At 45.1% G+C, this 288,358-nt stretch overlaps 2 protein-coding genes across 11 annotated transcripts in view; one reads left to right on the top strand and one right to left on the bottom strand.

The window, feature by feature from the left end:
• Positions 1 to 43,059, top strand: part of STX17 (syntaxin 17) — a 176,563-nt gene extending 133,504 nt beyond the window's left edge. For 7 of the 10 annotated variants that reach the window (XM_077491803.1, XM_077491806.1, XM_077491805.1 and 4 more), the window contains 2 exons: positions 33,412 to 33,498; positions 42,540 to 43,059. In XM_077491803.1, the coding sequence (XP_077347929.1) occupies positions 33,412 to 33,498; positions 42,540 to 42,776 (324 nt within the window). In that variant the 3' untranslated portion in view covers positions 42,777 to 43,059. Of the gene's footprint in view, positions 1 to 29,750; positions 30,635 to 33,411; positions 33,499 to 42,539 lie in introns of those variants that run through there. The other 3 variants (XM_077491812.1, XM_077491811.1, XM_077491814.1) reach the window with 3 other exon arrangements.
• A 33,888-nt stretch (positions 43,060 to 76,947) lies between these two features.
• ERP44 (endoplasmic reticulum protein 44) lies at positions 76,948 to 209,326 on the bottom strand. Its single transcript, XM_077491802.1, has 12 exons — positions 209,149 to 209,326; positions 169,774 to 169,846; positions 141,852 to 141,891; positions 137,319 to 137,434; positions 123,075 to 123,259; positions 116,777 to 116,892; positions 116,598 to 116,655; positions 103,723 to 103,839; positions 99,927 to 100,038; positions 85,556 to 85,697; positions 80,698 to 80,800; positions 76,948 to 77,371 (listed from the first exon to the last, which is right to left on the bottom strand). The coding sequence occupies exons 1-12, from the start codon at positions 209,212 to 209,214 to the stop codon at positions 77,267 to 77,269; spliced, it is 1,233 nt and encodes a 410-aa protein (XP_077347928.1). The 5' UTR covers positions 209,215 to 209,326; the 3' UTR covers positions 76,948 to 77,266.
• Between the last annotated feature and the right edge of the window lie 79,032 nt (positions 209,327 to 288,358).

Here is a 288,358-nt window from a genome sequence, read left to right as displayed (position 1 = left end):
AGTGTCGAATTCATTCATTCGTATTCGTTGAAATTCGCTATTTATGTATGGACATTCGTGATAACGTTTCATAGTTTGGAAAGTCGTTTGTTTATTGAATCTTTTAACACACACAATGACAACGTCTCTTCTCCTCGGCTCAAATACATTACAACACCCTTCTAACTCAGTTCTCAGGAATGCACTTTGCAACTAATCCATCCTCCGGCAACGAAATTAATTAGCTAAAATGTAGTTAAAACCCTGTATCAGCTAAATACATCGTATTTATTAGCAAACGAACAATGTTTCCTAAGAACGATATTTCCTACGAATGATTACTGTGCCCACGAACATGAAAGTAGCCATTTAAAACTGTACAACAGTAAAGAAAAGCACATGGAGCAGCATGCAAGTTAATAATCATAATAGGAACACATGACAAGTACTTACTTTTTTGAAGCACCTTCTTTATTCTTCGATACTGATCTGGCTCCCTCAGTTTAAGGTCGGACCAGCGTTTCCTTAATTTGTCTTTGGAGCGTCATACCCCAAATTTCTGCTCCAGAGTATTCACAACTGTTTTCATGATTTGGTCCTTGCGCAAATTGGGATGGGTGTACGGCCCATGTTTCCCATCATAATCCTTCCTCCGCAAGATGTCCACCATCTCCCCCATTTCTTCAAAGGCCATGTTGGTGGCCTTAAATCTCCTTGATCCAGACGTTTGGGGCTCCGGACTTTCCTCTTCGCTAGTTGAAGAATTTGCAACCACCTGTATCTCCGCCATGTTGCTCCTACTGTGCACCGAAGAGAGAAGGGGCAGGGAATATTTGTAAAAAAGAACATCAGGGGCGGGCGACACAGGCAGAGTTTCAAGCATTCGCAGTGTATATAAAGCTAACACACATATGTTGTATGTACGATCTGTGTGTACGAACAAACGGAAGTGGCGAGCGTGCTAAACAAAGGTAAAATTTGAACTTGGCCCATCACAGTGCCTATACTACTTCAAGATTGATGCTAATATTGGGATAAGATGATGAGAGTTTAGGCTGACATTAATGTTTTTGTCTTGTGTATTGTCTTACAGCAAAGATGAATCAGTTTAAGACCCAGAATTCACGGGCAGTTTCATAGACATATACAGGGGTGGCATTTGTGGGAGGTGAAACACAGTTTATATTATAATAAACAAGCTAGGAAGTCTTTGCTGGAGAAACTTCTGGAATTTGTGAAGACTTGGGTCCCTGAAGCAAAAATTACGTTTTTGGAAAATAAAATTGGGATCTTGAGGAACATGTATAAGAAGGAGCATAATAAGATCCAGAAATCACTCCGATCAGGAGCATCAGCAGAGAATGTTTATGTCCCCAGGCTGTGATACTTCAACAAACTGCAGTTTCTGGATGATCAGAATGAAGCAAGGGAATCTTTCGACCCATACCTGCAGCCTTCCCTCCACCCTTCCCTCAAACCCAGCAGAGGCTGACGAGGAACAACCCGGGCCTTCCATCCTGGAAGAAGTGGATGCGCCCAGAAAAATAATATACCTGGGTCCAGGTATATTATTTTTTGCCATATTCATTTTCCTAATATTAATGATGTTAACTAGATGTTATAATTGATTACAAATCAATGATTTTATCCCAAAAAAATGATGTATACATATCACTAGTGGCCAAAAATGTTTGGGACCAGCTTGAAAAATGCTGGGATCAGAATGATAGTCTTTTCTATTTATTAACATTCCATTTGCAAGTCATGAGCTGAAAATTGTGTGTGATTGATGAAGCAAAAACTACAACTATGTCCTTTTTTTATACACAGAATGAGCTCAGCCAGGAGAAGGGTCTGGAAAGTGTAGGCCAGGAGGAGGCCATGCCAAGCGTCAGCCAGGAGGAGGCTGTGCCCAGTGTTAGCCAGGAGGTGGCTGGGCTCAGTAGGAGCCTCACCCAATCCCAGGTGCCTCTCCTCTGCCTTACCACCAAAAGGCCCAGGAAGGGGACAATGACAGAGGAAGCAGCACTGGGCCTCATTAGGGAAGCCAGCCATTTCCTTAGGAGCCCCCTCCCAACGCTGAAGAGGCCTATGGCTGCTATATAGCCACCAGGTTGCTGGTATTGGAGAAGGGCCAACGCCTCCTCTGTGATGGATTTTTTTCTGATGCTCTTCAGAAGGAGTTGAGGGGCCAGCTGACTGAGAACAGCCACATATGTGAGCTCGCCCATCCTCCTTCTCCTCCTCCTGCCTCAAGTCCACCACCAGAACCACAGTCTCCAAGGAAGGCTGCAGGGAATAGAAGAAAGTGATGGCCTGGGTTCAGTCTGGTCTGACAGAAGACGCAGACTGTTGTAGTACCATAAACTGGGGTAAGATATGTCATCTGTTGCTGGTCCTGATCTCTGGGATTCCTGGACATGATTGTGCTCCCTATTATATGGACTCCTCAAGCTACCAATTTTCTTTTCCACAGACTTGATGTGTGCCCTGGGGACAAAAGCCCAAAAGGCTTTGCAAATTCAAAAAGTTTGTCCAGCCTTGACTTCCTCTTTATTTTGTTACCCAGAATAAATGGATATTTTAGTTTCACAAAATACTTTCCTATGTGTTTTTCATCAAAAAGTACAGTTTGTGAGTTGGCAGGTACATTTCAAAAAGGCAATGTCAAATTACCAAGGGACGCCAACCTTGAGGTTAATAAAAAATATCAGATAATAATGTTATTGTAGTAACTTGACACTCCAAAAAAACTAATTATATGAGATCACTAGAAAATCATTTTTAAGTAATCGTAAAATATATCTTGATGAAATAAAAAATTATAAAAGATGAGTATAAAAAATAATTGTAAACATTATTGTGGAGATCAGGCTTTTAAAAAATAGAATATTAGTCATGAGATGAGGATAAATAATGAAGAAATCAGTTTGTGAGAACTCTGTGTGAAGATGAGCAGCAAAACAACTTCATTCTTCCAGCATTCTAAAGAAGAAAAGAATGTGCTACATTAAAAGATCACACAATTAGCAGCGCGAGGAATGTGCTAGCTCCAATACGAACGCTAGTTTTACTACACTAAGCGCTTCCGTCTCATACTTGCTTCAGAGCGGAGTGGTTTTCCCAATAGGAATTGGTTCCGTCTGCAATATTTAAAACATGTTCTATTTCAAGGTCCGTCAGAATTTTCGTAAAAAAGTCCTATGAGGCATACAGAGGATCAGAATATACGATGAAGAGCTTCCGTCTGACTTTTTCTGTCAGACATTCCGCTCGTGTGTACGCAGCATAACAAGAAGAGGAGGGGGTGGAGGAGAGAGGTATGTCACAACCAGTAGTAGAATTTTGGAGGCATGGTGGCGGAACAACCTCCAACGCTACTGCACCTTGTCCTGCATCCTTCCCAGCTGCCAGAAGAGTCACCCAATGCGCCGTGAAAGATAGGTAACGTCCCTGTCCATGCCTGCTGGACCATAAGTCAGCAGTAATATGCACCTTACCGCTGACCGCCCTGTCCAGCGAGGCATGGACATTGCCTTCCACATGCTGGTAGAGAGCCGGAATCGCCTTCCGTGGGAAAAAGTGGCGTTTGGGAACCTGCCACTGAGGAATTGCACAAACTCACGGAAGGGGGTCGAGTCTACCAACTGAAAAGGCAGCAGTTGAAGTGCTAGCAATTTGGCCAAGCTAGCATTCAACCACTGGGCAGGTGGATGGCTGGGAGTGAATGGTCCAGCAGCTGGAGCAGGGAAATTTGCCTGGTACAATCGGACGTCGGTGTACTGCTAGCAGAGTGCCCGCAAGTACTTGGTTGTGACATACCTAATTCTATACCTTCATTCCTCTCAGTGCAGGTTTCAGAGAGGACTGAAGGTATAGCGGGGTTGGAGATCCCAGCTGATGAGGAGCAAGTAGAGGTCTGCTTTGTTCTTTGGTGTCGGTCTTTAAGGTTGCCAAAGAACTGCATGGCAGGTCAACATATGTCTGGTCAAGCATGTGGTGCCCAAGCGGCTGATGTTTTGGCCGCGCTTGAGACATATGTTGCAAATAGCAGCAGTGCGATCTGATGCACCCATCTCAAAAAAGGCCCACACCAAAGAGCTTTTATAATAACGCACAGAGGCAGTGCCCTGCACAGACGGAGCTCCGTGGTGTGATTCAGTCGGTTTGCTGCCCTTAAGCTGGCCCCCGGAGGGCATCTAATCATTGGAGATGTGCCTCATCATCCTCCTCCTCTTTCCTATCAGGCACCCACGTGGAATCAGTGACTTCATCATCCCCTCCCTCCTCATCACTTGAGCAAACCTGGCAGTATGCTGCAGCTGGTGGAACACGACTGCCCGATTGCTGTCCTCCTTGGGCATCCCCTCTCTCTGGGCTCATGCTACTGCCTTCCTCTAGCTGGGTATCATCATCAGAGCCTTCAGAACGCTGGGCATCCTCCAGGAGCATGTACCCAACACTGTGCTCAAACAGTTCTGGGGACTCCTCAGGAGGACATGGTGGGTCTAGGGAAGGAGTAACTGATGCCATTGAGATGAGGGAAGAGGCCGCGTTGGCAGCTGCTTTGCCAGTACCCTGAGCCTGGGTGAGAGAGGATGAGGGGGGCTTGGTCATCCATACTACCAAGTCTTCGGCACGTTGTGGCTCAACACGTCCAGCTGCCGAAAATAAGGACAAGTGTGTCCCATGGCCATGTGCTGATGATGATGCACTGCGTCCACGACCAGTACTGTTGCCTCTAGACACAGAGCCTGGTTGCCCTCTTTTATTGGCTCGTTACTGTCTACCTCTCATTGTTGGCCTTCCAGACATAATAATGGCATGCAGGGAGATGAGAACACCAGCAATTGGGGTAGCTTTAGGTGCACACTGAGCAGATGACACAGTACACCGACTGTAATTACTTCAGCTGCCTGCCTGTGGTATAGGATCTGAAGAACACAAGCAATTGGGGTAGCTTAAGGTGTACACTGTGCAGGTGGCACAATACACCGACTGTAACTGCTGCAGCTGCCTGTGGTATAGGACTAGAACAACACCAGCAATTGGGGGTAGCTTCAGGTGTACACTGTTCAGGGGGCACAATACACCGACTGTAATTACTGCAGCTGTCTCTGCCTATCTGTCTCTGAGCTGCCCGCAACACACTACGCAAGTCCGCCGTGCAGGCCTTATATAGTGTGGGGCGTGTACTAAACCTCCTGAGCTATAATTGCCGAACAGCGAACACCCGGTGTTCGAGTTGAACATGCGTTCGACTCGAACACCCAGCTCATTCCTAATAGTAATATAGGATCTACATAATGCAAAATATGTGTATGTGATTATGTAATGTGTACATGTCAGTATGTGAATAAGTGTACTGATAAGTGCATTTGCATGCTAATTTTGGAGCTCCTAGCTAAGACTCGCCTTTCATTGGACCACCCACAAATGTGGGTGGGGCACCAGAGCTGTTTAGGGATGTGCCTTGTAGATGAACACATTTATATAAGTAGCTGTAAGCGATAACACTGTCTGGCTCTGAGGAAGACAGTAATCCTTCATAACGCGTCAACCAGCAGCAGTTGGCACATCCTCTCTTTAGGATCTGGAGACTGCTATCAGTAGACGGATTGTCACAAGCCAAAGATTGTTAGTGTGATTTTCTTTACACTCTTGTGAGTAGTTTTTAATAATTTTTCTTCTAAATAAATGTATCAAAGGATAATACACAAGGCTGGTACTCCGTTTTTTGTTTTATTTTTTCTATACTAGTTATAGTCAGGATTAGCCAAGTACACAGGCATCCAATGCAGCCTCTATGCTGCTTCAACAGCCTAAGGCGTCTTCCACACCTGTGCGATCCGTCCTGCGACTTGGGACTGCAAGGTTGCCTGACAGGTCACACCCCATGATTACCAATGAGTACTCTTCACATCTGTGCGTCTTCAAGTTGAAGCGAACTCGCAGAAGCCCCTGCACCGCTCGGGTCTGACCTAGGCGTGACTTGATGTTCGAGGAGCTCAAGATTACACAGGCACTGATTCACGTCGGTGAAAAAAAGTCAAAATGCCAGTTCCAATTCTGGTGTACCGATGCCCATTTTCTTCCAAACGTGCTTATGTCACATGTATGTATGCAACATCTATGCAAAACATGTGTTTATTCCATGCTTCCCAACTGTCCTGGATTGGCCGTGAAAGTCCCACCTTGGGAGGTCTGTCCCGTGTCCCAGGCACCTTCATTCCTGGACAATACAATGTTACGGAATTGCCCCCTGCCTGGGCCAATCTGATGCCCCCTAAAAATGCCACCGCTGTCCCTCACTGCCTGGTGCACTGTGAGACCGCAGCGCTTTATTATTGGTCCCATTAGTGCCTGGCTCACCTCTCAAACAACTGGTTGCTAGACGCAGCCCGCCTGGCTTGTAGCAACCAGTGACGTCATAACAAGGAGGAGAGCAGGTCCCAGCATTCAGAGCAAGCCGGAGGAGAATTTAACTTCCTCCTTCTCCTGCCTAAGCTATGCCCCCGACTCTGCCTCCAACTCTGCCTCCTGTTTGACTGTTCCTGCGGCTGGAAGAAAGGTAGGAAAAATTTTCCCTGCCTCGAGGACACTCATGGTCACACTGCTCCATCCCATACACTGGCCCCTCTAGTCATGCTGCTGTACAGTCCCCCCATACTGCCCTTCATTACCCCCTCCCATGATACTGCCCTCCACTACCCCCTTCCCATCATACTGCCCTCCACTACCACCCCTCCCATCATATTGCCCTCCACTACCTCCCTTCCCATCATACTGCTCTCCACTACCACCCCGACTCTCATCATACTGCCCTCCACTACCACCCCCTCCCATCATACTGCCCTCCACTTCTCCCCTCCCATCATACTGCCCTCCACTACCCGACTCTCATCATACTGCCCTCCACTACCACCCCCTCCCATCATACTGCCCTCCACTACCCCCCTTCCCATCATATTGCCCTCCACTACCCCGCTTACCATCATACTGCCCTCCACTACCCCCCTCCCATCATACTGCCATCCACTACCACACCCCTCCCGTCCTACTGCCCTCCAATACTACCCCCCATCCTACTGCCCTCCACTACTCCCCTCCCATCATACTGTCCTCCACTACCCCCCTCCCATCACACTGCCCTCCACTACCAACCCCTCCTATCATACTGCCCTCCACTGCCACCCCCTCCCATCAAAAATTTTTAAAAAAACTATAAAAAATGTAATTGTAAAATATAATGGTAAAAATAACAAACTACCGGGGGGGGGGGAGGGGAGATGAGAATGAGGACCAGGGGGAGGAAGAGGAGGAGATATGGGTGGACTGTTGTTAATTTTGGGGAAAGAGCAAGAAGGGAAATGAACTGTTAGGGAAAGGGAATGAAAAATTAGAAGGTGATAGTTGTGTCTTGGCCTGGCTGGGGGATAGCGTCAACCCTGGGTCAGGGACAGGGTACATGGGGCTGAATTCAGAGGGAGCTGTTACCTCGTAATCGACCCCATATTCCACTTCCCTCACTGACAACTTAGCTGTTTCCTTATATTTATATACAGAATTATAAGGAAGGCCAGAGACGAAGGAAATAGAATGAATGGATTTATTTTATGTATATATATATAGAAATGTAATGTAAAGCATTTGGAAAGATTGTTCATCTAAGTTTCCGTCCTTGTTTAAAAGAAAAAAAGAAAAATAAAGAAATTGGGGAAAAAAAAATCTACTGATTATGTCCACTGCCCTACTGACTATATCCACTGCTCTACTGAGCACGTCCACTGCTCTACTGAGCAAGTCCACTGCTCTACTGAGCACATCCACTGCCGTACCGACCACGTCCACTGCTGTACTGACTGACACCATTCACAGTCCACGCTGACACAACTGGTGTCAAAGGTTGCACTTGCGACTGGACTCTGGGCTTCTGCCACCATGGCATGCCCCAAGACTGCAGGACTGCACAACATGTGAAAGGGAACCCTGCACTGTGTACTTATCTCATCCCAGAATACTGCACTCTGTACACAGCTCATTCCAGAACCCTGCACTCTGTACATAGGTCATTCCAGAGCCCTGCACTCTGTATATAGCTCATTCCAGAACCCTGCACTCTGTACATAGCTCATTCAAGAACCCTGCACTCTGTACATAGCTCATTCAAGAACCCTGCACTCTGTACATAGCTCATTCAAGAACCCTGCACTCTGTACATAGCTCATTCAAGATTCCTGCGCTCTGTACATAGCTCATCCCAGAACCCTGCACTGTTAACGCAGCTCATCCCAGAACCCTGCACTGTGTACGCAGCTCATCCAAGAACTCTGCACCCTGTACATAGCTCATCCCAGAACCCTGCACTCTGTAAATAGCTCATCCCAGAATCCTGCACCCTATACCCTACACTCTGTACATAGCTCATGACAGAACCCTGCACTCTGTACATAGCTCATCACAGAACCCTGTGCTGTTTACTTATCTCATCACAGAACCCTGCACTCTGTACATAGCTAATCCCAGAATCCCATGCTTCACTAACCTCCGGAACTGCCAGGGGAACCCCATCCCCAACTTTTCCACTGTTACCCCTGACCCACGGGAGAGAAGAGCTGCATCAACTCCTGTAACCCCTGCATTAACTCCTGCAACTGCCCCGCCGAACCAGAGGAGACAGGCGGACTACCCGTCCCCTGCCTGCACCCCCCGCATGGCTGCCCCAGAAACTGATGTCTCTCCTCCCCCTACACCCAACAACTGACACAAAGCATCAGAGACATTTGCAGCATCCTCAGCAGGAGACTTACCGAGCTGACCGGCCGGTCCCCCCGCAGCCATCCCACCAGTGACTCCTGTCGGTCTGCGCTCCTCTGACTCCTCCACCTCCGAGCCAGAGACCTCTCCCTCTGATCTGACGTCCCGGTCTGACATCGCAGCCACACTCAGCTCCCCATGTGTAGCAGGCCTGCAAGCCACAGTTCCCCTCCTGCTGTCTCCACGCAGCTTGGCCCAGCCGTCTCCGCACTGCTGCCCCTTCTGCCACCTCTGACACCTCCTAAAGGCCTGTCCGCCATCCGCCCTCATGCTCTGGCTGCTCCGACTTGCCACAAGACTGCCGGCCGCAGCTGGTGATGGCCCACACGGTGCACTGCTGCTTCTCCCTCGCCGCATCTCACCCCTCTGAGGCATCACTGGAGAGAGGGGGATCATGCTTCTAGCGAAGGGACCAGGGGGGGGGGAAACGGCCCGTGCATGTGTAGATGCCTCACCACCGGTAGCCGACCCCTCCGCTTGGTCCTGGATGAGCTCACTGACCTTTCGCTGAAGCCATTCCGGCCTGTACATCGCTGCTGCAGCCCTCAGGCACGTTAGGATGCTGTCCACATCTGCCATAGCCATGGAGCAGCATGTACATAGTTACACAGTTAGTCAGGTTGAAAAAAGACACAAGTCCATCCAGTTCAACCACAAAAAAAATAATAATAATTTCATACAATCCTATATACCCAATGTAAAAACTGCCTCCTTCAGCTTCTCCTGCCAGACTGACCCCCACCTGACTCCACCTCCTCCTTTATACTGCTCCTTCCCTCCAAACACTTTCTTGATCAGACTCCTCCCATTCCTTTACGCTTCTCTCTTTTAACCCCTAAGTTGCTTTACTTCCCACCTTGTCATGCCTGGCCCTGCACTACATGTTCCTCTTGTCTTTTCGTTCTGGGCCTCACTCTACTAGGGGTGTATCGACTTTCAGTTGTACAGGCCCCCCGGATTAAGCAGTAAGTAAGCAGTATATAATCATGATTTGTCTGGCCACACATTTCCCCCATAGTAAGTACTCACACTTTGTTAGTACCCATGGGCTGCTGCTATGTCTCCAGAGGCCTGCTGAACCTGTTGCCACATGGTATGGCCACCCTTCCACTTCCTGCCTACATAAAAATAGGCCATACTGAGTGAGCCTACACCCTCTAGTGGCTGGAGGAGAAACAGCAGCCCACATGACTAAGAAATACATGGCATGATTAAACAGCACACTGCTCCCAGTGGCCACCGGGAGAACAGTCAGGTCTCTTCTCTTTTTTGGAAAAAAAAACCTGCAAAAATGCAGACTTACCATTCCTGCTGTAGGACTCTGAACATAACAGGAGTCCAATCTTCACCCATCACAGCGAGCTTTGTCATAAAAGACCTTCAGAGACTGGGTTCCCCATAATATGGGGTCCACTCCCCTGGACCTGTATAGCACCCTGCAGGAAAGCAGCTTGGTCAGAACAAACACGGCACGGGATTCCAATACGCAGGGTCCAGCACCTTAAGGCTGCATTACAGGCAAAACCTCAAGGAATCTTCTCTTTCCAATGAGGCTCGGGTACCATCCGTTTTGGCTGATAGTTTTTTTCAAATGGATCAGATTGAAGTCCATGATTCTTAATAGAACCATCCAGACCTCCAAGTATGCTCCAAGAGCACATGTCACTTCAGTGACCATCCACCGAACAGACACTGGCGAAAAAATTGAGGTACTTCCTGTGTAGGATTGATTAACCAGTGTCCATTCACCAGTAGGTGGCATATAACCCAGTTGGTTATGGCTGCTCTGTGTCCCGTGATGTATGATAAAGAAAGAACAATTACAAAAGCAAAACCTTGAGAGGGGAGGGGGGATTAGAGTCAGACAGAGCTTCTAGCAGAAGATGTCTGTGTGTTAGGTGAAGGTTACATAACACATTTCAACAGCATGAACAAAATGGAGTCTCTTGTGCTTAAATTAACAATACAGTCCATGTCACAGATTATAAGGATGTGCTGCTGTTTTGTTCTTTCTTGCAATAAGGGTAGTAAATCTTGTCTGTATCAGTACTGCCACCCATAAATCTTGTAATTAGGCTGTGAAATTCATTTTTTCTACTGTTCTGACTCAACTACAAGGTCATAAGCTTATCCCCAGCATCATATTGGGCTTATACAACCTGGTGATCTATTTATCCCTTGCATCAATTCAGATAGTTTAACTCGATGAATAAACTGACATTGAGGAGACAAACGATGATGCCTTTCAAATGTTCCATTTAATGAAGGATACTCAGCTAGACAGAAGCATAAAGACACAGATCAAGGATAAACCAAGTTATATACACATTAAAAATTATAATAAATCACAGTGTAACACAACAGAAATGTTTAACTACTTCAGCCATGGAAGATTTGGCTGCTCAATGACCAGATCACTTTTTACAGTTTGGCACTGTGCTGCTTTAACTGGTAATTGCACGGTCATGCAATGTACCCAAACTAAATTTCATTTTTTCCCCCACAAATAGAGCTTTCTTTTGATGGTATTTAATTGCCTCTGTGATTTTTTATTTTTTGCAACATTAAACTGAAAAAGACCAAAAATTTGGAAAATAATTGATATTTTCTACTTTGTTATAAAAAAAATGCCAGTAAACTCAATTTGAGTCATACATTTAGGCCAAAATGTATTTAGCCATGTGTCTTTGGTAAAAAAAAAATGTCAATAAGCTGAGTACTAGGATACATTTTCTGGAATTCACGCAGCTTTTAGTTTATAACTGCCTCTCATTTCTTAAGGTGCTAAAATGGCAGGGCAGTACAACCCCCCCCCCCCCCCCATGACCTCATTTTGGAAAGTAAACACCCCAAGGAAATTGCTGAGAGGCATGTTGAGCCCATGGAATATTTTATTTTTTTGGCACAAGTAATTGAAAAATGACAAAACAAATTACACAAAGTTGTCCCTAAATGATATATTGTTCACACATGCCATGGTTATATATGGAATTACACCCCAAAATACATTCTGCTGCTTCTCCACTGATAAAATCTCCTCTATCCCTCAGTGATTGGTAGACAGCTGCAAGCACTAATCACGTCCCATACTATCGTGTAATAGCCAAATAATAATAATTCATGTGCTGTGCTACCTCCCAATTGATCTGCTAAATCAGCAGTAGGTATAAAATAACAGAGAAATAAAATAATACTGTAGTGATATACAGTGCCTTGCGAAAGTATTCGGCCCCTTTGAACTTTTCAACCTTTTGCCACATTTCAGGCTTCAAACATAAAGATATAACATTTTTATTTTTTTTTTTGTGAAGAATCACCAACAAGTGGGACACAATTGTGAAGTGGAACGAAATCTATTGGATTTTTGAAACCTTTTTAACTAATAAAAAAATGAAAAATGGGGCGTGCAAAATTATTCGGCCCCCTTGCGTTAATACTTTGTAGAGCCAGCTTTTGCTGCGATTACAGCTGCAAGTCGCTTGGAGTATGTCTCTATCAGTTTTGCACATCGAGAGACTGAAATTCTTGCCCATTCTTCCTTGCAAAACAGCTCGAGCTCAGTGAGGTTGGATGGAGAGCGTTTGTGAACAGCAGTTTTCAGCTCTTTCCATAGATTCTCGATTGGATTCAGGTCTGGACTTTGACTTGGCCATTCTAACACCTGGATACATTTATTTGTGAACCATTCCTTTGTAGATTTTGTAGATTCTTGGTAAATTTGCAGTGGTCTGATACTCCTTCCGTTTCAAAATGATCGCTTGCACAGTGCTCCTTGGGATGTTTAAAGCTTGGGAAATCTTTTTGTATCCAAATCCGGCTTTAAACTTCTCCACAACAGTATTACGGACCTGCCTGGTGTGTTCCTTGGTCTTCATGATGCTCTCTGCGCTTTCAACAGAACCCTATGCCCTTGTACACACGGTCAGAGAATCTGTCGGAATGAGTCTTATCGGACCATGTCGTCAGATAATCCGACTGTGTGTGGTATGTATCGGACTGATTCCGTCTGAATCTCCGTCCGACCCAATTTTCCAACATGTTGGAAATATTTCCCGACCAACTGGGCCGGACGGACCTAATCCGATCATGTGTAGAGCATTTTCATTGGACCAAGTGCCACGCATGCTCAGATCAAATTCCTACATCAAAGCTATTGGCTACTAGCCTGAATGTAGTCCCATCGTAATGAAATTATGTCATCACGTTCTGAAAGATCGGATTTTTCGCCAACTTGGCCCGACCGTGTGTATGCAACAGTTTCGGACACAATCCGTCGGACTAAATCCGACGGGCAAAATCTCCGACTGTGTGTATGTGGGCTGAGACTATCACAGAGCAGGTGCATTTATACAGGGACTTGATTACACACAGGTGGATTCTATTTATCACCATCAGTCATTTAGGACAACATTGGATCATTCAGAGATCTTCGCTGAACTTCTGGAGTGAGTTTGCTGCACTGAAAGTAAAGGGGCTGAATAATTTTGCACGCACCACTTTTCAGCTTTTTATTTGCTAAAAAAGTTTAAATTATCCAATAGATTTCGTTCCACTTCACAATTGTTTGTGTATACTTTCGCAAGGCACTGTATCTGGGACCGGTGTCACAAAATCCCACTTTAGTGGATAAACACACTTATCCTTAAAAGGTATACATACATAACTTATATAGTGCCACACAAATGATCATAAAGTGCTCTAGTGCATATAAGTCTGTGACCATCTGATCACACAAAATCAATAAATAATATATATTATTATAAAGTCCTTATATGAAAAATTTATGAATGTGACTTGATTGGTGACCGTGATCATGCAGATCAAATGCAGTGATCTCACTCAGGTGCTCCCCACCCTTAGGTAATGGACACTCACCTCTGAGCGTGTGACCTTACATTTAAGTTTGGTCTGAACATGCTTTTGAATCACTTTACCAGGATTCCAGATTAGATGCATAGGTCCCAATGGTGAACAGAAAAAGAACCTGACACGGTATAACCCCTTGGGATTTTAATTGACAGTACAGTAGTAAAATGTAGTAAAATGTAGTAAATGTAGTAAAATTGTAGATCTTTATTAATCATAATGTAGTAAAGAATATAAATAACATGCAAGTAGCCCAATTCTGGCTAGTGCAGATTATTTCCAAAAATGACGCCTAGGTCCCAATGGTGGTGCTTCCTCATACATATATAGCAAAGAGAAACTCCTTAGTGTCTTATCGTTTAAAAATCGTATTTATTTTATCAAACAAAAACCTAATACAGGGTTTGGTGTGTCAGTGCACCGCTCTGTATCATGCCTTAAAACTGCTGGGAAATGCTGAGGTTGTATGCTCCTACTCTGTGAGACAGACCAGCTGTCTCCTGCACCATCCAGTCCCCTCCTCTAGGCGTGTTGGAAATGACGTATCTTCCTCGGGGTAATGCTAATTGGACAATGGTGCTGTCTGTTAAATACTTGGCCATCGGCCATTTTCTTGTAGTTTAAAACCTTTATAATGTCTGTCGGCCATTTTGTTGTAGAGAAAGGACATTCTAATGTCCATAAGCTTAGTCTCTATACTAAATATGCGTAACTGTTGACTACTTCACTCAAATCCTCGCCACTTCCTGCTGTATAACAGCAACAAGAAGCGCTTAATGCAGCCAGCTCGCTGTATTTGGATTGGTAAGTTGGGCCACAGCACCATCTGGAAACAGAAGGGCTGTGATGATCTCTTCCTGGAATTTAAGGAAGGATCCAGTTCATCCTGAAGCTTTGTATAGCACAGAAGCATTCAGCAAAGCCAATTGAAATAAACAGACACTTTTTTATACCAGCGCCTGGCCTTACGGGCAATTAGGTATGGCGCCAACAACTGGTCATTGAGGTCCACACCTCCCATGTTAAAGTTGTATTCGTGGACACAGAGGGGTTTCTCCACAACACCAATCGCCATTTGAATTTGGACTGTAGCGTCTACGTGAAGGTAGAACAGAATGAAAACATTCTTCTTATCCCTCCACTTCACAGCGTGCAAATAATTACATCTCAAGCAGGCTCTCACCCCCAGCCTAAGATGGGAATCTACAAGCCGCTGGGGTAAGCCCTAGCGATTAGATCGTACGGTGCCACATGCACCAATTCCATGATCAAACAAGTGACTAAAAAGTGGCACGCTCGTGTAATAATTGTCCACATACAAGTGGTACCCCTTTCTGAATAAATGTGACACGCAATCTATGTAACTATCTCTTCCCTTGTAAACCATAAAACTATATGCATAGCCTATTGCCCTGTCACAGAGCTTATACATCTTGACCCCATATCTGGCATGCTTGCTGGGTAGATACTGTTTGAATGACAAGTGGCCAGAAAACCTAATCAGGGACTCATCAATGCAGACAACTTGATCGGGAGTAAACAAGGCTGCAAAAACTGCTGGTTGAAGTGGTTTATGAGGGGCTGAATTTTGTAGAGCCGATCATATTCAGGGTCACCCCGAGGACTACAGAGTTCATTGTCATTGAAATGCATGAACCGCAAGATCTGCTCATATCGTGTCCTGGTCATGGAGGCAGAGAACATGGGCATATGGTGAATTGGGTCAGTGGACCAATATGACTGTAATTCACTTTTTTTAGTTAGGCCCAGGAAGGTCTTAAATTCGGAGAACGTAATAGGTCTCCAATCTATGGCAAGGGTCAACTGGGGATTAGCAGGGATGAATTTACCAGCATGCAAATTGTTTTGGTCCACAATAGATCAATAGAGATCTTCCGTGAAAAACAGTGAATAAAAATCAAGTGATGTAAAATCAACTGTTTTCACCTGACTTCTGGGTTGGCCAGTGAATGGGGAAAGTACGGGTTCTGCAGAAGTGGTGGGCTCCCAATTTGGATTGGCAAATGCAGCAGGAAGGGCACTATGGGCTCCATGGGCCTGTCTTTGTCTTCTTGGTAGCTGCACCAAGAAGAGTGCAGCTTAAACTGCACTTATGAGACTCGCCATGTCACCAAGTGTTACTACAGTGCTGGCTGTATGACCAGGATGTACTAGGCCGCTGGTGCTTGCTAGTTCACCAGAAGAATGAGAGGCACTTGTACTGGCTCTCTGCTCCATAAGAGAGCCCTGCAGTTCTTGCACCTCAACAACAGCAGAAGAACAGTGTTGGGTACGCCTGACCTTGGCAGGGACCACTACTGTCATCAGACCTATCTGTCAGGGTGCCGCTGCTGTCTACAGGTTCGTATTCTGAGCCTGAATCTCACAAAAGTGTGTTCCTCTTCTTCACTTTCATCTGTCATGCTCAGAAACGTGTAGGCCTCTTCACTAATGTACCTTCGATTGGACATTTTGGCCTCTAAATTTACTTGTACAACTAGTGAGACTCACAGGAAAAAAGAGCACCTGACTGTCAGCGACTGCATCAAACGCTACCAAAAAAACTGTAAGCAGGGATCAGGCCGGACTCTGCGAATGCTGCAGTTATGTGTTTAATGATTTGTAAGTGACAGTGTTCGATTTATACTGAACTTGGATGGGCTGGGCGAGGCTGGGCTGGGAGGAAGGGGTAAACGCAGGTGCTAGCAGGTATCTGGGATGATCCCACTAACGCTGCATTTTTGGGAACCCTAAACTATTGGAGACGCTAATATAGTTCTGATCAGATCAAAGCGATCGATCCGTTCAGACACTATACTACTAAGGGAGGTGTATGGTGCGTGGGTGTTAGCATTACTGGCACTAATCTGACGCTGCCTGGGGCGACGCAGACCCTAACTGATGCTAAAACCTAACTGATATCACATGTTGGGTGATCAGGGGGTTAAACCTTTTATTAGGTAATGCACGGTGGGTGCCCTGACGCTATGAAAAAATAACTAACCAGCGTCACCCGTGACATTAATACGGTGATCACTGGGGACAGGGGGTTATCAAGGGGCCAAACTTTTATGGGGGTTTGGGGGGGTCCCTAGACCTTTCTGGGCCTACTACTAAGTACCCCAACGCACAAATGACACCAGTACAGTGATCAAAGAAAAATATGAACACTGCACTGGGTGACAGGGAGTGAAGGGGTTAACTTGGGGGGGAGGGGGGGAGTCAGCGATCAGGGGGGTGAAATGTGTGCCTACCTGTACTGTGTCAATGTAGTGTTGGTGCAACTCATGTTCTGATGTCCTCTCTCCTCTCTCTGGAATGGAAAAGAATTACAGAGAGGGAGATGACATCACTTCTCCTGCCTGTGTTTACAATTACAGGCAGGGAACGTATTTCATTAGTCAGAACCGATCAGCAGGTCCAGGCCAGAAATCATTGATCTGGGCCTGGAGACTGATTGGTTCTGAAACAAATCCAATCGTCGCGGGCCGCCGTAAGGTAACGTAGTTTCGCCCACCCATGCCATTCTGCCGCAGTAAAACTGCGGTGGCTGGTCGGGAACCAGTTAAAATCCTGCAGTACATTCAAGAAATTACAAGCCTAAAGCCCCATACACACTATCAGATTATCTGCTGAGTTTTTCCTTCAGATTTACCAAAACCATGTAGTAGAAGGGCCTGCCTGATTGCATACACATTGAAACTCCTAAGGTTTGTCCTCATATTATATGGTTTTGGTAAATCTGAAGGAAAAACTCAGCAGATAATCTGATAGTGTGTATGGGGCTTTAGTTGATTGTGCATTTCCATATGATTAATCAGTATCAGGATAGTTTAAGTATCCCGGTTTGCATGCGTTTTATGTGCATTCCTAATGAACTCCTATATAACATTGTTTTTCATGAAAGCGCATGAACCTGAGCACCTAGGGGTCTAACATACTTAACATTATGTGCTCACATAGGTTGCAACAATGCATATCATTTCGAATATCACCATAACATGCATGTGCACCATTAAAAAAACATATCTGACCCTCAGCGCAGCTTAGTGAATGCAGTATAAAATACGTGTTGTTTTGCGGTGCATCTGGAAAAAAGTCAGGCCCCGGTGTCTCTAATCTACTGTACTGATCATATGTTTGTCAATGCTAAAACACGTTATTGATTGTGTCAGTACTGTACTGATTGTGTCTCTGTGGACATGTTTCTGGCTGTGTAAATACAGTTCTGATTGTGTGTCTCTGCCAGCATGTTTTTGGCTGTCAGTATGGTACTGATTGTGCCTCTGTGGACATGTTTTGGGGTGTATCAGTATGGCAGTATGGAACTAAATGCGTCTTTGAAGACATGTTTCTGGAGATATCAGTGTGATACTTATTCTATCTCTGAGGACATATTTCTGGTGTGTCAGCACAGTACTTATTCTGTCTCTAGGCTTGTGTTGGTATGGAACCGATTGTGTTTCTGTGAAAGTATTTAGTTTTGCCAATATAGTATAATATAGTAATTGTTATCTCTGAAATCATGTTACTGGTTTACGCTTTGTGTATTGGGAACGTGAAGGAAAAAAGTATAAATATAGTAGATCTGCTTACAGTTAAAATGAGAATCAATCAATTGGGAACCAATGACCTATTCTTTAGTGATTTCCTCCTCCGAAGCAGCAGGTGTCCAAAGTTCTGCTGTATCTGCATCCATCTCCTCCTCATCTGGCTCCAAGGTATGTGTGATTTGCAGATTGTGCACCAAGGCACAGAATATGAATATCTCTGTTACAATGGGTGGTAAATACAGCAGTTATTTCCCCATCAAATATAGGTAATGAAGCTGGAATTTCAAGACACAAATGGAACTGGGACTTCATGACCCTGATACATTGCTCTGTGATTGATCTTGTCTTCTGGCGCATCTAGTTATAACATTTTTATGCTGTCATTCTGAGGATTCTTGGGAAACTGGAAAGATGGCACAAAACACACAAAGTTGTCCTATTGGTGTTAATATCCAATAGTATTTTACTAGTGTAAGTGATCTAGTTACTAGGCAGGCTCTCCACAGTTTCCTTAAGTTGTAGTGCAAAACAGCAAGAAGCAGAATTAAAGCTCCACACCACTGTTCAGTAGTTGAGATACAATTTTATTCCATTAAGGGTCAATGACAATAAAAGGAGTAGTCAAAATAGGGGGACAAAAAAATATGCCCTTCATTAGGGCTTGCAACAGACAAGAATATATCAAGATTGAATAATGACTTGACATTGAATAGTATTTTATCCAGTGTGATAATATTAACAGATCTTGGCATCCTGTTGTGGCGCTTCAGTTCTTTGTGCTGTTGTGGAGTTTATAACAAGTGTCCTTAGCTAAGTTTGTAGGGCATATTCTGGAACACATTTCTGTTAACATTGACAATGTCCACATCACATTGTATAGTGCTTATATAGATAATATTTGAGAGGCTCATAGACAAACACGAGGAGGCTGTAGACTTGAAGTTATGAAAATATGTTAGAATTTTGCAACAAAGCTAATTCAGAAAGCAAGTTTGACCTCTTGCTAAAGCCACGTTTTATGTCATCCCAACAAAAGGAATGAATTGACTAACAATATAAGATCAAAAAATCTAAAAATATGGCTCAATCAAACACCCTCACCCACATTATAATTTGTGGATCAACTTGAAAATGGCCTTCTATCATCCAGCTTTTTTTTTTGCAGACCAGTAATATGCAGTGCGGTTGACACTTCCATGGGGTTGAAAAAAGACTTCAGCGCTGTAAAATGCCATTAATTCCCGCTGCTGTAAGAACCACTTACAGCATCCCATACATCTGTCTGTGTCATCAACATGCAGTTACTGAACCAGCTACACTTTGTAGGGATGGAAATGATGATTACTAATAATTTGATGCCTATAGAGCCAGACCTTCTTTAATGAAAAAAAAAAAAAAAGAAGCTGTCTGAGCATGTAGAGCCCTTTCAAGATAACATAGAGTTGAACATTAGTGGCAAAGTGAAAGCCACTCTATTAAATGCCTTTTTTTTAGCTCTGTGTGTACAAAGGAAAACTGTATTGGTCAGTTAAAAGAAAGAAAATGGTGGGGGCATGATCTGGCTATGGCTGTGTGAAGAAGCATGCTGTGCAAGAAGTTAATTGAGTAATTAACTTCCCAACAGAGGTAGAGATTCTTCTTTCAATGCACCCATCTTGTTTATTTGCTGGAGAGTATAGATGTCACATATGTTTTTGTATTTGGCATGGAATCACACAAGAAAGCCCTATTTCGAGTCTTTGAAGTTCCCTATTTTAACTGAAGGTGATTCGTTTCTGGATGGCCGATGGATGTGCTGAGTATTAGAGCACTTTTTAACCACTTCAGCCCTGGAAGGATTTGCCCCCTTAATGACCGGGCAATTTTTTGAAATACGGTCATGCGACGCTGTACCCAAACAAAATTGATGCCCTTTTTTTTATCACAAATAGAACTTTCTTTTGGTGGTATTTGATCACCTCTGTGGTTCTTATTTTTTGCGCTATAAACAAAACAATTTTGAAGAAAAAACTATTTTTTTACTTTTTGCAATAGTAAATATCCCCAAAAATGTTTTTTAAAAAACAAATTTCTTCATCAATTGAGGCCAATATGTATTCTTCTACATATTTTTGGTTAAAAAAAATCGAAATAAGCTAATATTGATTGGTTTGCGCAAAATTTATAGTGCCTACAAAATAGGGAATAGATTTATACCACTTTTATGGCGTTTTTTATTTTTGTTTTTTACTAGTAATGGTGGCAAACTGCGATTTTTGGTGGGACTGCAGTGGACACTTTTGACACTTTTTTGGGACCACTGACATTCATTCAGTGATCAGTGCTATACAAATGCAATGATTACTGTGTAAATGTCACTGGCAGGGAGGGGGTTAACACTAGGGGGTGATCAAGGGGTTAAATGTGTTCCCTAGGTGTGTTTCTAACTGCGAGGGAATGTAACTGACTAGAGGAGGAGCTAGATCATTGTTCTTGGTAGCAGCAGACGATCTGTTTCTCCTCCCCTGTCAGAACAGGGATTTATGTGACTCCCATGCCCAAGATCACAGGTGGCTGGCGGCGATCATGTCTGCTGGCCACGCACACGGGTCCCCCGCTGTGCAGCGCGCATGCCTGTTATGGCTCTTAAAGGAGCCGCTGTACATATATATGGCAATTCACGCAAGAGAGCCATCCTGCCGCCGTATATGTATTATTTTTTACTCTTTGTTATAATAAATATCCCCCAAAAATATAAAAAAACAATTTTCCCTCAGTTTAGGCTGATACGTATTCTACATATTTTTGGTTAAAAAAAATCGCAATAATCGATTATTGATTGGTTTGCGCAAAAGTTATAGCGTTTAAAAAATATGGTATAGTTTTATGGCATTTTTATTAATAATTTTTTTTTTTACTAGTAATGGCGGCGATCAGCGATTTTGTATTGTGACTGCGACATTATGGTGGACACATCAGACATTTTTTACACATTTTTGGGACCATTGTCATTTATACAGCAATCACTGCTATATAAATGCAGTGATTCCTGTGTAAATGACACTGGCAGTGAAGGGGTTAACCAGTGGGTGGCAGTGTAGGTATTAAGTGTTCCTAGGGGTGTGTTACTAACTGTTGAGGGCTGGGCTTTCATTTAGTGAACACTGATCTCTGCTCCAATCACATGGAGCACAGATCAGCGTCACTAGTTGCTAGGAAGAATGGGGAGATGCTGTTTACAATGGCATCTCTCCGTTCAGCCGACCCGTGAGACGATCGCGGGTATGCCCGCGGCAATCGAGTCCGCGGGACCCACGACTGGACTCACGGGGTTCCCGCTGCGCGCTCGCAATGGCAGAGCGCCATTATAGATTGAACGTACCTGTACGCCAATATGCCTGCCCATGCCATTCTTCCGACGTACATTGGCGTGCGCTGGTCGGGAACCGGTTAATATTGAGCACTGCAACTTCTGGTGTAATTTTGTTGAGTGCTTTTGTATGTCTGCACTTGTTATATGCGGCCGACTTCACCATTAAACACTGACAGAACATTTTTATATTACCTGAATACTATCATGGACCTTACACACAAGAAAATTCATACATATCATGCTCAAATACAGGAAACCCTCCAAACAAGAAACAGGCACCCAGGGATTCTTGGTCATTTTCTCAGGCCTTAATCCAGATTAACACAAACCGCAGCCTTGATTCCAGTCCCTAACATGGGTTCTGAGACAGTTTTTAACATAACTTCCTCTACCTAGAAGGACCTGCCTCCTATGCTGGTCACAGGCTGACACCTGAAGCCTGGACAACCTTTTGACCTGGGTAGTAGACAATACAGTACCCACTATGGATCCCTTCCCCAGTCTTTGACTGCAGACTGGTGAGATAACACACCAGATGCTATCATGTCTCCTACTCTGTTGGCTCCAAACATCACCTGTATACTTCAGTCTCTCTCCACACAGGGATGATCATGAGTGTCGAATACAATCTACCCTCAAGGAAGAACTGGCTGATATCTGCCAAGACCTCTAGTCCCACTCAAAGAAAGTTTCTACGCACACACCTCTGATCACTCCACCTTAGATCAACCAGTCGTGGCCTTGAAACAGTGCCAGGTGGTGGGACAACATGCTTCAGCTCCATATTGACAACCTTGAGAACCAGACTCTGTTTATACCCCTGCTGGAGAGACTGGCCCTCTATTTTACATGTGGGGAGTGCCCTCTGTAGCTGGATGGTGGCAGGATAATTCTTCCTCCACCAAGGGGTTATGTCCTCAGTTATACTGTTATCCAAGAGGGGGCCCATCTAAAGAATCCTGTAATGTAACTGTTTCACCCATTTGCAGTGGTCTCGGTTTCCTAACAGGAAAATGGCACCCGTCTGCACACAGGATCAGCAGACCGTAATGCTAAGATAGTAATGATGATAATTGACTTCAGCTTGGTTCTCCACCCATATAAGAACCCCCTCACCCCCAGTTAATTTTGCTTATGTGGGGCTTAATCATAGAGGCCATTAGAGCAATACTGTTGTTATTTTATCCCACACTCACTTTACTAATATACAATCCTGGTCCATCTCTGTGGATTTAATTGCAGAAGCATATTCATGCAGTCTATGTGCACCTTGAGACACCTGTTAGTGTTATTTATACGTCCCACCTAGGTTGTAGACCTGCTGCAACTCTTTGCTGTGTAGCCTTACAGACCCACTAGTGGATAACTAACCCTTTTTAGTTAGTGCCAACTCAGAATAGGATGTGGATAGATGGAATATAGGTCTATCACATAGTCAGACCATGCACCGATATCTTTTATAAACATTAGGCTTTTTCCGGATGTGGCAGCCTACTCTTAAAATTGATAGATTTTAGTGGAACTGGCCAGGGAGCTAGACACATATTTATCCACCAACTCAATTTATTATGGGAAGCACACAAGCCTTACATTAAGGGCATCCTCAAGAGTGGGGCTAGAGTCAAACGGGAACAGGGGGCCAAAACACAACAGACCCTAGTGTTGGTAGCTGACATCTGCTACCTAGAGCTCCAACACATACATACCCTAGATACACTTTCAAAGCTATAGCCACTCTTACCCAATGTTGCAAGATTTTTTATTTTATTTAAATGATTATGCATATTAAGGTTGTGTCATCTATGTTAAGCATGATACCTGAAGGAATTAGGTATTTAGCACTGAAGGTGAACTTACGCTTTAAGTTCTGTAGGCTTTGAAATTTTAGTCTGTATGTGTATAGAAAGCTGGCTTAACCACTTGCTTACTGGGCACTTAAACCCCCCTCAGTCCCAGACCAATTTTCAGCTTTCAGCGCTGATGCACTTTGAGTGACAATTACGCGGTCATACAACACTGTACCCAAATGAAATTTTTATCATTTTTTTCCCACAAATAGAGCTTTCTTTTGGTGGTATTTAGTTACAGCTCGGAGTTTTATTTTTTACTAAACAAACAAAAAAAGATGCAAAAAAAAATAAAAAATCATGTTTTAATAGTTTGTTATAAAATTTTGCAAACGGGTCATTTTTCTCCTTCATTGAAGTGCGCTGATTAGGCGGCACTGATAGGCTGCATTGGTGGGCACTGATGGGCTGCATTGGTGGGCACTGATGGGCTGCATTGGTGGGCACTGATGGGCTGCACCGGTGGGCACTGATAGGCATAGTTAAGGCGGCACTAATAGGCACAGATAAGGCGGCACCGATGGGCACAGATAAGGCGGCACTGATGGGCAAAGATGGGCACAGATAAGATGGCACGGATGGGTGGCACGGATAAGTGGCACGGATGGGTGGCACGGATGGGCACTGATAGGTACCACAGATAGATGGGACTGATGGGCACTGATAGGTGGCACTGATAGGTGGCTCTGATAGGTGGCACTGCTGGGCACTGATGGGCGGCACTGCTGGGCACTGATGGGCGGCACTGCTGGGCACTGATGGGCGGCACTGGGGTGCAGCACCTTTGAGGCAGATTGGGTGGCACTGTGGGTGGCACTGTGGGGTGGCACTGTGGGTGGCACTGTGGGCACTATGGGCACTGACGGGGGGCACTTTTGCTTTTATTTAACTTCAGGATGGCACTGCGGGAGGCAGGTGGGCACAGGCAGGTGGCAGGTGGTCCCTTGTATTGATGGCCGTGATCGGGACTGATGTCCCGATCACGGCCGCCGGTGATCGGCTTTTTTTTTCTCTCCTCGCGCTGTCAGCGCGAGGAGGAATAATAGCCGATTACCGGCTCCGTTCTATCACATGATCAGCTGTCATTGGCTGACAGCTGATCACGTGATAAGGGGTCGGGATCGACCCCTTACACGGATCGGTGATCAGGCGAGTCTCACGGACTCGCCGATCACAGAGCGCGCCGCGCGAGCCCCTCAGGGGGCGCGCAGGCCGCTCGTAACCGGGACGACGTCAATAGACGTAGTCCCGGAAATGTAGGTCCGCGCTAATGCCGTCATTTGGCAATAGCGCGGATCTGAAGTGGTTAAAGAATGCATTTTGGGGGAGTAGTGAGTTACGATTCATAAACTGAAGGTTGTATATACAAATAGTGCAGTGATAATTACATATATGATGGTAGTGTTAAGCCATAGTATACAATATCCACTTGCAAATATCCTCAAAGCATTTACATAAGGTAAATATAAAAAAATATATAACATACAAAGATTAATTGACAGTGTCCAAAGAAAAAATATAAATTTAAAAAGCAAAAATAGAAATCCCATGAATCCAAAAAAATCTCCAAATTGCAAGTGCTATGTTCAATGTTGCCTGTTTAGGTCACCAGCATAGGCAAAAAAAAAAAAAAAATAAACATTAGAAACATAAATCTTCTAACAATCCCACAATGAAGTAGCCCCAGTGGGTAAAAACGAGATCAGCTGCTTACCAAATATCCATGACCATCACTAACTCAGCAAATGGTCAGAAAAGTCCTTGTAGGGTTAATATGGCCAACCCCCCCCCCCCCCCCAGCTGCTGGATCACCACTGCTCCAAGCTGACAAAAAAACATATACAGTTACAATAATAAAAGGCCAAACTGACTTCACAGTGCATATAGTGCAGCTATGTAGCATCCATCTTCTCGGTGGGTCTCTGTGTGTCTTGCAGCTCTGCCGCTGTCATTCGACGAAATCGCAATGATGCCACTCGCGGCATATCGCCGCTGACAGCGGCGCGCTCAGTGCGCCTGCGCACCGCTGTCTATGGCGCATGCGCCGTAGACAGCGGTGCCTGTATTTTGGCAAATATCTCCTAAACCTACACGGTTTAGGAGATATTTCTTGGACCTACAGGTAAGCCTTAATGTAGGCTTACCTGTAGGTCAAAGTGGTTTGTAAGGGTTTACAACCACTTTAATATAGGCATTGGGTCATTTTTTACTTTTATTGCTCACCAACTTTGGGGTATATTTTACTTCCACTTTTACTGCCGTGCCTAGTACATTGCTTTTTCTACACCCACTTAACACAGTTTGGTCTGAAGGACAGTAAACTGACTACATAGCATACAGCACATGCTTTAAACATGTTTTCCAAGGCTGTCTGGTGTAACTGTGAGAATGGTGGAATGAACCTGAAAGTGCCTTTCTTATTTTACAGAAGGGGAATGTACCTGAACAGTAAATCCTGTTTGGAAAGATATGTGGCTTTAATAACCTGCAACTTGTTGAATATTTCTGCTCTTAAACAAATCTTAGACATTATAGTGGTCCATGAGTTGGTATATGGATGCTGTCTTCCTATTTCAGATACCAAACAAAGCTAGAAAACAACCACTGATTTTTAAGGCACCACCTACAGAAACTTGTACATATATTTTCCATATAAATATAATACATGTTTGCACTCCACAACATTTGCTTTGTCTTAAGGCTTCACACTGTCTACCACAATAATTTTCATAGCAACACTACCATATAATGTCTATTGCATAATGATCATCTGTGGATTGCTAAACAAGAGGATCTATATGGTGGTCTCTGCTATCAATTTCAATTGTTAGTGATAGTGTGGAGAACTAAAACAAAGCAAGCGTTGTAGAGTATTGCATTGTTGTATTTGCATTTTTTTTTATTATTTTGTTTTTAACAATACAGTAATAAAACTTTGTTACAGTTACATAGTAGGTGATGTTGAAAAACAGACAAGTCCATCAAGTCCAACCTGTGTGTGTGATTTTATGTCAGTATTACATTGTATCACCTTGTATGTTGTGGTTGTTCAGGTGCTTATCTAATAGTTTTTTGAAACTATTGATGCTACCCACTGAATCCGCTGCCTGTGGAAGGGAATTCCACATCATTGTCGCTCTTACAGTAAAGAAGCAATTTAAGGTTAAACCTCTTTTCTTAAAATTTTAATGAGTGGCCACGTGTCTTATTAAACTCCCTTCCGCCGAAAAGTTTTATCCTTATTGTGGGGTCACCAGTACGGTATTTGTAAATTTAAATCATATCCCCTCTCAAGCGTCTCTTCTCCAGAGAGAATAAGTTCAGTGCTCACAACCTTTCCTCATAACTAATGTCCTCCAGTCCCTTTATTTGTTTTGTCTTTCAAGCGTAAAAAAATCACTTTTTTGAATAAAAAAATAAGACATCAGTAAAATTAGCCCATTTGTTTTTATATTGTAAAAGATAATGTTACGCCGAGTAAATTGATACCCAACATGTCACACTTCAAAATTGCACCCACTCGTGGAATTGCGTCAAACTTTTACCCTCAAAAATCTCCATAAGCGACATTAAAAATTTTTTACAGGTTGCATGTTTTGCGTTATAGAGAAAGTCTAGGGCTAGAATTAATGCTCTTGCTCTACCGATCGCGGCGATACCTCACATGTGTGGTTTGATTACCAGGTTCATATGCGGGCGCTACTCACATATGCATTTGCTTCTTGATTTTACTTGATTTTATTTATTTTTATACTGTTTAACCACTTCAATACCAGGCACTTAAACACCTTCCTGCCCAGACCAATTTTGAGCTTTCAGCGTTGTCGCACTTTGAATGACAATTGCGCGGTCATGCTACACTGTACCCAAATGAAATTTTTATCATTTTTTCCCCACAAATAGAGCTTTCTTTTGGTGGTATTTGATCACCTCTACGGTTTTTATTTTTTGCTAAACAAATAAAAAAATACAGAAAATTTTGAAAAAAAAATGTTTTTTTTTGTTTGTTTCAAAACTTTGTAAATAAGTAAGTTTTCTCCTTCACTGATGGGCACTGATGGGGCTACACTGATGGGCACTGATAAGGCGGCACTGAGGTGGCACCAATGAAGTGGCACTAATGAGGTGGCATTGATGGACACTGATATGTGGCACTGATGGGCACTAATAGGCGGCACTGATGGGCGACAAGGATGGGCACTGATAGGTGGCACAAATTGGCACTGATAGCTGGCACGGATTGGCATGGATGGGCGGTACAGATGGGCATGGATAGGCACTGATGGGCGGCACAGGTGGGCACTGATAGGCAGCACAGGTGGGCACTGATGGGCGGCACAGGTGGGCACTGATAGGCGGCATTGTATTACATAATACTGTACTAATGGATGCCAATCAGTGCCAAACAATAATGCATGCCAATCAGTGATGCCCATTGTGGGCACTGATTGGCATCCACTATGGGCACTGATTGGCATCCGTTGTGGGCACTGACTGGCATCCCTGGTGGTCTAGGGAGGATTACCTTTGCTGGGCATCCCTGGTGGTCTGGTGGCGTCCCTGGCGGTCCAGTGTGGGTATGCTCGGGAGGGCTGCGATCAGCACAGACCCACCCTGTCAGAGGAGCAGCTGATCGGCTCTCCTCTACTTGCGTCTGACAGACGTGAGTGAGGAAAAGCCGATCACCGGCTTTTCCTATTTACACTGTGATCAGCCATGATTGGACACGGCTGATCACATGGTAAAGAGTCTCCGTCTGAGACTGACCCTGCAATAACGATCGCCGCCATGCGCGCCCCCGGGGGCGCGCAGCGGCTCAAAATCCTGATCACGTCATATGACATCCAGTCAGGATTTTGAAACCACAATGCCGCCGTGTATCTGCTATAGGGTGGGTGGCAAGTGGTTAAAAAAAATTGGATCACTTTTATTCCTATTACAAGGAATGTAAACATCCTTTAATAGAAAAAAGCATGGCAGGTCCTCTTAAATATGAGATCTGGGGTCAAAAAGTCCTCAGATCTCATATTTGGACTTAAATAAAACTGCAATAAAAAATAAATAAAATAAATGTCATTTGAAAAAATGACATTGAAAAAATGTGCCTTTAAGAGGTATGGGCGGAAGTGATGTTTTGACATAGTTTCCACCCTGCTATGATATAGAGACGGGTGGGGGCCATCTTAGCCTCACTCGTCTACATACCCAGGACATGAAAGGATCCGATCGCCTCCGCCGCTACCGACGGCTCCGGTAAGCGGCGAAGGGCATGGGAGAGCGACGGGAGGGGGGTGGCACCTCTCGCGGCGAACCTGCCACAGAGACCACACTTATCGTACACACGACTGGCGCCTGAAGAGATGGACATCTCGGTTGTTGCAGCAGCTGCTGGCGTTACCGAGATATCCCTCTTCAAAAAATGGACGTATATCGTCGTGAGCCGGTCGTAATGTGGTTAAGCAATCACATTCAAACTGATGTTAAATAGGAGTCAGTACACACCTGCCATCATTTAAAGTGCCTCTGATAAACCCAAAACAAAGTTCAGGTGTTCTTTCCTGACATTTTCTTAGTTGTACCCTACAGCAAAAGCCATTGTCCGCAGATAACTTCCAGAACATCAGAGGGATCTTGTTAAAAGGTATCAGTCAGGAAAAGGGTACAAAAGAATTATGTAGGCATTAGACATACCATGGAACACAGTGAAGATAGTCCTCATCAGTGGAGAAAATATGGCACAACAGTGACATTACCAAGAACTGAACTTCCCTCCAAAATTGATAAAAAGACGAGAATAAAACTGGTCAGGGAGGCTGCCAAGTGGCCTACAGCAACATTAAATGAGCTGCAGGAATATCTGGCAAGTACTGGTTGTGTGGTACATATGACCACAACGTTTTCAGTATTTTTCATATGTCTGGGCTATGGGGTAGAGTGGCAAGACGGAAGCCTTTTCTTACCAAGAAAAACATCCACGCCTGCCTAGATTTTTCAAAAACACATCTGAAGTCTCCCAAAAGCATGTGGAAAAATGTGTTATAGTTTGATGAAACCAATGTTGAATTTTTTGGCCATAATTCCAAAAGATATGTTTGTCGCAAAAAGAGAACACTGCACATCACCAAAATAACACCATACCCATAGTGAAGCATGGTGGTGGCAGCATCATGCTTTTGGGTTGTTTTTCTTCAGCTTAAGCTGGAACAGGGGCCTTAGACAAGGTAGATGGAATTATGAACAGTTCGAAATACCAATGTCAGGGCTGGCTTAGCCCTTCCTTCTCTGGGCTGGCTGCTCAGCTGTTGGCTAATTACCAGCTCTGATCTCTCTCCACAGTCATCCAGCAGTTCCTGATCCTACTCGTCGGACCTGCCTACTTAAAGCTGTCCAGCTCACTTTATCTCTGCCTTCGCCTTGGTCACATCACAAGAAACCATCTCCTGCGGTTCTGTTTAAAGACTGTCTTTTTGACATCCCTTCTGGCTCCTTACCCTGCTTGCTGTTGCTCCACTTGGATCCCTGACTTCTGGCCTGGCTGATTACCCGATCTGGTTACTGGACTCTGTCTATGCTTTGACTACTTACTCTATTTACCTTTTTATTTTTTATTAATAAACAAGTATGATTTAATGTACTTCTGTCTCGGTCTGGTTCATGGTTTCTGACAACCAGTCAATATTGGCACAATACCTTCAGGCTTTTTCTAGAAAGCTGAACTTGAAGGGGAACTTCTTCTTTCACCATGACAATGACCTAAACCATACATCCAAATAAACAAAGGAATGGCTTCACCAGAAGAAGATTAAAGTTTTGGAATGGCCCAGCCAGAGCCCAGACCTGAACCTGATTGAAATTCTGTGGGGTGAGCTGAAGAGGGTCGTGCACAGGAGATGCCCTCACAATCTGACAGATTTTGAATGTTTTTGCAAAGAAGAGAGTGGGCAAATATTGCCAAATTAAGATGTGCCATGCTGATAGACTCATACCCAAAAGGACTGACTGCTGTAAAAAAATCAAAAGGTGCTTCAACAAAGTATTAGTTTAACCACTTGACCACTGGACACTTAAACCCCCTTCCTAACCAGTCCAATTTTCAGCTTTCGGTGCTCTCACATTTTGAATGACAACACTGTACCCATATGAAATTTTGGACCTTTTTTCCCCCCCACAATAGAGCTTTCTTTTGGTGGTATTTAATCACTGCTGGGTTTTTTATTTTTTGCACTATAAAAGAAAAAAGACTAAAAATTCTGTAAAAAATAAAAATAAAAAAAATAAAAAAGAAAGTATTTTTCTTCGTTTCTGTTATAAAATTTTGCAAATTAGTAATTCTTCTTCATAAATTTTGTCCAAAATGTATACTGCTACATACAGTGCCTTGCGAAAGTATTCAGCCCCCTTGAACTTTTCAACCTTTTGCCACATTTCAGGCTTAAAACATAAAGATATAACATTTTAATTTTTTGTGAAGAATCACCAACAAGTGGGACACAATTGTGAAGTGGAACGAAATCTATTGGATAATTTAAACTTTTTTAGCAAATAAAAAACTGAAAAGTGGTGCGTGCAAAATTATTCGGCCCCTTTACTTTCAGTGCAGCAAACTCACTCCAGAAGTTCAGCGAGGATCTCTGAATGATCCAATGTTGTCCTAAATGACTGATGGTGAGAAATAGAATCCACCTGTGTGTAATCAAGTCTCTGTACAAATGCACCTGCTCTGTGATAGTCTCAGGGTTCTGTTGAAAGCGCAGAGAGCATTATGAAGACCAAGGAACACACCAGGCAGGTCCGTAATACTGTTGTGGAGAAGTTTAAAGCCGGATTTGGATACAAAAAGATTTCCCAAGCTTTAAACATCCCAAGCAGCACTGTGCAAGCGATCATTTTGAAATGGAAGGAGTATCAGACCACTGCAAATCTACCAAGACCTGGCCCTCCCTCTAAACTTTCAGCTCAGACAAGGAGAAGACTGATCAGAGATGCAGCCAAGAGGCCCATGATCACTCTGGATGAACTGTAGAGAACTACAGCTGAGATGGGAGAGTCTGTCCATAGGACAACAATCAGTCGCACACTGCACAAATCTGGCCTTTATGGAAGAGTGGCAAGAAGAAAGCCATTTCTCAAAGATATCCATAAAAAGTCTCATCTAAAGTTTGCCACAAGCCACCTGGGAGACGCACCAAATATGTGGAAGAAGGTGCTCTGGTCAGATGAAACCAAAATCGAACTTTTTGCCCACAATGCAAAACTATATGTTTGGCGTAAAAGCAACACAGCTCATCACCCTCAACACACCATCCCCACTGTCAAACATGGTGGTGGCAGCATCATGGTTTGGGCCTGCTTTTCTTCAGCAGGGACAGGGAAGATGGTTAAAATTGAGGGGAAGATGGATGCAGCCAAATACAGGACCATTCTGGATGAAAACCTGTTGGAGTCTGCAAAAGACCTGAAACTGGGACGGAGATTTATCTTCCAACAAGACAATGATCCCAAACATACAGCAAAATCTACAAAGGAATGGTTCACAAATAAACATATCCAGGTGTTAGAATGGCCAAGTCAAAGTCCAGACCTGAATCCAATCGAGAATCTGTGGAAAGAGCTGAAAACTGCTGTTCACAAACGCTCTCCATCCAACCTCACTGAGCTCGAGCTGTTTTGCAAGGAAGAATGGGCAAGAATTTCAGTCTCTCGATGTGCAAAACTGATAGAGACATACCCCAAGCGACTTGCAGCTGTAATCGCAGCAAAAGGTGGCTCTACAAAGTATTAACGCAAGGGTGCCGAATAATTTTGCACGCCCCACTTTTCATTTTTTTATTCGTTTAAAAAAGTTTCAAAAATCCAATAGATTTCGTTCCACTTCACAATTGTGTCCCACTTGTTGGTGATTCTTCACAAAAAATAAAAATTTTGTATCTTTATGTTTGAAGCCTGAAATGTGGCAAAAGGTTGAAAAGTTCAAGGGGGCCGAATACTTTCGCAAGGCACTGTGTATATATATATGTGTATGTGTATATATATATATATATATATATATATATATTATATTATATAATGTTTGGGGGTTCTAAGTAATTTTCTAGCAAAAAAAAATAATTTTAATTTGTATACAACAAATCTTAAAAAGAGGCTCGGTCCTTAAGTGGTTAAAGAAAAAGTCCTGAAATTATTTATCTTTGTCTCATTTTTTTACATCACAGAAACCTGACATTTTAACAGGGATGTGTAGACTTTTACACTGTATCTATTTATTGCAAATATCTGTGCAAGTTTCTGTGGGTGGTGCCTTAAAAATCTGTGGTCGCTTTCTAGTTTTGTTTTGTGTTTTAAACAAATCTATCAGGATAAATTATGGGAACTTCCACTGCTAATTGCTGTACTTGTAAGTACAGCATGTACTTCTTTGTTGTCATCCCTATCCTTCCTTTACCATTTGGTAAATCACTGGCTTGAAACAAGCATGTGTATGCCAGATTTGAAAATAATATGCACATGATTAAGAGCTTGGTGACCCCTGCTAACGAATACAGTTTGACAATGCCAGCCATGCAGCTTCAAGAACAAGCCAGCAATGCTTTCATACTTCTACACTGACTATGCGCTTTCAGTTTAGATTTTTCTATAAAAAAAAAGATTGTAATTGCAAATTTTACCAATCAATACTATTAAATGTTCTACTGTATATTAAAAGAGCAGCAAAATATGTCTTTTGTTTTAAAACATGTCGGTTGATTCAAATAAATGTTAAAGCAACTGCAGAAAAGAAGATGGGTGTCTAATGGTTAAAGCTTTAATTTTAATTTCTTCCTCCTTCCAGCACTGTTTATCAGGTGCTATTAGTGAGCTGCCATTAACAGCTGTGCGGCTACACAGTGTTGCAGATGAAAGCTGCTGCAGGGTCCCTGATTACAAAAATTAAATAGTGTGTATTGGCTTTCTGCTGCTTCTCTGCAGGAAATCTCACTCATAATTCCTTTGCATCTAGACTCAGCAGGAGAAGATTGACAGCATTGAAGACCATGTCAACACTGCTGCTGTGAATGTTGAAGAGGGAACCAAGAACCTGGGGAAGGTAGGAATATTCCCCTGCTGTTGAATCAATGGTACTCTGCCTACTAGCAATCTTCTGTATTAACCCAATTGATCTGCCGTCTTTAATGCTGAGGGAAACAGCAATTAAGGAAATAAGAAAGGAATGACACATGGGTAGGAAGGAGGGCTTAGTACAGAAGAAATCAATCTCTGCTGTGATATGCTATCACATTCATTCTTTAAGTACTAAGAAGCAGACGTCCTGCACTTGGCACAAAGTTAAATTCTTTTTTTTTTTTTAAACTAAATTCAGAGTTAAGATATTTTGCTGAATGGCTAGGATGCTCTATATTATAAGCCAGTGACATAAATGCACAGTACATGTTTCATCATTACTGCTTTGTAATACAGGATTACAGACCACTTCATAAAATCTGTGACATACTGAAACATTTAACATATTTATTACAACTACTGGTATATGCTTACTTTAAAAAACATAAATTTGAAAGTCTTGGTGGTACAGATAATTTATGTCTATTAGGTCTGCGAGTGCACTTAGTTCTGCGAGAGGTCTGCGAGTGCACGTAGGTCTGCGAGTGCACGTTGGTCTGCTAGAGGTCTGCGGGTGCCATAGGTCTGCGAGTGCACGTAGGTCTGCGAGTACCCGTGTATTGTCTTGAGTATTAGTGTCAGGAAGCTAGTTGTTGGGTAATTTGGACAGGGTATACTCCCAAATCCTCATTAAATTTAATGGGTACGATGCCCAGCGGGTGTGGAGAGGCAACTTGTTGTACATCTTACAGCATGTATGCGTTCCTTGATCATCCAATCGAGGGTGAATACTGCTGTGCAAAATGTAGGCGCATTGTTTCCCTGGAAGCCCAGGTTCTGAATCTGGGGACGCAACTGTCAGCACTGACAAGTCCCTCCATACTAAAGGTGAGCCAGGGTCGTACACGGCAGGTGTTGGCAGGGGCCTGCACAGAGGTGGGTGGAGACAAAGAGGTGCAGGCACTAGCAAAGAGTAGATGGGTGACAGTCAGGAAGGGTAGAGGGGCAAGAGCCAGGGAGGCCGATCCAGGGTTGGAGCATCCCAATAAGTACGCTCCATTGAGTGACATTGGTGATCCCAGTCAGGGACCAGCACTGCTGGAGCTAAGGGACTCTCCTAGCAGCCGGGGGAAGAACTCCTCCAGTGAGGGGGGGGGGGGGAGTGAAGGGAAAGAAAAGACAGATTCTGGTGGTAGGGGACTCAATTCTTAGGACAGAGAGGCCAATCTGTAACAAAGACCTGAAGCGTTGAACAGTATGTTGTCTGCCAGGCGCTTGGGTTCGGCACATCACAGTTCTGGTGGACAGATTACTGGGAGGGGCTGGGGAAGACCCAGCTGTCATGGTGCACGTTGGCATCAACGACAAAGTCAGAGGTAGATGGAGTGTCCTAAAGAACAATTTTTAGGGACTTAGAGGGAAAGGACCTCCAAGGTAGTATTCTCAAGAATACTACCAGTACATCGAGCCACACCAGAAAGGCAGAGGAAGATTAGGGAAGTAAACAAGTGGCTGAAGAGCTGGTGTAGTAAGGAGGGGTTTGGGTTCCTGAAGGACTGGGCAGACTTCTCAGTCGATAACCAGTACTATAGAAGGGACAGACTGCACCTAAATGAGGAGGTTGCAGATCAGCTAGGAATGAAGATAACCGAAAAGTTAGAGGGGTTTTTAAACTAGGCGATGGGGGGGAGGGTGCAGAGGTAGAGATATTAAGCATGGAACATATTCCAGAGGGTAGTATTGGGGGCATTAGTGGTAGGTTGACCAAAGCACATAAACCCAAGATAAGTGTAGTAGCAAGTCCTAGTTGCAATCTCGGAACACCCAATAAGAGGATAATATGCAACCAGTCTACACTACATGGCATGTTCACCGATGCCAGGAGCCTGGCGGACAAGATGGGTGAACCATAGATACTATTGTACGAGGAGGATTTGGATTTTGTGGGAATTTCAGAGACCTGGTTCAACAGCTCTCATGATTGGCTGCCAAACATTCAAGGGTATACCCTTTATCACAAGGATAGAGAGGGTAAAAAGGGGGAGGGGTATGCCTATATATCAAGAATAATGTACAAGTGAATGTGAGAGATGACATCACTAAGGGTGCTAGGGAGGAGGTGGAATGCTTATGGGTAGAGCTCCAAAGGGATGAAGCTAAGGGTAAAATAATACTGGGAGTATGCTATAGGCCTCTTAATCTGAGGGAGGAAGATTAGCAGCAAGGATGGGAAGTGTTATCATAATGGGGGATTTTAACCACTTCCCACCCGGCCAATGCATATATACGGCCGGGTGGGAGCCGTCTACTCCTGATAGGCCGTTCAGGAACGTCCTTCAGGAGTAGCGGGATCGCGCGCTCGCGCAGCGGCGTGATCCCGATGTGCTCGTGTCACCCGGACACGGCACATCTCAGATCGGCAGGAGGGCTCTGTGATTGGCCCTCCTGATCACATGACGGCCGTGTCCAATCACGGCCGTCATGTGATGTAAACAAACAGCCGGTTGCTAGGCAATCGGCTCTCCTCTCCTCACACGGAAGTCACCGCTGAGGAGAGGAGAGCAGAACGCTGCAGCCGGCTAATGATCAGTGAGTATGGGCTGCTTTTTACAGCTTTTTACTCACTGATCATCAGTGTAGTGTAAACACACAACACACCACACAGTACAAACACAGTCCCCACATATGTGCCCAAAACACACATGTCCCCAAAACATACATGTCCCCAAATAATAAAAACACATGTCCCTAATAATAAAAACATGTCCCCCACATATGTCCCACTAAAATCACATGTCCCAATGATTATCTGCACACATATGTACGTGATCACCTGCACACATATGTACATGATCATTTGCGTACATATGTCCGTGATCACACAAACCAATTATTATACACTTAACGGAATTTTTTTTACCAAAAACATGTAGCAGAATACATTTTGGCTTAAATTTATGACAAAATTTGATTTTATTGGATTTCTTTTCAAATAGAAAAAAGAAAATATTGTTTTTTTTCCAAATTTCCGCTATTTTTGCGCTTATATCGCAAAAAAAAAAAACACGGAGTCGTGAATAAATAACACCAAAATAAAGCTCTATTTGTGCGAACAAAATGATAACAATTTCATTTGGGTACAGTGTAGCATGACCGCGCAATTGTCACTGAAAGCGCTAGAGCGCTGAAAGCTGAAAATTGGGCTGGGAAGGAAGGGGGTGAAAGTGCCCTGTATTGTAGTGGTTAATTATCCAGACATAGACTGAGCAGAGGGAACCACGCATTCATCTAAGGCTTGCCAGTTCCTAAATGTCTTGCAGGACAATTTTATGGGTCAGATGGTAGATGCACCAACTAGAAATAAAGCGTTATTGGATCTACTGATTACCAACAATACAGACCTGATCACGGATGTGAAAATACGGGGCAATTTAGGAAACAGCGACCACGGGTCAATTGGCTTCTGTATAAATCACACAAATAGGAAACATAAGGGGAATACAAAGACAATGAATTTCAAAAGAGCCAACTTTCCTAAACTACGAACCTTACTTGAAGGCATAAATTAGGAAAAAAACGTGGAGGAGAGATGGGTTTGCTTTAAGAACATATTAAATAAGGGCATTAGCAAATGCATCCCCTTGGGTAATAAATGAAGAAGGCTTTAAAAAAATACAAAGTTGAGGGATCATCATCAGCATTCACACTTTTTAAAGAATGCAACAAGAAATTATAGAACATGAGAGACACATAGCGGAGGAGAGCAAAAAAAATTCCAGGAAATTCTTTAAGTATGTAAATAGTAAAAAAGACCATATTGGCCCCATAAAGAATGAGGAAGGACATCTGGTTACAAAGGATGGGGAGATGGCGAAGGTATTGAATTTATTCTTCTCAGTCTTCACAAGGGAATCAGGGGGGCTTCAGTAACCAAAACTGCAGTGTTTATCCTCAAGACACATCACAGGAAGCACCTCCATGGTTAACAGAGGACAGTATTAAAATTAGACTTGGGAAATTTAACATTAATAAATCACCGTGACCAGATGGCTTGCACCCGAGGGTATTTGGGGAACTCAGTCGAGTAATTGCCAGACCATTGTTCCTAATTTTTACTGACAGTCTACTGACTGGAATGGTACCAGCTGATTGGAGAAAAGCCAATGTAGCACCAATATTTAAAAGGGCCCCAAATACATCCCTGGGAATTACAGACCAGTTAGCCTAACATCAATAATATGTAAACTCTTGGAGGGGATGATAAGGGACTAAATACAATATTTTAGTAATGAGAATGGTATCATTAGCAGTAATCGGCATGGATTCATGAAGAATCGTTCTTGCCCAACCAATCTACTAACCTTCTATGAGGAGGTGAGTTGCCAGCTAGATAAAGGAAGGCCCGTAGTTGTGGTGTATCTGGATTTTGCAAAAGCATTTCATACAGTTCCCTGTAAACGTTTACTGTACAAAATAAGGTTCCTTGGCATTGGCCATAAGGTGAGTACATGGATTGAAAACTGGCTACAAGGTAGAGTTCAGAGGGTGGTGATAAATGGGGGAGTACGTTTAATGGTCAGGGGTGGATAGTGGGTTCCCCCAGGGTTCTGTGCTGGGACCAATCCTATTTAATTTGTTCATAAATGACCTGGAGGATGGGGTAAACAGTTCAATCTCTGTATTTGCGGATGATACTAAGCTAAGCAGGGCAATAACTTCTCTGCAGGATGTGGAAACCTTGCAAAAAGATGTGAACAAATTAATGGGGTGGGCAACTACATGGCAAATGAGGTTCAATGTAGAAAAATTTAAAATAATGCATTTGGGTGGCAAAAATGTGAATGCAATCTATACACTGGGGGAAGAACCTCTGGGGGAATCTAGGATGGAAAAGGACCTGTGGGTCCTAGTAGATGATAGGCTCAGCAATGGCAAGCAATGCCAATCTACTGCTAACAAAGCAAACAGAATATTGGCATGCATTAAAAAGGGGATCAACTCTAGAGATAAAGTGCTAATTCTCCCGCTCTACAAGACTCTGGTCCGGCTGCACCTGGAATATGCTGTCCAGTTCTGGGCACCAGTCCTCAGGAAGGATGTACTGGAAATGGAGCGAGTACAAAGAAGGGCAACAAAGCTGATAAAGGGTATGGAGGATATTAGTTATGAGGAAAGGTTGCGAGCACTGAACTTATTCTCTCTGGAGAAAAGACGCTTGAGAGGGGATATGATTTCAATATACAAATACCATACTGGTTTCAATATACAAATACCATACTGGTGAACCCACAATAGGGATAAAACTTTTTCTCAAAAGGGAGTTTAACAAGACTCGTGGCCACTCATTAAAATTAGAAGAAAAGAGGTTTAACCTTAAACTACGTAGAGGGTTCTTTACTGTAAGAGCGGCAAGGATGTGGAATTCCCTTCCACAGGTGATAGTTTCAAGGAACTATTAGATAAGCACCTGAACGACCACAACAAATTAGTATGTCGAGGTATGTTGAGGTCTTACTAATGATTTGAACAGGGGCAAAATATCTGTCTCTGGAGTTCATACCTCTCTTAATGCAAGAAAGTATTTTGCTTGGTTTGGAAACTGCAGCTTGGCATTGCATGCTATTATTGAGCTTATGATCTACCAAAACCCTAAGATCCTTCTCCACCATTGATTCTCCCAGTTGTACTCCCCCAAGTGTGCACTGTTGAAGGCTTGGAAGCCGCTGTCCACAGGTAGATGAGTCACTATGACTGCAGAGGACTGCAGAATAGTGCATTTGTGGCCTCTTTGGTCAGGGTAAGAGATAAGCTGGGCAATTTCTGGCATAAAGTCAAATGTGACTGTAGAAAAGAAAACCTCCTCCTAGAGCAGGGGTCTCAAAGTGCTGTTACAAAACTATAAGTCCCATCATGCCTCTGCCTGTGGGAGTCATGCTTGTAATTGTTAGCCCTACAATGCCTCATGGGACTTGTAGTTTTGCAACAGCTGGAGGGCCACCAGTTTGAGACCCCTGTCCTAGAGGGTAGCAGGTCCAGCAACACCCAATAGAGTACAGCGTCAGAGGACTGTGAGGAGGGGATAGACTCCAGTACTAACAAGTAACCTGACTCCATTCTATGTACATCATCACTAAAGACCCATACACACTATCAGTTTTTCTGCTGAGTTTTTCCTTAAGATTTACCAAATGGAAACTCCTAAGGTTTGACCTCATATTATATGGTTTTGGTAAATCTGAAGGAAAAAGTCAGCAGAAAAACTGATAGTGTGTATGGGGCTTAACAAAACCTGCCCCATGTTTAGAATCAGAACATGTTGCAGCCCCAAATGTGGTAATCTAAGAACAGGCTGAAGAGGCTAGGCTTTAAGTACCCACTGAATCTGGGCAGTTGGTAGTTGTCAAATAGAGCTGAAAAGTCCAGCAGGCAGAGAAGACCAAGAATCATTGCAGATGGGCAATATTAACAGAGCTGGGATTGAAGTCCGATGTGGTTCGTAGCAGGAGCAGAAGAAAGGAAGGAAGGAAAGAGGCAATGTGCATATGCAATACTCCACTCAGCAGAATGACATCAGCATATAGTCCCACAGCATTAACTCCTTTAACCACTTGACCACTGGGCACTTAAACTTTCGGTGCTCTCACATTTTGAATGACAATTACTCAGTCATGCAACACTGTACCCATATGGATTTTTTGTCCTTTTTTTCACACAAATAGAGCTTTCTTTTGGTGGTATTTAATCACTGCTGGGTTTTTATTTTGTGCTATAAAAGAAAAAAGACCGAAAGTTCAGTAAAAAAAAAATAATAATTTGTCTTCGTTTGTTATAAAATTTAGCAGATTAGTAATTTTTCTTCATAAATTTTGGCCAAAATTTATACTACTACATATCTTTAGTAAAAATAAGTACAAATTGGTGGATATTATTTGGTCTTTGTGAAAGTTATAAAGTCCACAAGCTATGGTGCCAATATCTGAAAATTGATCACACCTGAAGTACTGACAGCCTATCTCATTTCTTGAGACCCTAACATGCCAGAAAAGTACAAATACCCCCAAATGACCCCTTTTTGGAAAGAAGACATTCCAAGGTATTTAGTAAGAGGCATGATTAGTTTTTTGAAGTTGTCATTTTTTGCCACAATTCTTTGCAAAATCAAATTTTTCAAGATTCATATGTATCTGGCCTTACTCAGATCATTTGAGTGTGTATCTTGTGATTCATATATGAGTTGAGACAACCAGTCCTGCTGGTTGTCTTGGTGAAGTCTGTTGGTTGTGTGTTGAGGGATAAGGTGGGGGGTGGGGGGGTTCTCGGAGACAGGTAGGTGTAAGGGTTGGAGTTGGATTTGTTTAGGGTTTGGGGGGAAAGGAGTGGAAAGGATTGTAGAGATGGCTATAGTGTGGGGTTGGCTGGAGTGTAAGAGGATGGGTTAGGTCGAGTCAGGGGGGGCAGGTGCCTCCTAACTGGCCCTGGATCTCGGCCCCGCCCTCCTCAGTCCCTCTATGCCAGTGATGGCGAACCTTGGCACCCCAGATGTTTTGGAACTACATTTCCCATGATGCCCATGCACTCTGCAGTGTAGTTTAGCATCATGGGAAATGTAGTTCCAAAACATCTGGGGTGCCAAGGTTCGCCATCATTGCTCTATGCATTCATTATTGCTTAGAGTGCTATGAGCTTGTTGAGAGAGTGTGTATTGGAATCGCTTTAGGTAACGTATGCTTATGATCATTCTTATGCTGTAGGGAATCGCCGGCTGAAAAAGCTGATATCTGAATGATGCCTGTAGCTACAGGCATCATTCAGATATCCCCGCACAAAGTCAAGGACATCATATGATGGCCGGCGGGCGGGAAGTGGTTAAAATGCATTTTTATTAACACAAAGTTGTCCATTTATACAATATTTCTAACACGTAGCATGTACATACCAAAAATGACACCCCAAAATTGATTCTCCTACTCCTCCTGAGTACGGCGATACAACATGTGTGAGACTGGCTGGGTATTGCAGGGTATCACAGAGTATGGCTGAGCATGGCTGAGTATGGCTGGGTATTGCAGAGTATCACCGGGTATGGCTGGGTATTGCAGGGTATCACCAACTATGGCTGGGTATTGCAGGGTATCACCAACTATGGCTGGGTATTGCTGAGTATTCCTGGGTATTGCTGAGTATTCCTGGGTATTGCTGAGTATTCCTGGGTATGGCTGAGTATTCCTGGGTATTGCAGGGTATTGGCAGGGCATTGCTGGGTATTCCAGAGTATTGGCAGGGTATTGCAGAGTATTGGCAAGGCATTGCAGAGTATTGGCAGGGCATTGCTGGGTATTGCAGGATATTGGCAGGGAATTGCTGGGTTAATTGTCAGTGAGCAGCGCTGTGGGCACTGCAGATCAAGCCCACATCGCTGCTGACACCGATCTCTCCCCTCCACTGTACCGATCGGTACAGAGAGGGGAGGGAGGAACAAGTTACATTACAAGTGATCGCTCCATCATTTGACAGAGCGATCACGTGGTAAACGGCCGCGATGAGTGGCTGTTTATCGTGATCCGTGACCCGGCCTTAGGACCCGGCGGTCACGGATGCTCTCGAGTGCGTGCGAGCAGAATTCTGGGAGGACGTACTGTAGCCCTGTAGCCATCATTCGGACTGAGGACAGCTGTGCCAGCTAGCTGTGCCAATGCAAAGGGACTTACTGCAGCTACACAGAAATTAATCTTGATTTAAAGAACAAATTAGATTAAGACTTAAATCGGTAAAGCTGAGAAAAGGTGTCCATTCTCATAGGACACTAGCCAAAAACAAAGGCATTCTGGTAGAAATGTAGGCCAGCCCTGGGATAACCTGTCTTTTTTTGCTTACCAGTGTCCGTTTATCCCTGTATGCAGCAGCATAAGTCAGAGGTTTATGCCTTCCCACAGCTCTAATGGGCAAGAAAGAAAATGAGTAAATTGTCACTTATGATGTGTGTTGTATGCTTAGGAGTTTATGTAAATATATTTTATTCACTTTTAGGCACTAAAATACAAGCTGGCCGTGCTTCCTGCAGCAGGCGCTCTCATTGGTGGTATAGTTGGAGGTCCGATTGGCTTGCTGGCAGGATTTAAAGTAGCAGGTGTTGCAGCTGCAATTGGCGGAGGCTTTCTGGGCTTCACAGGTGGAAAAATGTTACAAAGAAAAAAGGAAAACGTTGAAAAGGAAGACGTTTGCGATACAAAAGTTTCTGTCAAAGAAGAAGAAAAAGCCACCTGAAGGACTTATTTCAGTGATTTTTAAGGATGCCTTTTATTGGTAGAATAAAGTTGAAAAATGTTGAGACCATTTGAGGCCACTATTCAAGTACAGTGTAAGTACACCCAAAGCAAATTGTGTAATGCCCAGGGTGTAATTAATGCAACAAAGAAAAATCTGAGTTGTTACTGTAACCAATTTCTAGTTTCTTCTCACTGTAGCTTGTTAAATTACAGTGATTCTTGTCAAAGTGAAGAAATGTCATCAGCACACCAAGGATTCCTCAAAAGGGTCCAAAGCTTTACGTTCGTGGTCACATGGTAAACACACAACAGCATTTTGGAGCCACACAGGGCCCCATTGTCAGTCTTTGTCACTTGCCTGACAAAGGGGCCCTAAGTGGCTCCAAAACGTTGCTGTAGGTTTACCATGTGACCACGAACGTAAAGCTTTGGACCCTTTTGAGAAATCCTTGGTGTGCTGATGACATTTCTTCACTTTGTCTACGGTTTCCAGCCTGTGGTCATAACAGCACCCAGCATTACTGAACAGACATTTTATTGAATGTGTGCGTGGAGAATATAGTGTAGTCTGCAGACATCCCTGTTTTTCCTTTATTGCAGATGTCTTAAAGCAGTACTAAAGCTGAAAACAAAAATGTAATATATTGCAGCTTAGCAACTCGCAAATGAGGTGGCTGCATTGTTTTTTTTTTTTTTTCAGACTATCTTTAACTTGATTTTTACCTGGTGATCCTGCCAGTAACACTCTTCTTGTCCCAGGGTGTCTCCACTCTGGATGGAAGACCAACAGAGACACCAATGGACATCAGCATTGTCAATGTAGGAAGTGTTACACTAGCAGATTTAGATTGATTGACCGACAAATTAAAGCCAACCTCCAGCTAAGACTGTTTAAATAGAGCAACAGTGTATCTACTTTTGAGGGATTTATATTCATTAATAAAAGCTGACCATTGTAAGCACCCTTGTCAAAATTAAATAATTTATCTCCACCCTCTAACTGCCACTTTTGCTGGTCAACTTGGCCAGTTAAAGGAAGTTGAAAAATGACTTGCTGGCAGGATAACAAGGTGAAAACAGGGTGAAAATAAGGGGAAAAGGGCTAAATAAAGAAATGCAGACACCACATTTAAGAACAATAATATAATATATATAATATCATTTGAATGTTTTTCAGCTTTCTATACACACAATATTACTATTGTGATTATTATAAACAGCTAACACACACACAATTTAAAAACTATTGACCTTGGGAAATGGTTTAGGAATATGGTATTTATATTAAGGAAAATTGGCTTCATGCATTTTTGATTACCTTTTAGTAATGACCTTTTCTTTGCACAAAATGTAAAATAAATTTTGTAAATATATATGTAATGTGGTGTCATGTAAATGTAAAATAAATTCTTATTCTAAATCAGCATCCATGTTTAAAACTTTCTAAGAACCTTTGCTGCCCTTGTGGATACTTGGTTGCATACTTGTGTGATTTAAAGCGGAGTTCCGGACACAGAATTTTTTTTTTCTGGCATCCAATCATAATGCATTAATAACCCCAATAAACTTTATATATGTTTGCTAGTGGATCTTAATTTTATATATTTTTTATACTTACTATTTAGAAAATACTCTTCTGGCTGTTGCCATGATGATTGTGGGCATGTGAAGACCAATCGCAATCTCTTCCTGGATTTGCGATGGAGAAGTGCATGCTGGGTAATAAGAATGAACCTCTCGATTTCACGCATGCACAATGCACCGACGGCCGTAGCGCCGATTGTTTAAAAAGTTGCCATAACAACAGGTGGCAACGGAGGAAGGTCCCATCCCATTGTTATGGCAACATAGATGTGACCTGCCTTAAAGCGGGAGTCCGCCGGGACTCCGCGTTTTTTTTTTTTTTTTTTTTTTAAAGTCAGCAGCTACAAATACTGCAGCTGCTGACTTTTAAAATGGTGACACTTACTTGTCCAGCGCGCTCGCGATGTCGGCACCCGAAGCCGATCTCTAGATCGACACTCGGGTGCTGCCGCCGCCATCTGCCGCCGCGGACCCGGAAGTGGCAGATTAGGACCCACTGGGTACTCTGGTGAGTAAAAAATGTTTTCCCCAAATGTTTATAAATATTATAAAAGGACTGTGAATATGTAAAAATGTTTTCTGGGTGGAACTCTGCTTTAAAGTACTGAAGCCAGAAAATAAACATAAAAGCCAACTATTATTTTTCAAGGTAGTTTTAAAAGGTGGCCTAAATTTTTCTATCATGACAAATTTCCTTTAACCAAGAGATACAAGGTTAACATTTGGTCTTAAAGTATGTGTGACCCCAAAATGGGATCGAGAGAGACAGAAATATATTGCTGCCTACAGGAGGATTTGGACAGTACTAACAAAAACAGGGGCCAGTCTAATATTACCCCTCCTATTATCAGCATACCTGCGTTTGGTGGAAAAGCAGTACCAGAAATAGATTTTATGCTATATACAAAATTGCCATTTTCTGTGCTATTCATTAACCGGTTCCCGACCAGCGCACGCCGATGTACGTCGGCAGAATGGCACGGGCAGGCATATTGGCGTACAGGTACATCCAATCTTCAATGCCGCCCTGCCATCGCGAGCGTGCCGCAGGCGGCGCGCTCGCATGCCGGTCGGGACCCCCGTGAGTCCGGTCGCGGGTCCCGCGGACTCGATCGCCGTGGGCATACTCGCGATCGTCTCACGGGACGGCTGAATGGAGGAAATGCCGTGTAAACAGCATTTCTCCATTCTGCCTAGCAACTAGTGACACTGATCTCTGCTCCATATGATTGGAGCAGAGATCAGTGTTCACTAAATGAAGGCCCAACCCCCCCACAGTTAGTAACACACCCCTAGGAACACTTAACCCCTTCACTGCCAGTGTCATTTACACAAGAATCACTACATTTATATAGCAGTGATTATTGTATAAATGACAATGGTCCCAAAAATGTGTCAAAAATGTCCGATGTGTCCGCCACAATGTCGCAGTCACAATAAAAATCGCTGATCGCCACCATTACTAGTAAAAAAAATAATAATAAAAAATGATTAATAAAAATGCCATAAAGCTATCCCTATTTTGTAAACGCTATAACTTTTGCACAAACCAATCAATAATCGCTTATTGCGATTTTTTTTTTTACCAAAAATATGTAGAAGAATACGTATCGGCCTAAACTGAGGGGAAAAAATGTTTTTTTATATATTTTTGGGGGATATTATAACAAAAAGTAAAAAATAATGCGTTTTTTTCAAAATTGTCGCTCTATTTTTGTTTATAGCGCAAAAAATAAAAACCGCAAAGGTGATCAAATACCACCAAAAGCAAGCTCTATTTGTGGGAAAAAAAGGACGTCAATTTTGTTTGGGAGCCACGTCGCATGACCGCGCAATTGTCAGTTAAATCGACGCAGTGCCGAATCACAAAAAGTGGTCCGGTCTTTGACCAGCAAAATGGTCCGGTCTGTAAGTGGTTAAGGGAACAAAAGCAGTTCAACTGAGGGATGGGCAACAAAACACTAACAGGCCAACAAGAAAAAAAAAACAGAACTGGGGTCTACCCGAAGGACCTTGCGCCTGCAGCTGGCATCAGATGAGCCTGGTGTGGAAAAGTCCAGGAAGCCCTCACAGATTTAGTGAGTTTTGACAGGAAGGGGTGGAACACAAAACTTAAAAGTGTAAGCCTAAATGATGGTCTGTCCGAGCCATTGAGAATTGTTGAAACAGGAAGCTTGTTTCCCTTTATGGAGACCGTCAGCAATGATAAAGAGAGAATTAGTATCTCTAATGGAAGCAGTGGCTGTGAGATAGACATACATAAAGCATAGATTAGATCCAGACAATTGAAGATCTCCTGATGAGCTGGAGAACAGAGGGACAGAAGAACAATACCCTGGTTAAGGTGAAAGGCCTAAACTACCTTAAGAGGAAAGGAGGCTCTATGCCCCAAGACTACATTTTCCCTGTGTAAGCCTGGAAATGATTTTGATTCCATGGATTCACATATAAAGATACAAGGCCACCTTGTAAAGATTAAAGACACCAAAAAGGAGTGGGAAGCTAGTTTACAAGTGCCAAAAATTACTCTTTGATGGTACTCAGGATCAAATGCTGACTCATTTGCAGAAAGGCGAAGATTCCTCTCATGGAGTATTTTCTGAGATGCAAGTTTTTTTTTATTATTATATTTTATTTCCATTTTCTGAATGGTACAACATTAAGAAATATTCACAACTAACCATTCTTTTTAAAAGAAATAGAAAAAAAAAACAACAATTAGCAGATCTTAAATATATCATGTGTCAAAAATGATAATTCCAACAAAACATTTACTAATAAGTGTAACTAATAATTGTTATCCACATGAGACAGCAACCCCTATCCCTTCTTCCTCCCTTCTACATATCTTAAATAACTACATTAACAAACAATAAATAACCCCCAGTATATTTTATTATACTGTGAGTAAGGTTAAGATTACCCAAACTATTAATAGTATCAGCTGATATTCCATTCTGTATATTTAAATGTGAACATACAGTAAATTATGTATCTCCACCAAATGATGGAGTATAGTCTATTGACTAATTTCGACACCAAGTTTTTCCACCCTTAGTTCAATATATAGGCACTAGTAATCCAGTGCCTCATAATGGCTCTTCGAGCTGTCAATATACAGTATCTCACAAAAGTGAGTACACCCCTCACGTTTTTGTAAATATTTTATTCTATCTTTTCATGTGACAACACTGAAGAAATTACACTTAGCTACAATGTAAAGTAATGAGTGTACAGCTTGTATAACAGTGTAAATTTGCTGTCCCATCAACTCAATACACAGCCATTAGTGTCTAAACAGCTGGCAACAAAAGGTGTCATGTGACTCGCTGTGTTACAAGGTCTCAGGTGTGAATGGGAAGCAGGTGTGTTAAATTTAGTGTTATCGCTCTCACTCTCTCATACTGGTCACTGGAAGTTCAACATGGCACCTCATGGCAAAGAACTCTTTGAGGATCCGAACAAAAGATTTGTGGCTCTACATAAAGATGGCCTAGGCTATAAGAAGTTTTCCAAGACTCTGAAACTGACCTGCAGCACGGTGGCCAAGACCATACAGCTGTTTAACAGGACAGGTTCCACTCAGAACAGGCCTTGCCATGGCCAACCAAAGAAGTTGCGTGCACGTGCTCAGCATCATATCCAGAGGTTGTCTTTGGGAACAAGACGTATGAGTGCTGCCAGCATTGCTGCAGAGGTTGAAGGGGTGGGGAGTCAGCCTGTCAGTGCTCGGACCATACTCCGCACACTGCATCAAATTGGTTTCCATGGCTGTCATCCCAGAAGGAAGCCTCTTCTAAAGATGATGCACAAGAAAGCCTGCAAACAGTTTGCTGAAGACAAGCAGACTAAGGACATGGAGTATTGGAACCATGTTCTGTGGTCTGATGAGACCAAGATAAACTTATTTGGTTCAGATGGTGTCAAGCGTGTGTTGCGGCAGCCAGGTGAAGAGTACAAAGACAAGTGTGTTTTGCCTACAGTCAAGCATGGTGGTGGGAGTGTCATGGTCTGGGGCTGCATGAGTGCTGCTGGCACTGGGGAGCTACAGTTCATTGAGGGAACCATGAATACCAACATGTACTGTGCCATACTGAAGCCAAGCATGATCCCCTCCCTTCGGAGACTGGACCGCAGGGCAGTATTCCAACATAACGACCCCAAACACACCTCCAAGATGACTACTGCCTTGCTAAAGAAGCTGAGGGTAAAGGTGATGGACTGGCCAAGCATGTCTCCAGACCTAAACCCTATTGAGAATCTGCGGGGTATGCTCAAATGGAAGGTGGAGGAGCACATGGTCTCTAACATCCACCAGCTCAGTGATGTCATCATGGAGGGATGGAAGAGGACTCCAGTGACAACCTGTGAAGCTCTGGTGAACTCCATACCCAAGAGGCTTAAGGCAGTGCTGGAAAATAATGGTGGCCACACAAAATATTGACACCAATTTGGACATTTTCACTTAGGGGTCTACTCACTTTTGTTGCCAGCGGTTTAGACATTAATAACTGTGTTAAGTTATTTTTAGGGGACAGCAAATTTACACTGTTATACTACGAGCTGTACACTCACTACTTTATATTGTAGCAAAGTGTCATTTCGTGTTCTCACAGGAAATTATAGAATAAAATATTTACAAAAATGTGAGTGGTGTACTCACTTTTGTGAGATACTGTACATATATGAATCCACAGTAAATTAGATATCTGGCTATTTATAGTTCCCATTACTTCAACCTGGCTAAAGCTGAACAGTAACATCAAAGGGTCTTTGTGAATGGTAATTCATGTAATCAAATTAATATACCCCAACACTTGCTCCAAAAAGAATTACATCTTCAGACAATGCCAGTATGGGTCTATAGAAATTACTTTTTGGACATATTCCTGCATACGGCAATCAGGGATTTATTATAAGCAGAATGTATACTCTAGTAAGTAAGATACATGCATATTTTTAGCCCCCGAGTGCATAACTTAAAATTTTTTTCAACATTAACCGCTTGCCGACCAGCTGCCATCATTATACTGTGGCAGGTCAGCACGATTCCGCGAACCATCGTAGCTATACATCGGCTCGCGGGATCGGGATAGCAGGTGTCTGCTGCATAGCGGTGGTGCCGATGCTCGCGGCCGACGGTCACGATAACCGCCAGCCACGAGCGATCATGAGCAGGAGAGACAGAACAGGGACGAGTGTGTGTAAAGACACACTTCCCTGTTCTGACAGGAGTGACAGATCTTGTGTTCCTATTAGCTAGAAACCACGATCCGTCACTTCCTCTAGTCAGACCCCTCCCCCTTCAGTTAGAATCGCCTCCCAGGGAACATAGTTAACCCCTTAAACATCCCTAGTGTTAACCCCTTCACTGCCAGTGACATTTATACAGTAATCAATGCATTTTCATAGCACTGTCGCAGTCACGATAAAAATTGCAGATCGCCGGCATTACTAGTAAAAAAAAAAATAATAATAAAAATGCTATAAATCTATCCCCGCTATAACTTGCACAAACCAATCAATATTTGCTATTGCGTTTTTTTTTTTTACCAAAAATATGTGAACTGAGAAAAAATTTGATTTTTCTTAAAAAAAATGGGGATATTTATTATAACAAAACTTACAAAATATTGTGTTTTTGTTTTAACTTATCGCTCTTTTTTTGTTTATAGCGCAAAGAATAAAAACCCAAGAGGCAATCAAATACCACCAAAAGAAAGCTCTATTTGTGGGAAAAAAAAGGATGTCAATTTTGTTTGGATGCGGCATCGCATAACCATGCAACTGTCAGTTAAAGGGACGCAGTACCGAATGGCAAAAAATGGCCCAGTCATTCTGCAGCCAAATCTTCCAGGGCTGAAGTGGTTAAACCTAATTTTCCACATAGTTGCCCAATTAAACATTGACTTGTAAGTTAGAGACACCTCGTAAGGATGTTTTCCCACTGCATAGCTTGGTGTCATCTGCAAAGACTGAAATTGTACTTTTAATCCCAGATCCTATATCATTTATAAATACATTAATAAGTAAGGGATCCAACACTGAACTTTGGGGTACAAACCACTGATAACCCTAGACCAGTGATCCCCAACCTTTCTGGCAACGGGGACGGGCTGCATGGAAGAAAATTGTACCAAGGACCGGGGGGAGGGTGATGGGTCACGATTTTTCGTGGGCAATTGCTGGTGTTAGCACTTCAATCATCCCAGTGCCATGCTTGATATGATGTCAGGGTGATCGAAGCGCATTATTTTTATTATTACATTGTAGTAATAAATGTAATAGTTCAACTCGCCATAATGTAGAATCAGTGGGAGCACTGAGTGTGTCACCTGCCACCGTTGCCTGCTACCAGATGTGGATAGGCACTTACCGTGCTGTCTGTCACCAGATGCGAAATGTCAGTTGCCACATCGCCTGCCACGCTTACTGCCACAAGATGTGGATTGTCACTTGCCACATTGCCTGTCACCAGATGTGGAATGTCACTTGCCATGCCACCTGCCACATTGCCTGTCACCAGATGGGAACTGCGTCAAAAGTTTTTGCGAAATCCAAGTATACCACATCCACAGCCTCTGTCTAAGGTTTTACTTACCTCCTCATAAAAGGAAATCAGCTTTGTTTGACAACTTCTATCTTTCATTAATCCATGCTGTCTATTGCTTAAAATATTTTTTTCTAGCAAGAACTCATCATGCAGTCTTTTATTAACAGCTACATGCCAATTGTACATAAATATGCAGCCCCACTGGACTGGGCTTTTTTCCGTGGGGCTGCATATTTGTGTATCTCCCAGCACAGAAACCAGGGTCTCGTTCTAACGATCGAGACCTTGAACGGCCAATTCAGGGACACCTGATCGCTGTGATAGTCTCTGGCTATTACAGTGATTAGTCAATGTGAAGTCTGCCCCCGTGTTTTTTGTCTCTGTGAATGGACGAGAGAGATACACTGTATCATTCTTTGTCCTTCTAGAGATAGAATAAAAATGTGTGTGAAGAGAAAAAAATATATGATAATAATTAAAAAAATGAAATGATTTTTTTCTTAATACCTAGATCAAGATTGTATCTAGGTTAGTGCTTAGGTCAGGGTCAAAGGTCAGCATCAGTATTTTTTGGACAGTATTTTTTTTTTCTAATTCTAATAATTGGTGTCAGGTAAGATTAAAGAAAAAGCAAAACGTGCACTATTGTTTCTGAGCTGTACTACTGGTACATACAACAACTTGCATGCAAATATGTGGTATCTATGCGATCAGGAGCAGGAGAATTTATTTTGGGTTGTTCTTTGGTGGTAGGTTATGGTAGTAAATGACTTTACTTGCCGACCAGCTGCCGTTATATGGCTGGCTCTCCTGCGCGAATTGCTGTAGCTATACGGCGGCTCATACAGGCGTAGTTGCAGGCACGCTTGCTGCGGGAGTGTGCCCGCGGGTTGGGCAGACTTGATGTCTGGCGACAACCCACGATTGTCTAGTACATAGGCAGATCAGGGATCTGCCAGTGTAAACAAGCAGATCCGCGTTCTGACAGGGGACATGTTAGGGATCCATTGTTCCGAGTGATCGGGAACAGTGATGTCTATCCCTGGCATGCCATCCCCCTACAGTTATAACACACTGAGGGAACACAGTTAATCCCTTGATCGTCCCCCAGTGTTAACCACTTCCCTGCTAGTGTCATTTTAAATTGATGAGTGCATTTTTATAGCACTGATTACTGTAATAATGTCACTGGTCCCCAAAAACTGTAATTTGGGGTCAGATTTGTCCGCCGCAATGTCGCTGTCCCACTAAAAATTGCAGATCACCAGGGCATGGTCAAGCTGGCGACCTGAGTGGATGTGTCAGAGCGGAGCCTCTTTTATCAGTTTTTCACAGGATCTACCTTTATTTTACCTTCGCAAATACATGGGTATGAAAAGAGGCCCGGGAAAGAAAGGTGGATCTACTCCTAAGGCATCCCCGCAGCATAAGAAGTGGGCCCCTGTAGACCGCATGCACATGGTGTCCCAAACTGCGCCAGCAGATCCAGTGACAATGAAAGGGGATTGCTTCCAGGCCCTCATGCAGGCCATCTCCAGCTGCCAAACAACCTCAATGGCAAAAAATGACCTGCAGATGGATTTCGGGCTGATGTGGAGGGACATGAATAAACTGAGCAATCGGCTGGGTGAGGCTGAGCGGCGTGTGGGTGACTCGGAGGACTTCATCCGGGATCACCATGCTTCCATCCACACACTACAGGTGAAAATGAAGGCCCTCAATTCACGTGCGTAAGAGAGCGAAAACAGGAGCCGCAGGATTAACCTGAGGGTGGCGGATTTGCTGGAGGGAGCCGAGGGCAAAGATCCTACAGCCTTTACAGAGACCCTACTCCGCACCCTCCTCCCCCAGGCCTCGTTTTCCCAGCACTTTGTCATGGAGAGGGCCCACAGAATGCCATCTGTATGAGCCCAACCGGGGGGGGGGGGGGGGGGCCTTCATTTTCAGGATTGGGACCTGACATTTTGTGAAGCACGGAAAGTGGAAGAGCTCTGGTTCGAGAATGCAAAGATCATGCTGTTCCCGGACTACTCTGTTAACACCCAGAGGCTCCTCAGAACCTTTGACCTCGTCAAAGCTCAGCTTCATACCAGAGGCCTGAAGTACAGCATGTTGTTCCCGGCTTGCCTGCGGGTTGTGGATGGGGAATCCACCCGCTATTTCGCCTCGCTCAATGATGCCTCTGTGATTGGATACCCTGCCCCATTAACTGTATATGTTTTTCCTATTTTTCCTGTTTATGACCAGGCACTACCCCTTATGCTTCCTTCTCCCCGAAGGCTGTGCCTGACTGAGACTGTCACATTGATGTGTGGTCCCTGCGCCTTTGGCACAGAACACTGGCGGAACTCCACTATCCTTTTACTGCACTGCAGCACTGGCTGCAGCACATATCTACCTCACCTTTTGCAGCTGCTCTTGCGGCACTCGAGAACGTTATAGCCGGTCCTTGGCCACTCATTATTTCTTCCCTACTGCTGCTGATGCATTACTGGAGTGCTCCTCCTCATGGAAGACTGGAGGGGGTAACGGGAGACCCTTGACCTGGGAGTTTACAGTTACCACTGTTTTATGCTGTTGAGCTGTTTAAGTGTGTGCCCCTACCTAGCACTAGGTGTTTTTTTTAATTTTCCACATATACGTAGATCCCGATGACCTTTTTCTTTTATACAGGTGTATAGGCGGTTGCCGGACTGAACTGAACTTGCAGGCCACGTTCGGTGGTCATTCGCTTCTCCGGAGACTTTCCTAGTGTGTGGTGAGTCTAGTTTTGTGTTTAAGCATTCAGAGTTCCCCAACGGACATGCGGGGTTGGCTTTTTTTTTTTTTTTTTTAGTTTAATGTTATTGTATGCAGTGGTTTGTCTTGGACACCTTTACCAGCCCTTGTCATAACTGAAGGCTGGGTGTCTGATGCCTCAGAAGTAGATGGTTCTGTATTGCATGATGCTTGCCTCGCTCCGGGTCAACCCTATCACTGCTCCCCTGGTGGTTCTGATATTACCGATATGGCTCCCATCTCCTGGAATATTTGGGGACGCAACAATAAGATCAAGAGATCCCTGGTCATGGCCTAACTTAAAAAATATACTCCTCATATATGTATATTACGAGGGACTACCCTAGTGGGAAGTAAGGTTCTTAGCTTGAAAAAAAAATGTGGGTGGGACACTATCACCATGCAACGCACTCTGGGTACACCTGGGGGGGGGTTTGCAATCTAATTCACAAGACCTTGTCTTACACCTTGCTAGATGTTAGAGTTGACCCGGAGGGTAGTTACATATTGCTACAAGCTGTGATAGACACTATTGAGATGTTGATTCTAGGCTTATATATACCACCAGCAGCTACAGAATCCCTCCTAAAGTATTTGACTCCTATCCTGTCTAGATACCCTACTGATAGCCTTATAGCTGGGGATTTTGATATGGCTCCAATCTCATCCCTAGATAGGCTGTCTCTATGCTTTGGCACTGACTCTCCCCTGCATAGGTGGGCATCTCTGTATTGTCTGACAGACGTCTGTCGGTGCAGACACCCAACAGATAGGGCCTTTACCTGCCAATCCACCTCCTACCGTTTCCCCAAAAATAAGACCTAGCGTGGTTGTCGGTGATGACTGCAATATAAGCCCTACCCCCCAAATAAGCCCTAGAAAAAGTCCTTGCAGGTCTTATTTTCAGGGTAGGGCTTATTTTTGGGGAAACGGGGTATTATATAATGTCTAGAATTGACCTGGTGTATGTCAGTCGTGGGATGCTTCCACTAGTGCGTGAAGTCACTATACTTCCGAGGGGCATATCGGACCACGCACCTATGCTCCTACAAACTCACACACCCCCCTCGGAGAGACTGTGGCGACTTATCTTGCTGCTGGATCTCTGATAAAACGAAAGAAATTGAGATCTCCAAGTGTATCTCTGAGTTCTGGTTCTAGTCCCTACACAATATGTGTGATGCCTTCAAGGCATATATCAGGGGGTGCTACCAATTCTCTATGTCATGAGCTTGTTATAATGCCAAAATTTCTATTGAAGAGGCCGAGGCCAAGGTACAGGGTGTGAAATTCCAGTATGTCCTCACCCAGGACCTGATCACCTATCTGGTGATACAAGCAGCCTACCGAGAAGTAATGCTTCTACGGGTGGCAAGGGCTAAAAAGCAGCAACTGGCACAAACGCAGGGCATCCTTGAGCAGGGAGAAAAAACTGGACATGTCCTGGCTTGGCTAGCTAAGGCGCCCATAGCCACCATTGCTCATATACAGAATGCCAACGGGGTGCCGGTGGTAGATCCGGTAGCCATCAGCGCCCGTCTTGCCTCGTATTATAGCACCCTTTACACTTCCAAGGCAGATTACTCAGGGGAGGAACTGGATTCCTTCCTTGGGCAGATCACCTTCCCTACTCTGTGACGAGGCCCATACCCATCTGGATAGTACAATTACCCATGAAGAGGTACAGCAGGCCCCCTGTGAATTACAGGTGGGAAAAACTCTGGGTGTGGGCAACCCCCCCCCCCCCCCCGGAATTCTATTGGCAATATGGGAAACAGTTGTCATCCAGATTGCATGAGATGATAGTCAAAACCCTGAAAGACACAACTCTCCCAGCTTCTATGGCAGAAGCAATCGTTGTCATCCCAAAACCAGGTAAAGACCCTGAACTCTGCACCTCCTATCACCCCATATCTTTGCTCAGTGCCGATGCCAAGATTCTTACTAAAGTTCTAGCTAGGAGACTTAATGAGGTTATTCTTACCCTGATACATGCAGACCAAACCGGACTCATGCCGGATAAGGGGATGGATATAAACCTCCGCAGACTATATACAGTTCTGGGCACCAAGAAGTCTCTCACCCAATTCGATGCAGTGGCTTTCCTGGACGCAGAGAAAGCATTTGATTCGGTAGAAAGAAATTACCTGTGGGAGGTCCTGCATCGTTTTAGCTTTGGCCCTGACATTATATCCTGGGTGCAGACTCTATAAGTCACAAAGGGCTAGAGTTCGCAGTGGGTTGACTCAGACAGGGCTGCCTGCTGTCCCCTGTGCTTTTTCGCATTGGCCATAGAGGCGATGGCGATTCTCATGCGTTCCTTCCCCTTAGTCAGCGGTATACCTATAGGTTCTGTCCAGGAGAAAATGTCCCTCTACGCGGACGATACGTTGCTGTACCTTAGGAACACCTCAAACTCACTGGGGGCTGCCTTATCACTTATCTTTGGTAGATACTCCGGCATATGCATTAACTGGGGAAAATCTTTGCATTGAACGCCTCAGAGACCTCAATACCAGCGGATACCCCTCTACAACGGGTTTCACAATTTAGGTATTTAGGAGTAGTGATTCATAAGGACCTATCACAGTTCACTCTCTCAATCTCACCCCCAGTGATGTCTCTCCTCACTCAAAAGATGCGCTGCTTAGAAAACATTGCCCTTTACCCCAGTCGGAAGGGTCAACCTCGTTAAAATGTCCGTGCTGCCTACATTTTTGTACATCTTTAGACAGACCCTGGTCCATATTCCGAACGCGTTCTCTAAAAAACTGGACAGCTTGATCATCTCATTTATTTGGAATGGTCGCATCCCTAGAATAGCCAAATCCACTCTGTAACTGCCTATCACCTTGGCAGGCCTCGCCCTACCCTGCTTTCTCAAATACTATTAGGCTGCTGTCATTGTCACACTCAGATTGTCGGAGGAGCTGGCCAACCCCACGTCCACACTGGAGGCTGCGTTGCTTGGGTCCTATTCTGAGCTGCAGAATCAAATGCATTGTGGGCTTAGGTCCAACCCAAATATTACTCCCTCGATGCGGACCACCCTAAGGGTTTGAAAAGTTGTTCGACCAAGGTCCAAAAGCCCAGGGGGTGGTCTCTCCACACCCCACTGTGGGGGAATGTGTGGTTGCTGCATTTCCAATCTATCCCGGATCCTGTGCTAGGGGCCCACTTTGAAATTAAGATGTTGGCAGACGTATCCCCTGATGGATTACTCATGTTTGATGACTTAAAATGGCAATGAGGGCTACCTAATCACGTTTTTTTTTTTGTTTAGGTATTTACAGCTCCACTATGCTTTTCAGTCCCAGTTCCCTCTATCCATTGTACTGGAGTTCACTGGTCTCGAACTGGTCTACTCTATACTCTGTTCTGGCGGTACTTCCAAAGTTTCTCAGCTGTACCCACACTGGCCGATAAAGACTGGGAAGAGGGTATTCAGCAATACCTGTCTCTAGTGATCTCCGCCAGAGACAGATTCACTCGAATTAAGTTTTTGCATAGGGCGCATTTTTCCCCACAACAACTAGCTAGATAATACCCCAATAGAAGCTAAATCTGTCCCAAATGTGCCTCGGAGGAGGGTTCTTTCTTTCGTGTTGTTTGGTCCTGTCAGCATATACAAATTTTCTGGAGGGGAGTTAATGTCATTAATTCTGTAAGTAAACTAATGCTGCGTACACACCATTGTAATTCTCGTTGGAAAAAGCTCTGATGGTTTTCCCGACGGAATTCGGCTCAAGCTGTCTTGCCTCCACACGGTCACACCAAATTCCGATCGTTTATAATGCGGTGACGTACAACATGTATGACACGACTAGAAAAAGGAAGTTCAATATCCAGTAGCCAATAGCTTCTGTCTCGTAATCTGAGCATGCGTGATTTTTGGCGTGTCGGAATTGCATACACACGATCGGAATTACCGTTTTTCCATTGAAAAAATTGAGAACATGCTATCAATATTTGGCTGGCGGGAATTCGGACAGCTAAATTCTGATAGAGCATACACACGGTCGCATTTTCCGATTAAAAGCTCTCATTGGTCTTTTTCTGGCCGGAATTCCGATCGTGTGTACGCGGCATAAGAGTACCCTGTGACCCAATACCATTGTTGCTTGGTATAGTTGACACGTTGGAAGCCCCCCCCCCCCCCTCCTCCAAGAAATGATTTGTTTTCTTATGCAGCCTTCTATGCCAGGAAGTAAATTTGGCTACAATGGAAGGGACCCTCCTCTCTGACGATACATCAGTGGAGAACCCTGATAAATGTGGCCCTGCCATTGTACAAGCTGACCTATCTGGGATACAATTGCCCCAAAAAATTTGATAAGGTCTGGTCGACCTGGGTTCGTGAGTAGCAGCTGCCCCCAGAGCAGGGATTGGAGCCAAAAGACCACTGCCTCGGCACTATGTTGAATACTATTAACTTAGATGACTGCACAGCATAGGTTACTTACAACCAGTGCTCTTGCCGTTTTCCTCATGCCCTGCTATTGATAGGTATCGAGCAAGAAGCCTGGGGGGGTATCCAGTCTTGCTCAATACCTATCTGTACAATTCTAGGTAAATGATGCCGCCTCAGAAGATGGGAATCCCTACACTCTCCTTATTTCCCATCCCATACATGGTGATTTAAATATCTGTATACTTCCCTGAATAGAACGAATGCCATTGTCAGTTGTAATAGGAAAATGCAATAATGTACCACTGTCTTACTCCTCCTTTTTAAATAGTTTTGAATGTAACCACTGCTTAATGGTTTTTTGTTTTTATTAAAAATAAATAAACTTTATGTTAAAAAAAAAAATTGCAGATCGCCACCATTACTAGTAAAAACAATGAAAAAAATAAAATTCCCTAAATCTATCCGCAGTTTGTAGAGGTGATAACTTTTGCGCAAACCAATCAATATACGCCTATTGCAATTTTATTTTTATTTTTTTTTAACGAAAATATGTAGAAGAATATATATCAGCCTAAACTGATGAATACATTTTGTTTTTTTATATATATATTTTTGGATATGTATTATCGCAAAAAGTAAAAAAAAAAAAAAAAAAAAAGCTTTTTTCTAAATTGTCATAGTTACATGTCGCTCTTTGTTTATTGCGCAACAATAAAAACTGCAGAGGTGATCAAATACCACCAAAAGAAATCTCTATTTGTGTGAAAAAAGGACGTAAATTTTGTTTGGGTACATCGTTGTCAATTAAATCGATGCAGTGCCGTATCGCAAACAATGGCCTGGTCATTAATGGGGCAAATTCTTCCGGTCCTTAAATGGTTAAATGTAGATGGTGCTCCGCAGTTCCTATGTGAATACATGTGAACGTGCACTCCAAATTAATAGATCAATATATATATCAAACATGAATTCAATCAATATAGCACAAAATCACAAGTGCACAAACTAAAACAATAGTTACATAGTTGGTGAGGTTGAAAAAAGACACAAGTCCATCAAATCAAATGTGTGTGATTTTATGTCAGTATTACATTGTTTATCCCTGTATGTTGTAGTCGTTCAGGTGCATATCTTATTTTTTTTTTTTTTTTTTAATTATCGATGCTCCCCGCTGAAACCACTGCCTGTGAAAGAGAATTCCACATCCTAAGTGCTCTTAGCCCTTGTACACACGGTCGGGCATTTTGTCCAAAACTGGTATTGCATACCCACGTTCGGACAAAGTTGTCGGAAAATCCGATCGTTCAGAACGTGGTGACGTTCCTTCGTTACGACGGGACTATGTTCAGACTAGTAGCCAATAGCTTTGGTCTCGTAATTTGATCTGAGCATGCGTGGCACTTTGTCCGATCAAAATTCTCCACAAACGAACGGACAAAGTCCGATCGGATCATGTTGTCGGAAAATTTTATATCCAGCTCTCAAACTTTGTTGGTCGGACATTCCAACGGAAAAAGTCCAATGGAGCCCACACACGGTCGGATTATCCGACAACACGGTCCGATCGGACATTTTCCATCGGAATTTCCGACCATGTGTACAAGGGCTTACAGTAAAGAACCCTCTACACAGTTTAACGTTAAACCGCTTTTCTTCTAGTTTTAGTGAATGGTATCTTATTAAATTCCCTTTTCCCTTTGACTGAAAAGTCACCAGTACGGTATTTGTACATTGAAATCATATCCCCTCTCAAGCGTCTCCTCTCCAGAGAGAACAAGTTTAGTGCTCGTAACCTGTCCTCATAACTATGGTCCTCCAGTCCCTTTATTAGTTTTGTTGCCCTTCTCTGGACTCTCTCCTAAGGACTGGTGCCCAGAACTGGACAGCATACTCCAGGTACAGCGGGACCAGAGTCTTGTAGCGTGGGAGAATTATTGTTTTATCTCTGGAGTTAATCCCCTTTTTAATGCATGCTAATATTCTGTTTGCTTTGCTTGCAGCAGCTTGGCATTGCATGCATTCTTGAGCCTGTCCTCTATTAGGACCCCAGGTCCTTTTCCATCCTAGCTTCCCCCAGAGGTTCTCCCCCTAGTGAGTAGATTACATTCATATTTTTGCCACCCAAATGCATTTTACATTTTTCTACATTAAACCTCATTTGCCATGTAGTTGCCCACCCCATTAATTTGTTCAGATCTTTTTGCAAGGTTTCCACATCCTGCAGAGAAGTTATTGCCCTGCTTAGCTTAGTATTGTCTGCAAATACAGAGCTTGAGCTGTTTTTCCCATCCTCCAGGTCGCTTATGAATAAATTAAATAGGATTGGTCCCAGGACAGAACCCTGGGAGATCCCACTTTCCACCCCAAGCCATTCTGAGTACTCCCCATGTATCACTACTCTCTGCACTCGCCCCTGTAGCCAGTTTTCAATGAATGTGTGTCATGGTTATGCAATAGAGTTGGTCTGCTTACCTGTTTCCATGTGTTTATCTCTAGAGACCAGCCGACCCTCACCTGACTGCTTTTGTAATCCATCCTCTGGCATGACTCCACCCTAGCTCCTATCAGAGAACTCTATATTAACCTGTGCACTGCAGGCCAACGCTGCTGATCAACCATTGTGTATTCCTTTGTGTGTTAGCTTCCTGTTACCTGCCGTGTGCTCTTCTGTTGTTCCGTTACCGACTTTGGCGTGTCTTTGACTATCCCTGTTTACCTGTGATCCTGACCTTTTGGCGTGTCCCTGACTATTCCTGTCTGCTTGTGGCCCCGACCTTGGCTTTGTCCCTCACCATCCCTATCCTCCTGTTGCCTACTGTGGGTGTGAGCTGGGGGACCCTGGGGGTCGCGACCTAAAGCCAGTTGCAGCCAAGTCCATCCTCACCACTCGAGGCTCTGGTTCTTAGACTCTTAGACTCCGCGCCCAGGGAATCTTACGCTCTAACCCCGGTGGGACCTGTCTCCCATCCACAGCAGTCAGCCATAGGGTCCACAACCTTGCGGTGCACTCCTGATCCCTACGGTGTGCATCTGTCACCTCCCCTCAAGGTGACCTGACAATGTGCTCACCCTATGGTCCATGCCAACAGACCCTACTTTGTACAGTAAAAGTTTATGGGGAACTGTATCAAATGCTTTTGCAAAATCCAGATACACCACATCTATGGGCCTTCCTTTATCTAGATGGCAGCTCACCTTCTCATAGGAGGTTAATAGGTTGGTTTGGAAAGAACGATTCTTCATACTGATTATTGCTAATGATACCGTTGTCATTACTAAAATCTTGTATATAGTTTCTTATCATCCCCTCCCAGAGCTTGCATACAATTGATGTTAGGCTAACTGGTCTGTAATTCCCAGGGATGTAACCTGGTCCTTTTTAAAATATTGGTGCTATATTGGCTTTTCTCCAATCAGCTGGTACCATTCCAGTTAGTAGCCTGTTCGTAAAAATTAGGAACAATGGTCTGGCATTTCCTTGACTGAGTTCCTTAAGGACGCTTGGGTGCAAGCCATCTGGTCCTGGTGACTTATTAATGTTAAGTTTTTCAAGTCTAATTCTAATTATGTCCTCTGTTAGCCATGAGGGTGCTTCCTGTGACATGTCATGAGGATAAACATTACAGTTTTGGTCACTAAAGCCCCCCAGATTCCCTCGCAAAGACAGGAGAATAAATGCAATACCTTTGCCATCGCTCTATCCTTAGTAACTAGATTCCCTTGATAATTCTTTATGGGACCAATATGATCTGACCTCCCTTTCTCACTATTTATGTAGTTAAAGAATTTCTTTGGATTTTTTTTACTCTCCTCCACTATATGCCTTTTGTGTTCTATCGTAGCTGCCCTGATTGTACCCTTACATTTCTTGTTGCATTCTTTGTAAAGTTTGAATGCTGATGATGATCCCTCTGCCATGTATTTTTTTGAAGGCCTTCTCTTTTCTTTTTATATGCATTTTTACACTGGAGTTAAGCCATCCAAGACTTTTATTGCTCTTTACATTTATTTCCCATTGGGATGCACTGGCTAGTGCCCTTATTTAATATGCTCTTTAAGCATACCTGTTTCCTCCGTGTTCTTTGTTCCTAAGATTTTTATCCCAATTATCTTCTAGCAAGGATCGCAGTTTAGGGAAGTTGGCTCTTTTGAAATGCAGGGTCTTTGTATTCCCCTTATGTTTCCTATTTGTGTGATTTATACTAAAATGAATTGACCTGTGATTGCGGTTTCCTAAATTACCCCATATTTCCACATCCGTGATCAAGTCTGTATTGTTGGTAATCAGTAGGTCTAATATTTCTTTGTTTCTTTTGGCCAACAAAATGTTATTTCGTTTGCATAGGTACATTACAAGCACATTCCTTCTTGCATTAAATGTTATTTTACAGAGTGCATCTATTCTTTATTGCATTTCGGAGTTCAGAGCAGTTTGTTCCACCAAAAAAAAAACATTTCCTTATACATCAACCGTAGTGACATCACATTATCCCCTTTATTGTTTCACCTCTCTCAATCCTCACCCAGCATTTACTCCCAGAAGTCTATCTACTATCAGCTCCTCCGGAGCCAGGCCCGGTACATCTAGCCACATTGACCATAGTTTCTCAAACTTGCGCATGCTACCTCTATGTTGATATATTCATTTTTACATACGTAGTATCTTTCCAATATTTTCAATCCATTCTTTTGTGGTCAGGGGAGCCTCGGCTCTCCAATGTATCATGATTAATTTCCTTGCCTGGAATAGGACTCTATGTACGGCCTCTCTGCAGTGTTCTTCCCATTCATATTCCTCCAGAGCACCCAAGAGGCACGCTCTCGGGTCCTGTGGGAGGGATATTTTAAATACAGAGTTGACCGTGGTCACTACATTTGCCCAGTACGTATGTAATTTGGGACAGCGCCAAAGCATGTGGATAAGACCGCCGTGTTCTCTTTTGCACCTAGTACATTCTCAGCAGGATATACAGTTGTGCCAACTTTTGAGATACATTTAATGAGCACTTACCCACTGTCTTGGAATATTTGCTCCCACTGTTCCCCATCTAGTTGTCCAGCATCAGCCTCCCACCTTTCCCTTACCTTCAGAGGATGCCACCCCATCACGGACTGCAACCAGATAGCATTGAGAGATAATCCTTTGGATGAGGCAGCATCCTCCAAAAGGCTAAATACAGGGTCGGGAACAATCGCCACTCAGAAGAGTGACTCTGTGCTGCCACAACTTGGCTACATTGTATATATTGGAAATGCATTGAGGATAGAAGTTCATAGGTTTCCTTTAAATCTGCAAATGAGCGCAGCACCCCATTGCGGAATATGTGCATGAGGTGTGTAACCCCATACCTCCTCCATCTAGTTCCCACTTGTAGCTTGGCCAGTTCCGTGTATGTGTCATTCCACCAAATGGGACTATACTCCATGTAACCATCTGCATTTTGAATGTATTTAGACTTATTCCATACTTTTTGGATTAAATTTAAGGTGTTTTTTCTTGTAAGGTTTGGCAAAGGCCAAGGCCTCCAACGCCATGGGGATAGGGCCTCTACGTACATTGTTCACTAGTAGCTTTTGTGAGGAGCTGTGCGGCCTAGTCTCTGTCCCCCCCTGCTGATGGAAACATGCCAATGAAGTGCTGCCGCTAAGCTGCCAGGTAGTACAGCCAGGGGCTTGGCAGCGCCAAGCCCCCGCTGTCCTTGGGCCTTTGCAAATGTTCCAGTTTGATCCTGGGGTTTTTAGCTTTCCATATAAAACTGCGGAAAATAGTGTTTACAGTGTGAAACATCTTCAGTGGGATGATCATGGGGGTGTTATGAAGAAAGTACAATAGTTGCGGCATAAGGATCATCTTAATTAGATTCACCCTACCCACAAATGATAGGAAGAGTGATTTCCAGGTTTTAAACTTATCCCTAAATCTCAGTAACAGGGGGGCAACATTTAAGTGCAGAAAATCCCTCGGTTTGGCTGTGATTTGGATCCCCAGGTATTTAAAAGACGTGGCCATGGGTATAGGGCAGGAAGAATGAATTATCTGTGTATCGTCCCCATCCAGCAGGAGTAAAGCAGACTTTGACTAATTAATAAGTAGGCCCGAGAATTTTCCAAATCTGGATATCGTTGACATAGCTTCCTTAAGGGATGTCTCTGTGTCCCCCAGCAGAAGTAGCGTGTCGTCCGCATAGAGCATGAACTTTTCCTGCATGCCTCTGTAATGGAAACCTGCAATACTTTGGTTTGCCCTGAGGTCAATAGCCAGTGGCTCAATTGCTAATGAGAAGAGGAGGGGGGACAGGAGACAGCCCTGTCTCGTTCCCCTCTTCAACGCTAAGCTCAGAGAGAGGGAGCTGAAGCCCCTGATGGCTGCCTGTGGTTGGCTATATAAGTTTTACCCATGAGATATAGTTCAGGCCGAAGCCAAATCTACGCAAAATCGACCATAAATAATTTCAGTCTATGCTGTCGAATGCCTTAGTGGCATCCAAGGACAGCAGCGCTCTACTACCCATGTTTGTCCAGGACTGGATATTAAGGAACAGCCTCCTCAAATTGATTGCTGTGGATTTTTTGGGCATGAAGCCAGCCTGATCATCATGCGCAATAGATGTTATTACCCCATTCAATCTAATTGCTAGTGCTTTTGCTAATATTTTAACGTCGCTTTGGAGCAACGAAATTGGGCGGTACGTCTCTGGGTCTACTGGGTCCTTACCCGGTTTGAGCAGTAGGACTATATTCGCTTTGGACATGGAAGCAGGTAGGGCCTTTCTCTCTCTCGCTTCATTGAAAACATTTACGGTATTAGTTGCGGTATCAGCACTTCAGAATAATGTTTATAGACTTCTATGGGTATGCCATCCTCCCCTAGATCCTTACAGTTGGGGAAGGTCCCCGCACCCCATCTGTAATTCCTCCACTGTGAATGGGGCTTCCAGTAGGGCTCGTTGACTCTCAGACAGTTCAGGGAAAGCAATTTGGCTCAGGTATAAATCCAAGTCCTCTTGGGTGTAGGCCGTGCCAGGGTTGTATAGGTTCTTGTAAAACCCTGTTAACTTCTGCATCAATTTGGGCTGGCTCACTATGGTACCCGCTTGAGACCTGATAGCCTCTATCGCAGGCGAACGTTGGTGAGAGTTTGCAATCCGCGCCAAAAAACTTTTTCACCCTTCTCAAAGAACGCCTGTTTCTTGAAAAACCTCTTCCTTTCGGCCGAGGAGGAGAGCAGATGCTGATAGCATCTTGCGCCTTCTGCCATGTTTCCATGGCCGAATCGGAGGGGCTGTCAATATATACTTGCTCCAATGTTTGGGCCCGTGTTTATACCTCCTGCAGTAGGGCTACAGATTCTTGTTTCACCTTATTCATTTCAATAATCCAGTAGTCCCCTTAAGTGCACCTTAAAGGCAGCCCATTGTACTATCTTAGAACGATCTTGGTCCTGGGTGTCAAAGAACTCGCGCATGCTCCCCACTATCCCCTCATGTGAGCGGAACAGCTTTAGCCAAAAGGTATTAAACTTCCAGGGGGCCTTAAGTAGCGTGGAAGTAGGTGCCACCAGGAGCTGGACCACCAGAGGAGAGTGATCTGAAACGCTACGGGGTCTGTGTCATGTCAGCTTTAAACGGGAGCATGCTCAGGTTCCCAACGCCCAGGTCAATTCTGGACAGACAACCATATGATTTAGAAAAGCCGCTAAATTGTTTTGCATCTGGATTGCGGTGTCGCCAGATATCCACCCAGCCCACCTCTTGCAACAATCTTGCCAGGGCAGAGGGCCTGAGGCCGGGGTGTCTATCCACCACCTGGTCCAGACAACAGTCGAAGTCCCCGATCACGAGCAATGACACGTCCAGTCTACTGTCCAGGAATGTCAGGATGAGCCGTAGTACCGCTGCTGTGAATGGCGGGGGAATGCATATGCAAGCCAACACACGTCAATGTATTAAATCTGCTATGAATAAAGACAAACCTCCCCTCCGTGTCTATGACACTTTCAAATTCCTGGTAATCCAGGGCTCCATGGGCCAATACACTTAACCCCCTGGAGAAGGAGGTATGTGTAGAGTGGTATGCTTTCCCCACCCAAGAATAACGCAAAAAAAACATTCTGTCTCGACCGTTTAGTGGGTCACCTGGAGACATATTACCCCAGGGAGGAATTTCTTCAGGCACATAAAGATCATAGTGCGTTTTAGGGGGGAATGCAGGCCTCTGAGATTCCAGGACACTATGGGGACCTTAGCCATTTGTGACATTGATGAGTCATTTGACAGGATAGTTGTGGGTGAAGACATGTCCTGTAGGTGGGTAAATTTTCAACTCCGTCTGGTCATTTGTGTACTTGTCAGTGCTCGAGCATTCTCAGTGTCCTTGTCTTCAGTATTGTACCTTTGTTGGCCAACAACTGCTAAAGAAAAAAGCATGAGTTGGAACAGCAGACCAAACTGGTCCGTGAACTTTGCTGGCTGCCAACAGGGCAGCTTTAACTTTTTGTTAGCGTCCATCCGTCATCTAAAGTCAATCTTCCCCACTGCCAAATAATATAACCATGGGTTCGGTCCAGGAGCCTTACAGTTAGGGAACTCCGCCAGCGCTGTTTGTAACCCCTCCACTGTAAGTGGGGCGTCCTGTGCTCATTTGTAATTTGTTGGAAACAAATGCCTTGTAGGTATCGCATGAGTTCCTCCGTGGAGGACAGCAACCGCTCATAAGCAGATTGGACCGACTGCCATGACTCCCTGGCAGAGTCATTGGGGTCCTGAACGTGCTGTTCCTCCAAATCCTGCACCAGTTTCTCAATGTCTTCCCTCTGGCCAGAGGACTGCCTTTTAACCTTCGTGATTTCTGTAATTAGTAATTCCCTCAAGTGGGCCCTAAAAGCTTCCCATTGGGTTAGGGGGAAATCGGTAAATTCCTGCCTAGCTAGGAATTCCTGCATGATCCGCTCCAGCTATGCAGGCGATAAGAATAGCTTCAGCCAGAAGGTATTACATTTCCAGGGTTGCCCTGGGCAGCCCAGACAGTGGAGCCACGATCAAGCTAATCACCATGTGAGAACGGTCAGACACACTGCGCGGTTTGTATATCACCTCCGAAACGGATGGGAGCATGGCAGGGTTACCAACTGCTAAATTAATCCTGGATGATGTGTCATGTGTTTTGGTGTCTCCAAATATCCAGCCATCCTACCTTATTGAGCAACCTCAGCAATGGCGATTCTCTTCCCCCCCCCCCAAAACTTGGGTGCCTGTCCATCGAGGGACTCTGCTACCAATTGAAATCTCCAACTATCAGTACTGGAAGATCAGGCCTACCTGCCAAATAGGTCAGCAAAGTCCAGAGCACCACCACTGCAAACAGAGGAGAAATATATATGCATGCTAAAATACAGTGTAGCGACCCAATGCGACAATGTAAGAAGATATACCACCCTTAAGAATCTATACATGTGTCAAACTCCAGAAAATCAATGGCATTGTGCACCAGACCAGCACACTCACCCACCTAGAAAAGATGGTGTGTGTGTAGAGTGATACACTTTTCCCACCCAAGAGTACTGCAAACATCTGAGTTTCTGGAGTCAAGTGTGTTTCCTGGAAAAACAATATGGCTGGGTGAAACATCTTTAAACAAGTGGAGATCATCATACGTTTAAGTGGGGAACCTAGCCCCCTAACATTCCAAGACACCACATGTTTCAGCCATTAAGAATCATATCATCTAGGAACTCCAGGGTGCACATAGACAAATAAAAGATATGCGAGTTGGTCACAGAGTAAAATAAGATCAAGTATGAGGGGAAGTTGGGCCAGTCCATTAACAGCCAGGTTTCACCCCAGCATATAATATTGGGAATGAACCATAATCTAGGGGAATCAAGTTTACCACTGTTTGCATAGTGACAGTTCCAGAGCCTAATGTCCTCCAAACGAAGCCTGTGGGTGAAAAGAGTTAAACACAAAAAACAAACATAAGTCTAGGCCGTCAACAGGACAGGCCAGATTGATCCAACTGGAAACAAACTTTTTTTTCTACATCTCATGCAGGAAGAATGCATTTTTCTTGCAACTTCGCAAGATAGCTCAAGATTCCCATGGTAGTATTATGACTCCCAGCAGAGCGAGTCATACGTTTCCCATAAGTTTATCAAGTCACTCCATCAGGGCCAAAATGATCGGTAGCTCTTTGAGCCGTAAAAAAAACAAAGGGACAAAAAGTGAACATAATATGAGCGCGCTCTCTCTCTCTCTCTCTATATATCTATCTCTGAGAGAGAAAGAGATAGATAGAGAGAGATATATATATATATATATATATAGATAGATATATATAGATAGAGAGAGATAGATATATATATCTCTTGCCGGTATATCAAGCTTATTGATTCTTCAGCGTGGTATCTGGCCGCAGCTGCTAACAAATCAATCACCTTCCTCCTCTCTACCACGGTGGTGTAAAGCCTGCTCATTCCGATCCAGCCATAGTGCAGATTAGAAAAAGTGAGTTTGATGGTTAGCGGTAACACTCAACTTGGCATAGTGTAGCTGCAGTACTTGGTCTCCTTTTTACATCTGAGAGCTTAGCCCGGCGCCTCTGCACCTCCACAGAGAAGTCTGGATAGAAGGACACCCAGACCCCATTCACCTGAACATTAGCCTTCTCTCTAGCTTGTCTAAGTACTGCTTCCCTGTCTCTGTAATGCAGAAGTCAGGCGAGGATAGGCTGGGGGGGCACCCGGTTGCGGTGGGCCTTCTCCGCGGTGAAGAATGGAGAGAACGCTTCTTTTCCAAATATCTCCTGCAGCCACCCCTCTACAAGTGTGCTAAGGTCCTTCCCCTCAGTTTTCTCCGTTAAACCCCACAATGCTTATGAAAACCGTCTAAGACGGAAAAACAATGGCATCTGCTCTGTTATTATTTAGCCAGCTGATGTGCTACATGGGCCTCCCGAGCAACTGGGGGGGGGGGGAGTCTGTTGTAACTTCGCTCACCCTGCTTTCCACTGCGGTTGTGCATTCCCAAATTTTTTTGCAAATCCTGTCTCAGCAGGGAAACATCCTCACTTAATCTCCCAAACTGCTCCTTAAGGGTATTCACTGAGGCAGTGCAAACATGCACTGCTCCAAGTATCTCTGCCAGGGTTGGTTGCTCAGTAGTATCTGCTGCCGTGTCTGTGTGCAGGGGAAGGTGCTGTTCAGCAATATAATCCTGCTCGCCCTGTCCCCCACACACACACACACACACACACACACGTAAACAGTGATCGCACCACACATGATGTATTGCTGTGAATGTCAGAGCAAGAGCAATACTAATAGCACCAGACCTCTGTAACCCTAAACTGATAACCTGTAAATGCTTTTCAAATAGCGATCATTGGAAAATTTTATTACACATTGTAGTGGTGCAGCGGTCTATAAAACAATTAAATTTTTGAAGAAAAAAAAAAAAACAGCAAAGTTAGCCCATTTTTTTGTTTAATGTGACAGATGATATTACTCTAAGTAAATCGATACCAAACATGTTATGCTCTAAAAATTGTGCACACCAGTGGGATGACGACAAACTACAGTACTTAAAACTCTCCATAGGAGAGACTTTAAATTTTTTTTTTACAGATTACTTGTTTAGCGGTAGAGGAGGCCTTGAGCTATAATTATTGCATATTATTTACATAGGTTTGCAAATCTTGCGTATGCATTTACTTCTGCGCAAGTTCGGAGGGATGGGGCGATGGCAATTTTTTTAATTTTACTTTTTATTTTTACACTGTACCTTTTTTTAATCACTTTTATACCTATTGCACGGCCTGTAAACATCCTTTGTAATAAAAAAAATAAGCATGACAGGTCTTGTTTATTGAGATATCTGGGGTCAAAAGGACCCTAGATCTCTCAATTTGCCTTTTAAAAAAAAATAAAAAATGAAAGCCTGTTGGCTCGAACAGGAAGTGACGTCAGGCTTGCCCTCACTCAACTTCCTGCCTAGCCATTGGCCTCACCATTTCAGCTCCGATGTTCTGCCAAAGTAGCCAACTTGTCAAACTCCAATTACAGTGGAAACTTGAATTACGAGCATAATCAATTCCAGGAGAATGCTTGTAATCCAAAGCACTCGCATATCAAAGAGAGTTTCCCCATGGAAGTCAATGGATATGAAGATAATTCTGTCACCATTGATGTCTATGCTATACAGTACAGCATGTAGCCAGAGGTGGGGGGTGGCACTGGAGAGACTCAGAGGCCGCTAGGATGCATTTGGAGAGGCTCAGGAACAGCTCCAAGTGTCACGAGCGCCCCCACACCTCTGCCCAAATGCGGTACTGCACACCGCAGAGGCGTGAAAAAATAGCTCTTATTGCAAAATGCTCGTTAACCGCGTTACTCGCATTTCGAGGTATTACTGTACTCATCTTAGTTTCTTTAAGACGGCTTTCACATCAAGCTGCCCATAGTGTCGGCGGTAAAATGCCGCTAAAAATAGCAGCGTTTTACTGTCAGATTTGCAGCACATTTTGGCCACTAGCGGGGCGCTTTTACCCCCGCTAGCGGCTGAGAAACGGTTAAAACCACCCGCAATAGCAGCGTTTTGCCGGCGGTATTGCAGCGCTGCCCCATCGATTTCAATGGGGAGAAGCGGTGAACATACCACTCCTTCACCTCTCGAAAGAAGCTGCTGGCAGGACTTTTCCTGACGTCCTGCCAGCGCACTGCTCCAGTGTGAAAGCCCTCAAATTCAACTGAATACAGTCCAGTGCACGATATTATAAGCAGAGATAGTTACTCAGCACTGATACTAGCCAACAAAATGGCCGCCTCGGAGCATGACTCCCACAGGCAGAGGCATGATGGGACTTTTAGTTCCGCAAAAGCTGGGAGGGCCGCCAGTTTGAGAACCCTGCCCTAGAGAATAAAATGGTGTGTGTTGCATATTTTTAGGTCACAATACTTGCGCAGATTTTTTTAACACATTTTTGGGGGATAAAGTACATTTTAACCACTTGCCGACCACCTAACTGTAAATGTACATTACTTTACAGTTAAATGCCGGGGTTATGGCAGCTAGCTGCATCGTCAGTTTGAGACCCCTGCTCTATGGCCTCCATTTAAAAAAAATTATTATATATTATATATATATATATATATATATATATATATATATATATATATATATATATATATATATATATATATATATATATATATATATATATATATATAAAAAACTTTTTTTCTAGAAAACTTAGAACCCCAAACATTTGTTTTTTTTTTACATGTAGGAGAGGAATATCAGAATTGGCCCCAGACTGGAAGTGGTTAAGCAGCTGCCATTTTTGCTTTGCCGAGTTTGACACCTTGATGCATTTGTAACAAAATGAATAAGGATGTGTCTTCTCGATAACAGAACACTTTAAAAAAAAAAAAAAAAAATTATAACTAGTCCCAGTTAGAAAACATACAAACCAAAGTTTGCAATGAAAAACACAGCAGAGGAAGCAAAAATTGAGCGCATCAAAAGAATATCAAGCTCCTTTTTTGTCTGCTGTATTTAGGGAACGCCAGAAGCCTTAATCTGGCAAAATATCTTATATTAAATATTAGCCGTGGTATCTCGACATGCAAAGAGAACTAGTTTCCGTAAAGAGCAAACAGTGGCATATTTACTCTTTCCACCCAGCTAGTTGCTCTGTGTCAGAGATAGCATTCATGATCTTTTACTCCTACCTAGAAGGCTGCTCTGCTTCACATTATAATATCCCTGTAGAACATTGCCTATAACATTAATGTATATCCACCTGGAAAGCTATGGTCCAAAAAAACAAAAAAAATTTGCCTACCACCCAAAAAATATAACTGCACCAAGTGTATCAATCATCTGAAAGGTATAGATATCTCTCTCTCTCTCTCTAAAATGCGTAAAAAACCTCATTGCGCCAACTTTATAGAATACAAAGTACGGTACCTAATAACCTCATGTTAATAAACAATCCAATAAGAAACAATGCAATATTATTACCAGTTCCAACAAATGTCCAATTATGTATTGCCCAAAAACGTTTGAGCCCTCTGCTGACAAGACCTTTGAATAGTGTTCTTGTTACTGCTGGAGCTGAGCGAGCGGCGGAGAGGTGGAGATGCCAGAAGATTGTTCCATCTCCGTGCCGATCTCACAGATCATTGGCAGTGTTGCCATTTTTGTTACATGCCTGCTGATTATTTACTGCATGTAAAGTAATTTCAACTTTGTTAAATAAAACGTTGTGGATGGTAGTACACTATGCAAGTTTGCTTCTTGGTATATATAAATGCATCTGGTGAACCAAAGAGCAGGAGGTTGGAGAGAAAAGCAGATGTGAACGACATTCTGATTTCACCTAGGTTCACAATAATGTGGTGCGTGATTTACAGAGATTCATGTGCATTTCCCATACCACATCACAATCGCTCTCTGTTCACCTGAACTGCTGTGGGTGTCAACGTTAAGTTAATGAAGCCCCAAAACCAGTTCACAAAACACAGTGCGATTGGCAGAATCGGTTTGCACACCCATGTGAGCCGTTCCAGTGCGGGTAAAAAAAAAAAAAAAAAGTGCATGCACCTTTTTCATGCATCGCACCGATTTGAGCCATACAAAATGACTGGGATCAGATCACACTGCAAAGAATTGCATGCGATTTGAACAGAATTCCTGTCTGAATCAAATGCCGTTCCCTGCACCACTTTAAACCTAGGCTAAGATCATATGAGCTGCGCTTGCTTAACCGGTCACAAAATAGGCATGCACTTCTGGTAAGTGCATCACCTGAGTGTGTTACTGGGTAACACCTTGAAGAGTTTTAAGTATTTGTAGATTCATGTTGCAGCAGAATTTAGTGGACAATAAAATATTGAACTTTTGTTGAAACTGAGACTGTTGCACTGATCTTTATTGGATTTATTATTAACATGAAGTTAGGTACTTTATCATATAAAGTTGACACATTGAGGTTTGACATATTTTGAAGGAAAATTTCAGCACCGTACTTATTGATTTTTGTTGCCCATGATGTGTATTTTTTGCAGTTGGGTTAGCGGACAGCCTTGTGCAGAACTTTCTGCTTTATTCATGCTAAAGTGGGATGAGAAGCTTGGAGTTATCGAATTCAAAAACGGAAAATATAATGGTTTTGAGTCCATTAAAGTGTAGAAATTGCAGGCAAGTTCATTTTCCATGTTATGTTACCAATTCAGAATGTAGTTGGCATTTAAAAAAGTGAGCATTTTCTCATGTTCAGTAAAAGCCTTTAGGTCGCATATCTTTAATGGTTTAAAAGGAAACTGTGCTGAGAAAAATAGTTATGTGAAAAAAAATAAAAAAAAATAAGACTCCACTGAAATAGTTGCCCCTTTCAATATATTTGAACAGGCAAACAGATATGCATTCAAACAGTGCCTACAGGTAAAACTATTCGTTGAATTTGCCTTTTAAATCATATATGCAACAAAAATATCAATAGATGCAATGATGTACCATTAAAATTAACCCTTTTGCTGACAGGCCCTGTGCTCCATTGTGTACACGCAGGTAGCCAGACCGTTTTTGCAATTTTTCCTTTTCTTTTTCGCTTATAGCTTTCAAAGTTTGTAAAATGCAAACCATGTATTTTCTGAAAGCACATGACCAGTAGAATAAAAAAAAAAATAAAAAATAAAAAAAAAAAGTGCTAGTGATTTCTAAGGTCCCACGATATTTGCGAAAATGTTTATCCAAATTTTTTTTGCTAAAAATCCACTAATGCCGTGTACACACGGTCTGACTTTGACGGCAAATGTGCAATCGGAGCTTGTTGTTGGAAATTCCGACCGTGTGTAGGCTCCAGACAGTTTCTATTAGAATTTCCATAGCACAAAATTTGAGATCTGGTCCTCACATTTTCCAACAACAAAATCTGTTCCCGTAAATTCTGACGCACTAAGTTCTGTGCATGCTCTGAATCAAGCAGAAGAGCCGCACTGGCTATTAAACTTAATTTTTCTCGGCTTGTATGTGTTGTACGTCACCACATTCCTGAAGTTTGGAAATTCCGACAACTTCGTGCAACCGTGTGTGTGCGCGCAAGACAAGTTTGAGCAAACAACCGTGGGAAAAAAAACATGCATTTTGTTGTCGGGAATGTGCAATCGCGCGTACGCGGCATTAGAATCATCATTAGCAGATAAATACACAGAAAATTTTACAAAATTCCTACTAAATATAAAAGCTTAACCTGTATTGAGTTAATAAATACTTCTAGCTTTTAAGTTGCTCCTTTTTGCAAAATGGTGAAAACTGAAGAGACGCAAAAGTGTAAATATTCAAATTTCTCTAAAAATGTGAAGATTTTAATTTATCCCTTACAGCTTTCAGAATTAGGGAAAGACCCCCAAAACCATATATTTTCTGAAAGCATAGGACCTCTAGAATAAAAATAAGGTGCTACTGATTCAGACCCCACGGTATTTACGCAAATATTTATCAAACCAATATATTCGTAAACAAAAAAAAAATACACAAACCATTATTAGAAGAAAAAAAAACAGCTAATTTTACAAAATTCCTGTTAAATCCCTACTAAATATAAAAGCTTAACCTGTATGGAACTAAAAATTAACATTTTTTTAATTTTTCCATTGAGCCCTTTTGCAAAATGGTGAAAAATCTAAATATACCCAAAAATCTGGAGGTTTTCATTTCTGACTTGCAGCTTTCAGAGTTTGTAAAAGACCCCCTCCCCCCCCCCGAACCATATATTTTCGAAAAGCATATGACCTCTGGAACAAAAAGAAGGTGCTACTGATTTTTTAGGCCCTGCTGCATTTGCCACAAATGTTCAATATTTTTGCCAAAACTACACTAAAACCATTATTAGCAGATAAAAACTGTTAATTTTACAAAATTCTGCTCAATTCCAACCAAATATAAAAGCTTAACCTGTATGGCGTTAATATATAACAAATATTTGTAATTTTTACATTGCATCTTTTTGCAAAATGGTTCAAATTGAACGTACGGAAAAATGTAAATATGCAAATTTCTCTAAAAATCTGAATGTTTTAATTTTTCCCTTACAGTATTCAGAATTTGTGAAAGACCCACCAAACCACACATTTACGTTTTTTGGTCCGAACATGACAAAATGTGGAAAATGTCAAGGAATATGAATACTTTTTCAAGGCACTTTATATTATGACAGTAACCTGCCAACTGCCAGAGTGTTTTTTATTTCACTTAATTGTTTTCAGATAGTGATCTGAGTGTTGGGTTCATAGCCGCTCTGATATAAAAAAAAAAAAAAAACTAAGACTTTACCAGTTATTCGAAAAAAAATATTGTTTTTGTTCGGATGCCTGCAGTGCATTAACCACTTACAGACTGGAAAATTTGGCTGCTTAATGACGAGGCCATTTTTTGCAATACGGCGCTGCATTCCGTTGCTTTAACTGACAATTGCACGGTTGTGCGGCATTGTACCCAAACAAAATTGATGTCCTTTCCCCCCACAAATAGAGTTTTCTTTTGGTGGGATTTCATCACATCTGCGTTTTTTATTTTTTGCTCTATAAACAAAAAAGTGAAACAATTTTGAAAAAAAATAAATAAATAGGTTTTACTTTTTGCCAATTTCTTTTCAGTTTAGGCCAATATATATTCTACATATTTTTGGTAAAAAAAGAAAATTGCAATAAGCTTATATTGGTTTGCGGAAAACGTATAGCATCTACAAACTATGGGAAAGATTTATGGCATTTTTATTTATTTTCTTTTACTAGTAATGGCGCTTATCTGCAATTTTTGGCAGTACTGCGACATTGCAGCGGACAGAGCAGACACTTGACACATTTTTGGGACCTTTGATATTTAAAGAGCGATCACCGCTATAAAAATGCACCGATTACTGTGTAAAGGTCACTGGCAAGGAAGGGGTTAAACATGTGTTCCCTGGGTGTGTTCTAACTTTGAGGGAATAGGATGGACCGGAAGAGGAGACCTATTGTTTGTTCCTACTTAGTAGGAACAAATAGGTCTCTTCTCTCCTGACAGAACAGGGATCACTGTTCCTACTCTCGTTCACTGTTCCTACTCTCGTGCACAGGATTGCATGTGGCCAGCGGCGATCGTGCCCGCCGGTGATCGTGCCTGCCAGCCATGCGCATCAGGTTCCCACACTGTGCAGCGGGCACACACCCCTCCAGTGAAACGTGCCTGCCATCGCCCTTAAAAAGGTACAGACGTACCCATCACCGATTCGTGGGAACAAACCACTTTACCGCCATATAGCGGTGTGAGCTTGTCGGCCAGTGGTTAATTTCCTGTCATCGTTACCCACTTTTGGGATTTGTTTTTTGCCCAGAACTGACTAGGTAGAATAGGGTCGCATGAATGCTGCTTAATCTGCTCAACATGTCCACCAATCGAGTTAAGTAAGGCAGACCATGGAAAAAAAATAAAATAAAAAATAAATCAGTTAATGTAGGGGGTGAGGTAAAGCACTTCTGTATTTAATAAATGTTCTAGGCTCATTACAATATTTATTTCTTTAAAACAAAGGCTTAGTTGTCCTTTAAGGCTTCATGCAACAGACATTGAGAATCATTAGGTGTCCAACCTTGATTGTTAACGTCCCTGAGCTGCATGCAGGCAGCCTATAGAGGTGAATGAGGATGCAGCAGCCCTTGGAAACGCAGAAATAAAATGCAAGACAGTGTAGGTATGCATTTTAGTTTAGCTCCCCAAATCTTAGTCTATTTACACAATTGTATACGGTACCTTTTGTGTATGCTCATATGTAACACACAGAAAGACCACAAGATCACAGAACATATCCAAAAAATCCAATTTAATGTGGTGGGGAGTGCAATTTCAGCTCATGGATATTGTCATGACACATTTTTATGAGTTATAAAACGGGACCGCTCGTTTACAGGGTTTGAATTTGAATTCTAGCCATTTAAAAGTCTGTACAGAGAGAAACCACTAACACAAACATATTTACAAACAGTGGGAACAAATAAAAATAAACCATTCATTACTGTTTGTTTATCCCAAATAAAAAATACAATTATCAAAATATAGGCTAACTTTATTTGACCGTACTGAAACTTGATCATGGTATGTTAAGGCTTCAAGGTAGTTCCAAGTGTTTAAAGCTCATCACGATCCCTTTTCAGTATGGTATACCTATATCCACTTGGTGCCAGCTTCTGGAAGGAACTTTCGGGAGGATTACTTGCTACATCTTCAATTTGCTGTGAAAAAAAAAAAAAAAAAGAAGAAGATAGAAAATGAGAATCATTATTATTTTTTTCATGAGAACCTCTTATTCACATCCAGAAAAACATCAGCCATAAAAATAAGCACAAGTCCCTGTAGGAAAAAAATAAATAAAAACTATTGTTCAAGGCTTGTGACACTTTGCACTTTAGTATAGTGTGAAGCAAGCTGCGCTGGGACAGTAAACCATCTATTAAGCCAACAGAATGGGCATCTGAAGTGTAAAGAGACACCAAATTGTAATGGAATTTTCTCTTCTTTGGGTTTAACCACTTTCAGACTGGACCATTTTGCTGGCTTAAGACCAGACCACTTTTTGCGATTCGGCACTGCATCGCTTTAACTGACAATTGCACGGTCTGGCGACGTGGCTCCGAAACAAAATTTATGTCCTTTTTTCCCCACAAATAGACCTTTCTTTTGGTGGTATTTGATCACCCCTGCGGTTTTTATTTTTTGCACTATAAACAAAAATAGAGCAACAATTTTGGGGGAAAAAAAAAAACGCGCATTATTTTTTACTTTGTTATAATGAATATCCCCCAAACATATCGAAAAAAAAAAAAAAAAAAAAAACATTTTCCCCCTCTGTTTAGGCCGATACATATTCTTCTACATTTTTTTAACCAAAAATATCGCAATAATCGATTGATTGTTTGCGCAAAAGTTATAGCGTTTACAAAATAGGGGATAGTTTTACGGCATTTTTATCATTTATTGTAATTGTTTATTATTAATAAATATAAACAAAAATATATCAATATTTATTGTTTATTATTAATAATTAGTTATTTATTTTTTAGTAGTAATGGCGGCGATCAGCGATTCTTATTGTGACTGTGACATTATGGCGGACACATTTTTGGGACCATTGTCATTTATACAGCAATCAGTGCTATACAAATGCATTGATTCCTGTGTAAATGACACTGGCAGTGAAGGGGTTAACCAGGGGGTGGCAGTTTAGGGGTTACGTGTTCCTAAGGGCCTGTTACTAACTGTGGGGGGGCTGGGCTTTGTGTTGGTGAATACTGATCTCTGCTCCAATCACATGGAGCAGAAATCAGTGTCACTTGTTGCTAGGCAGAACAGGGAGATGCTGTGACCGGACTCACGGTGGTCCCGACCGGCACACGAGCGTGCCGCAGGTGGCGCGCATGCGATGGCAGGGCGGCATATAGAAATGGATGTACCTGTACGCCAATATGCCTGCCCGTGCCATTCTGCCGACTTGCATCGGCGTGCGCCGGTCAGGAAGTGGTTAATTAGCTCAATTTTTGTCCCTAGGTCAATTTTAAATTCAAAAGGACATATGGTGCTCCTTGGCATTGGGATAATTGTTCAAAGGTCTATTTCACAAGTAGTGCTTTCCCTGAAATTACTTGTGTGAAAACCATCTCACGTCTACACCAACCCATGCAGCTCATGGGAAAAAGACAGACAGTCTTATGGCATACAGTAAAGAGAATGCTAAAATACTTGTTTGTACTGTCCTGGCATTTTATGGCACCAAAAAAATATTTATATATTTATATTAAGGCCTAGTTAAATACCACCAAATATTGTAAGGAAACCTCCCACACTTCGATTTTGTCATATACCGCTTCCTCCCGGTCTGAATATAGATATCAGATATTCCAACTGCTAACAACCACAAAACAATACTTGTTTGGTTGCTGAACATGGACTGAATTATTTGAGATGACACACAGATATATACAGCAGGATGACAACACAAACTGTAACCAGAAATCTAACGAGCTAGTTATCTAATCATTTACTCTGACTCAGAAATATGACATTTCAGGGTAGACCTACCTCACTTCTCTCCTCACTCACAACTTACAATACACATAAGTATAAACACATCTCCCAACAGTTTGCTAGGAGACAAAAGGTGTGTTAATGAGCACAATAAACTATTGGGTAAAAGACCCAGGCTTTCCAGATCTCATTAACTAGCATTCCTGTCACATACATCTGTCCACTGAGTCTCAAGCATGCAGAGACCATTATGGCCTCCTTAAAGTGGTTGTAAACCCTTACAAACCACTTTGACCTACAGGTAAGCCTAGATTAAGGCTTACCTGTAGGTCCAAGAAATATATCTCCTAAACCTATACGGTTTAGGAGATATTTGCCCGAAGACGGGCACCGCTGTCTACGGCGCATGCGCCGTAGACAGCGGCGCGCAGGCGCACTGAGCGCGGCATTTCCAACAATGGAGCTGCCGTGCGTGTCGGCTCCCGTGCGCATGCGCGGGAGTGACGTCATCGCGGCTCCGCCGAATGACAGCGGCGGAGCTGCGAGACCCCACCGAAAAGATGGATGCGCCGGACTACAGGGGACAGCGGTGACATCGCTGGCTCCTGTGTCAGGTAAGTGACACATAATGGGCTACTATGCGATGCATGGTAGTCCATTATGCTTTGCCTTTGCAGGGAATGAAAGAGGAAGTAAACCCATCAGGGTTTACTTCCTCTTTAATGTCTTTTTGCATTACATAAAAAAAATAGCTTCCTAAATGCTTGTAGCTCCCTCAAATGCCAGGGCACTTAGGGCAAAAAGATAGCATTCAGTCCAATCCAAAAGCCACTGTCACAAATACCACCAAAAGAAATGCGTCTCAAAAAAGTAATTGTCAGAGTGAGAGAAAAATGGCCTGGACAGGAAGGGGTGGAAGTGTCTAGTCTTGAAGTGATTAAACCTCACAAGAGAAAAACTATTTACATATTTTCTATGGACAAAAGGGAACTAGTCTAAACGCACAGTGGCATTATGTTAAATTACAATAATATAGTACCAGGTGAAAAGTGAAGCTGTTTTTTTTGTAAATTAATACATATTGGGTTGAAAGTACACAATGTATTCAACAGATGAGATCAATTTGTGTTCATGCTCTGCTGTTTTTAAGGTTTCAAAAGTAAAATTGTTATAGGTGAAATCTGGTGGGTTTGCCCCTTCTTATGACACGGATAACTACACTGACTATCTGAAGTTTTTAGTGTTCCTGCCCACCTTCCCATGTTTCAGCAACACCATTACATTCTCCACAATGCAAAATAAATCAATTCAAACTGGAAAGGGGGTGGGTATCCCTTATAAAGATCATGCAGTGGCCCAAAAACGAAAGCAGGTATCTCACCTATAGACATTGAGCGATATAAGAAACGGTCAGGTGTTTTACCTCTCCAGCATCTACCAAAAGTGTTTTTTGGTGGATTAACCCTTTACAAGAACAAGTATATTTTGTCCTATTTACACACACACACACACACACACACAGTTTCTTGAACTATACCTGTCCAGGTGCAACATCTGTTGGATCAGGTCCATGGTGAAATTCTCTGTGTAGCTTTCCAGAGTGTAGATCTAATACAAACTGCTTTAGTTTACCAGAAATCCTGAAAATGTTTTATTCCAAAAAGACAAGGTTATTTTTTTTTATATATTAAAGCATACTACATTCAAAGTATTTCTGGGCAAAACCCTTTGCCCCATTTTGAATAAAGTGCCATCAAGTTTTTTTGGTGTCCCATTAGGGAGATTTACCACTCTGTACCGATTACCACTGTCACCGAAAAGAACAGTAGAGGGAAATCTAATGGGACATCTAATGGGGGCACTTATTCTGGGGACCACTGTACCAAAATAAGATTTCCCCCTCACTTTGGGAGACATCTATTACTTCAAGTTCAATTTCTGTGTAGCTTTAGGGAATATTCCTTAAGAAGAAAGGGTTTACCCAGCGCACGACAATGAGAATGTCTGGGATATAGTTCAGTTTGATATTGTCTTTTGTTTTGATTGGAATTTCCCCTTATACGTTTTTGGGAAATTTCAGGTGCAGGCCATCCCCAGAGCATATCCAAGGTACTCTGTGAGCAATGCAAAAGAGAGGGAGGGAGGCGCACCTAAGAGGAATATTATAAAGTTATTTTAATAGCGCAAACATATACACATACAGAAATGAAGATATCATAGGCATATCTGTCAGGTAAGTGATCCTCCTTGAGGGATGCCAGCAATCAGCTGTATTTTCTCACTGCACAGCACACTGTCTGCAGGGCAGGAAGTGAAGGAGATCTCAGCTGCCTGTCTTGGATCTTACGGGGAAACGATGTCATCCGGCAGGCAGACTTCAATGTGTGGAGGAAAGGAAGAGAGACACAAAAGACTATGCGCTCGGAGCATACAGCTCCTTCTACTGGCCTGTCAGTGTCTATAGTGGGGGCAGTTTAAATATAGTCCGATCATGGCTATGAGTCTACAAGAGGCAGCGGACCAAACATGAGAAAAAAGGCATACTAGAAAAACACACATATTTAAAAAAGGCACAAGTACGGATTATAGGGAAACACAAGTATAAAAAAAAAAACAACAGTATTAAAACAATTGATAGGATCATAAGACATTGAGAACGTGGGAAAAAAAAATATATCCCCGACAGATGGACACATGATAAATTAAAAAAAATTAAGAAATATCGCTCTACAGCTAAAATTGCATACATAAAAAAAAACAGATATAAAAATATATTATATAGAAAATATAAGAGCGAGAGAGCGAGAGGTGAAGGGGGTATACGTGGTTGAGGAGGAAAGAAAAAAAACAAAACAAAAAAAACAAGGGGGTGGGTTGTTATTTGGGGAAAAATAGAAAAGGGATAGTTTACTAGCCAATCTTAGATTCCTTGGGGTAACAGGCAGCATCACACAAAAGTGAGATTGCAATAAAGTGAATTACTGCAGTGTGAACAAAGCCTCAATGTATGGATACATACAGTATCTCACAAAAGTGAGTACACCCCTCACATTTTTGTAAATATTTTATTATAACTTTTCATGTGACAACACTGAAGAAATGACACTTTGCTACAATGTAAAGTAGTGAGTGTACAGCTTGTATAACAGTGTAAATTAGCTGTCCCCTCAAAAAAAACTTAACACAGCCATTAATGTCTAAACCTCTGGCAAAAAAGTGAGTACACCCCAAGTGAAAATGTCCAAATTTGGCCCAAAGTGTCAATATTTTTGTGGCAAACATTTTCCAGCACGGCCTTAACCCTTTTGGGCTTGGAGTTCACCAGAGCTTCACAGGTTGCCACGGGAGACCTCTTCCACTCCTCCATGACGACATCATGGAGCTTGTGGATGTTAGAGACCTTATGCTCTCCACCTTCTGTTTGAGGATGCCCCCACAGGCAGGGTCGCCGATAGGGCAGTACAGCCAGCCCTGTTGTACCAAGCCCGGCCAGCAGCTTTTTAACTTCTTGCTTACAAAAAAAATAAAAAATTAGCTAAATAATTATATTAACCTGCACCCACTTGATTACTAAGGTATATAAGAAATATATATTAATTTCCTGGCCATCAGGTTAAAGGGGCCCAGGAGGTGAAAGCAGAAGAGGGACTTTTTTTTATATTTTCAGGTGCATGGATACAATGCCAAGCCGCATACTGCTCTTAGTATACCTGCACACTAAAGTTCTGCCTGCTCACTGTATGCCTTTCTGGCAGATGGATATTACTGTAATATGGCTTATCATTGAGGCAGCTGATACAGAGCAGGAGTAATCTGGACAGCGGCAGTGGTGCGCAGGCAAGCAATCCCCTGCACACACTCTGACGGGTCACACAGGCTATTGTAGAATGTGCAGTCCCCACTCTCATTGTGTGCTCATGGTCATTATCAGTATGATGATCAGAGCACAACAGGTGCTGTATGTCAGTGTAACCTGCTGTGTGGTGCTGACTTTCCTGATATATGGCTGTACTGTCCGTTACAGACTATAAAACAGCACAGCCATAAAGTCAGCACCACACAGTCGTGTTACATTGACAGAGCCATACAGCACCTGCTGTGCTCTGATCATAATGATCATGAGCACAGTGAGATGCTACTTTACACATATGATGGGTAGGGACAGCTAAAAACACAGTCAAGCTGCATTTTTCCCACCCCCAAACCACTTCCCTTTGATAACCTTTCACCCAAGCTTTGCAATTAGGTCCTTTTTTTCATGCAGACCTGATTGAAAGCTCCATGTAGGTTTACAGGTATGAATTGACTTGTGTGAATTTAGATCTGCCTTCGTCTGTGTCCATTCAGGTGGAAAAAAAAAATAAAAAATGGGAAAGAACATCCTATTTTTCCAGACCTAAATGTGAGAGATCAGAGGTAGCCTGATGTAAATGGACACAAGTCTGTGGTTTATGAAGACACAAACTGAACGGGCATGGATGTTAAAACACTAAAATCTCTCCCATTCAGATGCAGTTATGATTGGTGGGGTGCTGTAAATGTTGCATGTTTCAGCTCCTGCCACCAGTCCCCCAGTAAACCCGCCCCCCCTCACAGCATGGAGGCAGAGTGAGGGGTGGGGTTGTAGGCAGGATCAAGGGGGGCCCCCGTCAGGTAGGCTGTATGGGGCCCCATGATTTCTAACAGCGGCCCTGCCCACAGAGGCTCAATAGGGTTTAGGTCTGGAGACATGCTTAGCCAGTGCATCACCTTTACCCTCTGCTTCTTAAACAAGGCAGTGGTCGCCTTGGAGGTGTGTTTGGGGTCATTATGTTGTAATACTGCCCCGTGGTCCAGTTTCAGTATGTCACAGTGCATGTTGGCATTCATGGTTCCCTCAATGAACTGTATTTCCCCAGTGTCAGCTGCACTCATGCAGCCCCAGACCATGACACTCCCACCACCATGCTTGACTGCAGGCAAGACACTCGTGTTTGTACTCATCATCTGGTTGCCACCATACACGCTTGACACCATCTGAACCAAATAAGTTCATCTTGATCTCATCAGACCACAGGACATGGTTCCAGTAACTCATGTCCTTAGTCTGCTTGTCTTCAGCAAACTGTTTGCAGCATTTCTTGTGCATTATCTTTGGAAGTGGCTTTCTTCTGGGACGACAGTTATGCATACCAATTTGATGTGGCGTATGATCTTAGCACTAACAGGCTGATGCCCCACCCTTCAATCTCTACAGCAATGCTGGCAGCACTCACGTATATTTCCCAAAGAAAAGCTCTGGATATGATGCAGAGCACGTGCACTCAACTTCTTTGGTCGACCATGGCAAGGCCTGCTCTGAGTGGAACCTGTCCTGTTAAACCTCTGTATGGTCTTGGCCACTGTGCTGCAGCTCAGTTTTAGCGTCTTGGCAATCTTATAGCCTAGACCATCTCTTTGGAGAGCAACAATTATTTTTTTCAGATCCTCAGAGATCGAGAGAACACCAAATTTAAAAAATACCTGCTCCCCATTCGCACCCGAGACCTTGTAACACTAACAAGTCACATGACACCGGGGAAGGAAAATGGCTAATTGGCCCCGATTTGGACATTTTCACTTTAGGGGTGTACTCACTTTTGTTGCCATAGGTTTAGACATTAATGGCAATGTGTTAAGTTATTTTGAGGGCACAGCAAATTCACAATGTTATACAAGCTGTACACTCACTACTTTACATTGTAGCAAAGTGTCATTTATCCAGTGTTGCCACGTGAAAAGATTTAATAAAATATTTACAAAAATGTGAGGGTGTACACTATAATAATAATAATTATATATATATATATATATATATATATATATATATATATATATATATATATATATATATATATATATATATATATATACACACACACATATACATACACATACACACACACACAGCCCTCCGGCTTTCACATTGAGACTGCAGGGAAGCCGTTTTCAGGCAATTTATAGACGCTATTTTTAGCCCAAAAGCGCCTGAAAAATGTCTCAGTGTGAAAGGGGTCTAACTTAATGGCAGTTAATGGGAAGGCAGATTAAACTGCTTCACCCTCCAGAGTCTGCCTAGGTCTGAAAAAAGTAATAAGATTATAAAATGGATGCAGGTCTTTACTTTGGCCTGCCCATAGATCTAACATGGGTCACTCACAAGTTGGGGGGGGGGGGGGGGGGACATGGATGTCACAAAAGTTGAACAATCTATTCTGTTTGCTTCAAATTCAGCTGGGGATCTGGCATCTGAGGTGCACCCGCTTTACTACTGAAGAGCAGAATACAGAGCTCTTGGATAAACCACAACTTGACCATCTCAAGGTATTCAATGTAAAATTATTTTATGGGATGGGTAAAAGTAAATATATACTTACGATAAATCTTTAAAATCTGAAAAAACATACATATGCCTAAAACTATCAATTGCTATTACAGGGCAATCTGCAGGACTCTTCTGAATATGTAAAAGAGGATGTCTGAACTTGTCACAGTCCGCATGTAGGAAGTTTATTGATCCTGTAAAGGAAAGAAGAAAACAGTTCAAGTAAATCAGTTTGTGAAGACACTAGACGGTGCGTTTAACTCATCATAAACATGTATACACACAACACTATAAAAAGTCTACACACCACTGTTAAAATGACAGGTTTCTGTGATGTAAAAAAATTAAAATAAATGAAATGAGACAAAGATAAATCCTTTCACAACTTTTCCACCTTTAATGTGTCCTATAAAAACTGTACAACTCTGTTGAAGAACTGAAATCTTTTAGGTGGAAGTAAAAATATGCAACCTTATTACAGTATTTTAGCTTAACCGCTTCAGCCCCGGAAGATTTTACCCCCTTCCTGGCCAGAGCACTTTTTTGCGATTTGGCTCTCCGTCTGACAATTGCGCGGTTGTGTGACATGGCTCCCAAACAAAATTGACGTCTTTTTTTCCCCACAAATATAGATTTCTTTTGGTGGTATTTGATCACCCCTGTGGTTTATTTTTTTGTACTATAAACATAAAAAGAGCGACAGTTTAAAAAAAAATAATAATAATAATAATATTAAATATATATATATAGATAGATAGATAGATAGATAGATAGATAGATAGATAGATAGATAGATAGATAGATAGATAGATAGATAGATAGTTTTTTCCTCAGTTTAGGCCTATACAAAGTCTTTAAAAAAAATAAAAAATAAAATAAATCACAATAAGCGGTTCATTGGTTTGCGCAAAAGTTATAGCATTTACAAAATAGGGGATATATAGGGGCATTTTTTTTTTTTTTTAAACTAGTAATGGCAGTGGTCAGCATTTTGCATCGTGACTGCGACATTATGGCGGATCTCATCGGTGAGAGCAATAGTGCCCCATTGTTGAGGTCATGGGGGGGGGGGGGGGGAACTGTGCCCCATCGTCGGTGTCATTGGGAAGAATAGTTCACAATCTTTGGTGTCATTGGGAGAAATTGTGCCCCATCACTGGTGTCATTTGGAGGAATGGTCCCACATCATTGGTGTCACTGGAAGGAATGGCCCTCATCATTATTATTGGGGCCCCATTGTTGGTGTCATTGTGAGGAACTGTGCCCCTACGTTGGTGTCAGTGAATAAAATACTGCCAAGGGCTGGCTAAAAGCAAAGGCCCGCAATTCAGAGACCACTGGTATAGACATACATACACAAACCAATCACAATTTCTGTTTATAATATCAATATATTGGATGCCACAAGAAGTACCATGTATATTAAAATTGTGTTGTGCATGCATGAATTAAAATGCAATGAAAAAACCTAGTATGACCAGTACTTTGAGTACTAAGCTGTGTTCATAAGGCGGGTACAGTAGACATCATTTTCTACACACCTATGAGTCATATGTATCTACTGCCTTGCCCAAATGCAGATGATGTTTCCTGCACAGTGAACTATGACTTATGAATTTTACTACAGCAAGATTTTTTTTTTAGAGACAAAAATTTAATATACCGTATATCAGCACACAAATCACCAGATGTGGTGGCTATATTCAATTTATTTTTTTTTTCTTACTTTTTTTTTCCTGTTTTCTCATCTGGTGATCTGGCCAGTAACACATCTCCTTGTATCAAGAGTTCCTCTACTCTGGATACAAAAGGCACACAGGGGCACCTTTAGATTTTATTTTTTATGCTTTTGTCTTTTAATTTCAAGTGGTAGTCCTGTGAATGTACCTCCTGTACCTAGGTAACTATGCTAGCTGTTCTAACAGTATATATGAAAATAGCCATGGTTGCCACTAAAGCTGGACTCCAAAGTTGCATCGTGCATCTCAATTATGATGGGGGATAGGGAGATTAGTGGCTTGCAGAAAGATACAATTGTTTTATGCTTCCAAGCACCTCACAGGAAGCGATATGGACACGAAATTTGTGGCAAGATCCAACAAATACTTAAAGCCCAACTCGGGGGGGAACACAATCACCACAACACTCATTTTTCCTATGCAGTGGTGCTGTGCCCACACTGCATGGGTCAACTGCTCACTTTGTCCAGGGGAGAGGAGAAAGCTTTATACTCACCAGATCCTCCGCTTCACCGGCAAATGGAAAATGGGGTGGATTGGGTAAGTAAATCTCTGTTCTCTAATCCCATAGACAAAAACAAGCAGTTAACCCATGCAGTGCACATAACTTTTTGCCTGGAGTTGGGTTTGAACAACAACAACAAAAAAACAAAAAACACAACAACACACAAACTAATGCAGACACCACATTTAAAAACTGGTAAGCTATAATAGATTACAGTTTGTTCTTGGATGCAGTTATCTTTCAAGCTGGTCATGCTGGATCATTGTATGCCTTATTCTTATTAGGTTACAATATAAAATATGGCCCTGAATTTACAAACGGAGCCAAAAGATTATTAACCACTTCCCGAGCCATACAGCCGAACGATGGCCAGAAAGAGGTTCCATTATCCTTGACTGGGTGTCATATGACGTTCATCAGGATAAGCTGTGGGGGGTGCGCTATGCGACAATCGGTGGTGTGGTATTGTCAGTCTGACACCGCCTTTCTGACCTTGGTAAAGCGACTACAACGTAGACTTCACCACGTAAAAACCCCAGTGGTGATCAAATGCCACCAAAAGAAAGGTCTATTTATGGGGGAAAAAAATGTTTGGGTAAAGTGTTGCATGACCACGCAATTATTCAAAGTGTGACATCGCTGAAAGCTGAAAATTTGTCTGGGCAGGAAGGTGGGGGGGGGGGGGGGGGGGGAGGGGGCTTGAGTGCCCTGTATTGAGGTGGTTAATAGTTGATAATTCTTCAATAAATAGAATGCTGAAAAGAACTTATGCCGGGAATTGGGATTGAACAAGGTAGAAGAGATATGCTAAAAACCTGGCACTGTATTTGGACATCAGTGACAGTAGGCAAACATGCACTTTGCTGCTTAAGCAGTCTAAGCTGGTCATAGAAACAGTAAGGTCTCTAATGACCACAGGACACTAAATACCGATACCAAGTAAACACCAAGTTATGACAGGTTTATTAAACCGGAATTAAAAACCCTTTCTTGCACTTGAAATGTTGTTTTTCCTTATAAATCAATTTGATTTCAAGAAGCTTGAAGGCTCCTTGCACACAGGCATCAAACCTACTCAGCACGACACCTGGTACACGTGTTCTGCTTTGACAGCCTTCAGTGGTGCAGGCAAACATCTCAAACACAAAGATCAAGCTAGCATTGGATTCACTTCGGTGGACACAGGGATGCAACTGTGTGCAGTTTGTGTATGCTTAGGCTTAACCCAGTAAAGGCCCTATGGAGGTGGACAGAAGTCCTGATAAAAGGAATCTGTGGTCTTTAAAATGTAATATATGATATAGAGGTCAGCATTATGGTGTGCATTAACCACTTGTGGTCTGAGGCAATTTTGTCAGTTCTCAAAAACATGTTAAAAGTCAGCATTATATTAGCATTTTTTGTTGCTAAAAAATTACTTTGCGCCCCCAAGAAGAATATATTTTCTGTAATAAAAAGGCCCTGGAGAACTTCAATAGGAGGGGAGGGTGCTGTGTCCATCAATGAACTTCAGAAAAAGGGATTTTATGGCGAGTACAAAAATCCTATTGTCTTTCGTTCAAGGACGGACACAGCTCCAGTAATCTTGACCGTTGGGACATCACCAAGCAGTGTCATAACGAGGGGTGGGAACAGCAACATAACTTCACCCACAACCTGCTCCTTAACAGGGGAGTCACCATCTAAACTAACTGCATCAGAACTTGCGGTCAACAAATGCAGCAAGTGCATTAATATTCAAAAAGTAACTTAACAGGAGAAAGAGTGTAAAATTACGTTATAAGGCCACCTGCAAAACTTTGCGGCCAAAGCAGGCATCAGACAATGCGCTTACATCCACTTTGTAAAGGTGTGAACGGATGACCAAATCACTGACTTACACACTTGAGCGACTGACGCTTGATGTCAGAAAGCCCAAGAGGTCCCAACTGCCCTGGTGGAAAGGGCTGTGACGGGAAAGGGAGGCACCTGCCTCTTCAAGTCCTAAGCCTGGACCACAATCTGTCTGATCCACCTGGAAATGGTGGCCGACGAGACCCCATGCTTTTTTCGGACCAGCTACCAAAACGAACAGATTCTGACTTCCGGAAGGGAGCCGTGGCAGACAGATATACCCTTAGAGCCCGGACCACATCCAGGGAATGGAGGGCCACCTCCTTACGATGTGGCAGTTTAGGACACAGATGGTAACACAATGTCTTCATTGATATGAAAAGCCGAAAACCACCTTCGGTAGAAAAGGTTGCGGACGCAACCCTATATTGTCCTTGCAGATAACAAGATAGGAAGACTTGCAAGACAAGGCTGCCAGTTCCGAAACCCTCTTGGCCAATGTAACGGCCACTAGGAAGACCACTTTCTGAGGAAGTCAACAAGGGAATTTGCCTGATGTTCTCAAATGGCGTTTTCTGAAATGCCAATAGCAGCAGGTTCAGATCCCACGGAGGCAAGGGTAGACGCACTGGAGGGACTTCTTGCCGGACCCCTTGTACAAAAGGTGCTCACTAGAGAAGTGAGATATTTGCCAAAAGACAGGCATCGCTGTCTACGGCGCATGTGCCATAGACAGCGGCATGCAGGTGCACTGAGCGTGGCACCATCAACGGCGAATATGCCGCGCGTGGCGGCTCCCGTGCGCATGTGCAGGAGTGACGTCATCGTGGCTTCGCCGAATGACAGCGGCGGAGCGGCGAGACCCACCGAGAAGATGGATGCGCCGGACTACAGGGGACATCGCTGGCTCCTGTGTCAGGTAAGTGATACATAATGGGCTACTATGCGATGCATAGTAGTCCATTATGCTTTACCTTTGCAGGGAATGGAAGAGGAAGTAAACCCATGAGGGTTTACTTCCTCTTTAATGGTGCTTAAAGCCAGTTTCTGTTCTACTCCTCCCTGTAGGAACAGCAGGATCCTGGAAATGGAATAGGTGCGGACACCACCCCATCTCCTCAAACATGGAGATATAAGCCTTCCATGTACGATGGTATATCTTCCAAGAAGATTTCCATGCCCTCAACATGAAAAAAAGTTGAAATCACAGACAGGCCTCGGTTCCTTAGCACCTGGCTCTAAACAGCCATGACGTTAAAACCATCGATGGTAAAGCAGGATGGAGAATTGAACCTTGAGACAGAAGGTCTTCTGGCATCGGATGCCACCAGGGAGCGACTGCAACCAAGCGTACTAGGTCAGCGTACCAGGGACGCCGAGGCCAATCTGGGGCAGTCAGTATCACTGGAATCCCCTCGGCCTCCACTCTGCGGAGCAGACATGGTAACCGTTTTAGCAGAGGAAAGGCGCAGATCAGTTGATACTGAGCCCATGGAGCCACCATCGCGTCTAATGCGTCCGCCACGGATCTTTTGTCCTGAATACAAACCTCGGCATCTTCCGCTTGAGCTGGGAGGCCAGGAGATCCACGTCTGGTGTGGCATACCGCAGGCACAGAAGCCTGAACACCTCCGGATGCAATGACCATTCTCCTGGGTCCAGCATCTGGCTACTTAGATAGTCCGCCTGTCAGTTTTCTGCTCCCGGGATGTAAATGGCCGACAGGGCCAGTACATGTCGCTCTGCCCACCAAAGGATGCTAGCGACCTCACATGCTGCAGCCGAGCTTCTTGTTCCTCCTTGGTTGACATATCCCACCGCCGTGGCGTTGTCTGACTGGATCTTGAACAGACGCCCTCTTAGTCTCATCTACCATGTGGAGAGGCATAACCTGATCGCTCGGAGCTCGAGCACATTGATCGGCAACTTGGATTCCTCCCCCAACCAGAGGCCCTGGGTCGACCGAACTCCCAGTACTCCACCCCAGCCGGTCAGGCTGGCGTCCGTTGTGATCACTGTCCAATGCAGAGGTAGGAACGACTTCCTGGGCCGAAGTGCCAGGGATCTCAGCCACCAGAGCAGGGAGTACCTGACTAACTTGCTTACCCGAATATGCCGATCCAGGGACAACGGAGATTTGTCCCATTTTGTCAATATCTCCTTCTGCAAGACTTGGATGCAGAAGCGCAGCGACAACCACCTGCGGTTCATCATCAACAGCTTCACCACTGCTCTGAGAGTTTGCAAGAAACTCCCTTGCTTCCACGGAGTTCAGCAGTAAGCCTAGGTACTCCAGGAGTCAGCACAAGCACTGACTTCTTTAGGTTCAACAGCCACCCAAATTCCTGCAGGGTTTGCATGGTGATGGTCACACCCTCCTTTAATACTGAGGTGGAAGCTGCTCTCAGGAGGAGATTGTCTAGGCAACCCCCGATTACTATCCCGTGTTGTCGCAACAACGCCAAAAATGGACCCAATACTTTGGTAAAGACTCGGGGTGCTGAAGCCAAGCCAAAAGGGAGAGCCACAAACTGGTAGTGGGCTTCCCCTACTGCAAATCGCAGAAACCTCTGATGCCCGAGGTATATGGGTATGTGCAGGTACACGTCCTGGATGTCCAAGGACGCCAAGGAGTCCCCCTGATGGAGTGCAACAACTGAGCGAACTGATTCCATTCTGAACTTCTGTACTTTTACAAAGCAATTGAGGTCTTTCAGGTCCAAGATTGGACGTTCCCCTTCCTTTTTGGGGACTACAGATTGGAGCAGAACCCCTGAACCTTTCAGTTTCCGGAACAGGCACTATCACCCCGCGGCTTAGCAGGTCCCTTACTGCCCCCAACAGGGCCTCCCGGGGGTAACGGTATGCTGGAGGGGAAGAATCTGTTTGGAGGCCAAAAGAGGAACTATCTTGTAGCTCAACGAGATCAGATTGCAGACCCACTGGTTGGACAACCGAGAGGCCCACGAGGCTGCAAACTCCCGAAGGCGACCCACCTGTGACATTCTTAATGTCATCCAACGAGGCTCCAAATAACTGCTCATCAAGGAAGGGTAGATAAGTCGAGGCTTTTTTAGATGCCTGGTTCGCAGACCAGCATTTTAGCCAAATCAGGCGCCGCAGCACCACTGCTGACACGGAAGCCCTGGAGAGCAAGAGCCTCCAGGGCCTCGTCACAAATGTACTTAAGGCTGTGCACTAACTGGCAGACAGGAGTGGCCTGCTGCTTCTCCAATTCACGGTGCAAAAGTTTTGCCCATTCAGTAAGTGTCTGCGACACTAGTGCTGTGTACAGTACTGGTCCTATTGCTGACCCCACAACCGTAAACAAAGAACGAGCCTCCGCCTTCCTGTTGGTAGGGTCCTAAAATGCAGTAGTCCCCTCTGCCAGGATCGCGGTTACTTTATTTAACCTGGATACTGGGGGGGGTCCATGACCAGAGGAGCTGATTTTTTAAGAAGGCTCTCCTCAAAGGGGTAACGCACCTCCATTCTTTTGGGGACCGTGAAGGTCAGCTGCGGGCTTGCCCATTCCCTGTATATGACCTTATCGAAATAAGTCAGATACAGAAAAACAGGTGTAAGGGCTGGCTTACAGGACCCAAGAGGGGCCACTACTTCAGCAGAGGATCCTACTGCATCGTGAATTTTCAGTGTATCATGCACAGCTGTGATAAGTGCTACAACTAGTGCTTTGTCTTGCGGACCCAGGCGGGGGAATCATCCTCACTGTCCGATCGGTCCTGGTCAATGTCATCTCACACATCAGAGCAGGGGCCGCCAGTCTCAGCGGGGCACGAGACAGAGCCCCCCCCCCCCCGGTCCTGCCCATTTACCACCTTTGCGCCCGCACACTGCCTCCATCCTGGCAACAAATGTTTCAAGGATGCCGAAAAAGCGTCCAAAGGCACTGCACTGTTTGCAGACAAGTCGGTTGCAATTGCAAGGAGTTCTGGGAAAGAAAACACCAGTTTCTGAAGCCATGCTGACCCACCCTGTCTGCCACCCTTGGGGACTTGGGACAAGGTACACAATCCCACCCTCCTAGCTGCTGCAGACTGAGGGGCCCCCACCGCAGGACTCACCACCCAAGTGGTGATCAAGTGCTGAGCCATTCCGTTACAGGTGCCTGTGTCCAGTGTCAGTTCCCTGGTGTCCAGAGCAACAAAAAAAAAAAAAAAAAACGCGCTGTTGTGAGCAACAGGGACTAGCGCCGAGGTTAAAAACCATGCTAAGATACAACAAAATGGCCGCCCTGTATAAGGAACAATCACAGGGAAAATGGCCCTCGTCCATGCTTTCCACAGACACACAGAAAATGGGCAACAACCAACTGTACACAGTGAATGAACAAAGATAATGGCGGCAGAACAGCGCTATGGTGACAGCACATGTAGCGCCTCCAGACACCCAGCAGAGAGACCACAGACACAGACAACCAGCGCAGCCCGCAATCCAGGGTCAGAGCCCCCGGAGGACCCCTGGCTCAGGTACACTACACAGCGCTTAGCAGCCCAGCCATGCAACATCCCCCACGGGGGGGGGGGAGAGGAAAATAGGGAGTGAAGAGAGGGAGAGGGACCCCCTAAATTGACCTCCCGGGGAATGCCCAGCTGCTCAAACCCGCCGAAGCAGGAAGAATTGCCATCCGGATGAGCTGGGGATATCCCAACACAGACCCACTCCTGAGCAGTACGAGGTGGCTGCTGGCCACGGCACACCGTGGCAAAGACATCGGTAGTCCGGTCATATGTGTGCCCCAGAGCATTGCACTCACCGGCCACCCCTGGAGCCTGAGGGGCATGTTGTGGCTGACCCAGTGCATACCTAGGGTCTGCACACGCTTGATGGCAAGGCTGGGGAGACTACAAGGATCTAGATTATCCAGCCTGTCACCCAGCCAGCTGTTGATAGCAGATCACAGGATCTTAAAACCTTGTGCAAAAGGCAAAAATCCAGAGATTCCCAGCACCGATGGTCCCGCAGGGAGCCTAGGCCCTTCTTCACTAAGCAGAAGAGAAAAAAAAATTAAAGTTCTGGTGTTTTTCACATGTATTACATGTTCTGCCTAGTCCTCTCTTGAAGGTGGCGTAATAACCCTAAGATCAAGATTACTGGAGCTGTGTCCGTCAATGAATGAAAGAGAAAAAATTATTTTCACTTAGGAGTGTACTAACTTTTGTTGCTAGCAGTTTAGACATTAATGGCTGTGCATTGAGTTATTTTGAGGGAACAGTAAATTTACACTGTTATACAAACTGTACACACTACTTTACATTGTAGCAAAGTGTCATTTCTTCAGTGTTGACACAGGAAAAGATGTGATAAGATATTTACAAAAATGTGAGTGTGTGTAATATCTATATGCAGGGGTGGGTGGCGCTGCCTGTCACCTGGAGAGTGACCTACAGTGATGACAAATCACTAACCACGTGAAGTTGCTGGTTATACCCAGGTGTGTTGTGCAATTAATAGATTAAGGTGACCCTACTAAACACTCATATCAGGTTTATGATGCAGTTAGCGCTGTGTAGAAAGGTCTACTGGGTCCCTACATGTGCATCCAGGGGAGTGGTTGTATAAAAAAAATAAAAAAAAAAAAACAACAGAGAACCTCATATGCAAAAAAATAAAATAAAAACAACATGTATACCAAACCAAAAAAACATTGGTGTACTCCTGTGTGTGTGTGATATCCTTGATCTCTACACATGTATCCAAAAGTGCATAATGGTTAAAACTGAATATATATATATATATATATATATATATATATATATATATATATATATATATATATATATATATATATATATATATATATATATATATATATATATATATAAATAAAGCAACAGGAATATCATGAAAGTTCATCAAAAGGAGATAAAGTCTTGTGAAAAATAATCAATATACAAGTCCAATCTTTAGTGCTAATTCTAAGTGAAGCAATCCAAAAGTGACTTGTATTTATATTTTCTATAATCAGTAGGTAACCGTGCTTAGGTTAGGCTAGGCTGATATAGCTATATACACACATACATAAACACACGTACAGTATACGCATATACACAGTATCTCAGAAAAGTGACTACACCCTCACATTTTTTTTATTTTGGCTGCTCCGAGGCCGATCCGTGCATCGGATTGGCTGCCGGCACCACCATCCTAAGGGAAACAGGCAGAGGAGCCTTATGGCTTCACTGCCCGTTTCCTACTGCCCAAGTGCGAGTTGCGTGGCGCTTTGCGAATGGCCCCATTGCAGCGGAAGAGGCAGATTAGGAAGACTGCCTAAGCAACAGGAGTTTCTGGCGAGTAAAAAAAAAATAATAAAAAAAATATATAAAGAAAAATGTATTTTAAGAATATTTTTTTTATTTTTAGGGTGGCCCTCCACTTTAACCCTCTTGGGCATAGAGATCACCAGAGATTCACAGGTTGCCACTGGAGTCCTATATGACGACATCACGGAGCTGGTGTATGTTAGAGCCTTTGCATTCCTCCACCTTCTGTTTGAGGATGCCCCACAGATGGGGTTTATATCTGAAGACATGATTGGCCAGGCCATCACCTTTACCCTCAGCTTCTTTAGCAATGCAGCGGTAGTCTTGGAGGTGTGTTTGGGGTCATTATGTTGGGATACTGCCCTGTGGCCCAGTCTCTGAAGGGAGGTAATCATGCTCTGCTTCAGTTTGTCACAGTACATGTTGGCATTCATAGTTCCCTCAATGAGCTGTAGCTCCCCAGTGCCGGCAGCTCTCATGCAGCCCCAGACCACGACACTCCCACCACCATGCTCAAGTGTAAGCAAGACGCACTTGTCTTTGTACTCCTCACCTGATTGCCGCCACACACGCTTGACACCATCTGAACCAAATCTTTTTATCTTGGTCTCAGACCACAGGACATGGTACCAGTAATCCATGTCCTTAGTCTGCTTGTCTTCAGCAAACTGTTTGCAGGTTTTCTTGTGCATCATCTTTAGAAGAGGCTTCCTTCTGGGACAACAGCCATGCATACCAATTTGATGCAGCATGTGGAGTATGGGTTGAACACTGACAGGTTGACCTCCCCACCCCTTCAACCTCTGCAGCAATGCTGAAAGCACTAATACTTCCCAAAGACAACCTCTGGATTTGACGCGGAGCACGTGCACTCAACCTCTTTGATCGACAATGTTGAGGCCTGTTCTGAGTGTATCCCGTCCTGTTAAACCGCTGTATGATCTTGGCCACCATGCTGCAGCTCAGTTTCAGGGTCTTGGCAACCACCTTATAGCCTAGGCCATCTTTATGTAGAGCAACAATTCTTTTTTTCAGACCCTCAGAGTTCTTTGCCATGGAGGTGCCATGTTGAACTTCCAGTGACCAGTAAGAGAGTGAGGCCACATTTAAACACACCTGCTTTCCATTCACCTGAGACCTTGTAACACGAACAGTCAAACGGTTTAAAGTGGTTGTAAACTTAACGGAAAAAAAAAAAAAAACACAAAAACGAAAAAAAAAAAAACAAACAAACAAACATGCTCCTGTCCCTTTAAAAGGCATGAGATATAACAGTGCTTTTGCCATGTCAATTATCCCTTTCTATGTTGTACAATACCTTGCTGATTCTGTTTGTTCCTGTCTTTCCCTCAGTAAACTGACCACATTTATCATGACTGTTGATCTTTTTGTTGTGGTCAGTTTATGTGCCTCTGTCATCCAGCTATCTTCTCAGGATCTCTCCCTGGCTCTTCCGTAGTCTGCCTGAGAGCCGATCTTCTCCCTGCCCCTCCCCACTCCTCCTGCCTAGATAGTAATGTTATTCCCCTGAAATTACTCCTCCCCTCTTCGTTAACCAGTTTTTGCTCAAGCGAATGCTGACATTTCTGTCCTACATGTAAAAATCTATTTTTCTGCTAGAAAATTACTTCATAGTTAGGTTGAACTGGAAGGACTGGTGTCGTTATTCAACTGAGTGTCTACAAGTGTCCCTATCCCTGCACATTTTACACTCACATGGGTCCCTACCCTCAAGGAGCCCAAAATTCTAGGTCCTCATTCATATACTAGGGCCAATTTTGGACAGAAGCCAATTAACCTACCTGCATGTCCTTGGATTGTGGGAGGAAACCTGAGTACCCTGAGGAAACCCATGCAGGCACATGGAGAACATGCAAACTCCAGGCAAGTAGTGTCGTGGATGGGATTTGAACCAGCCATCCTTCTTACTGCTAAGTGAGAGTGCTAACCACTACACCAGTGCCAACCACTACACCACTGTATTTCACTATATAAATTTATATATATATATATATATATATATATATATATATATATATATATATATATATATATACATACATATACATATACATATACATATATACACACACACACACACACACACACACACACATATACACACACACACGATTTTTATCATGACTGACAACATTATGGTGGACACTTTTGATGCTATTTTGGGACCATTGTCATTTATACAGCGATCAGTGCTATAACAATGCACCAATTACTGTGTAAATGACACTGGCAGAGAAGGTGTCAAACCCTAGGGGATGGATCAAGGAGTTAAGTGTGTGCTAAAGAGGTGTTTTAACTGATCTGCTCCATGACACGATCACGGCCCCCAAAGGAGAGTCCGCGAGACCCGCAGGCACAGTCATGGAGTATGCGGCAGGTGCGCGTGTGCCCACAATGTCGAGATTTATTGGGGAAGTACATGTACGCCCATTTGCCCAGCCGTGCCATTGTGCCAGCGTACATCATCGTGCACTGGTCGGATAGTGGTTAATTCACAATTTTTTGTTAAAATATGTTACGCTGGGTAGGTACCAAACATGGCACACTTTAAAATTGCGTACACCTGTGTAATGGTGCCAAACTACGGTACCTCGATATGATACACTTTAAAAGCCTTTATACATGAGGCCTGGAGCTAGAATCCTTGCTCACTGCAACATTTGCAGAAATACCTTACGTGTGGGGCGATCACCATTTACATATGCGTGCACAACTTGCATATATAGTAGGGGAGGTTGGAAAAAAAAAAAAAAAAAAAAACGACAAGTCCATCAAGTATAACCTATGAATTTGCATATTGCATTTACAAGCAAAGACTGGGGGAGGGAGCGCTTTAACATTTTTTTTACATGGTCTCAAACTTTTTTCTTATATCAACTTTGCTTTTCACAAGGGATGAATAATCAATCTTTCCTTACTTTGACCCTTCCTGTGACCGACCGTCCTATCCCTTCTGCTAGTAAATTTTTTGCAATGTTATTTATTCTTTTCCATATAGTTCAATACCTGGTTAATCCTGCCTGTTCCTGTCAGTAAATTGACTATCATCCTGCTCTCTCTGCAGCATCTGTATATCCCTCTCCCCCTCCCCTTCAAGTCATTTCCGTGGTCGCCCGCCTCCCTCCGCCTCTTCCCTCCTGAAACTAAACCAGCCGACCACTTTTTGAGAAGGCTTTCCTCAAAGGGGTAATGCACCGCCATGTTTTTGGGAACCGAAAAGGTCCTTTGCGGCCGACCCCATTCCCTGTCGATGAACTTGTCAAAATAAGTCAAATACGGGAACACCTTAGGTCAGTGATGGCGAACCTTGGCACCCCAGATGTTTTGGAACTACATTTCCCATGATGCTCATGCACACCACAGTGTAGTGGAGCATCATGGGAAATGTAGTTCCAAAACATCTGGAGTGCCAAGGTTCGCCATCACTGCCTTAGGTGAATGTGCTGGCTTGCGGGACCCAAAAGGGACCGATCTGCAGAGCTTGCACCAGTGTTCCGGGAATGGCTATCCAGCGTCCTGTATACACAGTGGACACAGGAATCTGCATGTGATAGCACATGGCATGCTGTCACAAGAGAACTGCGGTGAAAAGAGCGCTCGGGCTTCAAAAAAATGGGCTCACAAGGGGAACCTGCTCTGCCCTCAGCCAAAATGGCCACCGGACAGTGCCATGCAGTGACAAGAAAATTCCTAAAACAGCGCTGCCTTCAACCAGCAAAAGTACCTCCAGACAACTCTTGGGACCCCCCACACCGGGACCAGGACCACCACTAGCCGCACAGACCCACTACAGGTGAGAGACCCAGCGATCCCCATACACACACCGCCACATGCAGACTGTTTATAACAATGTTCATCTACAAGGAACGGAAAGAACTGCCAGATTGGGCATATTCAGTGATGTGTAAGATCCCTATTTAAAGCTATATCCCACTTTTTAAATGTATTACTTTTATCAATGAACATTTTTGTCATTTAAAAGAACAGAGTTTAACAGCAGCAAGATACCAGTAAAGAGAAAAATGTATAAGGAAAACACACCTTTTTCACTAATCAGCTGTCGTGCAACTTCTTGTTGGAATTTTTCTAGACTTTCAGTGTCATCTTTCATATGGAAAAGAATGAGAAAGGGAATTCCTTCCTCTGTCAGCTCCTGTACAGAAAAAAAGCTTAACATGAGTAACAAATTACTAAATTAAATGTGATTTTTTTTTTTTTTTTTTTTTTAGCAGTAGTCATGTATTTGCCACCTTTCCGATCAATCCTAGGAATCTCCCTGAAAAAGTATGCTGCTTTTACAAAAAGCATATTCTTTTTTTGTTTGAAAATTTTAACATGAATTAAATGCATGTCAAGACACAGTCGTTTCCCAATAGGGGTTGTATATGGGCATATGTGGAAAGAAGACTGTAACCCTCTGTTTACACTGCATGCTGCTACTTTCAAACTACACAGTGCCACAAAAGATTGAACTGACCTGGACCATTAGGAGAATAATCTTTATTCACTTTATTCTTAATACCCGCTAAACATTGCATTTACGCAGAACCTAACGTGCAGTGTCTGAGGTTCAATCAGTAAAGTGTTACTAAACTCAACCATAAAATCAGCCTATATATGCAGTAAAGCATGCTCGTTATACTCACTGTGGAACCTAAATGGTTAATCCTGCACACTGTGTAAAAAGGCTCTTTGATTCTGGCTGATTCTCTGATCCTCCCCTTTTACTGTCCCCAATCCATCTCCTGATAAAACAGAGCAATGAGGACACACTGCTCATGCTCAGCTTGGTGTGTATTGCTAGAAAGTTTATTTTTTCTTGGGTGCGTGTGATCAGCACAGGGTCAATCAGCACTGTCCAGATAGAGAGTCAGGGGAGAATGAAAACTCCTACAAGCTTTAACCAGACACTGATTGAAAGCACAAGACTGCTCTAACTGCTGATGAGAAATATATCATTTAGCAGTTTATTTTTACTAAAATAATTGCATTTCCATATTCTGTGTACTTTGGGAGACCAGATACAGGTCCTTCTCAAAAAATTTGCATATTGTGATAAAGTTCATTATTTTCTGTAATGTACTGATAAACATTAGACTTTCATATATTTTATATTCATTACACACAACTGAAGTAGTTCAAGCCTTTTCTTGTTTTAATATTGATGATTTTGGCATACAGCTCATGAAAACCCAAAATTCCTATCTCAAAAAATTAGCATATCATGAAAAGTTTCTCTAAACAAGCTATTAACCTAATCATCTGAATCAACTAATTAACTCTAAACACCTGCAAAAGATTCCTGAGGCTTTTAACAACTCCCAGCCTGGTTCATTACTCAAAACCGCAATCATGGGTTAAGACTGCCGACCTGACTGCTGTCCAGAAGGCCATCATTGACACCCTCAAGCAAGAGGGTAAGACACAGAAAGAAATTTCTGAACGAATAGGCTGTTCCCAGAGTGCTGTATCAAGGCACCTCAGTGGGAAGTCTGTGGGAAGGAAAAAGTGTGGCAGAAAACGCTGCACAACGAGAAGAGGTGACCGGACCCTGAAGAAGATTGTGGAGAAGGACCGATTCCAGACCTTGGAGGACCTGCGGAAGCAGTGGACTGAGTATGGAGTAGAAACATCCAGAGCCACCGTGAACAGGCGTGTGCAGGAAATGGGCTACAGGTGCCGCATTCCCCAGGTCAAGCCACTTTTGAACCAGAAACAGCGGCAGAAGCGCCTGACCTGGGCTACAGAGAAGCAGCACTGGACTGTTGCTCAGTGGTCCAAAGTACTTTTTTCGGATGAAAGCAAATTTTGCATGTCATTCGGAAATCAAGGTGCCAGAGTCTGGAGGAAGACTGGGGAGAGGGAAATGCCAAAATACCTGAGGTCCAGTGTCAAGTACCCACAGTCAGTGATGGTCTGGGGTGCCATGTCAGCTGCTGGTGTTGGTCCTCTGTGTTTTATCAAGGGCAGGGTCAATGCAGCTAGCTATCAGGAGATTTTGGAGCACTTCATGCTTCCATCTGCTGAAAAGCTTTATGGAGATGAAGATTTCATTTTTCAGCACGACCTGGCACCTGCTCACAGTGCCAAAACCACTGGTAAATGGTTTACTGACCATGGTATTACTGTGCTCAATTGGCCTGCCAACTCTCCTGACCTGAACCCCATAGAGAATCTGTGGGATATTGGGAAGAGAAAGTTGAGAGACGCAAGACCCAACACTCTGGATGAGCTTAAGGCCGCTATCGAAGCATCCTGGGCCTCCATAACACCTCAGCAGTGCCACAGGCTGGTTGCCTCCATGCCACGCCGCATTGAAGCAGTCATTTCTGCAAAAGGATTCCTGACCAAGTATTGAGTGCATAACTGAACATAATTATTTGAAGGTTGACTTTTTTTGTATTAAAAACACTTCTTTTATTGGTCGGATGAAATATGCTAATTTTTTGAGATAGGATTTTTGGGTTTTCAGGAGCTGTATGCCAAAATCATCAATATTAAAACAAGAAAAGGCTTGAACTACTTCAGTTGTGTGTAATGAATCTAAAATATATGAAAGTCTAATGTTTATCAGTACATTACAGAAAATAATGAACTTTATCACAATATGCCAATTTTTTGAGAAGGACCTCTATAATGAATACAGGGTCCTGGGTTTAGTAAAAAAAAAAAAAAAAGGTTGACTTCATATTTAAATACAGAAAACACCTTTTTAGCTTAAAGCTGAACTCGATGAAAACCGCAAAAAAACAAAACAAAAAGCACATGGAATACATTAAACCCAGATTACCCGAAGAAGAATTTTCTATCCAATCAACCCCGAGACGTACACAGTTTTGCCACACTGCAATGTCAGGCTGATGCCTTAATCTCTGGTGTGAAAGTAGCCTAATAGGGTCAACTTTCTGCTGTCAGCTTATGGTTATGAATAACTGTAAGCAGTTTACCCAATTGGCTCCTAGTGCTGCTGCTCCCTTCCCCTGCTTAATTTGGAATTGCAAGCAGCAGATAGCAAGTCATATTCAGATACTTGCATTAGTTACATAGTTAGTAAGGTTGAATAGACACCAGTCCATCCAGTTCAACCTGAGTGTCTACAATTGTCCCTATCCCTGTACATTGCATACTCACATCAGTCCCTACCCTCAAGGAGCCCACAACCCAAGGTCCCCATTCATATACTAGGGCCAATTTACCTACCTGCATGTCTTTGGATTGTGGGAGGAAACCGAAGTACCCGGAAGAAACCCATGCAGGCACAGGGAGAACATGCAAACTCCAGGCAGGTACTGTCATAGTGGGATATGAACCAGTGACCCTTCTTACTGCTAGGTGAGTGTTAACTACACCATTGTGCTGCCCATTAGTTACTTTTTAAAATGATACATTATGCATTTGAGGGGTTACTCCTCTGAGTCCTATATTGATCCAGCGCTGTGCTCATCTGCAGGACTTTTCTCCTTTCTCACACAAGCTTGGCTGAGAGTAGCAGGGGACATTGGTCAGTCAAATCACGAGAGGAGGGAACAGAGAAGAGCCAAACCATGCTATGTGTGTATAAATGGGCACACAGCCTGGCTTGTGAGCAAGCCTGCATATGTGCCACCATAAGAAACTGCTTCCTATGATGGCACACGTGGAAGGAGGATAGCAGCGGAACCAAGGAGGAGGTTCAGGACTGCTCTGTGCTATACCATTGCACAGAGCAGGTAAGTAAACCATGTTTTTTATTTTAGGACAATAAATAAAAGAAACATTACAAAATTTGCTTGGCGTTCAGTTCTAACAGTTTTCAAAATCGATGTAAAAGTAATGAGAAAAAAAAAAAAGCACTTACTTCTCCATTTTCAAATGTTATTTCTCGCACAAGAGGTACACATTTATCTTGAGTCCAAGCAAAGGCAAGGTCAAAGTTGGTAAGTGAACCCAAATAAACCATATCAGGAGCATTTTCCTGCAACAAGAAATTATTTCCATAAAATAAGTCCCATAAAAAAAAATTTGGAGGTTCGAGATGGAAACAATGTTGCTCAAACTTTTTTTCAGGATGAAAAGTATTCTTGTCTCTGAAGTACAGTGTATTGTAATAGACAATATATAAATTTGCAGCATTTGAAAGAGCAGTTTGGAATAAGGAGTTCAAATTATTTAGAAACATGCATTAACCACCTCAATACAGTGCACTTTCAACCCCTTCCCGACCAGACCAATTTTCAGCTTTCAGCGCTCTCACAGTTTGAATGACAATTACTCAGTCATCCAACACTGTATCCATATGAAACTTGCGTCGTTTTTTTCCACACAAATAGAGCTTTCTTTTAGTGGTATTTAATCACTAGTGGGTTTTTTATTTTTTGTGCTATAAATAAAATAAAAACGTAAATTTTGTCAAAAAAATGCCTTTGTTTCTGTCATAAATTTTTGCTAATTAGTAATTTTTCTTCATAAATTTTGGCCAAATTTTATACTGCTACCTATCTTTGGTAAAAATAACCCACATTAGTATTTATTATTTGGGCTTTGTGAAAGTTATAGAGTCTACAAATTATGGTGCCAATCGCTGAAAATTGATCACTTCTGATCAGGCCTTCAGTACATCAGGTGTATCATTTCTTGAGACACTAACAAGTCAGGAAAGTACAAATACCCCCCAAATGACCCCTTTTTACAAAGTAGACATTCCAAGGTATTAAGTAAGTAGCATGGTGAGTTTTTTTTAAGTTGTCATTTTTTCCCACAATTCTTTGAAAAATTGATTTTTTTTTATTATTTTTTTTTTTTTTTACAAAATTGTCATATTATCAGGTTATTTCTCACACACAGCATATACATACAACAAATTACACCCCAAAATACATTCTGCTACTCTTCCAGAGTACGGCGATACCACATGTGTGAGACTTTTATACAGCCTGGCCACATACAGAGCACCAACATTAATGTAGTACCTTCAGACGTTCTACGACCACCTATTACACTTTTGAAGGCCCTGGAGTACCAGGACAATGGAATTTCCCATAAAATGACCCCATTTTAGAAAGCAACCACCCCAACGTATAATCTGTGAGGCATAATGAGTCTTTTGAACGGTTAATTTTTTTCCAGAAGTTTTTGGAATATGTGGAAAAAAATTAAAACTTTTTTTTTATTTTTTTTTACACAAAATTGTCAATTTATAACATATTTCCAACACATAGCATGTATATAGCAAAAATTACACCCCAAAATACATTCTGCTACTCTTCCAGAGTATGGCGATGCCACATGTGTAGGACTTTTACACAGCCTGGTCACAGAGAGGCCGAACATTGAAGTAGTACGTTGAAGTAGTACGTTCAGGCATTCTAGGAGCATAAATGACACATCTCATTTCATTCCTACCTATCACACTTTTGAAGGTCCTGGACCACCAGGAAAGTGAAATTACCCACAAAATGACCCCATTTTGGAAAGCAAACACCCCAACGTATATTCTATGAGACATGGGCTGCAAATAGGGACTCGGGTACCCTGATGGGCCGGTGACAGGGACTCGGGTACCCTGATGGGCCGTGATAGGTACTCTGATGGACTGTGATTGACAGGTACTATGAGGGGTGGTGACAGGTCCTCTTTATTGCGGGGGGGAATCAGTGTGCTTGATGTGTACTGTAGGCGGTAACGAGTCCCAATGGCTGTTTACCAGCGTCGGTGACAAACAGTGTTCCCGGGGGACACGCCGCCACCGACGTGCACGCGAAGCGCGCTCACGATCGCACGCATGCGCCATGCACACTCGGGGTGTGACCATCTGTGATCGGCCGTGACTTCATCACAGCCGATCACGTGGTAAACAGCCATAACCAATGGCTGTCCACCCCCTTCGGTGGCGAGCGGTGTCTCCGTGACACTCCGCCACCGAAGAAACAGGGATGCGCACGCACGATCGCGCGCATTTCCTGTTTAAACGGGAGGCCGTCATGACAGCCTCCCGCCACAATAGCTGCGCCGCCTGGCCGTCATTTGACAGCCGGCAGTCAGCAACTAGGTAAAGGCTTACCTGTAGGTAAAAAAATATATATATCTCCCAAGCCTGTACGGTTTAGGAGATATTCCCCTCGCAATGCGCCTCTGACTGCAGTGGTGCCTTGCACACAGGGGATTCTCAGCTGAAAGTCTGGCAGACGCCGGGCCCTGCCGGAAAGAAATCTCCTGCGTGCATGCGCGGGAGTGACGATATCGTGGCTCCGGCCACTCACAGCGCCGGAGCCGCGATACCCGGAAGAAACGCAGAGGGAACATGTCAGCTCCATCGGCGTGGATCGGGCCAGATGTCGGGGCCTCGTTCTAAGGTAAGTATTTCATAATGAGCTAGTATGCGGTGCCTTTTCCTTTGCAGGTGAGGAAAAAAAAACAAAAAAAAACAAAAAAACACATCAGCAGGTATACAACCGCTTTAAACAAAGTCCTTGTTTGCTATGTTTAAGAGCATTTTTTTTTTTTTTTTTACATGTTTGTTTAACCAGTTGAGACCCGCGCTATAGCCGAATGACGGCTACAGCGCGGATCTCCTTTGCCGGGACTACGTCTATTGACGTAGTCCCGTGCACGAGTGGCCTGCGCGCCCCCTGAGGGGCGCGCTCTGTGATCAGCGAGTCTATGAGACTCGCCTGATCACCGATCCGAGCAAGGGGTCGATCCCAACCCCTTATCACGTGATCAGCTGTCAGCCAATGACAGCTGATCGTGTGATATAACGGAGCCGGTAATCGGCTATTATTCCTCCTCGCGCTGACAAAAAAAAGAGCCGATCACCGGCGGCCGTGCCAGTACCCACCTGCCCCCTGCTTTGCCACAAATAAAATAAAAAATGTGTCCCCCCTGTCAGTGCCACCCAGAAGTGCCCACAATCTGCCTCAAAGGTGCTGCACCCCAGTGCCACATATCCGTGCCCACCAATGCAGCCCATCAGTGCCCACCAATGCAGCCCATCAGTGCCCACCAATGCAGCCTATCAGTGCCGGTTCGTCAAAAAGTAGTACAAACATAAATAGGAGGGGTGGATGCTGTGTCCATCAATGAACTTCAGAGAACAGGATTTTACGGTGAGTACAAAAAAACCTATTTCTCTTACGTTCACCGACTGACACAGCTCCTCTTAGACCATTGGGTTGTTACGCCACCTTAAGGAGAGGACTAGGCATAACATGTTAAAATGTAATAATAAAACTAGAACCTTCTAGTTCCACCCAAGGGGCGGTGCCTTAGGTAACAACCCCACAGCCTGCATTGCAGCTTCAGTTTTTTTCTGCCTAGTGAAGGAGAAGGCTGGGTAACAGGTTGGATATACTTATCCTTGTAGTCTCCCCAGCCTGGCCAGCGACCGTGTGCAGACCAGAGCTCCGCACTGGGTAGGCCACGACATGCCTCAGCTCCAGAGGCGGTCGGTGAGCGTAATTTCTCCGGGTCACACATGACTGGGCTACTGATGTCTGCGTCACAGTGCGCCGGGCCAGCAGCGACCCCGTACTGATCGGAGAGTGGATCGGTGATGGAATGTCTCCCAGCTCTGAAGGACTGTTAAGTACAGGTCTCCCTGCCTCGGTGGGTCTGAGCAGCTGGGCATTCTCTGAGGTTGATTCTGGGGTCCTTCACCTCCCTCTCTTCTCTCCCTGTCCCCATCTTCCCTCACCCCCTTCCATGTGGGGGATGCTACATGGGCTTCTGAGCAGTGTGTGCGCCATAGTCAGGGGCTCTCACCTGGGGGGGGGGGGTGGTCTGTGCCCTGGATGTGTGTAACCAATTTTCCTGTAGTTTGGTGGCCATTTTCCTTGTGATCACGTCTTTTATAGTGGATGCTCGGCGGCCATTTTCTTGAAGCCTGAACACGTTTTTGGTCAGTTTCAGTGCCATTCAGAGTAGCTCTGCACAGCGTGATGTGATGTGATCCTATGCACCTGGGGGCTGACACAGGCACTATTAGCTGGATGGCGCAGAACCAGTCAGGGTGGCGAGTCCTGTGGGAAAGAGCCCCTCAGCCATCAGCAATTAGGAGGGTGGGACCATCACTGTCTTAAGTCCCCAACAAGTGGCAGACAGTGTAGGGTTAGCATGGCTTCAGAAACTGGCGTTTATTCCACCGAAATCCAGGAAATTGCAACCTGTTCGCCTGCAGACAGTGTAGTGCCCCTGGACGCTTTGTCGGCGGTCCTTAATTTGTTCATAGCCAAGATGGAGGCGGTGCGTTGGCGTAAAGGTGGTAAAAAGCGCCCCTGCCTCCCCCCCTTCCTCCGGGGAGTGCTCTGACGCAGACTCTGGGCCTGCCGAGGCTGGTGACCCCTGTTGTGACGTTTTAGATGACGTTGACCAGGACTGATCGGACAGTGAGGATGAGTCCCCATGCCAGTGCACTGGCTGATGCCTGTTTTGGCCGCAAAGTTTTGCAGGCGGCTGTATAATTGCATTTACATTTTTCCTGTTTTTTTTTTTGTAAAAACACAGTACCTTTAAGTAATGCACTGTTGCATTTGTTACCGCAGTTCTGGTGCGGTTTGGAGGTAGTGCCTCTCAGTTGAGGAGCACCCTGTTTTTTTGTGGGTAAAAAAGTTTTGGTTATTCCCACACACTGTAGTTTGTGGGTAAAGTTTATACTAGTTCCCACATGCCATTGTGGGTGAAGTTTTATGCCGTTTTCCCACCCCTCATTTTGGCACTGCTTAGGGACGTCCCAATGGTCTAAGAGCGGAGCTTTGTCAGTCGGTGAATGTAAGAGAAAATAGGATTTTTTTGTACTCACCGTAAAATCCTTTTCTCTGTAGTTCACCGACTGACAGCACCCACCCCTCCTATTTTTCTTTACGTTATACTGCTTGTTGACGTACTGAAGCTGCAATGCAGGCTGTGGTGTTGTTACCTAAGTGACCGCCCCTTGGGCGGAACTAGAATGTTCTAGTTTTAGTATTACATGTTATGCCTAGTCCTCTCCTGAAGGTCAAGTAACAACCCAATGGTCTAAGAGAGGAGCTGTGTCAGTCGGTGAACTAAAGAGAAAAGGATTTTACGGTGTACAAAAAAATCCTATTTATCTCTTTCATTCATTGATGGACACAGCATCTTGCCCTTAGGGACGTCCCCTAGCAGTGTCAAAAACGAGGAGTGGGAAACAGCAAGAAAAAAAACTCCACCCATAACAACCAGAGCTCCTCAACAGAGGAGTTGCAACCTTAAGCTGCCGCCTGAAAAACCTTGTGGCCAAAGGAAGCATCCGAAGATGCGCTCGCATCAACTTTGTAAAATTTAGTGAAAGTGTGAACGGATGACCAGGTTGCCACCTTACACACCTGAGAAACAGACGCTTGATGTCGGAAAGCCCAAGAGGCACCAATTGCCCTGGTAGAATGTGCCATGACAGGAAAGGGAGGCACCCACCTCCTTTACCACAATCTACCTGATCCACCGAGAAATGGTGGCCAACGAGACCGCCAGTCCCTTCTTTGGACCAGCCACTGATACAAACAGCGAGTACGACCTCCGAAAAGGAGCCATAGCAGACAGATATAACCGCAGAGCATGGACCACATCCAAGGAACGCAAAGCAACCTCTTTAGGGTGCAACAGCTGAGGACATAAGGACGGAAGCACAATGTCCTCATTTAGATGAAAAGCCAAAACAACCTTTGGAAGAAACGAAGGCAGTGAGGGCAGCACCACCTTATCTGTGGAGGACCAAGTAGGGAGACTTGCATGACAAGGCCGCCAACTCAGAAACACTCCTGGCAGATGTAATAGCCACTAGAAAGACTACCTTCTGAGGCTAGGGTCAATAAGGGGATCACCCTAATGTTTTCAAATGGCGGTTTCTGTAGCACAGAGAGCACCAGATTCAAATCCCATGGAGGGAGCAGTGGTTGAATCGGAGGGGCCACATGTCAAACTCCCTGAACAAGCATACTCACGAGTCACCAAGGGTCGCAAAAAAAAAAAAATAAAAAAAAAAAAAAATAAAAGCTGATATCTGCCGCTTAATGGTGCTTAAGGCAAGTTTTTGATCCACTCCTCGCTGCAAAAATAGCAGGATTCTGGAAACAAAGTATGAGCGCGGACACCACCCCATCTCCTCACACATGGAGATGTAGGCCTTCCACGTACGATGATAAATCTGAGAAAATGACTTCCGTGCTCTCAGCATAGAGGAGATTACCGAACCCGACAGACCTCGGCCCCTTAGCACCTGGCTTTCAAACAGCCATACCATTAAAGCCAGTGACAGTAAAGCAGGATGAAGTATTGGCCCTTGCAACAGAAGGTCCTCTCGCATCGGCAGCCACCATTCGTACTATGTCAGCGTACAACGGACGCCGAGGCCAATCTGGGGCAATCAGAATCACTGGAATCCCCTCGGCCTCCCCTATGCAAAGCAGACGTGGTAGAAGTTTGAAGGGGGGGGGGGGGGGGTGATCAGCCGATAATGTCCTCATGCAGCCACCAATGTGTCTGCCCAGGGATCTTGTGACCTGGCCACAAACCTCTGTACCCTACGATTGAGTTGAGAAGCCAGGAGATCCACATCTAGTGTGCCACACCTTAGGCAAAGGAGCCGAAATACATCCGCATGTAACGACCATTCCCTTTGGTCCAGCATCTGTCGACTTGGGTAGTCCTTTTGCCAGTTATCTACATCCTGTACATGCCCAACAGAGGCAGCACACACTGCTCTGCCAACCACAGGATGCGAGCGACCTCCAGTGCTGCAGCCAAGCTCCTTGTGCCTCCTTGATGGTTGACATATACGCCACTGCTGTGGAGTTGTCCGACTGGATCCTGACCGGACGCCCTTGCAGCCTCTGTGACCATGTGGAGAGGCACCGCCTGATCGGCCAAAATTCCAGCACAATGATCGGAAGGCGGGATTCCTCCAGCGACCCTGGGCCGACTGTACACCCCAAACTCCCCCCCCCCCAACCGGTCAGGCTGGCATCCGTTGTGATCACTGTTCAATGAAGAGGAAGGAACGACTTTCCCGGACCGATGGGCAAGCGACCTGAGTCACCAGAGCAGGGAATCCCTGACTAGCTAGTTCACCCGAATTTGACAATCCAGGGAATGGAGATTTGTCCCATGTGGACAGGATCTCCTTTTACAAGACTCGAGTGTGGAATTGAGCATACGGTACCGCCTGGAAGGTGGCTACCATTAGACCCTGGACTCGCATGCAAAAAACGCAGTGACGACCACCTGCGGGACACCAACAACTTCACCGCAGCTTGAAGAGTCTGCAGCATGTCCGAAAGGAGAAATACTCTCGCCTCTGTAGAGTCCAGAAGCATGCCCAGGTATTTCAGACGTTGAGTCAGCAACAACACTGACTTCTGTAGGTTCAGTACCCAACCAAACTCCCTCGCTGCCTTAGCAAAGCCAAAACTGGGGATGGCACCTTGGTGAAGACCCTCGGTGCCGGGACAAAGGGGAGAGCTAAAAACTGATAGTGCTTGCCCCCAACCGCAAATCGCAGAAAACTCTGATGCTTGATGCATATGGGGACATGCACGTATGCTTCCTTGATGTCCAGGGACGCCAGAAAATCCCCCTGATGGAGTGCAGCGACCACTGAGCGAACCGTCCATCCTGAAACTTTGTACTTTCACAAAGCTGTTGAGGGCCTTGAGATCCAGAACCGGACTGGACCTCTTCCTTCTTTGGGACCACAGATTTGAGTAGAATACCGGAAACCTTTCCAGCGTCGGTACAGACACCATCACCCCACGTAGCAGCAGGTCCTGTACTGCCCCAAACATGGCTTCCCGACGAGCTGGAAGAAGATGAAGGTTGGGAGGGAAAAAAAAAAATAATCTGTTTGGCGGACAAGAAAGAAATTCTATCTTGTATCCTGATGAAACCAGTTCCCAGACCCACTGGTCGGAAAGTAGGGAGGTCCACCGAGCTGCAAACTCCCAAAGGCGACCCCCCCACCCGAGAGTCGGGCTGGGGCAAACCTTCATGCAGTAACAGATTTGCTTGCAAGCTTGTTCAGCTTGCGAAACCAGGGACGTTTTTGTCCCTCAGCGGGCAATTTGTCGGACTGGGAACGCTTACCTGCCGACCCGGGCGGATGAAAAATCCACTTCTGAGTGGAAAAGGAGGGCCCCCGCCTACGGCGTGGCTACTTACCTTTTCTGGACGGTGGGAGCAACGTACTCTTACCCCCAGTAACAGTCTTAATAATGTCATCCAGCGAGGCTCCAAATAGCTTCTCACCCTGGAAGGGCAAGTCCGCCAGTGCTTTCTTAGATGCCTGGTTTCGCAGACCAGCGACGTAGCGCTACTGCTGATACTCAGGCTCTATAGAGCAAGGGGGCTGTATCTAAGGCCGCATCACAGACATACTTAAGGACCTGCACCAACTAGTCTGCCAGCTCCATGCAGACCGGGGGAAGCCTGTTGCTTCTCCAACTCACGGTGCAACAATTTAGCCCATTCAGTAAGCATCTGTGACACCAGGGTCATGGCTAACACCAAAAAGAGGGGGAAAACACTGCGCTCCCTATACAAGTGACAAAAATTGTGATACAACACAAAACAGCAGCTAACATACAAACAAAGTCAAAATAACAAATGATAACAAACAATGTAGCACTATAATGTCAAAAATTGTAAAGAACCTAGATATAAATCCCCAAATAATTTGGTAGTGAAATCAAACTTAAAAGGCCAGCACACATCACATGTTGTGCGGTCCAGTAAAAAAAAAAAAAAAAAAAAAAGTGCTAAAGTGAACTAACAGCATGAACATAACGGTGGATACCCTTACCGTAAGTGATGGACACAAACTACTATATAGTAAATGTGTCATGCAGGCTTATGTGCATCACACACGATTCTTATACATCAGGTCATGGATCACCATCCGAATAATCGCTGCCCACTTCAGGATCAATACACCTCAGATCTCCAGGGGTTCTCAACTCTCTCTCGAAGGTTTCGGTCAGCTAGAAGCTCGGAGCGGGTTCACCATAAACAAAAAGTAAGGACAATGCCTCTCATAGTGAAAATCCACCATTGAAGGTTTTGTTTGAATTTTTTTTTCCAAATGACATAAAAAATAACATAAAAAATATCCCCAAAAAAGAAAATCATGTGATCCAATAAAAATGAACGATAAAAAGAGCAATATGGGGAGCAGAAAACGCTTCGACGCGTTTCGACTAATAAGCCTTCTACTGGGGCATTACCCAGGTTCTATAATCATTTCTGGCTGTGAATGGAAGGCTATACATAGTTCATACCAACGAAACATCTGGACTCACATTTCACACTATTTTGTCATAGCTGGACTTTATGTTCATGCTGTTAGTTCACTTTAGCACATATTTTTTTGTATTTTTTACTGGACCGCACAACATGTGATATGTGTGCTGGCCTTTTAAGTTTGATTTCACTACCAGATTATTTGGTGATTTATATCTAGGCTCTTTACAATTTTTGACATTATAGCGCTACATCGTTTGTTATCATAGCCAACAACGGCCGCAATGCTGACCCCACCACCGTAAACATGGACCAGGCAACTGCCTCGGCTCTTCTGGTCAGCAGGGTCCTTAAAAGCAGGGGCCCCTTCCACCAGAATCATGGTTACCTTATTTAACCTGGATACCGGGGGGGGGGGGTCAACAATCGGAGATGTCCATTTCTTCAGGAAACTCTCCTCAAAGGGGTAATGCGCCGCCATGCGTTTCGGGACTGAAAAGGCCCACTGCGGTTTTTCCCACTCCTTGTAAATAAACTTATGAAAATAAGTTGGGTAAGGAAACACCTTAGCCGTGCGAGCTGGCTTGTGGGACCCGAAAGGGACAGACACCTCTGTAGATGTCCCCGCCGTATCCTCCATCTTTAGGGTATCCCGCACTGTTGTGATAAGTGTTCCTACAAGCGATTTTTCCTGCGCTGACCCGGACACAGATTCATTTTCACTGTCCAAACAGTCCTGGTCCGCAACCTCTGACATGTCAGAACAGCGGCCGCCTGCCACGACAGGGCCAGAGTCTGAATCAGTGCATTCCCAGAAGACTGTGGGGGGAGGGAACTTTCTTTTAGCCCCCTTGCGCCCACACGCCGCTTCCACCCTGGCAACAAAGGCCTCCAGGACCGACAGGTGCAGGGGAACCGGTTGCCATAACAGGGATGTCTGGGGAAGAAGCATCCAGTTTCTGACGCCATGCTGACCCACACTAGCCTGTCACCACTTAGGGACCTAAGGCAAGTCACACAAAAATGTCCACCTCCTCCTAGCTGCTGCAGATTGAGCGAGACCCTGGCAGGACTCACCACCCTGACCCAGGTACTGCACTGTGCTGCTGCTGTCCGCTCTCCCCTGTGTCAGCCACAAGGTGTTCTGTGTAAAAAGCCTAGAGGGAAACCTAGAAGGAAACAAAAACTAATAGAAAATGGCCTCCTCAGCAAAAAAAAATAATTAAAAAAATTTGAGGGCGCTGGGAAAATGGTCGTCGGACTTCCAGAAAGGAAAAAAATGGCTGTGGCTACAGAAAAATGGCCGCGGAGCTTGCGGCGGTCTCCCCATGGCATACACACCAAACCATCCCACTGAGGCCCAGAAACAGGGAAGAGGAAGACAGACCCCCAGCGCAGCCCCCTGCCAGGACCCGGAGCCCCACCCCCCGGCCAGGTACGTGCACCGCACCCCCATGTGCCCAGTCACACAGCGGCCCATAGCATGGGGAGGAGTGAAGGGACAGAAAAGCAAAGGGAGAGCAAGAGACCCCCCTAGTCAACCTCCCAGGGAATGCCCAGCTGCTCCATCCTGCCAAGACAGGTGGGAACCATACTTACCCCTCTTGTAGGGACTGCTGGATGCATTCCACAGACAGAACCATCACCCGAGCAGTATGGGGTGGCTGCCGGCCACGGCGCACTGTGACACGGACAGCAGTAGCCCGGTCATACGTGTGCCCCGGAGCATATAGCCCACCGGACGCTCCTGGATCCGACGGGGCATGTAGTGGACGACCCAGCGTGTAGCTAAGGTCTGCTCATGCTCGATGGCCAGGCTGGAGAAATTAGCAGGATCTACATTATCCAGCCTGTCACCCAGCCCGGCTGTTGATTGTAGATCACAGGAATCAAAAATGCAGAAAAAATAAAAAATTCCCAGGACCAATGGTCCCATCGGGAGCCAGGTCCTTCTACACAAGACAGAAAAAAAAAACTGAGCTGCTGGATGCAGTGTGAGGGGTTATAGCCAGTTAGGACCGCCCCCTGTGCAGTTTTGCTGTTTTTAACAAGTTCTGCCTAGTCCTCTCCTAAAGGGGTGATATAACCCTAAGGTCAAGATGAAGATACGGTGTTAGTCAATGAACGAAAGAGAAATTATAAATACAATGGCTGCCATTGCAGATCTTCTGAAAATGTAGGCTTCCCAAATGTTATGCCGACACTAGTTTTAACCCTTTCACGATCAAAAGTCATTGATGCATGCACGCCAAAGTCAAATTTAGCATCATCAGTGTGCATTGTAACTCAACAATAAACGGACTAATCAGTCTAAACTAAATACCATTTATATTGCAAAGAGACATTAAAGGACATATAAAGGCTATATTTTCCATAATGTTGTAATAAATATCTCTGCTCATATTGATTATTGAAGGTTTAGGGAAAAAAATTTTTTTAAATAAAAACTCACAAATTCACACCTGCAAATCCACCCCACCTCTAATTGGATGTGAGAAGCTCAGCAGGGGTTTTTGGTACTATGAAAGGCAGCCTCACTGAAAGCAAATGGGAGGCTGCCAGCTCTCACAACTAATGACAGCCACTTGCATGTAAACTCTCATGGAGCGATCACATTTTTGTTACATGTGAGATCATGTGTGAGTGGCCATCTTGCGTTTCTTTCAGTGGTGCTGCTCTCATAGCCAATTGAAGGGAAAACCCGCTGGGGTTCCAGCATCTAGTTGAAGCCATGGTTTATTCACAGGTGTAAACACATTAAAAAAAACTATAACGAAGGGCAAACTTTTTTTTTCGTTTTAGAGTGGAGAGGGATTAGAACACCTGTTGGGTTTTCATTGCTGTCTGTGCCCCCATTAGGGAGAATCACCATCTCTAGGTTGTCCTGTTTACCAATATCAGCAAAAGTAAAAAATTCCAAAATTTGGGGTAGTTTTCAGAACAGGAAAAGTGAGGATATCTTCCAATGGGGACACTAGTTCTGGCGACAACCAGGGATGCCCTCACTTTACAGGGGTTTTCTCTCACCTGTTTTGGCTGTGGAACAGAAAGGGAAACCTCCTAAATGGGATGCAGATGACAAATCAGAGCAGACTCATCTCTCTCTCTCATTACTTCCCAACCAAATTTCCAGAGATGGAGGGTCTCTCATGGCCAAAGAACACAATTTAAACCATAATTTCTTTATAGAAATCCCATAGTGCTTCAAGAATATCAGGTAAAGACATATCAAAACATCAGTTTGGTTGCCAAGTAAGGTGACTGAAGACAACAGCTTTCACATCTTAGGTTTGATGAATGACTGCCTATGGCCAACATCAATAATGGCTTAATGTATAAACAAGTCACCTTTTAACATCTAAATCTACATGATTTACATACATCTTAGAAAATATATTAAGTAATCTAGGATGGGTTCTGGATAAAATTAGAGACCGGTGAAGATTATTGTCCAGAATAAAAAACAAAACAAAAAAAACACACACTTACCCCATTTGGCCTATAAATTACATTATCTCCACTAAATCGCTCAGGTTTGGAAATTTCCCTAAAAAAAATAAAAATAAAAAAAAGTTTTATAGGACTAGCTACAGAATTAAAGTGACATTGCAAACATGTTAGAAATAGATTACTCATTCTTTGCAGTCAGCTAACCAAACAATGCTTACCCAAATGCAGAAAGGAAGACACAGTCATCATGTAAAATGTTTGCAACTTTTGCAAATGTTCGATAGTTGTCAGACTCTCTTGATTCAAAAAATCCAATGATTGTTCTTTTACTGCGCTACAAAGGGAAAATAAGAAAAAAATGTGTTAGTGAATAGCCATTTCTTGAATGCGTTTGGTCTGTTTTTTATTTATTTATTTTTAACATCAAAAACAAAAACTAGGAGGATCAACCTAACCCAGTCAGAACATAACCCTTCAACACAGACAGTGCTGACAGGGGAATCCCTCCTGCGCCAGTCTGCCATGATGATCGCTAGCGGCTATAGCTTGGGTACATTCAGTCTGCCAATTAACGGTTTGAATCTCACCCGGTCCCTGCTGAACCAGCAGAGATTCAAACCATGTATGGCTGGCCTTTGTGTACAATAATAAGGCATAATGTGTTTTAACAGCACAAAAAAGTAACTAGTAATGTTTTTATAAATTTTTACATGCTTGATCACAGCGTGAAAATTGTAAAAAAAAATAAAAATAAAAAAAAACTGACTGGGAGAGCACTGTCCTTCCTAACAGCAAAACCTACATAACTACAAGTTATACGGAAACTGGGCGGCACTTTTGGGATCTGGCACTGTAAGACACACCTGCGCCAATGACTGCTTGAGCCAATGGGTCATAAACAGAATGGCCATTACAAACAAAAGTGAAAAATTCAGTCTTGCCCCATTCACACCTCAGCGTTTTGTAGCTTGAAGCCTGAAGCTACAAAACGCTAGAGGGGAAAAAAATCTATTCTCAATGGAGATGGTTCAAATCTCCACTTCATGTTGCCTGAAGCTCAAACAAGTTCCAGGACCCTTTTTTGTCGCTCGAATTGAGCAGATTTGGGTGTTTTTCTTTTAACATTGGTGATCTTTTGCCCTGCACAAAATCGTGGTAAAAAACGCTGCAAAAACGCAGTAAATTCGCACGATTTTCTGCTTGAAAATGCTACGCTCAGGTGTGAATGCAGCCTAATTGAGCACGTCGTGTATGTTTGGGTTTGTGAAAAAAAATGTATTCTATTTGGAAAACAAAAACACACACACACACACACAGGTGATGCTTTTCATTGAACTGTGATTAAAAAACTGCCATGCAGCTTTTTTGAGCTTCTTGTGTACATAAAACTATCACATGATGTACCCTACTTGAGGAAGCTATATACAGTTGTGCTCATAAATTTATATACCTTGGCAGAATTTATGGATTTCCTGGCCATTTTTCAGAGAATATGAATAACAAAAACTTTTCACTCATGGTTAGTGTTTGGCTGAAGCCATTTATTATCAATCAACTATGTTTACTCTTTTTAAATAATGGAAACATAAATTACCCAAAATGACCCTTATCAAAAGTTTACATACCCCAGTTCTTAATACCGTGTATTTCCCCCTTTAACATCAATGACAGCTTGAAGTCTTTTGTGGCATTTGTGGATGAGGCTCTATCTTCTCAGAAGGTAAAGCTGCCCATTCCTCTTGGCAAAAAGCCTCCCAAAATTCTTGGGCTGTCTTGCATGAACTGCACGTTTGAAATCTGTCGCTCAATGATATTGAGGTCAGGAGACCGAGATGGCCATTTCAGAACCTTCACTTTATTCTGCTGTAGCCAATGACATTGTCATGTTGGCATGTCAAAGTATGTCCCATGCGCAACTTCCTGGCTGATGAATGCAAAATGTTCCTCCAGTATTTTTTGATAACATTACTTCATCTTGCCATCAATTTGGTCCCGAACTGAGGCAAATTTTCCCATAGGGTTTAATGTAAATCTGGTTAACCCATTCTGAACTTTGTTTTTGAACCACAAAAATATGAAAGTACAGTACGAAGACAGAAAACAGTAAGCTTGCTTGAGATGACTTCTGCAACGCAGGAAGGCCGTTGCTGTTTGGAGGGAGAGTCCCCCTCCATAAGGACATTGGGGAGATTTCAGGGGTTTCCTCGCTTCTTTGTCTCTTAGCCGCAGGCTCAGTTTTGCTGAAAAATCTGTCCAATGCCACTTGTCTTTTCCTGCGCTGCATAACCCTCTGGAAATTAGAGACCATGCTATCCATCAGATTTAACACTCGTTAGTTACAGTCATGTTGGGGTGGTGCTTCTTAAAATAAATAAATCATGGCACTCATTCCATTTTTCCAGAATGGATTTTATGGCATCACTGCTAACCTCCCTGTCTTCCTCAGTGGATTGCTCCTCAAAAAGTGCCTGCTGCTGCCCGCTGTGGAGTTCAGAAAGTTCTTCTGTGGTCAGCTCCTCCTTATGTTCCTCAACAAGCTCCTCTATGTCTGCATCACCAAGGTCCAGACCCATACTCTTGCCCATGGACACAATCTCCTCCACTACCTCTGCATCAGACCCTTCAAAGTCACGGTCAGTGACGCATTCTGGCCACAGTTTCCTCCGGGCTGAGTTTAAGGTTCAGTAAGTGACCTCATCCCAGGCTGTCAATGAGGTTAATGCAATGGAGAACATTGAAATGTTTCTTCCAGAATTCCATGTTTGGGGGGGGGGGGGGGGACGTGACCTTTATGAAGTTGTACTCAGCATCCATATCATCCACCAAGGTGGGAGGGAGTGTCGGGGCAGTGTCCATCAGAAGAAGGTACCTTTCAGGCAGTTGGTTGTCTGAAAGATCTTTTTTTTTTCCAGTGGGTGCAAACACCTCGTGCAGCCATTCCATGAACAATTGCCTTGTGACCCAAGCTTTTGTATTGTTTCACATTCTGTTCCCTGCACGAGGGGTCTAGGAATGGTACACCAGTAGTGGCTTAATCTTCAGATCTGTGCTTGCGTTCGCACACAGCAAAAAGGGTCAATCTGTCCTTCATGGGCTTGTGTCCCGCCAGTACCTTTTACTCCTGCGTGATATAGGCTCTGTTCAGCATCTTTTCCATAAGAGCCCCGTTTCATCACAGTTGAACACTTGCTGAGTGATGTATCCTCCCGATTTCATGAATTCCGCAAATTCTTTATTGTAGGCTTCTGCACCAGCCTTGTTAGAACTGGAAGCCTCACCATGTCTTATCACATTGTGGATGCCACTTCTCTTGTGGAATTTTTCAAAACCACCCTCTACTGGCTTTAAATTCTTCACTTGCACTTGTAGAGGAGTTTGTTTTGCAGTAAATCACTTGCAATTTTCTGCCTTTTTGTCAATCAAATCATAGCTTCACCAACACTCTCATCTGCTACCAGTTTCTCATTCAAATACACTAAAGTTTTTCCACCTCTTCCACCCCTGTCCTCTGCTTGGTTAACCTAGTTTGCCTTTTGCCACATCAGCTTCTTTGATGGCAGCTTTGTTCTTCAAAATAGTCGAGATTCTCGACATCACCATCTTGTATTCCGAGGCCAGATCAGTCACATGAATACCACAGTCATGCTTTTCTATAATTTTCTTCTTCAGCTTAATGGTTATTTTCTTCACAACTTTATTCTTAGAATTCCCACTCTGCTCATTCTTGTCATCTTTATGAGGCTGGGCTCACACCTATGCGAGTTGGATGCGGGGGTTTCTCCGCATCCAATTCGCATAGCAGGAGAATATGCCCGGCTCTCTATGGAGCCGGTTAACATGTCTCCGGGGTGGCTGCGGAGCACACTGCACAGAAACGCTTTGCACATTTGTCTCTGTTTCAGGGCCGAATTCAGGCAAAGATTCTGCCCCGATTCCTCCCCGAAACAGAAAACAGGGAGGGACAACCTAGCTGTGCGATTCCGCGGCCGGTTTAGGTGTGAACCGAGCCTTACCACTCTGCACTTTACTACCATGCTTGCTCTATACATTCTTGTCACCTGCATTTCCACGCAGCACATTCTTGTCACCTTAGTTACTGCTCTGCACTTTACCATGCTTGCTCTTAAATTTTCTTTGGAGGCATACTGGATTGTCCGGTACAGTATAGTAAGTGCTAAAAAAAAAAAAAGCACACAAACTATAAAAGCAAGTGTGCACAGGGATGTGTACAGTATATGCTAAAAAGTAGGGCTCGACCGATATCGTTTATGGTGCCGATACAATGGTGATATTTTGGCAACCTCAGAGCGATATTCTGTACATTTAACATTTTTTACACTTTTGTTTCAGTGTTATTGCCATCACAAGGAATGTAAACATCCTTTGCGATATAAATTAGGCAGGGACAGGTACTCTTTATGGAGGGATCGGGGGTTTATAAGACCCAAAACCCCTCCTCTGTACTTGAAAGTATTCAAAATGTCAAGATCGGCAATATTGGTCTAATTTGCAACCGATAACGATTTTAGAAAATGCTGATATCGGCCTGCAATAATCGGCTGATCTCTACTAAAAAGCACACCAAAAAGCTTCAAAATACTGCAGGTGTCCGTAGACTTACAGTACTCTTCTGTGACTGCGATCCACCTACAAGTGCAACCACGTGCCAGAACAGGAAAAATGGCCACGACTCGTGTTCGTGAACCAAAGCGGAGTTCGAAGCATTTTTATGAACTTTTATGTTCGTAAACCAAGTTGTTTGTGAAGAGAAGCGCTCATGAACCGAGGGATCACTGGATCTAGAGCACTACTTGGGTTTATAGTACCAATACAATACCATTACCATTAAAAGGAGATCTTTCCATGATCTGTATGCCTTACTTTTTTTTTTTCTCCTCTAATGGAGCGTGTCTTTTAGGTTTAGGTTTGTGAAAAATAGAATAAAAATTTTGGGAAAAAAAAACAAAAAAAAAAAAAAACAAAGCTTTTCATTGAACTGTGATTAAGAACCTGCCATACAGCTTTTTTGGGTTTCTTGTGTACATAAAACTATCAAATGATATGCCTTACTATATGTTGATTGCACATGCAAACAACTTCTTTGATTAGCCATGGTGAGGTCTGTTCTGTGTGGAACCCATCCCATTAAATGTGCCGCAGCTCAGTTTCAGGGTCTTGGCAATCTTCTTCTAGCCTATGCCATCTTTATGTATGGCAATTATTTTTTTTCAGATCCTCAGAGTTCTTTGCCAATGGGTGCCATGTTTAACTCCAGGGACCAGAGAGCACGATAACACCAAAATTAACACACCTGCACCCCATTCACACCTGAGACCTTGTAACACTAATGAGTCACATGACATCGGGGAGGGAAAATGGCTAATTGGGCCAGATTTGGACATTTTCACTTAAGTGTGTACTCACTTTTGTTGCCAGCGGTTTAGACATTACCTGTTGAGTTATTTTGAGGGGACAGCAAATTTACACCATTATACAAGTTGTACACTCACTACTTTACATTGTAGCAAAGTGTAATTTCTTCAATGCTGTCACATAAAAAGATAAAATATTTTCAAAAATGCGAGGGGTGTACTCACTTTTGTGAGATACTGTATGTATCCATACATTGAGGCTTTAGTCGCACTGTAGTAATTCACCTTATTGCAATATAAATTGGTGCGATTCAGAATGAATGGCACCCAGCGAACCTTGTCAATGCACTGGCAGACTCCCACAAGGCATGACAACCCACAGTACGCTGCCACAGACTGCAATGCTGAAAATTCTGCATGCTCCTTTTTGGTGCATTAGTCAGCTAAGGCAGGACAGTTTGAAACCAGCCTTGGTCTTTTCACAAATGTGGCGTAAATTGGAAATTGAGTGTGAAAATGGCCAAAACTTTATTCCATAAGTTGTGATCTTAGACTTGAATTACAGTACGTGGTGATTTTCTGTAGCCAATTTATTCACTCAACAGTTGGGACAAATGGCTATCTTTTTTGTAAACTACAAAAGGAGCATGTAGTACCAACTACAGTACTTGCGGCACTGGGAGCCATTTGTTAAAGGATAAATCACAACTCTTAGTGACTGACCAGTTGTGATTTTAGTAGGCAAATTGAGCTACTTAAAAAAAAAAAAAAAAAAAAAAAACAAACAGGCTGTCAACAATTTTAAGAGGAGGTCATTATGGACCATTACTTATTAAGCTATACAAGAATACTCAGTAAAGAGGGAGAGGGCTTATTTTTTTGATAGATACAAATCTGCAAAAGCATTAATGCAGTCAATTGGCCGTGAAAGCTTTCCCAATAAGTACGACGTGAAGAATCTATCAAAATTAGCAATGTCTAAGGTTTTGTACATAATAGCCATCTGTTTTTGTCAAGCAAATGAAACCTGAGTTACCAGCAGATAATGGCCATATTTGCCACTTCTATAATGAGAAATTTTCTGCAGTTGACAAAATATTGTAAATTAGGTTTCCTCTCAAAAATTCCATGACAGCATACTCACATCAATTGTTTTTAACTCCTCTAAACTTTCAACTGTTCGTATTGGATCACTGTTTTGTTGCCGGATATAGTCTGCAATTGCTGTCACAGAACGCTGACCTCTATACTCTCTCTTCATCATCATTCCATTTCTGAATAGCTTTAATGTGGGGTACTTGCTTATTCTATATCTTTGTGCAATATCAGCTAAACAAAGAGGAGGAAAATTCAATTAGGAAAAACAGGAGACATTTTGTAATAAGGCGGCATATATCTAGGCACATGAATTTTGCAATTTAGAAATTTACACAAACATTTAGCTTGAGCAACAATGAGCATCAAGAGCATTAAGATGATCAGTGAGTGTGATACACTATTACTGTGCCTGTAGAAGGGGATAGCCAGGAGATATTTATTGGTCACTGTCTGGGGACCAAAGAAGAAGAAGAGGCATGGAGTGCAAGTCTAGAAGCCTCCCTCAGAAAAAGAGCTGGCACGTGCACAGCAGTGCCCAACGCAAAAACTCAAGCTTTTCTTACAATTTTCAGATATAAAGTCAAACCTCCCAATGTTGCTTCTGGGGGACTTTAACAGCTGACTAAACCCTATATTAGACAAACACCCCACTCCGGGGGTACATGTTCCCCACAGGGTGACACCCTTGGCAAGACTATTACAAGAAGTGGGCTGGCTAGATCTATGGAGACACCTAAACCCTGCAGTGAAACAGTTCTGCTATTCGAAGGCACATGGATCCCTTTCTAACATAGATTTAGCAGTGGGAAACTCGGCTATGCTCCCCTTGGTTTCAGACATTTCTTACAAACCCTGATGCGTGGCCGACCATTATTATATGGTGATGTGCCTTATTGTGGCTCACTGTCCACGCTCCCCAAGGGCCCCTTGGAAATGTAATGCCTTTTGGCTTATTTAGGATTTTTTATTGCCCAGAATCCAGAATCCACCCTTAATGAGTGGGAGGCATTTAAGGCTTTCCATAGGGGCATGATTAGTGCCGAGATTAGTAAGGTAAAAAAACATTCTGAGGCGCGAGAGGCAAATTAGAATTACAAGCGGACTCCTAGCTAGAATTTCTAATTCAGAGCAGAGGTCCCCGGTCATTGGAACAATAAAGAATGTTGGTGGGTGGCTTGTTCACTCTCCTGATCTGATACTAAAGACGCTGGCAGAGTTTTACGAGACACTATATTGATCAGCCTCGGAGTATGAATCTGAGGAATTGATTAGCTACCTTGCAGAGATCACATTTCCGATTCTCAATACATCTGTCAGGAAAGGGTCCATCATTTGGCATGCAGTGCTGAGGTCCACCAGCAGGTGTCTCCTGGCAGTTTGTAACGGTCAGGAGAGACTTTCCCTGCTGGCGTTATGTCATCATTGGGCCGCAGTACTGGCATCCACCAGCGAATGGATCAGACAACACTTCCTACACTCAGGTGTTACTTGTGGACAATTACTGCAGTCTTATAAATACCCGGCAAGCCCACACATGCTTGCCTTGGTATTTCTCTCCCTGAGCCCTGACCTTGAGCCTGCCATCCTGACCTTGAGCCTGCATCTGACACGACCTGATCTATTCCGATCCCATCCTGGACCTGTCCCTCCTGTTTGCCTTGGATCCCTGCTCTGTAGCCCATCCATCCATCCACTCCCTGTCCTGTGGGTTTCCCCATCCTTACCCATCTGCTGACACCCCTGTGTATGACCTCGGCCTGGCTTTTGTTATGATTCCAGTATTTCCCATTATTTGTATATATCATTGTCGTTTGTGGGTTTGGGTTGGTTGTGCACTGTTCTATTCACTTTTTTTTATTTTTTTTTAACAAAAGTGAACTTTATTCAAGGTCAATGTATATGGTCAGCTTATGGTATACAGTCATTCAATGCTAAATATGTACATACATCAACAGAGTACAAATCATCACTTAATGGTCAAGAAACGTGCTTGGGAACCGGACAGCATACAGACATATTTGCACAACTTATAAGGAGAGGAGAGGGGGGAAAAAAAAGGGGGCGGGGAAGGAGTACCAATAGGGGAGAGGGAAACTGTGTAGGGTCCGAGAGGGAAAGGAGCACTAGGGGGGAAAGGAGCAGGAGCACAGCGGGGGGGGGGGGGGGGGGGGGGGGGGGGGAAGGAGCACTAGGGGGGAAAGGAGCAGGAGCACAGCGGGGGGGGGGGAGAAGGAGCACAGGGGGGGGGGGGGAGAGAGAGAAGGAGCAACGGGGGGGGGAGAGAAGGAGCAACGGGGGGGGGAGAGAATGAGCACAGGGGGGAGAGAATGAGCACAGGGGGGAGAGAATGAGCACAGGGGGGAGCACTGGGGGAGGGAAAGGAGCACGGGGGGGGGGGCAGGAGAGGGGGAAAGATGGGACAGGGGCAGCATTAAACACCAGATTCACATTTCTGTTATATTCACTTACTTGTCACCTATGTAAACACCATCTGGTTTCCCATGTGCAGTCCACACAGTCTGGTCTACCAATTCCCTGACAGCATCTCAAAATAATTAACTCGACCCCCCTTTTATATTGGAGGAACTGCAGGCAGTGGTTGCAGCCTTTCCTAATTGTAAGGCTCCAGGGGAAGATGGTATCCCCATGGAGATTTACAAGCATTACTCAGATACTTCTATCCAGATTTCTAGGGGGTTTTTAACACAGCAAGGGAGCAAAATGGCCTACCGTCCTCTATGTCTAAGGCCCATTTCGTGTTAAAACCAGGTAAAGACCCTGTAGATCTGGCCTCAAAAGGCCAATAACACTATTGCAATCAGACATAAAAATACTGTCTAAAGTGTTGGCTCTTGGGCTAAACAATGTCATTACGTCAGTTATACATCCGGACCAGGCGGGATTTATGCCCAACAAATCCACAGCGATAAACCTTAGAAGACTTTCTTAATATGCAGTCCCAAGCTGATAATGTGGGTCATAGAGCCCTGTCATTGGATGCTATGAAAGCCATCGAAACAAACAGTGAGTCTGACTTCCGAAAGGGAGTGGCAGACAAATACACCTTAAGAGCCCAAACCACGTCCAGAGCGTGAAGGGGCACCTCCTTAGGGTGTTTTGGCTTAGGACACAGAGATGGTAACACAATGTCCTCATTGATCTGAAAAGCCGAGACCACTTTCGTCAGAAAAGACGGTTGTGGGGTTGTGGACTTTTACAGGGGCAAAATGATCTCTCTCGAGTCCACACCTCTCTTAATAAAAAAAAAAGAGGACTCGCTTTGGAAACTGCAGCTTGGCATTGCATTATTGATCTTATGATCTAGCAAAGTCCCAAATCCTTCTCCACTATGGATACAACCCCCCCCCCCCCCCCCCCCCTCCGAGTTCTACTGATGCTGGGTAGCTAGATATTTTTTTTTATAGTGTCAGGGCAATCGCCGCATATTACTTAAAGGTGTAACCCCCTGATCACCTGGCAGGGTCTGAGTCACCCCAGGCAGCGTCAGATTAGTGCCAGTAGCGCCAACACCCACACGCGATACTTCTTCCTTACTGGTATAATGTCTGAACGGATCCATATCTGATCAGAACTATATTAGCGTCCCCAGCAGTATAGGGTTCCTAAAATCGGACAGTTAGCGGGATCAGCCCAGATACCTGCTAGCACCTGCGCCCAGCCCACCCAAGTGCAGTGTCGATCGATCACTGTCACTTAAACACAATACACATAACTGCAGCATTTACAGAGTCAGACCTGATCTCTGCGAACAGAACAGTTTTTTGGTAGCCTTTAAATCAGTTGCTGACAGTCAGGTACTTTTTTCCAGTGAGTCTCACTATTGTACCAGTAAATTTAGAGACTAAAATGTTAAATCGAAGGTACAGTAGTGAAGAGGCCTACACGTTTGAGGGTGACAAATAGTAAAGAGGAAGTCACTCACCTGTCAGATTCATGCTCAGAATACTAATCAGTAGACAGCAGCGGCACCCTGACAGATAGGTGGTCCCTGCCAAGGTCAGGCATACCTGACCCGGTTGTTCTGCCGTCGTTGAGGTGCAAGAACCACAGGGCTCTTGTATGGAGCAGAGAGCCAGTACATCCTGGTTGTACTGCATTATCAAGTGGTGACCTGGCGAGTCCCATAAGTGCAGTTCAAGCTGGTGAGTGCCCTTACTGCTGCATTTGCCAATACTAATTGGGAGCCTACCACTTCTGCAGCACCCGTACTTCCCCCATCCACTGGCCAACCCGGAATTCAGGTGGAAACAGTCGCTTTCACAAAAACAAAAATAAAAAAGCCAAAAATAGGTGTGGATGCGTCTTCCCTCTATTCTCTCTCCTATGTTCACTCTCTATTGTCTGCTATATTGTTCTCTCTTTTGTTACTCTATTTTAGAACTGTAATGCTTTATTTTTACTGTTTTATTGTATTTGCTTTACAGGTATGCCAAGTCTTACTGCTATACTGTTAGCCATCATTTGCTTAGCCGGTACGCCATTCAGCTGCAGCACGGGTTTATTTATTCTGAAAGCAACAGAGTTTGCTCCCACGATACATAAAGCTGTGACTCCAGCGCTGTAGGAGGTGATTTCACCACCAAAAAAAAAAGAGCATATATACACACACACACACACACACACACACACAATAGCACGGTGGCAGGGGTGAAGGAGCGATTTGCTCCCAACATTAAGGGCGGATTGCCCCCATGTTTCCCCATATATTTTTTAGGCACATATTGCGTTAAATGTTTTATTTTGACTATGTTTTATTGTATTTGCTTTGCAGGTATAGCAAGTCTTACTGTTATACTGTAATGTTACTTTGTTTTATTGTTATCCATCAGTTGCTTAGCAGGTACACCATTCAGCTGCAGCACAGATTTATTTATGTTGACAGCAACAGTGTTTTGCTCCCATGATACGTAAATCAGCGACTCCAGCGCTTGTAGGAGATGATTTCACCACCGCAGTTTAAAAAAAAAAACAAAAAAAAAATAAAAAAATTTAAAAAATGGTGCATGTATGCCCATCATTAGAAGTGGTGGATGAAGGCCGGTATTCTAATGGTGGGCATATCCACTGATCAATCTTTTTTTCGTTCAGCTCACAGGCTGCATGACAAAAAAACATTACAATATATGCCCAATAAGGACCAGCAACGTATGGTATGTTGCTGGACTTCGAGTGGTTAAACCAGAATGATCAGCTTGCTATTCTTTCTAGCCAGTGGTTGGCTTTCATGTAAAAGCAATCCTAGCGGCTAATTAGCCTCTAGACTGCTTTTACAAGCAGCGGGAGAAAACGTCCCCCTCCCACTCACCGTCTTCCATGTTTTTTTTTTTTTTCAGGCTCTCCTGTCCCAACAGGGAACCTGAGAATGCAGCCGGTAGTTCAGTCAGCTGACCATAGAGCTGATCAGAGACCAGAACGGCTCGAATCATCTCTATGGCCTAAGACATCGGAAGCTACGAGCATTTCATGACTTAAAAATGTATATAGTTTGTATGCACGTTTGTGCGCATTTTGAAAACATGTCGTGTTTGGCATCCATGTACTCCCCATAAGATCATCTTTATTTCATCAAATATTTGGGCAATATAGTGAGTTTTAGTGCATTAAAATAAAAGCTCACCGACCACCTCTGGAGCGGAGGTTTCGTCGAGCTGACCCAGCGCGGAGCTCTGGCCTGCACATGCTCAATGGCCGGACTGGGGAGACTACAAGGATAAGCCTGTCACCCAGCCGGCAGTTGATAGCAGATCCCCGGATCAATCATCTTGCGCAAAAATCAAGTTACTGCAGAAAAAAAGCGACGGACCTATGGGCCTGTCTGGGTTCCTAGGTCCTTCCTCACTAGGCAAAATAAAACTGATGACTGCATGGCAGGCTGGAGGGATGTTTCCCAAGAGACCGCCCCCTGGGTGGAACTGGAAAGTTCTGAGTGTTACATAACAAGTAATGCCTAGTATTCTCCTAAAGGTGGGCATAACAACCCAATGGCTAAGAGAGGAGCTGTGTCGGTCGGTGAATATAAGAGAAATACATATTTTTGTTTCATCATTTTCTAATAAATGAGATCTGCAAAATACTCACCATTCCTCTTAGCAAATACCTTGGGGTGTCTACTTTCCAAAATGGGGCCATGGGGGGGTTTGCACTATATGAACAGTTCAGGGCCTCCGTAACTGATAGGTAGTGAGGAGTAAAATCACAATTTTATACCTTTAGTAAGCCTGAAGGCGGTGCTTGGTTTTTGGGGCCCTGTATGTGGCTAGGCTCCCAAAAAGTCTCACACGTGGCATCTCCGTACTCAGAAGTAGCAGAATGTATTTTGGGGTGTAATTCCACGTTTGAACAAAATATAATTTACCGTCAACTTTGTGCAAAAAAAACACAAATTTCATTTTCCCACAACTTGTTTTAAAATATAAAATATCCCATGGGCCTCTCATCAAATAGCTTGGGGTGTCTACTTTCCAAAACGAGGTCATGGGAGGGGGGGGGGGGGGGGTCGTGCTATATTGGCATTTTATGGCCTTCAAAACTAAGTAGTTAGGAGTGAAATCAAAAATTTACACCTTCAAAATCCTGAAGGCGGCGATTGGTTTTCGTGTTCCTGTATGCGGCTAGGCTCATTTAGTGAAAACTTTGTAACCATGCCATTTTAACAATATAATTTACTGTCAACTTTGTGAAAAAAAAAAAAGAAGTGTAATTTTCCCAAAACTTGTGGGGGAAGGGGCTGGGGTTGAACTGTCCTGGGATTTTATGCACAACATTTAGAAGCTTACGTCACACATCACCAGCTCTTCGAACCACTTGAGGACAAGCCCTTTCTGACACTTTGTTTACATGAAAATATATATATTTTTTTGCAATGAAATTTACTTTGAACCCCCAAATTATATATATATATATATATATATATATATATATATATACATACATACATACATACATACACACACATATACACACACACATACATACACACACACATACATACACACACACATACATACACACACACATACATACACACACACATACATACACACACACATACATACACACACACATACATACACACACACATACATACACACACACACATACATACACACACACATACATACACACACACATACATACACACACACATACATACACACACACATACATACACACACACATACATACACACACACATACATACACACACACTTATATTTATATATATATATATTTTTTTTTTTTTAAAGCTAAAGGCCCTGCAGATTAAAAACCGAGTGTTGCAAGATTTTTTTTTTTTCACACTAAAAACACCACTATATTGCCCAAATGTTTCATGGAATAATAAAAAAAAAAAAAAAAAGATCTTATGCCGAGTACATGGATACCAAACACCACATGCTTTAAAAATGCTCATAAACGTGCAGTGGCGACAAACTACATATGTTATTAAAAGCCTTTACAGGTTATTTTAGATTTACAGAGGAGGTCTACTGCCCTCAATCTGACCTTCGCTGGGATACCTCACATGCATGGTGCAATTGCCGTTTACATATGACAACAGGCTGATGCTTGTGTTTGCCTTTGCACGAGAGCACGAGGGACAGGGTGCTTTTATTTTTTTTAATTAAATATATAATATTTTTATTATCTCAGGGAATGTAAATCTCCCCTATGGTAGCAATAGGCAGTGACAGGTACTTTTTTTTGGAAAAATTGTGGTCTATTAGACCTTAGAGCTCTCATCTGCCCTCAAAGCATCGGACCACACCAAGATCAGTGTGATAAAATGCTATGCCAGTTTCCCAATAGCGCTGTTTATATCCGGCGAAACATAAGTCATGAAATGCTCGTAGCTTCCGATTTCTTAGAGATGTTTCGAGCCGTTCTGGTCTCTGATCAGCTCTATGGTCAGCTGGCTGAACCACCAGCTGCATTCTCAGGTTCCCTGTTGGGACAGGAGAGCCAGATAAAACCATGGAAGACTGGGGGAGGGGGGGGGGGGGGGGTAACGTTCCCTCCCACTGCTTATAAAAGCAGTCTAGAGGCCAATTAGCTGCTAGTATTTCTTTTATATGAAAGCCAACCACTGGCTGAAAGGAAGAATACCAAGATGATACCTAAACCTGCAGGCATCATTCTAGTATAACCACTCAAAGTTCAGCAACATAAGTATGTTGCTGGTCATACATTGTAATGTTCTTTTTTCATACAGCCTGTGGGCTGAAAGAAAAAAAACAGAGATCATTGAGTACTGCCCTTCATCCACCAACTTCTAATGATGGGCATACATTTTTTTTTTAAACTGTGGTTGTGAAATCACTTCCAACATCACTTCCAATGTTGTTGCTGTCAAGATAAATAAATCTGTTCTGCAGCTGAATGGAGTACCTGCTAAGCAAATGATGGTCAACGATGAAACAAACATTACAGTACAACATACCATACCTGCAAAGAAAATACGATAAAACATAGTAAAAATAAAACAGACAGAGAACGCTAGCTATAGAATAGTGAGCGAACAGTAGAGCGTACAGTAGAGAGCGAACATAAGAACAATAGAGAGAAGAAAAATACAACCACAACTATTTTGGGATTTTAGATTTTTTTTTCACTTTTATAAAAAAAAAAAAAAAAACACACAACTGTAAACTGAACGTTGCAGATTAGGGTCTCTAAAAATGTGATGGCCATCACATCTTTCAAGAGCCCGAAACCCTGTGTTAGTGTGCCGCTGTACCCTATGCCAATACTCAACTAATGTGTGGTAGCGTTTGAAGCATTCACCAATGCAGAGACCAGGTTGGTCAGGACAAGAGGGACAATAAGTGTGTCACGCCTAAATCCACGTTTACTGCAGACATGACAACTTCTTTGAGGTGTTTTGGGTAGGGGTACCAGGGAGGACAAAGAAAATGCCTCTCATGCAGCCTGGCTCACTGCATTTGCGTTGGGAAGTTGGGCAAGAGAACCATCTGGAAACAGAGGGGCTCCGATGATCACTTCCTGGAATTTAAGGAAGGACCCAGTCCATCCTGAAGATTTGTATAGCACAAAAGTGTTCCGCAAAGCCAATTGAAACAGACACTTTTGTACCAGCATCTGGCCTTACGGGCAATTAGGCATGGTGCCAACAACTGGTCGTTGAGGTCCACTCCTCCCATGTTAAGGTTGTATTCGTGGACAGAGGGGTTTCCCCAAAACACCATTCGCTGTAGGAATTTGGACTGCTGTGTCTGCATGAAGAGGACAAAACAAAAGCATTCTGTGAATCCCTCCACTTCACTGCTAACAAATTATTACACTTCAAGCAGGCCCTCTCCCTCTGTATAAAGTTGGGATTGGGGGAAGCCCCGGCGATTAGATTGCACGGTGCCATATGCGCCAATTCCATAAAATTATATGTATAGCCTGTGGCCCTGTCACGGAGCTTATACATCTTGACCCCGTATCTGGCACGCTTGCTGGGAAGATACTGTTTGATAGACAAGTGGCCAGAAAGGTTAATCGGGGACTCATCAACACAGACAACTTGATCTGCAGTAAACAAGGCTGAAAAACATTGGTTCAAGTGGTTTATGAGGGGCCGGATTTTGTAGAGCTGGTCAAATCCAGGGTCACCCTGAGGACAACAGAGTTCATAGTCATCGAAGTGCATGAACCGCTGGTCATGGAGGCAGAGAACAAGGGCATATGATGAATTGGGTCAGTGGACCAATATGGCCGCAACTCACGCTTTTTAGTTATGCCCATGATTGGGCATAGGCCCAGCAAGGTCTTAAATTTGGAAACCGTAACTGGTTTCCAATCTCTGGCAAGGGTCAGCTGGTGATTAGCAGCGATGAATTGATCTATTGTGGACAAAGCAATTTGTATGCTGGTCTATAGAGATCTTCAGTGAAAAACATTGAATAAAAGTGACATAAAATCACCCGTTTCCACCTGAATTCCAGGTTGGCCAGTGAATGGGGGAAGTACGGGTGCTGCACAAGTGGTAGGCTCCCAATGAGGATTGCCGAATGCAGCAAGAAGGGCACTATGGGCTCGACGGGCCTGTGTTTGTCTTCTTCTTGGTGGCAGCGGGACACTACTCATGCTTGCCACCTCGCCAGCTTGAACTGCAGTTATGGGACTCGCCACATCACCAAGTTTTACTGCAGTGCTGGATGTACGACCAGGATATGCTAGGCCGCTGGTGCTTGTCAGTTCACCAAAAGGATGAGTTGCGCTAGTACTGGCTCTCTGCTCCATACGAGGGACCTGCAGTTCTCGCACCTCAACGTCAGCAGCAGAACGGGGTCTGGTACGCCTGACCTTGGCAGGAACTACAACTTCGCCGTCAGAGCCATCTGTCAGGGTGCTACTGCTGTCTACCGGTTCGTATTCTGAGCCTGAATCTGGCAGATGAGTGACTTCCTCTTCACTATCTGTCATGCTCAGAAGTGTGTAGGCCTCTTCACTACTGTACCTTAAATTTGACATTTTAGTCTATAAATTTACTGGTACAGTAGTGAGACTCGCAGGTAAAAAAAAAAAAAAAGCTCCCGACTGTTAGCGACTGATTTAAACGCTACCAAAAAAAAAAAAGTATCACTCGCAGGGATCAGGCCTGACTCTGCAAATGCTGCAGTTATGCGTTTAGTGTTTTGTAAGCGACAATGATCGATTGATACTGCACTTGGGTGGGGTGGGCTAAAAAATGCAGGTGCTAGCAGGTATCTGGGCCGATACCTGCTAGCACCTGCATTTTTGGGAACCCTAAACTGCTGGGGACGCTAGCATAGATCTGATATCGATCAGACACTATACTACCAAAGGGAGGTGTATGGTGCGTGCGAGGGTGGGGCGACGCAGACACCGACACTAAAACCTAACTTTGATCAGGAGTTTAAACCTTTATTGGGCAAATATGGTGGGTGCCCTGACGCTATAAAAAAAAAAAAATCTAGCTAAACTGCGTCACCCATGACACTTATACAGTGATCACAGGTGACGGGGTGATCAAGGGGATTAAACCTTTATTAGGGGGGGGTCCCTAGACCTGAGACTAATACTAAATTGCCCTAATGCCGATTTGTGTCACTAATGACACCAGTACAGCGACGTGCGACGTATAGCTATGACGCTTCGTGCAGCTGGACCACAAAATATACTGTGGCGGCTGGTCTAGAATTAGTTAAACCTATTGCCCATGGGAATATACTTTGCAGTGAGTTAACAGTCTTTTTGAAGAATTTCTGTTCTGTGTTTATTGATGCCAATATTCCCTCCCAGTCCAAGTCCAGGAGAGCAGCCCTCATCCTTGGAAAAATTTGCTTTCTTAAAGTTAAGTGTTTTCACATTTCTAGTATGCATTTTTTGCTTACAGCTAACATCAAATGAAATCATGTTATGGTTAATGCTACACAGATGTTCCTTTATATGAACATTAGTAATAAGCTCTGCATAGTTTAAGATTACCCAATCCAACAGAGCATCATTTCTAGTTGAGGCCTCAAACTGGACCATAAAATTGTCCTGTAATAGGTTTATACATTTTGCTCTTTAACAGATCCAGCAGTGCCACTACTTCAGTCAATTTCTGGGTAGTTAAAATCCCCCATTATTATCACCATCCCAGCCCTTTACATCTGTGCAAAGAGCGGAGTCTCCACCTTCTCATTAACATTGGGTGGTCTATAACAAACTCCAATAATTATCTTTGAACTACACATGTATATGCAGTTCCACCCATAATGCTTCAGTCACATCACACTCTCCATCAATTAGGTCCTCATTCACACTCGCTTCTCAGAGACAGACCCAGCCACCTTTCCTTTTTACCCTGTCTCTCCAAAAGGGTGCATAGCCAGGAATATTAATAGCTCAGTCATGTGAGGAATGAAGCCAAGTTTCAGCAATACCGATTACATCATAGCCCTTGTGCAACAGAGCTTCCAACTCGCCTATTTTGCTTGGCAGATTTCTGGCATTTGTGAACACTTTTATACATTATTACATTTTGCTCTGGTGCTCTTCTCTTTAAGATGGTCTACAGTTTAACAGTTTAGAGTTACAGGAGATCTACTGCTAGAATTCTTGCTCTCACTCAGATACTTGTGGTAATACTTCACGTGTAGTAAGAACACCATTTACATGTGTGTGCGACCTACGTATGCATTCATCACGTAGCGATATCAATACAACATGACAGGCCCACTTTATGGAGAGATCTGGGGTCTCTCCTCTACCTCTTAAAAGCAAAAGATCAGGAGGAAAAAAAAAAGGACTCCGTTTACAACTGAAAGGGATGTTGCTCCGGTCTTCCTAGGGCATAGAGATGAGCAGAGGCCATCTTTCATTCGCTCATCACTGTGCCTAGTCACCGCCAGCGCCAAATGGGTTCCCAGGCTCACAGATCAGGAAGGCAAGCCCAGGAACTTCCAGGCACCTCCCGCCGCTTCTAAAATTTACTTTTATCCAAAAGTCCAGCGTCTGAGGAAAAAGAAAATACTGGGGTTGTGGCATCTAGCTGCAGCCATAAGCCCAGTATTTAATGTCAAACAAATTATGCATCTTCCCAGTTACACGATCAGCAAGTGGTTATAATAGGCCACAGCTATTTAGCATGGCCTTCACAAATCGTTAGAAGTCTAGTTACGCGATTAGGGGGGTGTCATCAAACGTGTTATCTGGGCATTTCCCTTCTCCATAAAGAAATACTTGAAACTTCAGTTCATCAGAGGGGTCTTGGAAGCTTTAGGAGCATAAAAAGGTCCAAGTACTAGGGCAACACTACTAGAAGCATCAGTTGGCGCCTCTAGCTTTAAAGTGGCGAGTAACACGGCAGAAGACCGACTCTTCAGGGACAAGTTTGTTCGGAAGGGATTGGAGCAACCCAGAATTAACCAGTTTCAGCGGTTGATGGCTAGGAAGCACTGGGCAGATCTGATACAGAATCTCTGGCGAGAGAGCTTTTGTGTCCATGGCATTCAGAGTCAAAGATCAGTGCTATTTGGTATATAAAGTCATGCATGACTGAAGTAAAAACCTTCTTGGTCAGCGCTGTAGAGGTGGCCATGTCAAATGGAGCTAGAGATGAGTCTAAAGTAGAATTTCATTAGAAAAGGTTCATTTTAAAATGTGGTACCCCCAAAAAAAAAAAAAAAATTTAAAGTCAACAGCTACAAATACTGGCGCTGCTGACTTTTAATAAATCGGACACTTACCTGTCCCAGGGTCCAACGATGCGGGGGAACGAAGCCCCCCCTCGTTCCCCGCTGCACCGTCATGCGTACTGTGAGCCCCCGGCTGTGGCTTCACAGCCGGGCACCCACTGTGCATGCACGAGCGGAGCAGTGTGCTGTGATACGCCGTACAGTCACCTGGGACACGTGACAGGTCCCAGGTGACTGTGCGACGTGAGGGGAAGTGATGTCACCAGCCCGGGCAAGGAAGAAGGCAGACTCCGAGGGACCCCCTAGCAACAGGCATTTAGGAGGTGAGTACATTTTATTTTTTCCAAATTTTTTTTATTTATTTTTTTTTTATTTTAAGCAACTTTTTATTTTCTTGGTGGCAACACCACTTTAAGAACATTTGTTCAATCTTCTAATCATGAGTGGGGTCAAAGACATTTTTTAAGAATTGCTTTCAAACAATATTTGTCAGGTCTTTAAAATGTACCAATGAGAATGTTCTTTTGAAATAAAAATAAAAATCCAAGAAACAGGTGTCATCCCCATGAGTAGGCACAAGCAACACCGAAGCAGTTAACCGAGTGTGATCCGGGAGCAACCGGGAAAAAAAAAACCGGGACTGTCTCCTCCCTGCCTAAAACCATACATGTCAACCACATGAAGCACCATAGGTACTCACACAACCCAACTGCTGGTAGCAGGTATAGGGTCAGGTGCCTAGCGGTGACCAAATCACAGCAGTCAGTGGGAATAGGCATAAGATATTCAGCTTTAAGCAGGGTGCAATTTAGGTTTTTCAGTCTTTGTGCACCTTTTTGATACGATACCGGACAATCTTGTTCACATATTAGGAGGACCCTCTTATGAGGCTCCTCCTCCCGCAAATGGTTATGATACAGTGCGGCACTTCAGTAGACTGCTTGCCAATGAACAGGCCTTTAAAGAAAGTGTGTACAACAGATCTCTTCATGTGTTTGGATTGGCAAGTGTTTTGTGTGTTGGTTACTTGAACTGTCCCAATATAAAAACAGTATTTGCATATAAAAGCACAAACAAAAAGTTATGCCAGTTTTAAATTAACAGAACAAACTTACAATGCTGATCACAATCCACTCTTGCAAAGACAACTTTACTTTTATCAGGATGTTCTTCTTTAATTATGTTGGAAGCTTCTTCAAATATAGGGTGTAGCATTTGACTGAATCTGCACCTGCCCAAAAAATAAATAAAAGGGAAATCAAAGTTAAGCCTCTTGGTTTCTAACATCAAGGTTAAATGTGGCATAGTCAACATTTAAAGAAAGAAAGAAAAAAAAAGTTCTGCTTGGACTTGTACATTAAATGTGTAAAGATGCTAGATATTATTAGGCAGTTATCTGAGAAATATGATAAATGTATAAGTTATGCTTATTTAACTCTTTCACTTGTAAACCATGCAAAAAAAAAAATGGGTCAAAACTATCAAATACTTAAAGCCCAACTAAAGTGACCGAGGGATATTCAACAAGATGGCTATTTTGCAGCCCGACTTCTACCTTCCATGTAAGGCTGTCCAGGGGCACTCTAAATGACCTGGTCAGAAACAATGTTCTGTTCCTAGTGAAAATCTATCAAACATAATATGCAGCTGCATGAGATTCTAAATAAATTGTGACAAAGTTAATTTTAACCTGAAGTTAAGGGCAGTTTTTACCACCTTCAGCAGGCATTGCAGGCGTCAAATTGTAACCTATCCAAGTGAAAAGGGCCACTCTACAACCACATTTAATTCATGCAGTTGCAGCAGAGTAGCATTTTTCACTTGGCTAGGCTACGATTTGACGCCTGTATTGCCTGCAAAACATGGCATTTACAGGATTAGTACACACAGTGAGGAGGCAACATATCGCCCCACCTGTCAAACATCTCTGAAAAGCTGTGCACAGCGGATTGCTTTTCAGAGGAGTAGCAAGGTCTGCCACACATCTAAACTTAGCCTTAAACTTGTCATTCTGTAAAAACGAAGGCATAGTTTGAATCACACGCGTGAACTAGTAAAACATAACCAAGTCTGAGAAATGAGTTTTCTGCCGCAGAATAATACATTTTTTATAAACTTGTTTCTTGGGATAGCATTTTGGCAGATCCAAATTATAGAACCGTTTGCACTTGATGTCAAAAGTCGAATTACAGTAGTACCTCAGACTACGAGTAACGCAGCTTACGAGCCACTATTTTTTTCTTAAATCCTGTGTTTGCAAGCATTGTCTTGCAAAACAAGCAGGATTACAGCCTCTTGGGGGTGCAGTATCATATTTGGCCAGAGGTGTGGGGGTGCCGGTGATACTCAGAGCCGTTCGCAGCCACTCGGTTTCCGAGCATCTTCAGCAAACCCCTGCACACACACACAGGACTGCATAAACAATAGGTCAAATGGGACAAATTATCTGAGGTTTCCACTGACTCCTATGGGGAAACTAGCTTTCATATACGAGTGCTTTGGATTACAAGCATTCTTCTGGAACAAATTATGCTCGTAATCCAAGGTACCACTGTATTATTGCAAACACCTAGCAGTATTACAACCAAACGCGTTCTGTAATGTTAAAGACATTTCTTTACATGCCCAAGTAGCGTCTTCAGTTCTAATAAGTCAAAAGTCCTGCAGGATTTATACAGGATCTCACAAAAGTGAGTACACCCCTCACATTTTTGTAAATATGTTGTTATATCTTTTTATATGACAACACTGACGAAATTACACTTTGCTACAATGTAAATTAGTGAGTGTACAGTGTAAATTTGCTGTCCCCTCAAAATAATTCCAACACACAGCCACATTAATGTCTAAACCACTGGCAACAAAGGTGAGTACACCCCTAAGTGAAAATGTGTAAATTGGGCCCAATTAGCCATTTTCCCTCCCCGGTGTCATGTGACTCGTTCATGTTACAAGGTTACAGGTGTGAACGGGGAGCATGTGTTTTAAGCTTGGTCTTATTGCTCGCATTCTTTCATACTGGTCACTGGAAGTGCAACATGGCACCTCGTGGCAAAGAACTCTGAGGATCTTAAAAAAAAATAAAAATAAAAAAAAAATAAAAATAAATTGGTTGCTTTACTTAACCACTAGGGATCCGCGCTATAGCCGAATGACGGCTACAGCGCGGACCTACTTTGCTGGGACTACGTCTATTGACGTCGTCCCGTGCACAAGCGGCCTGTGGCACGCTCTGATCAGCGAATGACAGCTGATCATGTGACACAGCGGAGCCGGTAATCGGACATTTTTCTGACAGCGCGAGGAGAAACAAAAAAAGCTGATCACTGGCGGCCGTGATCGGGACATCAGTCCCGATCACGGCCAGCTTACCAGTGCCCACCTGCCCCCTGCCAGTGCCACCCCCATCAGTGCCATCCATCAGTGCCATCCATCAGTGCCATCCATCAGTGCCATCCATCAGTGCCATCCATCAGTGCCACCCATCAGTGCCACCCATCAGTGCCACCCATCAGTGCCACCCATCAGTGCCACCCATCAGTGCCACCCATCAGTGCCACCCATCAGTGCCACCCATCAGTGCCCAAAATCTGCCTCAACAACGGTGCTGCACCCCAGTGCAATCTACAAGTGCCCATCAGTGCCCAGCAGTGCCACCCATCCGTGCCACCCAATGCCATCTTATCTGTGCCCATCTTTGCCCATTAGTGCCGCCTTAACTGTGCCGCCCATCATAGTTTCATAGTTAGTAAGGTTGAATAAAGACACCAGTCCATCCAGTTCAACCTGAGTGTCTACAATTGTCCCTATCCCTGTACATTGCACACTCACATTGGTCCCTACCCTAAATGAGCCCACAACCCAATGTCCCCATTCATATACTAGGGCCAATTTTGGACAGAAGCCAATTAACCTACCTGCATGTCTTTGGATTGTGGGAGGAAACCGGAGTACCCGGAGGAAACCCACACAGGCACAGGGAGAACATGCAAACTCCAGGCAGGTAGTGACGTGGTTGGGATTTGAACCAGCAACCTTGCTTACTGCTAGGTGAGAGTGCTAACCACTACACCACTGTGCTGCCTATAATGGTGGCCACGCAAAATATTGACACTTTGAGCCCAATTTGAACATTTTCACTTGGGGTGTACTCCCCCTCCCTGTTACCAGCGATTTAGACATTAATGGCTGTGTGTTGAGTTATTTTGAGGGGAGAGCAAATTTACACTGTTATACAAGCTGTACAGTCACTACTTTACCTTGTAGTAAAGTTTAATTTCTTCAGTGTTGTCACATGAAAAGATATAATAAAATATTTCTAAAAATGTGAGGGGTGTACTCATTTTTGTGAGATACTGTGGCCACATGGGTTAAGCTGCAATTGTAATCTAACCACCACTGAATGCGTCAAAGAAGGTGTCAACTGTCCAAAAAGGAACATCTGAAAGCTTGTGAAACCACCCCATTTAATTACATATTCCAATTGCATTTATGGTGTCATGAGGTCTGGGATAGGTGCCAATAGTGCAAATTACATGGCGAAAGATGTGAATCATCCTCAAATCAAGGAGTTAGCGATGTTAAAATCATATTTTACAAGGATCACATATTGCATTAAAGATCAGCCTTTACATCTAAAAGACTTGACGCCTAAAAAACAAGCAAAATAACTTGCTATATGCAGTACAGTGTACATACTACATACAAAGATAAGTACATTTTTTTTGGGGGGGGGGGGGGGGGGTGTTAGGACAAAAACCAACATTTATACTCACCTAGGTGGATGCAGCATCAAGCCGATGCTATATCTGTCTCAAGGTGGTTCTGCAGTGAGAACTGAGTGATTAAATGCCTCTGAATACTCAGTTCTCCCCCTCCACTCTGAGCAGAGAGCCACGACTGTTAGTCTGACTCTCTGCTCTGGCCCTCCGACCGAATGAGTGACATCAGAGGTAAAAACAAACTGCACTTCTGTGATCTACAGGAGAAGTATAGCCAAAATAGCTTTGATAGGCCTGAAGGAAGCCAACTATGTCATCAACCATGGCAAAATGATTGAGAGCCTGTCAGCTACATATAAAGCCCTTTTAAAGACAAAATCACATGTTTAGCCATATACTGTAATGCAAATGATCATCATCAGATATCAAGGAACCATAGAATTGGAATATGTATCAGAACAGCGTTTCACAAATTTCTAACCTCACATATTCTTGGATGATCAAAATCTGCCATGACACATACCATATTGGTAGGTTAAGGCAATATTTACCAGTTTTGCTATAAATTCCAAGGTATGTTCAGCGTGAGAGACTCATTGTAATGGAAAAAAAAAAAAAATGTTTGTTTAGCAGTAATAGACATCTTTAACATTACAGAACAAGTCCAGTTGAATGGGATTTACTATTGCAGACTACACCTTGACAACCTTCAAAGACTAAATGTAAATACTTCTGTGTAGAAAAGAATTCATATACTGGAAAAAGCTGGAAGCATGAATCCTAATTTACAGAGACACTGCGGGATTGCGGAACACATTTCCAGAAACTATTTACGTAGATTTTCAGGATCACAATTAAATACTAACACATTACAGAAATATACAGATGTAAAAATATAGTAGTTTGAGATTTAAATTAAGCACATACCAGTCAGCATAAAAATTAACTAAAGCGACGTCTGCATTACCTGGAGAAAAAAAAAAAGGAAAAACAAATAGCTTTTTATTTTATTATCACTACAAAAATATGAAAGCGCTCATATTTCTCAATTTTTATTTTCTTTAAAAAACAAAGCGTACACAAACATTTTACAGTAAAGGGCTACATGCACATGGGCGTGTGCAGTTTAGAGACACTGCCCATTTCTGGTGTCCTAGAGCTGCGTACAGCTGCCCATAGACATAAATGGGCGAAGGGGGCTCTAGGCAGCTATTTGCATAAAGTTGCACATGCACATAGACGTAGCTCACCGACTGCAAATAAAGTGTGCTTGGTAGATTACGTCTATGTGCATGCACTACTTTGTGTGCATAGCTGTGTACAGTCATCTTCCCTCATTCATGTCTATGGGCGACATTATGCAGGTCTAGGACATCTGAGACCAGAAATACAGTGTCTTTATGCAGCATGGGCAAATGCAACCATGTGAATGTAGATTGAAGCATATGCAAACAATGATGGACAATGAACTCTTATTTGTTCTGTTTACTATACTACTAAAAGAAGTTGGTCATAGATGTTTTAGAAGTGCAAATAGGATTTTTGTACTCACCGTAAAATCCTTTTCTCTGTAATTCACCGCCTGTCACAGCTCCTCTCATAACCATTGGGTTGTTATGCCCTATTACTAGGAGATACTAGGCATTCGTTGTAATACAACACTCAGAACTCCTAGTTCCGCCCAGGGAATGGTCCCTTGGGCAACAACCCTCCACCCTGCCATGCAGTCATCAGTACCTCAACAAGCAGTATAAACGTAAAGAGAAAAAAGGAGGAGGGGAGGATGCGGCGTCTGTCTGTGAATTACAGAGAAAAGGATTTTACGGCGAGTACAAAAAATCCTATTTTCTCTTATATTCACTGACCGACACAGCTCCTCTCAACCATTGGAACATTCCCAAGCAGTGACAAAGGGGTGGGAAAACAGCATAAAAACTTCATCCACCAAGGCAAGTGGGAACTAGTGAAACTTTACACACAAAAAAATAAATAAATAACAAAACAAACAAACAGTGCATGGAGAAATCCACCACAAAATCAGGATACCCTCAACAGGAGTGACTACCCACAACCGCACAAAAACTGCGGAATGCAACAGTGCATTAACTTAACGGTACTGCGTTTTTATCGAAAAACCAGGAAAAAAGGAAATATATTGCATATTCAATTGCAACTATACGGCCGCCTGCAAAACTTTGAGGCCAAAAACAGGCATCAGCCGATGCACTGACGTCTACCTTGTAGAACTTGGTAAACGTGTGGACAGACAACCACGTCGCCACTTTACGCACCTGAGTGACAGACGCTTGGTGTCGGAAGGCCAAAGACGTCCGATTGCCCTTGTGGAGTGGACCGTGACCGGAAAGGGGGGCATCTGCCCCTTCAAGGCGTAGGCTTGTACTACAATCTGTCTGATCCACCTGGAAATGGTGGCCAACGAGACAGTCATTCCTTTCTTGGGACCAGCCACCCAAACAAACAGTGAGTGACTTCTGAAAGGGAGCAGTGGCAGACAAATAGAACTTCAGAGCCCAAACCATGTCCAGAGCGTGAAGGGCCACCTCCTTAGGGTGCTTTGGCTTAGGACACAGAGATGGTAATACAATATCCTCATTGATATGAAAAGCCGAGACCTCTTTCAGTAGAAAAGACGGTTGTGGATGCAACACCACCTTATCCTTGTGGATAACCAGACAGGGCGACTTGCAAGACAAGGCCGCCAGTTCCGAAACCCTCCTGGCCGATATGATGGCCACTAGAAAGACCACTTTCTGGGAAAGAGTCAACAGGGGAATCTCCCTATTTTCAAACGGCGGTTTTTGAAGCGTTGATAACACGTTCAACAGGTTCAAATCCCATGGGGGTAACAGTGGATGCACCAGGACTACATGTCATACCCCCTGAACAAAAAAGGTACTCACTAGTGAGATGCCAGGGGTTGCAAAAAAAAAAAAAAAAAAAAAAAAAAAAAAAAGAAGAAGGACAGCCAAGGCTGAAATCTGCCCTTTAACACCAATTTCTGGTCTACTCCTTGCTGAAGAAACAGCAGGATCCTGGATATAGAAAAAGAGCGCGGATGCCATGCTCTCTCCTCACACATGGAGATGTAGGCCTTCCAGGTACGATGGTATATCTTCCAAGAAGAAGATTTCCATGCTCTCAACATAGTTGGGATCACCGAGTCCGACAGACCCCAGTTACTCAACACCTAGCTCTTAATAGCCATGCCGTTAAAGCCAGCGATGGTAAAGCAGGATGGAGAATCGGAGCTCGAGACAGAAGGTCCTCTTCCAACAGCAGTTGCCAGGGAGGGTCTGCCACCAGATGCACTAGGTCTGCGTACCAAGAACATTGAGGCCAATCTGGGGCAACCAGTATTACTGGGATCCCCTCGGCTTCCACTCAGCGAAGCAGACGTGGTAACAGTTTCAGTGGAGGAAAGGCGTAGATCAGCTGGTACTGATCCCACGGAGCCACCAGCACATCCGACGCGTCTGCCCATGGATCTCTTGTCCTGGACACGAATCTTGGCACCTTCCGATTGAGATGGGAGGCCAGAAGATCCACATCTGGTATACCCCACCTCAGGCACAGTAACCTGAATATCTCCGGATGCAACGCCCATTCTCCTGGGTCCAGCATCTGGCGACTCAGATAGTCCGCCTGCCAGTTCTCCACTCCCGGGATTTAAATGGCCGACAGGGCCGGTGCGTGTCGCCCTGCCCACCAAAGTATGTGAGCGACCTCCTGTGCAGTGGCTGAGCTTCTTGTTCGCCCTTGGTGATTGATGTATGCCACAGCTGTGGCGTTGTCTGACTGGATCCTGATCGGACGCCCCTGAATTCTCATCGAACATGTGGAGAGGCACAGCCTGATCGCTCTCAATTCGAGCAGATTGATTGGCAACTTGGAATCTTCCGTCGCCCTGAGCCGACTGAACCCCCATCACTCCACCCCAGCCGGATAACTGGAGCCAATATGTTGGTAAAGACTCAGGGGACTGATGCCAGACCAAAAGGAAGAGCCACAAACTGGTAGTAGGCTTCCCCGACTGCAAATCGCAGAAACTTTTGATGCCGAAGGCATATGGGTATGTGCAGGTACTCATCCTGGATGTCTAAGGACGCCAGGGAGTCCCCTTGATGGAGTGCAGCGACTGAGTGAACTGATTCCATTCTGAACCTCTGCACTTTTACAAAGTGATTGAGGGGTTTTAGGTCCAAGATTGGACGTACCCCTTCTTTCTTGAGAACTACAAAAAGATTTGAGTAGAATCCCTGGAAACATTCTGTTACCGGTACAACCACCCCGTGACTCAGCAGGTCCCTTATTGCCCCCAAGAGGGCCTCCCCGCAAGCCGGGGATACAGGTATGCTGGAGGGGAATAATCCGTTTGGCGGCCAAGAGAGAAACTATCTTGTAGTCTGAGGAAATCAGATCGCAGACCCATTGGTCGGATAGTCGAGAGGACCCCCGGCTGCAAACTCCCAAAGGCGACCGCTCCCCATCTAAGACATCGGTGGGGGCAAAGCTTCATGCAGTAGCACTTTTATTGGCAGGCTTGCGGTTCCAGGGACGTTTGTCCGTCCGTGGTTGTCCTGTCGGGCTGGGGGAGTTTTGCCGAAGCACCGGGCGGATGAAAAAGCCGTTTGTGAGCGGAAAAAGAGGGCTCTTGCCTGCGGCATGGCTCTTTACTCCCACAAGCCAGGAAGGCTAAGGTACTCTTACCACCAGTGGCATTTTTAATAAGGTCATCCAGAGAGGCTCCAAAGACCCGGTCGCCAAGGAAGGGAAGATCCATCAGGGCTTTTTTGGATGCCTGGTCAGCAGACCAGCATTTTAGCCAAATCAGGCGCATCAGCACCACAGCTGACACTGAAGCCTTGGATAACAGAAGGAGGAGGAGAGTATCCAGGGCCGCATCACAGACGTACTTAGGGCCTTGCACTAGTTGGTCTGCTAGTTCCACGCAGACAGGAGAAGTCTGTTGCTCTCCCAATTCGCTGTGCAAAAGTTTTGCCCACTCAGTGTCTGCGACACCAGTGCGGATGCCAGTACTGGTCGCACGGTGGACCCCCACAACCGTAAACAGGGAACGAGCCACTGCCTCGGCCTTCCTGTGCGTGGGATACTTGAATGCAGGAGTCCCCTCAACCGGGATGGTGGTTACTTTATTTAACCTGGATACTGGGGGGTCCACGACCGGAGGAGCCGACCATTTCTTGAGAAGGCTTTCCTCAAAAGGGTAAAGCACCGCCATGTATTTGGGGACCGAAAAGGTCTGTTGTAGGCAACCCCATTCCTTGTAAATGAACTTGTCAAAATAAGTCATATACAGGAACACCTTAGGTGAACGTGACGGCTTGCAGGACCCAAAAGGGAACGCTACATCAGCAGAGGGATCTGTTGGCTCCTGAATCTTCAAGCTATCACGCGCATGTGATAAGTGTGCCAACAAGTGCTTTGTCGCACACGGACCCAGACGGGGACTCATCCTCACTGTCCGGACAGTCCTGGTCAGTGTCATCTAACAAGACAGCAGGGGTCACCAGCCTAATCAGGACCCGAGTCTGCGTCCGAGCTCTCCCCAGAGGACAGGGGGGTTTAGGGGCCACTTTGCACCCTTCTTCCCACGTGCCGCCTCCATCTTGGCAACAAACGAATTGAGGACCGCCGTCAGGGTGTCCATGGGCACTGCGCAGTCTGCAGGTGACCCGGTTGCAATTGCCTGGATTTTGGGGGAATAAACACCAGTTTCTGAAGCCATGCTGACCCTACCCTGTCTGCCACCCTAAGGGGACTTAGGACAGTGACAGTCCCACCCTCCCTACTGCCGCTGGCTGAGGGGCTCTTTCCCGCAGGACTCACCACCCTGAGGAGTTCTGTGCTATCCAGCAAGTAGTGCCGTTTGGCTCCAAGGTGCAGAGGAAACAATGCTGTGTCGGTGGCAGCAGCTACAAATGGTGCTAAAACCATTCTAAAGTGTGCTCAGGCTTCAATAAAATGGCCGCCCAGCATCCAGCACAAGGACATAAAAACACAGGTAAAATGGCTGTGAGAGCACATGCTGCCGCTAGAGAACACTGAAAAAACTTGTTCAGGCTTCAAGAAAATGGCCGCCGGTGTCCTGTATAGGAAATCACCAGGAAAATGGCTGCTGAAGCCCAGGAGAGCATGCTGCCCTTGCCCACACCAAAAATGGCCGCCGAAGCAGCTCCATGAGGTACAGGGGGGAAAAAAAAAAAAACTATGGCAGTGAGTACAGCACATCAGCAAACCCTCACAGACACCTTCCAGGGGTATGAAGAACAGAGCCCTGGACACAGCCTAACAGCGCGGGTCCCCCCCTCCCAGGTGAGAGAGAGCCCCCCCGGAGAGCCCCTGTACAGACACACACACACACACACACCGCTCAGCAGCCACATGCAGAATCCCCACAGGGAGGAGGGGAGGGAAGATAGAGACAGGAGAGAGGGAGGCGAGGGACCCCCGAATCGACCTCCCAGGGAATGCCCAGCTGCTCAGCCCCGCCGAGGCAGGGAGAGCTGTACTTGCAGGTCCGGAAGAGCTGGGAGACATTCCATCACAGACCCACTCGCTGATCAGTACAGGGTGGCTGCTGGCCTGGCATACTGTACCGCAGACATCAGTAGCCCAGTCATATGTATGCCCAGTGCATGAAAGCTCTCCGACCACCTCTGGGCTGCGATTTTGTCTCGGCCTGCCTAGCGTGTAGCTACGGCCTACACACGTTCGATGGCCCGGACTGGGGAGACTACAACGATAAGGGTATCCAGCCTGTCACCCAGCCGGCTGTTGATAGCAGAACACCGGATCTATCATCTTGCACAAAAAAAATTACACTTCTTGCAGAAAAAAAAAAAAAAAGCACAGACCAATGAACCCGCAGGGTTCCTAGGTCCTTCTTCACTAGGCAAAATAAAACTGATGAGTGCATGGCAGGGTGGAGGGTTGTTGCCCATGGGACCACCCCCTGGGCGTAACTAAGATTCTGAGTGTTGTATTACAACTAATGCCTAGTATCTCCTAGTAACAGGGCATAACAACCCAATGGTTAGGAGAGGAGCTGTGTCAGTCGGTGAATATAAGAGAAAATAAATTTTTTGGAATTGCTGTAAAATCTGTTTCAAGTTTATTGGAGGACACAGGACTTTAGTAAGTCTTTGACATATGGGCATACTGTGGCCTTTCACTGGCACAAACAAAAGACTAAGCCAGCCCCCATATATAAAAAAAAAAAAAAAAAAACTAAAAAAAAAAAAAAATACCGGCCCTCAAATTATATTGCCTAAAAGGTGTGCTGCAATCAAATAAACCCCTCCTTTAGGGGAAAATAAAGTTTAATTATGGATTGCACAAACTGCCCAAAAAAAATAAATCAAAATAATTATACATATATGAAGTATAAATATCTAATACCGACTGCGCTCATTAAAACAATTATACATATAGAACGTGCAAGGCCCTGATAATACCACATGTGCTATTTAACTCAATTACATACTGTTCAGTGCTCCAAACTAATCTCAGAAACCCTACAATAGTTTCAGTCCGTGTATAACATTAGTTCCAGTGGATTACTGACTGGATAAAGACCGGGTATAAGGAATGGTTATCCATTTAATGAACCAAAGGCGAGCTTCTATTGTGTTGTGGAGCTACGCACGTGTGCATAGGAAGACCTGACCATCCATAAATGAACTTTTGTCTTCACTCTGAATGGTGATGAGGGAATTGTATCTCACTTCACTTACCGTATATTTTGGAACTAATGTTATACACAGACTCAAACTATTGTAGGGTTTCCGAGATAGGTTTGGAGCACTGAACAGTATGTAATTGAGTTAAATAGCACAGGTGGTATTATCAGGGCCTTGCACGTTATATATGTATAATTGTGTTAATGAGCACAGTCGGTATTAGACATTTATATATGTATAATTTTTTTTTTATATTTTTTGGACAGTTTGCACAGCCCCCATATAACCCCACCTCCAACTGCCATGCTGTTTTCTGAGCAAGAAGTACATAACGCCAACAAACACAGAAGGGTGGGACTCAATGGACCTCAAACATTTTACAGTAAGTACAAAAATCGTAATTTCATTATCATACATTGAGAGACTGTAGTAAATCTTTGACACGTGGGATGTCCAAAAGCACAACAAAAATTCCAAAATTATGGCAAAGAAATCCCAAAAAAGGGAAATACCTGAATGAAGAAGGGATCTGAACTAAAAAAAAAATAAATAATAATAGTGGAAAGAACCAGTCACCCTTAGGGAAAAAGAAGGCTGAACAGTAAACTGTTTTGCAAGAGACCTCATCAGGTAAAGCCTAAGCCAGTCAACCAAATCCCTAACATCTACTAAGGAAAGTTGGGAGAATCCAGGGGAGTGGGGACAGAACCAAAAAGGCTCATACCTTTAATGCAAGTAAATTAACCACTTTCAGACCGGACCATTTTGCTGGTAAATGACCAGAGGTCTTTTTACACTTTGGCACTGCGCTGCTTTAACTGGTAATTGCGCGGTCATGCAATGTTGTACCCAAACAAAATTTGCGTCCTTTTCTTCCCACAAATAGAGCTTTCTTTTGATGGTATTTGATTGCCTCTGCGATTTTTATTTTTTGCGATATAAACGTAAAAAGACCGCAAATTTTGAAAAAAAAATGATATTTTCTACTTTTTGTTATTAGAAAAATCCAATAAACTCAATTTTAGTCATACATTTAGGCCAAAATGTATTCAGCCACATGTCTTTGGTAAAAAAAAAGTCAATAATTGTATATTTATTGGTTTGCGCAAAAGTTGTCACATCTACAAACTAAGGTACGTTTTCTGGAATTTACGCAGCTTTTAGTTTACGACTGCCTATCTCATTTCTTGAGGTGCTAAAATGGCAGGGCAGTACAAAACCCCCCCAAATGACCCCATTTTGGAAAGTAGACCCCCTAAGGAAATTGATAAGAGGCATGTTGAGCCCATTGAATATTTTATTTTTTTGCCTCAAGCGATTGAATAATGACAAAAAAAAATTTTTTTATTTTTTTTTACACAAAGTTGTCACTAAATGATATATTGCTCACACATGCTATGGGCGTATGTGAAATGACACCCCAAAATAAATTCTGCTGCTTCTCCTGAGTATGGGGATACCACATATGTGGGACTTTTTGGGAGCCTAGCCGCGTACGGGGCCCCGAAAACCAAGCACCGCCTTCAGGCTTTCTAAGGGCGTAAATTTTTGAGTTCACTTCTCACTACCTATTACAGTTTTGAAGGCCATAAAATGCCAAGATGGCACAAAACCCCCACAAATGACCCCATTTTAGAAAGTAGACACCCCAAGCTATTTGCTGAGAGGCATGTTGAGTCCATGGAATATTTTATATTTTGCCACAAGTTGCGGGAAAATTACAAACTTTTTTTTTTTTTTTTTTTTTCACAAAGTTGTCACTAAATGATATATTGCTCACGCATGCCATGGGCATATGTGAAATGACACCCCAAAATAAATTCTGCTGCTTCTCCTGAGTATGGGGATACCACATATGTGGGACTTTTTGGGAGCCTAGCCGCGTACGGGGCCCCGAAATCCAAGCACCGCCTTCAGGCTTTCTAAGGGCGTTACAGTTTTGAAGGCCATAAAATGCCAAGATGGCACAAACCCCCCCCAAATGACCCCATTTTGGAAAGTAGACACCCCTAAATTTAGGGGTACACTAGTGAGACTAGGTAATAAATGGCGGGTGCCCTGAAACTATAAAAAAATAACTAACCAACCAGCGTCACCTGTAACAGTTATATGGTGATCACTGGTGAAAGGGTTAACTAGGGGGCAATTAGGGGGCTTTATGCGGTAGTATATGGGGGTCCCTGGCGCTATAAAAAGCTGCAGCGAACCTAAATACCTACCTGCCTAACTAGCGTCACCTGTGACACTAATACAGCGATCAGAAAAACGATCGCTTATTAGGCTGGGTTCACACTGGAGCGATGCGGGAACGCCACGAATGCGCGGCGGGTTCCCGCATCGCATGCCTCCCGGCGGCAGTTCACACTGCCCTATGCGAACTGCTGGGAGTGTCAGTGAAATGTTACTGACACCCCCAGATCAGTTCGCATATCGCAGTGCGATCTGCAAACTCGGATCGCATGGTGTGAACACCCATGCGATCCGATTCTGCTGCGGGCCAAAAAAAGGGTCCCGTGCGAATTTGCGGCGGGTGCGGCGGGTGCGGCGAATGGCTGAACTCGAATCGCACAGAGATCGGATGTGATTTGCACTGCAGTGCGGTGCGAATCACATCCGTTCTCATAAACCGCTGCAATGTGAACCCAGCCTTAGTGACACTGGCGACGGGGGGTGATCACGGGGTTAAACCTTTATTGGGGGGGTTAGGGGGGTACCTTAGAACTAAAGGGGGCTAACCCTAACTGCCCTAACAGTTATTAGTCACAAATGACACCCGCCGGGTGATCAGGGGGTTAAACCTTTATTAGGTAATAAATGGCGGGTGCCCTGAAACTATAAAAAAATAACTAACCAACCAGCGTCACCTGTAACAGTTATATGGTGATCACTGGTGAAAGGGTTAACTAGGGGGCAATCAGGGGGCTTTATGCGGTAGTATATGGGGGTCCCTGGCGCTATAAAAAGCTGCGGCGAACCTAAATACCTACCTGCCTAACTAGCGTCACCTGTGACACTAATACGGCGATCAGAAAAATGATCGCTTATTAGGCTGGGTTCACACTGGAGCGATGCGGAAACGCCGCGAATCCGCGGGGGGTTTCCGCATCGCATGCCTCCCGGCGGCAGTTCACACTGCCCTATGCGAACTGCTGGGAGTGTCAGTGAAATGTTACTGACACCCCCAGATCAGTTCGCATATCGCAGTGCGATCTGCAAACTCGGATCGCATGGTGTGAACACCCATGCGATCCGATTCTGCTGCGGGCCAAAAAAAGGGTCCCGTGCGAATTTGCGGCGGGTGCGGCGGGTGTGGCGAATGGCTGAACTCGAATCGCACAGAGATCGGATGTGATTTGCACTGCAGTGCGGTGCGAATCACATTCGTTCTCATAAACCGCTGCAATGTGAACCCAGCCTTAGTGACACTGGCGACGGGGGGTGATCACGGGGTTAAACCTTTATTGGGGGGGTTAGGGGGGTACATTAGAACTAAAGGGGGCTAACTCTAACTGCCCTAACAGTTATTACAGTCACAAATGACACCAATGCAAAAAAAAAAAAAAAAAAAAAATGACATTGGTGTCACTGTGACTGGGGGGCAGGGGTAATTGGGGGGGTGATCGGGGGGGTGTGAGTGTGCCTGGCATGTTCTACTGTGTGTGTGAGTGTTGGTGCAACTTACTGATCCGCTCTCCTCCGTGTCGGAACGAAAAATACCGACACGGAGGAGAGAATACATCACTTCCTCTCCTGTGTTTACATTACAGGAGAGGAAGTGATGTCACCGGGGATTTCTATTCGTCGGGAGCGATCGCGAGGGGGTGGCCATGAATGAATGGCCGTCCCCTCGTCCGGGATCGCTCCCGTACGAATACCGACCGCCGCAGGCACCGGGCGGGGGCCCGATCGGGCCCCCGACCCGCGGGAGGCAAGGGACGTACATGTATGTCCTTATGCCTGCCCGTGCCATTGTACCGACGTACATCGGCGTGCGGCGGTCGGCAACTGGTTAAATGCTCCAAAAGGGGTACTCGTGAAATTATCAACCAATATCACTGATAAATGTCGATCTTCGAATATACTCAAAAATTATAGCCAATAGACTCACTCCGAAGCTACCGAGAGCTATCCACCGCGATCAAGTGGGATTTACAGAAGGCCGAGAAGAGATAACACCCTGAAGACCTTGACATTAATTGAATACGCCCAGAGACACACCATCCCATCCTGTCTTGTCTTCTGGCAATAGATGCCGTGAAGGCTTTTGACAGGGCGATCCTTTGAGGAAGCATTGAGACAATGGGGAGTTGGACCAATGCTTTTGGAAAAAATAATGGTCTTATATCAGAACCCAACGGCTAGAATAAGAGAAAATGGGCAGGTATCCGAGAGCCATGGAGCATCTGATGATTGCAATTCGAAATAAAGATATACAGGTAAAAATGGAGGAATATAAAATAAATATCGGCATATGCAGATCTACTAATATACATTACAAACCCAATAGTGACAATACCCAATATAACGAGAGAGTTTAAACGTTATACTGAATTAAGCAATTTTAAGGTTAATTATAATAAATCTGAAACCTTGAATATTACTCTCCCTGTTAATACTGTTGAACAGCTTAAAAAGATTTTTTCTCTTAAATGGCAATGCAATAAAATATCTGAATAGAGAATAGATAGATATAGAGAGAGGGAAAAAAAATTATATATAAACTCCAGGAATATAACTATCTTCCCATACTGCACAAAATAATAAAGATGCTTCAACAGTATGATAGGGGGCGTTTTTCATGGATAGGCCGTATAAACATTATAAAAATGGACATACTCCCGAAAATACTGTACATCTTTCAGACAGGTCCGATTTTTCTCCCAAAGAATACGTTTAATTCTTTACGTAAAGCTAACGGGAGCTTCATATGGGCAGGTAAACCAGCCAGGATTGGAAGAGAAGTTCTAACTAGGTTAAAAAGGATGGGGGTTTGGCCCTCCCAGACCTATCTGTTTACCTTAGAGCAGCGTTGTTGGCCAGGATTGTGGACTGGTTCCACAACATGGCAGGTAAGCAATGGGTAAAGTTGGAGGAGGAGATTGTGGCCATTAAATTGAAATCACTGCCATGGATAAAAAAAGAAAAAACGACCCCCTAGAGAAGAGATATCCTTTCTGGTGGTGTCAACACTAAAGATATGGGATGGTTTGGTGAAAAGGGGAATAGGATTCACTTATGTGGGCCCAATGACACCTTCCTTCTCCAACCCTGAATTCTTACCAGCAAAAAGACACTATGACCTTCCTGAAATGGCAGAGAAGGGAGGACACAAGGATAATACAGATAATGGAGAGTGGTAGAATCCCCCGGTTGGAAGTCTTGGGAAGGGAGCATGAAAAGAAGTGGATGCAATACAAGCAACTTCAAAAATGTATAACTGCCCTTAAGAGAAGGGGGGCAGTGGATAGAACACCAACCCCACTGGAATTATTATTTTTGCAATAACAGAAACCAAAACATAACCTATCTAATGTATATAAATATCTAATATCCAACAGCAAAGAACCAGAACTGAGTTATATAAAAAAAAAAAGGGGGAAAATTAATAAGGCATAGATATCCCCAGAGCCAAGTGGGACAAAGCAATTACATTAACACATAAGTTGTCAATCTCTAGTAAGCATCAAGAAAGAAATTATAAATTATTGGTGAGATGGTATAGGTGTCCAAAGGATAGGCACAGAATTAATCCAGAGAATAAAGATACCTGTTTTTTTTTTTTTTTTATATATATATATATATAATCGACATATGACGGGGGTAATTTTCAACCAGATGTATTGGTTTCTGTACTGTCAGATTCCGGAATCCAGTTAAAAAAAATAAATAAAGAAAGGTATATTAAAACCTTTAACAGCAGCAAGAACGGTTATAGCAAGAAAATGGAAAAATTAGAGCACCCTCAATAGAGGAATGGATAATAGAGATGGACGAGATGCGTTTCCTGGAGGAGAGAATTGTGATCGAGAAAGATGTGAAAAGGCAGATAACGTTAATATGGCAAAAATGGGAAGAATATAAAGTAACATCATTACTATCAGTAAGGTAGGATGATAACTCAAATTAGAAAAGGTTAAGAAAGGTTACACAAGGATATTGAAATGTACGGTAAATAATATTTGAGTGAAAATAGATTGTAATCCAATAATATAGTGAAATGGAGAATGGATTGATAAATGTTGGATGAGGAAAAAAAAAAAAAAAGTCAAAATAAGGTTTTGTTAAAGATTATAAAAACAAAAAAAGGGTACTCGATCGTTCTACGCATTTGAGCAGATGTTGTTAGGCACATGCGAGACAAACTTAACCACTTTCAGACCGGACCATTTTGCTGGTAAATGACCAGAGGTCTTTTTACACTTTGGCACTGCGCTGCTTTAACTGGTAATTGCGCGGTCATGCAATGTTGTACCCAAACAAAATTTGCGTCCTTTTCTTCCCACAAATAGAGCTTTCTTTTGATGGTATTTGATTGCCTCTGCGATTTTTATTTTTTGCGATATAAACGTAAAAAGACCGCAAATTTTGAAAAAAAATGATATTTTCTACTTTTTGTTATTAGAAAAATCCAATAAACTCAATTTTAGTCATACATTTAGGCCAAAATGTATTCAGCCACATGTCTTTGGTAAAAAAAAAGTCAATAATTGTATATTTATTGGTTTGCGCAAAAGTTGTCACATCTACAAACTAAGGTACGTTTTCTGGAATTTACGCAGCTTTTAGTTTACGACTGCCTATCTCATTTCTTGAGGTGCTAAAATGGCAGGGCAGTACAAAACCCCCCCAAATGACCCCATTTTGGAAAGTAGACCCCCTAAGGAAATTGATAAGAGGCATGTTGAGCCCATTGAATATTTTATTTTTTTGCCTCAAGCGATTGAATAATGACAAAAAAAAAAATTTTTTTTTTTTTTTTACACAAAGTTGTCACTAAATGATATATTGCTCACACATGCTATGGGCGTATGTGAAATGACACCCCAAAATAAATTCTGCTGCTTCTCCTGAGTATGGGGATACCACATATGTGGGACTTTTTGGGAGCCTAGCCGCGTACGGGGCCCCGAAAACCAAGCACCGCCTTCAGGCTTTCTAAGGGCGTAATTTTTTGATTTCACTCCTCACTACCCATTACAGTTTTGAAGGCCATAAAATGCCAAGATGGCACAAAACCCCCACAAATGACCCCATTTTAGAAAGTAGACACCCCAAGCTATTTGCTGAGAGGCATGTTGAGTCCATGGAATATTTTATATTTTGCCACAAGTTGCGGGAAAATTACAAACTTTTTTTTTTTTTTTTTTTTTTTCACAAAGTTGTCACTAAATGATATATTGCTCACGCATGCCATGGGCATATGTGAAATGACACCCCAAAATAAATTCTGCTGCTTCTCCTGAGTATGGGGATACCACATATGTGGGACTTTTTGGGAGCCTAGCCGCGTACGGGGCCCCGAAAACCAAGCACCGCCTTCAGGCTTTCTAAGGGCGTTACAGTTTTGAAGGCCATAAAATGCCAAGATGGCACAAACCCCCCCCAAATGACCCCATTTTGGAAAGTAGACACCCCTAAATTTAGGGGTACACTAGTGAGACTAGGTAATAAATGGCGGGTGCCCTGAAACTATAAAAAAATAACTAACCAACCAGCGTCACCTGTAACAGTTATATGGTGATCACTGGTGAAAGGGTTAACTAGGGGGCAATTAGGGGGCTTTATGCGGTAGTATATGGGGGTCCCTGGCGCTATAAAAAGCTGCAGCGAACCTAAATACCTACCTGCCTAACTAGCGTCACCTGTGACACTAATACAGCGATCAGAAAAACGATCGCTTATTAGGCTGGGTTCACACTGGAGCGATGCGGGAACGCCACGAATGCGCGGCGGGTTCCCGCATCGCATGCCTCCCGGCGGCAGTTCACACTGCCCTGTGCGAACTGCTGGGAGTGTCAGTGAAATGTTACTGACACCCCCAGATCAGTTCGCATATCGCAGTGCGATCTGCAAACTCGGATCGCATGGTGTGAACACCCATGCGATCCGATTCTGCTGCGGGCCAAAAAAAGGGTCCCGTGCGAATTTGCGGCGGGTGCGGCGAATGGCTGAACTCGAATCGCACAGAGATCGGATGTGATTTGCACTGCAGTGCGGTGCGAATCACATCCGTTCTCATAAACCGCTGCAATGTGAACCCAGCCTTAGTGACACTGGCGACGGGGGATGATCACGGGGTTAAACCTTTATTGGGGGGGTTAGGGGAGTACCTTAGAACTAAAGGGGGCTAACCCTAACTGCCCTAACAGTTATTAGTCACAAATGACACCCGCCGGGTGATCAGGGGGTTAAACCTTTATTAGGTAATAAATGGCGGGTGCCCTGAAACTATAAAAAAATAACTAACCAACCAGCGTCACCTGTAACAGTTATATGGTGATCACTGGTGAAAGGGTTAACTAGGGGGCAATCAGGGGGCTTTATGCGGTAGTATATGGGGGTCCCTGGCGCTATAAAAAGCTGCGGCGAACCTAAATACCTACCTGCCTAACTAGCGTCACCTGTGACACTAATACGGCGATCAGAAAAATGATCGCTTATTAGGCTGGGTTCACACTGGAGCGATGCGGAAACGCCGCGAATCCGCGGCGGGTTCCCGCATCGCATGCCTCCCGGCGGCAGTTCACACTGCCCTATGCGAACTGCTGGGAGTGTCAGTGAAATGTTACTGACACCCCCAGATCAGTTCGCATATCGCAGTGCGATCTGCAAACTCGGATCGCATGGTGTGAACACCCATGCGATCCGATTCTGCTGCGGGCCAAAAAAAGGGTCCCGTGCGAATTTGCGGCGGGTGCGGCGGGTGTGGCGGGTGCGGCGGGTGCGGCGAATGGCAGAACTCGAATCGCACAGAGATCGGATGTGATTTGCACTGCAGTGCGGTGCGAATCACATTCGTTCTCATAAACCGCTGCAATGTGAACCCAGCCTTAGTGACACTGGCGACGGGGGGTGATCACGGGGTTAAACCTTTATTGGGGGGGTTAGGGGGGTACATTAGAACTAAAGGGGGCTAACTCTAACTGCCCTAACAGTTATTACAGTCACAAATGACACCAATGCAAAAAAAAAAAAAAAAAAAAAAAAAAATGACATTGGTGTCACTGTGACTGGGGGGCAGGGGTAATTGGGGGGGTGATCGGGGGGTAAAGGGGGGGTGTGAGTGTGCCTGGCATGTTCTACTGTGTGTGTGAGTGTTGGTGCAACTTACTGATCCGCTCTCCTCCGTGTCGGAACGAAAAATACCGACACGGAGGAGAGAATACATCACTTCCTCTCCTGTGTTTACATTACAGGAGAGGAAGTGATGTCACCGTGGATTTCTATTCGTCGGGAGCGATCGCGAGGGGGTGGCCATGAATGAATGGCCGTCCCCTCGTCCGGGATCGCTCCCGAACGAATACCGACCGCCGCAGGCACCGGGCGGGGGCCCGATCGGGCCCCCGACCCGCGGGAGGCAAGGGACGTACATGTATGTCCTTATGCCTGCCCGTGCCATTGTACCGACGTACATCGGCGTGCGGCGGTCGGCAACTGGTTAAAGTAGAAGTAAAACTTCTAACATTAAAAAAAAAGTGACCCTATAGGCAAGCTTATAAAAATGCTTACCTATGGGTAGCGTAAATATCACGGGAGGCCATTCCTTCAAAGCCCTGTGCTGTGAACGACATCATCGTGGCTCCAGTCAGTCACAGAGCTGCGAGTCAGCAAACCCAGGTGAAGATGAAAGCAGCCTCCAGCAAAAGACATTGCATCGATGGAATGCTTAGTTTTCAGACAAGTTTCACATAATGTGCTAGTATGCACACTAGCGCATTATGGCTTTACCTTGCAGGCAAGAGAAAAAAAAAAAAAAAAAACACATCCAGCGGTTTACAACCAACCACTTTAAAATATATGTAAGAAACCACTGCAGTTAAATTGCAATGTCCTGAACACTAAAATTTGTTCCAAAAGCTCCAGGTTATGAGGAACTAATCTCTAATTCAGTAGTAATCTTCCGCCAATGATGGCATCCCAAATCCCCACAACCATAATCCTACAATGCAGTGAGAATAGGGCCTCTTGCACACAGCTTGAAAAAGCTCAGTACAGCTTTTCTTTTTATTATTTTTTTTTACCAAGCTAAAATACAGCACATTAAAAATAGTTGTAAATCCATTTGGAAAAAAAAACAAAAACAAACACCTGCAAGAAAAAAAAAAAAAAAAAAAAAGGCATAATGAGCTAGCATGGATCGCATACTAGCTCATTATGAAATACTTACCTTGGCTCAAAGCTGTTGCAGCGGTTCCCATACACCGCTGTGACTGGCGACATTTCTCCCAGAAATAACCATTTCCGGCGGTTGTGGGCCTTGACGTGGTGATTGGCAGGAGCCGCGACGATGTCACTCCCACACATGCACACGGGAGCTGCTGGTGATGGCACAGGCCCTTTGGAAAGGACACGGTCGAGCAGTTTCTTTAGTGCGCATGTGCCATGATGGCACAAGGGTATATGGTAAATATCTCCAAAACCGTGCAGGCTTAGGAGATATTTACAGTACCTGCAGGTAAGCCCTATTATAGACTTGCCTTTATGTACAAGTGGTGTAACAGGGTTTACAACCACTTCAATTATAATGTGCCCATACAAACAACAAAGTTTGCTCAACAGGAGTATCCTGTGCAAGAGGCCTAAATAGCACTGAGGAGCTGTCACATGCACTCAAAGCACGTCTATGCCCCCCTTTCCACCCATCTCCTGCAAAGTTTCTATAAATGAAACAATCTATGAAATGGAGGCTGAGCGGATGATTGAAAGGTCCTCCCTCAATTAAAGCTGTAGTACAGCTTCTATGAATTCCCAAGTTTTAGGTAACCTTAAACCCGAACACCTTTGAATTACACAGGTTCTGAGGCTAATTAAATGCAGATAAGGCACAAAGTGAGTTTAATTACCACCTTAATCAGCCACTGATTCTGTGTGATTAATATGTGTTTGGGTTTAAAGGGATGAGGTGACAACCATACCTTAAGCTTTAAAAGCTAACATCATCATGAACCTGTTTGATGGTATGTGTGTAAAAGGCAAATGGCAGGAGTGTATACAGTGGGCAGAGACCACTTAAAACTCCATGGAAAGGAAAAAAGCTCTTATGCATTATTAGCAGGGAGTCCTCAAAACGTAATGGAAAGGTCTTTGTAGCTACAGCTCTATAAGAATGCCTGGAACCGCAGGCAGATTCCCTTGCAGTGTAGAGTGCACTGCATAAATAGATCAACAATTTATTGGAAAGCTGAGTACCAAGAACAGTAGCAGATTCAGCACTAATAGTGCACCAGAGTAAGTTGAGAACCCTTGCTTGATTTTTGGATTACCTGCACACAGACCAATACAAATTTTGTGGTGAAAATTAGGAATGACCTACAGTAATAGGGGGTCCCAGGGCCTATGTTGCAGGTGTTGGTCCCTGCTAGGAAAAACGAGAAATGCAGAGCATGTCTGTGTAATACTCTGGCTTATGGAGGACTTAACTGTCATCATGCCAGATGGTTAAAGGCAGGAAAATGTTAAAAGTGCATAACTGAGGCAGCTCTTCAGTCCAACCAGTCTTAAATTACCTTGTGTGAGTGGGTTGAAAGCAATTTCTGAAGCATGGACCAAGAACCAGATTCTGATCACATGGCGTTACTGGAGGCAGACTCCATGTACAAAAAAAGGTCCTAATCAAAAAGCGAGATTCCAAAAATCTCTGAAACTAAGTGGAAAGGACAGAAAACCAACTCCTAATGGAGAAGCGTCTTAGGTGAAGGTTCAAGCAAAGTAAGCCTTCTACATCCAATGATAGACCTAGCAAAAAAGGCTTCCTAACCTTAAGCACTGTAGAAATCACCTGTCCCTTAGAACCTGGGTTACAGGTGCAGACACGAATTGACAAAGTCAACAAGAGCAGTGTTTTAGAAAGCTTCCATCGCTTATGAGGTGGGTCCTTCAAGGCAACTGTATCCTCTTTATGGTATGGCAGTTGCTTTGTTTAGGTGAGATACAGCCAGATCCACAATGGGTATGGAAAATTTCTGAACAAAAGCCTCAAAAAATGGATACAAGGCCAGTAAATTCTTAGAGGGAGCTCTTTGCAAACATGAGCAGCAGTGGGGAGAGGCTTCCCCAACATTGTACAGTGGGAAAAAGTTTGGAGCATAGAACACTTTACCTAGAGGACACCAGTGCTCAGTTCCACAGAGTTGACCACTTCTGCAGCAAAACACGGAACGAACGATGGTCCCCACAGCAAGGAACACCATTGGGAGAGAGCCTGGTGCTTGGAGCTCTTACAAAGTTAGGCTTCAGAGACAAGGACAAGTGGAAAGGCAATACCAGCAGCTCAGGAAAGCACTCTACAGATCCCTTACCCAGAACCAAGCATGAAAAGTGTTCCACGCAAAATCCTGTTGCTTCAAAGATTGCTCTGCATTGTCCAAGCAGTGAGGTTCAAAGCTAGGTCCAGGAACAACCTCACTTGATCACTGCAAATCAGAGGGAGAGCCTCCAACAGCAGTTTAGAGAAGTCTTGACTGAAGAAAAAAAAAGTGCTATCAAAATAGGTCAGTTTTTACAACAGTAAATTTTGAAGGGACATCTATCCTTCCACGATGGCACTAGTAAAACTGAGGCATGCTAATAATCTGAGGTGTTATCTTTGACTAGCCTACAGTTTTTTTTTTTTGTATATCAGTGTCTAATATTCCTGTAGGCAACAGTATAAACAGAAAATGCAAGACTTCTTGTGTCCCTCAATAGATGAGAATTCTCCCCCCCCCCCCCCCCCCAATTTTGCCTTGACATGTCCATGCAACTGCAAAGTAGAGCAGGATTTAAAATGCACAATTTTTATTATACTGTCAGGGGCAAATTACGTTTTTTGTGGGTGGGTAAGTTTCAGCACACCAAAATAGGCGTGCAAACTGTTCCATCGCAAAACTGCAGTGATAATGCACTCCAAAAAAGCAAGAAAGATTTTTCAAAAATGCTAAAACCGTTGCATGCATCTCCAACATCTTTATACAGTCACAGATTTTGGAAGTCATGTAAACTCTTCAAATTTTCAACACTTTTTTGGGAACTTACAAATTCTACTTTAACATACAAATAAGTAAAAAATAGATGACCAAAGTGTTTACTAAACCCACAACAGTAAAATCAGTTTGTATATGCAGCATGGCATGCTTGTAATACTCACCGTGAAACTTAAAGTGGTTCTGCACCTTTAAAAAAAAAAAAAAAAAAAAAATTAAAAGCCAGCAGTTACAAATATTGCAGCTGCTGACTTTTAATAAATTCACACTTACCTGTCCCAGGGTCCAGCGATGTCCACGGCAGATGAGCAAATCGCTTGTCTCTCTGCTGCCCCCCGCCGCCATACTCTGTCAGGGAATCGGGAAGTGAAGCATTGTGGCTTCACTGCCCGGTTCCCTACTGCGCATGCCGCGCTGCACGTCTCTGCTGGTCCCCGCTGTGTCCTGGGAACTGCGTTTCCCAGAACACAACCGGGGGGGGGGGAGGGCATCTGCAGCGGTCTCGTCCCCGGAAGTAGGTGCAGATACCTGGATTATCCAGGTAACTGCAACCCCCCCTGAAAGGTGCCGATTGTGGCACCGGAGGGGGGGAGGGATCAGATGAGCGGAACTTCCACTTCAGGGTGGAGGACCGCTTTAAGGGGTTAATCCTTTGCATTGTGCAAAAAGGCCGTTTTATCCTGTATGCAAAGATCCTCCCCTCCTGCACTGTCTATTTGGGGGAAGGCCAGCTAACTCAGGCAGGGTAGTCGATCTGCAATGCTCACTTGTGTCCTTTATGCTGGAGAGAACATTTGCTTGTTCCCAGAGCTAGCCAGGTCACGCGATATTGACATCACACTCAGCACTGGAGAAGCTGTGCCGTTTATCATGTAACCGTGGTATACAGATCATCCAAAAAGGTATATAGTATCAGTATTTTAATTTAATAATAAGATTTATAAAACGGATGAACTATTTTCATATTACTGGGTTTAGTAACACTAAGTTAACCTGAAAAAATAGGATTTTTGTGTACTCACCGTAAAATCCTTTTCTCTGCAATTCACCGACTGACACAGCTCCTCTTTAGCCATTGGGTTGTTACACCACCTTTAGGACAGGACTAGGCATAACATGTTAACATGTAATGAAAAAAACTCAGAACTTCTGGTTCCGCCCAAGGGGCGGTCCTTTAGGTAACAACCCCTCAGCCTGCCATGCAGCTTCAGTATGGTCAACAAGCAGTATAACGTAAAGAAAAATAGGAGGGGAGGGTGCTGTGTTAGTTGGCGAATTACAGAGAAGGATTTTACGGTGAGTACAACAAAAAATCCTATTTTCTCTTATATTCACCGACTGACAGCGCCTCTTTAGAGATTTGTGACGTCCCCAAGCAGTGCCAAAACAAGGGGTGGGAAAACAGCATAAAACTTCATCCACCATGGAACGTGGGAACTAGTATAAACTTTACAGTGCATTAAAAGTACTGCGTTTTTACCAAAAAAAAAAAACAAAAAAAAAAACCACACAGGGAAAAAAAAAATAAAAAAAGCATGTGCAATTGCATTTATACAGCCGCCTGCAAAACTTTGGGGCCAAAACAGGCATCAGCCGATGCACTGACATCTACCTTGTAGAATTTCGCAAAAATGTGACCAAGTCGCCGCTTTACACACTTGAGCAGACGCTTGATGTTGAAAGGCCAAAGACGTTCCGATTGATCTTGTGGAGTGGCCCCTGACCGGAAAGGGGGGCATCTGCCCCTTCAAGGCGTAGGCCTGTACTACAATCTGTCTGATCCACCTGGAAACGGTGACCAACGAGACCGTCATGCCTTTTTTCGGACCAGCTCTCGAAAACAAACAAGGAGTCTGACTTCCAAAAGGGAGCCGTGGCAGACAGATACACCCTCAGAGCCCGAACCACACCCAGGGAGTGGAGGGCCACCTCCTTAGGATATTTCGGCTTCGGACACAAAAGATGGCAACACAATGTCTTCATTGATGTGAAACGCTGAAACCACCTTCGGCAGAAAAGAAAGGTTGGGGCCGCAGCACCGCCTTATCCTTGTGGATAACCAGATAGGGCGACTTGCAGGACAAGGCCACAGCCACCAGTTCCAAAACACTCCTGGCCGATGTAATGGCCACTAGAAAGACCACTTTCTGGGAAAGAGTCAACAGGGGTATTTCTCTGATATTCTCAAACGGCGGTTTTTGAAGCGCCGATAACACCAGATTCAGATCCCACGGGGGTAACGGTGGACGCACCGGAGGAACTACATGTCGGACCTCCTGAATAAAAGTGCTCCCTAGAGTGAAACGCCAGGAGTCGCTGAAAAAAAAAAAAAAAAAAAAAAAAAAAAAGACAGCCAAAAGCTGATATTTGTCCCTTAATGGTGCTCAAAAGACAATTTCTGGTCTACCCCTTGCTGTAGAAAAAGCAGGATACTGGATATAGAAATGGTGCGCGGACGCCATCCTTTCTCCTCACACATGGATATGTAGGCCTTCCAGGTATGATGATATATCTTCTGAGAAGATTTCCGTGCTCTCAGCATAGTTGGGATCACAGAGTCCAAAAGACCAAAAGTCCAAAAGACCCCCGGTTTCTCAACACCTGGCTCTCAATAGCCATGCCATTAAAACCAGCGATGGTAAAGCAGGATGGAAAATTGGACCTTGAGACAGAAGGTCTTCTCATAACGGCAGCTTACCAGGGATGCTGGGGCCAATCTGAGGCAATTAGAATTACTGGGATCCCCTCGGTCTCCACTCTGCGGAGCAGACGTAACAGCTTTAGCGGAGGAAAGGCGTAGATTCAGCTGGTACTGATCCCACGGAGCCACCAGCGCGTCTGCCGTGGATCTCTTGTCCTAGACACGAATCTCTGCGCCTTTCCGGTTGAGACGGGAGGCCAGAAGATCCATGTCTGGTGTGCCCCACCGCAGGCACAGTAGCCTGAACACCTCCGGATGCAACACCCCTTCTCCTGGGTCCAGCATCTGGCGACTCAGATAGTCCGCCTGTCAGTTCTCCACTCCCGGGATGTAAATGGCCAACAGGGCCGGTACATGTCGCTCTGCCCACCGAAGTATGTAAGCGACCTCCCGTGCGGCGGCCGAGCTTCTTGTTCCTCCTTGATTGATGTATGCCACAGCCATGGCGTTGTCTGACTGGATCCTGATCGGTCGCCCCTGAAGTCTCATCGACCATGTGGAGAGGTACAGCCTGATCGCTCTCAATTCGATCAGATTTATCGGCAACTTAGAATCTTCCGTTGCCCAGAGGCCCTGGGTCGACTGAACTCCCCTTACTCCACCCCAGCCTGGCGTCCATTGTGATCACGGTCCATTTCAGAGGTAGGAATGACTTCCCGGACCGAAGTGGCGGGCACCTCAGCCACCAGAGCAGGGAATCCCTGACCAACTGGCTCACCTGAATCTGCCGATCCAGGGACAACGGAGATTTGTCCCATTTTGTCAAAATCTCCTTCTGCAGGACTCTGGTGTGAAACTGGGCATACGGTATTGCCTCGAAGGAGGCCACCATGAGTCCCAGGACTCGCATGCAGAAGCGTAGCGATGATCACTTGCTGTTCATCAGCAGTTTTACCGCAGCTCTGAGAGTCTGCAGCTTGGATGAAGGGAGAAACACTCTCGATTCCATGGAGTCCAGCAGTAAGCCTTGGTACTCCAAAGCTGAGTCGGTACCAACTTTTTTAGGTTCAACAGCCACCCAAATTCCTGCAGGGTCTGCATGGTGATCGCCACATCCTCCTCTAACTCTGAGGCGGAAGATGCTCTTAAGAGATCGTCTAGGTAATCCATGATCGCGATCCCGCGTTGCCGCAGCAACTCCAAAACAGGAGCCAATACCTTAGTAAAGATTTGGGGGGCTGATGCCAAACCAAAAAGAGAGCCACAAACTGGTAGTGGGCTTCCCCGACTGCATATCGCAGGAACTTCTGATGCTGGTGGCATATGGGTGCAGGTACGCATCCTGGATGTCTGAGAATGACAGGGAGTTCCCCTTGGAGTGCCACGACTACTGAGCGAACCGATTCCATTTGGAACCTCTGCACTTTTACAAAGTAACTGAGGGCTTTTAGATCCAAGATTGTAGTCCAAGACGGAAGGTGTATGTCCAAATAGGTTTGAGTAGAACCCCTGGAAACGTTCCAAGTCCAGAACAGGTAGTATCACCCCACGACTCAGCAGGTCCCTTACCGCCCCCAATAAGGCCTCTCGGCGAGCCGGGAGTACAGGTATGCTGGAGGGGAAGAATCTGTTTTGCGGCCAAGAGAGGAACTCTATCTTGTAGCCGGAGGAAATCAGATCGCAGACCCATTGGTCGGACAGCCGAGAGGTCCACCGGGCTGCAAACTCCCGAAGGCGACCCCCCCCACCCATGTTGCAGGTGGGGCAAAACTTCATGCGGTAGCACTCTTGCTCACAGGCTTGTTAGGTTTGCGGGTCCAGGGATGCTTTGGTACTTCAGAAGTCATCCTGTCGGGCTGGGGATGCTTGGTCGAAGCCCCGGGTGGACCAAAAAAGCAGTTTGTGAGCGGAGAAAGAGGGCCGTTGGCTACGGCATGGCTCCTTAGCATTCTGAGCCTGTGGGAGTAGAGTACTCTTACCACCTGTGGCATTTTTTTTTTCTATAATGTCATCCAAACAGACGGTCGCCAAGGAAGGAAAGATCAGTCAGGGCTTTTTTTGGATGCCCAGTCAGCAGACCAGCATTTTAACCAAATCAGGAGCCTCAGCACCACTGCTGACACCGAAGCCCTGGATAACAGAGGAAGGGTATCCAGGGCCACGTCAAACGTACTTAAGGCCTTGCACTAGTTGGTCTGCTAGTTCCACGCAGACAGGAGAAGCCTGTTGCTCTTCCAATTTGCAGTGCAACAGTTTTGCCTACCCAGTGTCTGCGACACAAGTGCGGATGCAAGTACTGGTCGCATGGTTGACCACACAACCGTAAACAAGGAACGAGCCACTGCTTCGGCCTTCCTGTCCGTGGGGTCCTTAAATGCAGGAGACCCCCTATCGGGATTATGGTTCTTTGTTTAACCTGGATACTGGGGGAGTCCACGACCGGAGGAGCTGACCATTTTTTGAGAAGGCTCGCCTCAAAGGGGCAACGCACCGCCTTGTATTTGGGGACTGAAAAGGTCAGTTGCGGTCGACACCATTACTTGTAAATTAACTTATCAAAATAAGCCAGATACGGGAACACCTTAGGTGAACAGGCTGGCTTACGGGACCCAAAAGGGACCGCTACATCAGCAGAGGGATCTGTTGGCTCCTGAATCTTCAAGGTATCACGCACAGCTGTGATAAGTGCTCCAACAAGTGCTTTGTCGCACACGGACCCAGACGGGGACTCATCCCCACTGTCCAAACGGTCCTGGTCAGCATCATCTGAAACAGAGCAGGGGTCACCAGCCTCAGCAGGGGCCGGGTCTGCGTCAGAGCTCTCCCCAGAGGAGGGGGGGGGGGCACTTTTTAGCACCTTTGCGGCCAGGCACCACCTCCATCTTGGCAACAAACTCATTGAGGACTGCCGACAAAGCGTCCAGAGGCACTGCAGTCGAACCGGTTGCAGTTGCCTGGATTTCGGGGGAAGAAACACCAGTTTCTGAAGCCATGCTGACCCTACCCTGTCTGCCACCTGATGGGGACTTAGGACAGTGATCGTCTCACCCTCCTAACTGCTGCGGGCTGAGAGGCTCTTTCCCGCAGGACTCACCACCCTGACTGGTACTGCGCTGTCCAGCTAGTAGTGCCTGTGTCCCTTGTCAGCTCCCAGGTGCATAGGAGACCACACCGCGCTGTACAGAGCTGCTTCCTATAGCGCTGAACTGATCCATGTCGTGTTCAGGCTCCAAGAAGGTGGCCGCCAAGCGTCCAGTATAAAGGACATAAAATAAGGGAAAATGGCCACCGAGCTACAGGAAAGCATGCAGCTCCTTGAGACTGACCCAAGATGGCTGCCGAACACTGTATACCACGAGGGACAGTGACAGAGAACTGGTGGTGAACAGCGCTGCAGCGATTAACAGGCACAGCCGCCAGACACCCCCCATGGAGAGAAACATACATCAAGGCACAACCAGCATGGTCCCCCCCAGGAAAGCCTCTGCATCTGACACACACCGCTCAGCAGCCTCGTGCAGCATCACCCACGGGGGGGATAGGGACAGGAAGAGAAGATAGTGAGGTGAGGGACCCCCAAATCGACCTCCCAAGGGAATGCCCAGCTGCTCAGCCCCACAGAGGCAGGGAGAGCTTTACTTACCTGTCCTGCAGAGCTGGGAGACATTCTATCACAGATCCACTCTCCGATCAGTACGGGGTGGCTGTTGGCCCGTCACACTGTGATGCAGACATCAGTAGCCTGGTCTTGTGTGCCCCGGAGCATTAAGCTCACTGACCTGGAGCTGAAGTATGTCGTGCCCGACCCAGCGCTTAGCTCTGGTCTGCACACACTCACTGGCTAGGCTGGGGAGACTACATGGCTAAGATAAGATTATCCAGCCTGTCACCCAGCCGGCTGTTGATAGCAGATCACAGGATCTTTAGTCGTGCGCAAAATGCAAAGCTTCTGCAGGAAAAAAAAAAAAAAAAAAAAAAAAAAAAAAACCATGGACCGATGGGCCCACAGGGTTCCTAGATCCTTCTCCTTCACTAGGCAAAATAAAACTGAAGCTACATGGCAGGCTGAGGGGTTGTTACCCAAGGGACCGCCCCTATTATGGAACTAGAAGTTCTGAGTTTTTTTCATTACATGTTATGCCTAATCCTCTCCTAAAGGTGGCGTAACAACCCAATGGCTAAAGAGAGGAGCTGTGTCAGTCTGCGAATATAAGAGAAGTATAATCAGTTATAAGTATATCATAATGAAACTGCAGTATTGGCACATATGTTAATAGAAAGATTTAACATTTTAGCAACTTTACATATAAAAATATACATTAAACAAGCCTGCATAAATGTTCTTACAATCTAAGACTTCACCTTCTATTGCAGCCATGCATACAGCGGAAATATCAGCTATACAGTATAGGTCAACAGGAAGTTCCTAAAGAGAGCAATGTATGGATTTAGCTATAGTGAGCCTTTTTCCTCTTTCTTTGGATTATTATGCTCTTGAAAATAGAGGACCCTGGATCCTTTTGAGCTTCTGTGACAATATAGGTCCATCTGCCTACAAGTAGTGTTTTGGAGGCTGTTATGGTTGGAGTCGCTGCTTGTCATCCCTAAAGAAAAAGGCCCTGGCTAGGTATTAGCCTTAAGCAATCCAGCTTGTGATAGCTGCTAAGCGTGCACTTTATGTGGTGGCGGATACACTTTGAATGTTGGTGTGAATTTGTCATCTGCGCAAGGAGGACTCCAAATACTTGGTGTTCATCTATTGCCTATCAGCAGTACTTCGAAGAACATATTTGTTCATGTTGCTGACCTATTTCTTGGGACGCAACAACCCTTAAGCTGCTTTCACACTGGAGGAGCTTTACAGGCGCTATTGCACTTTCACACTGGTGCATTGCGCTTGCAGGACAGTAATAAAAAGTCCTGCAAGCAGTATCTTTGCAGCGCTGTATGAGCGGTGCACACACCACTGCTTTGCGGGCAGTTTTAACCCTTTTTCGGGAGTTAGCGGGGGTTAAAAGTGCCCCGCTAGCAGCCGAAAAGCGCCGCTTTACCACCGACACCCCCATGTGAAAGCAGCCCAAGTGTTGACTCCCATTTGGTTATATATTTCACTATTGTCACAATTTGTCACTTATTAGATTTGTTTAAAGAGCGCAGCTCTCATTTTATTCTCTATTTTTGTGTTCATCTCACCTTAAAGCTACTGCAGGTTTCAGGGTTTATATGACACAGCGCAATTTTTTTTACACATATGCAGCTATAAAGGGTTATGCGAGGGATTTTATGTTGAGTAGAGAATCACTTACCTAAAATATCATCTATGTTGTTACTTTCTAGATTTACTATTTCACCTTTTAGTGGCATGCAAGCCCATGTTGCCTGTGGACAGTAAACAAAAAAAAAAAAAAAATACACATCAAAAAAGAAAAATCTTAAATTAGTTCATAATTACACTTATACAAAAAAAAAAATATATATATATATATATATCACAACAATCATAAAGCCCATATGAATTAAAATTGTGGCTTGCATTTTTATGGAATACAACTTAAGTACTAAATGCAATGCATGGTAACTGATAACCAACCAGAATTCACTAAAGGCAAATGAATAATAGGATTTTTTCCATCATACTTACCTGTAAAATCATTGAGTACATCATGGGACACAGAGTGAGGCTATTATTCCTTACTTACTGGCTTATACTTCATCTCCAGGTGAATTGACTCTTGTAGACCAAAAGTTTTTAGAAAGGAAGTGATTTCCTATATAAACCCTCCCATATAGGAAGTACTTCAGTTTTGTAGCAAACACTATCCTCAAAAAGAGGAGGGGCCTCCATGATGTACTCAAAGTAAAGTATTTTACAGGTAAGTATGATGAAAAAAAATCCTATTTTTCTTTAGCATACATCACGGGACAGAGTAAGGCTATTTCTTACTTACTGGGACGTCCCAGAGCAATAGCCTTGAGGGGAGGGAGACAGCCTGACAAAACAATAGCCATCAGACCTATAGGGCACGCCTGCAGTTCACTGCGGCCGAAAGCTGAATCCTCAGCTGTTCGAACATCCACTTGATGAAATTTTGTGAACATATGCACTGAAAACCAGGTGGCAGCCTACAAATCTGAGCCACAGATCCCTCATCCCTGGTAGAATGAGCTCTCATCCTAAAAAGGGTGGAACCCTACGTTTCAGACCAAAGGCTTGAATGACCAACCGGCAGCCCCATTTGGCAATGGAAGCTGACTGCCCCTTCCTGGGTCCTTCTGGGGGGGGGGGGGGGGGGTGTTTAGTGGAGTCGGATACTCAGATCTCTGCAGATCTAGACAAAAACTCTGCTCGCATTGCACTGCATCCAAGGAGTGCAGTTGTGAGAGAAAAGAAGGCAAAACAATGTCCTGATTCAAATGAAAGGCCGACACCACCTTAGGCAAAAAGGATGGAACAGGTCATAACGACTGTCGTGGTGAAGGGTCAGGTATGGTTCACTGCACAAAAGGGCTGTCAACTCAGCCACCCTTCTAGCCGAGGTAATGGCCATCAGGAAGGCTAGCTTGCTAATGGAACGCGTCCTCGATAAGCTCAAATGTTTGTTTCTGTAACAGATAGTACCAGGTTTAAGCCCCAAGGGCACATAGGTCACCTAATGGGGGAAAGCAAACAAGTTACCCCCTGCATAGAGGTTCGGATCAGTGAATGGGAGGCTAAGGGCCTTTGGAAGAAGAATACTGACAAGGCTGAAATCTGACCCCTGATTGGCTTAGAGTGCAATCTGATTTCCACAGCCGACTGTAGAAAAGAGAATTCTCCCAATCACATATTTCCAAGGATGCCATTTTCTGGCTTCACACCAATACAAAGTCTTTCAGACCTTATAATAGGTTTTCCTAATGACCGTTTTTCTGTCATTCCCTAGGGTAGACCGCGTGGAAGCTTCCATGGACCGTCTGTTGCCAATCTCACGATTTCTAGGAACCAGGGCCTTCTGGGCCAGACTGGTGCCACTAGGATGACTGGATCACCCTCTCCCCGAATCCTGCGCAACAAATGTGGAAGGAGAGGGATCGGGGGGGAAAGCATAAACCAGGGAGAACTGGTTCTATGGAACTACTAGGGCATATGCTCCAATTGGCAGGGGATCCCTTGTTCGGGACATAGCCTGTTGGTGAACCTGATGTCAATAGATCGACCGCTGGCAGATTTTCCCAAAAACACTTTCGGGTGTAGGGACCATTCTCCCAGGCAGATCTGCTGGTGGCTGAGATAGTCTGCCTTCCAGTTCTCTACTCCCAGGATATGGACCGCCGATAGTCCCTCTGCCCAGGTTAATATGTGGTTCACCATCTCCTGAGTTGAACGGTTCCTGATACCACCCTGGTGGTTGATATAGGCCACTGCAGTGGCATTGTCGGACTGAACCCTGACAGGGCAGTCCTGAAGCTCAACTGTCCAGGAGCGTAGGACAAGACATACCGCCCGTAACGCCAGGATGTTGATGGGCAGGCTCTGCCTTTGACCATCTCCCGAGCTGCAAGCCCCTCTAGGGTCGCGCCCCAGCCCGAGACCCCAGCGTCTGGTCATTACTCTCCAAGACACCGGGAGGAAGGATCTTCTCTTTTGCAGAGAGATAAGGACATGGGGTAATCCAGGGCTTGTGTTCTCTTGTTCAAAGACGACAACAGGTCTTGTTGTACAGGCCTGGAATTGAATGTAGAGAACTGCCATGAAGGAGGACAACACCATCCTTCCCAGAAGACTCATACAGAGCCGAATGGAGGGTTGCCTGGTGCCCTCTTGACGCACCTGATCCCTCAGGGCACAGATCTTTGTGGGTGGCAGAAATACCTTTGCCTGGACTGTATCCAAGATCAGACCTAGATACTTGAGACTCTGAGCTGGTCTCAAGGCTGACTTCACTATTTATGACCCAGGCAAGGTTTTCTAAGTACCACAATGTGCAGGCTACTCTGTGTTCCAGGGCCTGTAGTGAGTGATCACTGAGCAGGAGGTCATCCAAGGGCCCTTAAAAGACCCAGTATATATATGCTAGGATCTTTGTAAACACCAGGTAGGTGCTGTGGCTAGCCCAAAGGGCAGCGCCACAAACTGGAAATGATCTTCCTGTACTGCAAAATCGCAGGAACCTCTAATCAGGCTGAGAAGTCTATACACGTCCTGGATATCGATGGAGGCAAAAGAAGTCTCCCATATGGAGCGAGTCTACTACCGAGCGGACTGACTCCATCCTGAAGGCTTGGAACAAATGTTGGTTCAGGGATCTTAGGTCCAAGTTTGGCCCCATGTCCCCATTTGGTTTTAGAACTGTGAACAGGTTTGAATAAAACCCTGTGCCCCTTTCGGACACTGGAACTAGTGCTTAAATCAAGAAGTTTTTTTGGAGGATCCACAGGAACGTTGGCTCTTAAAACCCTCTGAGGAGGAAACCTCCGTAATTCCAACTTGTAACCGTGGTATATTGTTGCGGTGACCCACTCGTCCTGCACCACTGTTCTCCAAATTTCCGCAAATTGGAGCAGCCTTTCCTCACCCAATGGAGGGGGGGGGGGCATCCCCTCAAAAAGGAGGGCTTGGTGTCAGGTTTAGAAGAGTTCTGGACAAAGGTTTTTTTTCTGGCACTGTGGCTTGCCCCTGGATCTATCGCTCTGTTGGCGGCAGAACTGCCTTGTTGCTGAAATACCTGAGGAAGTCCAAGGTTTTAAACGAGGGATGACTAGTCCTCTTTACAGGAAGTAAAGAACTCTTTCCTGCGGAAATATTTTGGATGTACTTGTCCAGATCATAACCAAACAAATGTTTCCCATGGAAAGGGATAACTTCTTAGCCCCTATACACACGGTCGGAGATTCTGCCAACCAAATCCGTCGGATTTTGTCCGTCAGATTTAGTCTGACGGATTGTGTCCGAAACTGTTGCATACACACGGTCGGACTAAGTTGTCGAAAAATCCGATCTTTCAAAACGTGATGACGTAATTTCGTTACGATGGGACTACATTCAGGCTAGTAACCAATAGCTTTGATGTAGGAATTTGATCTGAGCATGCATGGCACTTGGTCAGATCAAAATTCGCTACACATGATCAGAGTATGTCCGATCGAACCAGTTGGTCGGGAAATATTTCCAACATGTTGGAAAATTGGGTCCGATGGAATCAGTCCGATGCATACCACACACAGTCGGATTATCCGAATACACGGTCCGATAGGACACATTCCGACGGATTCTCCGACCGAGTGTACAAGGCTTTACAGTGAAGCTCGGCTGACCAGTTCTTAAGCCACACAAGTCTGCGCATGTGTACAGACAGGAGAGTGTGACGAAAGACTTGCTGTATAGAATCCTTTAAGGCATCTACAGCAAAACAGCGCTCAAGGAATAACCGCCCTATGTTCAGCAAGATCATCCTCCTGGTAAGGCCTATCAGGCCGTCTGACCTGATTCTTTAAAGAACTGGCAGACTCCAACTGCTGCAACAGCTGGCTGAATAGATGAACTAGCCAAAGAGAAGAAAGACTTTATTAAAATGACTAGTTTCTTGTCAACATGGTCTTTCAAGCCCTGAGCATTATCCACTGGACAAGTGAAGTTCTTTTTATTTAGGGAAGAGAATGCCACATCTACAGCTGGCATGCTCCATTTCTTAAAAAGAGTTTTCCTCCATGGGATATAGAAAAAGGAAAACCTCTTAGGAGGAACAAAAATCCTGTCAGGATGTTCCCAATCAGCATAAAATGCCTGTTCCAACAGCTGGTGCAAGGGGGAAGCCTGTGCAGCCCGAGTAGGCTTCAGGGACCCCAAATGAACAAGGAAGGTTCAAACCTCTGCAGGAGGTAACCTAAAGGGAGAACGAACCATTCCGGTAAGAGTCTGGGCCAGATGATGTCCAGTTGGTATCAGCCTCTCAGTCACAGAGGCTTTTGAGCCAGATTGCCCAGAAGCAGACTCATCTGCCAGGCCCTCCACAGAATCCTTGAAATTTAGTCCTCCCCCATCCTCAACCCATTCCTGCTCCAAATTAAGAGGCTCAGGGGAGGGGGATCTGTCACTCTTATTGATTCCTGCGGAATGGAGGCAATCATGCCAGCAATCCTGTGCTCTAACCCAGCTAGGGCTGAGCACAGTTCATCCTTGATGATAAATGCTGAAGCAGCAGCGTTGAGTGTAGGCACAATACCAGACAGGTCTCTCACGGGATATAACACCAGGGTTTCGACTAGGTGCCTCAGGAGCTACTGACGACAAAGGTGTGCCCTTTCCTGTAGAGTTAGCCCCCCTCCTCTTTTTTTAAAGATATTGCAAGTCACAAAAAGGGAATGCCTGGGTTTAGTATTTTACCTCAGAAGAGACCCTTTAATAGGGTTCACCAAGCCCCTATGCAACAATCCTAAGCTCAGCTCTTTAGCCTGGCAAACACCTGGTGACTCATGTGACCCTGGTAAGGAGAAATGTACTGCTGAAGCAAAAGGTTTTCAGACCTGCTTATGTGTGCTGACATGGTCCCATGTATGTGCACGCAACTAAATTTTCATGCTCGGACCATCCACAAAAGACAATAGAGAAGAAAGCTTACTCTTACAGTCGGCCCAAAACTATCCCCTGCAGTCACCGCTACACAGGTGTCAAGCCTTAGATTGATAGATTGATTGTTACACACATGGGGCACCCCACAATAAGTAAATATGGGGGGAGGGTTCACTTACCCGTCCAGGCACAGGGCAACCTTAGAAACCAAGAACCCAACTCTTCACCCATCACGGTGGGTTCCTGTCACTTGAGGACCTTCAAGGACTGGGTACCCTTTTCATGGTTTAGGGTCCACTCCATTGGACCTGTACTGCACCCTGCAGGAATGCCTTAGCTCAGTGGTGTCCAGGATTCCCTGTGCAGGGTCCAGCACCCGGAGGTCGCATTACAGGCAAAACTTTGCAGGATCCAAGCATCTTCTTTGTGAGGCTCAGGTACCATCTATCTTGGCATATAAGCTTGTTTCAAATAGATTTGATTGGTTAATCCCTTGATTCATCTTAGAACCACGCTGGGACTTCAAGACTTGGAGCTCAAACAAACATGCCCAGCCACCTTGCAGACACTGGTAAAAAAACAAAAAACAAAACTGAAGTACTTCCTGTATAGGAGGGGTTATATAGGGGACCACTTTCGGTCTAAAGACCTTTGGTCTATCAGTGTCAATTCACCTGAAGATGAAGTATAACCCAGTAAGGAATAATAGCCTCACTCTGTGTCCCGTGATGTATGATAAAGTTTTTTTTATATACTTTGCATTATGATTATATGACCCTGACTAAATTACTGTATGTGAATATCTCTGGGCATTCTTATTAGAAAGGCAGGGCAACACCAATGCTGGAGGTGCTAAGGTGGTTACTCTTTGGACTACCCACAGCCAGTTGGGAGGAAATCAAGTAATGCTGTCCCTAACCTCTTACAGCTCTAAAATATAGTCAGTCACTGCAATGGATAGGAATTAACGTAATCAGGAATGCTACCTGATAAAACTGTCAGTGAAAACACTGTGGAGAAATGAATCTTTAGAGGAACTTAAATCATTTTTTTGATGTATGCAGAATCTATGCAGCCTGACAACTTTCTAATGTAAAAAAGCACCTAGGAGAATTATCAATTCTGTTGCACAGCAAGGTAATAACAGGAGTGGTGAAACAAAGCATGCTACAGATTTACTACAAGGTTACAGCCTTAGAAATACTAAAATCTCAAATTGTCTGAAAGTGTACCAAAACTGTGGAACATAACTAAAATTTATGAAAAAGCAGCTAGCCCGCACAAAGCGCAACAGGGCAGTGTGAAGCCACCCTTTGAGAAGCATTGTTATAAAAATTACATTGTTGCACCTTGTGAACTGGCTGAAGCCTTGAAGCATGGCAAAAACCAAATCAATACTTACCGAAACATTAAATAAAAGGAGACACTTGACCAAAAAAAAAAAAAAAAAAAAAAACAATCACGATTTCTATATGGCTTCCGAAAGTATTTTTAAAAGCGAATGCAGTTTAACTACTTCCCGCCCAGCCTATAACAGATTGACATCTGGGAAGTGGTTCTGTTATCCTGACTGGGCATCATATGACGTCCAGCAGGATAACATGCCGGTGCGTGCAGCACGGCGATTGCGAGTGCGGCATGTCAGTTTGACACGCCGAATCTCCGATCGTGATAAGGAGCCTCTGACAGAGGCTTCTTACCACCCGATCAGCTGTGACCAATCACAGCTGATCATTGCGTGAACCAGGAAGCGACAGTAAACTGCATTCCTGGGATGGCGGTGGCTCTCCCAGTTGGGGGGGGGGGGTGTCTGTGCTGATAATCAGCACACTGATTATCAGAATAGCCCCCATTAAATGTACCCTTAAGCTGCCAATCGGTGCCCAATCAGTGCCCCACCATAAACCCCTGCCAGTGCCCAATAAAGTACCAGTGCCCACCACAGTGCCAGTGCCCATCATTAACACCTGTCAATACCTGCCCAATCAGTGCCCATCAGTGAAGGAGAAAACTTAATTTTATAACAGAAAAAAAGTCTGTCTTTTTTAGTTTGTTTAGCAAACATAACCGCAGAGGTGATCAAATACCACCAAAAGTAAACTATTTGTGTGAAGAAAATTATAAATATTTAGTTTGGGTCATTTGCGCAATTGTCATTTAAAGTGTGACAGCACTGAAAGCTCAAAATTGTCCTGGCAGGAAGGGGCGAAAGTGCCTGGTATTGAAGTGGTTAAATAAGTAGTGAAAGAGGCTGCAAATTTCTTCCAGCATTACATAAACTAAGGAATCCCCCATCCAAACAGATTACAGGCATGGGTTCACCGCTAAAATATCTATGTATCTATATTATCAAGTCTACCTAATGCTAACCCGCACCATTATTGTAATACTAACCTTTCCAAATGTAACATTAAAGTGGAGCTCCACCCAAAAGGGGAAGTTCCGCTTTAAGCACTCCTCAGCCCTCCCCTGCCACATTACATTTGGCATGAATTTGTTTTTTTGGGGGGGGGGGGGGGGCAGGGGGTTCGTTTTGATAGGTACCTGCTCCCACCGCTCAGATCACCTAGGTTTTCCTCTTGCTGCGCTTCATTTCAGTGAAAGTCCAGGGGGCAATTTTAAATATATCTGTGTTCTTGCACAGAAGTCTACTGAAATCGCCCCCGAAGTTGCAAAAAGGTAGTGCAGGTACTACTTCTGGAAATTGATGTGGTGCCGCAAATTCGGTGTCGCACCAACTGGGTTAGTGCCACTGCCGGCAATAGGCTGTGATTTGACATATCAAATCGCACCAATGTGAACGGGGGCTTATTGTCCAAGCCTAATTGAACAAGCTGAAGTTAGACGTTGATTGTATAGCTGCATGAGATTCTTTGTGCACCAATTTTAGTAAATTCCCCCCCAAAAGCTTATTATAAATCCCCAAAGCTGGCTTTACAAAGAAGTGTGTATTAATGTGTGGTATGCCACAAATTAGGTGCATTGCATTAAGGCAGTAAATTAGTATAAATGGGCGTCTAATGCACCAAAAAAGGGGAGTGTGCCATTTTTGTGTGCACAACGAAGACTACGGCGTTACCCTGTGGTATGGTAAACTGCAATCCAGGTGCGTTGTAAGGTGTGATTAGTCTGCCACATGTTACTGCAGAGCATCAGAGAGAACCCAGCCTAATATGTGTCCAGGGAACCCCCCAATCCCAGAATAGAAGCCTCAACTTGTGCACCCACTTTGGAGTCATACCGTGTCCCAGCTGTCCCACTATTCATCAGTGACTCAGAAGCCACTAATACAACAGTGGAATGCAACCAGCAGCTATGAAATAAAAGCAATGCCCAGTACCACACAATTACAATGACCTGCATACTGTGATTCTAGCTAAAATTAAAAATGGCGACTTCTTAGTCATCTAACATTATACTGTTAACACAGCAACTGTACTGAAATCAGAAACTTTACTCAGAGATTTGTATAATGCTCCACACATACACCTCTATACAGAATTAGGAGTGATGTTCCTAAATTCTATGCTGTGCGATAACTTCTCCCTCGGTCTTCTGCCCCACAATTCACATGTCCCCCGGTTGAGATTTTCACGGGATTCCATGTGTCGTGCACAGGGCAGCCCATTTATTTGAATAGGTTGCTTTATGTGCTGTCATCACCACAAAGACCATCTTGGCAAAAATTGTGTTGCATTTGGGGTGCCATTACAGGGGGGAAAAAAATAAATAAAATAAAAAAAATAAAAAATAAAAAAGCGGTGGCAAAAGAAGCTCAGGGACTAAAAATTTTGACCCCAAGCCAGGCCTGTTTTTTACATGTGTGTTTTGTTACGCAACAATCGCAGCAAAATTGCCCAGAAATTGGGGTGCCATTAGGATGAATAGCACTTAAACACATGATTTGCCAAGATTTAAGCACAATTTGGAATCACGGGCAGAATTCCAAACTACCTGAGTGAACAGGGCCTTAACCTTTCAAAGGGAGCTGATCTGCTACCAGTGAGATTGTCTCTTTTTCAAGGAAGCAGATTTATGACCCATTCTACCCATAGACTAATCTAGATAAACGAATCTGGATGTGTCCTGTAAACTTAAAGCAGAGCACCACCCAAAATTGGATGTTCCACTTTAAACACTCATGTGGTTGTGAGGCCACAAGTTGTTGCAGCCGGGTGCCCACAGTTGTAATGCCGGGGAGAGGGATGGAGAGAATCCAGGGTTTGGGGGGGGGGGGAGGGGCCGCCACATCGCTGGATCCTGGGACAGGCGAGCGTGCGTTTGCTAAAAGTCAGCAGCCACAAAAAGTATAGCTGTGAAATTTTAGTAAACACAAAATCAACTGAAGCTCCACTTTAATATAGTAATGTTTAGGACATGAGCCATTATTTGGCTGAATATTGTAAATTTCCAAATCACTTTATACAGAACAAAATTTAAATGAACGAAGGAGCATATATGATTAAAGTAGTACTTTGTAAATGTCCCTGCTAATTAGAAGCCATCATGCTAAAATATGCTGCAACACTTGATCAGGCTCTTATTTACCACTCTTACCCTCACATTAGGCCAAGGGCAAACTTTTCCCAATTTATTTGTAGGGAATCAGTTTTTGCCTGGCAAACATCTATAGCCTCTCTTTAATCCAGATTGACATATTATCTTTTTCACCTAGGGGCTCAACCCTTATGGGATTGAAGGCTTGCTTTCATCCCCTGGGTACTTCAGGCATTTAAAGATTTGCAACCTGTCACTAGTGCTGGATTTGCATATATGTCTGCAAGGCTACAAAAATTAAAATTTTTAAGTTATTCTTCGTCAAACAGGCAAAAGCAGTAATTGTAAGCAGTCCCTGAAGAATAATGCAAAAATAAAATTCCAGATAAGTAAAATTCCTTATATAAAAAAAAAATAATAATAAAAAGAAGAAGTCACAGTATGGTAAAATGTACAAGTACTGTTTGACCAAAATGCCACTCATAAGTTTTGAGTCACTAAATGTTTTTTTTTTTTAAAGCATTACAAATTTTTTTCTTTATAACATACTATTAACCGCATTTAAAAAATATAGCCAACACATAATCAGGGTTGCAAATATTATAGTTTGGACTTACTGCTATATAAATGTATTATTCAAATAGGACTTTAAAGCCCAATTTTCAGCAGCTATTTCTCTAGTGACGAGATGCAAAAAAATTAATTTCACCATTTTAAACCTTTAATGCCGCGTACACACAGACTATGTGGCGAACAAACCGCCGGACCTTGCAGCGGAGGTCCGCCGGACTTTCCGAACCTGCCCACGCACGACCAAACTTCTCTGGCGGACTAGGTCCGGCGGGGAGTCCGCCGGACTTTTGAAATGAACGGACTTGCCCACACACAGAGTAAAGTCCGTTAATTTTGAATGCGGCTCCAGGTAGATGGGACTAGCGAAGGAAGTGAATATCGCCACCTCCATCGGCAAGATTAACACGTCGCTAGCACCCTTCGCTTGGTATGGACTTAAATGGGAAGCTCTACGCCCCAAAAAAATAAAATAAAGGAGCAGGGCTCCCCCCCCCCAAAGTCCATATCAGACCCTTATCAGAGCATGCAGCCCAGCCGGTCAGGAAAGAGGGTGGGGACGAGCGAGAGGCGGCATGCCCTCAACATGGGGGGGTGCTTTGGGGAAGGCGGTGGCGACAGAAGACCGGGCCAACGCTAGTAAAAGAGCTAGCAGAAGATAGCGGAGGCCCGGCAGAAGAACCGAAGAGGGGGGACAAGACCCCGAAGTCGGAAAAAGACCCCTGGATGGCGGCAACGAAGAAGAAGAAAGCCGGGCTCCTCCGCTAGTAAAAGAGCTAGCAGAATATAGCTGAGGAGTCCGGTGAGAAGACCCAACAAGACAAAATAAGAGAAGACCACCGGAGCTGTCCAATAAATGTATTTAAAAAAAAAACTTTTGTTGTTTTATTTACACTTTTTTTCACCGGGTGAATGGGTAGGGGTACATCGTACCCCATACTCATTCACATAGGGTGGGGGGGGGGCAGTATCTGGGGCATCCTTATTAAAAGGGGCTGCAAAATGGCACAGGCTGGCTGAAAAATGGCACACAGCCTCCAATGGGGCACACAGGCTGCAATGGGGGATGCCTCCTGTACCGCGTCCCCAGTCTCTGACCACCTCCTGTACCGCGTTCCCAGTCTCTGACCACCTCCTGTACCGCGTCCCCAGTCTCTGACCACCTCCTGTACCGCGTCCCCAGTCTCTGACCACCTCCTGTACCGCGTCCCCAGTCTCTGACCACCTCCTGTACCGCGTCCCCAGTCTCTGACCACCTCCTGAATAAAAATATTTTTTAAAAACAGTCAGTCATTTTCGGTATCGGTGCTGTTTCGGTATCGGTTTTCGGCCTAGTGTATTTTTCATTTTCAGTATCGGTTTCGGCACCAAAAAACCCATTTGTTGCATCCCTACCTGTACTGAGTGATCTCTGAGCAGGAGGTCATCCAGATATCCAAGCACCAGGATCCCTTGGGTCCTTAAAAGACCCAGTACTGGTACCAAGACCTTTGTGAATACCCAGGGAGCTGTAGCAAGCCCAAAGGGTAGAGCCACAAACTGAAAGACATTCCTCCACTGCAAAACATAGGAACCTCTGATGAGGCTGAAAGAAAGGTACGTGTAAGTATGCATCCTTTACAACGATGGAGGCTAAAAAGTCTCCTCTCTGGAAAAAGGTTACTGCTGAGTGGACAGACTCCATCCGAAAAGGATTGTATCAATAAATACTTGTTCATGGACCTTAAATCCAAAGTGGGCCTTGTGTCACCATTTGGTTTCCGAACTGTAAACAGGTTTGAGTAAAACCCTGTGCTCCTTTCAAATACAGGAACCTTTACAATCACTCCTTGATGCACTAGATGGTGTAGTGCCTGAAGCAACAAGTTTCTTTTTTGGAGGATCCGAGGGAATCCTCCTTAGTGATATAGGGTGAAGCAGCAGCATGGACTGTAGGTACAATACCAGATAGGTGCTGCGGCTCAGATTGCCCGGAAGCCTCTGGCCCTTCAGGGGATACAACACTAGGGATATGACTAAAGTCATCAAGAACTACTGATGACTGAGAAGTGCCCTTCCCTGTGGTGTTAGTCCCACGCTTCTTTTTGGATGACATTTAATAGCCACAAAGAGTACTTGGGTGTAGTATTAAAACACCTCAGAAGGGAGACTCTTTAATAGGGCTCACCCCTATTCAACAATCCTGATAAGCACCTTTAGTCTGCCAAGCAACACCTGGTGACTCACGTGGCCCGGGTAAGGGAGAAAGTGTCTGCAAGTGTCTGTTCACAGCCTGCTCTGTGTCCCACAGCTGCCTTCTGCAAGCACCATATGCTTGGTCCACACAGCTTAAATAAGCCGGAACGTTCTAAACGTGCGTGCACACGTGCGGTCCCAGGGAAGGGGCATGACTGTATTCACATACTATGCAAATCTTTGTGGGCCCAAAAATACTAATAATAATTTTAAAATTATAGTCAATTATTTATGGGCAATACTTTAAAAAGCCTTTGCAGATTACAGTTTTGAGTTAAACAGGAAGCCTGGCACTAAAAGGATTGTGCTCACTCTGGCGTTCACAGCATTACCTCACATGCGTACGGGACTTACGCATTTCACTCCATTTAAAAAAATGTATCAACTTTATTGCCATTACAAGAGATGAACATCTCTTGTGATAGCATGGTCCATGACAGAGCCTCTTAACCTCTTGCAGTTTCTGACATCATACAGTGGGAGGAAGTCAATTCCTCTCACTGTGTGCAAGGAAGGTGACGCCACCAGTCACATTGGTACCAGGCTCCCCAATGGGATGACCCCCTTCCACCACCTGTAAAAGCGATCAAGTGGCTGTGTTGCCGCTCAGACTACTTTTACCAGATGGAGACTCTCCGCCTAAAAGGATACAAGGACTGTGGTAGTATCTGCAACCATGATCCCGGTAGAATGGCCTACAGGTGGGAAGTGGTTAAACTAAACTCCAGAAATCTAGTCACTTTGATAAAATGGGCAAACCCCCATCCCCCCCCCCCCCTCAGTTAAATCCAACAAGGTGCATACCGCCTTGTAGACCTCTCTCTTTGTATTTCATGGTACTTCCAGAGCATAGCCATTTCTACACTCCAGGTCTGAGAGGAGACACTAACTCTGTGTTCTAATGCACAGCACCTCTGTCTGCCACTCCCTCAAAATCAGTGTATTAGTCTGTGTGAAAGTTAGATTTTACAGACTGACTAATTTTTAAAGTTGTAATTGGGTCACAATTTCTTTGGAAAATTTAAAAGCAACTGTAAAATGTGTTTTCTCCCCCACAAAAGTTGTAATTTTAACAAGTTTTTTCACACGCAGCATAGGCATACTTAAATTACACCTTAATACATATTCTGGTATGCCTCCCAAGTATGGGGATATCACAAGTGTGACTTTCACAGCCAAAATGCAAAGAGGGACCCAAAATCCAAGGAGCACCTTTGAGCTTTCAAGGAGCATAAATTATGCATCTAATTTCCTGACTACCTATCATTTTTTGGAGGCCCCGAAGCAGCACGACAGTGAAAACACCCACAATGACCCCACTGTGGAAAGCAAAACTCTCGAAGGTAGAATTTTCTGAAAAGTATGGCGCGTTTTTTTTTTTTTAACACAATATTGTCAATTAGGAAGACCTTTCTAAAAAACACATACTGTACAGTGGGTAGAGAAAATATCACAGAGACAGACGAATAGAGAAGTATTATTGGCACCTAAGAGTAATACGAATACTAAACACTTAGGCCCCTTTCACACGGGGTGGATCAGTAATGATCCGCCCCGTGATGATCCGCTCGCTCAGCGGGGATCGCTCCGTTGTCCCCGCTGAGCCGGCTGCGGACAGGGCGGTCTGCGCACACTGTGCGGGGACCGCCCTGTCAGATCTCCGCTCTCCCCTATGGGGATCGGATGCGCACGGACCGTCTGTCCGTGTTCATCCGATCCGCTCTGCAGACGGATAGAAAAATAGGATTTTCCTCCGTCTGCAGAATCGGACAGTAGCAGAGGCGGACGAAATCGGGTGTCTGCGGATGTTCATCCACAGACACCCGCTATCCCATAGGGATGAATGTATGCCCGTATTTCATCCGCAAATGGATGGATGAAATACGGACATATCGTCCGCATGTGTGAAAGGGGCCTTAGTTTGTCCTTTCATTACCTCCTTTTCCATTCAATACAAGCAGATTCAAAAGATAATGAATAACAGGTGGGATGCGTTGAAAGCAGACCCCAGTTTGGGTAAATCTTTACCTGAAAAACCTGAGGCGATTTTTAGAAAAGCAAGCAACCACAGGGATCGTTTAGCTCCAAATATGGTTTACCCTCCTAAACAGATTTGTTTTTTTCCACAATATGAAATGTATCTACCCCTGTAATGGTTGCATCATAGGTTTAGCAAAGAGGCTATAGATAGATACTTTTGCATCTTCTGTGATAGGGAAACAATATAAATATAGAAACTTTCATTTTTGTGAAACCGCACATGTAGATGTACCTACTAGAGTTTACATGCCACAAACAATATGTAGGCAGGTCCAAACAGATTAAGAAAACCGCCTTACAGAACAGTGTAAAATTTATATATATATATATATATATATATATATATATATATATATATATATATATATATATATATATATATATATATATAATTATACACACACACATGTCAAAAGAAAATCTACGAGATGAATGAATGAATCAATCCACCCATAGAAAAAACAGCGCGTATTACTCTATTAACCACTTTCAGACCGGACCAATTTGCTGGTCAAAGACCAGACCACTTTTGCGATTCGGCACTGCGTCGCTTTAACTGACAATTGCGCGGTCGTGCGACGTGGCTCCCAAACAAAATTAACGTCCTTTTTTTCCCACAAATAGAGCTTTCTTTTGGTGGTATTTGATCACCCCTGCGGTTTTTATTTTTTGCGCTATAAACAAAAATAGAGCGATAATTTTGAAAAAAAAACGCATTATTTTTTACTTTTTGTAATAATAAATATCCCCCAAAAATATATAAAAAAACATGTTTTTCCCTCAGTTTAGGCCGATACGTATTCTTCTACATATTTTTGGTAAAAAAAAAAAAAAAAAAAAAAAAAAAAAAAAAAAATCGCAATAAGCGATTATTGATTGGTTTGCGCAAAAGTTATAGCGTTTACAAAATAGGGATAGTTTTATAGCATTTTTATTAATTTATTATTTTTTTTTTTTTACTAGTAATGGCGGCGATCTGCGATTTTTATTGTGACTGCGACATTGTGGGGGACCCATCGGACATTTTTGACACATTTTTGGGACCATTGTCATTTATACAGTAATCACTGCTATATAAATGCAGTGATTCCTGTGTAAATGACACTGGCAGTGAAAGGGTTAACCAGTGGGTGGCAGTGTAGGGGTTAAGTGTTCCTAGGGGTGTGTTACTAACTGTGGGGGGGTTGGGCTTTCATTTAGTGTACACTGATCTCTGCTCCAATCACATGGAGCAGAGATCAGTGTCACTAGTTGCTAGGTAGAATGGAAAAATGTTGTTTATACAGCATTTCCTCCATTCGGCCGCTCCGTGAGACGATCGCCGGGATGCCCGCAGGGATCGAGTCCACGGGTCCCGCGACCGGACTCACGGGGGTCCCGACCAGCGCGGGAGCGCGCCGCCGGCAGCGCGCTCCCGATGGCACGGCGGCAACGAATATTGGACGTACATGTACGCCAATATGCCTGCCCGTGCCATTCTGTCGACGTACATCGTCGTGCGCTGGTCGGGAAGTGGTTAAAAGAAATGTTGTTCTGGTGCAATCTCATATTCTACGGTAAACATATGGGTATACTCCAATTATATATAAATAAATCATTCATATACAAAATTATTATTGTCCATAATAACTATCCATATGTCCAGTTTATACTAAAAATCGTCCCAGTGAGAAAAAAAAACTGAAACAAAGTTTTCCAATACAGTTCATAGGAAGCAAAACTGAAACAAAGTTTTCTGCCACAGTTCATGAGGGGTATAAAGTGTAATCCTTCCTTAGCGTGACTAGACTTCCAACCATGAAATAGTGTTCCCAAATTGCTGGGGGGTAATTAAAAGCCTGAAGCAACCCCCTTTAGTGTTATTCTTACCAGATCTGCCTGGTTTCACAAGCTTTCAGATATCACTCTTCATCGGCTGGATCTCATCCGCATCATAAGCACCAGGTGTTTCAAGATCTCGGAAAAAAGCAATTGCAAAGAGCACACATAGCGTTATTCTGTCTCGTAAAAAAAAAAAAACTATTTATTTAAATAAAGAATATTGCACTCACAAACAAACAGTCCTTTAAAAACATTGGTTCATTCTACATGCATAGTTCTTTGCGATAGTCAGGAATAGGGAGAATGTTAACATCAGCCGCTACAAGTTGTTGCTAGAAGATAGCTCACGGTTTTAGCTGTGCGTCTTTTCCTCCCTCCTGTCAGTCTCTCTATGCTGCTATCGTATACTTCCACTCTGACGCGTTTCGTCGTATTGACATCATCATAGCAGCATAGAGAGACTGACAGGAGGGAGGAAAAGACGCACAGCTAAAACCGTGAGCTATCTTCTAGCAACAACCTGTAGCGGCTGATGTTAACATTCTCCCTATTCCTGACTATCACAAAGAACTATGCATGTAGAATGAACCAATGTTTTTAAAGGACTGTTTGTTTGTGAGTGCAATATTCTTTATTTAAATAAAAAAAAATTTTTTTTTTTTTTTACGAGACAGAATTACGCTATGTGTGCTCTTTGCAATTGCTTTTTTCCGAGATCTTGAAACACCTGGTGCTTATGATGCGGATGAGATCCAGCCGATGAAGAGTGATATCTGAAAGCTTGTGAAACCAGGCAGATCTGGTAAGAATAAAACTAAAGGGGGTTGCTTCAGGCTTTTAATTACCCCCCAGCAATTTGGGAACACTGTATTTCATGGTTGGAAGCCTAGTCACGCTAAGGAAGGATTACACTGTATACCCCTCATGAACTGTGGCAGAAAACTTTGTTTCAGTTTTGCTTCCTATGAACTGTAATAGAAAACTTTGTTTCAGTTTTTTTCTCACTGGGACGATTTTTAGTATATAGTATAAACTGGACATATGGATAGTTATTATGGACAATAATAATTTTGTATATGAATGATTTATATATAATTGGAGTATACCCATATGTTTACCGTAGAATATGAGATTGCACCAGAACAACATTTCTTTTAATAGAGTAATACGCGCTGTTTTTTCTATGGGTGGATTGATTCATTCATTCATTCATCTTGTAGATTTTCTTTTGACATTTGTAGTGGTTTTATTTTTATATTTAAAGCCTTTTAATACAGCTGCTAAAATTCCACAGCTTCCAGTCAGGAAGCACACTATTTAGTGCAAGTGCTTTTTTGCTCAGCTAACGGGCGGGGGTTACCTAGAGCAAAGGTGATCATTATATATATATATACACACACACACAAAACACTTAACAGAGATCCTAGTGATCTAAAATTTGTAGGCACTGCTAAGTTACAGCCCCACTGGAGGAGATGTAACAAAAGATAGAGAAATATCCAGAATGGAAACATACTGGTTATATGAATTAAAATCTCAAGCACCCCATGGGCAAAACATAGAATGTGATGTTAATTGTTTTATGGATACAAGTTAGGGGTAGATTCTTCTTCTATGCTCCTTTTGATGTTACTTTATATCTCACTATGGGTAGGCTTTACAGGATAGACTATATATTTTTTGTAATGTTATTTTTATGCTTTTATATAAAACATTAGACCATCTCAGGTATTTCTTTTAACCACTTGCTTACTGGGCACTTAACCACTTCCCACCCGGCCAATGCACATATACGGCCGGGTGGGAGCCGTCTACTCCTGATAGGACGTTCAGGAACGTCCATCAGGAGGAGCGGGATCGCGCGCGCGCGTGCCCGCGCAGCGGCGCGATCCCGATGCGCCCATGTCACCGGGACACGGCACATCTCAGATCGGCAGGAGGGCTCTGTGATTGGCCCTCCTGATCACATGACGGCCGTGTCCAATCACGGCCGTCATGTGATGTAAACAAACAGCCGGTTGCTAGGCAATCGGCTCCTCCTCTCCTCACACAGAAGTCATCGCTGAGGAGAGGAGAGCAGATTGCTGCAGCCGGCTGATGATCAGTGAGTATGGAGCCGTTTTTTACAGCTTTTTACTCACTGATCTTCAGTCTAGTGTAAACACACAACACACCACACACCACACAGTGTAAACACAGTCCCCACATATGTCCCCAAAAAATAAAAACATGTCCCCCACATATGTCCCACTAAAATCACTTGTCCCAATGTGCACACATATGTAAGTGATCACCTGCACACATATGTACATGATCATTTGCGTACATATGTCCGTGATCACACAAACCATTATACACTTAACGGAATTTTTTTTTACCAAAAACATGTAGCAGAATACATTTTGGCTTAAATTTATGACAAAATTTGATTTTATTGGATTTCTTTTAAAATAGAAAAAAGAAAATATTGGTTTTTTTCCAAATTTCCGCTTTTTTGCGCTTATATCGCAAAAAATAAAAACCGGAGTCGTGAATAAATACCACCAAAATAAATCTCTATTTGTGCGAACAAAATGATAAAAATTTCATTTGGGTACAGTGTAGCATGACCGCGCAATTGTCACTGAAAGCGCTAGAGCGATGAAAGCTGAAAATTGGGCTGGGAAGGAAGGGGGCGAAAGTGCCCTGTATTGTAGTGGTTAAACACCCTTCCTGCCCAGACCAATTTTCAGCTTTCGGTGCTCTCACACTTTGAATGACAATTACTCAGTCATGCAACACTGTACCCAAATGAATTTTTTGTCCTTTTTTCCCCACAAATAGAGCTTTCTTTTGGTGGTATTTGATCACCTCTGGGGTTTTTATTTTTTGCGCTATAAATGAAAAAAGACCGAAAATTTTGAAAAAAAAAAAAAAAACGCATATTTCTTTGTTTCTGTGACAGAATTATGCAAATTATTAATTTTTCTTCATAAATATTGGCCACAATTTATACCGCTACATATCTTTGGTAAAAATAACCCAAATTAGTGGATATTATTTGGTCTTTGTGAAAGTTAGAGAGTCTACAAGCTGTGGTGCGAATCGCACAAAATTGATCACATCTGATGTACTGGTGGCCTATCTCGCTTCTTGTGACCCGAACAAGTCAGGAAAGTACAAATACCCCCCAAATGACCCCTTTTTGGAAAGTAGACATTCCAAGGTATTTAGTAAGAGGCATAGTGAGCTTTTTGAGGTTGTCATTTTTTTCCCACAACATTGTAATAGGTTATTTCTCTCACGTGGCATGTGTATACCACAAATGACACCCCCCAAAAAAATTCTGCTACTCCTCCTGAGTATTACAATACCACGTGTGGGACTTTCACAGCCTGGCCACATAGAGAGGCCCAACAGGCAGGTAGCGCCATCATGTGTTCTAGGAACATAAATTACACATCTAACTTGTTGACTATTTATTACACTTTTGAAGCACCAGGACAATGACACACGACACCGATGACAGATGGCACTGATACGTGGCACCGATGACAGATGGCACTGGGGACAACAGATGGCACTTTTTTTTTTTAACTCAAGGCAGAACGGCTGCCGCTGCAGCCGTTCATCTCTCCCCTCTCACACCGTCTGTGTGAGGAGGGAGAGCGGCACTGAGAGATGATCTCATATGTTTACATATGAGATCATCTCCCATTGGACACGCTGATCACGTTGTAAACGGCCGCTGTGATTGGCCGTTTACAGCGATCTGTGTTTGCCTGTCCCCGGGGGACACGGCGAACACAGTACTTCCGCGATGCGCGCCCGCGGTGGTGCGCATTGCGGAAGTAAACATTAGGACATCCAGGGACGGCCTCCCGGACGAACGCGCCTGCTCTACGGCTGTCATTCGGCTATAGGGCGGGTGCGAGGTGGTTAAAATCAGATTATTGTATCCTGGCATGTAGTTCTGTCATTTTTAACCTATAAGGGCTCTATTAGTTTTAAACATTTTTATACTGCTGTACTTACACATCAGGGAGTTATTTAATTTAATAGCTGGGTATATATTTAAATAGGATCGGAATATTCTGATCTCCAAGAAAATGGTGCCAGCAGGAAATTACATGTTTCGGACTTCTAGAAAATGGCACTGGACATGAAGTTGAATGTTTTACATTTCTTGTTTGGACTACATAAGCATGGCCTCTGTTGTATACGTTAGAAGCCCATGAGGATGCATTTTCATGCAAATCGTGAAGGGTAGCATTTCAGAGCCAGGAGGATAAAAAGGAAAGGATTCATCATACTCCATATGAGTGGCATTGAAGAAAGACTTTTTTCTACTTACCGTAAAATCCCTCTCTCTGAAGTTCATTGACTGACACAGCACTCTTAGTTTTGACCTTCGGGTTATATTGCCACCTTTTAGGAGTAGGCCTAGGCATAAACCCCCCCCCCCCCCCCCCCCCCCAAGCACAGCAGTCCTTACTGGCAGTAACTCTCTGCTCCTGGCAGCTCAGTTTGTCAAAAGCAGTACAAACACAAATAAATGGGGGTGGGTGCTGTGTCCGTCAATGAACTTCAGAGAAAGGGATTTTACGGCAAGTAGAAAAAAAATTCAATTTTCTCTTTTGTTCATTGACAGACACAGCACTCTTAGTCTTGACCTTAGGGATGTCCCAAAGCAGTGCCAAAAACAAGGGGTGGGAACACAGAAAAAATAAATAAATAAAATAAAAAAAACTTCACCCACAACAAACTACTCCCCATCAGAGGAGCCACAACCTCAGATGGCCGCTTGCAAAACCTTGCGGCCAAAGCACGCATCAGAAGATGCGCCCACATCCACCTTGTAAAATTTTGTGAAAGTGTGTATGGACGACCAGCCTTACACACTTGGGAAATGGACGCTTGATGCCGGAAGGCCCAGGAAGCACCAACTGCCCTGGTAGAATGCGGCGCGATGGGAAAAGGAGGCGCCCGCCCCCTTATGGCATAAGCCTGAACAATCTGTCTGATACACTGAGAAATGGTGGCCGATGAGACCGCCAGGCCCTTCTTTGTACCAGCCACAGAAACCGAGTTCGACCTACGGAAAGGAGCCGTAGCAGACAGATACACCCGCAGAGCCCGAACCACATCCAAAGAATGCAAGATCACCTTGGGATGCGACAGTCAAGGACAAAAGGACTATAGCACAATGTCCTCATTTAGATGAAAGGCAGATACTATCTTAGGAAGAAAAAGAAGGCTGCGGACGCAGCACTGCCTTATCCTTGTGGAGAATCAAATAGGGAGACTTGCATTACAAGGCCGCCAACTCAGAAACCCGCCTCACGGACACAATAGCCACTAGAAAGAGAACTTTCTGAGAGAGCATAAGTAAGGGGATCACCCTAACGTTTTCAAACGGTGGTTTCTGGAGCACCAGATTCAGATCCCACAGGGGCAGTGGCGGGCGTACCAGAGGAGCCACATGCCGAACCCCCTGAACAAACATACACACCAATGAGTGCACCACAAGGGGCCGCCAGAGCGAGCTGATATCTGCCCCTTGATGGTGCTTAGCACAAGCTAATCAACTGCCCGCAGCGGAAACAGCAGGATCCTAGAAAACTAATATGAACGCGGTTACCACACAAGGAGATGTAGGCCTTCCAGGTGCGACGCTAAATCTTCTGGGAAGAGGACTTACGCGCCCTTAACATTGTGGAAATCACAGGAGTGGACAGCCCTCGGTCCCTCAGCACCTGGTTTTCAACAGCCATGCCGTTAAAGCCAGAGATGGTAAAGCAGGGTGGAATATCGGGCCTTGAGATAGAAGGTCCGCCTGCACCAGCAGTCGCCAAGGAACATCCACAACCATTCGTACTACGGTGTACCAAGGACGCCGTGGCCAGTCTGGAGCAATCAGAATTACCAGAATCACCTCAGCCTCTACCCTGCGCAGCAGACGAGGGAGTAGTCAGAGGAGGAAAGGCATAAAATGAGCTGATAACACCCCCATGGGAGCCACCAGCGCTTCCGACGCGGCCGCCCAGGGATCCCTTGACCTGGGCACAAACCTCTGCACCTTCCGATTGAGACGAGAGGCCAGACGATCCACATCCGGCGTGCCGCACCGCAGGCAAATGAGTCAAAACACTTCCAGATGCAGCAACCACTCCCCCTGTCCCAGCAACTGACAGCTAAGGTAATCCGCCTGGCAGTTTTCCAAGTCCAGAATGTACACGGCTGACCGAGCAGGCACGCGCCACTCTTCCCAATGCAGGATGTGAGACCTCCTGCGCCGCTGCTGAGCTCTTCGTCCCTCCCTGATTGACATAAGCCATTGTCCGAATGGATCCTGGCTGAGCGACCCTGCAGTCATTGCGACCACGTGGAAAGGCACAGCCTGGTCGCCCGCAGCTCCAGAACGTTGATCGACAGGCGGGATGCCTCCTGCGTACAGTGGCCCTGGGCTGTCTGGATGCCCAAGATTCCTTCCCAGCCAGTCAGGCTGACATCTGTCGTGATCACAGTCCAATGGAGAGGAAGAAATTACTTCCCAGGCCAAAGGGCCGGGGACCTCAGCCACCAGAGAAGCCCTGGCTAGATGGCTCACTTGGATTTGACAATCCAGGGATGTCAGAGATTTGTCCCACTTGGACAGGATTTCCCTCTGCAAGACCCGAGTGTGGAACTTAGCATACGGTACTGCCTCGAGAGTGGCTACCCTGAGGAGAGGAGGAGTGGAGAGTCTGCAGATTTTCTTCCATAAAACAGACTCTTGCCCTTGAGGAGTCCAGAATCAACCCCAAGTACTCCAGGTCCTGGGTCGGGAGCAACACTGACTTCTGGGGATTCAACATCCAGCCAAACTCCTGTAGGGTCTTAACGGTTATCTCCACATCCTCCCTCAGTTCTGCGGCTGAAGCTGCTCTCAGGAGGAGATCGTCCAGGTAACCCACGATCGCAATCCCTCATCTCAGCACCGCCAGAATCTGGGATAGCACCTTGGTGAAGACCCTTGACGCCATCACCAGGTCAAAGGGAAGAGCTACAAACTGATAGTGCATGTCCCCCACCGCAAATCACAGGAACCTCTGGTGCCGGACGCATATGGGGACATGCAAGAATGCGTCCTTTATGTCCAATGATGCCAGGAAATCCCCCCTGATGAAGTGCCGCCACCACGGAACGAACAGATTCCATCCTGAACCCCCACAAACAATTGAGGGCCTTGAGATCCAGGACCGGACAGACCCCTTCTTTCTTCGGAACTACAAACAGATTGGAGTAGAAGCCCGGAAAACCTTTCCGAAGTCGGTACAGGCATTATCACCCCCTGTAGTAGCAAGTCCTGTATCGCCCCAAATAGGACCTCCCGCCAAAACGGGAGAAGATGAAGATTGGAGGAAAAAAACCTGTCTGGCAGACAAGAAACTATGTTGTAGCCTGACAAAACCAGTTTACAGACCCACTGGTCGGAAAGAAGCAAAGCCCACTGGTCTGTGAATTTCCAAAGGCGACCCCCCACCCGTGAGCCAGGCGGGGGTGAACTTTCATGTGGCAGCGGATTTGACCGTGGCCTTGTCATGCCAGGGACACCTTCGTCCCTCTGAGTGAACCTTGCCGGGGAGAAGGAGGAGAAGGAGGAGAAGGAGGAGAAGGAGGAGAAGGAGGAGAAGGAGGAGAAGGAGGAGAAGGAGGAGAAGGAGGAGAAGGAGGAGAAGGAGGAGAAGGAGGAGAAGGAGGAGAAGGAGGAGAAGAAGGAGGAGAAGGAGGAGAAGGAGGAGAAGGAGGAGAAGGAGGAGAAGGAGGAGAAGGAGGAGAAGAAGAAGGAGAAGAAGGAGAAGGCCCTTGCCTATGGACGGGGCTCCTTACCCTTTCTGGACTGTGGGAGAGAAGTACTCTTCCCCCCCCCCCCCCAGTAATGTCCTTAATGTCATCCAGAGAGGCACCAAATGGCCTCCCACCTTGGAAGGGCAACTCCGCCAGGGCATTCTTAGGATGTCTGGTCCGCGACCAACACTTGAGCCAAACCAGCCATCGCAGAACCACAGCGGACACGAGGCCCTTGAAAGCAACGGGCCTGTATTTGGGGCTGCATCACAAATGCACTTAAGCCCGTGCACCAACTGGTCTGCCAGTTCCAGACAGACTGGGGAAACCTGCTCATTCCCAAACTTGTGGTGTAACAACTTAGCCCATTCAGTAAGTGTTTATGACACCAGAGCCATGGCTAACACCGGGCGATGGAGGCGATGCCCATTTCTTTAAGAAACTCTCCTCAAAAGGGGTAATGCACCGCAAAATGCCTCGGGACTGAAAACGGAACACTGCGGGCGTTCCCAACCTTTGTAAATAAACTTATCAAAATAAGTCAGGTAAGGAAACGCCTTAGTGGTGCGGACCAGCTTGTGGGACCCAAAAGGGACCAACACCTCTATCTTTAAAAAGGTATCCCGCACCGCCGTGATAAGTGCCCCTACTAGCGCTTTTTCCTGCGCTGAAACTGACTAGGAAGTTTCCTTCTCACTGTCCGAAAGGTTATGGCCCACAACATCTGAACCTTCAGGAGGGGTGTCTGGGGGAGAGGTATCAGCTTCAGACGCCATGCCTGACCCACTTTCACCTATCACTACGCGGGACCCCAAGCCAAGAGACAGAAACACCCCCCCCCCAAAAAAAAAGTGGAAAGTGACATCACCCATAAACTTACTATGGGGCTTCCACTGTTGCAAAGCCACGGCTGACAACTGCAGGCGCCTGCAGAAAAGGTAGTATAGCAATTTTTCTTCACAGGGCTAGAGAGGTTAATGTTAGAATGCTGGTGGCTATAGATGCAGGGATTTTAGTTTTAGCATGAACTTCCACTTTAAAATATGACCCACCTCTTCCCGTCAAGGCCACACTCTTTCCTGTTTAATCACTTCGATACCTTAGGGCGTCATATGACATCCTTGACTTTGTGAGGGGATATCTGAATGATGCCTGTAGCTACGTAAACAAAGCCGCGATCTTGGCTGTCAACATGAGATCTGTGAATTTTTTTTCACGATTTCATGCTTTCCAGCCTGGAAGAGATGTAGGGTCTTATTGACCCCGCATCTCTCCATAAAGAGGTCACAATAGATTCTTATTATAAGGGATGTTTACATCTCTTGCAATAGGAATAAAAGCGATCAGAGAAAAAAAAAAAAAAAAAAAAAAACACTCCTGTCCCAGGTAGCTCGCGTTCAGAAGCGAACGCACATGTAAGTCCCACCCACATATGTAAACACCATGTGAGGTATTGCCGCGCGCGTTAGAGCATGTGCAACAATTCTAGTATTAGACCTCCTTTCTAACTCTAAACTGGTAACCTGTAAAAAATTTCGCCTATGGAGATTTTTAAATACCGAATTTTGGCTCCATTCCATGAGCGTGTACAATTTTAAAGCGTGACGTGTTAGGTATCCATTTACTCAGCATAACATCTTACACATTATACACATAATCATAAAAAAAATTTAAAAAAAAAAGGGCTAACTTTACCGTTTTAATTCATGAAATCGTTTTTCCCCCCCCAAAGAGCGTTTTTTTTTTAAATATTGCACAAATACCATGCAAGATAAAAAGTTGCAATGACCTCCATTTTATTCCCTAGGGCGTCTGCCAAACAAAAAAACACATATATAATGCTGGGGGGTACTGAGCAATTTTCTAGAAAAAAAAAAAAATATATACAAATTTGCTTTCACAATGAGTCGCCTCACAGGTGCTATAGAGCCTGTAAAGAGCCTCTCCTCTCACTCCAGTGTGAAAGCAGGCTAGACGGTAAAAAAAATAAAAAAAAAATCTAATCTAATAATCTTAGTAGCACTGTAGGGGCCGTTTATCCACTTGACCAATGGGCACTTAAATCCCCCTAATAACCAGACCAATTTTCAGCTTTCGGTGCTCTCATATTTTGAATGACAATTAGTCATACAACACTGTATCTATATGACATTTCTTGTCCTCTCTCTCTCTCTCTCGCCCCCCCCCCCCCCCACACACACAAAGAGCTTTCTTTTGGTGGTATTTAATCACCACTGGGTTTTTTTTCCTGTTGTTTTGTTAATAGCACTTTACAAAATTTTTGGTCTTTTAAGTGCTATTAAAAAAAAAAAAAAAAAAAAAAAAAAAAAATAGAATTTGTTTGTTAGAAAATTTAGCAAATTAGTAATTTTTCTTCATAAATTTTGGCCAAAATTTATACTACATATTTTTGGTAAAAATAATATACACCAACTTGTACTTATTTGGTCTGTGTGAAAGTTATAGAGTCCACAAGCTATGGTGCCAAGATCTGAAAATTGATCACAACTGAAGTACTGACGGCCCATCTCCTTTCTTGAGACCCCAACATGCCAGAAAAGTACAAATACCCCCCAAATGACCCCTTTTTGGAAAAAAGACATTCCAATGTTTTTTTTTTTTATTATTATTTCAATCCATTTTTATTGGTTTACCAAATACATGTATACATCACACACACACACACACACACACACACACACACTTATCCACAATATTATAAAAAGCCATAAATCCCTTTTGTGGTCATATCCTTAACTTGGCCTCAACTTCCTCCCCTCCCGCTCCCCCCAAATGTACACCACGAGTACCAATTTTTCCCAGTCGAGTTTCTACTCCACTGGATGGGAGAGATGGAACAGAGCGCTGGCGAAGCTGGGGGGGGGGGGCGGGAGTCCTCAACTCGTCCGTCTGATATACCCAAATATGCAGTCCACTAGTTCCTAGAGGGGGGGGGGGGGGTTCCTTCCTCTCCCTCCGCCCCTCCCCCCCTCAACTTACCAGGAGTTAATGGGGTGGTAACACAAGCTACCCCTCCGGCATTCCCTAACAACGAACAGCCCATCTCATTCAGCCAATGGCTCCATAGGTCCTCAAATTTCTTTAAGTTATTTTGCTTAATATACCACACCCTCTCACACCAGATCATAGAGCTAATGGCTGTAATCCATTCTACCGAGGAGGGGGGGTATTTTAGACTACCAGTTCAACGCTATTAATCGCCTAGCCTGGTATAGACATCTTAACACTGCTATTTATTGGGGTTTGAATCCTGACCTCCTTGAAACTTCCCAGAAGACAAAGCTTTGCCTCTGGCTTCAATATAGTACCAAAGGTTCCATTTATCCTCAACTATTTCCACCCAGTATCTGAACAGTTTTGGGCATTCCCATACCATATGTAGCAAATCCCCTGGTGCTCCACAACTAGGGCATTCATGTTTAGGTATCACTCCAAATTTACACATTCTTTGGGGAGTGTAATAAACTCTATACATAAAATATAAATGGGACACTCTTTGTGAGGGGGATATTGAGACCAGGCTCCCTTGTGCTAGAATCTTCCCCCATTGTTCCTGGGTTATTGCCCCTAAGTCTCTGGTCCATCTTATTCTTCTCTTATCGGGTCCTTTACCGCTTAGATTATTATCTCCAAACTTGGTATATATTTTAGAGATCAAGCCTTTCCCTGACCTACGTTCGACTATTTCCTGAAGTAGCAGGGTTTTCGCTCTTTCGGCAGTTAAAGACTTGAATTGAGCCTGGATTCCATACCTAATCTGTAAGTATTTTAAGAAATCCCTGCTTGAGATGTTAAAATTCTTGTCTGAAGGCTTAAAATGGCTTCATAAGATTGCCATCGTATAATTGGGTCAGCCTTCTAATTCCCTGGATTTCCCATTCGAGGTCGGTTTGCTATTTCATCCAAGTTCTTGTACCACAGTGGGGTATACTCAGTCACACCGATATATCCCATCAGCGATTTTGTTACCTGACACACTTTGCTCATTAAGTCAATGGAGGGACACCTATGGGCGAAAGAGTTAGCCTCAAATACCTCAACTAGTAGGTTATGGGGTGCTCCTTCGATCGCCATTCTATTGCTGGCGGGCTCGCTCCCCAGGATCCCATCCCCTACCATATGCTGGAGTTGAGCTCATAAAATATAATCTCGGGTGTGGAATAGCCACTCCTCCCCTCCTGGCGGGAAGCTGCAATGTTTGCAAGCCAATCATTGCTTGGCATTTCTTCCAAGTTAAGCTATGGTGCCAATATCTTAAAATTGATCACAGTACTGACAGCCTATTTCTTGAGAGCCTAACATGCCAGAAAAGTACAAATACCCCCCCCCCCCCAAATGACCCCTTTTTTGGAAAGAAGACATTCCAAGGTATTTAGTAAGAGGCATGGTGAGTTTTTTGAAGTGGTCTTTTCCCACAATTCTTTGCAAAAAAATGTTTCCCCCTTTCTCTCTCCCCCCCCCCCCAAAATTGTCATATTAGCAGATTATCACACACACACACAAATTACACCCCAATACACATTTTGCTATTACTCCTGAGTATGGCGATACCACGTATGAGACTTTAACACAGCGTGGCCACATACAGAGGCCCAACATGCAGGGAGCACCTTCAGGCGTTTTGGAGCACCCAGGCCAATTCTGACATTTCTCTCCTACATGTAAAAAAAAAAAAAAAAAAAAAATAATATTACATAGAACCCCAAAACATTATATGTTTTTTTTTTTTTTTTTTTTTTAGCAAAGACCATAGAGTATACAATGGCGGGTGTTGCAACTTTATCTCGCACAGCAATTTTTCAAACGCTTTTTTTATTTAACTTAAAAAAAAAAGTTAAGCACAAACCACCACACAGTTAAGTTAGCCCAATGTTTTTGCATAATGTGAAGGATGAAGTTACGCTGAGTAAACAGATACCAACATGTCACCCTTCAAATTTTTTATTTTTTTTTAATTGTTCATTTTACTTTAAAATTTTAGTTCGACACTTTTTTCCCCAAAAATATAATTTTTTGATCACCTTTATTCCTATTACAAGGAATGGGAGAGGGATCAGCCGATGCACTGACGTCTACCTTGTAGAACTTGGTAAACGCGTGGATAGACGACCAGGTCGCCACTTTACACGCCTGAGTGACAAACGCTTGGTGTCAGAAGGCCCAAGACGTTCCGATTGCCTTTGTGGAGTGGGCCGTGACTGGAACGGGGGGCACCGGCCCCGTCAAGGCGCAGACTTGTACTACAATCTGTTAGATCCACCTGGCCGACAAGACCGCCATGCCTTTCTTTGGACCAGCCACCGAAACAAACAGTGAGTGACTTCCGAAAAGGAGCCGTGGCAGACAATACACCTTTAGAGCCCGAACCACATCCAGAGCGTGAAGGGCCACCTCCTTAGGGTGCTTCGGCTTAGGACACAAAGATGGTAATACAATGTCCTCGTTGATATGAAAAGCCGAGACCCCTTTTCGGTAGAAAAGACGGTTGCGGACGAAACACCACCTTATCCTTGTGGATAACCATAGGGTGAATTGCAAGACAAGGCCGCCAGTTCCGAAAACTGCCTGGCCGATGTGAAGGCCACCACTAGGAAGACCACTTTCTGGGAAAGTCAACAGAGGAATCTCCCCGATATTTTCAAATGGCTGTTTTTTTTTTTTAAGCGCCAACACCAGGCTCAAATCCCAAGGGGGTAACGGTGGACGCACCGGAGGGACTACATGTCGTACCCCCTTAACGAAGGTACTCACTATGGAGTAGGATGTTGGGGGTGTCGCTGAAAAAAAAGATAGCCAAGGCTGATATTTGCCCTTTAATGGTGCTTAACGCCAATTTCTGGTCTACTTCTTGCTGAAGAAACAGCAGGATCCTGGATATAGAAAAGGAGCACGGATGCCATGCTCTCTCCTCACACATGGAGATGTAGGCCTTCCAGGTACAAATGGTATATCTTCCAAGAAAATTTCCATGCTCTCAACATAGTTGGGATCACCAAGTCCGACAGACCCCGGTTCCTCAACACCCGGCCTTCAATAACCATGCCGTTAAAGCCAGCGATGGTAAAGCAGGATGGCGAATTGGACCTCGAGACAGAAGGTCCTCTCAAAACGCCAGTCACCAGGGAGCATCTGCCACCAGGTCTGCGTACCAGGGATGCTGAGGCCAATCTGGGGCAACCAGTATCAGTAGGATCCCCTCGGCTTCCACTCTGCGAACCAGATGTGGTAATAGTTTCAGTGGAGGAAAGGCGTAGATCAGCTGGTACTGATCCCACGGATCTTTCATCCTGGACACGAATCTTGGCACCTTCCAATTAAGACGGGAGGCCAGCACTTCAGGCACAGTAACCTGAATATCTCCTGATGCAATGCCTATTCTCCTGGGTCCAGCATCTGTTGACTCAGTCCGCTTGCCAGTTCTCCACTCCTGGGATGTAAATGGCAGACAGGGCCGGTACGTGTCCGCTCACCGAAGTATGTGAGCGACCTCCCTTGCGGCGGCTGAGCTTCTTGTTCCACCTTGGTGATTGGCGTATGCCCACGCAGTGGCGTTGTCTGACTGGATCCTGATCAGACGCCCTTGCAGTCTCGTCGACCATGAGAAGAGGCACAGCCTGATTGCTCTCAATTCGAGCAGAGATTGGTCGACGGAAGAATCCAAGTTGCTGATCAGAGGCCCTGAGCCGACTGAACCCCATCACTCCAGCCCAGCCGGATAGACTGGTGTCCATAGTAATCACTGTCCATCTCAGAGGTAGGAATGATTTTCCTGACTGAATCACCGGGGACCTCAACCACCATATCAGTGAGTCTGACTGGCTCACCTGGATCTGTCGATCCAGGGACAACTGAGATTTGTCCCATTTTGTCAAAATCTCCTTCTGCAAGACTCTGGTGTGGAAATGGGCATATGGTACTGCCTCGAAGGAGGCTACCATGAGGCCCAGTACTCGCATGCAAAAGCGGAGCGACGACCACTTGCGGTTCATCAGCAGTTTTACCACGGATCTGAGAGTCTGAAGCTTGTCTGAAAGGAGAAACACTCTCGCTTCCATGGAGTCCAGCAGCAAGCCTAGGTACTCCAGACGCTGGGTCGGTACCGACTTCCTTTGGAGCCAATACCTTGGTAAAGACTTGGGGGCTAAAGCCAGACCGAAAGGAAGAGCCACAAACTGGTAATGGGCTTCCGACATCAAACCGCAGAGACTTGAGGCCAAAGGCATATGGTTATGTGCAGGTACGCATCCTGGATGTCTAAGAACGCCAGGGAGTTCCCTTGATGAAGTGCAGCGACTACTGAGCGAACTGATTCCATTCTGAACCTCTGCACTTTTACAAAGTGATTGAGGGCTTTTAGGTCTAAGATTGTGGTTCCCAAGAAGGAAGGGGTACGTCCAAACAGATTTGAGTAGAATCCCTGGAAGCGTTCCGATTCTGGAACCAGTACAATCACCCCGCGATTCAGCAAGTCCCTTACCGCCCCCAAGAGGGCCCCCCCGGCGAGCCAGGTATGCTGGAGGGGGAAGAATCTGTTTGGTGGCCAAGAGAGAAACTCTCTCGCAGGCCCATTGGTCGGATTACCGGGAGGACAACCGGGCTGCAAACTCCCAAAGGTGACCCCCCCACCTGAGACATGAGTGGGGGCAAACCTTCACATGGTAGCACTTTTATTTCGCAGGCTTATGGTTCCAGGGACATTTGACCGTCCGTGGACATTTTGTTGAAGCTCCAGGCGGACGAAAAAGCCGTTTGAGAGTGGAAAGAGGGCCCTTGCCTACAGCATGGCTCCCTAACATTCCTGGCCTGTGGGAGTAAGGTACTCTTACCACCAGTGGCACTTTTAATAATGTCATCCAAAGAGGCTCCAAAGAGCCGGTCGCCAAGGAAGGGAAGATCCGTCAGGGCTTTTTTTGGATGCTTGGTCAGCAGACCAGCATTTTAGCCAAATCAGGCGCCTCAGCACCACAGCTGACACTGAAGCCCTGGATAACAGAGGGAGAGTATCTAGGGCCACGTCACAGACATATTTAAGGCCTTGCACTAGTTGGTCTGCTAGTTCCACGCAGACAGGAGAAGACTGTTGCTCTCCCAATTCGCGTTGCAAAAGTTTTGCCCACTCAGTGTCTGCGACACCAGCGCGAATGCCAGTACTGCTCGCACGGCGGACCCCACAACCGTAAACAGGGAACAAGCCACTGCCTCGGCCTTCCTGTGCGTGGGATCCTTGAATGCAGGAGTCCCCTCAACCGGGATCATGGTTACTTTATTTAACCTGGATACTGGGGGGGTCCACGGCCGGCGGAGCTGACACCCTTTTGAGGAGAGCCTTCTCAAAAAATTAACGCACCGCCATGTATATGGGGACCAAAAAGGTCCATTGCAGGTGACCCCATTCCTTGTAAATGAACTTGTCAAAATAAGTCAGATACGGGAACACCTTAGGTGAATGTGCTGGCTTGCGGGGCCCAAGAGAGACTGGTACATCAGCAGAGGGATCCGCTGGCTCCAGAATCTTCAGGGTATCAAGCACAGCTGTGATAAGTGCTCCAACATGCACCTTGTCACGCCCGGACTCATCCTCACTGTCCAAACGGTCCTGGTCAGCGTCATCTGACAAGACAGAGCAGGAGTCACCAGCCTTAGCAGGACCTGAGTCTGCATCAGAGCTCTCCCCAGAGGATGGGGGGGGGGGCGGCAGGGGCCTCTTTAATGCACCTTTCTTCCCACGCACCGCCTCCATCTTAGCAAAGAAAGAAATGAGGACTGCCGCCAGGGTGTCCATGGGCACTGCACAGTCCACAGGTGACCCGGTTGCAATCGCCTGGATTTCAGGGGAAGAAAACACCAGTTTCTAAAGCCATGCTGACCCTACCCTGTCTGCCACCCTAAGGGGGAATTAGGACAGTGACAGTCCCACCCTCCTTGCTGCTGCTGGCTGAGGGGCTGTTTTCCACTGGACTCACCACCCTGAGGAGTTCTGCGCTGTCCACAAATAGTGCCTGCTGTCCCTGAGTGCTCCCAAGTGCAGAGGAAACAAAAGCTGTGTCGGTGGCAGCCGCCGGAATGAGTGCTGAAACGTTCCAGAAATGTGCTTAGGCTTCAATAAAATGGCTGCCCAGCGTCCAGTGCACAGACAGGAAACACAGGGAAAATGACTGTGAGAGCACATGAGCCATGCTGCTACTAAAGAACACAAAAAAAAAAAAAAAAAAAAAAAAAGTGTTCAGGCTTCCAGAAAATGGCCATCAGTGTCCTGAATAGGAGATCACTTGGAAAATGGCCGCTGAAGCCCAGGAAGGCATGCTGCCCTCGCTCACACCTAAAATGGCCGCCAGCAGCTCCATGAGGTACAGAAAGAAAAACGATGGCAGAGACACAGCGCCGCACCAGACAACAGCAGACCCTCACAGGCACCTTACAGGGGCATAAAAAAAAAAAAAAAAAAAAAAAAAACAGGACACCGCTAGTCAGCCAGCCCCACCCCATCCCAGGTGAGAGCCCACAGAGATCCCCGGTATATGCACACATACACATGAAGCATCCCCCCGTGGGGGGGGGGGGGGAGGTTAGGGACAGGTGAGAGAAGAGAGGGAGGCGAGGGACCCCCGAATTGACCTCCCAGGGAATGCCCAGCTGCTCAGTCCCACCAAGGCAGGGAGAGCTGCACTTACCAGTCCTGAAGAGCTGGGACACATTCCATTGCGGAACTACTCACTGATCAGTACAGGGTAGCTGCTGGCTCAGCATACTGTGACGCGAACATCAGTAGCCTGGTCATATGTATGCACCAGTGCATAAAAGCTCACGACCACCTCTGGAGCTGAGGTATCATCATGGCCTGCCGAGCGCGTAGCTGCGGCCTGCACGCGCTCGATGGCCGGACTGGGGAGACAAGGATAAGGGTATCCAACCCGTCACCCAGCCGGCTGTTGATAGCAGATCACAGGATCATTAATCTTGTGCAAAAAGCCAAGATAGATAGATATATAGAGATATATATATATATATCTATATATATATATATATATATATATATATATATATATATTAAAAAAAAAAAAGCACAGACCGATGGGCCCGCAGGGTTCCTAGGTCCTTCTTCACTAGACAAAAAATAAATAAAAATGAGGTCTGTTTGAGGTATCAAAGTGTGCTTGACCTGGAAATGGAACACCATACTTATCAGAAATATAAACAAATCCACCAGGGAATGCCTCTGAAAAGATATGGAGAGTTACAAACAAGACAAAAAGGTGTACTTTTATCCCCCATATACACTAGGGGTGCAACGGATCGTCACCGATCAGTGATCTGAACGGGTCACCCCGCTCGGATGGGCACATGCCACGATCTCGGCCTTAGGAAAGGCCGCGGCTTCGGCCTAGCTCTGAAGCTGCGGCCATCTTTCTACACCTAGGCCATTTACACTAGGATAGCTCCGTCAAATGACGGAGCAATCACTTGTAAACAAACCGGCGTCATATAATGACGCCAGTTCCTCCCTCCCCTCTCTGTACAGTGGAGGGGAAAGATCAGTGACAGCAGTGTGGACTGCATCTGTAGTGCCCACACGCTGCTCTGTGACAGCCATACCCTGCAATACCCAGCCAATATTACAGTGGGCGAGATGACGAGGATATTACAGTGGGGACTATATGGTGGTGGAATTTTCACAGGTTTTTGCAAATTCAATTATTTGCTGATCTGAAAAATGATCCGATCCGTGACTCTGATCCAAGGAACGATCCGTGAGTTTTTTGATCCGTTGCACCCCTAATATACACCAATACCTCCACTGATATTTTTGTTAAATAAATGTATAGGATTTTTATTTAAAACGTGTCACTTATCTATAGGTACCTTTCTGAAAGAAGATCTAATGTTTGCCTGTTCAATATTGTAATTGGGTACACTTATTTTCATTACTATACATTTCCCACCCTCTATGACCTAATAATGTTATACATATACAGGCGGTCCCCGGGTCACAAACAAGATAGGGTCTGTAGGATTCCTCTGAAGTTGAATCTGTAAATAAAAAAGTAGGTGTGGCGCTGTTCTTCTATAATGAAAACATATACAATATAAAGTGACAAGTGCTATAAATAATATGAAACAATAATTGTAGTGCCTCTAAAACGTGATTAATTAAAACATTTATATTAATGCTGTTTTAATATGTTGATGCCAATGCAGTTGATCATAAAAAGTGCTATAAGGGGTTAAAATGCCTCCTAATGTGTTTAAGTGGTGCGTGTTAATAAAGTAGTGTAATATCTGTAATGTCACACTTAATTAACACTCACATTAAGCATAGAGCCCACACTTAAAACTTGTAAACTTCGTGCTGGTGCAAACCTATAGTAAAGTGATAAAAACTACAATGCCACGCTGTGTACAAAATTAGCATTCACGTTAACCATAGAGTCCACAATTAAAACGTATTTAAACTTCGTGCTATTATGTACCCGTGATAAAGTGATAGGTGCTGGTTATGCACAAATAAAACGGTTGTAACCCCTCCTCTTAAAAAGTGCTTGCAGTGCAGGTGACAAATCCGTGCTCTTATTCAGAATGCACTCACCGGATACTTCTTACCCCACCTGGGGTACCAAGCAGCCACAGTATTTGCCACTGTGTAGCACTCTGGGAGATAGGTCCATATTTGTGGTATTGGCGTTCCAAAAGCAGTCTTGGTCTGACAGACAGGAGTCTCAGTACAGGACAGGACACCACAGGGCAACTCGTCCAAACAAAAGGAACATCCACTCCGCTACATGAAGAGGTGGAGTGCAGCCCTGAATCTGTTTGTAACCCAGAACAGGAACATTTTTTAAGTGTAGCTCCAGCCAAAAAAACTATTTTTAAGCTTTTTGGATAGCATAGGGATGGGTTAAACCCCCATTAATGTTTGTTTTGCTGTCTGTGCACCTGTTCAGAAGATATCACCTCACTTTCTGTCCCAATGACAATTGGATTTTGAAAATTTTGGGTGGTTGTGGAAACAGGCCTTGGTGAGAGACACCTTTTTCCCCAAAAACTCCTTTGTTGTCTCCCTAAGTAGGAGTTGTTTGTAAGTCAGATGTTTATAACTAGGGGACCGGCTGTACTTAAGGCTTTATGTACACCAGACGTTTAACCTATTATGACAATTTTGTGGGGGGGGGGGGGGGGAATGACAACATCAAACACCTCACCATGCATCTTACTAAATACTTTGGAATGTGTACTTTCCAAAAGGGGGTTATTTGGGGGGTATTTGTACTGTCCTGGCTTGTTAGGGTCACAAGAAATGATAAGCCATCAGTACTTCAGATGTGATCAATTTTTTATGATTTGCACCAGTTTGTAGACTCTCTAACTTTCACAAAGACCAAATAATAACCACTAATTTGGGTTATTTTTATGTTTAGCAGCAAAAAAAAAAAAAAAAAAGAAGAAAAAAAAAGGGGGCCAAAGAATTGTGGGGGGGTATTACATGACTGAGTGCGAGAGCACTGAAAGCTGAAAATTGGTCTGGTCACAAGGAGGGTTTAACTGCCCAGTTGCCAAGTGGTTAAACAAACCTGTGTACACATAAGATAACATTGGATGTTCAGGGGCAGCTGAAAAAAAATAAATAAATAAATAAAAAGCCGCCAACTGCATCTGAACGTTTACCAGCAGCAGTGTACATGAGGCCTAAAAGTGTCACTCTATTCCAAAATTCTTGCCAAAGAAAGCAATGACTGTACAAAATCTTGGGTTATGCTTGCAAACAAACCAGGTGTACCTGTTTAGACTGAAGTGGCTAAACAGGTACAAGTGCTTTATCTTCAGTGTTTCTATCCAGAGGCTATACACGTAGAAATTCTTGAACAATTTCAGCCACCTTTTAATTGCAAAGCAACTGAAATAACGGAGGCAACCTACCAGCATATGTCAAAAAAAAAAAAAAAAAAAAGTTATGGAGGGGTTGAGCTGCTGCTGCAGGTATGAAATTCAAGAACCTAAAGATATCTGTACAAATCTGCAGCAGCCTCCCAAACCCTTCTATGTTGCTGCAGGTGCCTGCACTTTAGGCCTGCAGCAATTTAAAATGTTGTGGACTGTGGCTAGTATGACTTAGAAACCATTTCAAAAAGTTAAAAGAAATAGTGCAACTGGGATTTACTGTAGGAAACTCCACCCCCACCATTAGTGTTCAGTGGTCACATCCAACGCTGCTCCTCTACTGGCTAGATGACATCAGGCCTAGATTATGCTGGCACTATTGTACAGGGGGAATCACTCTTCCTGATAGTGCCCACTAATGTATTTTGCATAGAGCACAAGGCTCCACATTGCAGTGACAGAAGAAGAAGAAGAAGAAGAACAACAAGAACAAGAACAAGAAGACCACAGGCTACAGTTTAACCCTTTAGGCTAGGTTCACACTGAAGCGATGCGGGAACGCTGCAAATCCGCGGCGGGTTCCCGCATCGCATGCCTCCTGGCGGCAGTTCACACTGCGCTATGCGAACTGCTGGGAGTGTCAGTGAAACGTTAATGACACCCCCAGATCAGTTCGCATATCGCAGTGCGATCTGCAAACTCGCACAGGAATCGGATCGCATGGTGTGAACACCCACATAAATGTACATATCTTTACCACTGCTTGGCACAGCAGCCAGGCCCACGGCTGCCGGCCCAGCAGCTCTGTGATCAGGCTGAATTTCATTGGGCACTGGTAAAGCTGCATTTAAAGAGGAAGTAAACTCTGATGGGTTTACTTCCTCTTTCATTCCCTGCAAAGGCAAAGCATAATGGACTACTATGCATCGCATAGTAGCCCATTTAATGTCACTTACCTGACACAGGAGCCAGCGATGTCACCGCTGTCCCCTGTAGTCCGGCGCATCCATCTTTTCGGTGGGGTCTCACAGCTCCGCCGCTGTCATTCGGCGGAGCCGCGATGACGTCACTCCCCCGCATGCGCACGGGAGCGGACACGCGCGGCAGCTCCGTTGTTGGAAATGCCGCGCCCAGTGCGCCGCTGTCTACGGCGCATGCACCGTAGACAGCAGTGCCTGTCTTCGGGCAAATATCTCCTAAACCGTATAGGTTTAGGAGATATTTCTTGGACCTACAGGTAAGCCTTAATCTAGGCTTACCTGTAGGTCAAAGTAGTTTGTAAGGGTTTACAACCACTTTAATTTGCACTGATCAGGCTGCAATTAATTGGGGGGGGGGGGGGGGGGAGTGTAAAGTGTCACCTCCCTAAAATGAGTATTTGCAGGTTGGGATGTCTTCAGTTTTCTTTTCGGAAATAAAATCACGAGGAGTGCCATAATCAGGTTTAATATTGGTTCCTCGTTACACTTGGGAAGATATAATGATATGGTAATGCAACATACAAATCGCCAGGAATACCTTGTGCAGTATTCATTCTAGATTTGTATGTTGCTACTGTTTGTTATACGTAGTTCTTACATGACATTTTGTATATCCTTTACCCGTATCATTCTGATATTATGGAATATGTCACACGAAAAAATAAAATAAATCAGAAAAAGTTATCTTTACAATCACTTTAGCGTCTAGTGTACACACACACACACACACAGCAAATTACTGAGAAGCTCTGTGGACTGTGTAAAGAGGCCTGGTAGCGTACTGATCACATAAGTAACCAGGACAAGTGTAATAAGCCATCCCTAGGACAGCTCTGCAGCCACTATACCAGCCCCTCCTCTGCAAACTTCCGAGTGTAGAACCGGTGTTGCAGCTCTCACTTCCGGGTTATCAGCCAATCAACTGCAGACACAACACAGCACTCGAGCGAGCCGGAACGTGGTTGGAAGGTTGTGGGGGGAATGCCTGTAATGCAAATCCAGCGAGCCGGGCGATACAGAGAGCCCCACATAGGCCCGGCTACCTCCTGTGTAATATGCGGCTACCCCAGGCGTTCTCTGCCATGTACACAACCACAAGTAGACCGGAGAGATCAGTCCTGGTCTTCTGTATAATATATTCCCCCTCAATACTGTAGCCGGCATGCTTGGCAATATGAATGTTACCGGTGACCGCTATGCTCAGTCGATGAAATGACTCTACGTGTAGTGAACTATGCATTATATAATCATTACATTGAATGTATTGGTAGAAGAGGCGCACTCACCAGCAGGACTAGGACACAGGCTGGGTCGGTCAGTGGTAGAAAGATGGCGTGTTTCATGGTCGGCATGCCTCAGCTGCGGCACCTCTCACCTCACACCATAGAGCTCTGCAGGATAGCACTTCGCTAACACGGCCACTTCCTGAGCCAGCACTAGGATCTTGATGACGTCTGAGTCACATGACTGGGCTCACTGGTGACATCACCGTCACTTATGACCGCCCAGTTTGAAGACCCAGTCAGAGCGGGAGGACAGGTCTGAAATCCGAGTCATTACTCAACTGTGTGGTGGAATGTCTCTCTTTATTAAAGGGGAAGTAAATTGCCTTTACCGACTTACCTATAGGTAAGCCTATAATAAGGCTTACTTATAGGTAGTGTAAATATCACCTAAATGTGCAAGTTTAGGTGATATTTACATTACATGCAGTCAGTGAAACCACTGGTGCATGCGATCTGAAGGAACGGCCACCTGTGCCATTCCTTCCAAGCCCTGTGCCGTAAATGGCGGGTCCCACATGTATGTGCAGAAGTGTAGACTTCTGGAGCTGGAGCCTGCGAACCTGGAAGGAAGACAGGTGAAGATGGAAGCAGCTGCCATCGCTGTGCAGGGACAGCTTTGTTTTAAAGGGTAACATCACCTTTACAGAAAAATCTGTAAGGTGAACTTACACAGTACCCCCCAGTCCTGCTGACCTGAAGCGCAGCGATCTCCCATTCTGAGCCCTATAATAGCCACCTCACGGCCCCAGGGCTTAGAAATCCCCAGAGCTTAAAGGGGTTGTAAACCCTCTTTTTTTTAAAATAACAAACATGTCATACTTACCTCCATTGTGCAGTTCCTTTTGCACAGTGTCCCCGATCCTAAACCTCTGGGGTCCCCTGGCGGTGCTGGTGGCTCCTCCCTGCATCAAGTGTCCACGTTGGAGAAGGCTCTCCTAAGGTGGACACCCATCCTCCAGAGTCCTGCATTGTGTACATTCACACAGAATGCAGGACTCGGCCCTGACGTCCCCGTCAGTGGGATTTGATTGACAGCAGGGGGAGCCAATGGCTGCCCTGCTATCAATCTATCCAATCAAGAGCCGAGACAACAGGCAGAGAGATAGAGCGCATTTCTGCCAAGGGAACAAACGGTCTCAGGTGAGTAAAACGGGGGGGCTAGGGGGCCAGTCAGTGTCAGAAGTTTTTTCGCCCTAATGCATAGGATGCATTAAGGTGAAAAAACATGAGGGTTTACTACCCCTTTAATCTCCAAAACATGCCTCGTCCGGAGGGACGTTTAGGAGCATTCTATTTGGCCGGCGCCTACCAATTAGAACCCTTGTAGCCTGTCCTTTCAGCGGGGAGCGTGAATGCCAAGGGGATTTCTAAACCCCGCAGCCATGAGTTGGCTATAGCAAGGCTCAGAACGGGAGATCGCCGTGCTGCAGGTCAGCGGGACTAGGGGGGTAAGGAGGGTGTCCTGTATAAGTTTACCTTACAGATTTTTCTGTAAAGGTTACAGGTTTTTCTGTAAAGGTGAACTTACACTTTGAGGTAAGTTTCACATAATGTACTAGTACTAGCACATTATGACTTTACATCCAGCTTTATATAACCGCTTTAGGTTTGCAGTGTCCTGGAGATAATTTGAAGGAAGTAATAAAATAATCAACTTTGAATCCTTCAGTGATAAGGGGAAGTCGAAGGTCCAAATGATGCCGGGGCAGATGTGCCTCTGAGCTGCTCTGCACACCCCCGGCAGATACAGAGATCTTTAGCGACCTCGCCCACTGCCCACAATCACCCAATCCTCCTGCAGTGAGGATCAGGAGCATGCTGGATGCCACACCGATCCTGTGGAAAGCCCCAGGGCGGCTCCCGCTATCTGTCCCATGCTGCATACAGGGATTCCAAGATGGCAACTGGCTGCAATGCACAAGGGACACCAGCTTCAGGAGAAGAGAAGCCGCTCCCACAGAGGAAGACCCCTAAACCTCCAGGGCACTGGAAATCCTAAGACGGGCTCCTCCATGCCCTCCCCAGCTAAAGGTGAGCTCAGAAACACATGCTGCTCACCACCTAGCCCTGCACAGTCTCCCCCATAGGCTGAAGCTCTGTCACCTAGCCAGGACTTTCATACCTCCTCTGTGTTATACATGGCAGAAATCTTATGCAGAAAGCCCAGCATTCAAGAGCTTGACCAGATTCCCCTGCTATTCCATCAGCTCAACCACAATACTCAGGAGACCCCATACTTTGCTGATCTGCTACAAAGGCAGCTGGCGAAAGCTACTGACAAATTAGCCTTAAGACATAAAACAAGATTTCCAGGAGCTGGGGAACTGGCTGGAGAGAATTGAATCAAAGGTAGATGACACAGTCCACAGAGTTTTCCAAAACTCGAATATGATAACTGAATTATACGACCACCTTGAAGAAGCCTACTCAAAAATCGACAATCTCAAAAACTGCTCTAGCTGCTAAAACTTTTGTATCAGAGGTATTCCGGAAAATGTGAAGGACATCACTTCCGTTACTTATCCACTAATGCAAGCTGCAGTGCCTGACATTGATGAGATTCATATGGAAATTGATCGCATCCATAGGGCTCTGGTCCCTCCAAAACCTGATGGGCCCACCAAAGGATGTTATCGTAAAGCCAAACTTTTTTCGGATCAAAGAAGCAGTGATGCGTTATGCTAGAGAACATCCAGATCTGGAAATAGATGGGCTTAAGATTCAAATAGTTGCGGATATCTCCCAGGCTACTATCCAAAAGAGGCGATCATTCAAATCCATGTTAGTACCATTGATCGAATGAAATATTCGCTATAGATTGAACTACCCCTTCAAGCTCCAATTCACCTTTAATAGGAAGTCTTACTCTTTTTCCACATTCGTGAAGGTGAAACGGTTCTACTGAAGCTGGGTTTCATTACTCATAGTCCTTCATCCCAGAATTGGTCCAGATCCAGTGACTCCCTTCCTCCACTCTCCCCTCTTTGGTCAACTTCATAGACAAAGAAATCAGCATCTTCCGCTTGCACATCTTGAGAACGTGTGACATGCTAATAGGTGATCCTATTATTTGGAGCGGCGGCTTCTCTGTGGTCCAGTTACAGCACATTAGCCGCTGCTTTTTGCTTGTTCGCCTTTTGGCTTTTTTTCTTTCCTGAGAAAATGATCAGCCATTCATCTGCTGCCTAAATAGTTCTACAGCATTGTATGTTTCCTGTTCATTTTTCTGAAGTTAACGTGTTTGTTATTTTTTTTTCCTCAGGCTGGACATTTTCATTTGATTAGCCTACCACTATACCGAATTTTAGTTATTTCACTATGTTGCTTTATTTGTTTTCCTGGGCGGTGCAATAGGGCCTTAAAAAAAAAAAACACATCTGCCTTTACTGCCAGGGGGCGTCTGTGCAGTCTTCCCACTCGAAGGACTCTTCCCATTACTTTATTTTGGTGAAAACTCATGCGTACTCTGAGCTTTTGCTCTGAGACATGTAACTGTCTATTAGTTTCTGTACATGATTTTCTACATCTCTATGCCATATTACTCGGCGCCAGGAGTTTCCTGGCCCAACTATCTTGTTGTTTGTTTTCTTTTCTTTCTCTATCTTTGCTTTCATTTTTTTTGTTCCTTCCTGAGTGTCACCTGGAGGTTCTCTTGGCTCTTCTGATTTCTCTTCTGGTGAGTTTGCTTATAAATATTGGCTGGCTGTCTCCTATGCCTAATATAATGACCAACTCCAAAAATCTCCCATCATTTTCAGGGTTTTGGGTCACCCGCTAAACAGATTAAGGCCTTGGGGGCGTGTCCAAGATGGCTGACTGAGTGGACGCACATGAAGTGAGCTCCGGCTGAATACCTGGATAGCGAGATCCTTACCCTGCAGAAATTGAGTGTAGTGGGACCGCATCCTACGAAAAAGGACCCGGGAGGGGGTGACCAAGGGAAAAGGTACCTCAAACCGCCGCAAAAAACCCCCTGCATCGGCTAAAACGAAGCCCCGGCCTAGCTCCGGCCTATCTCCAGACCCGAAGCCTCCAGCCCGCATGGCGTCCCCGCCGGAAGACCCGGCTCTGTCGGAACAGTCCAACTTTGCTGCACTGATGCAGGCTATTACGACCTGCCAGTCTGCCCTTACGGGAAAAATAGAATCAGTGCAGTTGGATATCAGCCTTATCCACAGGGATATGGACTCGTTCCGCACTCGGCTGACCGAGGCGGAACGCCGCGTGGGGGATTCGGAGGATGTGCTGCGGGATCACTCTGAAATAATATAGATAGAAATCGGAGGAATAATCTCCGCATTGTGGGACTGCCTGAGGGGGCGAAAGGTGCAGACCCCCAGACTTTTACTGAAGGTTTGCTTTGCACACTCCTGACTCAAGCGCCATTCTCGAGGTTCTTTACTGTGGAGAGGGCACATAGAATGCCTGCCATCCGGGCCATCCTGGGGGCTCCTCCACGCATGCTCATCCTCTGCCTCCTCCACTTTAGGGATCGCGACCTGGTGCTGCGGGAGGCACGTAAAGTGGAGGCTCTCACCTACGAGGGAGCGCGTTTAATGATCTTCCCAGATTACTCCATCGACACCCAGAAGCTACGCCGGTCCTTTGATCAGGTTAAGTTGAATCTCTGCAACAGGGGCATTAAGTATAGTATGCTGTTTCCAGCCCAAGTCCAAGATGGCGAAACGGTACGCTTTTTTACCTCCCCGGAGGAAGCTGCGGCCTGGCTGGACACTCTACCAAGGGGACGGGAGGACCGGTAAGCCACCCCTGAGGGGATCTGTGACTGCTTCGCTTTTATTCTTTACTGCACTGTGCACTACGTCTCATACGGGATAGCTGGTGGGGGCAGGATCCTGTTCCTGTTGCTCTACTGGCCGGCCATTAGGTGCAGAAAGTTCTCCCCTGAACAGTCGAATATTACCCCTGCTGCGACCTGCCTGCTCCGATCCCCACTTGCTGGTGGAGCCCAGTGACTCTTCTTTTGAGCGATACTCTTCAATTACTGGTTTGTAACAGTTCTATTTTTAAGATTGTGCCCCCGGCAATGGCCAGGTGAAAATATGCCTCTGCAGGGCCCCTTCATCCTGAAAATGGACTAGACCGGACTTGCAGTGCTAGGACTGTAGCACTCATAGTGCTTATCTTAACACGCACCCCCATGGTAGCTACCTGGGAAGGTTGTTTAGGGATTAGGACACACCGAAGTTTGGGGGGTGATGTCAGGGTGGGGGGGGGGAAGTTACTGTGTAGAGCTGGTCTTTCTCACTGTTTTTCTTAATTTTTTTCGTGTTTGGTTTGGGTCATGTTTTCAGTGTATTCCTTCAGTGTCAGCAAACGCGAGCCAAGGGTGCTCATTTCCTGGTAAGGGGAGGGAGACCCGGGGAAAGGTATATTGTGGGAGGTTGATGTCTGTGTGCTGCCGGGGGGGCCTGTAGTTAGCATGTCTGTGATCCGGGGATACCGTGTGTTTTCTATGGGTGACGTGATTATGGCCCCACTGACCATTTTGTCCTGGAATGTACGGGGCTTAAACTCCAAACTTAAACGCTCCCTAGTATTTACTTATATCAAAAAGTACTCCCCACAGATCTGTATACTTCAGGAGACCCATCTAACTGGAGGGAAGACGCTAGCCCTTAAAAAACCCTGGGTTGGGGCCTATTACCATTCTACCTACTCTGTATACGCCAGGGGGGGTCAGTGTTCTGGTCTATAGGTCTCTCCAGTTCTGCCTCCTTGATCTCCATCTGGATCCAGGTGGTAGGTATGTAGCGCTTCATGCCATGTGTAATGGACTGGAGATGCTTCTGGTGGGAATTTATGTGCCCCCTCCTGCTACTATGGAGCTCCTGAATAAACTGACCCCTATAATGGCACTGTACCCTGGTGCCGGGGTGACTTTAATATGACTCCGAAGCCATCTTTAGATAGATTCCAGATGGGTGCGGTTCAGAGTTCCCCACTTATGAAATGGATGGAATTGTATGGGTTAACTGATATTTGGCGGTGGAAACATCCTGCTGACAGACAATACACGTGCCACTCCGCCACATATGCCTCATTTTCTAGGATTGATTTGCTGCTAGCAGACGCTTTGCTGCTTCCCCGCACTATAGGGGTGGAGATTTTGCCCAGAGGCATATCTGATCACGCGCCTATGCTGCTGCGGCTCGAGGTGGGGCCCGCCTTGTGGCGGCTCTCTGGTTACTGGGTGGCGGATGACCGGGTGGCCCCGGGGGTGGAAATGGAGCTGAGGTGCTTTTGGGGGCAGAACAGGGGCACCGTGGCTTCCACAGTGCTCTGGGATGCTTACAAAGCTTATGCTAGAGGTCAATACCAGACTTATATCTCTAGGACCAGGAAAAGCTCTAGGCTGGCTTTAGAAGCTGCAGAAAAGAAGGCACAGGAGTTGGAACGGGTATATACGCAGGGAGGTGATGGGACGACCTATGCCGCACTACAGTCGGCTCACAGGGAGATTGCCTTGCTCAGGACGGAGGCTAGCAGGAAGATATTGCTGACTCAAACACAACGGATATTTGAACAGGGGGAGAAGACGGGCAGACTTCTGGCATGGCTGGCAAAAGAGAGGGTATCAGTAGTGCATATAGCCAGAATTAAGGGGGAGCGGGGAGAGGTACTATCGGATCCCTTTCAAATTAATGCTCGGTTTGCGCAATACTACGAGGCCCTCTACGCCCCCAGGGAGGTTTTTACCCCGGAAGCCCTCGACCACTTCTTGGACCAGGTAGACTTCCCAATGCTATCTGACATTGACAATGCCCGCCTGGACACCCCGATTTCTCTTGAGGAGGTCCAGGCGGCTATTGCCTCCCTCAAAGCGTCAAAAACTCCGGGCCCTGGTGGCCTACCAGCGGAGTTTTACAAAACCCACGTGGAAATGCTCGCTCCACAATTTCACGGCTTGCTTCGAACCATGTTGGAGGAGGGAGACCTCCCACCCACTATGTCCGAGGTGGTGATCGTCGTGATCCCCAAACCCAATAGGGACCCTGAATGCTGCTCCTCCTATCGACCGATTTCGCTGCTCAACGTCGATGCAAAAATGGTAACCAAGATTCTAGCGAATAGGCTTAATTCTGTGATATTGACCCTAGTCCACGGTGACCAAACGGGCTTTATGCCAGGCAAAGGCACTGACATTAACATACGGCGCCTATATACTCATATCTCCAGGGCGGGAACTCAGGATAAGCAGGGAGTCTTTGCATCATTAGACGCGGAAAAGGCGTTTGATTCTGTTGAATGGCAATTTCACTGGAGGGTTCTAGAACGCTTTACCTTGGCCCCAAATTTATATCCTGGATTCAGTTGATCTATAACAGCCCTGTAGTCAGAATTTGTACCAATGGGATGGTGTCTGAGGAGTTCCCACTGGGCAGGGGTACGAGGTAGGGCTGCCTTCTATCCCCGGGCCTCTTCGCGCTGGCCATAGAACCCCTGGCCATACTTCTGAGAGCATCGGAAGAGGTTGGGGGGCTACAGGTGGGTCCCCTTATTGATAAGATATCTTTATATGCGGATGACGCCCTCCTCTACCTTCCTGAAGCATCCTCATCATTGACACAGGCCCTTCACATCATAGATGAGTTTGGTTCCTTTTTGGGGATAAGAATCAACTGGGATAAATCCTTGCTATTTTCACTCTCTCAGGACCCCCAGGACATGGTCACGCCAACGCCCGTGAAATTTGTTCAACAGTTCCGATACCTGGGGATAGTAGTGAGGGGTGACCCTAAACAATATTTGGATGATAATGTGTACCCGGTCCTAGATGACCTGATTGCCAAATGCCAAATGTGGAAGTCCTTGCCCTTATCACCGGTGGGTAGAATTAATTTGTTAAAGATGACCTTCCTATCAAAATTTTTGTATGTTTTTAGGAACAGCCCTACCCCGATCCCCAACTCCTTCTTTAGGAAGGTGGATCAGACGACTACTGCGTTTATATGGGCCGGAGCGGTACCCAGAATTGCGAAAGATGCCCTTCAGCTGCCCCTATCCGCTGGGGGGTTGGCTTTGCTGTGCCTGAAACAGTACTATTGGGTGGCGGTGCTAGTGACGGTGAGGTGGTGGTTTGCACAATCGCGGTCCAATCCGTTGGTTAATTTGGAGGCAGCAATTTTGGGTTCCTATGCCGCACTCAGTAACTTGGTCTTTAGAGGACCTAAGGCACACCCAGATATTACCTCCCCTATGAGAACTACAGTTCGTGTGTGGCTGCAGGTGTCGGCGAAACTCAATGACCCTTCTGATATCTCACCACATACTCCATTATGGGGCAACCCTCAGCTACAAAACTTAAATTCTGTCCCAGACCCTGCACTGTGGGCCAAATACGGCATTACGACTCTCCAGCATGTTATGCCCAGGGGGGTCCTTCTCAACTTTGATTCTCTGAAAGAGGAATTTGGGCTACCTACTAAAATGTTTTTCCGATACCTGCAGCTGCGCCATGCGATACAGGCCCAATTCTCCAACAGGATCTCCTTACGTTCACACCAGGTCGAAAGATTTCTAATATCCAAAAATGTAGATTGTATTCTTTCCTCCCTTTACCTAAGACTCTCCTCCCCAGAGCCTGCAGATGGGACTAAACTTTTCCATAAATGGAGGTCTGACCACCCGACTCTGGGGGAGGAGGACTGGAGGAAAGGGATTCAAAACGATATCCCCTTAATGATTTCCGCAAGGGATAGATTTATTCAGCTTAAATTCATCCATAAAGCCTATTACACCCCGCAAAGACTTTCAAGGATATATCCACTATGCTCAGATAGATGCCCGAAATGCAGCACGGAAGTGGGGACATTCCTACATGTGGTGTGGGAGTGCTCAGCTATTCAACTTTTCTGGAGGTGGTGGGGATCCTAAACTCGGTGGGGGGCCTCTCGTTGGGGCTGGACCCTCTGGTCCTGCTCTTGGGTATATGTGAGTGGCAGTGAGTACACACAGACAGCTCTTTGTATTCTATGCAGCCTTTTATGCCAGGAAGGCTATTCTCCTTAACTGGAAGAAGCCAAACCTCCCTGAGATCTCGCAATGGAAGGTGTTGATTGACTCTGCTCTCCCTCTGTACAAATTGACTTATATGAGCCGGAAATGCCCCTCCAAATTTGATAAGATTTGGGGATGCTGGGTGGGAGTGTAGTTACTATATTGAGGTGAAGGTTTGACGGTTGTGATTGCAAATTCCCCTTAAGCCGCGTACACACGGGCCAACTTAGTCCGTCAGACAATCCGACGGACAGTCCGTCCTACTTTCGAATGAACGGACTTGACCACACACGGATGCACAAACAGTCCGTCGAAAGCTTGCGCGATGACGTGTACAGCACGTACGACGGGACTAGAAATAGGAAGTCCAATACACAGAAATGCAACCTTTCGCCGTGTAAATCCTTTCTGAGCATGCGCCATACTTAGTCCGTCGAACTAGCCTACTGACGAGCGGATTGTCCGCTGAAACCAAAGTATGACGGACAGTATTCCGGAAATTCCGAAATACTTAGTACGCCAGACTGCACGCTGAAAAAGTCCGCTGAAGCCCACACACGAGCGGACTGTCCGCTGAAATGTGTTTCGACGGACTAAGTTGGCCAGACAGTCCGCCCGTGTGTACGCGGCTTTATACTCACCTGCTCGAGCATGACTTATGTGTGGCAAAGATGCATTGTTCCATAATGTCTATTGATATGATACCTGTCAATGATTCTTATTTACGATCTCCTCCCCCCCCCTTTTTTTTTCTTTTTCTTTTCCTTTTTCTTCCTTTTTCCCTTCTTTTTTTGACCCGAACATGTAACTGTGCACTAATTGAAAGACTGAATGTACACTGAATGTTATGGTTTACCTTTTCAATGTACGATGCACTGTTGTATTGTACCTATAACTTTCTCCTATATGGAGGCTAATAAAAACGTTTCTGTTAAAAGAAAAAAAAATTAAGGCCTTCACACATTATCGATCTATGGGGGCGGACATTGTGGCTCTTCAGGAGACGCACTTCACTTCCCTATTTACCCCTAGGTTCCTCCATAAAGACTAACCTCTTTGTTATTATGCAAACGCATCGGAAAAAAAGAAGGGAGTGGCTTTTCTAGACTATCGTTCACTGAAACCAAAGTTCTTGGGGACAAGGAAGGGTGCTACCTTTTGGTTAAAGGTCACTTGAGGGAAACAGTCACCTTCCTAATTTACTACGCCCCCAACACAAATCAAGTGGCATTCTTTCACTCCCTTTTACGATCCATGACTCCAGAATTTGAAGGAGAAGTAATTTTAGCAGGTGACTCTAACCTAGCCTTGGATCTTATCAGGGACAAATCTCATACCGCTGGGCTCCAATCCCCTCCCAAGAAAAGTTGCAAATTTGCACAGTTGCTTTATCATTTGACTTAGTAGATGCCTGGAGGGAAGCTAATCCCACCTCTAGAGATTACTCTCATTATTCCAGAGCACATGGCCATTACTCACGTATAGACCACGTGTTTCTACTCTTGGGACTGCTGTCTAAATTAAATTCCACCAAGATATCATCTACTTCCTGGTCAGACCTCGATCTAGTTATGGTTCAGTTATCAGATCTTGCCAATAGGATAGCAAAATCACACTGGCGTTTAAATTAATCTCTTCTCAGTGACAAATCTCACTGTCTTGAGATTTCTAATCATTTAAAGTCTTACGTCGATATTAATACACCAGAAGACACTTCCCCTGCAATTAATTGGGCCACACACAAAGCATCTGTCAGGGGGGCCTTTATTCAACTGTCCTCCAGACTCAAAAAAGCTTGCAATGAGTTGATCTGTGCCAAAACTAAGGAATATGAAGCTTTAGCTACACACCATACATGCTCTCCATCCCCTAATCTATTTGTTAAAATGGAGCAGTCCCACAAGGGCTGAGAAATAATTATGTCAAATCCCAAGTTTTTCACCTGGCAAGATCGCCCAGGTTCTTTGCTAGCAAATAAGCTTACCCCTAGACACTCACAGATGGCACTCACTAAAATTAGACTTTCGGGAGGCCATCTCTCTCAAGACCCCCAAAATATTCTTTGGGAGTTTCAAAATATTTATGTTGAATTAAATGGAAGCCCTTGGGATCCTGCCCCTCCATCCATCACAGAATTCTTGGGGAATCTCCCCTTCTCGACCATTGCGGATGATCATAGAGACCTTGTGGACCAGCCTTTTACAGGGGAGGAGATCTGCAACACTATCAAAACACTATCACTCCATAAATCTCCTGGCCCCGGTGGTCTTCCCAACTCTTATTACAAAAAAATTCTGAATTGGCTCCACATATGGCTCTTTATTTTAATTCCCTGCAGCATGGAGGTATGGTCCCTGTGACGGAACCGATCCCACACTCCGATTGAGTGCTTCCGTCAGTATACCGCTGAATATAGATATCAGATATTCCAACCGCTCACAAGCACAAAACAAGACGACACTTGCTTAGCTGCTCAACATGGACTGATTTATTTAGAACCAAAAAGACAAGTATTTATAATACAGTAGAAGATTAAAACCTAACCTAATTAGCATGAGCTAATTATCTAATCATTGACCCAGACTAGTTGTTTGTAAGATAAGACTTTTCAGGGTAAGACTTTGTCTCCTAGCTCACTGACTGACTATTCAATACACATTACCATAAACACAGGGTTAATTAGCACAACCAGCAACGTGTGGAATTTTCTTACAAGCCAGACTAGACTCATTTACACAACAGACAGGTGGCTGGAGTTGATGACATTAGCATCTAACAGTTTGTGTCCCAACAGTGTGATTCAGTCTATTGCTAATATGGCAAATACATATCCAGAGTCTGTGTGTCTTGGGGGAGGGCATGGATCTGAATCCAAAAGTAACACCACCTCAGGGGTCCCCAGGCATACAGCTCATAAAGAGCACCGTTCCAACAAATGCGAGGGCCCATAATCGCAAGGCAAGAGGCTCGCATTCTGTCCCCTCCAACAGCCTCTGTCCCAGCTAGGTCTGTCACATTTCTCCCCTTTCGGCATTAGACTAACACAGGAGGAGACCCCAGACGGGTTGACTCCGAAGTTAGTCAGTGATTCCAGTCCCCCAATGCCGGTATCCACACAGTACCCCAAACAAATTGGACCAAACAGAGTATTCCTCACCCAGCCAAACTCTGCCTCTCTCAGCGAACATATCCGCCGCTGGGGAGAGGCCTGGACTGACCCTTCTCCCTCAAGTCTTTTCAGCCGCTGGAGAGAAGATAGGGTGACTGGGCTCATTCCATCAAGTTGTTGGGGATCTGGGCCAACCGCCCAGCATCCCTGGGGTATACAAGTGGAGACTGAAAGTCCATCCATCGATATCAGCTCAAGCTGCAGTTGTGTGTAGCGGCCAGTAGCATTCTGTCCTGTTAGCACTTCAGCTGAGGACCCCACATCATCCACTCCAGCTGACTTTTGGGGAGTCAGGCCGACTGCCCCGGCTCCCTGGAACTCTGCAGCCGTTACCAGTGCTGGGCAGAGGTTGGTAGCACTCTGCCCAGTTGCCAGCGCTTCAGCTGAGTTGGTGTCATTTTTCTCGGGCGCCGTCTGCTGTTGGAACTCCCTTTCACTGGTATTGTCTCCCAGGTGCGTGAACCCTTGTCAGGGAGGGAAAATGTCTGCTTCTCCTCCCTTCATCTCTGAAATCCACTGGGAGAGAGGGACCATCACCTTCTCACCTTGGGCCTCTGAAACTGCCATGGGTGTGGAGCAGGGGTTTGCAGTACTCTGTCCTGCTGCAAGTACTTGAGCAGGTGATGTGTAATCTATGACATCCTCTGATAAACAGTCCATTAAGTCCATAAATTCTGTAATCTGTGGCTGGAGAGATGGGCAAACTGCCCCAGCTCCCTGGAACTGTCAGGAACCATGAAACAGACTGAGACAGAAGTATAATCAAATCACGCTTGTTTATTAATAATAAAAATAAAAAGGTAAATAGAAAAAAAGAGTAGTCAAGTATAGCCAGAGTCCAGTAGCCAGATCGGATAGTCAGCCAGTCCAAAGTTCATAAACCAGATCGGGTAATTTAGCCAGTCCAGAAGTCAGGGATCCAAGGAGAGCAACTGCAAGCAGGATAAAGCCAGGAGGGATGTCAGCAAGCCAGTCTTGAAACAAACAGCAGGAGATGGTTCCTTGTGATGTGACCAACGTGAATGCAATGGAGAAATGAGCTGGAAGGCTTTAAATAGGCAGGTCAGACAAGCATCATCGGGAACAGCTGGTAACTGTGGAGAGAGAAGAGAGCTGGCAATTAACCGACAGCTGAGTGGCCAGCCCAGAGCAGGAAGGGCTAAGCCAGCCCTGACAGCAGGGCTCGAGTCCTGCGGACACGTGCAGGAACGGCGTCCCAGCACTTTTTTCACAGCAGGAACGCCCTTCCCTTTGCAGGACTAGAACCGCCTGAGCCGATCCTTCATTAAGCATCGCAGCATAGTGAAGGATGGCGTCCTCCCCTCCCTCGGTCCTCCTCCCAGTGACGGTGCTACCACTAGGTGAACTAGGCACTGCCAGTTGCCTAGGGCGCAGCCACAGCCCCAGTGCGGGAGGAGGTGGGGAAGGATCTGATAAAAGGGTCAAGCCTGTGGGAGAAGTAATGCCCCGTACACACGAGCGGACTTTTCGACATCCAAACTCCGACGGACTGAGTCCGGCGGACTATCCGATCGTGTGTGGGCTGCAACGGACTTTAGCGAAGCTAAAGTCTGACGGACTTTAGAAATGAAGCATGCTTTAAATTTTCCCGACGGAACTCCGCCGGACCCGGTCCCCTTTGAAAAATCCGCTCGTGTGTGTGCTACTCCGACGGACTAAAACCGACGCTAGGGCAGCTATTGGCTACTGTCTAGGAACTTCCTACGTCGAATCCAGTCGTACGTCATCACGTTCGACTCCGTCGGAGTTTGGTGTGATGGTGTGTGGTCAAGTCCGTTCGGTCGAAAAGTCCGCCAGAACTCCGTCGGAACTCCGGCGGAACTCCGGCGGAACTCCTTTGGAGGTCTGTCAGACTTAATCCCTCTCGTGTGTACGGGGCATAAGTGATACAGGAATTAGTTCCCGTCCCCGGAAAACCCATCCACATTCTCCTCTCCTCCTCTGCTCTCTGTCATTCCCTGTGTGTGGACAGTGCCTTGTGACGGCTTGGGAAGTGTAGCTGTCCTAGGTGGAGGGGATGGATCCATTCCTCACGTTGCTCCATCCAACTCCACCTCCAGTATGCCTGGATGCAGCCTGTCCCAAGCAGCTTCACACACATTGCTTCTCTCGCCCCTCCCTCCCTGCTCGCATCTTCAGTCTGTGAAGGAGAGGTGGGCGTGAAGATTAAAAAGAAGCAGCCAACAGACACACTGATACTGTACTACTGAATAAACCAGAGAGCCTCCAGGAGCCTTCCAAGTGAGTGTGTGCACTTCCACTGACTCCCTCCGACCTCTCTCTCTCTTCCAAACCCCAAACCTTCCAAAACCACCATTTGCAGGGAGAATGGCTCTCATTTCCAGGAGCTCATATTCAGGAACAATCTCCCCTTCCTTCTCTTTGCATGTTTCCAACCTTTTCTTCCACTCTTCATCACTGAGGAATACTACACAGCCAGTGACTATATTTGCAGCAAAGTGGACTGTGTTTTTAAGTTTATTTTATCGCTTTTGAGTATTTGTATTGCTTTTCATAAAATAAAAATCCCTTTTGAGTTTTATTTTGTGTGTTGGTTACAGCCTCATATTGGTGCAATTTTATATATTTTGATAAAATGTTATTGATCTAAAAATATTTTTAGATAATCTTTATGCACAGTAAAAACTGAAAAGTGGTTCGTGCAAAATTATTCGGCCCCTTTACTTTCAGTGCAGCAAACTCACTCCAGAAGTTCAGCGAGGATCTCTGAATGATCCAATGTTGTCCTAAATTACTGATGGTGATAAATAGAATCCACCTCTGTGTAATCAAGTCTCTGTATAAATGCACCTGCTCTGTGATAGTCTCAGGGTTCTGTTGAAAGCGCAGAGAGCATCATGAAGACCAAGGAACACACCAGGCAGGTTCGTAATACTGTTGTGGAGAAGTTTAAAGCCGGATTTGGATACAAAAATATTTCCCAAGCTTTAAACATCCCAAGGAGCACTGTGCAAGCGATCATTTTGAAATGGAAGGAGTATCAGACCACTGCAAATCTACCAAGACCTGGCCGTCCCTCTAAACTTTCAGCTCAGACAAGGAAAAGACTGATCAGAGATGCAGCCAAGAGGCCCAAGAGAACTACAGCTGAGGTGGGAGAGTCTGTCCATAGGACAACAATCAGTCGTACACTGCACAAATCTGGCCTTTATGGAAGAGTGGCAAGAAGAAAGCCATTTCCCAAAGATATCCATAAAAAGTCTCGTCTAAAGATTGCCACAAGCCACCTGGGAGACAGACCAAACATGTGGAAGAAGGTGCTCTGGTCAGATGAAACCAAAATCGAACTTTTTGCCCACAATGCAAAACGATATGTTTGGCGTAAAAGCATCACAGCTCATCACCCTCAACACACCATCCCCACTGTCAAACATGGTGGTGGCAGCATCATGGTTTGGGCCTGCTTTTCTTTAGCAGGGACAGGGAAGATGGTTAAAATTGAGGGGAAGATGGATGCAGCCAAATACAGGACCATTCTGGATGAAAACCTGTTGGAGTCTGCAAAAGACCTGAAACTGGGACGGAGATTTATCTTCCAACAAGACAATGATCCCAAACATACAGCAAAATCTACAAAGGAATGGTTCACAAATAAACATATCCAGGTGTTAGAATGGCCAAGTCAAAGTCCAGGCCTGAATCCAATCGAGAATCTGTGGAAAGAGCTGAAAACTGCTGTTCACAAAGGCTCTCCATCCAACCTCACTGAGCTCGAGCTGTTTTGCAAGGAAGAATGGGCAAGAATTTCAGTCTCTCGATGTGCAAAACTGATAGAGACATATCCCAAGCGACTTGCAGCTGTAATCGCAGCAAAAGGTGGCTCTACAAAGTATTAACGCAAGGGGGCCGAATAATTGTTTACTGCATCTGTCAAACGAGATATTGCTTTTAATGTGAATAAACCGAAACAACATAAAAAGATCTACTCGATGTGGAGCTTATCCTTTTCCATGTGCTGCTGCTGTTTTTGACGTATGGAGGTATAAATATGGAGTGAAAGTGTGCGTCCAACACATACAACTGCTGTCTGTATATCATTGGAAGAGGGGATCGTATAATCAGAAGTGATTGTGCTGATATTTGGAATAAGGCTCATTATAGATGAATTTCTGGTGAGTTTAACCCCTTGGGGGAGTGTGGAGCACCGTGTGGAGGAGTTTGTGTGAAGTGCACTTAATTTCCTTCTATTCTCACTGGAGTCACTCACTACGGCCCTTTTATGGACTTGTTCATTTCCTTAATCTTTGCTGCATTCAGAGCACTGGAATTGTTGGACTAATTATTTAGTAACAGCTAGTGATTTGTTTTATCGATTAATTTTATTGATTAATTTTATTGATCAATTAATTTGGTTTACTCATATTTCATGTGATAATATATATAAATCTACTATGTTAATGTTGTAGAGCTAATAGGTGCGCTGCTTAGATTATTTTTAAATGAATTTACTTGTGTAGATTGAGAATTATTAATAATCTGTTTGTTTATATATATATATATATATATATATATATATATATATATATATATATTTTTTTTTTTTTTTGTTATTTTTTTTATTTTTTTTTTGGGTGGGGAAGTGGATCTTGGGTGGGAGTTCCCACACTTTTTTCCCCAGGACTTGACCCCTGCCTGACAGTACCCCCCCCTCCCACAATGACCCCTTTCCCTTGGAGGGCCACCGGGCTTGAGGGGAAACCGTGTTTGGAACTCGCGGAGGAGGACAGGGGCATGTACGTCAGAGGATGAAACCCAGGAGCGTTCCTCCGGACCATAACCCTACCAATGCACCAGGTACTGTATGCGTCCACAGAACCTACAGGAGTCAACAATGGATTGTACCTCATACTCCTCATGGTTCTCAACCTGAATAGGGTGAGGACGTGGCACCGAGGTGGTAAATCGGTTACAGACCAACGGTTTCAATAAGGAGACATGAAACACATTTGAGATGCGCATACTAGAAGGAAGTTCCAACGCATAAACTACTGGGTTAATCCTACGAAGGATACGGAAAGGCCCAATAAACCGAGGTGCAAACTTCAGTGAGGGAACACGAAGCTGGAGGCTGCGAGATGACAGCCAGATCCTGTCCCCAACCTGGTAGGAAGGCGCAGGCAGGCGTCTGCGGTCAGCATGGAGTCTGTACCTATCATTAGCATGACGCAAAACCTCCTGGACTTGTACCCAAGTGGAACGAAGACCACGGAGATGCTCCTCTAATGCAGGAATGCTCTGCGGAACAAACGAGTCAGGCAACATGGAAGGTTGGAAACCATAATTCGCCATAAATGGAGACAATTGGGAGGCAGAATTCAAGGCACTGTTGTGAGCAAACTCTGCCCAAGGTAATAGGTCAGACCATTTGTTATGATGGTCAGCAATATAGCAATGAAGGAATTGCTCCAAGGACTGATTAGCTCGTTCTGCGGCCCCATTAGACTGCAAATGATACGCAGAAGAGAACGCAAGCTGGATTCCCAACTGTGCACAAAAGGCTTGCCAGAACCGGGAGACAAACTGACTGCCCCTATCCGAGACAATCACCTTGGGTAGCCCATGTAAGCGAAAGATCTCCCGAGCAAAAATGGAAGCCAGTTCCTTAGAGGTGGGCAACTTCTTAAGTGGAATACAATGACACATCTTTGAGAACCGGTCAACCACCATAAGGATAACAGTGTTGCCTTGGAAGTTGGGCAATTCCACAATGAAATCCATAGACAGGTGAGTCCAGGGCCTCTCTCCATTGGGTATGGGTTGTAGGAGGCCCACTGGAAGGTGTCGTGGAGTCTTACTCTGAGCACACACAGGACAGGCAGCTACAAAGGTAGTACCATCAGCCCGTAGACTAGGCCACCAGAATTTTAGGGAGATGGTTCTTCCCAGGATGGCCAGCTGCCTTGGGAGAATGATAAGTCTGGAGCACTGCAGTACGGAGACTCTCTGGGACAAAGCAGCGGTCACAAGGTTTATCAGGAGGAGCATGGACCTGAGCAGCAAGAATTTTGTCACCCAAAGGAGAAGTAAGACTGGTGCGAACCGTAGCTAAGATACGATCAGGAGGAATCATAGGAACCGGAACCGACTCTGACTTGGAAGTGGAGAAAAATTGTTGTGACAAGGCATCAGCCCTTACATTCTTAGTACCGGGTAAGAATGAGACAATGTAATTAAAGCTCAACAAGAAAAGAGCCCATCGCGCCCTTCTGGGAGAGAGTCGCTTAGCCTCAGACAAGAATGTAAGATTCTTATGGTCAGTAAGAATAAGAACGGGCACAGTGGTACCTTCAAGGAGATGTCTCCATTCTTTCAGGGCCAAAATGATCGCCAACAGCTCTCTGTCACCAATCTCATAATTGCACTCAGCAGGTGACAATTTCTTGGAAAAGTAGCCACACGGATGCATAGCGCTCTCAGAGTTAGGATGTTGAGACAGAAGGGTGCCAACTCCAGTCTCAGAAGCATCAACTTCTAGGATAAAAGGCAACGTAGGATCAGGATGTGCCAACACAGGAGCAGAAACAAAGGCAGCCTTGAGAGTCTCAAAGGCCTTACTGGACTCCGGAGACCAACTCTGTGAGTTACCATCCTTTCTGGTCATATCAGTCAGAGGCTTGACCAGAGAGGAGAAGTTACAAATAAACTTCCGATAGTAGTTGGCAAAGCCCAGGAAACGCTGCAGAGGGCATAAACCCACAGGTCGAGGCCACTGTAGGACTGCCGAAAGTTTCTCTGGGTCCACTGAAAAACCAACAGTGGAAATGACATAGCCCAGGAATGTAACCTGTTCATGATGGAACTCGCACTTCTCCAGTTTACAATAGAGATCGTTGTCTCTTAGATTCTGAAGTACACGACAGACATCTGTGTGGTGGCTCTCCAGGGACTTGGAAAATATGAGGATATCATCGAGATAAACCACCACACACAACTGCAACAATTCTCGGAGGACATCGTTAATAAATTTCTGGAAAACTGCCGGGGCATTACAAAGGCCAAAAGGCATTACCAGGTATTCATAATGGCCTGTTCTGGTATTAAACGCAGTCTTCCACTCGTCGCCCTTCTTAATGCGCATGAGATTGTATGCCCCTCTCAAGTCAAGCTTTGTGAAAACCGTTGCTCCCTTGAGGCGGTCAAATAACTCAGTAATCAATAGAATAGGGTAGGCATTCTTAATCGGGACATGATTGAGACCCCTATAATCTATACAAGGTCTCAGTTCACCGCTCTTCTTTTTCACAAAGAAGAAACCAGCACCAGCAGGAGATGAGTATTTGTGGATGAAACCTCGAGAAAGTGTGTCAGCAACATACTCCTCCATGGCCTTATCCTCCAAGACCGACAAAGGGTAAACCCAGCCACGAGGAGGTATGGCACCAGGTTGAAGGTCCATTGCGCAATCATAAGGCCGGTGTGGAGGCAAACTACCGGCTTGACCTTTATCAAAGACATCGCCAAAATCGCGGTACTCCTCCGGCAGGGAGGGGAGTGAAGAGGTGCACAGGACCTTGGATACCTTCAGGAAGCATGTCTCACTGCATTGTGGTGACCAGGAGAGAACCTCAGCACGGAGCCAATCAAAAGAGGGGTTGTGCCTCTGTAACCAAGGATAATCAATAACCAGCGGAAATCTGGGTGAGGAAAAAACTTGGAATTGGATTATCTCATGGTGAAGAGCCCCTATGGCCATGGACAACGGAACCGTATCATGAGTCACACGGGCAGGCTATAAAGGTCTCCCATCAAGAGCCTCAATGGCAAGTGGAGTGTCATGCAGCTGCAGCGGAATCGAGTGTTGCGAAACAAATGCAGCATCAATGAACAGGCCTGCAGCCCCAGAGTCGATTAGAGCCTGTATCTCGATGGACAACTCAGCCCAAGAAAGGGTTTTCCAAGCAACCTCTGCTGCCAGAGTACGGAATTCAATGGCGTAGTCGGCAACAGTTCTTGTACTCTGCTTGATGGACATGAGGCACTTGGCAGCAGAAGCGGAGCGTGCGGGAACGTCAAAAACCCTTTTAAAGGAGGCCACAAACTGAGGGTAACTCAAGACAACAGGTTTTTGTGTCTCCCATAGAGGGTTAGCCCAGGCCAAGGCTCTCTCAGAAAGCAAAGAAGCAAAGATATCACAAAACCTCCTTTGCTTCTGTCCGTGGGAAACGCCTGGGGCAGCATTTCGAAGTATATCTCAACCTGATTGAGAAACCCTCTGCATTGAACTGGATCGCCCCCAAATCACTGGGGAAGTGGAGCAGAACCTGACATACCTCTTATAGAGGTAATACTCGAGGTGGGTGCCTGCACAGAGACTGGCGCAGCAACAGGGACGGCCTGCGACTCAGGTTTTACCGGAGCAGCCACCGTGGGGGATTCCAGATGAGCTGTGCGATTCAGGAGCGTTTGTAATGCCAAAACAAACTGATCCATGCGGTGATCTTGCTCATCCAATCTGGAAAAAATATTACCAACAAGTGGATTGACTGTATCTTCTGAATTCATGGCCTTCACGTACTGTCAGGAACCATGAAACAGACTGAGACAGAAGTATAATCAAATCACACTTGTTTATTAATAATAAAAATAAAAAGGTAAATAGAAAAAAGCGTAGTCAAGTATAGCCAGAGTCCAGTAGCCAGATCGGGTAGTCAGCCAGTTCAAAGTTCATAAACCAGATCGGGTAATCAGCCAGTCCAGAAGTCAGGGATCCAAGGAGAGCAACTGCAAGCAGGATAAGAAGCCAGGAGGGATGTCAGCAAGCCAGTCTTGAAACAAACAGCAGGAGATGGTTCCTTGTGATGTGACCAACGTGAAGGCAATTGAGAAATGAGCTGGAAGGCTTTAAATAGGCAGGTCAGACGAGCATCATCGGGAACAGCTGGTAACTGTGGAGAGAGAAGAGAGCTGGCAATTAGCCGACAGCTGAGCGGCCAGCCCAGAGGAGGAAGGGCTAAGCCAGCCCTTACAGGAACTGCACAGTTGCTGCCAGTGCTGGGCAGAGTTTGATAGCACTCTGCCCTGTTGCCAGCCCTTCTGCTGGGGGCTCCATATCATACGCTTCGGCTAACTGTTGGGGCAAGAGGCTGGATTCCTCCACTCCCAAACTGTGTAGCTGCCATTGGGGAGGTGAGCTGGCTGCTTCCCTTTCCGTTCCCTCATCTGGCTGCTGGGATGTCTGTGGTACTGTCTCCCAGATGCATGGATCTTTGCTGGGGAGGAAAGACTGCTTTCTCCACCCTGGCCGACAGTTGAGGGGGGACAACCAACACCTCCTCTCCCTTCTCCCCTTGTATCTGCTGCTGGGAGGTGATCGCTACCTTCTCGCCCTGAGCCTCCGGAACTGCCACAGGTGTGGGGCAGAGGTCTTGGACCCTCTGTCCGGTGACCAGCGCTTCAGCTGGGGAAGTTCCTTGCAACTCCACAGATACTGCTGTTGGTCCTGGGCAGAGCACAGTGAAGTTTGGCGCTAATACCAGCTCTTATGCTGGAGGCTCATCAGGTTTTTCTTCTTCAGCATAATAGTCTATCAAATCCCGTCACTGCAACTGGTGTCTGGGGATAGAGTTTCACCATCTCCTGTCCGTGGAACCCAGAAGATGCTATCGGTGCTGAGCAGAGGTTAGCAGAGCTCTGCCCTGTTGTCAGCACTTCAGGTTTGGGGGCAACAATCTCCGGAGTTTCCACTGCCGATTCTTTGGCATGCTGCTGCACGTGTTCTAGCAGTTTCCTCTATGTCCTTTCCAGATGCTGTTCCTTCCTTAACAAATGGTCCAGATCAGGTTTAAGCTCTGAGACCCCTGCAAGACCGAGCATAGCCTCTCTATATTCTCGCAGGTCCTCAAGGGTAGGTTTCCCTTCATCGCCAAACACAATACAATCTGTAAGGCTCTCTCACAGCAATCCAGGGCCTCCAAGGTCATATCCCTCTGGAGAGCATTCTGTTGTCTCCCCTAAATATCCCTGCTCTGCATGCCATTGCAGAGCCCGATAATGATTGTCCAGCTCTATCTCCTGCTGGACCAGCCTGCCCAACTCAGTCACCCATTGCTCCTGAGGCCGCTCTCCCAGGAATGCCCTAGATTTGGCCATATTTTCAGGTCTCCGTGTCGTCACCAATCCAGCAGTCGGCCTAGGTGGACTGCCTGATAATATTTAAACATATCAGGTACTGCCAACCCCCCCATATTGTTTTGGTTGTGGCAATAGTGTCCTCCTGATCCCTGGGTGTCTGTGCGCCCAGATATGTTTTGTAAATAATGTTTGGATATTTCTAAAAAATTTCCTCTGTATTGTGATTGGGACTGCCTGAAGCAGGTATAAGAACTTTGGTAGGATATTGATTTTAATTATATTATTTCTTCTGAACCAGGAATACATTCCCTTATGCCATCTCTCCAGTAGTCCACGTACCTTACTTAATACTGGCAAAAAATGTAGCATTGCAGGTCTCTAGATACTTCAGACATTGGTCCGCCCATTTAAATTTATAGTTTGATTTTATTAGCTTCATCATTTCCTTTGGGACTGCTACCGTCAGAGCCTCTGACTTAGAGAAATTTATTTTAAAATAAGATAATGTTCCATATAGCTCAATCACCTTAAAAAGGTTTGGGACTGAAATCATAGGATTGGTCATTAAAAAAAGCATATCGTCTGCACATGCTGCCACTTTATGTTGTATTCCTCCTATAACTATTCCTCAGATGTCCCTATTAAGCCGTATTCTACACAAAAGGGGTTCCAGAGTCAATGCGAACAGCAAAGGAGTCAATGGGCAGCCCTGCCTTGTCCCATTCACTATTGCAAAGGGTGGGTAGACTACTCCGTTTACCTTCTCTTGGGCTGTGGGTCCTTTATACATACTTGCGATCCATCTGATTATTTTCCCTCCTAATTTTATGTGTCGAAGGACCACAAACATAAACCCCCACCCCACCCAATCAAAAGCCTTCTCTGCATCTGTTCCAAGGAACACACAGGGAAGCCTGGTCGAGTTGGCTATATGCATTGTTCTCACTGAGCTCGTTTGTCTGATTGGCCTGGTCTTTTGTTGGCTGCCCCACCCCTCATATTTGGCACTGCTTCTAGGACATCCCTATGGTTCTGAATAAAGAAGGCTGCGTCTGTCAATGAACAAATGAGAAAATAGGATTTTTGACTTACTGTAAAACCTGTTTCTCTGAGTTCATTGACAGACACATCACCCACCCCTCTATGGAGTTATAATACTTCTGATACTGCTTGTTACATAACTGAAGGCCTATAGCAGAGAGGGGGGTGTATATCACCTAGGACTGCCCATGGGCGTAGCCAAGTCTTTTTTCTGCCTAGTGTCCTACTCCTGTAGGGGGCGATATAACCCTATGGTTCTGAATAAAGAAGGCTGTGTCTGTCAATGAACTCAGAGAAACAGATTTTACAGTAAGTCAAAAATCCTATTATTAATGTGTTAGAATGGACCAGCCAAAATCCAGACCTAAATCCGAACGAGAATCTGTGGCAAGACTTGAAAGTTGCTGTTCCCAGATGCTCTCCATCTAATATGACAGATCTTGAGCTATTTTGCAAAGAAGAATGGGTAGAAATTTCATTCTCTAGATGTGGAAAGCTGGTAGAGACATACCTAAAGAAACTTGCAGGGTACTGCACAGAAATGGGTTTGGTCCTCATTTCCTGAGTTGGCTGCAGCTGCTTTATAAGCAACCCAGAGCGTGGTTGCGGATTAATGGTAGGCTGTCGGAGGGGTTTCAGTTGGAGAGGGGCACCCGTCAGGGCTGCCCCCTTTCTCCCTCGTTATTTGCGCTGGCGTTGGAGCCTCTGGCGGTAGCCCCGAGGGCGTCCTCGAGGGTGGAGGGGTTGAGAATTGGCTCCCTTGAGGAGAAGGTGTCGCGCTACGCAGATGATGCCCTGCTCTATTTGAGGGACGCGGACTCCTCATTACGAGCGGCTCTGGAAATTTTTAACGAATTTGGTCGTTTTTCTGGGGTCAGAATAAACTGGACCAAATCTGTCCTGTTTCCTCTGGACCCAGGGTCGAGAGCGGCTGCAGCAGATACTCAACTCCAGTGGGTCAGTGAATTCAAGTATCTCGGAGTGGTGGTGGGCAGTGACCCGTCGACCTATTACGACCTTAACTTGAAACCTGCCCTCCTTCAGCTGAAGGCTAGGTGTGCCTCCTGGGGGAAGCTTCCCCTGAATTTGTTGGGTCGCATCAACCTGTTAAAAATGGTGTTCCTTCCCAAATTCCTCTATCTATTCAGGAACTCCCCCATTTTGATCCAGGGTGTATTTTTTGCTGATCTACAGTGGTGTGAAAAAGTGTTTGCCCCCTTCCTCATTTCCTGTTCCTTTGCATGTTTGTCACACTTAAGTGTTTCGGAACATCAAACCAATTTAAACAATAGTCAAGGACAACACAAGTAAACACAAAATGCAATTTGTAAATGAAGGTGTTTATTATTAAAGGTGAAAAAAAATCCAAACCATCATGGCCCTGTGTGAAAAAGTGATTGCCCCCTAAACCTAATAACTGGTTGGGCCACCCTTAGCAGCAACAACTGCAACCAAGCGTTTGCGATAACGTGCAATGAGGCTTTTACAGCGTCCTGGAGGAATTTTGGCCCACTCATCTTTGCAGAATTGTCCTAATTCAGTTACATTAGAGGGTTTTCGAGCATGAACGGCCTTTTTAAGGTCATACCACAACATCTCAATAGGATTCAGGTCAGGACTTTGGCTAGGCCACTCCAAAGTCTTCATTTTGTTTTTCTTCAGCCATTCGGTGGGGGACTTGCTGGTGTGTTTAGGATCATTGTCCTGCTGCAGAACCCAAGTTCGTTTCAGCTTGAGTACACGAACAGATGGTCGGACATTCTCCTTCAGGATCTCTTGGTAGACAGCAGAATTCATAGTTGCTTTTATCACGGCAAGTCTTCCAGGTCCTGAAGCAGCAAAACAGCCCCAGACCATCACACTACGGCCACGTACACACGGGCGGACTGTCTGCCCAACTTAGTCCGCCGAAACACATTTCAGCGGACAGTCCACTCGTGTGTGGGCTTCAGCGGACTTTTTCAGCGGACAGTCTGGCGGACTAAGTCTTTCGGAATGTTGGAAAGACTGTCCGTCGGACTCGCATTTCAGCGGACAGTCCGCCTGTGTGTGTGCCAGTCCGCCCTACTTTTGAAATGAGCGGACTTTTCCCGCCCGGAGAAAAGTCCGCTCATTTCGAGCGGGTATCCAGGTAGGCGGGGCCCGCGACGGAGACGTCGCTGACCCCGCTGCCTGGTATGGACTTAAAGGGGAACCCCAACGCCCAAAAAAACGGCGTGGGGGTCCCCCCCAAGTCCACAATAGACCCTTGTCCGAGCACGCTACCCGGCCGGCCAGGAAAGGGGGCGAGCGAGCGCCCCCCCCCCTCCTGAGCCGTACCAGGCCGCGTGCCCTCAACATGGGGGGTGCCTTGGGGAAGGGGGGCCGCGCGGCCCCCCCACCCCAAAGCACCTTGTCCCCATGTTGATGAGGACAAGGGCCTCTTCCCGACAACCCTGGCCGTTGGTTGTCGGGGTCTGCGGGCGGGGGGCTTATCGGAATCCGGGAGCCCCCTTTAATAAGGGGGCCCCCGGATACCGGCCCCCCACCCTATGTAAATGAGTATGGGGTACAATGTACCCCTACCCATTCACCTGTGAAAAAAAGTACAAAAAAAACACAACACAAGGGTTAAAATATTTTATTGCACAGCTCCGGGGGGTCTTCCGTCTTCGGGGGTCTTCTCGCCGGACTCCTCCGCTATCTTCTTGTAGCTCTTTTGCTAGCGGAGGAGTCCGGCTTTCTTCCTCCCCGCCGGCCTCTTCTCCCGACTTCGGGGGTCTTGTCCCCCTCTTCGGTTCTTCTGCCGGGCCACCGCGCCTTCTTATAGCTCTTTTACAGGCGGTGGCCCGGTCTTCTGTCGCCGCCGTCGCCTTCCGTTCTTCTTCTTCTTCTTCTTCTCCAGGAGATGTTGCCTCGACGATCTCTCCGGCCGGAATGCCAGAGCCGCGCTGCGCGGCCACTTATATAGTGACAAAGGACTGTCTGTCGGATTGTCTGACGAACTTAGTTGGGCAGACAATCCGCCCGTGTGTACGCGGCCTACCACCACCATATTTTACTGTTGGTATAATGTTCTTTTTATGAAATGCAGTGTTCCTTCTACGCCAGATATACTTGGACACACACCTTCCAAAGAATTCCACTTTTGTCTCATCGGTCCACAGAATGTTGTCCCAAAAGTCTTGGGGATCATCAAGATGTGTTGTGGAGAAATTGAGACGAGCTTTGATGTTCTTTTTGCTCAGCAGTGGTTTTCTCCTTGGAACTCTGCCATGCAGGCCATTTTTGCCCAGTCTTTTCCTGATGGTGGAGGCATGAACGCTGACCTTAACTGAGGCAAGTGAGGCCTGCAGTTCCTTGGACGTTGTTGTGGGGTCTTTTGTGACCTCTTGGATGAGTCGTCGCTGCGCTCTTGGGGTAATTTTGGGCGGCCGGCCACTCCTGGGAAGGTTCACCACTGTTCCATGTCTTCGCCATTTGTGGATAATGGCTCTCACTGTGGTTCGCTGGATTCCCAAAGCTTTGGAAATGGCTTTATAACCCTTTCCAGACTGATAGATCTCAATTACTTTCTTTCTCAATTGTTCCTGAATTTCTTTGGGTCTCGGCATGATGTGTAGCTTTTAAGGATCTTCTGGTGGACCTTACTGTGTCAAGCAGCTCCTATTTAAGTGATGCCTTGATTGTGAACAGGTGTGGCAATAATCAGGCCTGGGTGTGGCTAGAGAAATTGAACTCAGGTGTGGACAACCACAGTTATAGTATGTTTTAACAAGGGGGGCAATCACTTTTTCACACAGGGCCATAATGGTTTGGATTTTTTTTCACCTTTAATAATAAACACCTTCATTTACAAATTGCATTTTGTGTTTACTTGTGTTGTCCTTGACTGTTGTTTAAATTGGTTTGATGTTCCGAAACACTTAAGTGTGACAAACATGCAAAGGAACAGGAAATGAGGAAGGGGGCAAACACTTTTTCACACCACTGTAGATAGTTGTGTTGGGTCATTTATTTGGGGGGGATCCACCCCTAGACTTGCGCGATCCACTCTGTGTCTGCCTGTGCGATGTGGAGGGCTGGCTCTACCCAACTTCAGGGTCTATTACTGGGCGGCGATCCTCGTGTCGGTCCATTGGTGGTTTGCCCGTTCTAGGACAAACGCCGCGGTCTGCATTGAGGCAGCTGGAGTGGGTTCTTTGGACAACCTTAGCAATTTAGTGTACAGAGGCCCTGGCGCACGTCCTGGGCTTCCGCTGCCGACTAGGACGACACTCAGGGTGTGGGGGTTGGCCAGGAGACGGTTTATTAGGCCAGGGGTCTGGTCTCCCGGCAGCTGCTGTGGGAGAACCCTGGGTTCCCGCATTTTCGGACTGTACCTGACCCGATGGTGTGGGTGCGTTACGGGGTGAAGACGGTAGGAGACATTATCATGGGTGGAAGATTGGGGTCGTATGGGGAACTCGCCACCAAATTTAATTTGCCCGGGTGGATGTACTTCCGCTACCACCAACTATGACATGCAGCCAGGGCGCAGCTGCCAGAAGTTACAAGCCTCTCTATGGACCCCGTGGAGGAGCTACTAACTCAGGACCAGCTCTCCAAGCCTCTCTCGTCCTTATACATTTCGCTAGTGTGGACTTTCCTAAGATGGAGAAATTGTGGGAAGCCTGGAAGAGGGATATTCCTACCCTGGCGAGAGAGGATTGGACTGACTGCTTTGAGGATAGCCTAGGCCTGGTGATTTCATCTAGGGATAAAGTAATACAGATCAAGTTTCTACATAGAGTTTATTATACTCCACAGCGGCTGCACAGACTGCACCAGCAAAGAGACCCTGCCTGTACCAGGTGCAAGGCGGAAGTGGGAACGTTCTTCCATATGTTCTGGAGCTGGCTTCTGGACTGACGTGTTTGACACCATTACTGAGCGTCTTGGCTTGTCCCTGCCCCGGTCCCCGGAGCTGGCTCTTCTTGGCATTCAGGAGGAGGATCAGCGGTCTCGCTACTCCAAACTCCTGGTTGCCTGGTTGCCTTTTTGCTTTATTATGCCAAGAAGGCCATTCTCCTTCGCTGGACTTCTGCTCCCCCCCCGTCGGTGGCTCTGTGGGATGACATCATTAATAAGGCCCTACCGTTATACAAAATGACATACCGTATTTATCGGCGTATAACATGCACTTTTTTCCCCTAGGTGCGTGTTATACGCCGATCCCCCGAAATTCTGAGCCTCTGGGCGGCTTTCAGCCGCCTTCGGCTCTTCAAGGTGACTTTCGGCCGCCTTCGGCCATTATCGGCGGCTTTCGGCCGATCTCGGCAACTTTCGGCCATTCTCGGAAGCTTTCGGCCGCCTTTGGCTCTTCTCGTCAGCTTTTGCCCGCCTTCGGCCGTTCTCGGCAGTTTTTGGCCGCCTTCGGCTCTTCTCGGCGGTCGAAAGCTGCTGAGAATGGCCGAAGGCGGCCGAAAGCTGGCGAGAAGAGCCAAAGGCGGCGGCATTTAAAAAAAAAAAAAAAACAAATAGCAAAATAAATAGACAAGGCTGCAATGGGGGACAAGACTGCATAAGGCTGCAATGGGGGACAAGACTGCATAAGGCTGCAATGGGGGACAAGACTGCAATGGTGGACAAGGCTGTATAAGGCTGCAATGGTGGACAAGGCTGCAATGGTGGACAAGGCTGCAGATGACACTGATGGGCATATAAATGTAAGTTTTTTTTTCCCCTTAAACTTCCCTCCTAAAAGTTTTTTTCCTTAAAATTCCCTCCTAAACTTGGGGTGCGTGTTGTACGCCGGCGCATGTTATACGCCGATAAATACGGTATATAAGCAGGAAGTGCCCTAAGAAATTTGACGGCATATGGCTACCCTGGACGGGAGGAGATAGAGAGGGTATATAGAAATTAGAACTGCTACTGCTGGATCCGTGGGGGTTGGTCTTCCTCCCTCCCCCCTTCCTTCCCCCTTCTTCCCTTTTCTTTCCCTTGTCATGCCCCCACTCTTGTTCCCCCTTCTCCCTTTGTCTTCCCCTTTCCTACCCACCCCCCCTCCGTTCCCCCCCTTGCTGGGTCTGATGAGGGGTACGGTGGCTCCCCTGTTACATTGACTGTTCCGCGGTATCTGAGTGTCCACTGCCCTCACAGTGTTAATGTCGGGGAAGTTTGTATAAAAAATCTTGTATTCCACGTGGAGTATACTGTATTCCAATTCCTTTTCTTGTTGTACGTTTTAACATTGTTTTTTCTGGATTGTAACCTGTGTGTCAAATATCAATAAAGCGAACTTTATTCACCGTGAAAAAAAAGAAACTTGCAGCTGTAATTGCAGCCAAAGGTGGTTCTACAAAATATTGACTCAGGGGGGCTGAATACAAATGCACGCCACACTTTTCAGATATTTATTTGTAAAAATTTAGAAAAACATTTATCATTTTCCTTCCACTTCACAGTTATGTACCACTTTGTGTTGGTCTATCACATAAAATCCGAATAAAATACATTTATATTTTTGGTTGTAACATGACAAAATGAATGGGTATGAATACTATTTCAAGGCACCGTACATGTATTGAAAAATAGATGCTAAAACAGGGGTCTCAAACTGGCACCCCTCCAGCTGTTGCGAAACTACAAGTCCCATGGAGGGATTGTAAGGCTGACAGTTACAAGCATGACTCCCACAGGTAGAGGCATGATGGTATTTGTAGTTTCGGAATAGCTGGAGGGCTGCCAGGGCTAAAGCATTAGGAAAGAAGGGTGAGACTAACTACATAGAGCAAAATATTAAATGCGTGAGAATGGTGCTAGATCATTACTTGTCACGAGGGCCACGTACCTGATGTGAGACCGAAGTAGTGGGGAGGCCTCCCTTGCACCTCAGATCCTTAAAGCCTCTGGAGATGGAGACAGAGACTTGGTGAACACCGAGTGGCAGGGGTGCGGAGCACCATGCAATCCTTAGTCTGAGATCCGAGCCGAGGTCAAGTCTAGTTGGGCAACCAAGTCAAGTCTAGTTGGGTTAATCAGAAGAAGAATGGTTGAGATCTAAACCAGGGTCGGTTCCAATCTGGCAGCTGAGTACAAAAGGGGCAAAGAAGTAGAATGGTTACGGTACAAATCTGAGGTCAATGGCAAGCAGCAATCAAGAGTAGTCAAATAGGTTTCCAGGTCACAACAGGTTCAGACAGATCACACACTAGCACAGGAACATGGGGGGGCTGAAGATAATCCAGCAATTTGGCAGTGGCTGGGCTGGGCTTATATAGGGAAGTTTAAGGTCACTTCCTGTGTGCCTCCTGGGGATTTTCCTGCCCTTTTCCATCAAGTATTCTGCGCAGATGCGGGTTAGCCCCCTGAGGCATCTTTGGCGTATGCTAAGTGGGCACGGATTTCCTCTTGCCCATGCACCATTGGTGCATGTGTAGTAAGCCCTGGACTCTTACAAAACTTTTTGAAACTGTTTTAAAAAAATTCAAAATGTCTTTATTGTATTAGTTTAACCATATTGACCCCATATCTCACTGTAAATATGTCCGATCATGCCATAGTCCTATTACAAGGGATGTTAAAAAAATTTTTGTACTTTTGTACTGTTTTGATTTTTTGTACTTTTTTCACAGGTGAATGGGTAGGGGTACATTGTACCCCATACTCATTCACGTAGGGTGGGGGGCCGGTATCCAGGGGCCCCCTTATTAAAGGGGGCTCCCGGATTCAGATAAGCCCCTCGCCCACAGACCCCGACAACCAACGGCCAGGGTTGTCGGGAAGAGGCCCTTGTCCTCATCAACATGGGGACAAGGTGCTTTGGGGTGGGGGGGCCGCACAGCCCCCCCTTCCCCAAGGTACCCCCCATGTTGAGGGCACGCGGCATGGTATGGCTCAGGAGGGGGGCCGCTCGCTCGTCCCCCCCCTTTCCTGGCTGACCAGGTAGCGTGCTCGGACAAGGGTCTAATGTGGACCTGGGGGGAACCCCCACGCCGATTTTTTTCGGCGTTGTGGTTCCCCTTTAAGTCCATACCAGGTGGCGGGGCCAGAGACGTCTCCTTTGCGGGCCCCGTCTACCTGGAGACGCACTCGAAATGAGCGGACTTTCCTCCGCGTGTGTGAGCGAGTCCGTTCATTTCAAAAGTACGGCGGACTTAGTACGCCGTATTAGTCCGCTGAAAAAGTGCCGTGTGTGGGCAAGTAGCCCGTTCGGAAAGTCCGCCAGACTAAGTCCGTCGGATAGTCGGCTACGTGTGTACGCGGCATTAGGGGTCTGCTCACTTTTGTTGCCAGCGGTTGCCCAATTTGGACATTCTCACTTAGGGGTCTACTCACTTTTGTTGCCAGCGGTTTAGACATTAATGGAGGTGTGTTGAGTTATTTTGAGGGTACAGCAACTTGACACTGTTATACAAGCTGTATACTCACTACTTTACATTGAAACAAAGTGTAATTTCTTCAGTGTTTTTACATGAAAAATAGGATTTTTATAACAGCTTACCTTTAAAATCCTTTTCTTTTGAGGTACATCACGGGACACAGAGACTCAGTAATTACTGATGGGTTATAGGGTATCGCTAGGTGATTGGATACTGGCACACCCTAGACAGGAAGTTCAATCCCCCATATAACCCCTCCCCCTACTGGAGGTACCACAGTTTTGTAGCAAAGCAATGTAAGTGTATTAGAAGAGGGGAGGGACCTCTGTGTCCCATGATGTAAATCAAAAGGAAAGGATTTTACAGGTAAGCTGTTATAAAAATACTATTTTCTTTCTCGTACATCACGGGACACATAGACTCGGTAATTACTGATGGGATGTCCCAGAGCAATGCTATCTGAGGGGAGGGGAACCACACCATATAGGGTGTAATCAGACCTGAGGGCCCTGTACTGCTGCCTGCAGCACACTACGCCCAAAGGCGATATCCTCATGCCTTCTCACATCCACCTGATAAAATTTGGTGAATGTATGAACTGGTGACCAGGTTGCGGCCTTGCAGATTTGAGCCATGGAGGCCTGTAGATGCACTGCCCACAAAGCACTAATAGCCCTAGTGGAGTGCGCCTTGATTTTAAAAGGCAGAATCTTTTGCTTCAAACCATAAGCTTGAACAATTACTTGTCGAATCCATTTAGCAATGGTAGGTTTTCGACGCTGCCTGTCTTCTCTTCCCGCTGGCAATAAAAATAAAACATCCGTTTTGCGAACCTGAGCAGTTGCTTTCAGATAGGCTTTGACTGCTCCAAAGAATGTAATGACTTCTCTTCCATAGAGCAGGGATTTGAAAAAAAGGAAGGCAGAACAATATCTTGGTTTAGATGAAAACCTGAGACCACCTTCGGTAGAAAACTAGGATGAGGGCGTAACACCACTCTATCCTTGTGCATTATTAGATCCGGTTCTTTACAAGAGAGGGCAGCTAATTCTGATACTCTTCTGGCAGAAGAAATGGCCACCAAAAAAATGTATTTCCTTGTCAACAGAACTAAGGGAATTTGATGTATCAGTTCAAAATGCTGCTTCTGTAAAGCTGACAGAACCAAATTCAAATCCCAGGGGTTTAGAGGCACCCTAACTGGAGGATTAAGGCGCGTTACCCCTTGAATAAAGCTTCAGACCAAAGAATGCGAAGCAAGTGGACGTTCAAACAGAACTGATAAGGCCAAGACTTGTCCCTTGATGATACTCAAGGCCAGTTTCATCTCTAACCCATTTTGCCGAAATTCGAGGATTCTGCTTATGACATATTTTCTGGGGTGCCAACCCCTGGATTCACACCAGGAGACATATGCTTTCCAGACTCTGTGATAAATCATTCTGGAAGCTGGCTTTCTTGCAGTAATCAAGGTAGATATCACAGGGCCCGAAAGTCCATGATTCTTCAGAATGTGGGTTTCAATAGCCAAACCGTTAAATTTAGCGTTTGTAAGGTAGGATGGAATACTGGTCCCTGGGATAGCAGGTCTGGACGGGACAGTAGGGTCCAAGGAGAGCCTACCGCCATCTTCACTATTTCTGTATACCAAGCTCTTCTGGGCCATGCTGAGGCCACCAGAAGCACCGACTTCTTTTCCTGCCTGATCCTGCAAAGAAGTCTTGGCAGTAGCAGAATAGGAGGGAATGCATAAATCAGAGAGAACTGATGCCACTGAGTTACCAACACATCTGTCCCGCATGCAAGAGGATCCCTCGTTCTTGACACAAAGTTGTCGATTTTGTTGTCGAACCTGGACGCAAAGAGATCTACATCCGGAACCCCCCATCTCTGGCATATGGCCAAAAAGACGTCGGGGTGAAGAGACCATTCCCCAGGGACTAACTGCTGGCGGCTCAAGTAGGCCGCCTGCCAGTTCTCTACCCCCGGAATGAAGACTGCCGATATGCATGGCACATGTCTTTCTGCCCAGATTAACATCTGGTTTATTTCTCCCTGAGCTGCATGACTCTTGGTGCCCCCCTGGTGATTGATATAAGCCACTGCTGTGGCATTGTCAGACTAGATCCCGGCAGGGCAACCCTGCAACCAGAGTGTCCAGGCTTTTAGGGCTAGATACGCTGCAAGGATCTCCAGAATGTTGATGGGTAAGGCCCTCTCGGTCTTGGACCATCTCCCTTGGACAGTCAACTGTTCCAGGACTGCCCCCCAACCCGAAAAAATGGCATCTGTTGATACCACTGTCCGGGTAACTGGTAAAAAGGATTTTCCTTTCTGCAGATTTTCGGGTATCAACCACCAGCTGAGGCTTCCGACGCGTTGTAGTGGACAGATGCATCGGAAAATCTAACGCCTGAACCTTCTTGTTCCAGGCCGATAGGATACTGTTTTGCAGCAGCCTTGAATGAAACTGAGCGTAGGGAACCGCTTCGAATGAAGCCACCATCTTCCCCGAAAACCTCAAAGATGAAAAGAAGGACCCTTCTTTGTCCTGACTATCTGAATCAGTTCTCTTATAGCACTGATCTTTGCTTGGGGTAGGAATACCCTCTGCTGGGCTGTATCTATGACTAGACCCAAATACTAAAGTCTTCTTACTGGTTTTAAAGAAGACTTCTCAAAGTTGAGGACCCAACTCAGTCATTCCAGGTAGTTGATTGTGGTGACCAAATTTTGGTCCAGGCGGGCTACCAACTGGTCTATCAAGAGCAAGTCGTCTAGGTATGCTATTATTGTTATACCTTGGGCCCTTAATCTGGCCAGAGGAGGGGCCAAGATCTTTGTAAACACCCCAGGTGCAGTAGCTAGCCTGAAAGGCAGAGCTATAAACTGAAAGTGGCGTTTTTCTACTTCGAATACGCAGGAATTTTTGATGAGCAGGGAAAATAGGTACATGCAGGTACGCATCCTTGATGTCTATTGACGCCAGAAGTTCTCCTCCTTGCAGGATGGATACTACCGATCGGATTGATTACATTACAAGGACCGTATCTTTGGAAATCGGTTTAGATTTTTGAGATCTAGAATGGGCCTGACATCTCTGTTTGGCTTTGGTACAGTGAAAAGGTTTGAATAAAACCCCATTCCCTGCTCTTGCATGGGAACTACCATGATAACTTTTTGCGACAATAGTCGCTCCAACGCTAGAAGGAGAGACTTCTTTTTCTCTGGGTCTCTAGGTACATTTGATCTGAGGAAACGAGGAGAATTCTTGGAATTCTAGTTTGTAACCTAGAGTTATTGTGGAGACCACCCATTTGTCCCGAAATTCCTCCTGCCAGAGCCTTGAGAATTTTAGTAGTCTTCCCCCCACTCGAGTGAGCGGGGGCGCCCCTTCATAAGGAGGTCTTAGCATTTTGTCTTGAAGACCTTCTCCCCCAGGACTTCTTTTGTCCCTGGGGTTGACTCTGAGTTTTAACCTTTGAGCCTGACAGAGGAGGCTGTCGTGACTGCCTGGAGGCTGATGACCCTGGCACTGGAGAAAGCGCCCGTTTAAAGGAGGGACGTTTACTCCTTTTCTTGACTGGTAAAAGGGTGCTTTTCCCACTAGAGATCCTTTGGATATAATTGTCCAAATCCTCTCCAAACAGTTTTGCACCACGAAAGGGAAATCCCGCCAGGAGTTTCTTACATGGTGATTCGGCAGACCAATTTTTCAGCCATAAGATTCTACGCATGTGTACCAATCCAAGCGTAAGACGAGAGGTCTGAAGGATAGAATCTCTGATAGTATCAACAGCAAAGCACAAAGCCGCTGGTAGGTTAGCTAACCCCCGGGCTTGCTGTTCAGGTAAACCTTTAAGCACCTGTTTAACCACTTAAGGACCGCGGCACGGACAGGCACAATCACATACCCGTAGTGCCTGCCTTCCATCAGGTGGGGGGTCTGCGGCGGTCCAATTTTCTTCAGGAGCGATCCGGGATGAGGGGATGACCGTTGGTTTCTGGCTATCCCCTCTGGATCGCTCCTGGCGAATGAGAAGCTTCCCCTGCCTGTGTAGTGTAAACACAGGCAGGAGGAAGTGATGTCACTCTCCTCTGGGCGGTCTTTTTGACCGGACGGCGAGGAGAGAAGACATTGTAAGTACACCAACACTACACTGACATGTAGGTACACATAGGCACACTGTCACCCCCTGATCACCCCCCCCCCCAGTCACAGTGTCACTGATTGCAGTGATCATTTAATTACTGATCACTGCATTTAGTGTCAGTTGTGACTGTAAAAAGTGTCAGGGCAGTTAGTGTTAGTTCCAGGGTAGCCCCCTACCCCCTAATAAAGGTTTTAACCCCCTGATTGCCCCTAGAGTTAACCCTTTCATCCCCTTTTGCCAGTGTCACTAAGCAATTGTTTTTCTGATCGTTGCATTAGTGTCACTGGTGCCACTAGGTAGCTAGTTATTTTTTAGGTTCACCGCCAGGTTTTTATAGTGTTAGGTACCCCCATATTGCATATAAAAGTATGTGGCGCTACCTTTTGGATAAATATCAAAATACATGAAATAAAAAGTAAACTATGATCAAAATAAATGTGCAAATAGCAAAACACTGTGCTTATATACACATGCACAACACAATTGTGTATAATGACTGAAAAGTGCACAATCACCTATAACAAAGTGATACATAAAAATAGCATAAAGTGTGCAAAAAATCGCATAAGATGTGCAAAAAGTCGCAAAATAATGTCACAATAAAATCTCAATAAAAATATCTAAAAAAGAAAAGAAAAAAAGTGTCCATAAAATGTTCAAACTAATGTTCCAGTGCTTGTTCAATAGACTCAATATCCAAGCGTGCTGATGAAAACATGCCGTGTTCACTCAGATGAAAACGTGCTTCACAAACGTGGAACAATCCACCTTCAGTGCTCCACCAGTGCACCCCCGTGTTTCCCCCAGCCTCTCACCTCAATGATAGACCCCGCAGGGTCAAATTCACATGTAGGGGAAATAGATGATATGGCTCCTTCTCAATAATTCCACCTCACAAAGTATTCCAATGCCAGTGATCATAAGGGAAGAAAGGGGACTCTCATGTGTAAAACCGCATCATTTATTAAAGATAACAAAAATATCCACTCACATATAATTTCGAATTCCACGCTTGTAAACAAAGGAACTTCCGGTCTCGGCCGTGGCCGGAAGTGAGGATCGTAACACCTGGCTCCTACCTGATGCGTTGCATCACAGACACGTGACTTTTTCAAACTTACTTTTATATGCAATTGTTTAGATAGTGCTGAGAACATTATTTGTGTTGGCAGCTTCCTTTGTTATTAAGTAGGCACTTGTTAGAAATTATTTATTATTAGTTTTAGGGGTTGTGCGCACTAGAACCTTATTTTTATTATAGGTACCCCCATATACTACCTAATAAAGATTTTAACCCCCTGATTGCCCCTAGAGTTAACCCTTTCACCAGCGATCACGTATAAGTGTCACTGGTGACGCTGGTTAGTTATTTAGGTTTCCCGTCAGGTTTTTATATAGCGTCAGGGACCCCCATATACTACCTAATAAAGGTTTTAACCCCCTGATTTCCCCCAGGTAACCCTTTCACCCCCTTTTGCCAGTGTCACTAAGCGATCGTTTTTCTGATCGCTGCATTAGTGTCACTGGTGCCACTAGGTAGCTAGTTATTTTTTAGGTTCACCGCCAGGTTTTTATAGTGTTAGGTACCCCCATATACTACCTAATAAAGATTTTAACCCCCTGATTGCTCCTAGAGTTAACCTTTTCACCAGCGGTCACCGTATAAGTGTCACTGGTGACGCTGGATAGCCAGTTAGTTATTTAGGTTCCCCGTCAGGTTTTTATATAGCGTCAGGGACCCCCATATACTACCTAATAAAGGTTTTAACCCCCTGATTTCCCCCAGGTAACCCTTTCACCCCCTTTTGCCAGTGTCACTAAGCGATCGTTTTTCTGATCGCTTCATTAGTGTCACTGGTGCCACTAGGTAGCTAGTTATTTTTTAGGTTCACCGCCAGGTTTTTATAGTGTTAGGTACCCCCATATACTACCTAATAAAGATTTTAACCCCCTGATTGCCCCTAGAGTTAACCCTTTCACCAGCGATCACCGTATAAGTGTCATTGGTGACGCTGGATAGCCAGTTAGTTATTTAGTTATTTAGGTTCCCCGTCAGGTTTTTATATAGCGTCAGGGACCCCCATATACTACCTAATAAAGGTTTTAACCCCCTGATTGCCCCTAGTTAACCCTTTCACCAGTGATCACCGTATAAGTGTTACAGATGACTCTGGTTAGTTAGTTTGCTTTTTATAGCATCATGGCACCCACCATTTATCACCCAATAAAGTTTTAACCCCATGATCACCCGGCGGGTGATATCAATAAGGTTTTAGGGTCAGATAGGGTCTGCGTCGCCCCAGGCAGCGCTAGTTTAGTGCCAGTACCGCTAACACCCACGCGCAAAGCATACACCTCCCGTAATGGTATAGTATCTGAACAGATCAATATCTGATCAGATCTATACTAGCGTCCCTAGCAGTTTTGGGTTCCAAAAAAACACGTTGTTGGTGGGATCAGCCCAGATACCTGCTAGCACCTGCGTTTTGCCCCTCCGCCCAGCCCACCCAAGTGCAGTATCGATCGATCACTGTCACTTACAAAACACTAAACACATAACTGTAGCGTTTGCAGAGTCAGGCCTGATCCCTGCGATCGCTAACAGTTTTTTTTTGGTAGCGTTTTATATTTAAATCCTGAAAGCGGTGCTTTGTTTTCAGGGTCCTGTACGTGGCTAAGCTTCCAAAAAGTCCCACACATGTGGTATCCCCGTACTCAGGAGAAGCAGCAGAATGTATTTTGTGGTGTCATTTCACATATGCCCATAGCATGTGTGAGCAATATATCATTTAGTGACAACTTTGTGCAAAAAAAAAAAAAAAAAAGTTTGTAATATTCCCGCAACTTGTGGCAAAATATAAAAAATTCCATGGACTCAGCATGCCTCTCAGTAAATAGCTTGGGGTGTCTACTTTCCAAAATGGGGTAATTTGGGGTGGTTTTGTGCTATTTTGGCATTTTATGGCCTTCGAAACTGTGATAGGTAGTGAGGAGTGAAATCAAAAATTTGCACCCTTAGAAATCCTGAAGGCAGTGATTGGTTTTCGGGGTGCCGTACGCGGCTAGACTCCCAAAAAGTCCCACACATGTGGTATCCCCGTACTCAGGAGAAGCTGCAGAATATATTTTGGGGTGCAATTCCACATGTATGGCATGTGTGAGCAATATATCATTTAGTGACAACTTTTTGTAAACTTTTTTTTTTTTTTCATTATTCAATCACTTGGGACAAAAAAAAAAATATTCAATGGGCTCAACATGCCCCTCAGCAATTTCCCTGGAGTGTCTACTTTACAAAATGGGGTCATTTGGGGGAGGGGTTTGTACTGCCCTGCCATTTTAGCACCTCAAGAAATGAAATGAAAATGGCAGTCATAAATTAAAAGCTGTGTAAATTCCAGAAAATGTACTCTAGTTTGTAGACGCTAAAACTTTTGCGCAAACCAATAAATATACGCTTATTGACATTTTTTTTACTAAAGACATGTGGCTGAATACATTTTGGCCTAAATGTATGACTAAAATTGAGTTTATTCGATTTTTCTTATAACAAAAAGTAGAAAATATCATTCTTTTTTAAAATTTTCAGTCTTTTTCCTTTTATATCGTAAAAAATAAAAATCGCAGAGGCAATCAAATACCATCAAAAGAAAGCTCTATTTGTGGGAAGAAAGGGACGTAAATTTTGTTTGGGTAACACATTGTATGACTGCGCAATTACCAGTTAAAGCAGTGCAATGCGAAATTGTAGGCTGACAATTGGTCCGGGGCTTAAGTGGTTAACATGGTCTCTCAATATTATATGTTGTTGGACTATTTTGCCCTGTCGGTTGTGCTCAATAAAAACTTTTAAATGAACATGGTCGCTCAAATATTGACAGACTCCAATTGCTGCCACTGCAGGTTGAGCTACTGAACCTGCCAAGGAGAAAATGTTTTTTAATAGGAATTCCATTTCTTTATCAGTTGGATCCCTAAGCATCTGAGCGTTGTCAACAGGACAAGTCAGGCTTTTGTTTATGGAGGAAATGGCGATGTCAACTGCAGGTATACCCCACATCTTAGTAAATTTTTCGTCCATAGGATAAAGTGTAGAAAACTTTTTAGGAGGAAAAATTTTTTTATCTGGGTGATCCCACTCAGAATAGATAAGATTTTCCAGTAAACCATGAACAGGAAAGGCATGTGCAGTTTGAGGAGGTTTCAGTGAACCCAGAGAGGAAGTAGGTTCTTTATCTGACTCAGTACGGGTAACTTAAAGCGGGAGTCCGCCGGGAGTTCCGCCGTTTTTTTTTTTTTAAAAGCCAGCAGCTACAAATACTGCAGCTGCTGACTTTTAAAATAGTGACACTTACCCGCCCAGCGCGCCCGCGATGTCGGCACCTGAAGCCGATCTCTCGATCGTCTCTCGGGTGCTGCCGCCACCATCTTGGGTATGGGAATCAGGAAGTGGAGCCTTTCGGCTTCATTTCCCGGTTCCCTACTGCGCATGCGCGAGTCGCGCTGCGCAATAAGGATGGTCCCCGCTGTCTCTGTGATCCGTGTGTTGCCCAGCAGGCAGCGGGGGACTTTCAGAAAGGGGCGTGGATTCTGTGGAAAGGGGCGTTCCTTTCTGCAGAATCTACGCCGGAAGTGGGTGCAGATACCTGTACTGTACAGGTACCTGCACCCCCCTCCCCCCTGAAAGGTGCCAATTGTGGCGCCGGAGGGGGGGAGGATTCCAATGAGCGGAAGGTCCACTTTAGGGTGGACCTCCGCTTTAAAGTGGTTGTAAACCCTTACAAACCACTTTGACCTACAGGTAAGCCTAGATTAAGGCTTACCTGTAGGTCCAAGCAATATCTCCTAAACCTATATGGTTTAGGAGATATTTGCCCGAAAACGGGCACCGCTGTCTACGGCGCATGCGCCGTAGACAACGGCGCGCAGGCGCACTGAGCGCGGCATTTCCAAGAATGGAGCTGCCGCGCGTGTCGACTCCCGTGCGCATGCGCGGGAGTGACGTCATCGCGGCTTCGCCGAATGACAGCGGCGGAGCTGCGAGACCCCTCCAACAAGATGGATGCGGCGGACTACAGGGGACAGCGGCAACTTCGCTGGCTCCTGTGTCAGGTAAGTGACACATAATGGGCTACTATGCGATGCATAGTAGTCCATTATGCTTTGCCGTTGCAGGGAATGAAAGAGGAAGTAAACTCATCAGGGTTTACTTCCTCTTTAAATGTGGAGCGGACCAATACAGCAAGAATTTGCAACAACATCTTCTCATCCTGAGAAGCTGAAGAGGGCCCTTCTCCACTAGATTCCTCAGAAGTGGAAGCATCAGTTTCCTCCCGATCCTCTGAGGGGGATTCCTCTCCTTTATCTCAGAGTTCCTCACTCTGAGGGTCCTGGGTGACAGAGAGGGGCTTTGTGCATTTTCTTCCATTGAGTGAAGATGCAATTAAGGCCACTAATCTTTCCTCTAAACCGTTTATGGTTGAGGAAAAAACCTCCTGTGTAATGTATACAGGGGCTGAAGTGCCAGAAGCAGCTGCAGCCCCTGACTCTGATGGCTCTCCCTGGCAAGCCTCCCCAGGTCCTGCAGGGGGGGAAGGTGCTGCAGAGGGGGGGGGGTCCTCAGAGCCTGAAGGGGACCCCTTTGAGCCCCTATTCTTCGGGGTACTTGTACCTCTTCTACTCATAGTACAAAGCAACAAAAAGGTAGAGGTACCACAAAAAATGCACCGACTGCTGAGCAATGTAGTTCAGCAACTGCCACTGCTACCAAGACTCAGTCTGGTGCTGCCTGGGAATGCCTGTGTCCTCCACACTCACATGCGCCTGTCAGCTATGTGTCCCTCCATAGGCTGTGTGCATCTGAAAAAGAGTGCACTTTAAAGCCTGAGTAGCCTTAGTGCTCCGCCCCCCCTCCACCACTTCCGCCCCGCTCGTTTTTTTAAAAACAAGTGTTTCCTGCGCGAGCACAGGCTCTAACCTTGCTGACAAGCATGGAGGGGAGGCTGGGGCAGAGAAGAGGGAAGGGCCCGTGGATGCGAAGCCGCTGTAATGCCGGCGGCGAACGGCGGTGGATGGCGGCGGGTGGTGCGATATGTTACCGCTCTCTGCCCAGGCCTGTCTTAGTCCCCTAATCCATGGAGGGAGAATCCAAGAAGGAAAAACTCCCTTACCTTCATCCTTCCTGGAGCATGGCTGGAGGAGCATAGAGCGTGTACACCAAGCAGACAGAGCAGGTATGAAAGGTATGTGCTCTTGGCAGCCCCCGGTGGTGACTATAGGCATAGCATACATTTACTTAAAAGGAGAAAACCTACCAGAATTAGAAAAATTATTGAGGAGTCTCCCTTACCTTATCCAGCTGCAGGGTTTGAATACCAGACCCAATTTACTGTGGGTTCCGTTAAGAAAACAACCTTCAGAGACTGGGGCCCCCTTGAATAGGGGGATCCGCAGTTCTGGGCCCATAAAGCACCCTGCCAGGAATATGGCTGAAAAAAACAAATACTGGGTCCCAGGGTCCAGCTCTCTAAAAAGAGAAGCGTTACAGGTAAAACCTTGTTTCTTCAGACACGAGGCCCGGGTACCATCCAATTCAATCTGGAAAAGACACTTTGAATGGATCCGGTTGCATAGCTGGCCCCAGTTAGGAGTATTCCAGCGGAGCTCAGCACAGCAAATCTTTACTTGTGACCAACACCTAAGACACTGGTGAAAAAAACTGAGGTACCTCCAGTAGGGGGAGGGGTTATATGGGGGATTGAACTTCCTGTCTAGGGTGTGCCAGTGTCCAATCATTCTATAACTCATCAGTAATTACAGAGTCTCTGTGTCCCGTGATGTACGAGAAAGAAAGATATATTAAATATATTAAATTATTTACAAAAATGTGAGGGTGTACTTACTTTTGTGAGATACTGTATAAGTTTACATACAATATGGTGTATAAAATACATAGCAATAATCATATGTTTGTTACAGGAGAAGTACAGCCGAAGCTCATTTGGCTGTACTCCTGTGAATCAGTTCATTCTGCACTCCTGTGACCTGTTTTCTGCAGACAGTGGGCTAAAGCCCACTGCTGGCCAGGGGCGGACTGACAACTTATGGGGCCCCCGGGCAATAAGAGATTATGGGGCCCCCAGGCTTACAGATGGCCGCCTTTTTTTTTTTTTTTAGAGGAGGGGCACCAAGCTCGGCGACATGCAGAGCATGCAGAGTGGCAGGGGACCTAGAGCTGGTGACCCAGTAAAGGCACCACGAGCCTCTCATGGGCAGTGCCACCTTAACAACATCATGGGCCCCTGGGCAAAATACTGCACTGGGACCCCTACCAGGGAGATGATGATCTGTGGCATGCATAGTGAACCATGGCAAACAATGGGTATGGCCAATGGGAGAGTCTTAACCACTTCAGCCCCGGAAGTATTTACCCCCTGACCAGAGCACTTTTTGGGATTCGGCACTGCGTCGCTTTATCTGACAATTGCACGGTCGTGCGATGTTGTACCCAAACAAAATTGATGTCCTTTTGTTCCCACAAATAGAGCTTTCTTTTGTGGGATTTTTATTTTTTGCGCTATAAACAAAAAAAACTGACAATTTAAAAAAAAAAAGCAATATTTTTTACTTTATACTATAAATATCCCCACCCACCCCCCAAAAAAAATAAAGTGTGTGTGTATATATATATATATATATATATATATATATATATATATATATATAATATATACACGCACATACACACACACACACACATTTTTTTCTCCACAGTTTAGACCAATATGTATTCTTCTACATATTTTTGGTAAAAAATAAAAAATAAAATCATAATAAACGTATATTGATTGGTTTGCGCAAAAGTTATAGCGTCTACAACATAGGGGATAGATTTATGGCATTTTTATTCTAATTTTTTTTTTTTTACACTAGTAATGAAGGCAATCTGTGATTTTTTTTCATCGGGACTGTGACATTATGGCAGACAGATTGGATTGGACTTATGGCAGAGCCCCCCAGAGTGCCACCACCTTCCATGAGTATCCCCTTAGAGCCGGTTCACACAGGGGCGACTCGTCAGGCGACTTAGCCGCCTGACAAGTCGCGTCCTGTTCTGTGCAATGGAACCGTTCTAATCGGAGCGACTCAAGTCGCTCCCACTTAGAAAAAGGTTCCTGTACGACTTTTGGGGCGACTTGCATTGACTTCTATACAGAAGTCATTTTTCAAGCCGCTGTGGTAAAATTTCCTGCGACCCGTGAATTTCGCTCACCCCGTCACTTCCGGTGCGGCTCCGTCACTGTACCAGCTGACGGCGGGCCTTTACTGCGCATGCGCCAAGTCTGTGATCTTAACAGTTCAGAGCCTGCAACATGTGGCTTTATTTTATTTTTTTTTAAAGGCCTTGCCCGCCAGCTATCTACCTCACCAAGCACCAAGGGGCAAAGGTGTGTGTAAGACCCGGTTCAGACTGAGGCAGCACGACTTGCAGCGCGACTGCCTCAGGCAACCGGGATCTGACTTTAGCGGCGGTGTGGTAAAATTTCCTGCGACCCGTGAATTTCGCTCACCCCGTCACTTCCGGTGCGGCTCCGTCACTGTAACAGCTGACGGCGGGCCTTTACTGCGCATGCGCCAAGTCCGTGATCTTAACGGCGCATGCGCAAGAGCTTTATTTACGCGGTGGTTAAAAATTATACTCGGAGACTTGCGGGTGGGCGGGCGGAGCTGAACAGATGCTTAGAACGTCACCAGCAGCCCCGCCCACCCCACTAACATGCCCCTGAATCTTAAGCGGTGGTTAAAAATTATACTCAAGTGGGCGGAGACTTGCGGGTGGGCGGGCAGAGCTTATGGTGAAGAAAAATTATGGCTTCAGCTGCTATTAACAGCAATCGCGCATGCGCGGGATCTTTTCTTATGGTGAAGAAAAATTATGGCTTCAGCTGCTATTATCAGCAATCGCGCATGCGCGGGATCATTGTTTACTGATCAGAAAAATTATGCACTCAAGCACATTCTTATTGGTGATGAAAATTGATAGACTCGGGCGGGCGATGGCTTTATTATATCATCGGCAACACCAATATGTATAGTATTTTTTTAACCACTTGCTTACTGGGCACTTAAACCCCCCTCAGTCCCAGACCAATTTTCAGCTTTCAGCGCTGATGCACTTTGAATGACAATTGCGCGGGCATACAACACTGTACCCAAATGAAATTTTTATCATTTTTTTCCCACAAATAGAGCTTTCTTTTGGTGGTATTTAATTACAGCTGGGAGTTTTATTTTTTGCTAAACAAACAAAAAAAGATGCAAAAAAAAAAAATCATGTTTAATAGTTTGTTATAAAATTTTGCAAACGGGTCATTTTTCTCCTTCATTGAAGTGCGCTGATGAGGTGGCACTGATAGGCTGCACTGGTGGGCACTGATAGGCTGCACTGGTGGGCACTGATAGGCTGCACTGGTGGGCACTGATAGGCATAGTTAAGGCGGCACTAATAGGCACAGATAAGGCGGCACCGATGGGCACAGATAAGGCGGCACTGATGGGCACAGATAAGATGGCACGGATGGGTGGCACAGATGGGTGGCACAGATGGGTGGCACGGATGGGCACTGATAGGTACCACTGATAGATGGGACTGATGGGCACTGATAGGTGGCACTGATAGGTGGCTCTGATAGGTGGCACTGCTGGGCACTGATGGGCGGCACTGCTGGGCACTGGTAGATGACACTGATGGGCACGGATATGTGGCACTGGGGTGCAGCACCTTTGTTGAGGCAGATTGTGGGCACTGTAGGCACTGCTGGGTGGCACTGTGGGCACTGCTGGGTGGCACTGTGGGCACTTACTGTTTATTAATGTGGCACTGGCAGGGGGCAGCTGGGCACTGGCAGGGGGCAGGTGGGCACTAGCAGGGCTGGCCGTGATCGGGACTGATGTCCCGATCACGGCCGCCGGTGATCAGCTTTTTTTTTTCTCCTCGCGCTGTCAGCGCGAGGAGGAATAATAGCCGATTACCGGCTCCGTTATATCACATGATCAGCTGTCATTGGCTGACAGCTGATCACGTGATAAGGGGTCGGGATCGACCCCTTGCACGGATCGGTGATCAGGCGAGTCTCATAGACTCGCCGATCACAGAGCACGCTGCGCGCGCCCCTCAGGGGGCGCGCAGGCCGCTCGTGCATGGGACTACGTCTATTGACGTCGTCCCGGAAAAGGAGATCCGCGCTGTAGCCATCATTCGGCTATAGCGCGGGTTTAAAGTGGTTAATCAGAATATGCAGTGTATTTATTAAATTAGCAGAATATGGGCACAATGTCTGCGTTTGGGGACAGTGTGTGCGTTTAGGGCACAATGCCTGGGTTTGGGGACAGTGTGTGCGTTTGGGGCACAATGCCTGCGTTTGGGGACAGTGTGTTGCGTTTGGGGCACAATGCGGCAAACACCACCTCACTGTGTCTAGAAATCGCCGCCTCACTGTGCCCAGCAAACACCCCGCTGTGCCCAGCGAACACCGCCTCACCGTGCCCAGCAAACCCTGGCTCACTGTGCCCTTCAAACGCAGCCACTGTGCCCATAAATTGCCGCCACTGTGCTATCAAACACAGCCACTGTACCCATCAATTGCTGCCAGATTGTCAAGCCGTAGCTGTGCTCCCTGGGGATATGCTGATCACCCATCTGTGCTGCTGGAGGGAGCCCAGATGGGCATAAATGAGGGACCTGCATGTCATGGTAAGTGAGACCATCCCATATCCCACTCCATCTTTCCCCAGAACAGGGACCCCCTTCCAACCCCCCCCCCAGGAGAGGGAACCCCTCCCCCCCTCTGAGGACCCCCTCCCCCCAAGACAGAGACCCCCTTCTCCCCCCTGAGGACAGGGAAACCTTCTCCCCCCTTAGGACAGGGACCCCCTTCTCTCCTGAGGACAGGGACCCCCTTCTCTCCTGAGGACAGGGACCCCCTTCTCTCCTGGGGACAGGGGCCCCCTTCTCTCCTGGGGACAGGAACTCCATCTCCCCTGGGAACGGGGACTTCATCTCACCTAGGGACCCCATCTGCCCTGGGGATCAGGACCCCACCTCCCCTAAGAACAGGAACCTGATCACCCTGTGTGCGCCAACCTCACTGCCCTGCCAGCCATGTGTCCTGTGTGAGGGCCCTCCTGTGACAGCTCTTATAAGGACTTCACCCCACTGTGTGATCCCCCTACATGACTGATCCCTCTGTGTCCAAAACTTACACGGGGAACCCCTCTGTTTGCTCCCCCTACATGTCTGCATACTCTGACCACCCCTGTACCATTTCCACATCCACTGACTGCCTCCTGTATCCTGTGCACATGTTCCGACCCCCTCTTGTACCATGTCTGTAGCCTCTAGCCACCTCCTGTGTCCTGTCTGCAATCTCTGACTATCTCTTGTCTTTTAACGTGTCTGCAGTCTCTTAGGGGGAGTCTGGAGAGGAATCAAGAGTGAGAGCACCGCCAGGATTGGGATTACGCGAGGAGTCAGATGTGTATGGACTGCGGAGAAGAGACTATAGAATAAAAACCAGAAGCACCAACCTGGACCCGTCTAACTGAGCCCTGCACGCTGCACTGGAGAGGAGGTCAGTGACAAGAGGGCACTCATATAAAGGTTTCCCATCATCTCAGTAACACCCCCCCCTAGTGTATTCACTCTGCGGAAGGTGGTCTCTAGTCACCAGAGTTCCCCCACCCCCCCATAACATTTCCCGGCATTCCCCTTTACATCATAGTCTGCAGGATTCTTCCCCAAGGCAAAGGAAAATGCTACAGAGCATGATCTAAGGAGGAACTCTGATGTAAGGGGTGCTCTGGTCACCAGAGACCACCTTATATCAGAGTCCACTGCATTCCCATTTACATCAGAGTTCCCACTTACATCAGGGTCTGCAGCATTGCCCTTTGCATCAGGGTTCGCAGAGTTCCCCCTGTTAGATTAGAAGGGATGGAGGCCCAGAGACATGTCCAGAGTACACAGAGGATACATGGGATAGATTAGAAGGGATGGAGGCCCAGAGACATGTCCAGAGAACACAGAGGATACATGGGATAGATTAGAAGGGATGAAGGCCCAGAGACATGTCCAGAGTAGGGATGAGCTTCGTGTTCGAGTCGAACATACGTTCGACTCGAACATCGGCTGTTCGCCCGTTCGGCGAATTCCGAATGTTATGGGCCGTTCGCACCAAATTCGTGTGGCGCTCACGGCCCACAATGCACTGTGATGGCGCAGTGCATTGCTGGCTCATGATTGGCCAAGCATGCACTGTGACCCCACATGCTTGGCCAATCACAGCGCCGGCAGCGAGGAGAGCCATGATTGGCCACAGGCAGGATGCCTGTGGCCAATCATAGCTCAGGCTGTGTAGTACATGCCCCACACTATATAAGGCCGCCAGCGCGGCGGCCTTGTGTAGTGTGTTGGCATCTGTAGCAGTTAGTGGGTGTTCTGTGTACCTTCAACACAGTATACACCGATCGTTATCAGCCGATTTTACGTTCTTGCTCTTCTGTAGTGGTTGTTGTCTGCGTGCCCTGACCGCAATATACACCGCTATATTCACCTATATATCTAGCGATATATCTATCTTTTATAATAGAGCTTGCAGTCAGTGTTAGGAGATTGTGCGTGCTGTCTGCCTTCTCTGAACGCAGTATACACCGCTATATCCACCTATATAGCTAACTATCTTGCTCGTTTTAAATAGAGCTGTCAGTCAGTGTTAGGAGATTGTGCATGCTGTCTGCGTGCTCTGAATGCAGTATACACCGCTATATCCACCTATATAGCTAAATATCTTGCTCGTTTTAAATAGAGCTTGCAGTCAGCGGTAGGAGATTGTGCGTGCTGTCTGCGTGCTCTGAAAAAGACGGACGTCAAAACAAATTATACAGGGGTGATAACCCTTCCCTATGTTTTCCAAAAAGCTTAAAAATAGTTTTTTTGACTGGAGCTACACTTTAAAAATGTATCAGTTGAAAATTACAAACAGATTCAACTTAACACAACAAACCTACACAGTCCCTGTCTTGTTTGCACCGCCTGTATACTGCTGTTCTGAGTATATAGGGCCTGGGGGCCACACGTATTTCCTTTTTTTAATATGGGTACGGGGTTCCCCTTAATATGCGTACAAGACCCAAAGGGGCTGGTAATGGGCAGGGAGGGCTACCCATGCCATTTTTCTCAATGATTTTCAACCATATTGCAGGAACCAGATATAACATTAAAACCGCAAGCAGCTTTAAATGATGTTATTTCCGTTAAATGTCATTTGGTGCAGGGACTGTTCTAAACACGGGAAACACGTGGCACTTCACACCCCCCCCCTCCCCAGGCACGATATTTAAAGGAATATTTCACTTTTTTTTTTCACTTTAATCGTCATTAAAATCAGTGCTCCCGCCAAAACGGCCGTTTTTAAAAGATTTTTTTGCATTGACCCATGTCCCCTGGGGCAGGAGCCAGGTCCCCAAACCCCTTTTAGGACAGTATCTTGCATATTAGCCGTTAAAATTAACACTTTTCATTTCGAACGTTCGAGTCCCATAGACTTCAATGGGGTTCTAACGTTCGTACGAATTTGGGGTCCGTTCGAAAGTTCTGGTGCGAACCTAACCGAGCAAGATAGTTAGCTATATAGGTGGATATAGCGGTGTATACTGCGTTCAGAGCACGCAGACAGCATGCACAATCTCCTAACACTGACTGAAAGCTCTATTTAAAACGAGCAAGATAGTTAGCTATATAGGTGGATATAGCGGTGTATACTGCGTTCAGAGAAGGCAGACAGCACGCACAATCTCCTAACACTGACTGCAAGCTCTATTATAAAAGATAGATATATCGCTAGATATATAGGTGAATATAGCGGTGTATACTGCGGTCAGGGCACGCAGACAACAACCACTACAGAAGAGCAAGAACGTAAAATCGGCCGATAACGATCGGTGTATACTGTGTTGAAGGTACACAGAACACCCACTAACTGCTACAGATACCAACACACTACACAAGGCCGCCGCGCTGGCGGCCTTATATAGTGTGGGGCGTGTACTACACAGCCTGAGCTATGATTGGCCACAGGCATCCTGCCTGTGGCCAATCATGGCTCTCCTCGCTGCCGGCGCTGTGATTGGCCAAGCATGTGGGGTCACAGTGCATGCTTGGCCAATCATGAGCCAGCAATGCACTGCGCCATCACAGTGCATTGTGGGCCGTGAGCGCCACACGAATTTGGTGCGAACGGCCCATAACGTTCGGAATTCGCCGAACGGGCGAACAGCTGCTGTTCGAGTCGAACGTATGTTCGACTCGAACACGAAGCTCATCCCTACTCTGGACATGTCTCTGGGCCTTCATCCCTTCTAATCTATCCCATGTATCCTCTGTGTTCTCTGGACATGTCTCTGGGCCTCCATCCCTTCTATTCTATCCCATGTATCCTCTGTGTACTCTGGACATGTCTCTGGGCCTCCATCCCTTCTAATCTAACAGGGGGAACTCTGCGAACCCTGATGCAAAGGGCAATGCTGCAGACCCTGATGTAAGTGGGAACTCTGATGTAAATGGGAATGCAGTGGACTCTGATATAAGGTGGTCTCTGGTGACCAGAGCACCCCTTACATCAGAGTTCCTCCTTAGATCATGCTCTGTAGCATTTTCCTTTGCCTTGGGGAAGAATCCTGCGGACTCTGATGTAAAGGGGAATGCCGGGAAATGTTATGGGGGGGTGGGGGAACTCTGGTGACCAGAGACCATCTTCCGCAGAGTGAATACACTAGGGGAGGGTGTTACTGAGATGATGGGAAACCTTTATATGAGTGCCCTCTTGTCACTGACCTCCTCTCCAGTGCAGCGTGCAGGGCTCAGTTAGACGGCTCCAGGTTGGTGCTTCTGATTTTTATTCTATAGTCTCTTCTCCACAGTCCATACACATCTGACTCCTCGCGTAATCCCAATCCTGGCGGTGCTCTCACTCTTGATTCCTCTCCAGACTCCCCCTAAGAGACTGCAGACACGTTAAAAGACAAGAGATAGTCAGAGATTGCAGACAGGACACAGGAGGTGGCTAGAGGCTACAGACATGGTACAAGAGGGGGTCGGAACATGTGCACAGGATACAGGAGGCAGTCAGTGGATGTGGAAATGGTACAGGGGGTGGTCAGAGTATGCAGACATGTAGGGGGAGCAAACAGAGGGGTTCCCCGTGTAAGTTTTGGACACAGAGGGATCAGTCATGTAGGGGGATCACACAGTGGGGTGAAGTCCTTATAAGAGCTGTCACAGGAGGGCCCTCACACAGGACACATGGCTGGCAGGGCAGTGAGGTTGGCGCACACAGGGTGATCAGGTTCCTGTTCTTAGGGGAGGTGGGGTCCTGATCCCCAGGGCAGATGGGGTCCCTAGGTGAGATGAAGTCCCCGTTCCCAGGGGAGATGGAGTTCCTGTCCCCAGGAGAGAAGGGGGCCCCTGTCCCCAGGAGAGAAGGGGGTCCCTGTCCCCAGGAGAGAAGGGGGTCCCTGTCCCCAGGAGAGAAGGGGGTCCCTGTCCTCAGGAGAGAAGGGGGTCCCTGTCCTCAGGAGAGAAGGGGGTCCCTGTCCTAAGGGGGGAGAAGGTTTCCCTGTCCTCAGGGGGGAGAAGGGGGTCTCTGTCTTGGGGGGAGGGGGTCCTCAGAGGGGGGGAGGGGTTCCCTCTCCTGGGGGGGGGGGGTTGGAAGGGGGTCCCTGTTCTGGGGAAAGATGGAGTGGGATATGGGATGGTCTCACTTACCATGACATGCAGGTCCCTCATTTATGCCCATCTGGGCTCCCTCCAGCAGCACAGATGGGTGATCAGCATATCCCCAGGGAGCACAGCTACGGCTTGACAATCTGGCAGCAATTGATGGGTACAGTGGCTGTGTTTGATAGCACAGTGGCGGCAATTTATGGGCACAGTGGCTGCATTTGAAGGGCACAGTGAGCCAGGGTTTGCTGGGCACGGTGAGGCGGTGTTCGCTGGGCACAGCGGGGTGTTTGCTGGGCACAGTGAGGCGGCGATTTCTAGTCACAGTGAGGTGGTGTTTGCCGCATTGTGCCCCAAACGCACACACTGTCCCCAAACGCAGGCATTGTGCCCCAAACGCACACACTGTCCCCAAACGCAGGCATTGTGCCCTAAACGCACACACTGTCCCCAAACACAGACATTGTGCCCATATTCTGCTGATTTAATAAATACACTGCATATTCTGATTAACCACTTGAGACCCGCGCTATAGCCGAATGACGGCTACAGCGCGGATCTCCTTTTCCGGGACGACGTCAATAGACGTAGTCCCATGCACGAGCGGCCTGCGCGCCCCCTGAGGGGCGCGCGCGGCGCGCTCTGTGATCGGCGAGTCTATGAGACTCGCCTGATCACCGATCCGTGCAAGGGGTCGATCCCGACCCCTTATCACGTGATCAGCTGTCAGCCAATGACAGCTGATCATGTGATATAACGGAGCCGGTAATCGGCTATTATTCCTCCTCGCGCTGACAGCGCGAGGAGAAAAAAAAAAGCTGATCACCGGCGGCCGTGATCGGGACATCAGTCCCGATCACGGCCAGCCCTGCTAGTGCCCAGCTGCCCCCTGCCAGTGCCCACCTGCCCCCTGCCAGTGCCACATTAATAAACAGTAAGTGCCCACAGTGCCACCCAGCAGTGCCCACAGTGCCACCCAGCAGTGCCCACAGTGCCCACAATCTGCCTCAACAAAGGGGCTGCACCCCCGTGCCACATATCCGTGCCCATCAGTGTCATCTACCAGTGCCCAGCAGTGCCGCCCATCAGTGCCCAGCAGTGCCACCTATCAGAGCCACCTATCAGTGCCACCTATCAGTGCCCATCAGTCCCATCTATCAGTGGTACCTTTCAGTGCCCATCCGTGCCACCCATCTGTGCCACCCATCTGTGCCACCCATCCGTGCCATCTTATCTGTGCCCATCAGTGCCGCCTTATCTGTGCCCATCGGTGCCGCCTTATCTGTGCCTATAAGTGCCGCCTTAACTATGCCTATCAGTGCCCACCAGTGTAGCCTATCAGTGCCCACCAATGCAGCCTATCAGTGCCCACCAATGCAGCCCATCAGTGCCCACCAGTGCAGCCTATCAGTGCCCACCAGTGCAGCCTATCAGTGCCACCTCATCAGCGCACTTCAATGAAGGAGAAAAATGACCCGTTTGCAAAATTTTATAACAAACTATTAAACATGATTTTTATTTTTTTTTGCATCTTTTTTTGTTTGTTTAGCAAAAAATAAAACTCCCAGCTGTAATTAAATACCACCAAAAGAAAGCTCTATTTGTGGGAAAAAAATGATAAAAATTTCATTTGGGTACAGTGTTGTATGCCCGCGCAATTGTCATTCAAAGTGCTTCAGCGCTGAAAGCTGAAAATTGGTCTGGGACTGAGGGGGGTTTAAGTGCCCAGTACGCAAATGGTTAAAAAAATACTATTCATATTGGTGCTGCCGATGATATAATAAAGCCATCGCCCGCCCGAGTCTATCAATTTTCATCACCAATAAGAATGTGCTTGAGTGCATAATTTTTCTGATCAGTAAACAATGATCCCGCGCATGCGCGATTGCTGATAATTGCAGCTGAAGCCATAATTTTTCTTCACCATAAGAAAAGATCCCGCGCATGCGCGATTGCTGTTAATAGCAGCTGAAGCCATAATTTTTCTTCACCATAAGCTCCGCCCGCCCACCCGCAAGTCTCCGCCCACTTGAGTATAATTTTTAACCACCGCTTAAGATTCAGGGGCATGTTAGTGGGGTGGGCGGGGCTGCTGCTGACATTCTAAGCATCTGTTCAGCTCCGCCCGCCCACCCGCAAGTCTCCGAGTATAATTTTTAACCACCGCGTAAATAAAGCTCTTGCGCATGCGCCGTTAAGATCACGGACTTGGCGCATGTGCAGTAAAGGCCCGCCGTCAGCTGTTACAGTGACGGAGCCGCACCGGAAGTGACTGGGGAGCGAAATTCACGGGTCGCAGGAAATTTTACCACACCGCCGCTAAAGTCAGATCCCGGTTGCCTGAGGCAGTCGCGCTGCAAGTCGTGCTGCCTCAGTCTGAACCGGGTCTTACACACACCTTTGCCCCTTGGTGCTTGGTGAGGTAGACAGCTGGCGGGCAAGGCCTTTAAAAAAAAAAAAAATAAAGCCACATGTTGCAGGCTCTGAACTGCGCATGTGCAGTCATAGAGCCAGCAGAATAGTGAACTGCTGTGGTTGGCCTCAGATGGGGCAGTGGGGCATATGAATAAAAGCTGTGCACCATGAGATCACTGCACAGGTGTGCACCCAGACCTGCCTTGCTGCCTGATCCGAGTTTAAGCTCAGCGGTGCACCAATCAGATGGCTCCGAATGGCAACAAGGGCATTTTTCATGGGCACAGGATTGTCCTATCAAATTCTGTTGAGCGGCAGTGAGCACACATTGATCATACAGTATACACACCCGCATGCACAGTACACACAGATGCACAGTATATAGACAGACACACGCATGCACAGTATACATACACACGTGCACAGTATACTTACAGACACACACACAGTCACATGCCTGCACAGTATATACACACACTCACACACAGTAGTGCACAGTATACACACACACACACAGTACTGCACAGTATACATACCCACATGTACAGTATACTTACAGACACACACACAGTAGTGCACAGTATATACACACACTCACACACACAGTATATACACGTGCATAGAGTATATATACACACACACACTATATATATATATATATATATATATATATATACACACACACACACACACAATAGTGCACAGTATACACACACACACGGTATATACACATGCACAGAGTATACAAAAACACACACAGTAGTGCACAGCATACACACAGACGCACGCATACGCAGTACACATACAGTATACATATACACAGTACACACACCAGCACTTTTTACCCAAAAATCAGTCTCATGGAACACACTGCTGCCTACATCTCCTGGCATGCTGGGACTTGTAGTACCCTAGCAGCTCACAGACACAGAAAGTAGTAATGCATGTGAGGGGACTGTGCCTGTGTACTGGTGGGCAGGTAATGAGTAAGGAGGTGTAGCAGAGATTGGGGGGGGGGGGGGGGGGAGACATTCAGGACATGTACTTCCTCCAGAAGCAGTTCACTTCTCAGACAGATAAATGATCTAACTGCTTCAGAGACAGGAGCTCTGATTGAGTAAACACAGCCTCCCCCTCCCTCCTGCTCACAAGGGTAAACCACTCATAAATAATACATTCAGCTCAGTTAGCTTACCTTCTATCAGGCTGTGCCCTCCTCCTTCTTCTCTCCTCCAGCTGTCTGCATCTCCTGCTCATATCTCAAATAAGCCGCACTGGAGAGGGGGTCAGATACATTGTTTTCCCATTGGCTGAGGAGGCAGCGGAGAGGCGGGGCAACTACAATCTCAGGATTTTTACATTAAAAGTATGTCGGTAAGGGACATTTCAGGGACAGAAGTAAAAAAAAAACAGATTTTTTACATACTGTCCCTGGTTTTTATTAAGGCTGACAACCCTGATGGAGCCCCCTAGTGGCTGGGCCCTCGGTCCGTGGCCGAATGGTCAGTCGACACCTGCTGCTGGCTGATGTCACAGAGCCGGCCCAGGCTTAGGAAAGATCGCAACCATATGGTCCGGATCCGCCTACATGCCTAGACCAGCACCCAGCTCACACTCTTAGTGAGCTGCTGAGAGCCTGAGACGCCCCTCCCACACCCTGCACAGCCCCGCGCTCCATTGAGCACAGAGAACAATTTTAAGGGGAAAACACTGCGCTGTGATAGAAAAAAGCTAGAGATAAATGAGGGTCAGCAGCTAACACTCAAACAAACAAAGTTCAGTGAATATAAGGTAACAAATAGTGTAGCGCTAAATAAGTGAAAAAGTGTCGGTAATAAAGCTGACACTATACCGCACATAAATGATAAAATGTGCAATTACGTGAAAAAAATCAAGTATTAGTTCACAAAAAATACAACATAAATGTAAAAGTGTGACGATACTGAAAGGTATCGATAACTAAAAAGTGAGTCCCAGTGAAATAGTCCACATATATTGGATAGTAAACAAATGTTGTTGTTAATCTTTACAACGAGGAGATCAGGCAATCTATGAATCAAATAAAACCAGAAATAACGGCTTGTCTGGAGTGGCTTCAAAAAATGGTTAAATACTCTTACCAAAGAGGATGGACTCATCTGTCATACGACGGTTGAGTCAAAAGCGCTTGAGGTCCAGAAAAGGAACCAATGGTAAGTTGATAGTAGTCCAAGCAGGTGGCTCAGCTGTCTCCAGATTGGGAGGACTTCCAGCAGGGGCGTAACTATAGGGGGTGCAGCAGTTGCGACCGCAACCGGGCCCTGTGATGCAGGGGGCCCATGCAGCCCCCTCTACATATGGCTGCTCTTTAGTTGTGCATTACCCGCATGACCTGTGTCCTCAGCCGGCTCCTCAGGGTACCCCTCTCCTGCTCCATGCATTGCCGCTCAGTCCGATGTCTATTCTCCCCAGCCAGAGTCCCGCCCACCCCGAGTCCAGCCCACACTGCACTGCATACTTCTCCCTGGTAAACAAACTTTAAGCACACAGATGCAGTGCATCCCTATGAGAGCCGGCTCCCCGGAGGACACTGCAGGCTTGTCTGCCAGCCCCCCCCCTGGTCATGGTGAGTGAGAGGACCCCATCTCCCACACACCATTACATACCCCCTCCATCTCCCACTGGGGACAGGGACCCCTTCTCACGTGGGGACAGGGACCCCCACCTCCCCTGGGGACAGGGACCCCTTCTCACCTGGGGGCAGTAACTTCATCTGCCCTGGAGAAAAGGACCTCATCTCTTCTGGGGGCGGGGACCCCATCCTGCCTAGGGACAGTCCCCCAATGGGGCACCTAAAAAAAAAAATAATAATAATAAAAAAAAATACTGATGCCAGTGGTGGAACTACAGGGCTCACAAAGGGCATACCTGTGACCACACCCTGGAGTTCCACCACCGGACTCAGAGGGAAGGCCCTGGCTGGGGTTCAGGGGGGGGCCCTTCATGGTTTCTTGCATCGGGGTCCTGAAGGTTCTAGTTACGCCACTGACTTCCAGTATTGAAAGGCTGTGGTATATGTCTCTCAGGGCAACAGGATCCAATTGATTGCATTGGGGTGCTAACCCCAAATGTAGAGGATAGTCAGCAAGTAGGGAAAGAAGGGAAAAAAAGCTCCAAATGGTGCAGATCAGATGGTAACCATTGGGTTTATTTTTTTTAAAAAGGTCATAAAAGCTATAACAAAATTATGACATGTGATCACAAAAAATATATTAAAACATAAAAAAGCAATGTGGGGTGCCAAATGCAAGCCAGACGTATTTCGACAACAGAGGTCTTCAACAGGGGCATATTGTAACCCTCCACATTGCTATCTGATTTATAAACTACCCCATAACTGGCCCACCTATAAAAGGGCGGAGTCAGAAATTAGAATCAAGATGTGTGCAGGATGGTTGTCCAATGAAAGTGTATCATGGGTGGTTCACTTTAGACTTAGTAACCAATGAACATCGGGCCATCCAACACACAGACACCATGTAAACGCCAGTCAGCTCAATCAGAGTCCATCCTCTTTGGTAAGAGTATTTAACCATTTTTTGAAGCCACTCCAGACAAGCCGTTATTTCTGGTTTTATCTGATTCATAGATTGCCTGATCTCCTCGTTGGGAAGATTAACAACAACATTTGTTTACTATCAAATATATGTGGACTATTTCACTGGGACTCACTTTTTAGTTATCGATACCTTTCAGTATCGACACACTTTTACATTTATGTTGTATTTTTAGTGAATTAATACTTTAATTTTTTCACGTAATTGCACATTTTATCATTTATGTGCGGTATAGTGTCCGCTTTATTGCCGACACTTTTTCACTTATTTAGCGCTACCCCATTGAGCACGGGGGACAACCAGAGAGCCGGTGACTGACAGTCACCGGCTCTCTGTTCAGGGAGCTGTGAGTACCGATTGATCAGCAGTGTTTGATTGCCCGGTTCTCAGTCTTAGGGTCAGAGGGGGGCCGATGCTGCATCCACTTAGGTAGGTATGATTCTTTAAAAAAAAGTGATTCCCTTACGTCTCTTTTAACCACTTAACAAACGGCCCATAGCCGAATGACGGCTACAGGGCGGTTGTTTAACTCTGGGAGGCCGTCATATGATGTCCTCCCAGAATTCACGCTGCCAAATGACGGAGTGATCACTTGTAAACAAACCGGCGTCATGTTATGGCGCCGGTTCCTCCCTCCCCCTCTCTGTACCGATCGGGACAGCGGAGGGGGAAGAAATTGGTGTAAGCAGCGCTGTGGGCTGCATCTGCAGTGCCCACATCGCTGCTCACCGAAATTTAACCCCTCAATTCCCTGCCATTACTCTGCAATACCCTGCAATACTCTGCAGTATCAGCAAATACTCTGCAATACCCCCCAATACTCTGCAACACCCGCAAATACTCTGCAACACCCGCCAATACTCTGCAACACCCGCTAATACTCTGCACTACCGTCCAATACTCTGAAGTACCTGCCAATACTCTGAAGTACCCGCCAATACTCTGCAGTAAAATTCCAGCCAATACTCTGCAATACCCTGCCATAAATTGCCATACTTGGAGATACCCAGCCATACTCAGAGATACCCTGCAATATGCAGCCATAGTCGGTGATACCCTGCAATACCCAGCCATAGACATCCCCACCCCCTCCCGCCGCCCTCTGGTGCTTCTACCGACTCGCCAATACGATCAAAGCCAGAATCTTTTCTTTTTTTTTATTTCAGGCTTTCCAGCCTAGAGGTGAGATGTGGGGTCTTATTGACCCCATATCTCACTGTAAAGAGGACCTGTCATGCCATATTCCTATTACAAGGGATGTTTACATTCCTTGTAATAGGAATAAAAGTTATCAAAAAATTTATTTTTGGGGAAAAAAATGTCAAACTAAAATAAATAAAGTAAAATGAACAATACATTTTTTTTTTTTAAAGCGCCCCTGTCCCCATGTGTTCGCATGCAGAAGCGAACGCATACGTAAGTCCCGCCCACATATGAAAACGGTGTTCAAACCACACATGTGAGGTATCGCTGCGAACGTTAGAGCGAGAGCAATAATTCTAGCCCTAGACCTCCTCTGTAACTCAAAACATATAACCAGTGAAAAAAATTTAAATCGTCGCCTATGGGGATTTTTAAGTAGCGACGTTTGGCGGCATTCCACGAGCGTGTGCAATTTTGAAGAGTGACATGTTAGGTATCTATTTACTCAGCGTAACTTCATCTTTCACATTATGTAAAAATTGGGCTAACTTTACTATGTTTTTTTTTTTTTAAGCACAAAACAGTTTTTTTTTCCAAAAAAGAGCATTCGAAAAATTGCTGCGCAAATACCGTGCGAGATAAAAAGTTGCAATGACCACCTTTGTATTCTCCAGGGTGTTTGCTAAAAAAAACATATATAATATTTGGGGATTCTATGTAATTTTCTAGCAAATAAATGATGATTTTTACATGTAGGAGAGAAATGTCAGAATTGTCCTGGGTGCTCCAGAACGCCTGATGGCGCTCCCTGCATGTTGGGCCTCTGTATGTGGCCACACTGTGTAAAAGTCTCACACATGTGGTATCGCCGTACTCGGGAGTAATAGCAGAATGTGTTTTGGGGTGTAATTTGTGGTATGCATATGCTGTGTGTGAGAAATAAACTGATAATATGACAATTTTGTGAAAAAAAAAAGTAAAAAAAATCTTGATTTTGCAAAGAATTGTGGGAAAAAATGACAACTTCAAAAAACTCATCATGCCTCTTACTAAATACATTGGAATGTTTTCTTTCCAAAAAGGGGTCATTTGGGGGGTATTTGTACTTTTCTGGCATGTTAAGGTCTCAAGAATTGAAATAGGCCATCAGTACTTCAGGTGTGATCAATTTTCCGATATTGGCACCATAGCTTGTGGACTCTATAACTTTCACAAAGACCAAATAATATCCACCAATTTGTACTTATTTTTACCAAAGATATGTAGTAGTATAAATTTTGGCCAAAATTTATGAAGAAAAAATTACTAATCTGCTAAATTTTATAACAGAAACAAAGAAAAATTCATTTTTTTACAGAATTTTCGGTATTTTTTCTTTTATAGCACAAAAAATAAAAAACCGAGCGGTGATTAAATACCACCTAAAGAAAGCTCTATTTGTGGGGGGGGGGGGGGGGTGGCCAGGGAGAAATGGAGAGGGGGAGGGGAAGAGGGAAGGAAAACAGGTATTAAATAAAATAGTAGAGCACTGAAAAATGTGCAAAAACAATAGCACTTGTGCAACTATTAACTAGGGTGCACTAGGAAACTACGCCTGTATATTAAATTACCTCAATGGCAGGGCAAAAATTGCATGCTTATTACCTCAAGAGGGATATAATCTACGGCTGTTGTTGATTAAAATGTTCGTGTTCGATTAATCGTTTTTTTTTTTTTAATCAACTAATTTTGATTAATTATAACGCACATACAGATCCAACTACTTTTAGCTGATCTCCTTGCATTGCAACTCTGCATTAATCAGTGGTAAATGTGGTATACACTATATACAATCACCCGACACTAGTTAGTTTCCACAATCCATGACTTAACTTCACAGTTCACACAAATATGTTTTAAATTCAAACTGTAGCATTGACGTAAGTAATTTTTTTTCCACAGTAGCGTGACAATCCCTCCACCTCCGGTTTAACTAATCACTCTTACCTTATGGCATGGGCCCCTGTGCCCATGCCATAAGGGTATGTGGGCATGCAAGGGGGTATCAAAAGGGTTAACAGGGACCATAAACTTCTCTCACGTCTCCTTAGATCTCAGCAAGGAAGCCAGGTCTTGGGTAGGATGAAAAGATCAAAGTGCTCACCGCTTAAGTATAAGATAAAATTTTTGTGTTCAAACACAAACTACTCACATAAAGATGATAAAAACACAACATGTAAAGCTGACAATCGCGTTAGTTCTGTAGGACAGCAGCGGGTGACGTCATGCATAGCTCCTCCCCCGTACATGTTACATTCAATCAGAACTTCGATGTCACTGGATTCCACCCCCCTTCCCTTCATTAGCAGATGGAGAAGAGGGGAGGAGTCCAGTGACTTCAATGTCCGTGACGTCATCGGATCTCCGACAGAACTCCCTGAAGACCCTGAGAGAGGTGGAGAGGTGTGTACCGATCAATAGAATTTTGATTGATCAAAAAAATTTATCGAGGAATTAACCTTTCATTTCCAAAGCCCTAATATAATCATATTATTATGTCAATAATCCAACACCTAGGATACACATCCAGGGAGGAGACAAGTTAAGAGGCAGTTGTCAATCACTAAAGCCAAATATATGTGTACTTATACATCAACCTATTAACTTCCCATATATAGCACATAGTTTATTACCAACTCTTAAAATCAGAAAAAGAATGCATTATAGTAATAATAGTAAAGAAATGCAGTACTGCAAACAGCTCAGACAAACACAAAAGAAATGAAGAGTTACAAATATTTTCAGCTCACCACCTCTCCAAATAAAGATCTGACATGTAATGCAATCCCCGTGATGGTCCTTCAACTTCACAATTATTTGCCACTCTGTGTTTTTCTATATCCAGTGTTTCTCAATTCCAGTCCTCAAGGCGCCCCAGCAGGTCATATTTTCAGGATTTCCCTCAGATGAAATGGCTGTGGCAATTAATAAGGCAGTAAAACTGATCAAATCACCTGTGTAAAATAATGGAAAACATGAAAACATGACCCGTTGGGGTGTCTTGAGGACTGGAGTTAAGAGACACTGGTCTATCACATAAAATCCCAATAAAATACATTTACATTTTTGGTTCTTATATTCCCCTGGGCGGGTCACCAATAGAGTGTGCCAAGTATCGGGTGATGTGGGAGGGCTTCTACTGCATCCAATAAACTACATAGAGCATCCCCTATTTAAAGAATGAGGTAGGGACAAAAAGGCAAACAGACAAATGCTTGTGTAACATGACATTCTCCATCAAAAGCTGTGATTTCAAATATTAAACAACCGAGAGATAAGTCCAAACATTGCAAGTGAAAACTATTCCAGTAACACTTGAAAGAGAAGAAAGGAGAACATGAAAGAACAATGCAAACATTAATCACTTGCCTATCAGGCACTAGCACCCCCTTCCTGCTCAAGACATTTTTGAGCTTTCAGCGCTGTCGCACTTTGAATGACAATTGCGCGGTCATGCTACACTGTATACAAACACATTTTTTATAATTTTCTTCACAAAAATATAGCTTTCGTTTGGTGGTATTTAATCACTGCTGGGTTTTTTATTTTTTACAAAAAAAAAGAGGAAAAAAATGGAAAATGGAAAAAAATGTTTTTTTTTACTTTTTTCTGTCAGTAAATTTTGTAATTAAGTAATTTTTCACCTTCACTGATGTGCGCTGATAGGCTGAACTGGTGGGCATTGATGAGGTGGCAATTATGGGCACTGATGAGGTGGCACTGATGAGGAGGCATTAATATGCCGCACTTATGGGCACTGATAGGTGGCCCTTATAGGCAGCACTGATGGGCACTAATAGGCGGCACTAGTGGGCACTGATAGGCGGCACTGATAGGCGGCATGGATAGGCGGTAAAGATGGGCACTGATGGGCATTGATGGGTGGCACTGATGGGAGACACTGATGGGCATTGATGGACAGCAGTGATGGGAAGCACTGATAGGCGGCACTGATTGCCAGCACTGACTGTCATGGCTAACGGGCACTGATTTGTGGCACTTGTGGGCAGTGGTGGGCACTGATTGCTGCCACTGGTGGGCACTGTATGCTGGCATTGGTGGTCACTGTATTGTTACAGTTTATTTCTTTATTGTAATCAGGGCACTGACGATCAGTGCCCTGATTACATCCCTAGATGTCCCCCTGTGAGGAGATGCCGCTGACATGGCTAAAGAGCCGCTGACATGGCTCTTTACACAGATCAGGGTCACGCCATGTCCTAGCAACACAGTGTGGCCACGAACGCCGCACTGCGTGGGCGTTCTGGACCTCCATCATATAACGGTATCCCAGAACAAGAGCTGCACCGCCCCGCCGTCATTTGACAGTGCGCAGACGGCAAGCAGTTAAAGGAAAAATAAAACCAAATTAATTTTGGCTATGCTTTTCCTATGGATCATAGGAGGGCAGTTCATTCTGCAGTTCTGTGACCAGTAAGGTCGCTCAGGTAGGATCCACCCAGCTGCCTGGCCTGGCAGCTGGCTCTGCCTCTCGGTATTAGCTCTGACTACATTGTCAGACTCAGGATCAACCATTTCAGATGAAGAATTGTGAAGGGGTCGTTATTTAACAACTTCAATACTGGGCACTTTACAATTGCGAGGTCGTGCAACACTGCACACATATGAAATTATTATCTTTTTTAGACAGATAGAGCTTTCTTTTGGTGGTATTTAATCACCACTGGGTTTTTTATTTTTTGCTAAACAAAGAAAAAAAATAACAAAAATTTTGAAAAAAATAAAGTTTTAGTTATACAATTGTGCAAATTAGTAATTTTTCTCCTTCACTGATATACAATGATGAGGCTGCATTTATATGCGGCACTGATTGGCACCACTGATAATCAGTGCCCAGATATAAGTGTAAATGTCTGTTCAGTATTGCCGGTTACTAGCTCTCCTCTACACATGCGTGTGACGGTGCGTGAGGAAAGGTATGACGCAAACTACAAGTTTCTTTACAAGTGATCAGCTGCGATTGAACACAGCTGATCACATGGTAGAGGGCCGCTGTGATTGGTCCTTTACCACAATTTGTGATCAGCTGTGTCCAAAGAAAACAGCAATCACAGAACATGCTGGATGCACTCTGTACAACCGTTCCATAGCCGTCTTTTGGGGGGGTGACCATGAAATTTCCAGAAATGCAGTGGTTGGTACTGCATGAGTGCCGCAATCAGCTGGGTTCAGGTCCATATGCACATATTGTCATTAATCAGGATTGCAGAACCTTCTGATGTGTTCTACTTGTTACTGACATACAGATAGAATTGTTTTGATTAGTTGTGTATGTATCCCAGCACTGGGGTGGTATTTCTGTCTGTGCGAAGTGAAAAGGGTCTATTTGAAAGTCTTTTTCAAATTTTATAAGCTTAGCAATTTCAACAACTAACAGAGCTGCACAGAGTTATTTTGTCTCTTGGATCTAAAACTTTGAGGTAAGCTACTGCATCTATTGTTTCAATGGAAGAAGCATCGGAGAATACATGGATTTCTCTTCTGGTGACCTTTGTCAGGGATGTGGAAATGTAAGAGAGCAGTACATGTTTATTTTGTCTTGTTTGACATTCCAAAGCGATCTGAGGCTACATTGCATAAGGCAGGGGTGTTCAACCTTTTGAGGAGCGAGGATCACTTAAGTGATTTGATAACCAGTTGCGGGCCACAATGAACTATGGAGTTTTACCACCCCCCAAACCACAAATGTAAACAAGCCCTTACTATCTTGAGCCCCCATAAGGCTGCTTTCACACTGATGTGCTGTGGTTTACCCACACTGCGGGTGCAGCGCACCTGCTGCTTCCCTACGGGTTAGCTTCACTGAGCCATAGACTTCTATTACATCTTGCAGGTGTGGTGCCCCTTCTGAAAGAGCACAAAACCTGCAGGATATAATAGAAGTCTATGGCTCAGTGCAGCTAACCTGCAGGAAAGCCACAGGTGCACTGAGCTGCACCCTCGGATCAGTGTGAAAGCAGCCTAATAACCCTTTTTTATAGGTGCTAATATGCCCATTGCAAAAGTGCAGTGTATGTAATGTTTATTACACTAACCAGACTGATCCTGGAGGGTGTTTTGTTATCCTTATATTTGAGTTTATGGGTAAAACTTACACCTTGGTGAATTTATATATTCCCCCTCATTTACTCTCTTTTTTGATCATGTCCTGGGTTTGATTTTGCAATTGGCTAAGGGCCGTTTTACTTTGGCGGGTGATTTCAACACAGTTTTCGATAATTCCCTTGATAGATTGGGTAGCTTGACTCATCCCCCAATCCTCTTGAGTTCCTATTTGCATAAACTTGAACTTGGTGTGGGAATGGAGGGAATGGACGGCACTCTGGATAACAGAATCTGGATGTGGTGGTGGTTAAAGTGGATGTGGGTTAGACAAACAGATCTCTCACATAGCACTTGGGCAGCACTCCAAGAGAGAAGAAAAACTCTGAGAAGGGAAACAGAAGGCACCTCTAAGTGCAGAAACACAACGACTTTTAATGACAAAGGATTAAAAACACTTACTAGCTTAAAAGATAGAAAAGGCTCATCATATATGGATATGTCCAAAAAATCCAGCAGTGATGGTCCCAGGGGTGATCCAGTCTGCAGCTAGATGACATAAATCTCAAATGTCCAGCAAAGGGAGGTTACAGGGAGAGGAACCAGGAAGAACAACCGTGATGTGTGTCAGAAACCCGACCGAGACAGGAGTACAGTTAAATCACACTTGTCTAATAATAAAAGTAAATAGAACAAATGTAAGGCTGACCGCAGGGCAGCCTGTGATTGTAGGAGGAGTCAGGCTGCATAAAGCCTGCCCTCCTCTGCCTCTTCCTCATGTGGACGCTGACTCTCGTGCGGGTCACACGTCATTTCCAGGGGAAGTCTGCCCACCCACTCTCTCTCGTTTCTCCACGAGGAAGTCTACTGCCTCTCCTGCTTCTCCCAGTGGGTCGCCGGGGAAGGGGGGGTTTGGCCGCCCACCAGCTCCACGGGATCGTTCGGTTTTAGCCGCCCGCCCGCATCTACCAATGGTCCGCCGAGGGGGGGGGGGTTGGCCATCTGCCAGCTGTTGTTGTTATAATCAGCCCACCCACTTCTCCTGGTGCTTCGCCAGGGAGGGGGTTGGCCATCCGCCAGCTATTGTTTGCATGATCTGCCCGTCCGCTTCTCCCGGGCTTCGCCGGGGCAGGGGGGGTCTGCCCACCAGCTCCTTTGGATTGATGGTTTTTCGGCCACTCGCCCGCTTCTCCCAGTGGTCCGCCGGGAGGGGGGGTTGGCCACCTGTCAGCTGCTTTTTGTATGATCCGGCCGCCGCCCCCACTTCTCCCGGGGTCTCGCCGGGGGAGGGGGGTTTTGGCCAACCGCCGGCTCTGCTTGTGGATAGTTCGGCCACCTGCCCGCTTCTCCAAGGGTTGCGGGGGTTTGCCCGCCTGACAGCTCCTCTACCTGCACTAGGCTGCAGTGTCTGAGGGGCTTGCCAGGAATTTTCATTTTTTTTCCCCCCATGTTATGCTTGTTTAATTCTGCCCAGGGAGACAGGTGGGCATATAGAGATGCATCTCTCTGTACGCTTGTCAGGCTCTGCAGTAGCTCACATGTGAGCAATTACGGTCCTCATGTTTTTTCGGTTCTCATGCATTTTTCACGTTTTTTTTCATGCAATTATGTTCTCATGCGATTTCATCCTCCTGCGATTTCGTCCTCATGCGATTGCGTTCTCGTGTGATTGCGTTCTTGTGCGGTTATGTTCTCGTGCGGTTACGTTCTCGGGCGAATATGTCCTCATGTGATTCACGTTCTCATGCAATTATGTTCTCATGCTATTATGTTCTCATGTAATTATGTTCTCATGCGATTTACGTTCTCATGCATTATGTTCTCATGCGATTTTTCTCATGGGCGGTACATTTTCATGCTATGTACGTGTTCATGGGAATTATGGTTCTTAGGCATGTACGTTCCCATGTGATGTACGTTCTCACACAGTTAGGTTCTCATGTGGTGTACATTCTCACAAGGTTACGTTCTTTGTGGATTGTTCTCGTGAAATTCACGTTCTCGTGCAATTTACGGTTGTCATACGATCTACATTTCGCAGGTTTTTTACGTTTCTCATGCAGTTTACGGTTTCTTACGCAATTTTACGGTTTCACATGTAATTTACAGTTTATGCAGTTGACTTTTTCCATTAAATTTACGGTTCTTACGTAATTTTGTTTTTCATGCGATTTGCTTTTTGCGTTTCGCATGCAGTGGGCAGTTTTTAAACGATTTACAGTTCTTACGCTATTATGGTTCTCAGGCATTTTACGTTTCTCATGCGATTTACATATCGGATGTAATGTACTTGTCTGTTGCAATTTTACGTGTCTCATGCAACTTCTTATGTTTCCCATGTTTCTGACGTTTCCCCATGTTTCTAGCGTTTTCTTACATATTCCCATGGTTTCTCGTGTTGTGACGTATTCCCATGTTTCTGACTTATTCCCTAGGTTTTCTTACGTGTTTCCCATGTTTCTTACGTATTCCCATGTGCCGCACGTTTCATGTCTTATGCCTTTTATGTCATTTCCCTCGTGAAATGTATGGTTCTCAGGCATTTTACGTTCCTCATGCAATTTACGTGTTGGATGTAATGTACATGTCTGATGCAATTTAGGTGTCTCATACAACTTATCACGTTTCCCATGTTTCTTATGTTTCCCATGTTTCTGACGTTTCCCCATGTTTTCTAGTGTTTTCTCGTGTTTTCTTACATATTCCCATGTTTTCTCGTGTTTTTTAAGTTTTCCCATGTTTCTGACGTTTTCCCATGTTTTCTTGCATTTTCTCGTGTTTCTTACATGTTTCCCATGTTTCTTACGTATTCCCATGTGCCGCACATTTCATGTCTTCTGCTTTTCATGTCATTACCCTTCATTCACTGCTTTTCTGTTAGCTGGTGCTTACATCCAGGATCTGTCACGTTTACAGGTCCTTACAGGCTGAGGTTTAGTTGTTAATTGATTGTTGTCCCACAATCTTCTCGCCTGTAGTCCATACGTCATACGTTACGTTCACCTTTACACCTTTACTACTACCTACCACGGTCTGTGGGTACCTTAGCCCTGAGTGTTCGTTTTAATTTCCTGTATTAGCGCCGCAGGTTGCTCGGGCTCACTTCTGCATACACTTGGGTGGTGTTGTCATTAGGCTCACATTCATGCGCTGTTGGTCCTTTCATTTCGGCACCCACGTACTTACATTTAGCAGATACCAGGGGGATTGTTATGTCATGAGCAGGTGGTCCATCGTGTTCTCTGGTTGTTTCACACAGCTGGGCTGTCCATGTTCTTCCGCCACGGGTTACCCATCATGCCTATGGGTTTAACAGATTGAGGTAATCATTTTTAATTGGCTTGTTCGGTGGCAAGTCTCCTCGTCTGTTCTTTCACCACTCACATTTCATTTTAACTCACGTTTCTCATGCGATTTGTTCTAATGCAGGTAAGTTTTTCATGCAAATTATGTTTCTCATGAAATGTTACGGTTCTCAGGCAATGTTATGTTTCTCATGTTTTCCAGGTTTCTCATGTTTTCCAGGTTTCTCTCGTTTTCCAGGTTTCTCTCGTTTTCCAGGTTTCTCTCGTTTTCCAGGTTTCTCTCGTTTTCCAGGTTTCTCATGTTTTCCAGGTTTCTCTCGTTTTCCAGGTTTTTCATGTTTTCCAGGTTTCTCATGTTTTCCAGGTTTCTCTCGTTTTCCAGGTTTCTCTCGTGTCCCCAGGTTCTCTCTCATGTCCCCAAGTTCTCTCTCATGTCCCCAAGTTCTCTCTCGTGTCCCCAGTGTCCCTAGGTTTCTCTAATTTTTCCTAGGTTTCTCTCATTGTTTCATCAATTCACGTTCTCATGCAACCTCCATTTCTTTTGCTGCTCTCGTTTGTATCAGCTCACGCTACTCTCGTTTCCTGTTCAGTCATGTTTCCTTCACGCAGGTTACATTTTTGTCACAGGTTAGGTTTGTCTCATGTCACTGCTTGGCATGTTTTCCAGGCTTTCCGGTCTAGGTTTCCAGTCCTGATGGTTAACATCCAGTTCCTATTTGCTTTCAGTTTTTTTGGCCTCTTCCAGCTCGTATCGGCCCACAGCACTTTCGGGACGGATCAAGTTGAGTCTCAGCATTTCAGGTTGGATGACCCATCAGGTTGTTTTATTTTCTGCACTTCCGATTGAAGCCGTGCTCAGGGGATCCAGCAGAGTAGACCCCCTCCTGTGCTCAGTTGACTTCCCATTGTGGGTCTTATTTTCGTGACGTATCTGACATACTCTCAGGTCTCCTTGTGCATTGGTTACCAGCCTGGTGCTCAAGGCAGGGCTATGGCTGGCTTTTTTGTGGTTCTTAGGACCAGGGGAGTGGTGCTTCTGGCCCAGGGTCTCGCTTACTTTAGACAATCAACTATGTTCGCAAGATGCAGCTTTCGGGGGCGGCACTGTTATCAGGTTCTTGGAGCCTAGCAAGGTGTGGTGCTCGGTGTTGATTTACCAGCTTGTTGTGTTACATTTGCCAAACCCTGGGATGTCCTCTGCTGCCTTTCCTAGAGCTCCCCCTTCTGCAACTAAGGTCATACTTTCATTGCCGCCACCCCAGGTTAGATGTTATTTCATGGTGTAATCTGGTTGTTAAGCTTTCATCCTACTGTGTTATTTTTGCCCCCTTTTAGGCATACTGACCACGTGACCCCAGCACACTTCAGGTCTATGTTATTTGTTGCTCTTTGTTCCTTTCCATACTATCCACAGATTGACTCCGAGTACAAATGTAAGGCTGACCGCAGGGCAGCCTGTGATTGTAGGAGGAGTCAGGCTGCATAAAGCCTGCCCTCCTCTGCCTCCTCCTCTTGTGGATGCTGGCTCTCGTGTTCCACCCACCCATTCCCCTTTTTCTTTTCATTTTCATTAATTAAATTTCCCACTTGGGTATGCCCCCTTTTAGGCATACTGACCACGTGACCCCGACACACTTCAGGTCTATGTTATTTGTTGCTCTTTGTTCCTTTCCATACTATCCACAGATTGACTCTGAGTACAAACGTAGTCAAAACAGCCAGAGTTCAGGAACCAGAACGGATAGTCAGACAAGCCAAACATCAGGGAGCTGGAGATGAGCATAGTAAAACAGCAAGCAGGATCTGGAGCCAGAAGGGATGTCAGCCAAGCAAGTCATTTAATCATACATGTTGTACGTCACCTCGTTCTGAACGATCAGATTTTCCAACAACTTTGTGCGACCCTGTCTATGCAACACAAGTTTAGGCCAAAATCAGTCGGAAAAAATCAGACGGATTTTGTCGTCGGAATATCCGACCATGTGTACAGGGAATAATGCGTAAGCTACTGGGTTAATCCTGCGAGCAATATGGAAAAGCCCAATATTCTGAGGTGCAAAATACAATGAGGGAACACGAAGTCGGAAGTTGCGAGATGACAGCCAGACCCTGTCCCCAACCTGGTAGGAAGGCGCAGGCAGACATCTGATGTACCTATCATTAGCATGTCGCAAAGCCTCCCGGACTTGTGCCCAAGTGGAACAAAGACCACGGAGATGCTCCTCTAATGCAGGAATACTCTGCGAAACAAACAAGTCAGGGAACATGGAAGGTTGGAAACCATAATTTGCCATAAACGGGGACAATCGGGAAGCAGAATTCAAGGCACTGTTGTGAACTAACTCTACCCATGGTAATAGGTCTGACCAGTTGTTATGATGTTCAGAAATATAGCAATGTAGGCATTGCTCCAAGGACTGGTTGGCTCATTCTGCGACCCCATTAGACTGCGGGTGATACGCAGAGGAAAAGGCAAGCTGAATTCCCAACTGTGCACAAAAGGCTCACTAGAACCAGGACACAAACTGACTATCCCTGTCTGAGACAATCACCTTGGGTAGCCCATGTAAGCAAAAGATCTCCCGAGCAAAAATGGAAGCCAGTTCCTTAGAAGTGGGCAACTTCTTAAGTGCAATACAATGACACATCTCTGAGAACCGGTCAGCAGGGCCGCTGTTAGAAATCATGGGGCCCCATACAGCCTACCTGACGGGGGCCCTTGACCCCGCCCACAACCCACCCTGGCTCCACCCACAACCCCGCCCTTGCCTCCACGCTGTCGGGGGTGTGTGTCTGGAGGCAGGAGCTGGAACATGTAACATTTACAGCACCCCAGCAATCATAACTGCATCTGAATGGGAGAGAAGTCAGTGTTTTGACATCTGTGCCCATTCAGTTTGTGTCTTCATACACCACCGACTTGTGTCCACTCACATCAGGCTACCTCTAATCTGTCACATTTAGGTCTGGAAAAATAGAAAAGGATATTATTTTTTCCCCACCTGAATGAACATGGAGGAAGGTGGATCTAAATGCACACAAGTCAGTTCATACCTGTAAACCTACATGGAGCTTTCAATCAGGTCTGCATGAAAAAAGGACCTTATTGCAAAGTTTGGGTGAAAGGTTATCAAAGGCAAGTGGTTTGGGGTGGTAAAAAATGCAGCTTGGCTGTGTTTTTACTGTATCTTCCATGAGCACACAGAGTCTGGGGACTGCACATGCTACAATAGTGTGACCTGTCAGTGTGTGTGTGTGTATGTGCAGGGGACTGCTTGCCTGTGCACCACTGCCGTTGTTCAGATTACTCCTGCTGCTCTGTCTGTCTCAGCCGCCTCAGTGATAAGTCCCTCAAGCTGCAGCACTTACTGAATGAAGGGAGCCGTATAACAGTAATATCCATCCGCCAGAGAGGCATACAGTGAGCAGGGAGAACTTTAGTTTGTGCAGGTATACTGAGAGCAGCATGCGGCACGACATTGTATCCCTGCACCCGAAAATGGAAAAAAAAAGTCTTTCTTCTGCTTTCACCTCCTGGGCCCCTCTGGTAACCTGATGGGGCCCAGGAAATTAATATATATTCCTTATAGACCTTGGTAAGCAAGTGGGTGCGGGTTAATATAGTTATTTAATTTTTTTTTTTTTAGCTAGAAGTTAAAAGCTGCTCGGGCCCCCCCTGCTGGCCAGGCCCGGTACAACAGGGCTGGTTGTACTGCCCTATCAGTGGCCCTGCCGGTCAGCCACCATAAGGATAACTGTGTTGCCCTGAGATTCGGGTAACTCCCCAATGAAATCCATAGACAGGTGGGTCCAGGGTCTCTCTCCATTGGGTATGGGTTGTAGGAGGCCCACTGGAAGATGTCATGGAGTCTTACTGTCAGGAAAAGCATTCCAGCAGACATTCTAGCAATCTGGGTGTCAGTAGAACTCCTTTGCACAGAAGGGCCGATAGGTGCACGCGCATGCGCAATAGCGCAAATAGCGGTGTGCGGGGACACGCGCACCCCATGATTTAAAGGGTGCCTTGCCATCAGAGTACCCAAGTACCTGTCACCAGGCCATCAGAGTACCCGACTACCTGTCACCAGGCCATCAGAGTACCCGACTACCTGTCACCAGCCCATCAGAGTACCTGAGTACCTGTCTGCAGCTCATCAAGTTACCTAGGTACCTGCCTCCAGCCCATCAGACTACCCGAGTACCTATCTGCAGCCCATCAGAGTACCTGAGTATCTATTTGCAGCCCATGCCTCATAGAATACCCATTGGGGGTTTGCTTTCCAAAATGGGGTCATTTTGTGGGTAATTCCATTGTCCTGGTGCTCCAGGACCTTCAAAAGTGTGATAGGTAGGAACGAAAGGAGATGTGTCATTTATGCTCCTAGAACGCCTGAAGGTACCACTTCCATGTTGGACCTCTGTATATGGTCAGGCTGTGTAAAAGTCTCACATATGTGGTATTGCCATACTCGGGAAGAGTAGCAGAATGTATTTTGTGGTGTAATTTTTGCTATATACATGCTATGTGTTAGAAATATCTTATAAATTGACGACTTTGGGTAAAAAAATATTTTTTCCCACATTTTTCAAAAAAATTCTGGAAAAAAATGAACCATTCAAAAGACTCATTATGCATCATAGATTATACGTTGGGGTATTTGCTTTCCAAAATGGGTCACTTTGTGGGCAATTCCATTATCCTGGTGCTCCAGGGCCTTCAAAAGTGTAATAGGTGGTTGAGAAATGAGGTGTGTCATTTATGCTAGTAGAATGCCTGAAGGTGCTACTTCAATGTTGGTCCTCTGTATGTGGCCAGGCTGTGTAAAAGTCTCACACATGTGGCATTGCCATACTCAGGAAGAGTAACAGAATGTATTTTGGGGTGTAATTTGTTGTATGTATATGCTGTGTGTGAGAAATAACCTGATAATATGACAATTTTGTAAAAAAAAAAAAAAATGTTAATTTTGCAAAGAATTGTGGGGGAAAATGTAAAAAACTCACTGTGCTACTTAATTAATACCTTGGAATGTCTACTTTATAAAAAGGGGTCATTTGGGAAGTATTTGTACTTTCCTGACTTGTTAGTGTCTCAAGAAATGAGAGTCACCTGATATACTGAAGGCCTGATCAGATGTGATCAATTTCCAGTGATTGGCACCATAGTTTGTAGACTCTATAACTTTCACAAAGACCAAATAATATACACTAATTTTTTATGAAGAAAAATTACTAATTAGCAAAATTGTATGACAGAAACAAAGAAAAAGGCATTTTTCACAAAATGTATGGTCTTTTTTGGTTTATAGTACAAAAGATAAAAAACCCACTAGTGATTAAATACCACCAAAAGAAAGCTCTATTTGTGTGAAAAAAAGGACACAAATTTCATATGGGTACAGTGTTGTATGACTGAGTAATTTGCATTTAAAGTGTGAGAGCGCTGAAAGCTGAAAATTGGTCTGGGCAGGAAAGGGGTGTAAGTGCACTGTATTGAGGTGTTTAAACCATTCCTTTATTGTTGGTCTATCTACTTCCAGCCACTTTATTGGTATTACTCCTTTAGTTGCATTCAATAAAATATTGTTTTATTTGTATTATGGAATAAACAACTCCATGGATCATCTATAACCTCCTCTTTGGTAATTTCCACTATATACTGTCGCACCTCCTGCCAGTACCTTTGGGCATTCCCACCATATATGTGTTATGGTACCTTGTGAATTACATCCTCTCCAACATAATGGGGATTTTCCCACTTGGTATTTATGTGCTTTGTCAGGAGTGTTATAGCATCTGGTTAAACATTTATAATTTGTTTCTATACTTCTGATATCCACCAAATAGCTATGCACTTCTTTTTTGATTTTCTGTTAACCGAGTTCCCAGTTCCCTTTAACATTTCTCTATGAATGGAGGTATTCTTGGGTCTGCTATTCCTGTGATTATTTTTCTGATTGCTTATTCTCGGTTTCTTACCCTGCTAGATGCATTTTGATATAATTCCCCTTAATGTTCTAAAATATGTCAGAGGTAGAACTATTGGCATCATCTGGAATTTATAGAGAATTTTCGGAAGTATTATGTTTATTCGTCCCAGCCAAGAAAAGGGTCTCATGGTTATTTTTTAAGTTCCAATTTAATTTTGTTTAATAAAGGAATATAATTTGCTTGATATAATTTTCCCGCTGCTGGAGTAACTTTTATTCCCAAATAAGTTAAGTCTGTTTCTTTTTCATACATCATGGGACACAGAGCCACAGTATTTATTGAATGGGATATATAGGCACCTCTAGGTGATGAACACTGGCACACTGGGAGCTGGGAGCTAAATTGAGGAAAAGGACCTCCAAGGTAGTAGGAATACTACCGGTACATCGAGCCACACCAGAAAGGAAGAGGGAGATTAGGGAAGTAAACAAGTGGCTCAAGAGCTGGTGTAGTAAGGAGGAGTTAGGGTTCCTGGAGGACTGGGACGACTTCTCAGTCGATAACCGGTAGTATAGAAGGGTGACGGACTGCACCTAAATGAGGAGGGTGCAGATCAGCTGGGATTAAGGATGGCCAAAAAGTTAGAGGGGTTTTTAAACTAGGCGATGGGGGGGAGGGTCCAGAGATAGAGATAGTCAGCGTGAAGCATATTCCAGAGGGTAATATTAGGGGCATTAATGGTAGGGTAACCAAAGCACATAAACCCAATGTAAATATAGTAGCAAGTCCTAGTTGTAATCTTGGAACACCCAAGAGGATAGTATGTGACCGGTAAAAATATATTAATGCATTAAAATGTTTGTTCACTAATGCCAGAAGTCTGCCAAGCAAAATTGGTGAGTTGGAAGCTCTGGTGCATCAGGAGAGCTATGATGTAATCGGTATTGCTGAAACTTGGCTTCATTCCTCACATGACTGGGCTATTAATATTCCTGGCTATGCACTCTTTCGGAAAGACAGAGTAAAAAGGAAAGGTGGAGGGGTCTGTCTGTATGTGAGAAGTGATCTCAAACCGAGTGAGAAAGAGGACCTGGTGGATGAAGAGTGTGATGAGTCTGAAGCATTATGGGTGGAACTGCATACATATGTGCGTAATTCAAAGTTAATCATTGGAGTTTGTTATAGACCACCCAATGTTAATGAGGAGGTGGAGACTCAGCTCCTTGCACAGATAGAAAGGGCTGCAAGGGCTGGGACAGTGATAATAATGGGGAATTTTAACTACCCAGAAATTGACTGGGGTAATGGTATTGCTGGGACAGTTAAAGGGCAAAAAATTATAAACCTATTACAGGACAATTTTATGGTCCAGTTTATTGAGGCCCCAACTAGGAATGATGCTCTGTTGGACCTGGTAATCTCAAACCATGCAGAACATATTACTAATGTTCAGATAAAGGAACACCTGGGTAGCAGTGACCATAACATGATTTCATTTGATGTTAGCTGTAAGCAAAAATCACATACGGGAAAGATAAAAACACTTAATTTCAAAATTTTCCAAGGATGAGGGTTGCTCTCCAGGACCTAGGCTGGGAGAGAATATTGGCATCAATGGGCACAGAACAGAAATGGGAATTCTTCAAAAAGACTGTTTGTGATCTCACGGCAAAATATATTCCCATGGGCAATACATTTAAAAGGCTAAAAATAAAACCAATGTGGCTCATGGCCAAAGTTTAAAAAGCTATAAACTATAAAAAAGAGCTTTCTTGATCATACATCACGGGACACAGGCACTCATTCCATAATGGATTATATAGGCACCTCTGGTGATTGGACACTGGTTAACCCCAATTAAGGAGAATTCCTCCCCTATATAACCCCTCCCATATGGGAGGCACCTCAGTTTTTTCGCCAATGTCTATGGTGGTTGGTCACGTAAAACATGTGCTATGAAGAAAGCTCTGTGCAGGTCTCTGCGGGGGCCTAAGGGCTACAACAAACCGGATCCATATCTCGGGCCGATATTTTGACTCCCAAGATGGTATGGTACCCAGGCCTCGTCATCCGCAGAAATGAGGTTTTGCCTGTAAGTCCTCTCCTATTGGAAGACTGGGCTCTGGGAAAACCAGACTTGGTGTACTATTTACATAGTGGCACGAAAGTTTCTGGCAGAGTCTTTTTTTTTTTTTTATTGAAAAAGCCAACTTTATTGAGGTACGAATGCTTGGTACATAAATTGACGGAGGCCAACATGGCCAAAACGATAGCACATATATAGATACATTACAGTAACCGTGTAGCATAAAACAAACTACCCACAAGAGGTAGAGCCATCACATAGTATATATGTATGTATAAAAAGAGACAAAGGAAAGAGGGAGAGACAGAGAGGGAGGGGAGAGGAGAAAAAAAAAAAAAGGGGGGAGGGAAAGGAGAAGATGAAGGGTGAGTATATCAAGTACACGTTTCACCATCTGCCAACCATCTACCCCAGACCTTTTCGTATTTAGGTGAACACCCCCTATGCACATAAATCAGCTTCTTATATGGAAGAGTATCATTTACCTCTTTTTTCCAACACTGGATTGTGGGGGGCAGGGCCTGCATCCACCTTCTAGCCACCGCTTTCCTTGCCAGGAATAGGGTCTCATGCAAAAAGGTGCGAAGAGATTTATCAGCTTCTAAGCTAGGCATCAGACCGAGCAGGCACATTTTGGGGTCTAGGGTAGCAGGTGAACCCATCTGGTCATGCAGGAATCGTATCACTTGCATCCAGTATGCTTGAATAGTGGGACAGGTCCATAGAAGGTGATAAAGGGAGCCCGGGGTATGACCACATTGACGGCATCCCGGATTGTACATGGGCTTGAAACGTGCTATATTCTGGGGAGTTAGATATGTCCTGTGTAGGATATACAGCTGCGTGAGGCGATCTGACAGCCGGGTGGATACATATTTCACATCCCCCAGAATGTCATCCCAATCCTCATCCGCAATAAGCCCAACGTCCACCTCCCATCTGGTCTTAGCAGCATAGGCCAAGGCCATGACACCAGGGAGACGGATAGCGGAGTACAAGGTGGAGATTAATTTAGCTGGCTCAGTACCCGTAACTGTATCTACTATAGAGGGGACTGCCAAGGATGGGTTAGAGCTAATAAATTGGGTTTGTATGGCATGGCGGAGCTGCAGGTATCTAAAAAGGACACAGTTAGGGGGGGAAAATTCGTCCTTGAGCATTTGAAACGTTTTTATTCCCATATTAGTCATGACCTGATAAATATATAAGATCCCGTGGCGTATCCACACCACAGGATCTGGAATGGAGAGCAGTTCAGGTAGGTGCATGTTGAACCAGAGAGGCGTGTGGGAGTGGACCCGTGGGATCCCAAGTTTTTTCAGTGCCACCCCCCACACCCTCCGGTGATGTGTCAGCATGTCTGCGTTATGACGGGGGGAGCTACCCGTCAAGGGGGCCCTGAGGACTGCCTGAAGGGGGGTGTGGGCTGGATTGTCAGGATGCCCACAGATTAGTGCCTGATATCGTAGTAGTTCGCTTTTATCAAAATAATAAAAATGGGATAATTGTGAGGCAAGGTAGTACTCCTGAAGGTCTGGAAGAGCAGCTCCTCCCAGCGTCGCCGGGTTTTTCAGGAGCTTCCAGGATAATTTATGTCTGCTGTGTCCCCATATAAATGAGTTAAGAATAGACTCAATCGTTTTGAAAAATTTTTGTGGTATATATAGTGGGGCATGCCACACGAGATAGAGTATCTTTGGTAAAAGTATCATTTTAACCAAATTAATGCGTCCCATAACCCCCAGTGGTAGTCTGGCCCAATTCTGTGTCTTAGTCTTGATCAGGGTACATAGGGGTTCAATGTTAAGGAGTGTGTAGTCTGTGAGCGACCTGGTCACCTGCACCCCAAGGTACTTAATCGAGGAGACCCTTGGGAGACTCAGAGGTGGAGACATGAACGGAGGGGGGAAATGGTCAATGGGAAGGATCTGAGATTTGGACCAGTTAATACGCAAACCCGAATGGCCACCGATACATTCTATAGAATGAAGGGCAGCGCACAGGGAAGGACCCGAGTCTGCCAGGTACAGGAGGGTATCATCGGCATACAGCCCGATCTTCTCTTCCAGGTTACTAATCTTAAGGCCACGGATATTAGCATCTGCCCGAATCATGATGGCCAACGGCTCCACCGCCAGTGCATACAGCATGGGGGAAAGAGGACAGCCCTGTCGGGTCCCCCTCTCAAGGGGAAATTGGTCCGATAACCAACCATTCACAAACACCCTGGCCTTGGGGGATTGGTATAGGAGTTGAACCCAACGAATAAAATTGGGGCCAAATCCAAATCTCGAAAGGCACTCCCATAAGTAGTTCCACTCCACAGAGTCGAAGGCCTTAGCGGCATCCAGAGCCACCACGACCCGATGTCATCGTGGGATCCCTGTATATTCATAAATAGACGACGAATGTTCATTGCTGTATTTTTCCCTGGCATAAAGCCTGTCTGATCTGGGTGGACTAGGGACAGAATGACTTGGTTGAGGCGGGAGGCTAGGATCTTAGCTAATATCTTAATATCAACTCGGAGCAGGGAGATAGGTCTATACGATTCTGGGTATTTAGGGTCCTTGCCAGGCTTAGGGATTACTATAATTTGGGCCTCTCTCATAGAGGGGGGTAGGGTACCTGTATCAAACATAAATTTGTATAAGTCATAAAGTTTAGGGATAAGGGTTTCAGAGTAAGTGGCGTAGAATTCAAGTGGTAAGCCATCTAATCCTGGGGCCTTGGACGCTGCCAGGCAGGAGATAGCCACAGAGATATCTTCTATAGTAATAGGGGCTTCTAACAGTTCAAGCTGTTCATCAGCCAGTCTGGGAAATGCAACTCCCGCCATGTAGTCCCTGGTGTCTTGGGGAGAGTGGGTGACCCGGGAAGTGTAAAGTGCACGGTAGAACTTCCCAAATTCCTCCGCCACTAGTTGCGGATCGGTGATATCGTTCCCCCGTGGATCTAACAACGACACTACCACAGGGGGATGCACATCCAGATGGGCCAGGTATGCAAGTAGT

This window comes from Lithobates pipiens, unplaced genomic scaffold (assembly GCF_037356315.1).
Source record: "Lithobates pipiens isolate NorthernLeopardFrog02 unplaced genomic scaffold, aLitPip1_a1.2 Scaffold_19, whole genome shotgun sequence".
NCBI lineage: Eukaryota > Metazoa > Chordata > Amphibia > Anura > Ranidae > Lithobates > Lithobates pipiens.
This window is presented reverse-complemented; position numbering and strand designations above follow the sequence as displayed.

Bases quoted from the DNA above. Each gene is read 5' to 3' on its own strand.
- ERP44 (XM_077491802.1), bottom strand. From the start codon at position 209,214: ATGCCGACCATGAAACACGCCATCTTTCTACCACTGACCGACCCAGCC. The intron at 137,435-141,851 runs GTATGTGCTTAA...TTTTTTGGGCAG, and splicing joins GTTAATTTTTATGCTGACTG to GTGCAGATTCAGTCAAATGC. The intron at 80,801-85,555 runs GTAAGTATATAT...AAACATTTTCAG, and splicing joins TCAGATTTTAAAGATTTATC to GATTTCTGGTAAACTAAAGC.